General features: G+C 41.8%; 1 protein-coding gene and 1 long non-coding RNA gene across 2 annotated transcripts; both read right to left on the bottom strand.

Annotated features, from left to right (window-relative positions):
* Positions 1-5,319: 5,319 nt before the first annotated feature.
* LOC140736888 (uncharacterized) lies at positions 5,320-58,514 on the bottom strand. Its single transcript, XR_012101019.1, has 3 exons — positions 58,406-58,514; positions 19,979-20,170; positions 5,320-5,513 (listed from the first exon to the last, which is right to left on the bottom strand). It is a non-coding gene; the product is annotated as an uncharacterized lncRNA (long non-coding RNA).
* Positions 58,515-143,822: 85,308 nt separating this feature from the next.
* On the bottom strand, positions 143,823-254,337 carry ptch2 (patched 2). The gene is made up of 24 exons (XM_073062894.1): positions 253,925-254,337; positions 251,974-252,166; positions 206,072-206,261; positions 205,181-205,250; positions 202,125-202,216; positions 195,768-195,963; positions 194,802-194,923; positions 189,810-189,957; positions 184,453-184,584; positions 184,133-184,288; positions 183,848-183,946; positions 183,090-183,215; positions 179,361-179,479; positions 177,517-177,922; positions 176,695-177,007; positions 166,056-166,198; positions 165,234-165,414; positions 163,493-163,773; positions 158,549-158,686; positions 157,531-157,673; positions 150,116-150,215; positions 147,045-147,320; positions 145,695-146,249; positions 143,823-144,032 (listed from the first exon to the last, which is right to left on the bottom strand). The coding sequence occupies exons 1-23, from the start codon at positions 254,063-254,065 to the stop codon at positions 145,695-145,697; spliced, it is 4,320 nt and encodes a 1,439-aa protein (XP_072918995.1). The 5' UTR covers positions 254,066-254,337; the 3' UTR covers positions 143,823-144,032.
* Between the last annotated feature and the right edge of the window lie 997 nt (positions 254,338-255,334).

Here is a 255,334-nt window from a genome sequence, read left to right as displayed (position 1 = left end):
TCCAGGGCCAGCCTATTGGCTCAGGGTGTCTGACACTCCGAGGGAGGAGTTGTAAAGTTGGATGGCCACAGGCAGGAATGACTTCCTATGACACTCAGTGTTACATCTCGGTGGAATGAGTCTCTGGCTGAATGTACTCCTGTACCTAACCAGTACATTATGGAGTGGATGGGAGTCATTGTCCAAGATGGCATGCAACTTGGACAGCATCCTCTTTTCAGACACCACCGTCAGAGAGTCCAGTTCCACACCCACAACATCACTGGCCTTACGAATGAGTTTGTTGATTCTGTTGGTGGTTTATTCAGTGAATGGTGATGACAGGATTGACATTCAGAAAAGCATTGAAGGATGTGGGATGGATATTTCTGTAGTGCTGAGGAACTGAGTAGGCATGTTGGACTGACGGACCAGCTCCATGCAGGGCAAAGGAGAAGTTGCCCTTCTCGAATGGTGTAAACTATCCTCACCCAAGTCTGCCGCTCAAGAGCTGATGTGGTGGGGTGAGGCTGTGTGAGACCGTTGACTGCAGGGAGAGACTACATGGATCACCACTGCATATTGAGAAGAGGTCAGGCACATTGAATGAATGGGCTTTGGCGAGATCCCAGCCTTTGCATTGTGCTGGTTACTAAAGTGAATTGATGCAAGATACGGAGTTTGAAAGCTAACAAACTCGCAGAGCAATGATTATATTCATTCAGTAGCGAAAAAAATAGATACTGTAAAACTGTAATAAAACAGGAATTGAGGGTACTCATGGATTAGTCAGTATCTTTGAAGAAATAAACCATTAATATTCAAGTTAATGTCCCCTCAGAATTACAATTGTGCGCGTTAATGACTGCTTGGAGCTATAAACATGCTGAACTTCACAAGACCATAAAACATTGGAACAGAATCAGGCCATTCAGCCCATCGAGTCTGCTCTGCCATTCTATCTTGGCTGATTTATTATCCCTCTCAACCCCATTCTCCTCGCTTCTCCCTGTAACTTTTGATGCCTCACAAGCATATGACAGTGCTATGTCAGTAGATTAGCCTCCATTAGACAAAATAATTTTCAACTGTCTGAACACGGTGAAAGTTGTCCCTATAGATTTGTTTAAAATTTGGCAGTGCATATTTCTCTTTCCACCTTTAATTCCTTATGTTTCCAAACTGAGCTAAAGCCCTCTACCAAGCAATTCCAGCTGAGAGTTTGGGACTAAGAACTTCCTTATGCAGCTTGTTCCTTAATTATTGAGCCAGGGTGACAAATTGCTTATTATTTTGAGCTATCAAACCCATATGTGTTTTCTTCACATCTTGTCTCAGTTTTTTTGTGTGTTTGCTTTAACAGCCAATGATTAACTGTAACTTTTCTCTAATAATCCTGTTGAAAAGGTCCAAAGAAATTCCTGAAATACAGCAGTTAATAGTCACAGCTGGATCAATGAAGCTAACTATTTTGGAACGCAGATATAGTGGATGCCTTATTATGAATATATAATAGCCTCCAGTAAGTGAATATTGTACATTGACATGCAGTGAAGACTGCCCCTTTTTGTCTATATACTTAGACCATAAGACATAGGAGCAGAATTAAATCATTCAGCCCATTGTGTTTTCTCCATTTTAGTATCCCTCTCAACTCCCTTCTCCAGCCTTTTCCCTGTAACTTTTGATGCCCTGACTAATAAAGAACCCATCAATCTCTGCTTTAAATATACCCAATGACTGGTCCTCCACAGCCATCTATGGCAATGGATTCCATACAATCATCACCCCCTGGCTAAAGAAACTCCTCATTTCTGACCTAAAGGCGCATCCCACTATTCTGAGGCTATGCCCTCTGGTTCTAGACACCCCTGCTATCGGAAACATCCTCTCCATGTCCATTCTCTAGGCAACTGAATATTCAACAGGTTTCAGTGAGAGCCCTCCCATGCTTCAGCGCTCCGGCAGGTACAGGTCCAGAGCCATCAAGCACTATTTGAGATTTAGTAACAATACAATTCCTTTGAACACCCCAAGTGGAGAAGACGTTGCTAACTCTTGCTTTATTTCTTTATTGAGATTCAGTGAGGAACAGGCCCTTCAGGCTGCACCACCCATTAAACCCCGATTTAGCCCTAGCTTAATCACAGGACAATTGACAATGACCAATTAACCTACTAACTGTCTTTGGAATGTGGGAGGAAACCAGAGCACCCAGAGGAAATCCGCACATTCATTGGAAGAATATAAAAAAGCTCCTTTCAGACAGCCACTGGAAATGAACCCAGGTCGCTGGTACTGTAGAGCATTCTGCTAACAACTAAGCTACCATGCCACCCATATTTACAAAACTAAATACAGATACTGTCAATGTTACATAAGTTAAGGATAAGGGCATATCAAATATTGTAAATAAATTTTAGGCAATAACGTTATACTGAAGTTAAGCTCACAAGCCATTGTGATTTAATAGCTTAATAATACTATGCTATAGAATACTCCTTTGAATGTTCTGAGTTATTCAAAGTCATAGAAAAATAGAGCACAGGCCCTTTGGCCCATCTAGTCCATGCCGAACCATCTAGCCGTCACATGAGTATTTTCTTCTGTACAGAATAATATCTGAAAGTCCAGTGCATTGGAGAGGGCAGATGATGGATACTGCCTGGAGGAGATTATCTGAAAGAGATAATAAATTGGTTTTATGGAGGGTTTTGAGGGTAAGTAAAGTGTTGGCAAAATGGTGACCTAGCACAGAAAATTCAGACAAGGTAAAATGGAAAAAACAGGTACAAATGAGAAAACAAATTAAATAAGGCACTGCTGCAGCAATTATCTGCATCAATTCCATCCCAGAGAAAGCCACAAGGCTGGAGAATAGAAACATAGAAAATAGGTGCAGGAGTAGGCCATTCGGCCCTTTGAGCCTGCACCGCCATTCAGTATGATCATGGCTGATCATCCAACTCAGAACCCTGTACCTGCTTTTTCTCCATACCCCTGATCCCTTTAGCCACAAGGACCATATCTAACTTCCTCTTAAATATAGCCAATGAACCAGCCTCAACTGTTCCCTGTGGCAGAGAATTCCACAGATTCACCACTCTCTGTGTGAAGAAGTTTTTCCTCATCTCGGTCCTAAAAGGTTTCCCCTTTATCCTTAAACTGTGACCCCTCGTTCTGGACTTCCCCAACATCGGAAACAATCTTCCTGCATCTAGCCTGTCCAATCCCTTTAGAATTTTATACGTTTCAATAAGATCCCCCCCTCAGTCTTCTGGATTCCAGCGAGAATAAGCCTAGTCGATCTAGTCTTTCTTCATATGAAAGTCCTGCCATCCCAGGAATCAATCTGGTGAACCTTCTTTGTACTCCCTCTATGGCAAGAATGTCTTTCTTCAGATTAGGGGACCAAAACTGCACACAATACTCTAGGTGCGGTCTCACCAAGGCCTTGTACAACTGCAGTAGAACCTCCCTGCTCCTGTACTCAAATCCTTTTGCTATGAATGCCAACATACCATTTGCCTTTTTCACCACCTGCTGTACCTGCATGCCCACCTTCAATGACTGGTGTACAATGACACCCAGGTCTCATTGCACCTCCCCTTTTCCTAATTGGCCACCATTCAGATAATAATATGTTTTCCTGTTCTTGCAATCAAAGTGGATAACCTCACATTTATCCACATTAAATTGCATCTGCCATGAATTTGCCCACTCACCTAACTTATCCAAGTCACCCTGCATCCTCTTAGCATCCTCCTCACGGCTAACACCACCGCCCAGCTTCGTGTCATCCGCAAACTTGGAGATGCTGCATTTAATTCCCTCGTCTAAATCATTAGTATATATTGTAAACAACTGGGGTCCCAGCACTGAGCCTTGCGGTACCCCACTAGTCACTGCCTGCCATTCTGAAAAGGTCCTGTTTACTCCCACTCTTTGCTTCCTGTCTGCCAACCAATTCTCTATCCACATCAATACCATACCACCAATACCGTGTGCTTTAAGTTTGCACACTAATCTCCTGTGTGGGACCTAGTCAAAAGCCTTTTGAAAATCTAAATATACCACATCCACTGGCTCTCCCCTCCACTCTACTAGTTACATCTTCAAAAAATTCTATAAGATTCGTCAGACATGATTTTCCTTTCACATATCCATGCTGACTTTCTCTGATGATTTCACCTCTTTCCAAATGTGCTGTTATCACATCTTTGATAACCGACTCTAGCATTTTCCCCACCACCGATGTCAGACTAACTGGTCTATAATTCCCTGGTTTCTCTCTCCCTCCTTTTTTAAAAAGTGGGGTTACAGTAGCCACCCTCCAATCGTCAGGAACTAATCCAGAATCTAAGGAGTTTTGAAAAGTTATCACTAATGCATCCACTATTGGGCTACTTCCTTAAGCACTCTGGGATGCAGACCATCTGGCCCTGGGGATTTATCTGCCTTTAATCCCTTCAATTTACCTAACACCACTTCCCTACTAACATGTATTTCCCTCAGTTCCTCCATCTCACTAGACCCTCACTCCCTTACTATTTCCGGAAGATTATTTATGTCCTCCTTAGTGAAGACAGAACCAAAGTAGTTATTCAATTGGTCTGCCATGTCTTTGTTCCCTATGATCAATTCACCTGTTTCTGACTGTAAAGGACCTACATTTGGCTTGACCAATCTTTTTCTTTTCATGTATCTATAAAAGCTTTTACAGTCAGTTTTTATGTTCCCTGCCGGCTTTCTCTCATAATCTTTTTTCCCTTTCCTAATTAAGCCCTTTGTCCTCCTTTGCTGGACTCTGAATTTCTCTCAGTCCTCAGGTGTGCCTCAGAATATGTAGGAACACTTATAAATTAATTTATCTGTGCTTCCTTACTAAAAGCATACACTTACTGTTTACAAAACTTCATGTCAAATTTATTGATCACACTTAATTTTTCTTTCTATCACATCTTGTGTTAAGAACAATGATAGCCCAAGAAAATTACTTCTGCGTTCTGTGCCTCCCTGGTGACCCCACCCCCATTCTGCTATATTTCACTCCACCACCCCTTCATCACTCAACCATCTGACTGTTCATCCAAATCATTCTTGAAGCTCTCTAAAATGTTGCATTCCTTTTCTTTAAATAAAATCTCCACTATCCAACAAGGGTATAATTTCTACCCAATAATGGGTAGAATATCTTGTATAATAATGTCATTGGATTTCCATTGAAATGGTTATATTAATTACACAATTTTATTTTCACTCGAAAACTTCATGGCCTAAGCTTTGAGCTGAACTTAAATCTAGGTATCTGCATTGCAACTAAATTCCTTGTAATCATCAGCATTATTCTAGCAGCTTATGCTTGGTTGTTGGGATTCTCATGAGATATTCCTCATGATTATTGTATTAAACATTGTAGGATAAATTTTAGATCATTGAAAAAATGTTTTATCTAAGTACAGAAGGTAGCAAGTAGGCTTCATTTGTGCTGCGTTTGACATTTCTTCATTTTCCTGTTACACTTGTATTTCCACCTAGAAGGGAATAACATTAAAATATTAATGTAAAACAACAACCAAAATTAAAATAAAAATAACAGAATAAACACACACACACATGTTCATGTAATCAACATCATATGGCAGCTGTAGTTTTTTTAGACATAAGCTCACCTGTTCAATCTCCGTAATTTTTGTGTGTCATATTATTAGCAACAAGCCAGGCAAAATACACTCACCAGCCACTTTATTAGGCACACCTGTAAACCCCGCTAATGCAAATGAGTCAATCATGTGGCAGCAACGCAATGCATAAAAGCACGCAGACACGGTCAAGAGGTTCAGTGTTATTCAGATCAAACATCAGAATGGGGAGCAAATGTGATCGAAGTGACTTTGACCATGGAAGAATGATTATTGTTGCCAGATGGAATGGTTTGAGTATCTCAGAAACTGCTCATCTCCCGGGATTTTCACGCACAGCAGTCTCTAGATTTTACAGAGAATGGTGTGATAAACAAAAAAACACCCAGTGAGCAGCAGTTCTTGCTGGATGAAAGTGTATTGTTAATGAAAAAGATCAGAAGGGAATGGTCAGACTGGTTAAAGCTGACAGGAAGGCAACAGTAAATCAAATAGTGGCTCGTTATAACTGTGGGGTACAAAAGAGCATCTCTGAATGCACAACACATTGAACCTTGAAGTGGATAGGTTACATAAGCAGAAGACCACACTGGGGTCTACTCCTGGACCTAATAAAGTGGCCGCTCAGTGTGCATTGAGAAATAATTGAAGAATTTTAGGTTGGGAAGTACAATACAGAATAGTGAAGTTAATATTAAAGACTGAAGCATAAACAAGTAAAGCTCTTAAACTTCAACAACAATTAAAACTTGAATGGCTCAGATTCTGCATTTTCAGCACCAGAGAAACTGAATGCTGGATGAAAAGAAGTTGTCTTTAAAGATATAGTGCTTTGCCTTAAATAAATTTTGTGCTAAATTTGCTTCATGGGTAAAACACAAAGAGAAGATTCTGAAAATCATTAACCGGATTGAAGCTGAGAAGTTGGTTTCTGTCGTTGAGATTGTTAAACTTGTGAGTTTCGTGGAGATCTGAGATGAGATTTTTTTTAAGGGGTTTAAATCTTTGGAATTTTCTACTCAGCGGGTTGTGGATTCTCAGTCATTGAATATAGCCAAGACATTGATTTTTGAAAGCTAATATATTCAACACATGGATTGGTAGATTTTTGAAAGCTAATGAATTCAAATGGTATGAGATTAATTATGGTCATGGACTTTAGGGGCAGAATCGGCCAAGCTGTTACTGGTTACTAAGGGGCTACATTCAGTCCCTCTTCCTTGTATATTTATTTAATTCCGTTAAACAGATTTGAGTAAGGAAGTGAACAGGATTAGAACTTGTCTTGACCCTGTTCTGAAACTGAATCAGATCCAGACTGATCTAATCTTGGCCATCACTCCGCTTTACCACCTGTTCCTTATAAAGCTTCAGTTGTACAATAGTTCAGCAATCTGAATCAGATTTAAATATTCTTAATGACTTTGCACCCAGGGCTCTCTGGATAGAGAATTCACAGGATTTACAACTTCTGTATGAAGAAATAAGAAACAAGTAGTGAGATGCTTTAAGACCATAAGACATAGGAGCAGAATTAGGTCACTTGGCCCATTGAGTCACCATTCAACATGTCAATCCATGGCCTCCTCTACTGTCGCGATGAGGCCACACTCAGGTTGGAGGAGTAACACCTCCTATTCTGTCTCGATAGCCTCCAACCTGATGGTGTGAACATCGCTTTCTCAAAATTCTGGTAATCCCCTACCCCACTTCACCATTCCCCACCCCCTTTTCCCTCTCTTCCTTATCTCTTTGCCTGCCAATCGCCTCCTGGTGCTCCTCCCCCTTTGTCCTATGGCCTCCTATCCTCTCTTATTAGATTCCCCCTTCTCCAGCCCAGTATTTTTTTCACCAATCAACTTCTCTGCTCTTTACTTCAACCCCCTCCCCCGGTTTCACGTATCACCATGTGTTACTCCCTCCCATCCCCCCACGTTCTCAATTCAGTCCTGCTGAAGGGTCGCAGCCTGAGATGTCAACTATATTCTTTTCCATTGATGCTGCCTGGCCTGCTGAGTTCCTCCAGCATTTTGTATGGGTTGGTTTGAATTCCAACATCTGCAGATTTTCTCTTGTCCGGCATTCAATCATGCCTGATCTTTTTTTCTCCTCCGCAGCCCCACTCCTCGGCCTTCTCCCTGTAACCTTTGATGCCGTGGCTAATCAAGAACATGATCAATCTCCACCTTAAATACACCCAACAACCTGGCCTCCACAGTTGCCTGTAGTAACAAATTCCACAAACTCACCACCCTCTGGCTAAAGAAGTTACTCCACATCTCTGTTTTAAATGGTTGTCCCTCTATCTTGAGGCTGTGCCTTCTTGAGCTAGACTCCCCCACCATGAGAAACATCCTTTCCACATCTACTCTGTCTAGGCCTTTCAATATTCAAAAGGTTTCAATGCGATTTCCACCCCCCCCCCCCCACCCCCCAGCTTCCATCCCTCTAAATTCTAGCAAGTACAGGCCCAGAGCCATCAAATGTTCCTCATATGATAACCCTTTCATTCCTGGAGTCAGCAACTCTCTGAACTCTGCAATGCCAGGACAAATTTTCTTAGTTAGGGAGCCCAAAACTGTTCATAATACGGAAGGTGAGGCCTCCCCAATGCCTTATAAAGCCTCACATCACATCCCTGCTCTTGTATTCTAGACCTCTTGAAATGAATGCCAACATTGCATTTGCCTTCCTCACCACCAACTCAACAGGCAAGTTAATCTTTAGGGTGTTCTGCACAAGGTCTTCCAAGTCAGTTTGCATCTCAGATTTTTGGATTTTCTCATTTTCTCATTTACTTCTCATTTCATAGTTTATTTATTTACTTACTTGTTGAGGTACAGTGCAGAATAGGCCCTTCCTGCCCTTCAAACTGTGCCACCCAGCAAAATCCCAATTAAATCTTAGCCTAATCATGGGACAATTTACAAAGACCAATAAACCTACCAACTGGTAAGTCTTTGGAATGTGAAAAGAAACCGGAGCACCCGGAGGAAACCCACACATCCATGGGGAGAGTATATAAACTCCTTACCGGTCACGGAGGGAATCAAACCTGAGTCGCTGGTACTGTAAAGCATTGTGCTAACCGCCTATGCTACCATGTCCCCCAAACTTGTCTAACCCTAATAAAATTTAACTGGTTTGCCAAGAAATTGCACAATTGCTTCAAGCACTCTGCACTGGGGAGAGAGAGGGAAAAAAACAACTGGTAAAACTACAGCCTGTAGAATCAGAAATTCAACAAAATAAATAAGAAATGCTGAACAAGACCAGATTTTGTAGTGATTGATTAAAATCTCTAGATGGCATTTGACAATAAAACATAGAACAATACAACACTGGAAAAGCTATTTGTTCCACAGGGTTGTGCCATTTTTGATGTGAATTTGTACTACACATCCTCCTCCTGTGTATTTCCCATATCCCTCCATTCCCTTTGTATCTAAAATCCTCTTAAACTCCATCAAACTATCTGCTTCCACTACCATCCCTGACAACCTATTCCAAGCACCTAGCACTCTCCACATAAAAAACACAAAAAAACTGCCCTTTACATCACCTTTGAACTTCCCAACTCCCTCACCCCCAACCTTAAACATGTGTCCTCTGGTATTTAACATTTCTACCCTGGGGAAAACATTCTGAGTGTCTACTTTGTCCCTACCCCTCTCCGCTTTTCGCAGGGATTGTTCCCTCCGCCACTGCCTGGTCCACACGTCCCTCCCCACAGATCTCCCACCTGGCACTTATCCCTGCAAGTGTAATTGCTACACCTGTCCCTACACCTCCGCTCTTACCACCATTCAGGGCCCCAAACAGTCCTTACAGGTGAGGCAACACTTCACCTGTGAGTCTGTTGGGGTCATCTACTGCATCCGGTGCTCCCGGTGCAGCCTCCTCTACATCGGCGAGACCCGACGCAGATTGGGGGACCGCTTTGTCAAGCACCTCCGCTCCGTCCGCCACAACAGACAGGATCTCCCGGTTGCCACCCACTTCAACTCTGCTTCACATTCCCATTCAGATATGTCCATACATGGCCTCCTCTATTGCCATGATGAGGCCAAACTCAGGTTGGAGGAGCAACACCTCATATATTGAAGTGGGTGGCAACCTGGAGATCCTGTCTGTTGTGGCACTTTGTGTTTACTTTGTCTATGCCTCTCATAATTAAAAAAAAAACTATCTTGTCTCCTCTCAGCCTCTGACACTCTTGTTTATCTAACCTTTCCCGATAGCTCATACCTTCTAATCCTGGTAAACCTCTGCACTCTCTCCACAGTCTTCACATCCTTCCTATAATAAGGTATCCAGAACTGCACACAATACAGTCTGACTAAAGTTCTAAATAGCTGCAGCATGATTTCCTTACTCCTGTACTCAAAATTCCTCACAATGAAGGCGAGTCATCTTTACCACCTTATTCACTTGCATCGCCACTTTCTGAGAACTAAAGACCTGGATCTAAAGATGTTTCTGTACCTCAGTACAATTAATTATATACTTTCATCTGACCTTCCAAAATGCAACGCTTCACATTTACCCAGATTAAACTCCATCTGCCATTTCTCTGCCCATATGTGTAACTAATAGGTATTATTTGGTAACCAGCTACACCACCTGCAACTTGACCACTCTTACTAATCTTGCTAATCTACCACTTTACATTTTCATCCAGATCACTGATATATTATAAATATCAGAGGTCCCACATGAACCCTTGTGCAACATCGCTGGTCACAGGCATCCAGCTAGAACTCTGTCTTCTGAAGCCACTTCTGAATCCAAAATCACAATTCACCCTGGATCCCATGCATCTTTTATCTTCTAAATCATCAAATACCACACCAGAATCCATGTAGATAATGTCTACTGCATTGCCCAATTCAAGTTCCTTTGTCACCTCAAGAAACTCAATCAAGTTTTTAAGGCATAACCTGTCCTGCACAAAGCTGTGCTGATTGTCCCCAAGCTAATAGACTGGAACTCTGTTTGCTTATGTACATATAATAACTTTGCAGGAATATTTTTATATCCTTATTCTGTTTAATATCTTTAAATTCACTCGTCCAATGTGCCATTATATCCTTTCTGTTGACATTAAGACTTTGTGATGAAGAAACATTTGACTGGATACTCAGAAAAGGACCAAATATGGTGCTGTAGATGCATAATGACCTGCTAATGTAATGGTTTCTCCATAGCGCAGTGTTTGGGTTATGACTAGAGACAACAGAGGCTTTGGAACGTGCGCTGGCCAATGAGGAGTTTTTCTTTCTTGTGTGTCCGAGTGAAGGTATTGCGGTCCCTTGTTCGGTGGAAAATGGAGAGAGAAGATGCCAGAACGGGGAAGTCACAGTCTGCAGGATGGAGTGGACTTGGGATGGGGTTGGGAGTTGACGACGCCCAGGCGGAAATCGATGGAGAACTAACAGACGGGAAAACCATGAGCTCTAACGTTGTGCATTAGACTGTTTCATGAGATTGGGCTCTTTTTCTTTTTAGATAGATAGATAGATAGATACTTTATTCATCCCCATGGGGAAATTCAACTTTTTTTCCAATGTCCCATACACTTGTTGTAGCAAAACTAATTACATACAATAGTTAACTCAGTAAAGAATATGATATGCATCTAAATCACTATCTCAAAAAGCATTAATAATAGCCTTTAAAAAGTTCTTAAGTCCTGGCGGTAGAATTGTAAAGCCTAATGGCATTGGGGAGTATTGACCTCTTCATCCTGTCTGAGGAGCATTGCATCGATAGTAACCTGTCGCTGAAACTGCTTCTCTGTCTCTGGATGGTGCTATGTAGAGGATGTTCAGAGTTATCCATAATTGACCGTAGCCTACTCAGCGCCCTTCGCTCAGCTACCGATGTTAAACTCTCCAGTACTTTGCCCACTTCAGAGCCCGCCTTCCTTACCAGCTTATTAAGACGTGAGGCGTCCCTCTTCTTAATGCTTCCTCCCCAACACGCCACCACAAAGAAGAGGGCGCTCTCCACAACTGACCTATAGAACATCTTCAGCATCTCACTACAGACATTGAATGACGCCAACCTTCTTAGGAAGTACAGTCGACTCTGTGCCTTCCTGCACAAGGCATCTGTGTTGGCAGCCCAGTCTAGCTTCTCGTCTAACTGTACTCCCAGATACTTGTAGGTCTTAACCTGCTCCACACATTCTCCATTAATGATCACTGGCTCCATATGAGGCCTAGATCTCCTAAAGTCCACCACCATCTTGGTCTTGGTGATATTGAGACGCAGGTAGTTTGAGTTGCACCATATCACAAAGTCCTGTATCAGTTTCCTATACTCCTCCTCCTGTCCATTCCTGACACACCCCACTATGGCCGTGTCATCAGCGAACTTCTGCACATGGCAGGACTCCGAGTTATATTGGAAGTCTGATGTGTACAGGGTGAACAGGACCGGAGAGAGTACGGTTCCCTGCGGCGCCCCTGTGCTGCTGACCACCGTGTCAGACCTACAGTCTCCCAACCGCACATACTGAGGCCTATCTGTCAAGTAGTCCACTATCCAATCCACCATGTGAGAGTCTACTCCCATCTCCGTTAGTTTGTGCCTTAAGATCTTGGGCTGGATGGTGTTAAAGGCACTAGAGAAGTCAAGGAATGTAATCCTCACAGCACAACTGACCCCCTCTAGGTGAGAGAGTGATTTGTGCAGCAAATACGTGATAGCATCCTCCACTCCCACCTTCTCCTTATACGCAAACTGAAGAGGATCCTGGGCGTGCCTGGTTTGTGGCCTCAGATTCTGTATTATCAGCCGCTCCATGGTCTTCATCACGTGCGACGTCAAGGCAACAGGTCTGAAGTCATTCAACTCCTTTGGTTGTGGTTTCTTCGGTACCGGGACAATACAGGATGTTTTCCACTGTCTGGGTACTCTTCTCTGCTCCAGGCTCATGTTGAAGATGCGCTGTAGTGGTTCTCCCAGCTCAGTCGCACAGGCCCTCAGTAATCGTGGGGAAACTCCATCCGGTCCAGCCGCCTTGCTGGTACAGATCTTCCTCAGTTGACCTTCCACCTGTGCAGCCGTAATCCTGGGCGTGGGCAAGGTCTCCTGTGAGTGGCTATTTTCCTGTGAGGGAAGTAAGCCTGGTGTGGATTTCTGCGGTGAGGATGAGATTGAGCTGTCGAACCTGTTGAAGAAGTTTCTTGTTTCTTTACTAACCCTATAGTCAAATTAAGAATTATAAAGCTTAATTGCATATTATGTACTGTTTGTTACTCCATGGTACTGATTTGTAACGGGGAAAAACGTCACGCAGCATCCACCCAAACAAGATTTCTCAAGTCTGGCCAGGCCGGAGGCTGTCTTCCCTTACATTAAGCTGCTAGCCGAGCCTGTGGGTTACAGATACAAACAGCCTACTGGTAAGTCTTTGGCTAGGCAGTTAGTGGAATTGGTAGCCCAAGTACAGAGAATTCAATGAGTCCAAGGGATCTGTTTGCAGGGAAACACAAAATGCCGACTGAACTCAGCAGGTCAGGCAGCATCTTTAGAGGGGAATAAACTGTCGATATTTTGGACCAAGTCCCTTCATGGGGACTGGTGCAGGCAAGTTCCAGGAAGGTCACGCAGTTGTGATCAGCAAGTCTGGGTAAGCATGTGATCAAAGAGGGTAGCAGAGATCATTGAGGTGGGGAACAATGAGAGTGAGTCTCTGAACTCCCATCAGAGGAAAGATTTAAACTTCTTCAGGGTAGGTACACCTTGAAGAGACTTCGTAGTGGAGCAGCAAATCATAATAAACCCAAGAGATGCTGGAAATCCAGAGCAACACACACACAATGCTGGAGGAACTTAGCAGGTTAGGCAGCATCTTCGGAGGGGAATAAACAGTAAACGTTTCGGCTGAGACCCTGGTGAAACATTGACTGTTTATTCTCTTCTATAGGTGATGTCTGACCTGCTGAGTCCCTCCAGCGCTTGTGTGTGTTTGCAGTGAAGTGGGTAAGTGCATCTAAAGATCTGGCCAATAGAGGGAGTACTTCCACCAGTCACATCCAAGATGACATCACTATCCCCTTAAGGCTAGTTAGGGATGGGCAATAAATCCTGTTCTTGTCACCCATCCTTGTAATGCAAGGGTGGATGCAATAAAAATTAAGATTGTAATAGCTTGTTCGAAGAAACAAATTAGATCAGTGAATTGTATATTCTTTACAATTAGTGGGAATTATATAACATGGTGGGAGTTGTATGCTGGAAAATATCAAATAACTTATTGAAAAACATTTGTTTCCATATAATTAACATTCTGCAATGTAATATTCACAACTTATTATACATAACATATTATACACTGTAGAATTCAAACCTTTGGCTTGTGTAGTTTAGTGGCCCAGTAATTAAAGCCTTCAGGCTGTTCGTAAAGGCTAGTGGGGGTGGGGACCAATGTAGTTTGAAGAATTCCATCTTTATATAATCTAATTTGTTTGCAGTTTTATAAATTTATGAGTACATTAACATTTTAAATGCATTTTCTAGATAGATGGCTTCAATATTCCAGTCCATTTTTTTCTCCTTTCCCCCTCTCTCTGAAAGATAGAAATAAAACAGATGGCTAAAACAGCCATAAGATCTGATCTCAGCATGAGGCCTACTACAACTGTTTCCTGTGTGTACAGCTTAGGCCTCAAACTCTGTGTGTGGTATTACCTGCTTCACAGACTTGCCTTTGCTTCCCTTCTCCCTCCTTCACTGCCTCATCTTGTCCCCTCCCTCAGGCCAGCTCATCTAGCTCAATTACAAAGCAGACAGCCAAGCGATTACTAGTCTTTAATTCTGGATTCAAACTAGCACCTTCGCCCAGATGACACTGTCATCTTCCCATGTTGCCAGCAGCACCATGTGTTCCACATTAACTCCATTTACCCTTCTCCCCTTGACCCTCACTGATATTGCAATTAGCACCCTGTCTGTCACTTCCTCATGCGGAATGCAGCAATGGTATGCAATGATGTAAGACTAAAGAGAAGCCCAGAGGCCAAATAGTCAACAAAAAAAAGTGAAGCATTGCCAATATTTAGAACATTTTTGTCAGAAAGATCAAATCTGTCTCCAATTCCTTTTCTCCCCCAGAGAGTAAGAAAAGGAATAAGGCTATGTTAATATTGAGACGGTTTCTGGCCTTTGTACTTGAACCTGTTGTAATGTGTATGCTTTATTCTTGAATATAATCCCATATTTTCCCTTAAGCAGTCTCACTTTTTGTGAAATATAGCATTATTGAAAAGATGGATGCTACTGTCTGCTGCCAAAGATGAATTTCAGCATTGTCAGAGGTACTCCCCTGACCAAACATTCCAGAAAAAAATATCTAGAAACAATTGTGCATATCCATGAGCTGCTTTCCATTTGTGATTCAGCTTAATCAAGCTCATTTTAAATCAGAGCCAGTCTGTTTCCATATGCTGAGCTCACTATTTTATGCAATAATAACATCTTACTAGAGAAACAACTAGACCATGGTGAATCTGTGGAATTCTCTGCCCAATGAAGCAGTGGAGGCTACTGCTGTAAATATATTTAAGACAAGGCTGGATAGATTTTTGCATAATAGGGGAATTAAGGGTTATGGGAAAAAGGCAGGTAGGTGGAGATGAGTTCATGGCCAGATCAGCCATGATCTTATTGAATGGTGGAGCAGGCTCGACAGGCCAGATGGCCGACTCCTGTTCCTGCTTCTTATGTTCTGATGTTGTCATGAAGAGCAAATGGAAAATACATGATTGCGAAATTAGATGATGTTTTTGGCATCTTCAGTTGTATTTTGGGAAACCTTGGATGACATAGCAAATTAAAGGTTTTATTGGTCTTTATGATCACAACATCCTTCTGCAATTTCTCTCTGTAGTATTAGCTCCATGGGACTGTCTTTGTTTGCATTTGCTTTCAGCTCTAAAGGGAGAGCCTTGTCATCTATACCAATGGTCTTACTTCTCAATTTGCATATTATATGGCAGAGCAATGGGTACTTTGTAGGCTAGTACCCAAAATGGACTAAATTTACACTCCTGGGCAGCTTCTTTCGGTCCTGTGCAGTAGCTCCCCCCCCCCCCCCCCATACCAGACAGTGATGCAGCCTGTCAAAATGTATAATATATTTCAATGAGATACCCCTTTCATTCTTATAAAATCCAGTGAGTACAGGCCCAGAGCCATCAAACACATTAACCCTTTTATTTCTGAGTTTTTTTCTTGTTGACCTTCTCTTGATGTTCTTCAATGCCAGCACATCCTAATATGTTCAATTCCTTCTGCAGACTCCCTGCTTCCTCAACACTACCTGCCCTTCCATCCTCAAACTTGACCACAAACCCATCAATTCTGTCATCAAGATCATTGACATATAATGTGAAAAATAGTGGACCCAACACCAAACCCTGCAGAATACCACTAGTCACTGGCAATCAACCGGAAAAAGTCCCCCTTATTCCCTCTCTCTGCCTTTTTTGCAATCTTCTGTCCATGCTAGTATCTTTCTTGTAATACCATGGAACAGACTCTCCTTTGTCTATACTGCCTCTCAAGGGATTCCAATAGATTTGGCAGGTAAGATTTCCTCTTAAGAAAACCATGTTGACTTGGGCCTATTTTATCATGCACTTCCAAGTACTCTGAAACCTCATCCTTAATAATCAGGTTAATAATAGGACTTGGGCTATATTATTATTATTTTTGTAAATGTATGTTCTTCTGCTATCATTATTACATGTGCTATTTGTGCTGTGTGTGACTGTTGATATGTATCTTGGCCCCTGAGGTAGCTGTTTTGTTTGGCTCTATTCATATGTATGGTTAAATGACAAATAAACTTGAACTTAGACTCTTAATAATTAACATTTTACCAACCACTGAAGTCAGGCTAACTGGCCTATAATTTACAGTCCTTTGCCTCCTTCTCTTCTTAAAGAGTGGAGTGACATGTACGATTTTCCAGTCCTCTGGAATCATTCCTGAATCTGGTGATTCTTGAAAGATCACTACAGTCATAGGGTAGAAGTGAGAGTTATTTGTCAGATCGGATGGCCATGGTGTCTTTTATATTAAGGATTTGCATGAGAATGTGGGTGATCTGAATATTAGGTTTGCAGATGACAACAAAATTGGTGGTAGGGAAGAAGATAATCTAAGGTTACAAAAGGATCTACTGTAGATCAGTTTGAAAAGTGGACAAAGGAACTACAGATAGCATTTAATACCTGAAGATCCAGGGGTGCAGATACAAATACATAGTTCCCTGAAAGTGGTAATACAGGTTGACGAGGTGGTTTAAGTTGGCACTGGTGAAGCACGGTGACTTCTTGTCCATAGCTAACAAAACAAGCAAAATTACTAACTACTTTATTAATCACATTTTTTCTGTAAACAGTCACTGCAGTCAATAGCCTGTAACTTCCCTTTCGGAGCTGAGCTTTTGAACCACCTATGTGACCTGGCATTTTTGTGATGTGAACTGAAATGTTGAATGTGCAGGATGATTGCAGCATGGCGTATATGTGCCGAATCAAAGTGGGTCCGAGGGCAAGGAGTGAGCCAAAGAATGGCCATTGTTGGTGCAGACTTAGAGGTGATTCAATGCCGCAGAACTGAGCTGAGGTAAGTGGAGTTGAGGTGGTGGAACCTGGCCCTGGGCCCAGGCCCAAGAGCAAGGTAAGACCCAAGGTTTGATCGATTTAAGTGCTGTGCTGAATTGGAAAGATTGGGTATAGGCAAATTGAGGCAGCAGGGCCCATGCCCGAGAGCATATAGAAGTGGCAGGGCCCAAGTCCAAGAGCAAGGAATGACCTGAGGTTTGGATGATTTAAGTGCCGGACCAGATTGTAAAGGTCAGAGTGTTGGGACCTGAGGCAAGGGATGGGCTTGCTGTTCTGCAAGGTTTATTTATCTCTGCACAGAACTGAGGCTGTGGCCCACAACTAACGGGCTACTGGATCGGCTGCAGTGATGACTGGCTGTGGACTCACTTTCTTGAACTTCAGTTGATTGCTTTTGTTGTTAATAGGATTTGGCTTTTTTGCACTTTGGTGGTTTGACAGTCTTTTTTTAAAAAAAGGTTCTATTGGGTTTCTTAGTTTTGTGGCTGCCCGTAAGGAGACAAATCTCAAGGTTGTATATAGTATACATGTCTTCATAGTGTAGGGCTCTCAGTACCATAAACTGTGGTGTTAACTGTTAAGGCTAACAAAATGGCTTCTTTGTATTGTTATAATGAAATGTAATGTTACTTAATGCTGTAATGGGTTGCTGTAGCTGGAATGTTTGGGTTATAACTGCAGATAATGGGGGGAACTAACCAATGGAGAATTGTTATGCTATCTTGTATGTGTGAGCTGAGCAGGAGTTCGCGGTCTTTTTTCGGGAGGTGAGCGAAGAGGACAGACGTGTGAGGAGCGGACAGTGGTTCCAGGGTGGCGGATACTGGAAGTCGACGGTTCAGACGGTGGCCGCAGGCTCGGAAGGTCATTGTGGATGGAATCAAAGGCATGAGCGCCAACGTATTAAAATATTATGTGCACTAACTGATAAACTTACTGATTTGGCACCTTTAGGTTATCTGTTTCTACTAACCCATCACTAAGAAATAACTACAAAGTTGCAATTATTTACTCACCTTTGGTGTATTGTTTGATATTTGTGTTGCGAGCGTGTACTGAGGGCATTACATCGTATTCACACCGAAGTATTGTACTGTTGGCGGGGCGACGGTGGTTCACCCTGGGCGAATGGGTGTAAATTGGGGGCACAGACGCTACAATAGCAAATGTACTTTATACTTTGAACTTTTGAAAGTATATAGCACACGCCTTCATCAGATGGGGCACTGAGTACCTGAGATGGGATATTATGTTCCAGCTCTACAATACACCTGGAATACTGTGTGCTCTTCTTGTCACCATATACAATTAAGCCAGCGAGGGTGCAGAAGAGATTCACAACAATATTGCCAGAACTGGAGGGCTTGAGTGATGAGGATAGGCTGGAGACTCTGGATAGGCTGAGACAGTGTTCCCTGGAGCAGAGGATGCCGAGAGGTGACCCTATAAGAGATTTATAAAATCATGGGGAGGTATCTTTTGCCGCGAGCAGGCGAATGTAAAACTGGGAGGCAAAGGTTTAAGGTGAAAGTGGAAAGATCAATGGGGTCTTGGGGTGCGAGAAACTTTTTCACACAGAGACTAGTGACAAGCTACAAATGGAAGTGGTAGAAATGGATACAATTACAACATCTAAAAGCCATTTAGACAGATTCATGCATAGAAAAGGTTTAGAGGGAAATGAGCCAAATGCAAGTAAATGGGACTAGCTCAAGAAGGCACTCTGGTCGGCAGAGACGCATTGGGGGCAAAGGACTTATTTCCATGCTATATACTGCTACGACTCTGTTGCAGAAAGAAAATGTTTGAGCAATAAAGGCCTTTTTATCTTTCTCTAGGTTTCTGCACATTACTTTTTCTGGCCTTGCTTTGTAAGTTGTGACTCATACTCCTCCTTCATCTTCGTGTCGCTGCATCGCAATCTTTACAGACACTTACTGTAACTTGCACTACGTCTGGACATCAGAGTTGTGGAACTCCTCACGCCTCTGCCTTGTTTTCCTCCCACCCGTCCCACCCCTTAATCTGCAAGGTTTTAAAACTTGATAGAAACCCAAACCACTTGGTATATTTTGTCTTCCTTCCTCGTCTTTTTCAATATTGGTGGTCCTGCATGATGGGCTTTAGTCCTCCAAACATATTCTCAGAGTAAATATAAAATGAAAACCACTAGTCTCAACCAGTTATTAGTCTTTTCAAATGAATAAAAAATGAAGCTGTGTCAATGAAAGAGTACTCTGATTCCAATGTCCATGAAACATAAGGAGAATCATACAAAGATATGGCACAAAAGAGAGCATTCAATCCTTTGTGCTTATGTGGCTCTTTGAAAGAGATATTCTTTTAGTTCCTCCTTCCTGTTGCTATTACCAGAACACTGCAAAATTGTCCCCTTCCAGTGTTTAACTGATTTCCTTTTGAAAATTACTCCTTTTTATCTTTTATTCTTTTTTCAGAAATGCATTACACATCAGAGCAACTTCGGGCATAATTTTCTCTCCTTACCTTATTTTATCCTTTACCTTAAATATGTATCCTCTCCCCCCCCCCCCCCCCCCACACCCCAACTCTTCTACTGCTGGAAACAGTTCAGATTCAGAATCAGGTTTATTATCACTGACATAGATCATGAAATGTGTTGTTTGGCAGCGGCAGTACAGTGTAAGACATAAGAAATACTAAAAGTAACAATAAATAATGCAAGAAGAAGTATACCAGCTAGTGTTCAGGACTGTTCAGAAAGCTGATGGCAGAGGGCAGGAAGCTGTTCATAAAACACTGAATGTGAGTCTTCAGGCTCCTGTACCTCCTTCCTGATGGTTGTAATGAGAAGAAGACATGTGAGGGTCCTTGATGATGCATGCCACCTTCTTGTAGTATTTCAGTGCACAGATGTAATGAAATTATCTGTTTGAATGGAATACAAAACAAAGTTTTCACTATATTTTGGTATATATGACAATATTAAACTGATTTACATATTTACTTATAATTATTATTCCTGTGTACCAAATTTGCATAATTTATCATTAATCCATTATATCTACACTATCACTTCACCTCCACTTTTTGCTGTCATTTAGTTTTCCAAGAGTGACTTTAACTTTTTTTTTACAGGAAATGCTAGTATCTGACACAATCAGAGTGGATAACTTCCTCACCTCAACACTGAGCTGACTCCACAACCTATTGCAGCCCTCTCACTAGGGCTTGTGTACAAACTTGGCTCAGTAGCTAACTCTGCTGACAGCCAGGTGACTCAGCGATGAGAAGGTCACCTCTCATAAACAATATACGTCTACGCTTGGTATGGTTTGGGGTTCAACCAAACAGGAAAGTAGGGATGTTCCGATATAGGAGCATTGATTGTCGTGAATTCTGTGTAAATACTGCTCACACACACAATTATCAGGCACCAAGAAATGACAGCTCATATGGCAGCATAAAATTATAAAGAAAATATACTTACCAATTTTCAACTTTATCAAACAGTTAACAGGAAAAGAGAAGAAAGATAAAAGGGCCCATTACCTTAAACCAGTCCAATGTGCACATGAACTTCGGAGCTCATTTCTGGAGAAGTTGGGTGTATTGCTTCACTTACACGCTGAACTCACATTCTGTATGAAGGATACCCATCACAGTTCGGACTTCCCTCAAAGACCATCTCAGATGAACAGGCTAACTCAGAAATATTGGCACTTCCTCCTTGAAACCATTCATCTAAACAAAGCACTTCTTACAACGGGGTCTCTCCTTCAGGCAGCATTCTGCGGGCATCCTCCCCTGTGTCCCGCTCCAGACCAGACCACTCTCCTTCAGAAAACTTAGTTACAACACATTCCCAGACAATCCTGATAGGCTGACACAACATTCCTAAGTTTGGGCAACATGGCTCCTTATCTTCAGCTGCAGTCAGAACGCTCTTACTAAGACCATAAGACATAGGAGCAGAATTAGGCCATTCAGCCCATCAAAGCTGCTCTGGCATTTCATCATGGCTGATCCAGGATCTCACTCAACCCCATGCACCTGTCTTCTCACCATATTCTTTGATGCCCTGACTAATCAGGAAACAATTCCACAGATTCACCACTCTCTGGCTAGATAAATTACTCCTTACATCTGTTCTATAAGGCCACCCCTCAATTTTGAGGCTGTGCTCTCTAGTTCTGGATACTCCCACCATAGGAAGCATCCTCTCCACATCCACCTTATCTAGTCCTTTCAACATTCGGTAGGTTTCAATGAGATCACCCCACATTCTTCTAAGTTCCAGTGAGTCCAGGACCAAAGCTGCCAAATGCTTCTCATATGTTAACCACTTTATTCCTGAAATAATCCTCATGAACATGCTCTGGACTCTGTCCAATGACAGCACATCCTTGCTGAGATATGGGACCAAAACTCAGAATCAGAATCAGGTTTATTATCACCGGCATGTGACGTGAAATTTGTTAACTTAGCAGCAGCAGTTCAATGCAATACATAATCTAGCAGAGAGAGAAAAAAAAAACATAATAAATAAACAAGTAAATCAATTACATGTATTGAATAGATTTTTTAAAAAGTGCAAAAAAACAAATACTGTATATTAAAAAAAGTGAGGTAGTGTCCAAAACTTCAACGTCCATTTAGGAATTGGATGGTGGAAGGGAAGAAGCTGTTCCTGAATTGCTGAGTGTGAGCCTTCAGGCTTCTATACCTCCTACCTGATGGTAACAGTGAGAAAAGGGCATGCCCTGGGTGCTGGAGGTCCGTAATAACGGACGCTGCCTTTCTGAGACACCGCTCCCTGAAGGTGACCTGGGTACTTTGTAGGCTAGTGCCCAAGATGGAGCTGACTAGATTTACAACCTACTGCAGCTTCTTTCGGTCCTGTGCAGTAGCTCCTCCATACCAGACAGTGATGCAGCCTTTCAGAATGCTCTCGACGGTTCAACTGTTGACAGTACTCCAAGTGCGGCCAGACTGGTGTCTTATAAAGCTTCAACATTATCTCCTTCCTTTTATATTCTACTCCCCTTGAAATAAATGCCAACATTGTATTTGCCTTCTTTACCACAGACTCAATCTGCAAATTAACCTTCTGGGAGTCTTGCACAAGGCCTCCTAAATCCCTCTGATGTTTGAATTTTCTCCCCATTTAGATAATAGTCTGCACTGTTGTTGCTTTTACCAAAATGCATTATCATACAGTTTCTAACACTGTATTCCATCTGCCCATTCTTCCAATTGGTCTAAGTCCTGCTGCAATCGCATTGCTTCCTCAGCACTACCCACCCCTACACCTATCTTTGTATCATCCACAAACTTTGCCACAAAGCCATCAAGTTCATTATCTAAATCTTTGAAAAACAGTATGAAAAGTAACGGTCCCAATACTGACCCCTGTGGAACACCACTTGTCACTGGCAGCCAACCAGAAATGGCTCCCTTTATTCCCACTCAACCACTTGTCACTTCTGCCTGTCAGCCATTCCACTAGCCAGTTATTCCTGTAATGCCATAGGATTTTTATCTTGTTAAGCAGCCTCATGTGGCAACTTATCAAATGCCTCCTGAAAATCCAAGTAAATGAGATTCACTGCCTCTCCTTTGTCCATCCTGCTTGTTACTTCCTCGAAGAACTCTAATAGATTTCTCAGGCAAGATTTCCCTTCACAGTAACCATGCCGACTTTGACTTACTTTATCATTAGTCTCCAAGTACCCCAAAACCTCATCCTTAATAATAGGCTCCAACCACTGAGGTTAAGCTAACCGGCCTATAGTTTCTTTTCTTTCGCCTCTCTCCTTTCTTAAAGAGTGGAATAACATTTGTAATCTTTCTTTCCTCCGGGAACATGCCAGAATCAAGTGATTCCTGAAAGATCATGACCAATCCATCCATTATCTCTTCAGCAGCCTCTCTCATTACTCTGGGATGTGGTCCATCTTGTCCAGGTGTCTTATACACCTTAAGACCTTTGAGTTAGCCTAGCACTTTTTTCCTTTGTAATAGCAGTGATACTCACTCCTGCTCCCTGACACTCACAGACCTTTGGCACACTGCTAGTGTCTTCCACAGTGAAGACAGATGCAAAATACTCATTTAGTTCATCTGCCATTGCTTTGTCCCCCATTACTACCTCACCAGCATCATTTTCCAGTGGTCCAATATCAACTCTCACCTCCCTTTTACTCTTATATAAGTGAAACAACTTTTAGTATCCTGCTTTATATTATTGGCTAGTTTGCCCTCACATTTAAACTTTTCCCTTCTTATGGCTTTTTTAGTTGCTTTTTGTTGGATTTTAAAAGCTTCCCAATCATCCAACTTCAGACTCACTTTCTGTCACCATATATGCCCTTTCCTTGGCTTTTATGCAATCCTTGTAAGCCACGGTTGTCTACCCCTGCTATTTGAGAACAACTTCTGTGGGACGTATCTACCTTGTCTCTTTTAAACTATTCCCAGAAACTTCAGCATTCTCTGCTCTGCCATCATTCCCATCAGTATCCTCCTACAATCCACCTGGGCAAGCTCCTCGCTCAAGCCTCTGTAACTCCCTTTATTCCATTATGATACTGATACAAGTGACTTATGCTTCTCCCTCTCAATTTGCAGTATGAATTCAATCATATTGTGATCACTGTCTCCTAATGGTTTCCTTTACCTTAAGCTCCCTAATAAGATCTGGATTATTACACAACATCCAATCTAAGAATGCCTTTCCCCGAGTAGGCTCAAGCACAAGCTGCTCTAAAAAGCCATCTTATAGGCATTCAACAAATTCCCTCTCTTACAATCTGAAACCAACCTGATTTTCCCAGTCTCTTTACGTATTACATATTGCACTGCTTTTACAGAAAACTACTAAACTAAAAATACCTCATAGCATAGTAGTAGAAATCTTACCCAGGGCATTACACTGTTGACTCACTTTCAAGGACTCGACAACTCATATTCTCAGCGTTACGTATTTCTTTTTTATTATTTGCATAATTTATCTTATTTTGCACATTGGTAGCTTGTCAGAATTATTATTTAGTTTTTCACAAATTCTATTGTATTTCTTTGTTTTCCTGTAAATGCCTGCAAGAAAATTAATCTCAAGGTAGTATGTGATGATGTACTTGCGTTGGTAATAAATCTACTTCAAACTCTGAGTACGTGGAAAGAGAATCAAAGTTAATATTTCACGTCCATGGCCTTCCATGGATAATTAAATGGGAATAGTTAAGCTTTCAGCTACAAAAATTGTCTTAGTTTTTTTGAATATTTGTAGTAATCCATGGTCACTGCAACTACTGGCAATTCACATCAAGATGATGAACATCTATGTAACATGCTTATTAATGTCTAACTAAGCTCTTTGTTTTTCCAACTTAAATGATGACATCTCCTTCTCTTCTATGTTGTTCAGATATCAAATCCAAACAGGAGAATCTAATTCCTTCATTGTTTAAAGATCCCTTGTCCCCTTCAAGACCATTGTCTCTCAAAGTAAAAAGTCTTTTTTCTTTTAGCCCATCCCAAATATCAGATGTTTTAATCTAGGCGTCGATAATCAAGTAGTTCTCTGGAACTTTGATATCCTACATCATGACAGGTAATCAAAATTGTCCCAAACACCCAGATCATGAACATGTACACATAATACAATCTCCAGATTTACTTTTTGTTTGTAAACCCTGAATGTCACTCTGTGATATCCTCACCCTTTGGAATTATATCAGCCCAAAAGCAATCTGCTCATACTGTTTACATTGAAGAGCACATCTAGATAACTTTAAATCTTTATTTCATCTTTAGTTCATCATCCATTTTACATTTGTTCCATGCACAAACCTAAGGATCCTTTATTTATTTACAGTGCAGAATATGCCCTTCTAGCAACCCCCTCGATTTAATCCTAGTCTCACAGGACAATTTATAATGACCAATTAACCTACCAACCAGTACGATACATCTTTGGAAACCGGAGCACTTGGAGGAAACCCACATGGTCATGAGGAGAACATAAACACTCCCTTTGGGCAGCAGTGGGAATTGAACCCAGATCGCCTGTACTGTAAAATTTTCAGCTAACCACTACACTACAGTGTTGCATCTAATACATTCCTCAAAGTGAGTAATTATCATGGAGAAGGGCAACAGTACTGAAGTAGATCCCTGTGACCAGAGTGTAGGTATTGAGATCAAACTCTAATAGAGAAAGATTTTCCTTGGGATTGACATGACTGCCTCCATGCCTTGTGATCTTGCAGTGCTCATTTTGTGGGGAGTGGTGGAAACAGGACAATATAAATTCTTTATCACCTTTCTTTATTTATTGGAATCTGGAAACATTTATGCCATTCTTACTCATGGATGTGGAGGTTTTACTTAAGCTTATTGTCTACCCCAATGATGGAAGCCAAGGGTACAACACTGATATTATGGTAAATTTGTTTCAAATCTGATTTCTTCTAATCATCTCCTTAAGTAATATTTCATTGACAAGAAATGGCCAACCCACACACATGCATAACCACTGACACACAGTCAACGATTATATAAATTAAGCTCTTTTCTGGGGCTTGCTAAAAACCACACACAGATGGAAATCATGAAAGCAAGCAGACTTAATAATCTATCCTGTTACCATTTCACCAGCAGTCAGACGTATTGGCATCGTGACAGTTAACTGGCTCCAGCTCCATTAGGAACACATGGATGTGTTTGGACTGTAGGTAAACCAGCTTAGATTTTTAGCCAATAATCTGTTGCATAGCCAATAAATCTTGTGACTGTTGCAACAACATCAGCACAGAGTGTTTGTTTAGCCTGTTACTTCAGCAAATTTGATATCTTCGTGCATTGTCTTTGTGATTCAATTATGTTACAAGAAGAAAGTATTAATATGGAGGGAATTTAAACATCCCTCAATCTCAATTAAGCAAGTGGCATTAGATATCCAATTTCTAAATAATCCTGTTTTCAAAGGAGATGATATAGTATCAGTTTGCAGATAGTTGTTGTAGCTTCATGTATACTGTAAACTCACTTGGTTCTCTAATACAATTCAAGGAGGAAAACCAGTCACCATACGTTCAGTGACAACTTTATTGGATGCCCTTGTACACCTGCTCATTAATGCAAATATCTAATCAACAATCACGTGGCAGCAATTCAGTGCATTAAGGCGTGCAGACATGGTCAAGAGGTTCAATCGTTCTTCAGACCTAATATCAGAACGAGGAAGAAATGTTATCTAAATGACTTTGACTATGAAGTGATTGTTGTTGCCAGATGTGATGGTTTGAGTATCTCAGAAACTGCTGACCTCCTGGGATTTTAATGCACAACGGTCTATAGAGTTTACAGGGAATGAATCCAGTGAACAGCAGTTCTGTAGGCAGAAGCACCTTGTTAATGACAGAGGTCAGAGGAGAATGGCCCGATTGGTTGAAGCTGACAGGAAGGGAACACTAATTCAAATAACCGTGTGTTACAACATCTCTGAAAGCACAAGACGTTGAGCCTTGAATTGGATGGGCTACATCAGCAGAAGACCTTGAGCATACACTCAGTGGCCACTTTATTAAGTACAGGAGGTTGCTCAAAACTGCAAGATGTCACAGCAACACACAGCTTACAAAACTTCTGAACTACATTCACTGGAATCTGCAGCCTGTAACTTCCCATTAACTAATGTACTATTTAACTGTCTTAACAAATTAGTGATTTCAGGATCTTTTGAAGGACTTGAACGACTTAACTCTCAAGAATGCAGGTAAGCTGACAAAGGTAGATCGCCATGGCCGAAAGAGAGGGAGGATGGGAGGAGTCCAAGCCAGACCAAAATGTTGGCTATGTAATTTCCTCTACCCAGTATCTTGTTAGCAAATGTACAGTAACTGGAGAACTGAGAGCAAGATTACTGTATCGGAGAGAGATGATGGATTGCTACGTTTTGTGTTACATGGAGACATGGCTCAGCGGATTCAGTGATCAGACTCGAGGGCTTCTCGATCTACTGGATGGACCAGACTGCTGATTCGAAGAATGCAAAAGGTATTTCATGATAGGCTCATCATGGTGCTCGGACACAGCGGTCTTGTTGCACTCACGTTCCCCTGACCTGGAGCATCTACTGATTAAGTGCTGACCATTCTAGTTACCAAGAAAATTCTCCTTCATGATCCTGACTGCAGTTTACATACCTCCAAGGTCCATTGTTAAGCAGTTACTCAAGGTACTGAATGCTACCATCAGCAAACAAGAAGCAGCCTACCCCAAGGCCTTTCAAATTATTGTTGGGGAATTCAATCAGGCTTGTTTGAAGACATCTCTGCCCAAAACTGTAGCACCAGGGGGTCCCAACACATTTAACCACTGCTATATTACGGTAAGGAATGCATAATATTCAATCCATAGTTCACACTTTAGTAAATCTGATCATTTGGCTGACTTTATCCTTCCTGCATACAGGCAGAAGCTAAAGAGCAAGGCTCCAGAAGTAAGGACAATGAAAAAGTGGTCATAGCAGGCAATGGTGCAGATACTGGGATTGCTTCGAGTCAGTAGACTGGGCTGTGTTCAAGGACCCATCAGAAGATCTGAGCCAATACACCACTGTTGTCACGGACTTTATAAAAACATTTGTAGACGAGCGTGTCCCTGCAAAATCATGCCCAACTAGAAGTCCTGGATGAACCATGAGATCCTCAGTCTGCTGACGGCTCCATCAGTGGTGTTCCTGTCTCATGACCAGGTAAAATACAAGGTATAGTCTCTGGACAGGCATCTTGCATGCAAAGAGGCAAATCCGGACCAAACTCAACGTCTGTGACAGGGCTTAAATGCTGTCACCTCCTACTTTGATAATGAATTTACTTTGAACTTTGAGGTTTAAGTGTACTGGGGTTATTATTAACCAAATATTAACCTGGACCAGCAAATACTGAGTAGATTTGATCACAATACTGCCAACTAAGTTAAAGCAATACGTTTGATTATAACTTCTCTCACTGAACTCAGTATACATCATTTCAATATCAACACCTGGCATTCTATGGCTGCAGTCTGAACTATGTAGAAAATGCACCAGAGCAACTTGTCAATCTAACCTTAGCCTGTAAAAATACTGCAGAAGCAATCAGGAGAACAGGTTGTCCTCTTCAGCCCCATTCTTTTTGTTTCAGGGAATCTGCTATAATCTCAGTGGTCCAAAGTTATGGGCTACCCTTAAATTCCCAGGGTTGAAAAGTAAGTTGGGCTTTCTGCCTCACCTCTATATTTCACGTGAAACCATAAACAGAACAGAGTTGGACAAAATGACAACACAATAGTAATTTACTAATTTTTCAAACTGATCACAAGTCCTTTTGTAATCTTTCAATAAACAGCACTATTCATTTCATTACCTTTTGGATCCGATCCTCAGGAATTAATTCTATTTTTGATAACTATTCTTAATTTCGGTATTCTTGCTTTGCTTCTGATTTGCATTGAATTCTAAATAAATGTCATGCTTATGAATGTGTGGATGTCCCAATGAGCTTTCAGATGAGTCCTAAGTATTATTTCTTCAGCTTGAACCAAATCATATCACCAACAATAAGCAAAGTAGCCCAGAAAGGGCACTTAATAAATGCTTTTGGGTATATAATTGAAAAGCCTCAGAAAATTTACTGAATAAATCCACATTTAATGTTATCACAACCCTCACCATTGTTTTTTTTTGCTCAGTAATATACTATGTAACATTGCTTATATGTTTGTAGATTGATTTTATCATACTAGCATATGTTAGTTCATCTATTTAAGCAAATTGTGAAAGTCTCTAATTCCTGCACTTTATTTGTAACTTTTTCAGTGAGAAGTTACAATAAGCCATTCAAATTGCAGCAGATTTATTTCTTGTGATATTCATGCTCTAAATTTTAAGAAATAGTTTAATTTCAAAACTATTTGCAAAGGGATGTCAAAAAGTTTTCTTTCAATGTTCCCATTCTAACAGCTAAAAATTGGCTACGGATTGATTAAAGTTGATAATGAGTTATTCAATAGTCATTGCAGACTTGAAAAAACTGCTTTTAATGATTTTGTCCTTTGATAAGGATATTGGTTGTAGAATTTTGTTATTCAACTACATACTGTTATTTATTATCCACAAGGGTAATGAATGCCAAGGTACATTATAAAGCTTTAATAAGAAAAGCAGTTTGTTAACTGCTCAGAATGGATTTGTTAAGGTAAGGTCCGGTGTTAATAAATTGAATGTGTTTTTCTGGAGGTGACAAGAAAGGTCAACAAGGAAAAGATTTCTCTCAGTCAGCGATTACCACATTTAAAAATGTCCTCTTGTAAAGCTGTGACCTGCAGGGTTACAGACCTAGTGCTGGAAGATAAGATTAGCCTGCTTTACTCCTTTTCAACCAGACGGGCTCCTATTGTGTTGGTAATTTTCTGTTCCATAACTGAGCGATTTTCTGTTATTTCAGAAGAGCAGAAAGTACTTGTTGTGCAAGTACAAGGACTGCTTTGTCATTAACACAAGTTTTACTCATTCCGTGCCACAGGATAATAGTTAAAATGCTAGTCACAGTTGCTGCGTAACTGTATGAATAATCTTTTGCTCAATGGAGTAGAACTGTACAAGATTCTGTAAGCAGGGATTCATTGAGGCAAATTTCCGAAGGTAACAAGTAACCAATTGGACTTTTGATGCCTGAACAGAACTAGAGCAGCTAATATAAAGCTGCTCAGGAAGGTAATAAATAAAATCCAGACAGTTCTTCAAGGGAAAGGAAAATAAGCGGAATCATCATGATAGGCTGATATGGGAATTGTAAGGCATCTGACTATAAGTCCCTACAAAGAATTGCAAGGACAGCTGAGAAGATCATCAGAGTTCCTCTTCCACCCTTCAGAGATATTTATCAGGAGCATTGCACACACAGGGACTTTAGCACTGTCAATGGCCCCTCCCATCAATCCAGCAATCTCTTTGACTCCCTACCATCAGGCAGGATGCATCATAGTATTAGGACAACAAATTGGGAAGCAGCTTCTTCCTGCACGCCATAAGACTACTGAACTCCCGGCCACCACCCAGGTCTCATCGCGTATGAAGCATGGGTAGTGTTACAATGTTTACTTTTTAATATGTAAAATGCACCTTACTGTTTGTTAATTTACTAGTGGTAGTATTATTTTACGTGTTATGTGTGTGAGTTGTATGCACTAAGTTGTGCACCTTGGAGACAAATTGACAACCGTTATCTTTTATAAACCTACTGATACGCACGGTTATCTTGACTATACCTCTTCCCTCCCTATCTCTTATAAAAATGCTATTCCCTTTTCTCAGTTTCTTTGCTTCTGCCGCATCTGTGCCCATGATGTAGCTTTCCCTTCCAGGGCATAAAGAATGGGGGTTTCCCTCCCTTTACTATTGATACTGCCATCATCCGCATTTTCTCTAATTCCCATACATCTGCATGTAGCCCATCTAACAGTGATAGAACTCCTCTTATCCTCGCCTACCACTCCATTAGCCTCTGCATCCAACACATTATCCTCTGCAACTTCTGCCATCTCGAAAGGGATCCTACCTCCAATCATACCTTTACCTCCCTCCACCCCTCCGCTTTCTGCAGGAATGGCTCCCTCCACGATTCCATTGTCCGTTCGTCCCTCCCACTCATTTCCCTCCAGGCACTTATCCCTGCAAGTGGCCTAAGTGCTACACCTGCCCATACACCTGCCCCCTCACCTCCATTCAGAGTGTTGAACAGTCCTCTCAGGTGTGGCAACGCTTCACTTGCCAATCTGCTGGAGTCGTCTGTTGTGACCAGTGCTCCCAATGCGGTCTCCCCTATACTGGTGTGACCCGTCGTAAATTGGGGGACCACTTTATCAAGCACCTCAGCTCCATCTGCCAAAAGTGGGACTTCCTGGTGGCCAAACATTTCTATTCTGACTCCCATTCCCATTCCAAAGTGTCGATTCATGGTCTCCTCTTGTGCCAATATGGGGCTACCCTCAGGGTGGAGGAGCGACACCTTATCTGCGTACCTCCAGCCTGATGGCATTAATATCAATTCCTCCTTCCAGCGAACAAATTCCACCCTCTCTCTATTCCCTACTGTGATCTTTTACTTCTTCTCACCTACCTATTACTTCTCCTTGTGTCCTCTCCTTCGCTTTCTCCTACTGTCCACTCCCTTCTCCAGCCCATGACTTTCCAACCCGCCTGGTTTCACCAATCACCTTCCAGCTAGCCTCTTCCCCTCCCCCCACCTTTTTATTCAGGTATCATCTCCCTTCCTTCTCAGTTCTGAAGAAGGGTCTCAGCCCGAAACATCGACTGTTTACTCTTTTCTATAGATGCTACCTGACCTGCTGAGTTCCTCCGGCATTTTGTGTGTATTGCAGATTCATAGTTGGGCTTGTCAATAAATGTGTGCTCTCACTGTAAGTGCATAGTTCCATGGAACTACATATCTATACCCAAAATATTAAACTAATCTATGCAATTGCAAACTATTGAAACCTGCTGTTATCTTCATATGCAAAGAGTATGAAAACTCAATCTGCTTTAAATTCAGAGAGATTCTTTCTGCAATTCTGTTGGGAGACTCTCCTAAGTGTCTGCTTTTACTGAATGAAGATTCTTTACAGCTACAGCTTTAATCATGGTGTGACTCATCTTAGTGATAACAATGAGGAAGAGAGTTTTTGACCCTTAGAGGGCTATGGAATTCTCGATTGCAGTGGGCTCCAGAGACTATCATTGAATATATAGAAAGGGTTGAGATTGATAAAAGGATTATGAGAGAGTAAAGGTTTATGGAGAAAGGCAGGAAAGTGCAGTTCAGGCCAAGACATTGAATGTTGTATCAGGCATGGGGGCCGTCTGGCTTATTTCTGCTCCTGTCTTATTTCCTCTTATGACTCAATATGCTTGCATCTCAGTTGAACTAGTGAACATTGAAAAATGTTTCTCCAAATAACGTATCAAAAAGAAATAAATCCTACTGAAGAGAGGTTGCAATGGTGTATTTGTTGCGGCTACCTCATTTAATTATCTTATTTGCTATTAATTTGAATTGCCTCATATTGAAAGAACTATTTCTCCCACACGACACTTCATTACCAATGAGTTGTCAGTGCTACACTTCCAATTTCAAATAAAGGAATCCCTCTACTTCACCAGTATTTTACAGAACCATGGTTCTGAAGTTAATCATAATTATTTCCAAGTGTTTTTCAAAAGAGGAGCCCCTATGGGAAGATTGTGGTTTTAAGGAGGATGCCATGAGAGAAGTTACTCCTTTAACATCACGTTGCAAATAGACATCCCAAAGAACCACAAGCCTCAATGTTCTCTTGAGAGGATATTTTTCCATTCCACTGTTACAACTTGAATAGATCGCCATGGTAGCGTAGCAGTTAACACAATGCTATTACAGCTTGGGGCGTCAGAATTCAGAGGTCAATCCGAGCACCCTTCGTAAGGGGCCTCTGCGTGTCCTCCCTGTCGATGCACGGGTTTTCCCTGGGTGCTCTTGCTTCCTTCCACAGTCCAAAGATGTGCCGAGTAGGTTAGTTGGTCATTGTGAATTGTCCTGTGCTAGTGTTAAATTAGTTTTGTCAGGGGTTGCCGGGTGGCGTGGCATGAAGGGCTGGAAAGTCCTTGTCCCACGCTGTATCTCTAAACTACTTAATTAATCAATTAAGATTGTCACATCCACCTGTTAAGCAAAAATTACTTTTTTGTAATTTACTGACCCAACAAAATGTACTGTATGTTAATATGATGAGAGGATTGGAATCATTTCTATGACATTGGTCATAGATTCATGACACATACAGCGCTAAACAGGCCTTTTGGTAAAACATGTCTATTCTGACCTTTCTATACAGTACTGTATATCTATACTAGTCCCATATTTGGTCTGTAGCTTTCTGTGCCTTGCTTTTCATTGGAATTCTGAGTTCCCTATGTCCGTGAACATTCAATTCTGCCATAAATCGTGTTCAATGCCAGAGGAAGCAACATTTCAGTTGCACACACAACAGGCTGGAGGAACTCAACAGGTCGGACAGCATCCGTGGAAACGAACAGTCAACGTTTCGGGCCGAGACTCTTCGCCAGGACTGAAGAGGGAGGGGGGCGGGGGCCCTATAAAGAAGGTGGGGGGAGGGTGGGAAGGAGAAGGCCGGTAGGTACCAGGTGAAAAACCAGTAAGGGGAAAGATCAAGGGGCGGGGGAGGGGATAGGCAGGAAAGGTGAAGAAGGAAAGTAAGGGGAAAGCACTATGGGTAGTAGAAGGGGGTGGAACAATGAGGGAGGTGATAGGCAGCTGGAGGAGGAGGCAGTGTAAAACTGGGATGGGGGAAGAGAGGGGGAGGGAATTACCCGAAGTTGGAGAATTCAATGTTCATGCCAAAGGGCTGGAGACAACCCGGACGGGTTGCACATTTTGAAATGGATGGAAATAAAAATAATTTATTGAATCCATCAGCTTTAAGAGGAGAGCAAAATAATGAAACAGATCACTCATCTAGTGTCTACATGACTAAAGCCAGGCTACTTGACCTGACCTGACTGTGTTGGTTTGATGTATTTCATTGAAAAATAATGTGCTGGATCATGTTGACTCAACATTTTATCTGGATCAGTTTGACTCAATGTCTTGGGGGTGTGGTTTTGTCCGGGGAGCAACAGACAAAGGACTTGACTTAGAATAGGAGGATGATTTTGGAGTGTCCACTTCAACTGTTGATGGTAGGGTGTGATATCTGGCAATGGAGTGAATGGGAAATGATACCCATGCTCAGGGAACTGATCCTAGAAATCGGTTGGCAGAGACAGGGTTTGGTATGCATCAAGGGGTTGGATGAGAAACATGTTTCACAGGTCAGAAGGTAACATCTGCCCATGGAGAATGCACAAGATATATCACACAGACTGGAGTGGGGTTTGTAGATGTCATAATTACGTATGGCCGAGGGCTCGAGGCAGACCGCGAAAGTCATCAAGATAATGTAGGTGGTTTATGCTTTGCTTTCCTTGGGATCATGGTTATTTGATGACATGTTCAGGTGGAGGGGTTGTTGGATGAGGGAACCTAACCTGGGCTCGGAGTGTTACTTTTAGCTGCAGATTTCAAATCTAGTGTGGTGTTCGTGTCCAGACTCAACACTCAGTGTAAGAGTAGGGTTTATTATATCTCTCCTTCTCCCCAGAAAATACTGGTACTTGCTTCCCACCAGTGTCATCCACAAACTAACTTACCATGCCAAGTGTATTCTCATTCAAATTGTTGATATACACTCACTTGCCACTTTATTAGGTACACCTGTACACCTGGTCATTAATGCAAATATCTAATCAGCAAATCACATGGCAGCAACTCAATGGATAAAAGTATGCAGACATGGTCAAGAGGTTCAGTTGTTACTCAGACCAAACATCAGAGGAAGAAATATGATCTAAGTGACTCTGACTGTGGAATGATTGTTGGTGGCAGACAGGGTGGTTTGAGTATCTCAGAAACCACAGATCTCCTTGGATCTTCACACACACAGTCTCTAGAGTTTGCAGAGAATGATATGAAAAGCAAAAAAAAAATAATCCTGTAAATGGCAATTCTGTGGGTAAAAACGCCTTGTTAATGGAAGAGTTCAAAGGAAAATGGCCAGACTGGTTCCAGGTGACAGGAAGATGAGAGTAACTCAAATAACCATGTGTTGCAACTATTGTGTGCAGAAGAGCATCTCCAGATGCACAATATGTCAAACCGTGAAGCAGATGAGCTACAGTAGCAAAAGACCCTGACTGTACTCTCAGTGGCCATTTTATTAGGTACAGAAGGTACATAATGAAGTGCCCACTGAGTGTAGATGATGGACAACAGCAGACCCAGTGCTGATTCCTTCGGTATTCCACTGGTTACAGGTCTCCAATCTGAAAAACCACCACCTAACCCTTCCTTCTGACTCCTTCTACCAAGACAATTTTGGACCCAGTTGGCTAGCAGACACTGGATTTTATGTGATCAAATGTTGTGACGAGTTTACATTGTGGGATCTTATCACTGGCCTTGCCAAAGTCCCTGCTCTCACCAATACTCTTCACTATTTCTTAAAACAACTCAATCAGATTTGTAAGTCATAAATACTCACACACAAAGCCATGTTGGTTATTCTGAATCAGTCCTTGCCTTTCCAGATGCTAATAGATCCTCTACCTCAGAATTCTTCCAGTAACTTTCCCACCACTGATGTTAGGCTGACTGACCTGTACTTCCCTGGGCTGATCTTATAGCCCTATTAAAATAAAGGCACAACATTTGCTACACTCCAGTCTTCTTGTACCCCTCCCTAGTCTAGAGATAATGAAAATATCTTTGTAATTTCACCCTTATCTTTCCATAATATCTGAGGATACACGAGAATTCATATAGTTGCTGGGGACTTCCTTCAAGCAAGCTTAATTGAATTTCTGCTCAATTATCATCAACATATCACCTGCAGCACCAGGCGACCCAAGACAATCAACCACTGTACACTACCTTAAGAAATACCTACCATTTCATCTCTGGACTACATTTTGGGAAATCGGATCCTGTGGCTGTCCTACTCCTACCTGCTTACGGAGGATCTAAATGAGTACACCATGGTTTCATGGACTTTATAAAAGTCAGTCATGAATGAGTGTGTCCCAACCAAATTATTTAAGAATCTTCTCTGACCAGAAGCCCTGGATGAACCGGGAGATGCAAAATCCACAATCAATTGGCCAGATTAGTGGCATTCAGATCTAGCAACTGAGTAAAATACATAAGGTCCAGCTACAACCTCCAGAAAGCCATCCCAAATGTGAAGTGCCAATCCTGGACCAAACTGGAATCACAGATGGATGCCTGACAGCTGTGGCAGGGCTTGAAGGCGATCACCTCCTACAAAGTAACACTATGTGACATCTGTAACAACAAGGTTTTGTTCCAAAATAGTTCAGTGCCTTTTAAGTTCGTTTTGTCAAAACATTCACAAACTACCACAGCACTTGACAATCCTGTGATTTCAGTCTCTGAGGTTGACATTGTTGTGTATTTAATATCTCAGTAATATTTGTGTAATATTGTAAATATATCCTTTAATTAAGCATTCTTCGTTATTTAAATAATTCATTATAAGTTGTATGAAAAAGTCTGTAAAGTGCAAACGTCATCATGCTACCGTGTGATACACTTAAACTAAAAAATGAAGTTAGACTCACATTTTTGGACTCCTGTCTTTATCTTGCAATTTAGTTTTTATGTTTTGGAGTTACAAACATAACAGTGGTGATGAACCGGGACAACTACCTACCTGCTGAAGTGCAGCTAGAAACAGTTGAGTAAAAAAAAATCACAACATATTTTCTTTCTTCAGAACAGCACATTTTCTTCACAAACGGAAAGACAATCAATTTTTACAAAGGCAGAAAACAGAAGAATTCAGGAGTTCATAACAGTGATCAGACAATCCAGCTGATAATAATCATAAAAAGGGAGCAGAAATGGCTAGCTACATCGGAAAAAATGACACATTTGATTACACAAACGATAACTGAATATGTATACTGAACAGATTAAGCAGTATTTTAAAGCAAATGAATTAGCCCATGAGAAGTGAGTACCAGTTTTGCTGAGTGCATTGGGTTTAAAGGCATACAGTTTGCTTAGAAGTTTAACTGCTGCAAGCAAACCAGCCAAAATTAGCTTTGTTGATTTTGGGAAAGTAACGTAGGAACATTTAGAACCAAAACCATTGTTGATTACAGACTGTTTCAGGTTTCATAAACAGAATCAAAAGGCAGGTAAGTCCATTTCATCTTATTTCGCTGGATTGAAGAGATTGAGCATTGTCAGTTCAGTAATGGGCTTAATGATGTACTGAGGGATCATTTAGTTTGTAGATTCTTACAAGAACGTGTTCAAGAACATCTCCTAACTGAAGCACAGCTTACATTTAAAAGAGCAGTTGAAATAATTCTATCAATGGAAACAGCAGACAGAGGCAACTGAGTTGCAGTCAGGAAGGTAAGTGAGTAAAGGTAAAGGTAAACAGAATTGCCATGTCTATACAGAAGTTGGCCTGGCTGAACAAATTGCATTACCGTTGAGGCAGGGGCTCACATACACCAGAACAATGCAAGTTTAAAGATGAAACTTGCAGAAAATGCAGCAAAGTAGGATACATGTAAAGAGCATACCGGGCATACAAAAATAAATGAACTACATAGGGAAGAGAAAAAGACAAAAAAAAAGTCAAGTTGTAGTTTCAAAAAGTGCACTCCACCTGCATGCTATTGATGAAAAATCTGATAATGATGAGAATGACACATGACTGAGTAGCCTTGGGATTTCCAATGTGAAAACTAACAATAGAAAATTAATATGGCTTACATCAGAAGTGAACCACAAATTCTGCAATAACTTTAATAGAGTCAACTGAAAGTGAATTAAAAAAGATACTGAATGATGCCATTACTAGCTCCATGCTGTACACCATCACCTATTGCCCAACAGAGGGCAAACAGGTATTGGTGCCAACCTCTGTGCCTCATGTTGGAAAGCTTATTGATCAGTGAAGGACCCTGCTGCTCAGAAGAATCATGAAACTGATGAAAGCAGTGGTCTGAATACAACAGTTTTTGTAGGCAACATATCTGAGAAAGCTTCTGATATGTTAATCAGCCAGTTACTTGCAGATTGAGGCTTGGTTTTAAACTGGAAGAATGTTCAATGAACTTCAGGAAAGTTACAAGGATTCAGCTTTTGTGAATATAAAGAACCAGAATCTCCTCTGTGTGCATTAAGGATATTGCATGCACTTCAAGAGCGAGACAAAAAGTTACTTGTAAAAGTAGATGTGAAGACCAAAGCCCAGCTGGATGAATGGAAGGCCAAAAAGAAAGGAATCAATGAATGTACGAAAGCAAAGGATTTACGAGATGATGTTGTGGATGAGGAAGCCAAGAGGAGAGGTCAGATTGTAAAAAGAGCAATAAAAGGATTAATAAAAGAATACTCCAGTGAACTAAGTGCACCTTTCCAAGATCAAGATACACATCCTAGAAAGAATAAAAGGACTGGAAGCAAGAGCAAAAGAAGCCAGGACCAGGAGAGAAGTAAGGATCAAAGTAGATCCAGAGGCAAAAGCAAAGAAAAGATGAAGAAAGGTGTCCAAAGCTGTCAGAACTGCTCCTAACACCCAACTCAGAGAAATCCCCAGAACATGAGATTGTTTTCATCACCACAAGTCTCACCTGCCGGGCACCTACACATACTTAAGTTGAGATGCAATCTGTTTGAGTTGGAATTTATACCTACTCAGGGAGGAGAGTTGTGTACTTAATATTTGAGTAATATTGTTACTATATTGTTTGGTTGAGCACTCTTGTTTTTTTAAATAATTCATTATGGGTTAAATGTGAAAGTACATAAATGGCATACCTCATCATGCCTCCATGTGATATGTGCTTAGCTCACTTAAAGTAAAAAATTAAGTTAAACTCATATTTTGGACTCACATCTTCCTCTTGCAATCAGTTTTTATGTTTTGGAATTACAAAACATAATAGATATGAGAGCAATCTTAAGGAACGTGACCTCACGGAAAGCATTTGGCCCAGATGAGGTACCTGGCCGAGTACTGAAGACCTGTGCTGATCAACTGGCTGGAGTGTTCCCTGATAGTTTTACCCAACAGGCTGGTATATATCTAGGGGAAAAGGAGATCCAGCCACTCACCAACCCCACCTCCCGTCCACGCAGGTGCTGTGAGAATCAAGTTTATGCCGCACGTACCACACAATATCAAACTCACACCAGATACCGTTACAGAATACACTTTAAAGATTTTACTAAAACTAAAAGAGTACTATGCAATACAGTATATATGAAGGAAAAGAAAATAAAGCAAAAGGCGCCAACTTATCAAAGTTCAGTCAGTTTAGTGCACATCGTTGGAGCTCAACCATCGAACCATTCGACCCCTCGTCGCTTGCCTCTGACCTCCACGTCCTCGCACCTGGGACCACCCCCGGTGGTCGACCGAGCAGTGCAGCGTACGTCCACCTTCCTCGGCATCTCCTTCCCACCTCCCCTCAAAAGACCGCAAAACCCCCCAAGCTCCCAGCCCCACAAGACAAAATAACATTCCCCATTGGTTAACAAATGAATACAATCCCCATATCAACAAGTCCAAAGCTAAACAACTGCGAGAAAAAAACACTTATCAGACATAAAGGCATTCCTACTCTAGCAAACCAAAGAAGCCATTTTGATTACATACACAGTACATTGTACATTCTCCCCCCACCAGCAAATGTCATGCCCTCATGGCATTACCAGAGATCCCCAAGGCTTCTTGCAACACACAAAACCCAACCCAGGTGCAGAAAGCAGCAACATAACTACCCAGAGCAGTAGAAATCACACTCAGTTCTCCTGGCACCACATATGTCAACCGCTCTGGGGGGCGCCTACTCCTCTGAGATCTCCGTACCCCTTCTGCCGACCCTTCCGCCTCACTGGGCTCCCTCTTCTCCTGCGAACCCTCTGCCTCGGACACCCCAGGTCTACCTGTCAGATCCTCACCCCCTCCCTCACGGGGTTCCCCCTTCACCTGAGAACCCTCTGCCTTGGACACCCCAGGTCTACCTGTCAGATCCTCACTCCCTCCCTCACGGGGTTCCCCCCTCACCTGCGAACCCTCTGGCTCATGTTCGGGTTCCACCCTCTCTCCCCCCAACGCTGGCTGCCTCTCCATCTGACCATCAACACCTTCCCTCCTCTCGCCCAACTCAGTAGGGGAAGGACCAGGAGCCTCCTTTTCTGGTACTGAAACGCCAGCGAATGGGAGCAGGGGCCACTCATCTGAGTCGTCATCTTCCGAATTGGTATCCATACCCAGGTTAGGGACCCGTCTCGGCTCTTCAGCAGCGGGCTCTTCCCTCGCTCCGCGCCCTCGCAGAGTCCTTGTACTAGGCACAACCTCCCACTCTGGCTCCTTGTCCACCTGCACCGCTTGACCCAGGGGCAGCAGGTGATTCCGATGGAGTACCTTGATAGGCCCATTCCCATCCTTAGGTTTCACCCGGTAAACTGGTAGATTCGGCATCTGGCTCTCTATTACATAGGGGCTGGTCGCCCATCGATCTGCCAACTTGTGCTTACCAGGGAGTCCCAAATTCCGTAAAAGGACCCGGTCGCCCTGCAATAATTGGGCAAACTTCACCTTTTGATCATATCTCCTCTTATTCCTCTGACTTTGTTTGGTAGCCGCCGCCTCGGCCAACTCGTACGCCCTCTGTAACTCCCTCTTCATATTGGACACATACTTTAGATAGGGCTTCCCGGGTAATTCACCCACCTCAGCCCCAAAACACAAGTCAATGGGCAACCTCGCTTCCCGCCCGAACATCAGATAATAGGGCGAGTACCCTGTAGCATCACTGCGAGTACAATTGTAACAGTGGACCAAATGTCCAATATGACGACTCCACTTATTTTTCTGCCCAATCTCCAGCGTCCCAAGCATATCCAACAGGGTCCTGTTGAACCTCTCCGGCTGAGGATCACCCTGGGGGTGATAAGGGGTAGTCCTCGATTTCTCAACCCCAAGCATAGTCAGTAATTCATGGATAAGGCAGCTCTCAAAGTCCCGCCCCTGATCACTATGGATTCACCTGGGAAGGCAGGCAAAAACATCTCCTCCACAATCTCTATCAGCACAGATGCACCACAAGACTGTGTGCTCAGCCCCCTGCCCTACATACTTTCTCCTTATGACTGTGTGGCTAAGCACAGCTCCAATGCCTTACTTAAGTTTTTGGCCAAATCAAAAGTGGTGACTAATTAGCATATAGGAGGAAGATTGAAAATCTGTCTAAAAACAACAATAACCTCTCCATTTAATGTCAGTAAAACCAAAGAGCTGATTATTGACTGCAGTAGGAGGAAACCATAGGCCAATGACTAGTCCTATCGGGGAATCAGAAGTGGAGAGGGCCAGCAACTTTAAATTCCTTGACATTGACATTTCAGAAGATCTGTCCATGGTTCAGCATGTAAGTGCCAGTACAAAGAAGGCATGGCAGTGCCTCTACTTTCTTAGAAGTTTACAAACATTTGTCATATCATCTAAAACTCTAACAAACTTCTATAGAAGTTCAGTGGAGTGTACACTGACTGGTCCCATCACGGCTTGGAATGGAAACCCCAATGCTCTTGAATGGAAAAGCCTACAAAAACTTTATCAATCTTAGTATGCTTTACAGTTGACATCAGCTCCTCTTTTGGTAATGTTGATAGGTTCCAAGTACTTCTATTCATTTCTCTTAATTTCTTTGATTCCATGACCATCTCCACAGTAAACAGAAATTAAAAAATATTAATTTAAGACTTTTCCCATGTCCTGTGGCTTCACACATAGACAACCATATTGATTCTTAAGGGTCCTCTTCTCTCCTTAGATGACCTTTTGCTCTTAATATTCTTGTAAAATCTCTTAGGGTTTCCGCTTCCCTTATCTGGCTATGCCTCTTCTTTCAGGGGACTATGCACCTGTACCCTAGGCCTCTCTTTCATGTCTTCATTTTTCCCTCCTGATTTGTTACTTAGGGGCTAAGAAGGCAACCAGCACTGGCTAATCTTTCAGGCCTTCATACTTGATGAACACTGAGCCTCACAGCGGAACATCATAAATTTCTAAACTAAAATTACTGAGCTTAGCACGGAGTCCCTCAGTGATTCTACCTTGCTTGGCTAAATACTCCATTCACCATTCACTGAGCCTTTAATGAAATGGACCCACAGGGTCATAGAATGCTACAGCTCAGAAACAGACACTTCAGTCCATCAAGTCCATGCTGAACTATCATTCTGCCTACTCCCATTGACCTGCACAAGGTCCATAGCCCTCCATACCCCTCCCATCCATGTACTTATCCAAATTTATCTTAAAGAGAAGAAGTCATCACCCTGACACAGTGGTGTCAAGGAATCAACGTCTCCCTCAAAGTCGCAAAAACCAAAGAGCTGGTTGTGGACTACAGGACAGGCTAGACCCTATTGACATCAATGGATCTGGGGTTGAAAGGGTGAACCGCTTTAAGTTCCTCGGCATAAACATCACTGAGGATCTCACGTGGTTTGTACATACCGGCTGTGTGGTGAAAAAAGCACAACAGCACCTCCTTCACCTCAGATAGTTGAGGAAGTTTGGTATGGGGTCCCAAATCCTAAGAACTTTCTACAGGGGCACAATTGAGAGCATCCTGACTGGCTGCATCACTGCCTGGTATGGGAACTGTACTTCCCTCAATCGCAGGACTCTGCAGCAAGTGGTGCGGACAGCCCAACACATCTGTAGATGTGAACTTCCCACTATTTAGGACATTTACAAAGCCATGTTTATATAAAGGGCCCGAAGGATCATTGGGGACCCCAGTCACCCCAACCACAAACTGTTTCATCTGCTACCATTCGGGAAATAGTACCACAGCATAAAAGCCAGGACCAACAGGCTCCGGGACAGCTTCTTCCACTAGGCCATCAGACTGATTAATTCATGCTGATGCAAATGTATTTCTATGTTATATTGACTATCCAGTCGTTCATAATATTTATTATAAATAACTACAAGTTGAACATTGCCATTCAGTCAGAGATGTAATGTAAAGATATTTACTCCTCATGTATGGAAAATTATTGGAATCGATTGTTAGGGATGAGATTATGGAGTACCTGGAGGCACATGACAAGATCAATGAAAGCCGGCATGGTTTCCTGAAAGGAAAATCCTGCCTGACTAACCTACTGCAATTTTTTGAGGATATTATAAGCAGGGTAGACAAAGGAAATGCAGTAGATGTGGTGTACTTGGATTTTCAGAAGGTCTTTGACAAGGTGCCACACAAGAGGCTGCTTAGCAAGATAAGAGCCCATGGAAGTTACTAGTATGGGTGGAGCACTGGTTGATCAGCAGAAAGCAGAGAGTGGGAATAAAGGGATCCTATTCTGGCTGGCTGCCGGCTTCCAGTGGAATTCCACAGGGGTCGGTGTTGGGACTGCTGCTTTTTATGATGTATGTCAATGAGTTAGACTATGGGACTAATGGATTTGTGGCTAAATTTGCCGATGATACAAAGATAGGTGGCGGAGCGGGTAGTGTTGAGGAAACAGAGAGCCTGCAGAGAGACTTAGATAGTTTAGGGGAATGGGCAAAGAAGTGGCAACTGAAATACAATGTTGGAAAGTGTATGGTCATGCACTTTGGTGGAAGAAATAAACGGACAGACTATTATTTAGATGGAGAGAGAATTCAGAATGAAGAGATGCAAAGAGACTTGGGAGTCCTTGTGCAGGATACTCTAAAGGTTAACCTCTAGGTTGAGTTGGTTGTGAAGAAGGCAAATGCAATGTTGGCATTCATTTCTAGAGGCATAGAATATAAGTGCAGGGATGTGATGTTGAGACTCTATAAGGCACACGTGAGACCACACTTGGAGTATTGTGTGCAGTTTTGGGCTCCTTATTTTAGAAAGGATATACCGACATCGGTGAGGGTTCAGAGAAGATTCATGAGAATGATTCCAGGAATGAAAGGGTTACCATATGAGGAACATCTGGCAGCTCTTGGAATGTATTCCCTGGAGTTAAGGAGAATGAGGAAGGATCTCACAGAAACATTCTGAATGTTAAAAGGCCTGAACAGATTAGATATGGCAAAGTTATTTCCCATGGTAGGGGAGTCTAGGACAAGAGGGCATGACTATAGTATTGAAGGACGTCCATTTAGAAAGAGATGTAGAGAAATTACTTTAGTCAGAGGGTGGTAAATCTGCGGAATTTGTTGCCACAAGTGGCTGTGGAGGCCAAGTCATTGGGTGTATTTAAGGCTGAGATAGATAGGTTCTTGATTAGCCAGGGAATCAAAGGCTATGGGGAGAAGGCAGGGGAGTGGGGATGACTGGAAGAATTGGGTCAGCCATGATTGAATGGCGGAGCAGACTCGATGGGCCGAATAGCCTACATCTGTTCCTGTATCTTATGGTCTCATATGAAGGATGTAAGTAATAAAGTCAATTGAATTCAATTCAATATCTGTTGAAATCGAACCCGCGTCCTCTACTTCCACTAGCACCTTGTTCCACACTCTCACCATCTTCTGAGTGGATAGTAAGTTCCCTGTCATATTTCCTTTGGCTGGCCGGATGTGTAGTGGCATCAGCACCTGACTTCGTGGCAAGTGGTCCCAAGTTCGAACCTGACTGGCTCCGTGCTGGGTTGAGCATTGAGCTAGCAACTCGGCCGCATAAAAAGCCATCAAATGCTACGGAAATGGCAGAAAAGCTGCCCGATGCACCACAAAGCATGAAAAGGAACAGCATATTCCCTTGAACATTTCACCTTTCACTCTTAACCCACGACCTCTAGTTCTAGTCTCATCCAACTGCAGCAGAAAAAGCCTGCTTACATTTATCCATCTATAACCATCATAATTTTCTATACCTCTATCTAATCTCCCTCATTCTCCTACTCTCTAGTTTACTAACCTGTTCAACCTTTTCATATAACTCAGGTCTTGAAGTCCCAGCAACAACCTTGTAAATTCTCTCTGCACTCTTTCAATCTTATTCATATCTGTACTGTTGGTAAGTGACTAGGACTACAGACAATAAATATTACAATTAGGAAAGACTGCAAATGTTAATGTACATGACCTCAAATAAACAAATAAATAATGCATTATAAACACAAGAAAGTCTGCAGAGCAACACACACAAAATGCAGGCGGAGTTCTGCAAGGGAGGCAGAATCTATGGAAATGAATAAACAGTCGACGTTTGGGGCCAAGAAGCTTTTTCAGGACTGAAAAGGAAGGGAGAAGATGCCAGAATAATGAATTTATTTCTAATCATACCTACCTTGAAGCTGTGATTAGTAGCACACACCATTATAAGTTAAATGTCCAAATGACCAGCATCTGCATTTGCAATTTTTAAAAAAGTTGCCCTAATTCATCCAGTGAGACGCTGTGTGGTACAGTGTCCGGTGTAGTATTGTGCCTTCTAGAACAGAAGCCAAGTTTCACCTCTGGTTTGTGCTGTTAGGTGAGTTCATTTTAGGAATTTCTGAACAGTAATGACATCACTGGGGAGATACAGTATCTTGGAGAACCAACTCAGCCAAGTGGTGTGGAGCAGTTGAATTAGCACAAAGATTTAAAGTGACAAGATCAGTGAACACCTCCATATTAATGAATATATTACTTCTGACATTAATTCAGCTTACACACACCATTGCTCTCAGTAATGTCTTCTGGCAACCTTTTCCTTATGATGTCATTGACATACCATACATTTTAAAAAGTGTGAAAAACTAAATCAAAAGTCATAAAAGAGGTAGGTTTTTTTTAAAAATGGTGAATATTTGGGCGAACCTAGGATGGCAAAAATGTTTTAAATATTTTCGATTTTTTAAAGATTAATAATGATATTTTAAATTTTCTATTAGCATTCTGCCATTTCTCTTGAGTATAATTAACTGTCCAATGCTGTCATGGATTCCAGCTGTCAGAAAAAATATTTTCTCAGTGCAGAATGTTGGCAACAGCCCCAACAAATTCACTGGCTTTGGCAGACTAAATAAACACAGCTGCATCCCAGAGCATGTGAGGAGAAAGTAGGGCTTGTGTTCTGGGAAAGATGCTGGGAATGACAAGCCATAACGCTGCTTGCTCGTGCATCCAACATGCTAGTGCTGGCTGCACAGACAGACGTGACCATAACATTTCTGAACTCAGTGGTTCTGCCTTTGCCAGGACAGGAGCTAGAGGGGAGGAGGTAGGGTAGAAGGGGTGGAGCCTTATGGGTCAGGTCAAGCCTAAGGAATGTTTCCACTGAGGATATAAATTTCCTTTTCAATTAACACTATCCAAGCATATTTTTTAGTCATGTTTTTTAATACGTGTAGACTAACATTTACACATACACTGAAACATTCTTCCACATACTTCTTTGCTATTATACTGCATTAAAATTATACTTTAGTTGTCAATAAAACTCCTGGATAAGACTACATAATCTGTTCTACACATGAAACACATCTGTGTGGAACATTGCTTCTGAAATTTGGTTCAAGTCAAAGTCAGTGCAAGTGAATTTCAAATGATGAATTCAATTTGAATGCATCATTACAATGAATATTTAACATATGAAAAAGAGCTTGAATTGATTGTGTCTTCTTTTGTCTTATAATTCCCTTTTTCCTATTTTACTTGGTTCATCAATACCGAAAGCTGGCCTAAGTATTTGAAGAATACCAGAAATAGCATTTACTGTAAGTAATGCAACGTGACAGTGTGTCAGCTTGCTTATGCTGATCTCATCTCTCAGTTCAAAGGCTGTGGATTCTGACCCACTGTGCAACTCAAGGTGATAATCCTTCACGCCCAGTCCCCCCAGCCCACCCCAGCCAACATTCGAAATCCCTGACAAGACCCTGGAAAATGTGCATCACGTTCCGCATCTTAGGAGGCTCCTCTCCATGACAGAATCCTCCAGTGCCTCCAGCATGCAGCATAGACTTAAGCCAGCTGAGAAAAGGGGTGATCAAAAACTAATACAACAAACCTGGAACTGAGCTCTTTGTCAACAGGACAGTGATAACTCCATTCCCTTGCATGCTTCAGGGACATGAACAATCAGCATCAGACACATGAAAACACTGGAGAACTGATGGCAAGGCTATTTTTGCAGAAACTTCCAAATCCATTGGCAGGATATCAGAACCATTATCAGCATCCTCTCCCAGTCAAATTCCCAGCATTGTGACTGTCTTCATACTCAGCCAGCCAGTCACTCCGTTCCCAAAACAAGGTCTCTGATCTAAGCTCTATTAAGGCAAGGAATTTCCAGAAGGAAAGGGAAAACATTTCAAGGACATACTCAAAATTTGAGTTTGGAGGGTTTGGAGGATTGAGGGATTGGAGGGTTGTGACAAGTGGTGTCCCACAAGGATTGGTTCTGAGATCTTACTTTTCGTGATTTTTATTAACGACCTGGATGTGGGGGTAGAAGGGTGGGTTGGCAAGTTTGCAGACGACACAAAGGTTGGTAGTGTTGTGGATAGTGTTGAGGATTGTCGAAGATTACAGAGAGACATTGATAGGATGCAGAAGTGGGCTGAGAAGTGGCATATGGAGTTCAACCTGGAGAAGTGTGAAGTGGTACACTTTGGAAGGACAAACTCCAAGGCAGAGTACAATTTAAATGGCAGGATACTTGGGAGTCGGGAGGAGCAGAGGGATCTGGGGGTACATGTCCACAGATCCCTGGAAGTTGCCTCACAGGTTGATAGGGTAGTTAAGAAAGCTTATGGAGTGGTAGCTTTCATAAGTCGAGGGATAGAGTTTAAGAGACACGATGTAATGATGCAGCTCTATAAAACTCTAGTTAGGCCACACTTGGAGTACTCTGTCCAGTTCTGGTCGCCTCACTTTGTGAAGGATGTGGAAGCATTGGAAAGGGTACAGAGGAGATTTACCAGGACGCTGCCTGGTTTAGAGACTATGGATTATGATCAGAGATTAAGGGAGCTAGGGCTTTACTCTCTGGGGAGAAGGAGGATGAGAGGAGACATGATAGAGGTGTACAAGATATTAAGAGGAATAGACAGAGTGGACAGTCAGCGCCTCTTCCCCAGGGCTCAATACAAGAGGACATGGCTTTAAGGTAAGAGGAGGGAAGTTCAAGGGGGATATTAGAGGAAGGTTTTTTACTCAGAGAGTGGTTGGCGTGTGTAATGAGTCCGTGGTGGAGGCAGGTAGACTAATGAAATTTAAGAGACTACTAGACAGGTATATGGAGGAATTTAAGGTGGAGGGTTATATGGGAGGCAGGGTTTAAGGGTCAGCACAACATTGTGGGCCAAATAGTCTGTACCGTGCTGTATTGTTCTTTGTTAAAACTGTACATCATGGGAATCTCTGGCTCAAGAGCACCCAGGTTGGAGAAAGAGCACTTGAAAAAGTGTAGCCTTTACCCTTCTATGATCAGAACATATTGGGGCCCAAAATCCTAAACAACACATCAATCTGCCCTGCCAATACCTCCTGCCCCATCCATGGCAGAGTTGTGTCTGATATCTAGGCTTCATCAGCCACATCACACCCACATAACCCGAAGAGCAAAAGCAGAATAGCTTCTACCCTGAGGAGCTGGTTATGAAGGAGAAGAAGTCTTCAGATGACGTTCAGCTGAGGGCCTTTCCATTTTGGTTTATGTCTAAGATCACATTTGATAAGAAATCCAGGGTTTGGCCAACAGTTGTTCCTCACTTGACACAAGCAAAACAGATATGAGATATTTGTTGAGCCATATTGGCTGCCATGATTTCCTACATTATAGCAATGATGGTATTTCAGCAAGTGGGATGACACGTGACCTGGCCTGCCCCTTGCATTTGCCCCCTCATGAAATCCCAGCAGCCCCTCAAACTATCGTGACCTGCAGGCCTACGCAACTCCAAGGCCTCACTGCCGCATCTGTACTATGGCGTGGAGCAGTCTGAGTGCTGAATAGACCTCTGAAAACCAGAGGCATTCAGAAACAGCTGATATTGATTTAAACAATTTAAAATAAAGTTTGTTGTTTCCTGGGGATTTTTCTGACATTATCGTGGACTTATATTTAAATTCAACCTTGATGACCAAAGTTGACAAGGCTAAAACTGTGCTCATTTCTATTAAAAGGGGTCAAACAGGGTACCCTGTGCATTTTGAACCTTCACAATGCAATGTGCGGACATGAAGAGCAATGATTCTCTTCCAAATTGATGCTAAGTGCAACTCAATCCATAAAATTTTTATCCTGATAGCTTTTGTATATACCCACTAAAGTAGCTTTTGTTTTAAATCTTAATATTAATACTTTTGCGAAGAAGAGCTAGAAAAGTCTGACAAAAATTCATAGCTGACCAATAAATGTGATGTTGTAGTGGTGCGCTGCACGCAGCGCTGAAATAACAACACGGAGTCGGTGAGCTGCAGTTGCAAAAGAGGTTTATTCGAACTTCGCGGCCTCGCTTTAAAGCCTTCCTGTTCCCGCCCTCCCCAGGCGGGAATGCTGTAGGGGGCGCGTATTCACAGTCCTGTCCCGCGTGCGGGCTTTTCCCCTTGCTGGTGAAGCAGGCTTGGCGCCCTCTTTGGGACCGGCCTCAATGCCGGCGCGCGCCGCTTTGTGAGCCGGTTCGAGTGCGCTGGGAAGTGGGTCGCTACATAACCCCCCCCCCCCCCCAGAACCGGCTATACACCCCCCAATGTCCTCAGTCTGGGTCGGACTCTGTTTGGGAGGTCTGCCTGTGCCACGGTGCCTGAATCTCGACCGGCTGCGCCAAGCCCACATGGGCTGGTTTGACTCTGTCCACTGTGAAAACCTCCTCTTTCCCCCTAATGTCCAGCACGAATGTGGACCCGTTGTTTCTGATCACCGTAAACGGCCCCTCGTAGGGCCGCTGTAGCGGTGCCCAATATCCACCCCCTCATACAAAAATGAACTTACAGTTTTGCAGGTCTTTGGGTACGCAGGTCAGGTTCTGCCCATGCTGTGAAGTGGGTATGGGAGCCAGGTTACCGAGCCTCTTGTGTAGCCTGTCCAGGACTGCTGCGGGTTCTTCCTCTTGCCCCCTTGGGGCTGGTATGAACTCGTCTGGGATGACCAGGGGCGCGCCATACACCAACTCGGCTGACGAGGTGTGCAGATCCTCTTTGGGTGCTGTGTGGATTCCGAGCAGGACCCAGGGAAGCTTGTCCACCCAGTTAGGTCCTCTCAGGCTGGCCATGAGAGCCGACTTCAGGTGACGGTGGAAAAGCTCCACCAGTCCGTTCGACTGTGGGTGGTAGGCAGTTGTGTGGTGCAGCTGTGTCCCCAAATGGCTGCCCACGGCTGACCACAGGCTGGGGGTGAACTGGGCGCCTCTGTCGGAGGTAATGTGGGCTGGTACACCAAAGCAAGATACCCAGGTTGCAATCAGTGCCCGGGCGCAAGATTCGGAGGTGGTGTCGGTGAGCGGGACCACCTCTGGCCATCTTGTGAACCGGTCCATGATAGTCAGGAGGTGCCGCGCTCCTCGCGACACTGGCAGGGGGCCCACGATATCCACATGAATGTGGTCAAAACGCCGGCGAGTGGGGTGGAACTGCTGCGGCAGAGCTTTGGTTTGCCGCTGCACCTTGGCTGTTTGGCAGTGCATGCACATTTTGGCCCATTCACTGACCTGCTTGTGGAGTCCATGACAAACGAACCTGTTGGCCACCATCCAGACGGTTGTCCTGATGGAGGGGTGCGCTAAGTTGTGAATGGAGTTGAAAATGCGCCGCCGCCAGGCTGCCGGGACGACGGGGCGGGGTTGGCCGATGGTGACGTCACAGAGTAGGGTCCTCTCACCTGTGCCTACGGGGAGGTCCTGGAGCTGCAAACCGGAGACTGCAGTTCTGTAACTAGGGATCTCCTCATCTGCCTGCTGCGCCTCCGCCAGTGCTTTATAGTCTACCCCTGGGACAGGGCTTGGATATTAGGTCTGCAGAGAGCGTCTGCCACGACATTGTCCTTTCCCGAGACATGCCGGACATCCGTCGTGTATTCGGAGATGTAGGACAGATGTCACTGCTGGCGGGACGACCAGGGGTCGGATGCTTTCGTGAACGCAAAGGTGAGCGGTTTGTGGTCCGTGAACGCGGTGAAGGGCCTACCTTCTAAGAAGTACCTGAAATGCCGGATTACCAGGTATAGCGCCAACAGTTCCCGGTCGAAAGCACTGTATTTGAGCTTGGGTGGTCGTAGGTGTTTGCTGAAAAATGCCAGGGGTTGCCAGCGACCCTCGATGAGTTGTTCCAGCACTCCACCGACTGCCGTGTTAGATGCGTCCACTGTGAGGGTGGTAGGGACGTCCATTCTGGGGTGCACTAGCATCGCGGCATTTGCCAAGGCTTCTTTGGTTTTAATGAAAGCGGCGGCGGACTCCTCGTCCCAGGTAATGTCCTTGCCCTTACCCGACATCAGGGTGAATAGGGGGTGCATGATTCGGGCAGCTGAAGGAAGGAAGTGGTGGTAGAAATTCACCATACCCACGAATTCCTGAAGGCCTTTGATTGTGTTGGGTCGGGGGAAATGGCGGACCGCGTCCACCTTGGCGGGCAGAGGGGTTGCCCCGTCTTTAGTAATCCCATGGCCCAGGAAGTCGATGGTGTCGAGCCCGAACTGGCACTTGGCCGGGTTGATTGTTAGACCGTATTCACTCAGTCTGGCGTAGAGTTGACGGAGGTGGGACAGATGCTCCTGACGACTACTGCTGGCTATGAGGATGTCATCCAAATAGATGAAAGCGAAGTCCAGGTCGCGTCCCACCGCGTCCATTAACTGCTGAAACGTCTGTGCGGCATTCTTTAGGCCGAATGGCATGCGGAGGAACTCGAAAAGGCCGAATAGGGTGATGAGTGCCATTTTGGGGACGTCGGCTGGATGCATCGGGATTTGATGGTATCCCCGGACGAGGTCTACCTTGGAGAAGATCCGTGCGCCATGCAGGTTTGCTGCAAAGTCCTGAATGTGCGGCACAGGGTAGTGGTCCGGTGTTGTAGCCTCGTTCAGCCTGCGGTAGTCACCGCATGGTCTCCAGCCCCCTGTTGCCCTGGGCACCATGTGCAGGGGGGAGGCCCATGGTCTGTCGGACCACCATATGATCCCCAATTCCTCCATCCTCTTGAACTCCTCCTTCGTCGGTCGGAGCTTGTCCAGGGGAAGCCTTCGAGCACGGGCGTGGCGGGGTGGTCCTTGTGTCGGGATGTGGTGCTGTACGCCGTGTCTGGGCTTGGCTGCCGTGAACTGCGGTGCCAGAACCGATGGGAAATCCGCCAGGACTCTGGTGAAGTCATTGTCGGACAGCGTGATGGAGTCGAGGTGAAGGGCTGGCAACTGGGCTGCACCCAGGGAGAACGTTTGAAAGGTCTCGGCGTGGACCAGTCTCTTCCTTGGCAGGTCGACCAGTAGGCTGTGAGCCCGCAAGAAATCCGCTCCCAGGAGCGGTTGGGCTACGGCTGCCAGTGTGAAGTCCCACGTGAACTGGCTGGAGCCGAACTGTAGCTGCACCGTACGGGTACCGTAGGTCCTTACTGTGCTGCCATTCGCAGCCCTCAGGGTGGGACCCGGTTCTCTGTTGCGGGTGTCGTAACTCGTCGGAGGTAAGACGCTGATCTTGGCTCCGGTGTCGACCAAAAAGCGGCGTCCCGACTGTTTGTCCCACACATACAGGAAGCTATCTCGATGGCCAGCCGCCGTAGCCACCAGCGGCGGCTGGCCCTGGTGTTTCCCGGGAACTTGCAGGGCGGGCTACAGCGGCGGGCTTCTGCGCCCCACCGCTGGTGGTAGAAGCACCATTGTTCGTTGGTCTCCTCACCCCTGCCTCTGGGGTTAGTGGGCTCTGTGGCCGGGCCTGGTCCGGTCTGCTGCTGGGAGCATGGCCTGGTGATCTGTGCGACGGACGCCCCACTCTCCTTCTTGGCTTTCCACAGCATGTCTGCCCGGGCCGCCACCTTCCGGGGGTCACTGAAATCCACGTCGGACAGCAGCAGGCGTATGTCCTCGGGCAGCTGCTCCAGGAACACCTGCTCAAACATGAGGCAGGGCTTGTGTCCTCCGGCCAGGGACAGCATCTCGTTCATCAAAGCTGACAGTGGCCTGTCCCCCAAACCATCCAGGTGCAGTAAGCAGGCAGCTCGCTCGTGCTGTGAGAGTCCGAAAGTCCTTATGAGCAGGGCTTTGAATTCTGTGTATTTGCCATCCTCCGGGGGCGACTGTATAAACTCCTCAACCTGGGCGGCTGTCTCCTGGTCGAGGGAGCTCACCGCATAGTAGTAACGTGTGGCCTCCAAGGTTATCTGCCGAATGTGGAATTGGGCTTCTGCTTGCTGGAACCATAGGTGAGGTCGCAGCGTCCAGAAGCTTGGCAGTTTTAACGAAACTGCATGAACAGATGTGGCGTCATTCATCTCTGGTCCAAATATCGTTTGGGCCGTCGGGGTCACCAATTGTAGCGGTGTGCTACACGCAGCGCTGAAATGACGACATGTAGTCGGTGAGCTGCAGTTGCAAAAGAGGTTTATTCAAACTTTGCGGCCTCACTTTAAAGCCTTCCTGTTCCCGCCCTCCCCGGGCGGGAATGCTGTAGGGGGCGCGTATTCACAGTCCCGTCCCGCGTACGCGTTTTTCCCCTTGCTGGTGAAGCAGGCTTGGCGCCCTCTTTGGGACCGGCCTCAATGCCGGCGCGCGTCGCTTTGTGAGCCGGTTTGAGTGCGCTGGGAAGTGGGTCGCCACAATGTAGTAAATGGAATCTTTAGCTGAGTGAGTGGAACATTATAGAACCTGAATGGGTCGTTAAAGAAAGTTTGCAGACCCACAAGACAACATCCTTCTCTATTCTCACTGCCTTCTACATGAGCCTGTTCCTTTAATGCAACATGAACATCAGCCTGAAACAGTGAAGCCCTTTGTTAAATATGTACAGTGCCTATAAAAGGTATTAACCATCCCTCCCAGAAGTTTTTATGTTTTTAAAGAGCAAACACGAGGAAATCTGCAGATGCTGGGAATTCAAACAACACACACAAAATGCTGGTGGAACACAGCAGGCCAGGCAGCATCTATAAGGAGTTGCTTGGGTCTCGGCCCAAAACGTCGACAGTGCTTCTCCTTATAGATGCTGCCTGGCCTGCTGTGTTCCACCAGCATTTTGTGTGTGTAGATTTTATGTTTTATTGTTTTACAACATTGAATCACAGTGGATTTAACTTGGCTTTTTTGACACTGATCAACAGAAAAAGGTCCTTTCTTGTCAAAGTGAAAACAGGTCTCTACAAAGTGATCCAAATTAATTACAAATATAAAGCACAAAATACTTGATTGTGTAAGTATTAACTCCCTGCAAGTCAGTATTTAGATGCACCTCTGGTAGCAATTACAGCCTTTGAGTCTGTGTGGATAGGTCTCTAACAGCTTTGCACATCTGGACACTGCAGTTTCTCCCCATTCTTCTTTATGAAACTGCTCAAGCTCTGTCAGATGGCATGGGGATCTAAGTGAACAGACTTTTTCCAAGTCCAGCCACAAATTCTCAATTGGTTTGAGGTCTGGACTCTGACTTGGCCACTCCAGGAAATTTGTTGTTTTTAAGCCATTTCTGTGTACCTTTATGCTTGGGGTCAATGTTTTACTGGAAAACAAATCTTCTTCCAAGTCGCCTTTCTCTTGCAGATTGCATTAGGTTTTTCTCCAGGATTTCCCTGTATTTTGTTGCATTCGTTTTCCCTTCTACCTTCACAAGCCTTCCAGGGCCTGCTGCAGTGAAGCCTCCCCACTGCATGATGCAGCCGCCACCAGGCTTCATGGTAGGGATGGTGTGTTTTTGATGATGTGTGGTGTTTGGCTTATGCCAAACATAATGTTTAGTCTGATGGCCAAAAAGCTCAGTTTTGGTTCATCAGACTATAGAAACTTCCAGCTGACTTGGGAGCCTTCTGGCAAACTCTAGCTGAGATTTCATGTGAGTCTTTTCTCTTTGCCGCTCTCCCATGAAACTGCGACTGGTGAAGTACGTGGGCAACAGTTGTTGTATGTGCGTTCTCTCCCATCTCAGCAGCTGAAGCTTGTAACTCCCTCAGAGTTGTCATAGGTCTCTTGATGTCCTCACTCACTAGTCCCCTTCTTTCAAGGTCACTCTAGGCAAATTTACAGCTGTGCCATATTCTTTCCATTTCTTGATGATTGACTTAACTGTACTCCAAAGTATATTCAGTGATTTGGAAATTTTCTTGTATCCATCTCCTGACTTGTGCTTTTCAATAACCTTTTCACAAAGTTGTTTGGAGTGTTCTTTTGTCTTCATGGTATAGTTTTACCAGGATACTGACTCACCAGCAGTTGGAGCTTCCAGGTACAGGTGTACTTTTACTACAATCATTTAAAACACCTTGACAGCACGCAGGTGGTCTCCACAGACTCCTGAGGAAGTAGAGGCACTATTGTGCTTTCTTTGCCATTACTTTTATATTATGAATCCAGGGCAGGTCCTCTGAGATAGTGACTCCCAGGAATTTAAAGTTACTGACTCTCTCCACCTCTGATCCTTCAATGAGTACTGCCTCATGGACCTCTAGTTTCCCTCTCCTAAAGCCACAATCAGTTCCTTGGTCTTATTGACGCTGAGTGAGAGTTTGCTGTTAATGCACCCCGCTCAGCCACATTTTCAATCACCCTCTTGTATGCTGATTCCACAGCACCTTTGATACAGCCCACGGCAGTAGGGTCATCAGCAAACTTGCATATGGTGTTGGAGCTGTACGGGTTTAAAGGGAGTAGAGCAGGGGGCTAAGCGCACATCCCTGTGGAGATTGTGAAGGAGATGTTTTTGCCAATCCGAACTGACTGGTGACTATGAGTAAGCTCAGCTTTATTTGTTTCATGAACATAAAAGTGAAAAGTGTTGTTTGCATCAACAACCAACACAGTCCAAGTATCACACAAAATTCTGGGGGAACACAGCAGGCCAGGCAGCATCTATAAGGAGAAGCACTGTCGACATTTCGGGCCGAGGCCTGACGAAGGGTCTTGGCCCGAAACTTCGACAGTGATTCTCCCTATAGATGCTGCCTGGCCTGCTGTGTTCCACCAGCATTTTGTGTGTGTTGTTTGAATTTCCAGCATCTGCAGATTTCCTCGTGTTTGCACAGTCCAAGTATTCTGCAGGCACCCAAGTAGCATGCCCACAACTCACTATTCCTAAGCCTATCTGTACATCTTTGGAATATGAGAGATAACACGCATGGTTACAGAGAGAACATACAAATTCCTTGCAGACAGCAGTGGGAATTGAACCCCGATCAGTGATTGTGGCGCGGTAAAGCAATTGCTCAACCTCTACACTACAGTGCTGCCGTAAGTACAAAGATATATAAGAATGGAGATGCATTTTCTTTCTCCTCAAGTGAAAGACCTATTAAAGAATCCTCCTAGCAACTGACCTGTGAGCCTGTGATAATTCCCTTGGACTTAGATGGGAACCTCTTGTCCCCCAGCTCCACTTAGTGTGTCACCCCATTTCATTAAATGGAAAAATAGGGGCTACATTGTATATAAGCCTGACAAGAAAATTGACAGGGATCTGGAAAAGAATTAAATTGGTTGAATCCTTTGAGAAATTTAGGGCTTAAATGTTGATGTTGTGCAAACCCACCTAGTTGTCAAGAATCAGACTGATCTATGAATTCCAGCTGCTGGAATCAAGCTCGAGACTCCTTGCAGTCGCCTGAAGAAGTTGTTTAGACAAGTTAAAAACCTTTATATTATGACCGAACTAGGGAAATTATGAAATTCATAAAGCTTCCGGACAGCAAGACACTATAAAGAAATATTGCAGAAGTATCCAAGACCAGTTGATTCAGAAAATAAAACAATCCAAGTAGAGTTATGTATTCAACCAGGAGAAAGGTACATTTGATAAGAAAGAGGCAATTGGGTTTGCTAATGTGCAGAATTGAAGAATGTTTCCCGGAACAGAGAGGTAAACAAAAATGAGTCCTTCACTCCACCACATCTCTACCGACCATCAACACCTATCTGCGCTAAATGTATTTTATTGTAGTCTCCCCACATTCCGCTGAACTCCCTCCTAGATTTTACCACACACCTATGCTAACCTACTAACCCATGTCTCGTTTGACCTCTCTTATCTCATGACCTCCTCCCACACCCCCACACACCCCTGATTCTCCTACCATACGCCTACTCCAGAGACAGCGTACATTGGCAAATTGTCCTACCAATCAGCACATCTGCAACAATAGCATAGCGGTTAGTGTGACGCTATGACAGCTTGGGGTGTCAGAGTTCAGAGTTCAATTTTGGCGCCATCTGTAAAAAGTTTGTGCGTTCTTCCCATGAGCGTGTGCACTTCCTCCAAGAGCTCCAGTTTCCTCCTACAGTCCAAAGATGTACTGGTTGGTAGATTAATAGATCATTGTAAATTGTCCTGTGATTAGGCTAACGTTAAATAGTTAGGTTGCTGGGCAGTGTGGCTCATTGGGGCCGGATCTCTAAATAAAAAAATATAAAATCTTTGGCATGAAAACATACTTCTGAAAATATGTTTTGAATACCAAGTTACAGTAAAGGGCATTGATCCACTTGCAGTCAGTATCCAAGATGGTCAAATCAGTCGTTTTTAAGGGAAAAAAGGGCTCATTGGGAATTTCCACCGCAACCTCAAACTGAAACCTCAGATCAACTACATATGAGGGACATTCACCAGTTGTTTGCCAAAGTTCCAACGCCATTGAGGAACCACCAATGCACCTCCTCCGCCAGAGGAATGAGTACACTATGGGCCAGCAGGAAGCAACTCCATATGTAGAGATCAAAACACAGCAATATAAATTTAATGAACTACCGGTATTTAGAAAGGTAGATTATTTCTTCACTTGGAAGCCAAATGTACAGGTCCTGAATGATAAACAATACTATCCTAACTTTTTCAAACATGTTGGTGAAGATTGCAGAAAATGCAGATAGGATTCTGTCTTGCGACATTGAGCCAGCATGAGTAGGGCAGCCAATACTGACCTCACCCCGTGTACAAGTGGAGCCTGAGGAGAAGCAGGAGGTAGTTTCCCCTCCACTCCGAAATCCAAAGTTAGTGGACTCCACCGGGATGCACAACACCAAGTGTATTGTAAGGAGTAAAATTTGAAATCCAATCCATCACGGTACAACTGCTTCAGAAGCTCAAAAAGTGAACCCATGAATTCAGAACAAAATGACCATATCTTAAAAACGTCAAGTTGTGCTCTAGATATTCAAAAACATACACAATCCATTAAAAAGTAAAAAGCTAAAAAACAAAAAAAGTTTAAAAGATTTTTCCAAACACTTTTAGACGCATTTAAACACTTCAGTTTAACAAGCCATTAGGGATTTAAAAGAACTTTTGGAAATATTTGAAAGAGAAATTTTTCAACTAATACCACATCTGAAAGAGTTTTAAAGTTACAAGTTCTTACCTGAGGCTCCGATAGAAGTTCCCCTGCGCCTCCTTGGGCTTGGCGCTGAATTTCCCAGTGATTTGGTAATATGGATGTGTAGGGAAGTCAGCTCTTTCCCATGCTAAACTCCAGGAGGACTTCAATGCCAGAGAAATCTAACTAATATCCATATATCACTGTGTGGGAATTCTGGAATTTTGTGTTTGCTCACACAGGCACAGAAATCATGCTTTGCCATCCACTTTATAGTTTCAATGTCATTACTCCACTAAAATCCGAAACAATTCCAGGAATTTCAATAAGCAATATGAAAGAAATAGAGAGATGTACTTTATAAAACTGAGTGTCATAGTAGCTTTTACGTCACCAGCAACCCAGATTCAATTCCACTGCTGTCTGTAAGAAGTTTGTACATTCTTACCATGATCAAGTGGGTTTCCTCCAGGTGCTCTGGTTTCCTCCCACAATCCAAAGATGTACAGGTTAGTAAGTTAATTGGCCACATAGGTGTAACTGTGTGACATGGGCTCATTGGGCGGGAAGGACCTGTTACCATGTATTACCTCTAAATAACAATATAAATAAAATAAAAAGCTTATCAACCCAAATTAATAGAAGAGTAGAAAGCATGATGCAGGAGTAGCTCATTATAAATTTCAGGAATCTGTAACTTATTTACAAAGGCCAAGCATTCAAATTCTGATCATGTACAGTCTTTCAACTCCTAGAAGAGACAGGTCAGATTATGCACATGAAGTTAAAGTGCATGATTGTCAACCAAGCAAATACAATATATATGGAAATATACTACATTATTTTGCCATGACCCAATCAAGCATGGTATGACCTTCTGAGGAGATATATGTTACATATGGAACTATATTAAACTTCATTTACTTTTTAGAGCTGCTGTATCATGCAATATTGGGACATGCCCTTCTACCTACAGAATCCACACTAACCATCAAATACACATTTCCAGTAATTAATATAACTGTTTTATTCATCCCACACTTCCATCCACGCCACCACTTCTAGAGGCAATTTACAGTGGCCAGCTAAACCACTGATTCAAATATCAGTCATTGATTCATACATCAAGGAATCAGACTCTGTGACTCTCCGAATTCCTACTGACTAGTGAGCATCCGCTACACAAGTCTTAGACAAATCCTACTTTTTTCTCCCCACAGTCCTCTCAGTTTTCCTCAGATTTTAACCACTCTCCTATACAATGGGAGATAGGAAATGAATGCCAAAAAGGGCAATGTTATGATAGTCAAAGGGAATTTCAATATGCAGATGGATCGGGAAAATCAGAATGGGGTTTGGATCCCAAGGGAAGAAATTTGTAGAATGCCTATGAGATGGCAGTTTGTGATTGAGCTACAGTGACCAATTTGCAATTTTCCATCTCTCAGGAACCATTCCAGAATCTAATGATTCTTGAAAGATCATTACTAATGCCTCCACAATCTTTTTAGCTACCTCTTTCAGAACCCTGGAGTGTAGTCCATCTGGTCTAGATCACTTATCTACCTTCAAACCTTTTGGCTTCCCAAACACCTCCTCCTTAGTAATAGCAACTACATTCGCTTCTGCCCCATGACACTCTTGAATTTCTGGCATATTGCTAGTGTCTTCCTCAGTGGAGACCGATGCAAAATACATATGAGGCTCACCTGACTTTTCTTTGTCTTTTTTTCCAGTGGTCTGCTATCCACACTCAACTTTCTTTTTTGAAAAAAAACCTTTCGTTTACACTTTTATATTATTGGCTCTCCTACCTTCATGTTTCGTTTTTTTTCTCCTAATGGCCTTATAGTTAACTTCTGTTGTTTTTAAAAGTTTCCCAATCTTCTAACCGTCTACTAATTTTTGTTATATTATAAGCCCTCTCTTTTCCCTTTATAGTGTCTTTGACTTACTTTGTCTGCTATGGTTGCCCCATCCATTCTTTAGAATACTTCATCATCCTTTGGATATTTCTATCCTGAGCCTTCCAATTTCCCTCAGAAACTCCACCATTGCTGCCATTATCCCTGCTAGTATCTACTTCCAATCAACTTTGGCCAGTTCCTCTCTCATTTATCTTTAATTCCCTTTACTCCACTGTAATTCTTACACATCTGATTTAGCTTCTCCTTCTCAAATTGCAGGGTGAATTCTATCATATTATGATCACTACAGTACTTCCCCTAAGGGTTCCTTTACCTTAAGTTCCCTAATTAAGTCTGGTTCATGACACAACACCCAATTCAGAATTGCCTTTCCCCTGCTGGGCTCAATCACAAACTGCCATCTCACAGGCATTCTAGAAATTTCTTCCCTTGGGATCCAACCCCATTCTGATTTTCCAGATCCATCTGCATATTGAAATTCCCTTCGACTATTACAACATTGCCCTTTTTGGCATTCATTTCCTATCTCCCATTGTAAAATGAGACCACCTCCTTACTACAGTTTGGGGGTCTGTGTATACAGCAACCCATCAGTGACTTTTTATCCTTGCACTTACTTAACTCTAGCCACAAGAATTCTACGCCTTGTTTCCTATGTCACCTCTTTTAAGGATTTGACTTGATTTTTTCTTACCAACAGAGCCGCCCAACTCCCCTCTGCCTACCTGCCTGTCCTATTGATACAATGTGTATCCTTGGATATTAAGCTCCCAACTATCTTCTTAGATATCACTTCAAAAAAGTGAACTGAATTAATGAGATAGAACTCCCCTCACACAATGCCTTGTTGAATATCCCTGATTATCGTCCGCTTTTCCAAATATGAGGTGCGTGAAGTGGACGTTGACCAAGTGTGATGAGCTGCACTTTGGAAGATCCAAAATAAAGCGGTAGTGCACAGTTAGTTCCTGTACCCTTCACAGTGTTGATGTGAAAAGGGATCTTGGGGTCCAATTCAAAAACTCCTTGAAAGTGCCTCACAGGTTGATAGGGTGGTAAATAAAGCTATGGCATGCTTGCCTTTCTTAGTCAAGGCATGAGTTCAAGAGCCAGGAAGTTATGTTGCAGCTTTATAAATCTCTATTTAGACTGCATTTTGAGAATTGCATTCAGTTCTGGTCACCCCATTATAGGAAGGATGTTGAGACTTTGGAGAAGGGTGCAGATGAAGTTTACTGAGACGCTGCCTGGATCAAAGGCCCTCTGATCAAACTTGTGTTGTTTTTCTTTTCTAGAGTAAGCAGAGGCAGAGGGGAGCCATGATTTTTTAAACAAAATAAACTCTATTTATAATTAAAAAAATATTTACAAGAGCAAACCATGCATCGTCTTTTCATTTTTATTTTGCTTTTGAAGTTGAAATTTTCAATACAGTTCCATTACATTCCTACATATCAATCAATAGTCCTGCTGCCGCTCATGCGGCCCCCTGGGGTGATACCCCGTTACAATAACTGAGGGGCTTCCTCCCCAAACCGGCCTCTCCCTCTCCACTTGCAGAAGAACTCTACATTGTGGTTCTTCCCCACTGAGCCCTTTCCGGTGGTTGCATCCCTCAGCATGTACTCCTGCAGCCGGGAATGAGCCAGTCAGCTGTGTTTCTCCACAGGGTATCTCGATGTGCTGGCAGGCCAGCAACATCTGAGGAAACCAAAGGGCTGATGATTTGCCAGCAGTACTTGATGTTCGTCTGTGTGTGTGTATGTGTGTGTCCTTCGGAACAGCCCATAGATCAGAGGGTTCTCTGTCACGCAGCTACTTGGGGTGAACCACAACACAGGCCTTTTCATCTTTCTCCACACCCTCTTTGCAAACCCACAGTCCACAAAGAGGTGAGTTACTGCTTCCTCCCCACTGTAGCCATCTCGTGGGCAGTGTGCTGTGGGAGCTATGCTCCAGACATGCGGGAAAAACCAGGGCCCCTCTCACTGCCAACCAGGTGGTGCCTGCTGGTGAAGCTTTCTGCCAGATGATCTGCTCAGAGAACTACCCCATTGTATCCATCAACCCCTTGTCTTTCAGTGTCTTCACGATGTTCTGTGCTGACCACTGCCTGATGGACTTGTGGTCAAAGGTGTTGGTCCAGAAGAACATTTCCACACAGAACAGGTAGTGCGGCGACATTCAGCCGACTAGGACATTGCACGACAATGGGCCAGAGCTTTCCTTTGCAAATCGGGGACAGATAGAACCTCGACATGTAGTTGTACTTTGTGCCCACATATTTAGGTTTCATGAACAGCCTGATGCAGCCACACACGAAGGTGGTCATCAAGGTGACGGTGACATATTGAAGGTTATAACATTTGAGAGTCATAGATAAATAGCTGGTATCTTTTGCCTAGGGTCACAATGTCTAATACAAGAGCGCATGCACAAGGAGAGAGGGCGAAAGTTTGAAGGAAATGTGCGGGGCAAGGTTTTTACGCAGATAGTGACGGGGGACTGGAATATGCTGCTAGGGGGAGGAGGCAGATATAATAGAAGTGTTTAAGAGGCTCTTGAATAGGCACATGAATATGAGAGGGCTGGAGGCCTACGGAACAATCACAGACAAAAGGGATTAGTTTAATTAGGTGTCAATAACTTAACCAGTTTGGCACAATATCGTGGGATAAAGGGCTGCAATGTTCTACATTCTATATTCTAACTGTGCTAATTAGTCAGCAATGTGTTGGTGACAGTCAAGCCATACAATGGTTTAATGCATGTCTGTGCTGTGCGTCTATAGGATTTACAGAACAGCATAGCAAGGGAGCAGTCAACAGTGCAGAACATAGAATACCATTACCATTAATATGTCAGCGGTACATATTGAGTTTGCTGCCGAGGGTTACTGTGTGAGAACTCATTTTAATAGTTTACTTAGTAAAGTTGTATGTCTAAGAGTACCTTTAGGATCATCCCATCTTGAAGATATTTCCAGTATGAGAAGATTTTCAGATGGATGGAAGCTAACAGAAATAATGTTATCTTGGTACTGTGAAAGATTTAGGCAAATTAATGCTGGTATTGCCAAGAGTCATGAACCTCCTTAGAGCGTCTCTTGAAAGAAACAGCAAAATGAATAAAAGCTGCATTAAAAGGAAGAGAGCATGGCTTGGATGGTGGGGGTCCTTAATGATGGATGTTGCTTTCTTGTGGCTGTGTTTCCTGTAAATGGGTTCATGGTGGATGGAGAGGACTTTGCCTTAGTTATGAGCTAAGGACAGAACTGTGAACAGGTAGTGATGAATCAGCATGTAGGAGGGAGATAGGAGGAGCATATCAAGGCAGCAGTGCCCATGTCTGAGAGCGAGGAATGATCCAAGGTTTGGCCGATCTAAGAACCAGGCCAAATTGAAAAGGTCAGGGTGTCAGGGCTGGAGGCAAGGGATGGGGTGGTTCTCAGCTCACTGCTTTGTGAGGTTTACCTCCTTCTGAACTGAAATGAGGCTGTGGCCTACTACTAACAGGCTCCTGGACTAGCTGTGACTGGCTTTGTGGCTGTGAATTCACTTTTGTGAACTTTAGTTCTCAATGTTATTTACTTACTGTTTATTGTTTGCATGATTATCTTGCACTTTGGGTGTTTGACAGTCTTGTTTTAATGGGTTCTATTGGGTTTCTTTGTTTTGCGGCTTTCTCTAAGGAGATGAGTCATAAGGTTGTATATAGTATTCATACTTTGATAATAAATGTACTTTGAACTTTGATTGAAATTCTGATTGAATGGTGGCACAACAATAACCCCTCCAGCATCAGCGAAACCAAACACCTGGTTGCTAACTATGGGAGGACAAAGTCAGAGGTCCATGAGTCACTCTTCATTAGGGGATGGGAGGTGGAGAAGATTAAATTAATTGACATTATTATATCAGAGGATCTGCCCTGGGACCAAGCATAACAAAGAAGACACATTGTGCCTCTACTTCTTTAGAAGTTTGCATAGAGTTGGCATGTTATATAAAGCTTTGAAAAACTTCTATAGATGCCCAGTGGAGAGTATCTTGACTGGTTACTTCATGGCCTGGTATGGAAACACAAATCTTCAGAAAGAAGTGCATACGATCTAGTTCATTCTTCACAGGCAAAGTCCTCTCCATCCACCATGAACACATTTACAAGAAACACTGCCACAAGAAAGCAACATCCACATTAAGGATCCCCACCATCCAAACCATGCTCTCTTCTTGATCCTGTCAGTGGGCAGAATGTACAGGAGCCTTAGGTCCCAAACTACCAAGTTCAGGAACAGTTATTACCCTACAACCATCAGGCTCCTAAACCAGCATTGATAACTTTACTTTGAACTGATTCCACAACCTATAGACTCACGTTCAAGGACCCTACAAGTCATGTTCTCAGGAGTAGTTAATTATTTTATTTTACTTGTGCAATATGTCTTCTTCCGTACTTTAATTGTCAGTCTTTGTTCATGTATAGTTCTTCATAAACTCCATTGTATTTCTTTATTTACCTGTAAATGCCTGCAAGAAAAAGACTCTCAATGTAGCATCTGATGACATATATGTACTTCGATAATAAACTTTCTTTGACTTTAGACTAGTTAATATTTTACTTGAAAAAAGAGTTGATGGATAAGAATGATCATGTCACTTTGCAAGTTTTTTTTCAACTTGAGCGGCAATCACAAGAGACGATGAAAGAAAAATTGAAACAGAGTGAAGAGGGCATGTTTAAAGTGAAAAATTCTGCCTCACCTGGGAAAGCACATTAAAAATTCTTTGTGCCCGGCGGCCAGCAGCTTTTTATTTGCACATGACTGAACTGGTCAGAGTGAGAGATCTTCACTCAAAATTGTTTCTCTCTCCGCTTATGATGCCTGATCTGCTCATCATTTCCAACACTGACCGCTTTTATTTCAGATTTCTCCCCTTCACGTTATTTGAGATAATTGCATTATATTTGGATTAGGTGTTTTAATGATCTCACTGGTCACTCTTACCAGAACTTTAAATTAACCAGGGTTCAGATCTGCTATACCATAATTATAAGAATGTGATCGAATTTAAGGTTTACTTTAATTACAGAGTAATTAAAAATAAGTTTCACTAATGAAAGGGCAATATAATACTAAACAAATGCAAAATTCTGGAAATCAAAAGTAAAACAAGGAAATGCTTTAATGGCAATTAGATCAGGAAGCATCTGTGTAGAGAAAACATTAACATCAATAGCTCTGATGTGATGATAGTTTAGCTTTTCATCAGAACTGCATGTAATTAAGTTTATAATAATTTTAAAGTTATATCAAGCCACCTAGCAAGATTGATAGGAAGCATATGTGCCCCTGAAGAAAGTAAGTCATATTGAATAAAACTTAAGATATTCTTCATGGAGTCTCCTGAAAATATACAACACATTCTTGGAGGTATCAGCAGGTGGATAAATGTGTTGCATTGCGAGCTTTGTATTCCCATGCTATTCTTTGCACCTTCATCCAAAAAACATAAGAGAAGGAAGATTCCTGGTGGAAAGCCCACTGTCCCAATCTAACGGAATCAACTAAAGGAAATGGTGAAATTAGAAACAGTCAGGGTGAGAATAGATTGTTCCTGTTTTGTTGAATGATTTAAGGAGTCATGAAATGTGATTAGTTTACAGTTCTTTTCAGCAAAGTAATACCCATAATATAATGAGAAACAAATGCTGAATAGGAAACTCTGAACTAGTGCTCAAGCAATTGCAGATACCTGTAGGTAATGGCTTAAAAACCCCAGTAGTGCAAAGATACAGCTAGAAATCCTGGGGGATGGAACTACCTGCAGCCATGTGGTACCTGGAGCATTTGCACTTCAGTGCTCAAACAGTACAGGCGATGTAGTTAGAGAGAGGGGCAGTACCATTCCTAAAGAGGCTGCTTGACCTAAAGACTGCGGTTGCTCAGCTATTTTCATGGTACTCTGCAAGAAGTTCACGACAACACGTCCTACTGGGGTCTTCCAGGTGGTATAAGTTCTGCTGGGCCGACTTGAGTTATCCTGGCTGAATTCCCATTGAAATCTGGGAATGCTCTGAGGAATGACTCCAAGGGAATACCAAGAAGAACGGAAGATCTTTGTTAATTTATTAATGTTACTGGGGCTCTGGGACTTAATCATGAATTCCACCTCTCAGCAGGTGAGCATTCAGCACAGTTATTGGCTCTCTTTTTGGTTTTGCTGCTTTTTTTATCCCAGGTGTTGCATATTTAATGTCGCAGAAACATTTGAGTAATTTTGTAAATATATTGGTTGATTAAGTATTCTTGTTCATTTAAATAATCCATTAGGAGTTACATGTATAAGTACATGCATTGAATACGTCATCACACTGCCAAGTGATACGTGCGCATCTTGCATTGGCGATGAGGTATTTTTAAAACGAACCTGAGACAGCTATTGACCTGGTGAAACACTGTAAGACATTCAAATTGAAGAAAAATGCAGCAAGGAATGGCGAGTGAAAACCGTAGTCCTGCGCATGCAGACTGTGGAGTTTTAAAAAGGGTAATAAACGCAAGGATTCATGGGTTCATAATCAGTGAGTAATGGGTGATAATAATCATAAAAAACAGCAGGAATGGTTGGCTACATCAGAAAGATAGACACGTTTGAGTGCACAACAGCTACCAGGATTTAATATACAGAGCAAATTGAACAGTATTTTGAAGCAAATGAAAGAGCAACTATAGCCAGCAAGTACCATTTTGCAAAGGGTTTAAAAGTATACAGTTGCCTGAAGGTTGACTGCTCCAACCAAGCCAGCAGAAATGAGTTTCTCTAATATTGTCAAAGTAATACAGAAACATTTAGAACTAAAGCCAGGATTGATTGCAGAATGCTTTAGGTTTTACAAATTGAATCAAAAGGAAGGGGAGTCTATTTCAGCATAGGTGGCTGAATTGGTCTGAAAATTGTCAGTTTGGTAACGCTCTTAATGATGCACAGAGAGATCATTTAGTTTGTAGAATCTTGCTAGAACACATTCAAAAATGGCTCCTAAGTGAAGTACAACTGTATCAATGGAAACAACAGATGGAGGCGCAATTGAATTGCAGTCAGGAATGAAAGTGAACGTGAACAAAATTGCAGTGTCTAAACAGAATTCGACCTGGCTAAACAAATTGTGTTACAGTTGCTGCAGGGACTCACATACACCAGACCAATGCAGATTTAAAGGTGAAGTTTGCAGAAAATGCAGCAAAGTGAGACATATACAAGAAATGGGTTGGGCTAACAAAAACAGCTGCAGTTTCAAAAAGAGCACTAACCTGGATGTAGTTGATAAAAAGTCTGAAACAAAGGAGAATACCACAGGGATATGTAGCCATGAGATTTACAATGCAAATCTCAAAACAATTAAAATGGAATTAGACACCTGTTCAGCTGTTTCAGCTCTCCTATGGGAATGACATTAGTAACAGTGAAATGCAATAACCAACAATCCACACTGGGCTTGCATGTGGTAAAAAACCGGAGTGTCAGCCTTGTGGGGATGTGATTGGCTGAGACAACTGCAACTTGATCGGAGATCCATTCACAATTTGCAAGCCACATCCTCTGCACTGAAGCCACCTGAAAGTGAATTAAGAAAAGTACCGGATGATGCCACAGCAGCGTTCAAGAATGGCAAGGAAAACTCAAACATATCAAGGGTAAAATAGTGTTAAATAAAAATGCCACACCCAAGTTTCGGAAAACCCATTTAGTTCCTTATACCATCTGTGATAAAGTAGCCAGTGAGCTAGTTCACATGGAGGCTTCAGCAACTCCTTCCAAGGTTGAGTGGAGCCCATGGGCAATGGCAGTGGTCTCAGTAGACAAGAGGATGGATATGTCAGGAGCTGTGGAGATTAAAGTCACATAAACCCAGTACTGAAAGTAGATCAATACCTTCTCTTCAGGATAGAGGATAACTTAAAAGAAAACTTTCTGGTGGAAAACTCTTCAGCCAAGTGGGCTTATTTGAAGTCAACTTGCAGATGGAGATGGAGAGTCCAATGTGTTTCTCACCATAAATACTTATAAGGGGCTTTATCACTGTAATAGGCTACATCTGCACTCTGGCACAAAGTTACATTCCAAGTACGGCAAGGTTGCCTCGGCACTTGGCGTCACCTGGATGACATCATTGTTATTGGTAAGCGTGCCAAGGAACATCTCCAAAACCTCAAGGCAGTGTTAAAAATATTAGGAGATTATGGGCTCGGAGCACGACAAGACATGTGTGAATTCTTTAAACCAAGCATCACTTACTGTGGTCACATGATTGACACACAAGGATTAAGTAAGTGTGCTGAGAAAATTCAAGCAGTGCGGATGCCCCAAGGCCAAAGGTCGTGTCACAGTTGTGGTCTTTTCTCAGATTTGTCAACTATTATAACAGGTTCCTGCCAAACTTGGCTATTGTGGTCCACCTCTTGAACTCATTACTGCAGATTGGGAAGAAATGGCAATAGACAAAGCAGTGTGACCTGGCTTTCCGAAATGTAAGGGAAATGGTGACATCAGATATATTAATAATCACAGAAGAATTTAACTAACTTAAAGTTAAATGGTTGGGAAATAGATAAAGGAAATAGGGAAAAGAATAACATATTCAAAATTCATATCTAATTGAATGTAGAAAAAAATGCAACAGGGGAGGATTCACTACAGGATTGTACAAGGATTGAATGGATAAGAGAAGCAAAGGTGAAGTTGTACTCAGGGAACAGCGATCAAAATGCCAGAAGCACTTAAAAATCAGAGTAACAAGTTGGAAAGAAACTTACGTGAAGACTGAAGAACAAGGGTGCTGTGAAACATAGATCATAATTAATTTAAGACGGGAAATACACTCAGTGGCCACTTGATTAGGTACACCTGTACTTCTGATCTTTAATTCAAATATCTAATCAGTCAAATTTGTAGTAGCAACTCAATTGTCGTTCAGACCAAGCATCAGAATGGGGAAGAAATGTGATCGAAAGGACTTTGACCGTGGGATAATTGTTGGTGCCAGACGGGGTGCTTTGAGTATCTCAGAAGCTGTTGATCTCCTGGGAGTTTCACACCGTCTCTAGAGTTTACAAACAATGGTGTATAAAAACAAGAAGAAATTCATACAGTGAGCAGTAATTCTGCCGGCATAGCAGTGTTTAAAGTAGGCATTGGAAAATTGTCAGAGGTTACAGCGCGACATTGATAGGATGGAGAACTGGGCTGAGAAGTGGCAGATGGAGTTCAACCCAGATAAGTGTGAGGTGGTTCATTTTGGTCAAATATGGTGGCAGAATATAGTATTAATGGTAAGACTCTTGGCAGTGGCAAATTGGGGTCTGAGTCCATAGGACACTCAAAGCTGCTGTGCAGGTTGACTCTGTAGTTAAGAAGGCATATGGTGCATTAGCCTCCATCAACTGTGGAACTGAGTTTATGAGCTGAGAGGTAATGCTACAGCTATATAGGACCATGGTCAGACCCCACTTGGAGTACTGTGCTCAGTTCTGGTCACCTCACTACAGGAAGGATGTAGAAACTATAGAAAGGGTGCAAAGGAGATTTACAAGGATGTTCCCTGGATTGGGGAGCATGCCTTATGAGAATAGGTTGAGTGAACTCGGTGTTTTCTCCTTGGAGTGGCGGAGGATGAGAGGTTACCTGATAGAGATGTATAAGATGTTGAGAGACATTGATCGTGTGGATAGTCAGAGGCTTTTCCCCAGGGCTGAGATGGCTAGCACGAGAGAGCACAGTTTTAAGGTGCTTGGAAGTAGATACAGAGGAGATGTCAGGGTAAGTTTTTTCACGCAGAGAGTGGTGAGTGCGTGGAATGGGCTGCCAGCGATGGTGGTGGAGGCAGAAACGATTGGGTCTTTTAAGAGACTCCTGGATAGGTACAGGGAGCTTAGAAAAATACAGGGCTCGGGGTAACCCTAGGTAATCTCTAAAGTAAGTACTGTACATGTTCGGCACAGCACTGTGAGCCAAAAGGCCTGTATTATGCTGTAGGTTTTCTATATTTCTATGTTTCTAACTCAAACATATCAAGGGTAAAAGAGTGTTAAAAGAAAATACTACACGCAAGTTTACAAACCCTGACTGGTTCCTTATACCATCCTTGATAAAATAGCCAGTGAGCTAGATCTCATGGAGGATGGAGGAGTTCATTCCAAGGTTGAGTGGAGCCAATGGGCAATGCCAGTGGTCCCAGTGGCCAAGAAGAATGGGTCCGTCAAGATCTGTGAAGTTTTTAAGGTCACCATCAACCCAGTACTAAAAGTAGATCAATATCCCCTGCCCAGGATAGAGGATATCTTTGCAAATCTTTCTGGAGAAAAGCACTTCAGCAAAAGCCTTTGCTGAGGCCTTCCTACAGATGGAGATGGAAGCGAAATCCAAAGTGTTTCTCATTATAAACACTTACAAAGTGCTTTATCGCTATACTAGGCTTATTTTTAGAGTAACACCTGCACCTGCACTCTGGCAGAAAGCTACAGGCCTGACCAGGCACTCAGTGTTACCTGGATGACATCATGGTGACCGGCGAGGATGACAAGCAACATCTCCAAAATCTCAATCCAGTGTTAAAAAGAATAGAAGATTATGAGTTCAGTGCATGATGCAAAAACTGTGAATTCTTTAAACCAAGCATCACTTACTGTGTTCACACCATTGACACGCAAGATTTACACAAATATACTGAGAAAGGACATGTCACAGTTACTGTCCTTTTTAAGATTTGTCAGTTACTGTAATAGATACCTCCCAAACTTGGCTACTATGCTCCACCCCTTGAACTTATTACCCCAGATTGGGAAGAAATGCCAATGGACAAAGCAGTGTGAGGAGACTTTCCAAAAGGCAAAAAAAAATGGTGATGTCAGACACCGTGCTGACACATTGTGATCCACATCATCTGTTGAAGCTTGCCTGTGATGCCTCATCTCATGAGATAGGTGCAATTATGTCATGTGTTTTAAGTGATGGAAGTGAATGCTCCATAGTCTTTGCATCATGTTCCCTTATCACTGCAGAGAAAAATTACGCACAGATTGACGGAGAGGCCTTTAGTCTAGTTTGGAATGTAAAGCACTTCAACCAAGACTTATATGCGAGAGAGTTCCCCTCGCTACTGATCATCAACCATTAGTGCCAATTTTCAATCACGGAGTGTGTTCCACTAACAACAGCAGTGAGAATGCACAGGCGGACTCTGTTTTTTGAAGGACATAATTATAAGACTGAATTCAAGAGGATGAATAATCATGGAAATACTGTTGGATTGTCCTGCTTGCCCTTGGAAAAGGAAATAGCAGAAACATTTACAAAAAAAAAGACACTCCATTTGACATATTCATTCTAACACAAATTGAAAGTCTCCCTATTATATCAGAGATGATCCAAAGGAAGACTCCACACTGTCTTAGGTCTACATGGCCACCCAAAATGGCTGGAATGTGGTTACAGGAACTCCACTTCCCTCATTCTTACCAGTGCTGAGATGAACTTGCCCTTGACAGAGGTTGCCTTATGTGGGGATTGAGAGCTGTTGTTCCATCGAAGCTGAGAACTAAAGTCCTGGAGGAGCTACCTGCGGGTCATCTAGGCATGGTTAAAATGAGAATATTCACTCAAAGCTTTGACCAGTGGTCTGGGATAGATCAGCAATTGCCATGCACTGTTTGGGATGCCAGCACATCCAGAACATGCCAAGTGCAGTGCCTCTCCATTCCTGGGAATGTTCTGCATTGATCTGGTAGAGGATTCATTTGGATTTTGCTGGACTGTTCATGGGCACAAATTTCTTGGTAGTAGTGGATGCAACAATAAAGGGGCCAGATGTGTTGCCAATCGCCTCCGTTACAGCCTCACTCACTGTTAATGTGTTGCAAAGCTTCTTCACAAGGAATGTTTTTTCCAGAACACATAGTTAGCGACAATGGGCCACAGTTTGTGGGGGAACAGTTTCCATCATTCCAAGAAATAAACAGAATAAGACATATCACATCGACATCATACCACCCAGCTACAAATGGCTTGGCAGAAAGGTTTGGCCAGAGTCTAAAGAATTCACTACACTGACACTGAGCCAGAAGCTCGCCAATTTCCTCCTTGCATATCGCAATGCAGCCCACTCCACAGCAACAACTCACTGGCTCTGCTGTTCCTGAGGCATCCCCTGCTTTCTCTCTTGAATCTCCTCAAACCCAATCCCAGAAGGAGCATGCAGGACAAACAGCTGAGACAAATTGGCTCCTCAAACAAGAAGGTTCGATGTTTCACTCCTGGACAAGCAGTCCTGGTGTGGGACTACAAAGATGATCAAAAGTGGGTACTCAGAAAGACTCAGGACAGAACTGGACCATTTACCTACACAGTGGAGATTGTTTCGTCATCTGGGGACAACACGTCAATCAGCTGAGGAGAGCAGAGTTGATTGTTAGAGAAGAAAGTTGACTACTGCTGTCAGAAACACTTTATGCAGTCTTAGAGTTAACTCGTACAACCACCACACAGGAAGCTCCAAAACCTGAGATTGTTTCGCAGCCACACATTTCACCGACCAAGCAGAGTGATCTCCCTTGTCAGGAAAGACATTATTCCACAAGATTCAGGAAACCTCCACAGTGATTAAACCTTTAAGCCTGGATGGGACAACTTAAAATTTACTAAGCACTGGGTGTCAGTATTTAGTAGTTGTTTTATATAGTATACTGTGAGTATAGTTGAGATGCATTCTTTGTTGAGTTGAAGTTTATAACTAAGCAGGGAGGAGTGCTGCATATTTAATGTTTCAGTGATATTTGAGTAATCTTGTATATATATATTGGTTGATTAAGCATACATGAATTACATACGTCATCACGTTACCTTGCTTAAAGTAAACCCAGAGTTAGACTCAAATTTTAGACTCCCGTGGCTTCCTTTGAATTAGCTTAATATCTTGAAGTTACAAAACATAACATTAAGTATAATAAGTTCAAGCAGTCAAACTGTGAGATACTACTTTGTCACAATTGACACCATTAAAACTGAAGCTTCTGTGGTATGCTGGAGTCATCTTTATTCATACATCTTCTTGAACAAGTGCTAAAAGTGAAAAGATATCATGGAGAATTTGGTTTCAATTTTTTAATGGTCTCAGGTCTAGCTGAATCTAAAAATCACAAAGAAGCACTTTCCCTTTCCACGTACCAGAATCAAAGTTAATATGTGGTGGAAAGGAGTGGAGTCCTAACCTCTGAGTACGTTCACAAGGAGCGTTGCCACAGGCAAGCTGCAGCCATCATCAAAGACCCTACCATCCAGGCCATGCCCTCTCATTAATACCATTGAGCATGAGGTACAGAAGCCTTAGGACCCACACCACCATGTTCAGTAACAGTTGTTACCCTATGATCATCAGGCACCGGAACTGGCATGGATAACTTAATTCACCACTACGTAAAACTAATTCTATGATCTGCAGACTCACTTTCAAAGACTCTTTACAACTCATGTTCCTCCCTGCTAATCCCCCTCCCGGCACTTAACCCTGCAAACAGCCTAAGTGCTGTACCTACCCATTCACCTCCTCCCTCACCTCCATTCAGGGCCCCAAACAGTCCTTCCAGGTGAGGCAACACTTCACCTGTGAATCTGTTAGGGTTGTCTATTGTGTATGGTGCTCTCGATGCAGCCTGCTCTACATTGGTGAGACCAGTCATAAATTGGAGACCTCTGCACCATCCGCCACAAGCAGGGGTTCCTGGTGGCCAGGCATTTTAATTCTGATTTCCACTCCTGTTCCGACGTGTCGGTCCATGTCCTCGTCTTGGGCCACGATGAGTTCATCCTCAAGCTGGAGGAGCAACACCGTCTGGGTACCCTCCAACCTAATGGCACGAATACCAATTTCTCCTTCTGGTAGACAAATCTGCCCCTCATCCCTGTCCACTCCATCCTTCCTCTATTCTCCACTCTGACTGTTTACCTCTTTGCACCTGCCTATCACTTCCCCTGGGTCCCCCCCACCCTTCTTCCCTTCCTCCTACTCTCCTCTCCTATCAGATTCTTTCTTCTTGACCTTTCCAACCCCACTGACATCACCTCACACCTTCCAGCTACCCTCTTTCCGTTTTTATTCTGGCATCTTCCCCCTTCCTTCTCAGTCCTGAAGAAGTGTCTTGGCCTGAAGCATCGAATTGCTATTCATTTCTATAAATACTGCCTGACCGGCTGAGTTCCTCCAGCATCTTGCGTGTGCTGCTTTGGATTTCGAGCATCTACAGACTTTCTTGTATTTATGATGTTCTCGCGGTTATTTTTAGTTGCACATTTTGTCCTTTGCGCGTTGGTGCTTGTCAGTCTTTGCTTATTTATAGCATTTTTTTTGTAAAATTCTATTGCATTTCTTTTTTCCCTGCAAGAAAATGAATACCAAAGTAATATATGGTAAAGTATACTGCTTGTGGATTTGTGCTCTATCCCATTCTTCAGCTCTCCCGGCCAATGTAATCGTACAGTTTTGTAGCCGAAACATTACTGAATTTAGCAACCAAAATGCCGTGTCCTAGTGATGATTTTTCCTCTTAATATTTGCTGCGACTGTTCCCTCGCTGTCATCATTGACTGGTTCGCTTTCTTTCACAAACTGACACCAGCGGTAGCAACTCCCCCACTTCCCTGGTATGAATCCAGCTTCAGTCAAGTGACTGAATAGCACACATTATCATTCAGTCAAAGGGCAGTGAGTTAAAGCAAACACATTTTCATCTGGAGAGTTAGCCAAGCCTCTCAAACTGCTCAATTTTCCCCTCTTGCAATTAAGGGCATCATCTGAATGCTCAATGCAATTACTGCATTAAACTTACCCCTTCAAAAGCTATTATTCTCTCTGTTGGGTCCCACTGATAGGGGCCATAAAAGCTGATACTTTGTTTACACAGGTGAAAAAGTAACAAGAGACAGAAACAAGCATAACCAGTGTGGGAAATGTAATTTGATACTGCTTCAGTAGGAAGTGTTCTTTTGAGGTTTGGGGCTAGGATGCATTGTGGGACCGAGCTGCAGGATTCTGCATTTTTTGTACTGGTTCCATACCCAAAGTCGCTAAACTCTGTGTCTGAACTTTGAAGGCAGTTTATGTTGTTAACCAATAGCTTCCTTCCAGTATTTCTGTTGTTTTTTTCTTTCTGTCCTGGATTCCATGCTCTGCCACCAACAGTGCTGCTCTGTACCCAGCAGAGTGACATGAACACTCTGAGGAGGTAATGCCATTTGTTGGGTCCTAGAGAAGGAAGCTTTACTTTGCATCTGGTCTATTTAACTCATCTATCTAGAGGCACAAGGCTATCCCTTTTAATCCCAAGGACCAGATTCATCCCAGTTACAACTTGTGAGGCGCGTCAAGATTTTGGTACTCAGAAAATTCTTCTACAAATATATTTCTTCTTTAATTGGTTATTTGTTTAGATTTTCTGATCTGATGGCTTATTTGGCTCAAAGAAAACGATGATTTGGAAAGGGTTTTGGAATTTTTAATGGCTTGTTTAACTGCAGTTACATAATATGAGCAGAGCTGTTGAAATGACTGTTAATCATTCCTTAAGAGAATCATAACAGTTTCTGTGAGGTTGCTTAAAGGGATTGAAACAATATGCATTGATCTATGTTCTCTTCATTGCTTTTAATCAGAGATCTGGCTAACACATTACCATTGCATGCATTAAGCAAATGAAGCTCTGAAACAGAAGTCTCTATTATTTTTGAGTCACTTCAAATTCACCCTGGTGCCTAGAGCTTAGAATCTAGGTAGGACTCCTCTCCTTGCAAAGGGAAAGAGTCTGGTCAGAACATCTGTCTGCTAATGGACATTGTCTATGCTTTGCTACCTTTTGATGAGATCCCCAATGCCCCCCCCCCAATGGGCGTTCACTGATATGAATCAATTTGCTAACAAGTGGCAAGTAATCCACATGCTACAAAAAAAATACAATAACCATCTCCTCCCATTACCTCCCCATTCCAAGATACTCTCCATCAATTTACTTGAGGTCAATATTAATGTGAAATATAAATGGACTTAAATGGACCCAGCAGTACAGAGCAGCTGAGATTTCTGACACACAGGTACTCTCCAATCTTTAAAGACTTCTCATAATAAAAGATGGTGCCAGACCTTTTTGCAGACCTGGGTGACTTCTTTGAGCTCATCCACAAAACAGCTTAAATCTTATTAAATCTTCTGTCCTCGTATCTAATATATCCTGTTGGAGTCCACGATCTACAGCTGTGCTCAAACTACGTTCTTCACAGGCAGTGGGTTCTCGCCCTCCGGAACTCACCGAGCAAGATCGCCAGGAGTGGTTTGGAAGACGTGCACCTTTGGGTGCGGCCCTGTGGACGACCGGACTCCTCACTGACACCACCAACTGAAACATCGCAGGAGATTGAAACATCAAGACAGTGGATGTGGCTGTCAGAAACCTCTGCACGCTCTCTCTCTCTCTCAAAGGTGAGAGACAGTCTGCTGATTCTCGAGTCGGGGAAACTCGTAATAAGCAACGCTGCTGACTGTAACATCAAAACAGCAGGTTGCTGACATTGCCTCTCACTGTGGCAGGAGTGATATCACTCTCTCCCTCATTAGTGAGAGAGGGGAACTGCTGAGATGTCAAAGTGTTGGGATGGACAGTAACTTTTGATGGTCCATAGATCATAGTCTCTGGTGGCTTGCTATTGCTTGGTGAATGGTGAGGGGGACCTGATGTTTTTTGCTGGAACAAGTGGGTGGAGGGAGAGGGATGCTTTGGGATTCTAATGTTTTTCCATCATTCATTCTTTAGGGGTTTTTTCTCTGTTTCATAGATATAAGGATTTCAGGTTGTATACTGTATACATTCTCTGACATTAAATTGCACTATTGAATCTATAAGTCCCAAATCAAGAACAAAATGTAGCATTTACCTCTCAATTAAATGAATGAAAATTCAATAAGTTTAACAACATTTAATTTAATGCAGTTTTGTTAGACTGTTAACTCAATTTCTAATTTCAGGTCGCAAAGTATTCTCTTTAAGGAACTCACTAAGCTTTCTTCAAAACTTCTCCTGGGCCTCATGTTGTTTACCACTGAGAAAAATAAGAGCAATATTAATGTTTATACTTTCAGTTGCTGCTGCTTAAGTGGCACTTGAGCTGCTTGCCAAGTTACTTTAAAGCCATCAAAACTTGCTTTATTTTAACTTCAATGACAAGACCCTTCGACAATTTCGCCATTCTGTGAGGTTAAGAAGTGTTGGCTAAATAAATTTTCCAAATGTTATGCAAAGTTAGCTGCAGAACAGTTTTTAGCCCAGCTGTGTTAGTTCCTGGTCAACCAGTAGCTTAGCTGATGGACTGGAGACATATTGTCTGAGGAACTCTGCTTCACGGTGAATGTGTTCTCGGAATACAAGAGGAGTCTGATAACTTAATCAAACATATGATGGAGAATATGTGTGTGTGTGTGTGTGTGTGTGTGTGTGTGTGTGTGTGTGTGTGTGTGTGTGTGTGTGTGTGTGTGTGTGTGTGTGTGTGTGTGTGTGTGTGTGTGTGTGTGTGTGTGTGTGTGTGTGTGTGTGTGCGCTTGAAATTCTTTTGGACGTTTTGTTGCTTATTAAATTTGACAGACTATTTTTCTATATTTTAAACATAGAACGTAGAGCCAAACAGCACAATACTGGCCCTCTGGCACACGATGTTTTGCTGATCTATATAAACTTACTCCACGTTGAATCTAACCCTTCCCTTATAAGCAACCCACAACCTTCCATTTTTCCTACATCCATGTGCCTATCAAAGAGTCACTTAAATGTCCCTAACGTAGCTGCCTTTACAACCACCCCTAGCAGTGCATCTAGCATTCTCTGTGTAAAAAACCTACCTTTTAATTTTCTTAATCAATTTTTTTAAAATCTCCTCTTAATTTTCCTCAACTCACCTTAAAAATGTATCCTCTGGTATTGGTGATTGTTCCCCTGGGGAAAAGGCACTGGCTGTCCACTCTAGCCCTGCCTTTAATCTTAAACACCTCTATCAAGTCAACTCTCATACTCCTTTGCTCCACAGAGAAAAGCTCATGCAGCCTTTACTCAAAGGACGTGGTCTCTAATCTAGTCTGCGTCCTGGGATATCTCCACTGCTCCCACATCCTTCCTATAATCAGGCAACCAGTACTGAACACAATGCTTAAGTGTGGTCCCACCGGAGTTTCATAGAGCTGCAACATTTATCTCGCAGCTCTTGAACAATGGGCTGAAGCCAGCAAACAACACAGTGCTAAATTGAGCTGACTCAACTAAACTGAACATTCCTAGACTGTTTCAATGACTTTGTGGTTCGATGTTTTATATTCTATGTTTCTCACTCATTTTTTGCCGTTTGCACGATTTGTTTTATTTTTGCGTATTTGGTGTTTGATGTTTTCTTTGAAGGGGTTCCATAGTATTTCTTTGTTTCATGCCTGTCACTGGGAAGATGAATCTCAGGGTTGTATACTGCGTACATACTTTGATAATAAATGTACGCATTTATTTGATATTTTTATTTGATAATAAATTAATCTTTGATTTTTTTAATGAAGGCCAACATACCATATGCCTTCTTAATGACCCAATCAACTTGTGAGGTAAATTTGAATGATCTATGGACATGAACTTCAAGATCCTTCTGGTCCTCCACACTGCTTAGAATCCTGCCATTAATCTTAAACTTAATCTTCAAGTTCAATCTTCCAAAATGTATGACTTCACACTTTTCCTGATTGAACTTTATTTGCCACTTCTCTGCCCAGCTCTACATCCTCTCTATATCCTGTTGTAACCTACAACCTTCTACATTACCCATAACATCACCAACCTTTGTGTGCTTTGCAAACTTACTAACTTTCCCTTCTACTTCCTCATCCAAGTCATTTATAAAAATCACAAAGAGTAGGGAGATCACAGAATAGATCTCTACAGAACACCACTAGTCATCAACCTTTGGGCCAAATATTCCATCTGCTACCATCCTCTGCCTTCTGTGGGTGAATTCATATTTTAAAAGCTAAATATCTAGTCATCTATAATATCTCAAATGCTTTTATAGTCAAAGAAATACTTACTTTTTGAAGCACATTCACAGTTGTAATGTAGGAAGCATGTTTGCCAAGTTGTGCATTGCAAGTTTCCACAAAGAGAAGTACGATAACAACCAGATCATATGTTTTAGTAATGTTGAGAGAGGGATAACTATTTTCATGATACAAGGATAATTTTTTTTCATCTATTTCAAGATCATCCCATAAGATAAGACCATAAGACATAGGAGCAGAATTAGGCCATTTGGTCCATCGAGTCTGCACTGCCATTCAATCATGGCTGATCCTATTTTTTTCCTCCCCTTCACCCCAGTTCCCAGCCTTCTCCCTGTAATCTTTGATGCAATAAATTCCATAAAATCACCACCCTTTGGCTAAAGAAATTTTTCCACATCTGTCTTGGAAGGGCACCCCTCTATCCTGAGGCTGTGCCCTCTTGTCCTAGACTCTCCCACCATGGGAAACATCCTTTCCATATCTACTCTGTCTAGGCCTTTCAATGTTCGAAAGGTTTCAGTGAGATCCCCCCCCCCACCCCCATTCCTTCTGAATTCCAGTGAGCACAGACCGAGAGCCATCAAATGCTCCTCCTATGATAAACCTTTCATTCTTGGAAACATCCTTGTGAACCTCTTCTGGACCGTCTCCAATGTCAGCACATCTTTTCTAAGATGAGGGGCCTAAAATTGATCACAATACTCAAAGTGAGGCCTCACCAGTGCCTTATAAGTCATCAGCATCACATCCTTGTTCTTGTATTATAGACCTCTTGCTAACAAGGCATTTGCCTTCCTCATGACCAACTCAACCTGCAAGTTAACCTTGAGGGTGTTCTGCACAAGGATTGCCAAGTCCCTTTGCATCTCAGATTTTTGTATTTTCTCCCCATTTAGAAAATAGTCTGCACATTTAATTCTACCACCAACATGCATGACCATGCATTTTCCAACATTGTATTTCATTTGCCACTTTCTTGTCCATGCCATGGCTTTGGCACCATGCCAGAGTCCAATAATTTTTGAAAGATCATTTTTAATGCCACCACCGTCTCTAATGCTACCTCTTTCAGAACCCTAGAGTGCAGCTTATCTGCTCCGGGTGACTTAAGTACCTTTAGGTCTTTTAGCTTTTTGAGCACCTTCTCTCTTGTAACAGTAACTGCACTCACTTCTCTTCCTTCACACACTACAACATCAGGCATACTGCTAGTGTCTTCCACAGTGAAGACTGTTTCAAAATACTCATTTAGTTCATCAGCCATCTCCTTGTCCCCCGTTGTTACTTCTGCTTTGTTTTCTAGTGGTTTTTAAGTCCACTCTTATTTCTCTTTTATTTTAACATACTTGAAAAAACTTCTCCTATCCATTTTGATATTGTTTGCTAGTTTGCTTTCATATTTCATCTTTTCCCTTTAAATGATTTTTTTAGTTGCTCTCTGTAGGTTTTTAAAAACTTCCCAAACCTCTATCTTCCCACTAATTTTTGCTTTGTTGTATGCTCTTTCTTTTGCTTTTACAATAGCTTTGACTTACCTTGTCAGCCATGGTTGTACTATTTCACCATTTGAGTATTTCTTCATTTTTGTAATACATATGTCCTGCACCTTCCTCATTTTTCCCAGAAATGCCAGAGCATTGCTGTTCTGCTGAAAGCCCTGCCAGCAGCTCCTTCCAAATTACATTGCCCAACTTCTCTCTCATCCCGCTGTAATTTCCCTTACTCCACTGAAATCCTGCTATGTCATACTTTACTTTCTCCCTGTCTTGTTGGGGGCTGTATATAACTGCCATCAACGTCCTTTTACCCTTAGAGTTTCTTAACTGAGCTAACAAGGATTCAACATCTTCCGATTCTATGTCACATCTTTCTACTGATTTGATACCATTCTTTACCAGTAGAGTCACACCACCCCCTCTGCCTACCTTCCTATTCCTCTGATATAATGTGTAACCTTGGACATTCAGCTCCGAACTACAACCATCCTTCAGCCAAATAGAAAGATCATTTCTATTTGCTTGACATCCGAAGGTACATTGTTTAATAGCTACCTGACATTGCTAATTTAACAGCATCATTAGCCACCTGACTGGTGGCTTTGAGTCAAAACATTATAGAGTAATACAGCATGGAAACAGGCCCTTAGCCCATCTTGTCCATGTTAACAAAGTTGCTCACCTAGGTTAGTTCCATTTGCCAACATTTAACTGAACCTACAGCCCTCAACTCATATGTGAGCATTCTAATGAAGGATCTTGACCCCAAAACATTGACTGTTCATTCCCCTCTTGAGTTCCTGTAGCATTTTGGGTGTTGCTCCAGATTTCCGGCACCTGTAGTCTTCCTTGTGTCTTACCAAAGGAGCCACAGCTGACATTACACTTATAAATTTCTTGTTAGGAACATTGGGTAAATGTTACTTTTTCCACAACAGGCAGTACAGATATCATCGTTGTGTCAATGTAATGCTCCAGCAAAACAGCCTTTGAAAATGCAGGTAAATAAAAAACTTGGTGGCCCTGTGGTTTCACTTAGTGTTCACCAACCCCGGGAACCTGGGCTTGAAAGTGGGCCAGACCAGTGAAAGAATGTCTCCTCTTGTTGACAACTGGAAAACTCTTTGTGAAGCAAACTCAATTCATCTTAATCCAGTTCCCAATGAATACATTTAAAATGCCCACAAGTTGACACAAAATTTCCCCCTCACTTGGAAAGATGGCTGTTTATAAGGCTGGGTGTAGGGAGAAGGGTTATGTTGATGTAAGCATGCAGTAGGGAATCTTCTTCTGAAATTAGAGTTAACAGAATGGAAACATAGCATAATCCCTACATTGGAAATTCTGTTCAAGATGTTCTGCAAATAAAAAGCATGTTTTGAAAACAGTGGTCACATCATTAAAAAATATTGTCAGATTTACTTTTCCTTGGTAAATTAAGTCATTTTGTGTTATATACTTCTTGTATTCTCTGGTTATTTGGTGTGTTCTTTCCACTTAATTTCTACCCTCTATCTTTACACTTCATCTGTTTTAGGCAAATGGAAATTAGAAATATAGAGTAAAAGACGTTCTTTGTGATTAGCCTGTTGTGCCACACTTAATGAAATGCTCCAGATATAATTCAAGAAAAGTTGACAGTTCCCGCTCTCCACAGGTGCTGCCCGGACTGTTGAGTATTTTCAAGTCCTTCAGTTTTGGTTTCCAATTTACAACATCTTAAGTCAAGTCAAGTCAAGTCAAGTCACTTTTATTGTCATTTCAACCATAACTGCTGGTACAGTACATAGTAAAAATGAGACAACTTTTTCAGGACCATGGTGTTACATGACACAGTACAAAAACTAGACTGAACTACATGAAAAAAACAACACAGAGAAAGCTACACTAGACTACAGACCTACACAGGACTGCATAAAGTGCACAAAAACAGTGCAGGCATTACAATAAATAATAAACAGGACAGTAGGGCAAGGTGTCAGTCCAGGCTTCGGGTATTGAGGAGTCTGATAGCTTGGGGGGAGAAACTGTTACATAGTCTGGTTGTGAGAGCCCGAATGCTTTGGTGCCTTTTCCCAGACGGCAGGAGGGAGAAGAGATTGTATGAGGGGTGTGTGGGGTCCTTCATAATGCTGTTTCCTTTGCGGATGCAGCGTGTAGTGTAAATGTCCGTGATGATGGGAAGAGAGACCCCGATGATCTTCTCAGCTGACCTCACTATCCGCTGCAGAGTCTTGCAATCCGAGATGGTGCAATTTCCAAACTAGGCAGTGATGCAGCTGCTCAGGATGCTCTCAGTACAACCCCTGTAGAATGTGATGAGGATGGGGGGCTGGGAGATGGGCTTTTCTCAGCCTTCACAGAAAGTAGAGATGCTGCTGAGCTTTCTTTGCTATGGAGCTGGTGTTGAGGGACCAGGTGAGATTCTCCACCAGGTGAACATCAAGAAATTTGGTGCTCTTTATGATCTCTACCAAGGAGCCGTCGATGTTCAGCGGGGAGTGGTCGCTCCATGCCCTCCTGAAGTCAACAACCATCTCTTTTGTTTTGTTCACATTCAGAGACAGGTTGTTGGCTCTGCACCAGTCCATTAGCCACTGCACCTCCTCTCGGTATGCTGACATCGTTCTTGCTGATGAGACCCACCACGGTCGTGTCATTGGTGAACTTGATGATGTGGTTCGAGCTGTGTGTTGCAGCACAGTCGTGGGTCAGCAGAGTGAACAGCAGTGGACTAAGCACACAGACCTGGGGGGCCCCCGTGCTCAGTGTGACGGTATTGGAGATGCTGCTCCCGATCTGGACTGACTGAGGTCTCCCAGTCAGGAAGTCTAGGATCCAGTTGCAGAGGGAGGTGTTCAGGCCCAGTAGGCTCAGCTTTCCAATCAGTTTCTGAGGGATGATCGTGTTGAATGCTGAACTGAAATCTATGAACAGCATCTGAACGTAAGTGTCTTTTTTGTCCAGGTGGGTTAGGGCCAGGTGGAGGGTGGTGGCAATGGCGTCATCTGTTGAGCAGTTGGGATGGTACGCAAACTGCAGGGGGTCCAGTGAGGGGGGCAGCAGGGTCTTGATATGCTTCATGACGAGCCTCTCGAAACACTTCATGATGATGGATGTGAGTGCAACGGGACGGTAGTCATTTAGGCAGGACACTGAAGACTTCTTCGGCACGGGGACGATGGTGGTGGCCTTGAAGCACGTTGGAACAGTGGTGCTGCTCAGGGAGGTGTTGAAGATGTCAGTGAGAACATCTTCTAGCTGGTCTGCACATCCTCTGAACACTCTACCAGGGATGTTGTCTGGTCCAGCAGCCTTCCGTGGGTTGACCCTGCACAGGGTTCTTCTCACATCGGCCACGGTGAAACACAGCACCTGGTCATTTGTAGGAGGGGTGGACTTCCTCGCCAACACGTCATTTTCCGCCTCAAACCGGGCGTAGAAGTTATTCAGCACATTTGGGAGGGAGGCTTCACCTGTACAGTCAGGTGATGTTGTCCTGTAATTGGTGATGTCCTGGATGCCCTTCCACATGCGCCGCCTGTCACCGCTGTCCTGGAAGTGGCTGTGGATTAGCTGGGCGTGTGCACACTTTGCCCCTCTGATGGCCCGGGACAGTTTGGCCCTCGCTGTTGCTAGAGCTGTGGTGGTTTGCATTTTTAATGGGGATATCATAATCCATTTAATTGTTGTGATTATGCTCCATTTTCATATTTCCTTCCAGATTAAAAAGCTAACTCAAAGTAAGTTAGAAACCCTTCAAAATCTATCTGGCATTCAGTGATACTGTGGTAGGTGACTCTAACGGAATCTGGAGCTAAGCAGGTATCTGGTTTGGCTTCAGAATTGTTGATGCAGATGCTTTGAGGCCAATTGCATTTACTGTTTGGCTTTGGATTGTTTTCTTATGGGTGGCCCGCAATTTTGCAGGAGAAAACAATTTAAATAAAGTCTCAACACTGCTCAGACTTCTATATCCTTTTATGAGTTACAATGAGTCAAGGAGACTCATTACTAATCAGTGTCTGTCTGCCTGTTTGTGTATCCATATACATCTGTAATTGTTTCAAATATTTTGCACATTGGAGGAAAGGTATATTTAACTCTTTGGTTGAGAGTACTTATATTGTATCTGTTTCTTTAAGATGTATATTTTAATAAAGTTTAAATCTACTCTTGCGTTCCTTCATCCTGTTGTCATTCTGACAACTACATTTATGTCGTTTATACTTCAGAGCTGCAGACATGTGTTCTAACCTGACTTTCTTGTTACTTAATCTGCCTTGTTTATTTTATACAAAATCGCCACAAGGCACAATTGGAATCTTTTTTCTATCTGCCTGTGCCATCAATCAGCAATCTAAGAAATCATCTCTCAAAGGCAGCTTTGACACTTGGTCAGGTTTGTTCCACGGATATGCTCACCTATGAATTTCACTGCACCTTTTCGCTTGTATTTACACATTGCCTCATGTAGTTCAAATCAGGCCCTTCCCAAAAAAAAATCACACAATTTAATTGAAAACAAGTGAGCACCAGCATTAGTGTGATTTCCATCTGAAAAGAAGCATTGAATGGAGTCATTCAGCATCCTTTAGTTTCCTGGGCAGAGTTTTGTTAAGATTGTCATCCCTTAAAGGTTCAATCTCCATTGCACTGCACCACCAGTAGCTCTAGTAGCATGCAGGGTGTCATTTGGAAGATGGAAGTTAGGAAATTTCTGTGCCTTTTCCACTTGTGCCTCTTGTGTTTCCTGCAGGATGATCAATGAAACAAGCATAACAAGCCCATAGAAAACCTACAGCACAATACAGGCCCTTTGACCCACAAAGTTGTGTCGAACATGTCCCTACCTTAGAAATTATTAGGCTTACCTATAGCCCTCTATTTTACTAAGCTCCACGTACCTATCTAAAAGTCTCTTAAAAGACCTTATCGTATCCGCCTCCACCACCGTTGCCAGCAGCCCATTCCACGCACTCACCACTCTCTGAGTAAAAAACTCACCCCTGACATCTCCTCTGTACCTACTCCCCAGCACCTTAAACCTGTGTCCTCTTATAGCAACCATTTCAGCCCTGGGGAAAAACCTCTGACTATCCACACACTAGTTTCTCTTTGCTTTCACTCTCCATATCATATGTGATAGTTTTAACTCCTGATTATCTTTAAAAATGTGTAGACTCTCTCATGTGAGTGTTAGGACTGTCTTATGAAGTACCCTGACTGATGTCAATCGAGTGAGCACTATGTATATGGTGTCTAAATGAAGAATGCATTGAGTTGCGCTCTTTGTTTTTCTTTGCAACTATTAAATGATTGAGTGAAAGGTTCAAGTTTACATCACAGGCACTTGTTATACATATTGCATGATAATTGACACCAATAAATACATGTCTGATACAACTTTTTGTAGGCTTTTCCATTCAAGAGCATACAAATCTGATGAAGGGTCTTGGCCCAAAACCATAGATGCTGCCTGGTCTGCTGAGTTCCTCCAGCATTTTGTGTGTGTTGCTCTGGATTTCCAGCATCTGCAAATTTCCTCGTGTTTGGAAATCTGAATCAGAATCAGGTTTAATATCACTGGTATATGTCATGCAGCAGCACATTGCAATGCATAATAAAAAATATAAATTACAATAAGAAAAGTATATCTTTTATATAGAGTCGATTCCTGTTAATTGGGTCACAGTGGAACCAGTATATTTTGGCCCAATTAAATGGCTGCCTCAAATAGCCAAAGTTTCATGGAAGTATAACCATATAACAATTACAGCATGGAAACAGGCCATCTCAGCCCTTCTAGTCCGCGCTGAACGCTTACTCTCACCTAGTCCCACTGACCCGCACTCAGCCCATAACCCTCCATTCCTTTCCTGTCCATATACCTATCCAATTGTTTTTAAATGACAATATCTAACCTGCCTCTACCACGTTTGCTGGAAGCTCGTTCCACACCGCTACCACTCTCTGAGTAAAGAAGTTCCCCCTCGTGTTACCCCTAAACTTTTGCCCCTTAACTCTCAACTCATGCCCTCTTGTTTGAATCTCCCCTACTCTCAATGGAAAAAGCATATCCACGTCAACTCTATCTATCCCCCTCATAATTTTAAATACCTCTATCAAGTCCCCCCTCAACCTTCTACGCTCCAAAGAATAAAGACCTAACTTGTTCAACCTTCCTCTGTAACTTAGGTGCTGAAACCCAGGTAGTGAGAAAGATATAAAAAAGACAAACAGTAATAAATTACATATTTAAATGAAATATGGGATAAATTAGAACACTACCAATAGTACTATAGTAGTACTATTAGTACTATTAGTATTACTAGTATTATTAGTACTATTACTATTAGTAATTATTAGTACTATTATTATTACTATTAGTATTAGTAGTATAATAGTATTATAAAACTGTCTATTATTTCCTAATAGTCATCAACAGGAAGTCATCCGGTGTACACAATTAACAAGTTTAGCACAGGCAACCAGTGCAGATAATGGACTGCCTTCATATAATCCTATCAACAATTACATCCTCCAAATCTTCATTTGAACTGAATTGAATTGACTTTATTTCTTACACCCTTTACATACATGAGTAAAAATCTTTACTCTGTCTAAACGTGCAATGTGCAATTTATAGTAATTTATCGGTAGTATACACAACAGGACAGTCAGTATAGAATAGAAGGACAATTGTGTCAGCGTGAGTCACAATCAGTCCGATGGCCTGGTGGAAGAAGCTGTCCCGGAGTCCGTTGGTCCTGGCTTTTATGCTGTGGTACCGTTTTCCGGCGGTAGCAGCTGGAATAGTTTGTGGTTGGGTTGGCTTGGGTCCCCAATGATCCTCCGGGGCCCTTTTATGCATCTGTCTGTGCAAATGTCCTGAATAGTGGGAAGTTCACATCCACAAATGCACTGGGCTGTCCGCACCACTTTCTGCAGAGTCCCGCGATTAAGGGAAATACAGTTGCCATACCAGGCAGTGATGCAGCCAGTCAGGATGCTCTCAATTGTACCCCTGTAGAAAGTTCTTAGGGCCCATACCAAACCTCTTCACTGTCTGAGGTGAAAGAGGCACTATTGTGCTTTTTTCATCAAACAGCTGGTGTGTACAGACCATGTGAGGCCCTTGGTGATGTGGATGCTAAGGAACTTGAAGCTGTTTACCCTCTCAACCCCAGATCCATTAATAACAAAAGGGGTTAGCCCATCTCCATTCCTCCTGTAATCCACAACCAGCTCCTTTGTTTTTGCGACATTGAGGGAGAGGTTGTTTTCTTGACACCACTGTGTCAGGGTGATGACTTCTTCCCTGTAGGCTCCCTCATTATTATTTGAGGTAAGGCCAATCAATGTAGTATTGTCAGCAAATTGAATTAGCATATTGGAGTTGTGGGTAGCGACACAGCCATGGGTATACAGAGAGCAAAGGAGGGGGCTTAGGACACAGCTCTGAGGGGCACCTGTGTTGAGGGTCAGAGGGGCAGAGGTGAGGGGCCCCATTCTTACCACCTGCTGGCGATCTGACAGGAAGTCCAAGATCCAGCTGCACAAGGCAGGGTGAAGGCCGAGGTCTCTCAGCTTCTTGTCAAGCCTGGAGGGAATTATGGTGTTGAATGCTGAACTGTAATCCAAGAACAACATTCTCACATAAGCATCCTTCTTCTCCAGATGTATAAGGACAGTGCGCAGAGCTGTGGCTATTGCGTCATCTGTCAATCAGTTGTGTCAGTAGGTGAATTGTTGAAGGTCCAGCGAGGGTGGTAGCATGCTGTAGATGTAGTCCTTGACCAGCCTCTCAAAGCATTTGTTTATTATTGAGGGGAGTGCAACAGGATGCCAGTTGTTCAGTCATGTTACCTCGCTCTTTTTAGATACAGGAACAATGGTGAATGTTTTGAAGCAAGACATTCATTGTAACATTCAAGATTACTGTTAATATCTTCAAATTTTTCAAAGTTCCTAACTTGTTCAAATGGTGAAATTGTTCTGTTTTGACTCCTGGCTGTTTCTGGCATCTCCAAGCCTGAATACTTGAAACCTCAGGGAATGAAGCAGTCCCGAATTGTCTTGCTGCTTCATTTTTGCTAAATATCCATGACAAGAATCACTGCTTTTTGAACACAAAAGTGTGCAACTGATGCTATTTAAAAGCTGTTTGCTATATGTAAGGTGTAGTGTCTAACAGCCACACAAGTGCACATGACTGATGCTAGTTACAACTTGTTTGGCAACAGTCTCCTGCCCCATTAAATGGCATAGTATCCTAAATGAAGGAAGGGAATCCAGGCAATTCTCTCCATTACTTTTGTTCTTTAAGAATTGTCCCAAATAAATGGCTACCTCGATTAACTGAATGCTCAATTAACCGGAATCCGTTGTGCACGTAAATGTATATATAAATTAACTAAGAAGTGAAAAAAGAGCATAAAAAAGTGAGGTAGTGTACATGGGTTTATTTTCCTTTCAGAAATGGCGGTGGGCAAGAAGCTGTTCCTAAAATGTTGAGTCTGTGCCTTCAGGCTCCTTTAACGCCTTCTTGATGGTAGCAATGAGAAGAGGGCATGTCATGGGTGATGGGAGTCCCTAATGATGGATGCCACCTTTCTGAGGCATCGCCTTTTGAAGATGTCCTCAGTGCTAGGGAGGCTAGTGCCCATGAGTTCGAAACCTCTTCTGATCATGTGCAATGGCCCCTCCATACCATAACCACATCGAATGCTCTCCAAGGTACATCTGCAGAAATTTGCCAGAGTCTTGAGTCGTTGGTAGCATACCAAGTCTCCTTAAACTCCTAATGAAATATAGCCATTGCCATGCCTTCTTTGTAGTTGCATCAATATTTTGGGCCCAGGATAGATCTTCAGAGATGTTGACATCCAGGAACTTGAAACTACTCACCCTTTCTAGTGCTGGTCCCTTTATGAGGACTGGTGTATGTTTCATCATCTTCCCTTTCCTGAAGTCCTCAATCAATTCCTTAGTCTTACAGACGTAGATTGCAAGGTTGTTGTTTTGACACCACTCAACCAGCTGATCTATCTCATTCCAGTATGCTTGCTCATCACCATCTGAAATTCTGCCAGCAATAATTGTGTCATCAGCAAATTTATTGAAGGTGCATGAGCTGTGCCCAGGCGCACAGTCGTGGGTGTAGGGAGAGTAGAGCAGTGGGCTAAGCACACATGCTTGAGGTGTGTCAGTATTACCGTCAGTGAGGAAGAGATGTTATTTCCGATCTTCACTGAATGTCGTCCCCCAATGAGGAAGGCAAGGATCCAATTGCAGAGGGAGGTACAGAGGCCCAGTCTTTGGAACTTGTTGATTAGACCTGAGGGCATGATGATGTTGAATGTTGAGCTGTAATCTCTAAACAGTAGCCTGATGTAGGTGCAGGTGACCCAAGGCTGAGTGGAGAGCCAGTGAGATTGCACCCGCAGCAGCAGTAGGCAAATTGCATTGAGCCCATGTTCTTGTTCAGGAGGAATCAAACTCTCAGAGCACTTCATCACAGTAGATGTGAGTGCAATTGGGCATTAGTCATTGAGATAGCTCAGCCTGCTCTTCTTGGGCACTAGTATGATTGTTGTCCTTTTGAAGAGATGGGAAACCTCTGATTGCATCAATAAGAGATTGACGAGGTATTTGAAACCTTGGTTGGCACAGGTTTTCAGTGGCTTAGCAGGTACACCATCAGGCCTGACACCTTGTGAGGGTTCACCCTCATGAAAGCTGTTCTGATGTTGCCTCCAAGACAGAGATAACAGGGTCAAACAGGTGTAGTTTTATTCTGCAGATCAAAATGTGCATAAAAGACATTTAGCTCATCTGGGAGTGAATCATCACAGCCACTCATGACTTTAGGTTTTACCTTGTAGAAAGTAATGGCTTACAAACCTTACCAGAGCTGACATGCACACAATTCCGTCTCTAACTTCAATTGGAATTGCTTTCTCACTCTTAAAATAGCCTCCCGTAGGTCATGCCTGGACTTCTTGAAAAGTTCTGGATCACCAGTCTTGAATACCACAGATCTAGCCATCACTAGACTACGAAGCTCCTGGTTCATCCATAGCTTATGGTTTGGATATGTCTGGCATGTTCTTGAGGGCTCACAGTCATCCACATAGGTCTTGATGAAATCAGTAATAACTGTGGTGTATTCATTCAGATCCAAAGATGAATCCCAGAATATCATCTAGTCCACCGACTCAAAGCAGTTTTCACACCAGGCAGGATGAATCATGGCCTGTGCCCTTGAATAAAAATACCTACAAAAAGTAGTGAATAGAGCCCAGTCCATCACAGGTAAAGCCCTCCCCATTTCTGACCTCATGTACAAGGAACGATGCCATAGCGTTTGTCACCTGGGACCCCCTCACCATCCAGGCCATGGTCTCTTCTCGCTGCTGCCATCTGGAAGGAAACACAGGAGACCTTAAGTCCCACACTATAAGGTTCAGGAACAGTTATTACCCCTCAACCATCAGGCTCCTGAACCACTCCAACACTGAACTGATTTCACAACCTATGAACTCCACAACTCAAGCATGCTACAACTTACTTTCTCAGTATTTATTTATTTATTGCATTTGCACAATTTGTTGTCTTTTGCACATTGCTTATTTGTCCGTCTTTCTGTGCTGGTTTTAATTGATTCTATTTTGTTTCTTGTACTTGCTGTGAATGCCCACAGGAAAATGAATTTTAGTGTAGTTTATGGTAACATATACAGTATGTACTTTAATAAAAAATTTACTTTGAACTTTGATATCAGGAATATATTAGACCTGCTAATATGCATCTAAAGCAGAAATTCCTAGTCCTATTCCGTGATCACTGAAATTTCACCTGGAAATAATCGCAAAAGATGATCTTTATCAACGACATTTTAAACACATTTGGACATGTATGTTGATAGGAAATGTTAGAGCGATAAGGGCCAAATGCAGGCAAATGAGACCAGCTTAGGTGAGCACAGAGCAGCTGAGCCAGATAATCTGCTTCTGTGCTGTATGTCTGTCTGTAAAATCTGCATTTAAATCATGCCCTGCTGCTAAAACAGTGGAGTACAAAATCCAATTTCCAGGCAGATGTATTCCTAGGATATCTGTAAGTTTTTAATGGCTGCCATCCACATCTGGGCATTAATACATCTGCAGTCATCTTTCCTTGAGCATTACTTAAATCCTCAGTTTAGTGTTTTACAGGCCGGGTACTTCGATTTTTATTTTGTTAAGGTTCCAGTCATTTCAGATGAAGTTGTAGATATTGGGAAACTGTTTGCATGATAGCAAGCATGAAAGCTCCCTACATTTACTGTCAGCAAGGCTGTTTAATATTATGTGTTCGGACTAATGGTTAATTCAGTTCTGATGTGACCCATGCCTGCAGTGAGAAAAAAACCTCTGGTTAGACCACACTTGGAGTATTGTATTGTGTTCTGTTCTGGTCACCTCATTATAGGAAGAAGATGGAAGATTTAGAGAAGGTGCAGCGGAGATTTACCAGGATGCTGTCTGGATTAAAGAACATGCCTTATGAGGAAAGGCTGAGTGAACAGAGACTTTTTAGCGTGGACGATGAGAGGCAAATTGATAGAGGTGTATAAATTTATGAGAGGCATAGATAGAGTGGACAGCCAGCATCATTTTCCCAAAGCAGCAAGGGCCAATACCAGAAGACGCTCGCTGAAGGTGAGTGGAGGTAAGTGTAGGGGTAGAGGTAGGTTTTTTACACAGAGAGATAAATACTTGGAATGCACTGCTGAGGGTGCTGGTAGGTGCTAATACATTAGGGACATTTAAGAGACTCAGAATGAATGGAAAAATGGAGGGCCATGGGCTGTGTAGGAGGGAAGAGTTACATTAATGATGGAGTAGATTAAAAGATTAGAACAACATGATGGTCTGTAGTGCCCATACTGTGCTGTACTGTTTTATGTTCTATGATACTGATGGCAGTGGATTAGTGGGCTTGTTCAGAGAGTGTTTACAATAGCTTTTCCACCAAGGCCATCCTTTAAAATGAAAGCTGACCCCAGTGATGGTGTTAACTAATAGTCTCTCCTTTATAAAGAAGAACTTCAATGTCTTCTGATTGGTATCCTTCCAATCTGATCAAAGATAAGTCATAGCAAACGCTGTGAGATGTTGACAGATACATCTCACAGTGATTTTTAACTGCACATCCAATTGCTTTCTGCAATGGGGGCGGGATTAAAATCACCCAGTACTCTAGAAATACTAGCAACAAAGTCATGAACATTTTACTTGGTGTTGAAGTAAACGTCTTTTTAAAGGATATGGTAAGGAAGATGGTGCCAAGAATTGGCACCTCTAAATATTGGGTCTGAGAGCAGAAGTTGTAGTGACCCTCTCAATAGAATTCCAGCAGTTGTCCAATGGTACTGATGTCTCAAATTTGTGGTTGGTATTTCATTCCTATTTTCAATGATTGTTGAATGTTGATTCTTCTCATTTGGCAAAATATCTAAAAATTACTCATTGGCTGTCAGCCAGGCCACTAGAAGGAGGGCTTTAGGTAACATATCCCTTAAGGAAAAGAAATCCAGCAAGACCAATCCTGCCTTTGCAGCAGCACAGTGTGGGTGGGCTGATGCCATTGCTGATTGTTCCAGAAATGTCTACAGGCATTACCACCTGCACTGAGGGAAGAAGAATTTAGGAGTTTACCTTAGCAGGATCCAAAGTGGTGAAAGACTGATAAAAAGTACGATTATGAATTATGCCCAAAATAGTTGAGGTCATAAAAAGGAAAATGAAACATTTTCATTCACAAGCAGCTAATTTGTCATGAGAAACAGTCATAACAGAATAATTTATATCTGGAAAAGTCTCGTCTTTCACCAACTGATCCATGGCTTAGATAGGGAGACGTATACAATTCAGCGAAAAAAGTGTAGGTTGACAACACGTATGTCACTGAATTGATTGTAATTAGTCATAAAACATATTATTCAGATTATGTTCAAAGTTCAAAAGTACATTTATTATGAAAGTAGGTATCGTCAAATTGCTAGTCGGAATCAGAATCTGGTCCATTATCGTTGACTTATATATATTGAAATCTGTTGTTTTTTGGCAGCAGTACAGGGAAAAGACATAAAATTACCATAAATTGCAAAATAAATAAATAGTTTAAAAAAGGAATAATGAAGTAGTGTTCATGAGTTTATGGTCTGTTCAGAAATCTGATGACAGAAGGGAAGAAGTTGTACTAAATCGTTGAATGTGGGTGTTCAGGCTTCTGTATCTCCTCCCAGGGAAGAGGGCACGTCATTTTAGTTATATTTCCCCAGTTGACTTAAAAGTAGTTAATGTTACATACGTGTGCCACCTTTATTATGTGCTACAACTATTGAAAGAAGATTGCTTTCAAGGAATGATCTTATTGGGGACTTAGTTTCATAGAGTCAGGAAAGGAATACATGCATGCAAGAAATTGTGAAGTCTTACAGATTTTAAGGTAGTTATTGAAGAGTGAAATCTATTTCTCTTGAAATGAATAGCTTGTTATAGAACTCAGCTGCATTACACCATATGTTTGCGTTTTTGCAAAGCAATTTGAAAGACACTTCCTCTAACATTTTTATGGAGTAGAAGTGGTCAGCTTTATAGACTAGAATTTATATTAGAATATTAACTTAGATTTGAGCTGAAATGTCTTTTTACTCCTTTAAGTAAACTGCTGCAGATTCTTTTTATTTGGAAGAAACAGGCGGCCACGCTTTAAGTAAATACCTTGAAGTCATTTAGAAAGAGCAGACTGTGTGGGTTATGAATGACTCTGGCTGATATACTTGAACAGTAGGTGGCAAACAAGCTTCGTCAATAAATCTGAAAGAATCAGCTAGTGAAAAGAGGTCCATTCATAACCGTGGCTCAGCAATACAACCCACCTACACCCAACTCCCCCACTCCAGAGCCCACACCTTGCCAAATAAACACTTAATTTTCTTAGAAGGAATAAGAAAATTCAGAAGTAGGATATTAAGAATGAAAAGTTGTTGCTCCCAATTTTGTCCGAGAAGTGTTTTAATGTTTATTTCTTAGCCGTGGCGTTCATGCATTCTATAACTTAGAGCTGCTAGTTAAGTAATGCAAATGAAGGTTGTTCCCTTTGATTGCTCTATAAATCCATTGACTCCCCCCTCTACAGCCTCTGCTGAATTACCTGATCTCACCTCACGAAAGGGGAGCCTCCAGGAGGGTAGGCCCCTGTAGCTGTCTTTGATGCCTATCCAGAAAGTTGACAGAGATAATAACACCCACAATATTGAACGCTGCCCAACAGGTCAATACCAACGTTTATGCTTTGTGCCAAAGGTGCTTGGAATTGGCAGAAGATGAGAATAGTTGTAGCCGCAATGGATTCCATTCTAAAATGGCCCATTGACAGCTGCTGTCCAGGGAATCACTGGAAAGGTGGGGAAAGTAACTGAAGGCTGCTTGTGTCTGTAGAACTGTACACTGAAAAGAAATGAGAGGGTGGTGGATAGTGTGGGGTGGTGGGGGGGAGAAACAAAATAAAAGAGCAAAAATAAATTAAACTAGCATTTTTTTTTGCTACTTGCTCTGACTGCCCACACCTCCACATTAATTGAATGTAATCAAAGCTAAATCTGATTTGATTTCAGAAGAATCACAGCTAAGAACAGGGGGGGTTTTCATGTGGGGAACCTGTCTGAAACCTACTGAATACTGAGATGCTCAGATAGAGTGGATGTGGAGAGAATGTTCCCTATGGGGCAGAGTCTCTGAACAGAAGGACATCCCTTTAGAACAGAGATTAGGAAAAAATTCTGTAGCCAGAGAGTAATAGATTTTGGATTTCATTGTCACAGACGGCTATGGAGGCCAAGTCATTGGATATATTTAGAGTGGAGCTTGATAGGTTCTTGATTAGTCAGGGCATGAAATATTATAGGGAAAAGGCAGGAGAACGGGGTTGAGAGGGAAACTAATTTAGCTGTGATCTAATGGTGGAGCAGACCTAATGGACTGAATGGCCTAATTCTGTTCCTATGTCTCATGGTTTTATGTAGATCAAATTGAAGCAAAATTAAGACGTAGTGAACTTTCTGACTGATGTTTGGTCTGACATCATTTAGTAAGAACAATAATTAACTTATGATTGCTGTAAGAATTGACATAGCCTTGTACAGAAGGCCTTCTATTGGGCATGGAAGACATGATTCTATTGCTATGCAACATAAAACTATACTTTTTAAATGGCATCTTTGAAGACTTTTATTGGGTGGCAAGTACATTGGATTCCAGTTAATTGGGACAGTCACTTATTTGGGACAATTCCTAGAGAAGAAAAGCTAATCAAGAAAATTGCCATGATTCCCTTTGTTTATTTAGGACACTGTACCACTTAATTGAGACTGTTGCCAAACAGTTACTAACTAGTGTCAGATGCATGCACTTGTGTGGCCGTTAGACAGTACACCGTGCATAGAACGAACAGCTTTTAAATGGCATCAGTTGCATGTGCTTGTGCTCACAAAGCAGTCATTTTTGTCACTGATAGTTGATGAGAAATAAGCAGTAAAACAATTCAGAACTGTTTTCCTCACTGCGGTTTCATTCGTTCAGTCATGGAGATGCCAGATAAGTCCAGAAGTGAAAATGAAACAATTTTACTACTTCAGCAAGTTAGGGACTACAAAGAATTTGAAGATATCGATGATCATCTTGAATGTTACAATGAAAATGAAGATTCGAGCGATGCAATTGTTGATAGGATTGTATGAAGGCAGTCCATTATTTGCACTAGGTAGCTGTCTGCACTGAGTATGTGCATTTACAGTCAATCAAAAGGACGTGGCAGCTTATAGGTAGGCTGGATGAACTCCTCCATTGATAACAATTAGGAACTGATACACAGTTTTATAGTACTGTTGCAGTATTAATATGGCTCTAATTTGTTCTACATTTCATTTAAATACATAACTTGTTACTCATTTAAAGGGTACTTTGCCTTTTTTATACCTTTTTAATTACAAACCCCATTTCCAGAAAAGTTGGGATATTTTCCAAAATGCAATAAAAACAAAAATCTGTGATATGTTAATTCACGTGAACCTTTATTTAACTGACAAAAGTACAAAGAAAAGATTTTCAATAGTTTTACTGACCAACTTAATTGTATTTTGTAAATATACACAAATTTAGAATTTGATGGCTGCAACACACTCAACAAAAGTTGGGACAGAGTTAAAATAAGATTGAGAAGTAACACAGAATATTCAAGTAACACCGGTTTGGAAGACTCCACATTAAGCAGGCTAATTGGTAGCAGGTGAGGTATCATGACTGGGTATAAAAGTAGTGTCCATCAAAGGCTCAGTCTTTGCAAGCAAGGGTGGGTTGTGGCTCACTCCTTTGTGCCAAAATTCGTGAGAGAATTGTTAGTCAGTTCAAAAGGAGCATTTCCCAATGCAAGATTGCAGAGAATTTAGGTCTTTCAACATCTACAGTACATAATATTGTGAAAAGATTCAGAGAATTCAGAGACAGCTCAGTGCGTAAAAGGCAAGGTCGGAAACCACTGTTGAATGCTTGTGATCTTTGAGCCCTCAGGTGGCACTGCCTAAGAAACTGTCATGCTACTGTGACAATTATAGCCACCTGGGCTCGAGAGTACTTTGGAAAACCATTGTCACTTAACACAGTCTGTCGCTGCATCCAGAAATGCAACTTGAAACTGTATTACGCAAGGAGGAAGCCATACATCAACTCTATGCAGAAACGCTGGCGAGTTCTCTGGGCCCGAGCTCATCTCGGATGGACCGAAAGACTGTGGAACTGTGTGCTGTGGTCAGATGAGTCCACATTTCAGCTAGTTTTCAGAAAAAATGGGTGTCGAGTTCTCCGTGCCAAAGATGAAAATGACCATCCTGACTGTTATCAGCGAAAGGTGCAAAAGCCAACATCTGTGATGGTATGGTGGTGCATCAGTGCCCACGACATGGGTGAGTTGCATGTATGTGAAGGTACTATTGACTCTGAGGTGTATATTAGGATTTTAGAGAGACATATGTTGCCATCAAGGTGACGTCTCTTCCCGGGACGTCCATGCTTATTTCAGCAGGACAATGCCAGATCACATTCTGCACGGGCTACAACAGCGTGGCTTTGTAGTCACAGAGTGCGTGTGCTTGACTGGCCCACTGCCAGTCCAGATCTATCTCCTATTGAAAATGTATGGCGCATCATGAAGAGGAGAATCAGACAATGGAGACCACGGACTGTTGAGCAGCTGAAGTCTTATATCAAGCAAGAATGGACTAAATTTCCGATTGCAAATCTGCTACAATTAGTATCCTCAGTTCCAAAATGATTAAAAAGTGTTATTAAAAGGAAGTGATGTAACACAATGGTAAACATGCCTCTGTCCCAACTTTTGTTGAGTGTGTTGCAGCCATCAAATTCTAAATTTGTGTATATTTACAAAATACAATTAAGTTGGTCAGTAAAACTATTGAAAATCTTTTCTTTGTACTTTTGTCAGTTAAATAAAGGTTCACGTGAATTAACATATCACAGATTTTTGTTTTTATTGCATTTTGGAAAATATCCCAACTTTTCTGGAAATGGGGTGTGTACTTCCATGGAACTTTGGCTAATTGGGTCAGCTGTGTAATTCAGCCAAAATGTACTGGTCCCAATTAACTGAAATCCACTGTAGTTGTCAATAAAGGCAGATTATCTTACTATTGATCTACATCCCACTTTTTGTTGTCTTTCAAAAAGGCTGCTGCTTGTAGAAAGTATACTGCTTGTGACCTCTCAAATGTTAGTCACCATTGGAAAGCCAAACTCATGCAATACGAACTCACAAATCAGGGAAAGGGCTGCCTTCGATAATTGTGCTGAATGAGGATTTCATTGGAATCAGCTGGATGTCTGGATGGGGAAACAAAGCAAGGCTGGCATTCCCCTCTGTGGAAGGTGAGGTGGAGCTAATGTTTGAGGCTGATCAACGGAAGATGGCTGATGCAGAATTTTTACGTGTGTTTTTCTCTCTACAGAGATGTGGCTGAGTACTTCCAGCATTTTCTGCTTTATTTTGATTCCTAGCATCTGTAGAATGTTGCTTTTGTGTGTTCACCTGCTGTAACCTGTTTTCCCTCTTACACTTCATGTGCAACTAGTGACTGAGGTAGCAGACCGTGAACCCCAAGGGTCCTAGTGGAATTTTTTTACTTTCAGCCTATGGTATATGTAACTGTATCTGTACATTTCCCAGAACACTTCAGCAGCTCAGGCATTCTGTTCCTAACTGCATATATACTTACGGCCCAGAAGCCTGCTAGACCCTTCATAGGATCTTGATTTCTTATCTTTAGGCTGTCTCTGTCCCTTGAAGGTGTCTTTTTGAGGCTAACAGTAAATGGGATTTCCTCCTTTGCTCTGCTGTCTTTCTTCATTTCACAGTGATCCTGGAGGTAGCTTGATGCTGAGGTATACGTTAAATACGTAGTGTTCCGTCTTCATAAAAATTCAACTGGTTAAAAGAAAATCCTTCATAGAGGGGATGGTTGAGGGGTAGAATCAATCCAGTTGATAGCTGTTGGGCTGAATCTATAATTTACAACAGTCAAGGTGTAAAAATACAGCTCAGAAAATGTCACCAGTGAAAGGAACATAGCCAGCCATGGTAAGGTTAGGATTATAATATAAGGAATCATTATGATATTTGGGATCATGGCCATACAATTAAACTTGGAGATAATCTGCAGTCCCATTGTTTGGAAACCTTGATAAATCAGCATCTTGCTCACTGGGTTCTATTTCCTGAGCTTCCTTTAAATTCATTAGAGCCCCATTTCTCACACTCATTAGGGCCCATGGCCAATGTTCCCTTTAAATTACCAAACACTGTTAACTATGCTCTCTTTAAACTCATTGGACCCTATTCCCTGTCTTCCCTTTAAACACACCAGAGTCCCTTTTCCTGTGCTCTCTCTAAATTTTGTTGCACCTTGTTTCCACACTTCCTTTAAACTTACTGGGGCCCCATTTCCAGCTCTGATTATACCAAGTTTACTGGGAAATATATGATTCTACTCTATGATATCTAAAAATAATTAAAGTAGTGTTAGTTTAGTAAGAGGCATAGTAACCATTTCTGTGGAAAATGTGCCAGTCTGACACCACCAAAGTCCTGATTGTGAGGGATTATCAGAGTTTCATGCCCTATAAATTTTGGACTTGCTACTGAGTTCAAGTAACATTTTAATTCCAAGAATAAAGGCATATTTATCTAAAGTGAAAGGGAAATTTGGAAGATTGGCATCCATAGGCTGGCCTTGTGCAACACAACTTTGAGAAAATGGATTGTGACTAGACTTGCCCCAGTAGATAAGAGAAGTAAATGACATGAAAAAGAAAAAACAAATTTTAAAATGTAATAATATTAGAGCAAGGTGGAAATTGTTTATTCAACTATACTGTTAGTTTCACTGTCTCGTATGTGTTGCTGTAATTTTATGCCTCTGTAATTTTGAGCTGGTCACTTTGAATAAACCTCTATAAAAAGGCAGATGAGTTGTATTGATTCTAATTGGTGAAGTTTGGTTTCTCCAGCAAGGTGAAAGATTTAACTATTGTTAGCTTTCACCTTGCAGCTTCTCTTTCTGTAGTTTACCTTTGCTTCCAGACTTTGGTTACATTTTAGGCTTTCATTCAGACTGCAACTTTATTCAATACTGTGCGCAATACTTGATCCCTCAATAGGGAAAAAGACAAGGCAGGTGACAGAAGTTTGTGCAGGGGAACGCTTTGAATCTAGTGATCATATTGCCATTCATTTCAAGGTAATTATGGAAAAGGATAGGTCTGGTCTTTGGGTTGCATTCTAAATTGGCAAAAGGCCAATTTTGATAGTATCAGAAAGGATTTGGCAAGTGTGAACTGCAACGGGCTGTTTTCTGGCAAAGGTGTACTTGGTAAGTGGGAGGCCTTCAGAAGTGGAATTCTGAAGGATCAGAACTTGTCGGAATAAAAGGCAAGGATAAGAGGTTTAGGGAACCTAGGTTTTAAGAGATATTGAGGTCCTAGTTAAGAAAAAAAGGTCCATAGCAGGTATAGACAAGTAAGAACAAATGAGGTACTTGAGGAGTATAAGAAATGCAAGACAACACTTAAGAAAGAAACCAGGAGGACTAAAAGAAGACATGAGGCTGCTTTAGCGTTCAAGAAAATCCCAAGGGTTTTTACAGATGTGTATGAGCAAAACAATTGCATGTGATTGGTCCTCTGGAAGATCAGAATCATAATCTATGCATGGAGCCAGATACAGAGTCTATGGATGTGAGGCAAAACAGTAGCAAAGTCACGAACCCTATACAGATAACAGAAGAGCGGGCGTTTGCTTAATTGAGGCAAATCAGGCTGGACAAATCCCTACGATCTGACAAGGTGTTTCCCTGGATGCCGTGGTAAGCAAGTGCAGAAATTGCAGGGCCCAAGCAAAGATATTTAAATCATCCTTAGTGACAGGTGAGGTACCAGAGGATTGAAGGATGCTAATGTTGTTCTGCTATTTAAGAAAGTCTCCAAGAGTAAACCAGGAAATTATAGGCTGGTGAGCCTGACATTAGTAGTGGGAATCTTATTGGAAAGTATTCTAAGGGACCCGATATATGAGTATTTGGATAGGCAAGGACTGATTAGGGATAGTCATATAGCTTTGTATGTGGTAGGTCATGTCATATCAATCTTATAGAGTTTTTTGGAGAAGTTACCAGGAAAGCTGATGAAGGCAAGGCAGTGGATGATGTCAACATGGACTTTACCAAGGCATTTGACCAGGTCCGACATGAGAGGTTGGTCAAGGAGGTTTAGCTTGTTGTTCAAAATTAGCTGCTAAATTGGAATAGACATTGGCTTTGTGGAAGAAGCCAGAGGTAGTTGCCTCTGACTGGAGGCCTGTGACTAGTGCAGTGCCTCAGGCATCACTGGGCCCTTTGTTGATTGTCATCTATATCAGCAGACTGGATGACAATGCAATTAATTGGATCAACAAACTTACAGATGGCACCTAGAATGGGGTTGTAGTAGACAGCAAGGAAGACTATCAAATCTTTAAGCAGATCTGAACCAGCTGGAAAGATGGGCTGAAAATGGCAGATGGAATTTAATGAAGATGAGTGTAAGGTGGTGCACTTTGGTAGGACCAACCAGGGTAGGGCACTGATGAGTGCGGTAGGACAAAGGGATCTGGGAATACAGGTCCATAATTCATTGAAATTGGTAGCACAGATAGATAGAGTCATAAATAAAGCTTTTACCACATTGGCCTTCATAAATCAAAGTACAGGAGATGGAATGTTATGTTGGAGTTGTATGACATGTTATTGAGGCCTAATTTTGAGTACTGTGTGCAGTTATGGTCACCTACCTACAGGAAAGATGTAAATAAGATTGAAAGAGTACAGAGAAAATTTACAAGGATGTTGCCAGGCCTGAAGGATCTGAATTATAGGGAAAGATTGAATAGGTTACAACTTTATTCCCTAGAACATAGAAGATTGAGGAGAGATTTGATAGAGGTATACAAAATTATGAGGGGTATAGACAAGATAAATGCAAGCAGGCCTCTTCTACTGAGGTTGTGTGAGACTACAACTAGAGGTCATGGGTTAAGGGTGAAAGGTGAAATGTTTAAGGAGATCGTGAGGGGAAACTTCTTCATTCTGAGGGTCATGAAAGTGTGGAACAGACAGACAGACATACTTTATTGATCCCGAGGGAAATTGGGTTTCGTTACAGCCGCACCAACCAAGAATAGTGTAGAAATACAGCAATATAAAACCATAAATAATTAAATAATAATTATTATGTAATCATGCCAAGTGGAAATAAGTCCAGGACCAGCCTATTAGCTCAGGGTGTCTGACACTCCAAGGGAGGAGTTGTAAAGTTTGATGGCCACAGGCAGGAATGACTTCCTATGACACTCAGTGTTGCATCTCGGTGGAATGAGTCTCTGGCTGAATGTACTCCTGTGCCTAACCAGTACATTATGGAGTGGATGGGAGACATTGTCCAAGATGGCATGCAACTTGGACAGCATCCTCTTTTCAGACACCACCGTCAGAGAGTCCAATTCCACCCCCACAACATCACTGGCCTTACGAATGAGTTTGTTGATTCTGTTGGTGTCTGCTACCCTCAGCCTGCTGCCCCAGCACACAACAGCAAACATGATAGCACTGGCCATCACAGACTCGTAGAACATCCTCAGCATCGTCCGGCAGATGTTAAAGGACCTCAGACTCCTCAGGAAATAGAGGAGAGTTGCCAACACAAGTGGTGAATGCAGGTTTGATTTCAATGTTTAAGGGAAGTTTGGATTCGTATGTAAATGGAAGGGGTGTGGAGGGCTATGGTCCGGGTGAAGGTTGATGGGAGTATGCAATTTAAATGGTTCAGCATAGACTGGATGGGCTGAAGGGTCTGCTCCTGCGCTGTAGTTATCTATTGGTAGGAGCTGTAACAAAATATAGAGACAAAATAATTCAGATGCTGGAATCTGGAGCAAAAAAAGACGAGCTGCTGGGTGAACTCTGGTCAGGCAGCATCTGTGGAGGGAAATAAACAGTGCCCGTGACAACTGATGGCTACAGTCAAGTGTTTGACGTGTGATGATTAACCCAAGATCGGGATTTCTAATACACTTTTCTCAAAACTCTCCAGACTTTCTCCTCCTCAAACCTTACCCCCTCTGAACACATTGCCCTCCACTCCCTCCTCACCTTACAGACAAAGGGGATTGATGTTGTAATACAGTAAACTGACCTCTACCTTGGAGAGGCCAGGCAGCAAGTTCAGACACCTCCTCATACCTCCCTCTTGAAGAGAACCCCACTCCAGACCATCAGAAAACTGTCTCCGACACCATCACTGACTTTGTCGACCCTGGAAAACTCCCATCCACTGCCACCAAACTTATAGTTCTCTTACCCTGCACAGCCTGATTCTACCTCCTGCCCAAGATCCACAAACTGGACTGTCTGATTAGGCCCATTGTCTCTGTCTGCCCCTGCCCCACTGAACCCATGTCCTCACACCTCGATTCCATTCTATCTCCCTGGGTTCATTCCCTTCCCAACTACGTCCATGACACTTCTCATGCCCTCGATCTCTTCAGTAACTTTCAATTCCCTGGCCTTGACTGCCACATCTTCACCAGTCCCTATACACCTCTGTCCCCCCTCAAGGAGGCCTCGAAGCTCTCCGCTTCCTTCTTGACAAAAGAACTAACCAGATCCCCTCCACTGCCACCTTCTTCTATGTGGTAGAAACTTCAACAATTTTTTCACTGGCTCCTTCCACTTTCTCCAAACTCAAGGGGTAGCCATGGGTACCTGCAAGGGCTCCAGCTATACCTGTCTCTTGATTAGCTGTGTAAACAGTCCATGTTCAAAGCCTTCCCTGGTAATACTCCCCAACTCCTCCCCTGCTACATTGATGACTGCATTGCTGCTGCTTCATGCACCCTTGTTGAGCTCATCAATTTTATCAACTTCCAACCTGCCCTTAAATTCACTTAGTCCATCTCTGACACCCCCCTCCCCTTTCTCAAGCTGCCTTTCTCCATTTTTGGAGACAAACTGTCAACTGACATCTTTTATAAACCTACTGATTCCCATGATTATCTCTGCTATAGTTTTTCCCAACATATCTCTGGTAAAAATGCTATTTCCTTTTCTCAGTTACTTCACGCCCACCACATCTGTTCCCATGACATGGCTTTCTGTTCTGGGACATTCAAAGAATGGGGTTTCACTCCCTCTACTACTGATGCTGCTCTCATCCACACTCCCTCCATTTCCCAGACATCCACGCTCACCTTATCTTCCTGCTGCCTTAACAGTGATAGAGTTCCTCTTGTCCTTGCCCCCCACCCATCAGCCTCTATATCCAACACATACTCTGTAGCTTTTGCTATCTCCAAAGGGATCCTACCATTAAAGATATCTTTAACTCCCCCGACCCCTCCACTTTCCGCAGAGATCGCTTCCTCCATGATTTCCTTGTCTATTTGTCCCTCCCGCTAATCTCCCTCTCAGAACTTGTCACTGTAAGCAGCCTGTTCATGCACCTCCTCCCTCACCTCCATTCAGGACCCCAAACAGTCCTTCCAGGTGAGGCAGCACTTCACCTGTGAACCTGCTGGGGTTGTCTATTGTGTCCAGTGCTTCTGATGCAGACGCCTCTACATCCGAGTGACCCTTCGTATATTGGGGAATCACTTCATCAAGCACCTCCGCTCCATCCGTGACAAGCAAAACTTCCTGGGGGCCAAACATTTTAATTCAAATTCTGTCATGTCAGCCCATTGCCCCCTCTTGTGCCAAGATGAGGCCACCCTCAGGATGGAGGTGCAACACCTTATATTCTGTCTGGGTAGTCTTCAACCTGATGGCATGAAAATTGATTCTGCTTTTGGTTAAAAAAAAGTTTCCTCTATTCCCCATTCTGATCTTTTACCTCTTCTCACCTGCCTATTATTTCCCCTGGGTCCCTTCCTCCTGTGGTGCACTCTCTTCTATTAGATTCCTTCTTCTCTGGCCATTGACCTTTCCTACCCACCTGGCTTCACCTATTGCCTTCCAGGCAGCCTCCTTCCCCTCCCACTCCTTTTTATTGTAGCATCTTCCCCCTTCCTTCTTAGTCCAGAAGAAGGGTCTCTGCCTGGAATGTCAACTGTTTATTCAGTTTCATGGATGCTGAGTTTCTCCAGCAACTTGTGTGTGTTGCTTTGGATTTCCAGCATCTGCAGACTTTCTCGTGTTTAAGAATAATTCTTGTCCCATTTAATGTGGTACTTTCTTACCTTGTTTTTACTTTGGCCTTTTGATTTTATACATACTGGAAATTTGTGAAATAAAATCATTCAAGATGAGGTAGTGAATTGGATTAGACATTGGCTTTGTGGGAGAAGCCAGAGAGTGGTAGTAGATAGTAGCTTCTCTAACTGGAGGCTTTGACTAATGGAGTGCTGCTTGGGGCACATTCGTTGCTTGTCATCTAGGTGTTGTCTAGACCAATCAGGCTAGATATTACACAGCGAATGGTGAGGCACTGAGAAGTGTGCTAGAACAAAGGGATCTGGGAATATAGTTCCATAATTCAGCGAAAGTGGTATCACAGGTTGATAGGGTCATAAATGAAAGCTTTTGGCACATTGGCCTTCATTAATCAAAGTATTGAGTAAAGGAGACGGGATGTTATGTTGATTGTATAAGACATTGGTGAGGCCTAATTTGGATTATGTGTGCAGTTTTGTTCATCTACCTACAGGAAAGATGTAAATAAGGTTGAAAGAGTACATAAGCAATTTACAAGGATGTTGCCAGATCTGGAAAACCTGTTATATGGAAAGATAGAGTAGGTTAGGACATTATTCAAAAGTTCAAAACATTTGAAGTAAAATTTATTATCATATACGTCACCAGATACAACCCTGAGATTCTTTTCCTTATGGGTATAATTAGCAAATTAATAGAACACGTAAACAACGCTGGAAGAACTCAGCAGGCCAGGCAGCATCCATGAGAAAAGAGTAGCCAACATTTCGGGCTGAGACTTCTCGGCCTGAAACGTTGGCTACTCTTTTCTCACGGATGCTGCCTGGCCTGCTGAGTTCTTCCAGCGTTGTGTACGTACTCTTTGATCCACAGCATCTGCAGTTGTATTTTTGTGTTTAAATTAATAGAACAGTTACTGTAAACAGGATCAACTGTGCAAATGCAATAAATAACAAGTATGAAATAACATGAAATAACATGAAATAACAAGATAAAGAGACCCTTAAAATAGGACCATTGGTTGTGGGAACATCAGAAATAGAATGTGTAGTGATCCCCTTTTGTTCAAGAGCCTAATGGTTGAGGGGTAGTACCGTAATTGTTTTTGAACCTGGTGGTGTAAGTCCAGAGGCTCTTGTACCTTCTACCTGATGGCAGCAGTGAGAAAAGAGCATGGCCTGGGTGGTGAGGATCTTTGATGATGGATGCTTCTTTTCTATGGCAAAGTTTCAAGTAGATGTGCTCAGTGGTTGGGAGGGATTTACTCATGATGTACTGGGCCAAATCCAATAGCTTTTGTAGGATTTCCTCTCAAAGGAATTGGTTTTCCCATACCAGATCTTTGGAATGTAGAAGACTGAGAGGAGATTTGATAGAGGTATACAAAATTATGAGGGGTATAGAGCAGATAAATGCAAGCAGGCTTTTTCCACTGAGTATGGGTGGGGCTACAACTAGAGGTCATGGGTTAAGGGTGCAAGGTGAAATGTAGTTTCCTCAAAAATTTGCAGTAGGTTAGTCAGATAGGATTTTCCTTTCAGGAAACCATGCTGGCTTTGGCCTATTTTGTGATGTGCCTCCAGGTATTCCGTAATCTCATCCCTAACAATCGATTCCTACAACTTCCCAATGTCTGATGTCAGGCTAACAGGTCTATAGTTTCCTTTCTGCTGCCTCCCACCCTTCTTAAATAGCACAGTAACATTTGCAATTTTCCAGACATCCGGTACAATGCCAGAATCTATCAGTTCTTGAAAGATCATTGTTAATGCCTCTGCAATCTCTCCAGCTACTTCCTTCAGAAGCCGAGAGTGTATTCCATCAGGTCCAGGAGTCTTATCCACCCTCAGACTACTACACTTCCTGAGCACCTTCTCTGTTGTAATTTTCACTGCACATACTTCACTTCCGACACTCTTGAATGTTCAGTATATTGCAGATGTCTTCCACTGTGAAGACTGATGCAAAATACGCATTCAGTTCCTCTGCCATCTCTGTGTCTTTCATCTCCAGTGCCATTTTCTATTGGTCCTATATCTATCTACCCTCAACTCTCTCTTACCCTTTATATACTTAAAAAAGCTTTTGGTATCTTCTTTGATATTACTCACCAACTTCCTTTCATAATTCAACTTTTCTTTCCTAATGACCTTCTTAGCTTCCTTCTGCAAGTTTTTAAAACTTCCCAATCCTCTATCTTCCCACTAGCTTTGGATTGCTTGTATACCCTCTCTTTTGCTTTTACTTTGGTTCTGACTTCACTTGTCAGCCACAGTAGTGTCCTTCTTCCATTTGAAAATTTCTTCTTAATTGGAATATACGAGGGATGATTGATAAGTTTGTGGCCTAAGGTAGAAGGAGTCTTTTTTTTAGAAAACCTAGCATCTTTATTTTTCAACATACTCCCCTCCTACATTTACACACTTAGTCAAACGGTCGTGGAGCATACGGATCTTGCACCTCCAGAGTGTGTCCACAGCAGGGGTGATTGATAAGTTTGTGGCCCAAGGTAGTAGGAGATGAGTTACACAGCTCTCATTACATGCACATGTAAGCCAATGCTTTGAGTGATTATGCAGAAAGTTTGAAGTTAATAACTCATCTCCTTCTACCCTTAGGCCACGAACTTATCAATCACCCCTGCTGTGGACACACTCTGGACCTTCCATCATTAAATGCAAATGAAGTACTTTGCTCTTTATTTACGGTTAAGTGACAACATGGCAGCCAATTCCCACATACTGAAGTGCCAAAATAACCAGACCATCCAGAGAACAGAATGACATGAGAATACAGAGCAAATATACCAGAGTGTTCCCTGGGCTGGAGGCCTTTAGTCAAGGAAGGAGATTAGGTAGTCCGGCTTGATTCCCCTGGAACAAAGAAGGCCAAGGGCTGACCTAAAGATTATGAAAGGCATAGATTATTAGATGGTCAAAATCTTTTTTTGGTGGTAGGAGCATCAAAAACAAGAGGGCGTAGGTTTAAGGTGAGAGGAAGGAGTTTTAAAAGGTATGTGAGGGGTAAGTTTTTACACAGAGAGTGGTTGATGTCTCTATCTGGACTCTTGATTAACCAGGGTCTCCAGTGCATTTGGGTCAAAGAGCTTCTTGCAACCAGCTTTCTCCTTGGATAGAGCAATACAGAACAGGAGCAGGCGGTTTAGATCACAAAGTCTGTGCCTACCAGTAGACAAGCCTAAAGTAATTCCAACTGCCTGCACATGAGCCATGTTCTTTTATTCTCTATATGTTCATGAGCCAGTCTAAATTCTTCTTAAATGATATTATTCCTGCTTCAACCACTTAAGTAACTGAAGTGGTAGTTGGGGAGCATTTTGGGTCCAATGAGCTCAATCCTATTATTTTTAAATAGTTATGGAAAAAGATCGAACAAATCCACGGTTTAAAGTCCTGAACTGGAGCTAGGCCAACTTTGAAGGCATTAGCAAGATCTATTTGGAGGTCAACTGTGCGACTGTATTTAAAGGCACCAGGAGGTTTTTAAAAGGTCATAAGGGCAGCATGTTCCTGTTAGGGTGAAGGGTAGACATATCAAGTTCATGGAATCCTAGTTGACAAGAGATATCAAGGCTTTGATTAGGAAAAAGAAGGAAGCTTATGTCACTTTTAGGCAGCTGGGTACAAATGGATCCCTGATAAATATAAATTGTTTAAGAGCAGGCTTAAGAGGGAAATCAGGAAGGCAAAACAGGGTATGAGATATATTTGGCTGGCAGGGTTAAAGGTACTCCCAAGAGGTTCTTTAGCTATATTAACAGTAAAACGGTGACTAGGGAGAGACTAAGTTCTCTTAAAGACCATCAGGGCTGTCTATGTGTCAAGCTGGATGAGATTTATAATGTCTATTTCCCCTTGGTGTTTACCAAGAGAATATTTTGGATGCCAAAGAGATGAGGGTTAAAATAATGAGGTGGAGCATATGCATATTACAAGGAAGGAGATGTTTGCAGCTTTCAAGTGCATTAAGATGGGCAAAACCCCAAGGCATGACTAAATGCACCTCCGGATCTTATGGCAGGCCAGGGAGATATTTGCTTCATTGTTAGCTACTGGCGAAACTCCAGAAGATGGGAGGTTGGCTAAAGCTGTTCCATTGTTCAAGAAGTGTAACAAGGACAAGCCAAGCCTGTGAGCATAACTTCAGTTGAAGTGAAGTTACTTAATGGAATTCGGACGGGCACGATCTATTGTCACTTGGATACTCAAGGCCCGATCAGGAATAGCCAGCATGGTTTTGTAAAATGGAGCCTATGTCTGATGAATCTTTTTCGAAGAGATAACAAAGGGGATAGATAAAAGTGGGACAGTGGACTTTAGTGAGGTCTTCGACAAGCTCCCACATGGCAGACTGACCTGGAGGGTTAGGCTACAATGGATTCAGGGGGAGCTAGTGAGGTTATATTGGAGCTTGGTGATAGGAAGCAGAGAGTGATGACTGAAGATCAATTCTCTGACTGGAAGTCTCTGACTAGTGAGGTGCACCAGGGGTCAATGTTGGGACCTCTGTTATCCCTCATCTATACAAATTATTTGGATGTGAATGTACATTCCATGATTAGCAAGTTTGTTGATGATACTAAATGGGCAGGGGGGGTGGTCTTGTGATAGTGAATGGGTGGCGGTGGAGATACATCTCTATTAAAAGGAGATGCAAGGTGCTTTTTCCCTCTGCTAGCTTGTAGGTCTCCCTTGGGCAGGGTGTAGCACCTGCTTAGCTCACTGATCAGGGTCCTGTGAAGCCATGGGAGCAGGCGGTGGATGGTCATCTGAGTAGCTGGTGCACATCACTGATGCCAGGCAGACAATCTCTGTAGAGTGTTCATAATGCCTGGGGTCACCTGCCTTGTAAAGACACTGCCCAGAAGAAGGCAATGGCAATCCACTTCTGCAGAAAAATTTGCCAAGGACAATCATGGAAAGACCATGATCACCTACGACATACGACACGGCACATGATGATGATGATGGTGTGATAGTGAAGTCGGTTGCAATGAATGACAAGGAGCTCTTGATCAGTTAAGGAAATGGGCTGAGGGATGGCAAACAGATTTCAACTTAGATAAGTGTGAGGTGATAGTTTTGGCGGTCAAACCAAGGTAGTACTCGCGCAGTGAATGGCAGGGCACTGACAAGTGTTGTCGAGCGGTGGTACCTGGGAGTACAAGTGCGCAGTTCGCTGAAAATGCCACACAAGTGGACAGGAAGGTGATGTAGCATGTTAGCCTTCATCAGTCGAGTCCAGGAGTAGGGACATTATTTTGCTCTTGTTTCAGTCATTGGTGAAATCACACTTGGAATATTGTGTAGAGGTTTGCTCACCCTATTATATGAAAGACAGTATCAAACTGGAGAGAGTGTAGAAAAGATTTACATGAATGCTGCCTAAATTAGAAGGCCTGAATTATTGAGAGAGGTTGGCTGCACCGAGCATTTATTCCTTGAGGCAAAGGAGAAAGATTTATTAAATCATGAGGGATACGGACTGGGTGGACGGTTACAGTCTTTTCTCCAGCGTCGTGTTGTCCAAAACTAGAGGCACAGATATGAGATAAGAGGTGAGAAATTTAAGAGAGAACTGAGAGGTAACTTCTTTACACAGAAGTGTAAAAGCACTGAGCCTGGTTCTGTGGTGCAGAAGGGAGAGAAGAAGATGAGGAATGCGGTAGTCATAGGGGATTCCATAGTGAGGGGAACAGACAGGAGGTTCTGTCAGCCTGATAGAGATACCCACATGGTGTGTTGCCTGCCAGGTGCCAGGGTACGGGATGTCTTGGATCAGATGCAGAGTATTCTGAAGGGAGAGGGTGAATAGCCAGAAGTCTTGGTACACTTTGATACCAATGACATAGGTAGAAAAAGGGAGGAGGTCCTGAAGAAAGAATTCAGGGAGTTAGGTAGGAAGCTGAAAGTCAGGACTTCCAGGGTAGTAATCTTGGGATTACTGCCTGTGCTACGTGCTAACGAGCGCAAGAATAGCATGATCAGGCATATTAATGCGTGGCTGAGAGACTGGTCAGGGCTTTGAGTTCCTGGATCTTTGAGGGATCTTCTGGGAGAGGTACAACCTGTACAGAACGGACCGGTTACACCTGAGCCCAAAGGGATCCTATCCTAGGAGGCAGGTTGAATAGAGCTGTTGGGGAGGGTTTAAGCTAATTTGGCAGGGGGATGGGAACCGGAGTGATAGGGCTGAGAAAGGGGAAAACAGAAATAAATCAAAGATAGCATGCAACAGAGATGATAGAAAGGACAGGCAGGAGATGAGGCATAATCACAGCCTGGGGGATGAATTACAGGGCAATAGAGGCATGGTGCAGTTAAAACAGCAAGCACCAAATACTGGGCTGAAAGTGTTGTATTTGAATGCACACAGCATAAGAAATAAAATGAACGATCTTGAAATTCAGCTACAGATTGGCAAGTATGACGTTGTGGCCATCTCTGAAACTTGGCTAAAGGATGGCTGCCATTGGGAGTTGAATGTCCAAGGATATACGTGTATTGGAAAGATAGGTTAGAAGGCAGAGGGGGTGGTGTAGCCCTGTGTATAAGAAATAATATTAAATCATTAGAAAGGGATGACATAGGATCAGAAGGTGTAGAGTCTCAATGGGTTGAGTTAAGAAATGGCAAGGGTAAAAAGACCCTAATGGCAATTGTATACAGGCCTCCAAACAGCAGCTGGGATATTCCAAAATCATTCAAGGAATGCTGAAAATAGGTAAAGAAAAAATAATCAGTTTCCACCTTAAGACCATGAGATATAGGAGCACAAGTAGGCCATTCAGCCCATCGTGTCTGCTCTGCCATTCAATCATGGGATCCAATTCTTCCAGTTAACCCCACTCCCCTGCCTTCACCCCATACCCTTTGATGCCCTGGCTAATCTTTCCTTGTGGACAAATCTGAAGGCATTAATCCTTTTCCAGCTAGAGCAATCACATGCCAGAGTCCAGATGCCTGCAAGGTTATATCTTCCAAGGAAACTTTGAAAATATCCTTGCAAGGTTTTCACTCTTGGAAATCTCTTGTCATGACGAAGCTTTGAACACAGTGCTTGATTCAGGAGTCCGGTGTCAAGCATGAACAATGATCTGCTTGGCATCACTCAAACCATGTGGACAGAGCCCTGACACTAGGGACGTTGGTCCAGGAGAGGAGCTTTTGAATTACCGGTACTCATTTCTTTAACTGTAGCATAAAGTAATTAGTTCTGCTGCACAGTACTGCAATGAATTTTGTGACTTGTGTCCTTGACAAAAAACCTAATTCTGATTGTGAATTACATTTGCATGTCATATATTACAGCCTTAGCAATTATTTGTTTCATTCACTTCAATACATATGCCATGTGAGTGGAATTGTCAAATTGGTACCAATTAGTCAACACATTTTGAAATTTCTTAATGCTACTGCTTTGTGTTCTCCAGAATCAGAACTGATGACTATCTGAAATCACTTAATTTGTGACTGGTAATTGATGTCATAGAGTAAACCTTCACTCTAACTGGCTGGATTGAATTTCAGTCTAGATCCCACTGATGAAAAGGACAATAGGATAACAACTGTGTCAGCCAGTGTCATATTAGAATTTCATCCTCACTTTATAAGTATGAAGGCAATGAAAGCAGTGTGCCCAAGCCAGACTTCCATTAGTTTTGGAATAAAGTTGCCTGATCTGAGACTTCTGTCCAAATTCAGAACCTAGAACCAACTAAAATGCTCTAATTAAAATTTAATTTGCAATCAGGCCTAAGAGGTGAAAGGCCAAGTATATTTTGTGTTTTTCTCTCCTTGATGGCATTCATTGTCAAAAATTTAAACAGCATCAAGCTGTGATGGAAAAAGAAATTATGTGAGTTTCAAATTAGCCTGGCAGTGCTCTGGTCTCCGAAATATTTCACTGTTTTCACACAGTCAAAGCTGTCAAAGCTTCTTAAAACAAACAGCTGCTGGAAGCTGGTATTAGCTCAGTCTTTGTGGCAGGGTATTAGCTGATAGATACATTGTGGTCACTCGTCAGACTGACATAGCCACCCAGAAGTAGTTATTTCACCACATACCATGATCAATCAATGCAGATGGATGAGAAAAAATACGCATAGAAAATAATTACATTTTTTCAGCATCTCTTCATGTAAACAATCATTAAGTTTAATTTTGGTTTAGAAACAGGATCTTTATGGGAGACCCTTTCACAGCATCTTGATTCAATGAAATATTTCCCAGCCCCTGGCCCACATTCCACCAAACTGCACTTATCAATTGCACTCCATAAAAGATGGCTAAATATGGAGCTTGCAATAAGAGATTAAGGTCCAAATGTGTCCCATTCATTTGCCATGGCACAAGTTGAGCTTTTAAATACAAGCATAACATCCATAACTGGAATTGTGTTAACTTTCAAGGGAGATTGGAAAACTTGGATTGATTTCCCTGCATTGCCAGAGGCTGAGGGGGCAACCAGTTAAAAGTATATTTTATAAGAGACATAGAGAGGGGAGACAGAGTTTATTTTACTAGACAGGAATTGCCAGATACCGGAGGCATAGGTTTAAGGTGAGAGGAGGAAATTTGCAAGACAATCTTTTACACAGGAAATGGCAGGTGTCTGAAATACACTGCCAATGAGATGGTGAAAGAAGACCCATTTGAGGGGCTTAAGACAACCACAAGATGAGGCAGAAAATAGAAGGATATGGAGCATGTACTGGCAGATGGGATTACTTTAATTTGGCTTCATGGTTGGTGCATTGTTGTTCCTGTGCTGAACGTTTTAGTGTTGTATGTTGAATTTTCAATGCTGATTTAGTTAAACGGTGAATGCCCTGCAGATCGGTGCGAAGAAATCATGGGAGATAAAGAAAATGATGCTGTAGTTACAGAAATTCATCAAATAGTTTAAAGTGTGAAAGCTTCATTTTACCTCCGAGATTAAAAAAGCTTATTTATAACAAAAATTTCACAGTGTAAGGAAGTGTATGGTCATGCACTCTGGTAGAAGAAATGAAGGTGTATTTTATCTAAACAGAGATCAAATTCAGAAATTCGAGGTGCAAAGGGACTTGGGAGTCCTACTGCACAATTCCCAAAACTAAGGATTCCCAACTTGTCTAGATTGACACTTAAGTGTTTTTAGAAATTACTTATGCAAGTGATGTATACATTATTGATAAAGCTGGCATTTATCAGTTGCTCCTAAATTCCCCTTGATAAATTGGTGGTGATCATTGACTTGAATCATTACAATCCTTGAGGAAAAATATCCGTTTATCATACTCTGGTCCTGCTGCAGAGTTTTGACCCAAAATACATCGACAACCCCTTTCCTCCCACAAATGCTGTTCAACCTGCTGAGTGCTTCCAGCAAATTGTTTGTTTCTCCAAATTCCAGCATCTGCAGTCCCTTGTGTCTCCCTTCAATGTTACTAGGCAAGGAGTCCCAGAATTTTGAACTTGGAATGAGGAAGAAATGGATATATTTCTTAGATAAAGAATGTATTTTCAAGTTGTGCCAGGACATGACTTGGAAGGAGCAGTTTAGACTTTTCCAGCTGCTTATTGTCTCTATCATTATCAGAATCAGGTTTATTAGCCTGTCATATGTCATGAAATTTGTTTTGCAGCAGCAATACAGTGCAATACATAGAATATACTATAAATGATAAAAGACAGAGACAAAGATTTTGACTTTAGAGTCACCCTTTATGTATAGGTTTCCATTGATTGCATTGCATTTCTTTGTTCTACTGTGAATGCCCGCAAGAAAATGAATCTCAAGCTAGTATTTGGTGACATATACATACTTTGAACTTTAAAGATTTGGAAATTTTACAAAGAGACTTTGTTGAATTTCTATGGTAAACTTTTACACAATGGTGCATTTTTGGTTTAGAGGGGTAAATGTCTGAGATAGGGAAAGGACATTATCTATTGTCCTATGTGGTACTGAATTTCTCTAGATTTGTCAGATGGGCACATACTTAGGGAATTTACGGTCTTCATTTCAACTCCTGATGATATTTTCCTTTGCTGGTGATTATAGAATTTCAGGGCCTAGTTTCAGAGTAATGTCTCCTCAGTAGAGATCGTTAAGAGCACCAAATTTCTTGGTGTTCACCTGGCAAGGAATCTCACCTGGTCCCTCAACACCAGCTCCATAGCAAAGAAAGCCCAACAGCATCTCTACTTTCTGCGAAGGCTGAGGAAAGTCCATCTCCCACCCCCCCCCCCCCACCCTCATCACATTCTACAGGGGTTGTATTGAGAGCATCCTGAGCAGCTGCATCACTGCCTGTTTCAGAAATTGCACCATCTCGGATCACAAGACCCTGCAGCAGATAGTGAGGTCAGCTGAGAAGATCATCGGGGTCTCTCTTCCCACCATCACAGACATTTACATTACACGCTGTATTCGCAAAGCAAACAGCATTATGAAGGACCCCACGCACCCCTCATATAAACTTCTCCCTCCTGCCATCCGGGAAAAGGCACCGAAGCATCCGGGCTACTACGACCAGACTATGTAACAGTTTCTTATGCTAAGCCATCAGACTCCTCAATACCCAGAGCCTGGACTGACACCAACTTACTGCCCTCTACTGTGCCTGTTGTCTGGTTTATTATTTATTGTAATGCCTGCACTGTTTTGTGCACTTTATGCAGTCCTGGGTAGGTCTGTAGTCTAGTGTAGTTTTTTTCTGTGTTGTTTTTACGTAGTTCAGTGTAGTTTTTGTATTGTTTCATGTAGCACCATGATCCAGAAAAACATCTCATTTTTACTGTGTACTGTACCAGCAGTTATGGTCGAAATGCCAATAAAAAGTGACTTGACTTAACTTGACTTGGTTTGCCCAGAAGGCTAGAGGTAGAGAACTATCTCTTTATCAAGGAGTCAAAATCTTTATAATTTTCAACCTCAGAGAGTTGTGGAGGTTAAGTCATTGAACCTGTTTAAGACTCAGACAGGAAACGTTTTGGTGTAAAGCAAGGTCAGGGATAATAGGGAGTTGGCAGCAAAATGGAGCAGAGGCTGTCAGCCATATTAAAGAGGTGGGCATGGTTCAAAGGGCAGACATTTCTTGTGTTCTTATGTTGTCCTCACTTGGAGGTGTTGCACTTTGGAAAGGCATATCATGGTCAGACTTTCACAGTGAATGCCAGGGCCCCGGGGAGAGTTGTAAACGTTGGAGTTTAAGTACATGGTTCTCTGAGAGTGAAGTCATGGGAATACAGGGTGGTGAAGAAGGGTTTTGGTACTCTGGCCTTCATCAGTCAGGACATCGAGTGTAAATGTTGGGAGGTCATTGTGAAGTTATACAGGAGACTGGTCAGGCTGCACTTGGTTTAGAAAATATGTTATTAAACTGGAAGGAGTGCAAAAAAGATATACAATACAGGATTTTGCCAGGACTTAAAGTAATAAGTTATCGTGAGAGGTTGGACTACTTTACTCCTTGGAGTATAAGAGGCTGAGCATAACTTTACATGAGTTTGTAAAATCCTGAGGGGTACAGACTCAATCTTTTTTTCCCAGGGTTTGGGGGATCAGAGCTAGAGGGCATAGGTTTAAGATGAGAGAGGAAAGATTTAACAGAAATTGAGTGTCAACCTTTAGATAGATAGATAGATAGATAGATACTTTATTCATCCCCATGGGGAAATTCAACATTTTTTTCCAATGTCCCATACACTTGTTGTAGCAAAAACTCATTACATACAATACTTAACTCAGTAATAATATGATATGCATCTAAATCACTAACTCAAAAAGCATTAATAATAGCTTTAAAAAAAAAGTTCTTAAGTCCTGGCAGTTGAATTGTAAAGCCTAATGGCATTGGGGAGTATTGACCTCTTCATCCTGTCTGAGGAGCATTGCATCGACAGTAACCTGTCGCTGAAACTGCTTCTCTGTCTCTGGATGGTGCTATGTAGAGGATGTTCAGGGTTTTCCATAATTGACCGTAGCCTACTCAGCGCCCTTCGCTCAGCTACCGATGTTAAACTCTCCAGTACTTTGCCCACGACAGAGCCCGCCTTCCTTATCAGCTTATTAAGACGTGAGGCGTCCTTCTTCTTAATGCTTCCTCCCCAACACGCCACCACAAAGAAGAGGGCGCTCTCAACAACTGACCTATAGAACATCATCAGCATCTCACTGCAGACATTGAATGACGCCAACCTTCTAAGGAAGTACAGTCGACTCTGTGCCTTCCTGCACAAGGCATCTGTGTTGGCAGTCCAGTCTAGCTTCTCGTCCAACTGTACTCCCAGATACTTGTAGGTCTTAACCTGCTCCACACATTCTCCATTAATGATCACTGGCTCCATATGAGGCCTAGATCTCCTAAAGTCCACAAATTTTATTACACAAATTTGATATGGATATGATGCTTTGACATTTGTATTGATATGGAATGAGCTGCTAGATGAATTGGTTGAGGCAGGTACAATAACAACTTTTAAAAGAGATTTGTAAACTCATGAATAAGAAAACATTAGAAAGATATCAGCCAAATGATGGCAGATGGGATTATCTTGGGTGGGCAGCTTGGTTCCTGGTAAAATGCAAATGTGGCTTCATACCTGTAATGTTCCTGCTTTGACTGTGCTAGAAGTTTTAGAGGAATATTGGAGCAGATCCCAGAAACATTGGCCATAGTCATTCAATGCACTTTGTGTATGGAAATAGTTCTAGAGGATTGGAAACTAGCAAATGTTACTCCTTAGTTCAAGACCAGGACTAAGGAAATGCAGCAACAAATATGAGTAAGTTTTAATGCCACTGGTGTCACAACATTTGCAAATATTTATTTAGGGCAATATTAATAGACATATAGAGGAAAATGCATTCATTAACGCAATCCAGCATGGACTTGCTGAGGGTGAATCATGTTTAACAAAACTGATAAAATGTTTTGATCATAGATGCACAGAGATTTACAGCACAAAAACAGGCCCTTCAGCCCATCAAATCCATACTGAATTTATACCAATCCTGCAATAAACCCTTGTTTCCATACAATATATCTTACCCAAGTGGTAATTGGATAAGAGTTAATTAAAGGTAATATAGGTATTTGATGTAATTGGTTACCTGAAGGCTTTTGATAGGTGCCTTATAGAAGTAAAGAGTTTAAAAGCAATTAAGTAATGCTGAACCTTTAAGAAGAATTTTTTTTAGTCCTCAATTGAAGTATTGTGTTCAATTCTGGTTATCAAATTAGGAAAGATGTGAAGGTAAGGATCACTAGAGAGGAATGAGAGTAGATTTACAAAAATGATTCTCACATTAAGGGATTACAGTTACAAAAATAGATCGAAGATTGAAATACTTTGGAGAAGGAAATGTTGAGGGTAGATTTGGTAGAAGTATAGAAAATGTTAACAGGATAAATAGATTGATCATGGATATGGTTCCTTTTGGTGGAGAATTTGATGTCACAAACATAAAACAAAGGGGAAAAGAATTAGATTGTTAATTAAGATTGCCTTTTTTATTAGAATGTGGTTTGAATCTGTAGTGTTCTGCTTGCATGGGTGGCTTTCCAAAATTAATTGGATAAATGGTGAAGCAAAATGTAGAAGTCTTTGGAAAATGGGCCAGTAGGTGAAACTTCAGAAAAACTCCAATAATCCGCTTTCCCATTGTTCGGAAATTGGGATGGTTCAGTATCCCGTTTCCACATTCCCTTTAAATTTGCTCGGGCCACCTTCTCATACTCTCTTTAAGTGTATTAGGGCTTCACTCCCATGCTGATTTTAAATTCATCAGGGATACATTCCCACATTGCTTTTCAATTCACTGTGGACCCATTTCAGGAACATTTCCTGTTTATGACTGTGTAACACCTTTAAAAAAAGGTAAATTAAAAGGACATTAATCTAAAATAATACCAATAAGAGTAACAGCCAATAGTTTGCAAAAATGTGCCAATCCAGCATCATGAAAAGCCCAGGCAGGCCAGAATATCGAAGTCTTTCAGTGGTCAGTAGTCCTGCTCAGGCAGCAGCAGAGAGCTGTGCTGTAACAACACAATGATGCAACAATTAGACCTTTCTTTGGTGTTCAGTCATGTTAATATTATAGTCTGATATGACAAATTATTAATAACAAGAGTCTTGAGCTAGCACAAATTATAGAGTGGATTTCAGTGAAAATATGATTCCTTGAAAGGTGAATCCATGGTTTTAGCCATTTTGCTTCCATCACTTTGATTGGCTTACTCTTTGTACACCTGAATTAGCTGTCTAATTGTAATCTGCTTAGTGAAATGCATTGTATTCCTTAAAGAGGCATGTATCTTGAAAATGCTATTAATGAAATTAGTGGATAAAATATTTAAATAAGCTGATATCAGCATTTAAGTAGTCAATAAATGGATTTCATAGAGTTATTCTCAGTTTTCCCTCATGTGAACATTGTTGTCAGGGGTTGCATGAGGCATAGTTTTCCTTCTGTTTCTGTTAAACATTTGTAATGTAAGATGAAGAAATGATCTTCCAACCATCTTCTGTCACTAAAGTGGAGAACCTGCCTGTTCTCAGTCCAATGTAAAAAAAAATACCAGTGCTCCATTCAGGGATCGCTTATCTTCTTGGTGGCTGAGATTGGGAATTCATTGTTGTTGAGGGATTTAAGGACATAAAAGAAAATAAAACATAGGAAAGATTAGCTTTATGTGGCACATGTATGTCATATGAGGAGTATCGGATGGCTCTGGGTCTGTACTTACTGGAATTCAGATGAGTGGGGGGGGGATCTCATTGAAACCTATCATATGTTGAAAGGCCTCGATGGAGTGGATATGGAGAAGAGTTTCCTATGATGGGGGAGTCTAGGGCCAGAGGGCAGAGCCTCAAAATGGAGGAATGTCCATTTAGAATAGAGATGAAGAGGAATTTCTTTAGTTAGAGAGTGGTGAATTTGTTAAATTCATTTTCACAGGCAGCTGTGGAGACCAAGGCATTGGGTATATTTAAGCCAGGTGTTGATTGATTCTTGATTTGTCAGGGCATGAAGGGTTACAGGGAGAAGGCGGGAAATTGGGGCTGAGAGGGAAATAGGTCAGCCATGATAAACTGGTGGAGCCAGCTCAATGGGCCAAATGGCCTAATTCTGTTCCTATACCTTATGGTCTTGTGTAAACATCGAAATGTACAGTGAAATGTGTCATTGGCATCAATGACTAACATAGTCCGACGTTGAGCTGAGCGCTGCCTGCAAATGTCGCCATGCTTCAGGCATGCCCACAACTCCCTAAACCTAACTCGCATGTCTTTGGAATGCGGAAGGAAACCCACTCAATAACAGGGAGAACAAACATGTTCTTTATAGACAGCGGCAGAAATTGAACCCAATCTCTGGCACTGTAAAGTGTTATCCTGATCTCTTTGCTATTGTGCCACCCGAAAGGTCCACCCCATTAGATCATGTCATTTGCAGCCAGGTAGAAATTCATCTTACAATAATACCCGTCATTGTACCAAATACCAAATTTCTTTGTGCACTAAATCTGTATCAGGAGTAAACCTTGAGTTGCTTGTTTTTAAAGTTTTCTTTAACACCTAATTTTGTTTATAGTACGAATTCACTTCAGATTGAATTAAGTCTGATTTTAGCAGAATATTTATGTCTTTTACAGATGTACAGTTTAGACTGGAAGACAGAAGAGTGCATACAGTTAAAATAAACAGGAAAGGCTTTAAACACATATTGCATTAGCAAAGTCTGTCTTTAGAACAACTGAGAGCTTAGCTCTTGCTCCCCCCCCCCCAGTAAAACTAAGAAAACGAGGAAAATTTAGCTTATTGATACTAATGTCTTTAATTGTGGGTAATTGGGAATTAGTTTTACTACTTCAATGGGCAAACATGTGTATAAAGAAAGTGGTGATCATCAACCCTTTTGTACTTTTGTTCTGATGCAATTTTTCAAATGTTACATTGAAAACTTGTATTCAATTCCTTCTTGTTTGTTAAAATGCTCCATTAGCCCAATCCATTTCTCTAAAGGGTTATAGCACACATTGAGTAGAGTGGGACTACTCAGTCATGTCTGGCTATGTACAGCTTGTGTATGTCTCAGCGTCAGCTGTTGTGCATGTGCTCTGTAAACTGAGTGTGTTTTATGCCTAATGCAGCAGAAAGGTCAGTGTCTGAGAGCAGGCAAGCTTTTATGGTGATGGAGGCATTGATATTCTTTTGCCTGGAATCTCAGATGATTATCAATAGTAGATATCTCCACTTGAATTGTACTTTTTCTCCACCCAGCTCCTGTGTGATCTGTGAGCAAAAGACTTTCTAGCTTTTATATAGTAATCGCTAGACATAGCTTGAGTGAAAAAAAAATCTCTCAACAAAGTAATTACAATGTTTATCCAAATGGGGCAATTTCTCAGCTGCCTGTACATTCAATTTATCTTAAGAGTCTTGTATAGGGTTTTGATAAACTTCTTGTCATTTGTCAGTTCATCAGCGCTCACTGTAGACATGCCCTTAAGATTCTTATTCTCAAAGCAACGTCCAAGCAAGTTTGTATCATAGAAAGAAATTGAGAGAGTGTGCCATATTTGAGCTACCTAGAAGTAACAATATTCCCTTGTTTTGCATTCCTAATTCTTCAAATCTTTTTGAAATGTTTAATACAAACATATAATTTAGCCGTACAGTGGACCACACATCCTTTCAAGCTCGGTGCATTTTTTAATGAGTATGTGGTTGATTCGATCATAATCTCAAATCTGCATTCCCATCCACCCACACTAACATTTCAGCTGACAGTTTATCAACTATTTACTTCTGCCTTCAAAATATCAATGGCTCTGTTTCTACACTCTTTGAGGAAGAAACTTCCAAAGATTCATGTCCATTTCCAGAAAGCATTCCATAAAATGTAGCATAAAGACTTATCCATAAGATAGCAATGCATGGAGTTGGGAATTAATGTATTAACATAGATATGGGATTGATTAACTAATAAAAGGCAGATACTTGGGATAATTAGGTGTTTCTCTGGTTGGCAGTCAGTGGGGTTGGTGCTGGGCCTGCCACTGTTCATGATATGCATTAATGATTTGGAAGAGGATAGCAAGTGTAGCATGTTTGCAGATGATACTAGATTCAGTGGAAAGGCAAATTGTGCAGAGGATGCAGAGAGCTATAGGTAAGTTAAGTGAATGGGTAAGGGTCTGGAAAATGGTGTACAACGTTGGTAAATGTGAGGTCTTCCACTTTGGAAGGAAAAATAGAAGAACAGATTATTATTTAAACAGTGAAAGACCTCAGTTGCACAGAAGGACTTGGGCATGCTTGTGCATGAATCCAAAAAAGGTTAGTTTGCAGGTTCGATAGGTTATCAAGGCCTTTGTTGCTGGAGGGATTGAATTTTAGAGCAGGGAGGTGTGCTGCAACTGTACTGGGGATAGTGAGGCCACACCTGGAGTACTGTGTGTAATTCTAGTCTCCTTACCTGAGTAACAATAGACTAACTTTGGAGGCAGTGCAGAGGAGGTTCTCTAGGATGATTCCAGAATTGAGGGAGTTAGCCTATGAGGAGAGATTGAGTTGCTTGTGACTATTCTTGCTGGAATTCAGAAGAGTCAGAGGAGATCTTATCGAAATATATATAATTATCAATGAGATGGATAAGAAAGAGGCAGGAAAGTTGTTTCCACTGATATTTGAGACGAGAACTAAAAGACATAGCCCTGGACTCGGGGATAAAGACTTAGATTTAAAGATTGAGGTGAAACTATTTTTCATAGAGAGTAGTGAATCTGTGGCATTCTCTGCCCATGGAAATAGAGGCTGTTTCTTTAAATATACTTAAGATGCAGTTATATAAATTATTGCATAGCAGGAGCATTAAGGGTAACAGGGAGAAAGCAGGTAGATTGAACTGAGTCCATGGCAAGTCAGCCATGATCTTATTGAATGGTGGATCAGGTTTGATGGGCTAGATGACCTACTCCTGCTCCTAGTTCTTATGTTTTTAAGTTCTTATGTGGGACGGGAAAAAAAGTCACTTTATCTCTCTCTTAAATGGCTGGCATTTTCACACTGTGACCATCTAGTTCTCCCACAATCGGAAATACACTTCTCACCTCCACCTTTTCAAAAGCCTCATTTGGTTCAACTGTCTCCTTCTGTTCTTCCAAACTGCTTCAGATACAAGAATGGCGACACATGAGAATGTTGATGCAAGAGTTTGCAGCAATAAAATAAACTGCTGAAGGAACTCAGCAGATAAGTGGCATCTGTGGAGGGAAAGTTTATTATTTTTCTGCAGCCTAGTCTGTCCAACCCTACCTCAAAACAACACTATCACCTCTTCCACAATTTCCTAAATTATGATATTGATCTCATAAAACTCTGAATTGCTTCCTGTCCATTAATATAAATAAGGAGAATAATACTGCATACAGTGCTCCAGATGTGGTCTCACCAGTGTTGTATAATCTAAAGCATAACCTCCATACCTTTATACTTAATTTCCATAGCAATCAATGACATTGTCTATCAGTTATCCTAATTATTCGCAATACCTACATACTAGTCTTTGTGGGTCGTGCATCAGAACATCCAGATCCTTGGTTCATGTGGTTTTGGAATCTCTCACAGTTTAGATAAAATGATCCTTTAATTTTTCTTGCTAAAGTGGTCAACATGACATTGTCTAATATTATACTCCTTTTGCCATGCCTTTGTCCATTCTCTAAACCTATCCATAGCCCTTTGTAGGATTCCTATTTTTTCTGCACGGCCTGCTTTCTTAGCTTCATGTCAGCAATAAATTTAGCAACTATTCCTTCTGCGCTTTTGTCCAAATAATTTATATAAATCATAAAGTATTGAGTCACAGTACAAATTCTTGTGGCAACCCAATACCTTCTGTTGGTCAGGTAGTCTAAAGTGTTTCCTCATATACCATGAATTTTAATTTTCTGCACCAATCTTTTATATTGGAGCCTTATTCCAAGATTCAAATTACATTCATTATCAAAGACTGCATACAACCCTGAGATTCATCTTATCACAGGCAGCCATGAAACAACGAAACACCATGGAACCCTTTCAGAGAAAGCATCAAACATGCAACGTGCAAGAAAGAAAGAACAAATCATGCAAACGGCAAAAAACTAGTAAATAACACACAGAATATTAAACATCAAACCGTAGAGACTTTGAGGTAATCTAGGAACGTTCAGTGTTGTTCAGTTTAGTTCAACTTAATGCTGTGTCGTTCATTGACAAAGCCAGTCTGTGCAAGGGAGTCAGCCGGATTCGAACTCGGGACCTCTTGATCCGAAGTCCAACGCTGATGCCACTACGCCACCGGCCAGCAAATTATAAATATGGAATTCTGTGAATTTACTTACTATATTCTAAATGTTAAAGTTAATTAGGTGATTGTAATAATTAAAACTGTAGTTTATTGTTCATTGTCATCTTTGTGTTGAAGAAGTAAAAATCATTGTGTCAGGAGAGTGAAATACCCTTGGATCCTTCGGGACTCTCTCTCTACTGGAAATGCGCTGTGTGAAATATGACTTCTACATTTCTCAGTTACAACCTCTATGTGGCTCCGTTTTATACAGACACACGCTGCGCATGAGCATAGTGTCCAATGAAAGCCTTCAAAATGGTCAAAACACCATCCCTTAGTAACTCCAAAACAGATGCCCTAAAAATTTCAGGAAGACCTGAGCAATCCCACTTTCATTTGGAATTTAAGTGCTATCCATTACGTAAATGGAGATCGTCTTCATATCTAAAACACTGTGATGAAAGAGCTATGAAAATAATAATACTTCTTTTGATTAACATGGTGAGGGATATGGTGTTCTTACACTACATTCATCTGTTCATGTACTTCAATTTTTAAGAACATTGTGTGTATTTTTTTTGAGACTGTCAACCTTCTAAGCATTCCCAGTGTCTTGGGTGAAGGGTACAGAGAACAACCATTAGGCTCTCAGTAGAAAGACTATATAATTAATCAAAGAAACAAGCATTTAACAATCGGAGGCTAAAAATTTTAAATGTTTCTCTAAGACCCCGATCCTGTTTCAGATAACATAGGCCCTTGCTTCTCAATCTCTCCTCAAGTGATAATCCCAGGATTGAACCTAGAGAATTCTCATTGATCCCTTTTTAAAGTAAGCATATCCTTCCTTCAGCATGGCACCAAAACTGTCCACAATATTCCGTGTGTGCAGTTACCAAAGCTATGCATAATTGCAAGCAGGCTTCTTATTCCTTAGTTGCTGTAGAGACCAAATTACCAATTGCTTGGTGTGTCAGCAGCTCAAATAATTATTTTCCTAACTTAAGTGTTCAAAGTTGCAAGTAAATTTATTATCAACGTACTGAATGGGAGTGTTGAGGGAGGTGTAGGGGCAGGTGTGGCACTTGTTCTACTTGCAAGATTAAGTACCAGGAGGCAGATCAGTGAGGAGGGACGAATGGGCTAGCGAGTTGCGTAAGGAGGGAAAGATGTGATTGGTGGTGAGATCCAGATCAGTATTCAAGCTTCTCGATTCGGAGCCTCTAAGGAACCCAGGTACTCACATTCAATTGACTGCTTTTCCTGCCGTGTGACCATCCCCACCAACAAGCACATCTTTCCCTACCCCCCCCCCTGCTTTCTGCTGCTCCCTACATGACACCCTTGTACACTCATCCCTCCCCACTCACCTCCCTCCTTGCAATTGGAACAAATGTCACAGCTTCCCCAACACCTTCTCCCTCACTACCATTGAGGGCCCCAAACAGTCCTTCCAGGTGAAGCAACACCTTCACCTGTGAGTCTGTTGGGGTCATCTACTGTATCTAGTTCTCCTGATGTGGCCTCCTGTATATCGGTGAGACCTTACGTAGATTGGGAGACTGCTTTGCCAAGCAACTATTCTCTGTCTGTCAGAAAAAGCAGGGTCTGCTGGTGGCCACCCACTTCATTTCTACTTCCAACTCCCATTCCAACGTGTCAGTCCTCTACAGCTGCAATAAGGCCACACTCAGGTTGGAAGGCAAACACCTTATATTTCAGTTTCAGTTAGTCCTGACGAAGGGTCTTGGCCCAAAACGTCGACATTGCTTCTCCCTATAGATGCTGCCTGGCCTGCTGTGTTCCACCAGCATTTTGTGTGTGTTGCTTGAATTTCCAGCATCTGCAGATTTCCTCGTGTTTGCACCTTATATTCCATCTGGGTAGCCTCCAACTGGATGGCATGAACATTGATTTCTCATACTTCCATTAATTGCCCCCCCCCTTTCACCATTCCACATTCCCATTTCCTTCTCTCACCCTATCTGCTTACCTGCCCATCACCTCCCTTTGGTATTCCTCCCTGTTCCCTTTCTCCCATGTCCTTCTGTCCTCTCCTATCGGATTCCCCCTTGTCCAGTCCTTTATTTCTTTCTCCAATCAACTTCCCAGCTCTTTACCTCACCCCTTCCCCTCTCCCGGCTTCTCCTATCACCTACTGCTCTGCATTTTTAACTCCCCTCCTCCCACCTTCTTACTACTTCCTCCCCTACTCCCACTTTTCATCTCTTTTTTCCAGTCTTGGTGAAGGGTCTTGGCCCGAAACGTCAACTGTTTACTCTTTTCCACAGATGTTGCCTGGCCTGCTGAGTTCCTCCAGCATTTTGTGTGTGCTACCTTGATTTCCAGCATCTGAAGATTTTCTCCTGTATGACACTGAGTAATTTAACATTGCTGACCCTCTCCACCTCTGATCCTCGAATGACAACGGGTTCATGGACCTCTGGTTTTCTCCTCCTGAAGTCAATAATGAGCTCCTTGGTCTGGCTGACATTGAGTAAAAGGTTGTGGCACTGCTCAGCTAGGTTTTCAATCTTACTCCTATATGCTGATTCATCACCGCCTTTAATTCGGCCTACGATAGTGGTGTCATCAGCAAACTTGAATATAACATAGGAACTGCGCTTAGCCACACCGTCATAAATGTAAAGCGAGTAGAGCAGGGGGCTGAGCACACAGCCTTGCGGTGTACCTGTGCTGATGGAGAATGTGGAGATGTTCGAAGTCAAGTCACTTTTTATTGTCATTCCGACCATAACTGCTGATACAGTACACAGTAAAAATGAGACAATGTTTTTCAGGACCATGATGCTACATAAAACAATACAAAAACTACACTGAACTATGTAAAAACAACACAGAGAAAACTACACTAGACTACAGACCTACCCAGGACTGCATAAAGTGCACAAAACAGTGCAGGCATTACAATAAATAATAAACAAGACAATAGGCACAGTAGAGGGCAGTAAGTTGGTGTCAGTCCGGACTCTGGGTATTGAGGAGTCTAATGGCTTGGGGGAAGAAAATGTTACGTAGTCTGGTCATGCGAGCCCGAATGCTTCGGTGCCTTTTCCCAGATGGCATTCCAAAATGACTGGTGTGTGCAAGTAGGAAATTGAGGTTTCAATTGCACAGGGAAGTATTGAGACCTAGGTATTGAAGCTTATTGATTAGTTTTGAGGGGATGATGGTATTAAATGCCGAGTTGTAGAGCTAAAGAGCATCCTGATGTATGTACCTTTGAAATTCTTTGAGGAAATAATAGACAACGGAGAGACAGTGGATGTTGTTTACTCAGATTTTCAGAAGGCTTTTAACAAGCTGCCACACATGAGGCTGCTTAACAAGATAAGAGCCCATGGTATTACAGGAAAGATATTGGCATGGACAGAAGATTTGCTGACTGGCAAGTGGCGAAGGGTTGGAATAAAGGGGGCCTATTCTGGTTGTCTGTCAGTGACTAGTGGTGTTCTGCAGGGGTTGATATTGGATCTGCTCCTTTTACATTATATGTCAATGATTTAGATGACGGAATTGATGGCTTTGTGGCCAAGTCTGCAGATGATACAAAGTTAGGTGGAGGGGCTGTAGTGCTGAGGAAGCAGGAAGTCTGCAGAAGGACTTGGACAGATAGGGAAAATGGGCAAAGAAGTGGCAGATAGAATATAGTGTAGGGAATTGCATGGTCATGCACTTTGGTCGAAGGAATAAAAGCATAGACTCTTTTCTAAATGGGGAGAAAATTCAAAAATCAGAGGTGCAAAGGGACTTGGGAGTTCTTGTGCAGAAGTCCCTAATGATTAATTTGCTGGTTGAGTCGGTGGTGAGGAAGGCAAATGTAACATTAGCATTCATTTTGAGAGGACTAGAATATAAGTGCAAGGATGTGATGCTGATGTTTTATAAGGCATTGGTCAGACCACACTTTGTGCACTATAAGCAGTTTTGGACCCCTAATTTAAGAAAAGATCTTTTGGCATTGGAGAGGGTCTAGAAGAAGTTCAGGAGAATGATTCCAGGAATGAAAGGGTTAACTTATGGGGTGTGTTTGACAGCCCTCGGCCTATACTTGCTGGAGTCTAGAAGAATGAAGCGGAGATCTCATTGAAACCTATTGAATATTGAAAGTCTAGATAGAGTGGATGTGGAAAAGATGTTTCCTATGGTGGGTGTGAGTCTAGGTCTAGAGGGCACTGCCTCAGAATAGAGGAATGTGTATTTCAAACAAAGCTGAGAAGTAATTTCTTTAGCCAGACGGTAGTGAGACTGTAGAATTCATTGCCACGGATGGCAGTGGATGACAAGTCATTGAATATAATGAACACAGAGGCTGTTTTTGGTTAATCGAAAAGAAGGAGAAAAGGCAGGAGAATGGCATTGAGAGGGATGATGGAATGGCAGGGAAAACTTGATGGGCTGAGTGGCCTCATTCTGCTCCTATGTCTTATGATCATATTCTACAAACCAAACGTTCATTTTGGATGATTCAATTTCCCCATTTCACCAGGCACACACAAACAGCAAAATAGGAAGGAGCCTTAAGCAGAAAGGGTATTTCCCCAAGAGCACCTGAAGCCTAAGGAAGCTCAATACTTTTAAGTGTGAAACAGTCGGTCATTGGGAGAGATCTTCCTCTTGTTTTGAAGTTCTTTTTAAAACAAATGTTATTTGTGACAATTCCTACAGAGTAAAAGTTAATATCGCTTTGTCTGATAAAGCAGTGATTTGTAAGTCACGTAAGTTCACAAAGAGAACCTGTCAGCTGGTGACAGGTTGGCCAGGTGACGCGTTCTAGTCTCTGTTCGACCATGTGGGCCTCTGGCTGTTCTATTGCCGTGCATAAATGTTAATCATTATTTACCAAAATCCACCCTGGATGGCAGGGCGAGCAAGTGTGTCAAACCCTCCCTTTGTCACGTATCACAATAAGAGCAGAAACAAAGCTGGAAGGAAATGAGGAGCAAAATGAAAGAGTGAAAAAAATAATTACCCAGAGGGAAAATCAGCTAGTTGTCTGAAATCAGGCGCCATTCTTCACAACATAATAATAGTCACTCAGCCCGGCCACCCAAGTAGTAATGATTGGGGATCAAGTGTCAGTCCTTTTGTCGTCTCTCCCCTACTTTTGTTTGGAAGCAAATGTTTGAGACTGCAAGCTGGCTCCTTAAAAAAGATTGCAGCACCTAGATTAAACCATCTGCTTTGAAAGAATGTCAAAGCATGTCACTCACAGATCTGTTTGTTGGGTTAAATTATGTGGCAAACTGCATTTGCTTGCCTTGGAAGTTAGAGAGTCACTTCACTGTGTCTGGATGTGTGTGGGAAGGCGGACAAAGTATCCATTTTAAAAAGGTGGATGTCATTGCCATTGCGGGCACGAGGAAACGTGTTCTGCTGTGCAGAATGAGTGTTCAGAGTGATGTTTTCACTGTAATCGGTGAAGCTTGATTCCTAGAGCGGACATTCTAAGCACTTCACCAGATTCTGCGGCATGCTTGGGCAAGGGAAACTGATGCTGTAGAAAATGTCAGTCCTGTTCATGCCACACTTACTTCTCAAACTTTCTGGTCATTCTTTAAAGCAAAGAGCTTTCCCATAGATTCCTCAATGTCTCCTGACCATCATCTCATGCTCATGGTATGAATTAATGCACTATGGAGGGGCTTGGAGAATATCCACTCTGGGCCAAGGAACTTACATCTACCTTTGAAAGTCAGTTCTAATAGTGAAGATACGTTGCGAACAGCACTCAATTTCCTGGGTCACACTTTTGTATAATCTCAGATTCAAAAGCAGATTTAGCTAAGTACACTTTGTATTTGATCAGAAAATTCTGAGTAAAATTCATAGGGAAGATGCCGTTAAAAGGGAAGTGTTCCAATACAGGTGACAGATATTCCTAAATACGAGAGATTCTGTAAATGCCGGAAATCCAGAGTTCCTCCAGTAAAATGCTGGAGAAACTTAGCAGGTCAGGTAGCATCTATGGAGTGGAACAAAAAGTTGATGTTTTGGGCAGAGCCTCTTCATCAGGACAGTTATTCCTAAAGTTTCAGGCAAGTTTCAACAAAGATTCTCATGAAGACAGAATATAGTATTAATGATAAGACTCTTGCCAGTGTGGAGCATCAGAGAGATCTTGGGGTCTGAGTCAAAGCTGCTGAGCAGGTTGACAGTGTTGTTAAGAAGGCGCATGATATGTTGGCAGTCATCAACTGTGGGATTGAGTTCAAGAACCATGAGGTAATGTTACAGTCATATAAGACCTTAGTCAAATGCCACTTGGAGTACTGTGTTCAGTTCTGGTCACCTCACTACAGGAAGGATGTGGATACTGTAAAAAGAGTATGCCTTATGAGTATAGGTTGAGTGAACTTGACCTTTCCTCCTTGGAGGGACAGAGGATGAGCTGTGACCTGGTAAAGGTGATGAGAGGCATTGATCGTGTGGATTGTCAGAGGCTTTTTCTCAGTGCTGAAATGGCTAACACAAAGGGACATAGTTTTAAGTAGGTACAGAGGGGATGTCAGGGTAAGTCTTTCACACAGAGTGGCAGGTGCATGGAATACACTGTCTGTGATGATGGTGGTGTCAGATACAATAGGGTCTTTTAAGAGACTCTTAAATAGGTACATGGAGCTTAGAAAAATGGGGGGGTATGTGGTCGGGTAATTCTAGGCAGTTTCTAGAGTAGGTTACATGGTCGGCACAACATTGTGGGCCGAAGGGCCTGTAATACCCTGTAGATTTCAATGTTCTATGTTCTAACTGATAATCTGCATTACTTAATAGAACATGTTCACCTACTAATTAGTGTTTAGTGCATGGGCATTTGCATCAAGGTGGCCAATGGTTAAATGGAAAAGGTACCAGAGCTGGGATTGGTCTACTGAGAAGAAGAAAATTGTTCCCTTAATGTGTCCAAAGAACTTCTTTGCATTTTTCCCACTTGTCACAGAGCTCAGCCTAGAATGATCCCAAGGTTCTATGGCTGTGATTGTACATTATTCTTGTTCTACAGAACTTAAGTACTTTTTAACTCTGAAATTTCTTTAGATGCCTGTCTCTGTTCCATCTTAAAACACTGAATGGTTGAGAGATTAAAAAGAATGAGAGATGAGCATGAAGGGAAAGGAAGTTCCTTGAGTGGGCGTACATCATCAGTAACTAATGGAGTAGCTAAGCAGGTGAATTCCTGTTTGCTGAATGTTGCAGGGTGGGCCAAGTTATATGCAGCGGTTCTGAAAGGTCACGCCATGAATGTTGTAGCATGCCTAGGGATAGGTGTCATAGTCATTCACGTGTCCTCATGGAGAATGCTTCATCTGTGCGTGTGCATCTGGCCTTCCACTGACCTGGGTGCTCTGACAACTCTTCTCCGGACAGCTGTGACAGTGCCCACAAATACAGTTAATGGCAGGTGTGGCCTGTTAAGCTGCACCAGTTGCTGATTACTCAGGGATGTCTCCTTTCATCTGGTACCAACATAAAAACACGACATGCTGTGAGAGTATGCTTTTGAGCAGCCATCCTGTATTTCCTAGGCGGAAGATTGACAGCATTGACAAAAGTTGTTTACCGGCAGGCTGTGGTGCAAAAGTTCATGTGGAAGCTCAGGAACACTGAGATTCTGTCTTTGGTCTTGTTCAGTTATCAGCCAACCAGGCCGGGCATTTCAATTGACCTTCAGGCCAGGAGCACATTCTGAAAAGTAAGCATTCACATTGAATACATAGAAACATAGAAAACCTATAGCACAATACAGGCCCTTCGGCCCACAAAGCTGTGCCAAACATATCCTTACCTTAGAACTACCTAGGCTTACCCATAGCCCTCTATTTTTCTAAGCTCCATGTAGCCATCCAGGAGTCTCTTAAAAGACCCTGTCATTTCCACCTCCACCACTGCCGCCGGCAGCCCATTCCACACATTCACCACTCTCTGCGTTTTAAAAATAAAACATATCCCTGACATCTCCTCTGTACCTACTTCCAAGCACCTTAAAACTATGCCCTCTCGTGCTAGCCAATTCAGCCTCCATCAGGTCACCTTTCATCCTCCTTTGCTCCAAGGAGAATAGGCCAAGTTCACTCAACCTTTTCTCATAAGGCATGCTCCCCAATCCAGGCAACATTCTTGTAAATCTCCTCTGCACCCTTTCTATGGTTTTCACATCCTTCCTGTACTGAGGCGACCAGAACTGAGCACAGCACTCCAAGTGGAGTCTGACCAGGGTCCTATATAGCTGTATCATTACCTCTCAGCTCTTAAACTCAATCCCACGATCGATGAAGGCCAATACACAGTATGCCTTCTTAATAACAGAGTCAACCTGCGTAGCAGCTTTGAGTGTCCAATAGACTTAGACCCCAAGATCCCTCTGATCCTCCACACTGCCAAAAGTCTTACCATTAATGCTATATTCTGCCATCATATTTGACCTACCAAAATGAATCACCTCTCACTTATCTGGGTTGAACTCCACCTGCCACTTCTCAGCACAATTTTGCATCCTATCAATGTCCCGCTGTAACCTCTGACAGTTCTCCTACTATCCACAACACCTCCAAACTTTGTATCATCAGCAAATTTACTAACCCATCCCTCCACTTCCTTATCCAGGTCATTCATAAAAATCACGAAGAGTAGGGGTCCCAGAACAGATCCCTGAGGCACACCACTGGTCACCGGCCTCCATGCAGAATATGAGCTGTCTACAACCACTCTTTGCCTTCTGTGGACAAGCAGGTTCTGGATCCACAAAGCAATGTCCTCTTGGATCCCATGCCTCCTTAATTTCTCAATAAACTGTGCATGGGGTACCTTAACAAATACCTTGCTTAAATCCATATACAGTACATCTACGGCTCTACCTTCATCAACATGTTTAGTCACATCCTCAAAAAAATTCAATCAGGCTCCTGAGGCACTTTGCCTTTGACAAAGCCATGCTGACTATTCCTAATCATATTATGCCTCTCCAAATGTTCATAAATCCTGCCTCTCAGGATTTTCTCCATCAACTTACCAACCACTGAAGTAAGGCTCACTGGTCTATAATTTCCTGGGCTATCCCTCCTCCCTTTCTTGAATAAGGGAACAACATCCACAACCCTCCAATCCTCCAGAACCTCTCCCGTCCTCATTGATGATGCAATGATCATTGCCAGAGGCTCAGCAACCTCCTCACTTGCCTTCTACAGTAGCCTGTGATACATCCCATCTGCTCCCGGTGACTTAACCAACTTGATGTTTTCCAAAAGCTCCAGCATATCCTCTTTCTTAATATCTACATGCTCAAGCTTTTCAGTCAACTGCAAGTTATCCTACAATCGACAAGATCCTTTTCCATAGTGAATACTGAAGCAAAATATTCATTAAGTACTTCCGCTATCTCCTTCGGTTCCATACACACTTCTCCACTGTCACACTAGATTGGTCCTATTCTCTCACATCTTATCCTCTTACTCTTCACATACTTGTAGAATGCCTTGGAGTTTTCCTTAATCCTGTCCGCCAAGGCCTTCTCATGGCCCCTTCTGGCTCTCCTAATTTTATTCTAAACTCCTTCCTGCTAGCCTTATAATCTTCTAGATTCCTATCATTACCTGTTTTTGAACCTTTTGTAAACTGTTCTTCTTTACAACAGCCTTTGTACACCATGGATCTTGTACCCTACCATCCTTTCCACATCTCATTGGAGCGTACCTACTCGGAACCCCACGCAAATATCCCCTGAACATTCACCACATTTCTTCCGTACATTTCCTTGAGAACATTTATTTCCAGTATATGCTTCCAAGTTCCTGCCTGATAGCCTCATATTTCCCCTTACTCCAATTAAATGTTACCCTAACTTATTTGTTCCTATCCCTCTCTAATGCTATGGTAATACATGCATACTGTTGGGTGTGATGGGAAGACGTGCTTTGAAGGCCTAAATCACTTTACCAGCCAAAGATGCACTTACTGTATATGCATAAAAACCACCAACCTATTTGCCACCAAGTCTGTGTTGAAAGTCGGGACGGAAGCATCCAATTGCCAATTTGTTGATAGCAAATAGCTATGTGGTAATGATCAGATGATGTATTTCTGGTGATCTTCGCTGAATGTTAAACATCAGCCAATAGCTCCCCTGCATATTGAAACAGTTGCCATTGTATCTCTCCAGAGCCTTTGTTTTCAGACTTCTTGGAAGGACAGTATTGCTATCTGTGTACCCGCCCCCCCCCCCCCCCACTTTGCTGCACAGTACAGTGTTCAGTTTCCTAGCTTGAAACTTGAACCTTCAACTATCTGACTCAGGTGAATGCCATGGCCGGTACACAACTAAGAACAGAGGAGAGATGGAATTAAACCAGAAACTGCTGGGACAATCCCATCAGCTTCTGGAAATGTTTCAGCTCCAGGACCCTTCAGTGGGGTTGAGGAGAAGTGCAACCACCCTAATAATAACTTCTGTCCTTCCTTTCCCTTCCCAGTTTCCCTGGACCTTACAATATGTGATATTTGTGCCTCCCAGTTCTAAGGAAGGGTTATTATCCTGCAGAGTGACCTTTGGAGTACTTTGAAAATTTATTTTACTTTCAAATTTTCAGCATCTGCAGTCTTGCAACCAATTTCAAAGTAATTATTAAACCAATTATCAAAGAATGTAAATGTCACCATATACTACCCTGAGATTCATTTTCTTCCAGGTATTCACAGTAGAACAAAGAAACACAAAAATTGTCAAATGACCAATGTGTCAAAGAAAACAAACTGTGCAAATACACAAAAACATAAATACATACATAGATACATACTACTGAGAACCCAAACTGTAGAGTCCCTGAAAATGAGTCAATAGTTTGTGGAATCAGTTCAGCGTTGAGCTGAGTGAAGTTATCCACGCTGGTTCAGGAGCCTGATGGTTCTTGAACCACGATGAATGATTAATAATAATACCTCATACTGCTGCTTAAGAACTTCAACTGTTGCAGGTGCATGCATGCACATGTGCTCACACAATTACACACACACACACACACTCTCTCTCTCTAAAGGTCACTAAGAGCTATGCACAAGTGTGACTAACTGAATGTTAATCATGTCGATTTGCTTTCAGTATATTTTCCCTCTACACTGAAGTATCATTGATGTTCTAAGGGTGGTGTGTTTGTAGGCTGCACGTCAGCTGTGGTGGGAATGCCAGGAATGACAGCTAATCCTGCAGTACACTCTCGACAACTAATAGAATGCTTCCCAGTAATTATCCGCTGCAGCTGTGGAGCAGTTCTGGACAACTGGATGGCATGTAGAGGGTATGTGTTGAAAAGGTCACAGGATACCAGATGTGATAACAAAATGCCTGGCAGAGTGCTACAAGCCAATAATCCAATCAGCCTGCAATGCTATAAACCATTATATTGAAGCTTAAGCAGCTTTGGAATGTCAGCTGGGTCACAGTATCCTACACTGTATTGTTGAACTTAGTAAATACTATTATTAAATACTGTTCATTGTGCCTTTCATTAGGCCAAATATGCATCAGAGGAAACAAACTACCTCAGAACCTTGATGGCCAACTATGTACAGTTATCCATGAGAATTATTTTTTTAAAATGTCTTTGGCTCTCTGAATGAGTCCTTCAGCAGGATATCTGAAAATGCAAGTGTAGGCAGCTCCAGGTGTACTGTTTCTGGCAGTAGATCCATCAAAGACTAGTGCAGGTGCACCTAAAAAACAGTGGGTGATGAACTGCGGTGATGTCAGAGGTGCTGTCTTTCAGCTGAGGCCTCACCTGCCTCTCACATTGGTCACAGAGGATCCAAGGATAGCGCTTAAAGAAACAGTGCACTGTTCCTCACTTAATCTTCAAACAACATCACAAACTCAAACTTTTCATAGCTTTTTACGATCTGATTGGTTTCTGGATTTCCTAAAATTACAACAGTCATCTAATTCACAGAGTATTTTGAGGGTAGCGTGTTGATTTGGGATGATCTGAGGACATTAATCATGGTAAATTATTATTATTATTTTATTGTACATGGCAGATGGATGACTTCCAAACAAACAGTTTCACCTGTTCCTCCAGAACATATTGTGAATTGGAGAGATGATATCACTTTTGCCAGGCAGCTCATCAAGTATAAAGCTATTTGTTCCTGGGCTCTGGGCGACAATCCATCAAAGAAAGCATCACTCATGAAGGAGATCACTGATCAATCAGCTTCTGGTTAGATTTGAAAACCAGATGTTCCATATGTTCTCCCAACATTTCATCCAATCTCACAAATGGAATATGGAAGAAATCACTGACTTTGAAAAGTTAGCACTGATAGAGATTGTCTACATTTCACTCCCAGGTGTTGCATTTCCATTCCGGATTCTGATCCCGAGTTTCACTTTGCCTTCACCCATAGCCAACAAAGGTTGTCGATAAGACTGCACAGTACAGATCAATTTAAAGTGAAGTACAAGTGAAACTGAGATGAGAGCTGGAGATCATGGGTTAAGGGTGAAAAGTGTTTAAGGGAAACTTCTTTGCTCAGAGGGTGGTGAGAGTGTGTAACGAACTGCCAGCGGAAGTGGTTGATGCAGGTTCAATTCAACATTTAAAACGTACAGTATTTGGATAGGTACATGGATGGGAGGGGTATGGAGGGCTATGGGTCGGGTGCAGATCAGTGGTACTCAGCCTAATAATAGCTCAGCATGGACTGGATGGGTTGAATGGCTTGTTTCTGTGCAGTAATAATCTATGATTCTACATACAGTAATTTATATCTTTGAACTAATGTGAATGATAGCTTTTGACTTGAAAGGTTACATTTGGAGATTTCTCTACAGGGCTCATATAGGCTTAATATGGGTGAAGAAGAGCACCATGATAGTATAACAGTTAGCATGACACTATTATGGGTCAGGAGGTCAGGGTTCAGAGTTCAATTCTGGCATTGTCTGTAATGAGTTTGTACGTTCTCCCCACGAACTGCATGGGTTTTCTTCCACAGTTCAAAGGTGTACTGGTTAATTGATCATTGTAAATTGTCCTGTGATTAGGCTGGTGCTAAATAGTGGGTTGCTGTGCTTGTTTGGTGCAGTATCTTCAAATAAATCTTCAAGTGTTCAGAGAATTAAACAATCATGAACAGTTTTCCTTGCTTAGTGGCTGTACCTGAGAAAAGTAACAGAATTTTCTCACTCTGATTTGTTATAGAACACGCAGTAATTAGAAAGTGCCACATGATGTTTAGAATAATGCTGAATGAGTTGTTCTGATGATTCCCCGAACAGTGTAATAAAGCACAAAGGACAACCGTTCGATTAAATGGTTCATGTTTATTTTTATTTTGTTAGTTAATCTCCTATTGTGCTGGAGACTAAACATGGCAGTATTACAGTCACAAGGAGCAGGCTTATTGGTCACAGTGTCCAGATTTCCAATTCATCACCTCATTGAACAGGAATGGGAAGGGTGTGAGGAGCAGTAACAAGATGACAACACAGACAGTAACAGTGTAGTACACATCCTTCACTCTGCAGATGTATACAAGAGGCGTGCCACCAGACCTTAGTAATGAACCCAATTAACAATATATAATATAATAATATATATTTACTCTTTAAAAATATACTTCAGTCAGATGGCTACTTCTGTACAACTACAAAAATAAAAATTTATATAAATAACTTATATGGCATACAATAGTTTAACTGATTACATATACCCAACAACCAAAAAAAGCCCCCATGAACAGATTAGATTTTTTTCATGTGGTGGGTATATTTTTTCTTTTCTACTACAGTAACTACCATTTACAAGATTTTATTTCACAGAAAGAAACAAGACACTTTTATTCTACTGGATCCTACAATTAAAAGTTTTTTCCTTCAGCCACCCCCTCACACTTTAGACAGATACAGCATTTATCCACTGACAATTCTTCCCCCAATTTGAAGCAGCCCCTTTTGCTTCAACACATTTGTAAAAAAAAAATTCAAGAGAGAAAACAAAAGCAAAATTCCCTGCATTTGTTGGAATGGCAGTGATTAGACCAATCACAGTGCTGAATCCTTAAAACTCTGGATCGGCAACCATGCTCACAATTGGATAAAGGATGTAAACACAGAGCTAGCACCAGCAGGCACAGATGCATATTTCTGTGCTGCAGTTCCTTTAGTAATTGGCAGGATGAAATATTACAGTTAACAAGACTTCTCAGTGCTCCCTCACTCCTATACTTAAATAGAACACAAACTGTTGCTCTCCAGCCACTTGGGAGAAGAGAGTTTGGGATGTTTTTTTACATCATTACTGTAACTGATGATTGAAATTGTACTTGCAGCCCCTTTCCAGTGGTCCTGGTGGCCCTCCACATGATTAGCCAGATACCAGAGCTAGAACACAGGTTTCTCAAAATGGGATTTGGGAGAATTTTAGGGGCTGTAAGATCACAGGACTCACGAATTTGTCATTTCTACTCCTGCATACAAAATGTATCTTCTGTTCCATTCACGTTGAAATTGTCTTTCAGAAGTGGGATGGAAGATTTTACATTTTCAGGGGGTCTTACATGAAGGAACATTTTAAAACCAGACGACTGGAGGAACAGCAAAGAAACAGATTTAATATTAATTAATTAAGGACATTGTAAAAATATTTACTATTCTAGAGTGCTACCATAATTAGTTCTTGCGTCTTATTGCAAGAAATATTAAAAACCAAGTGAAAGACAATAAATTATTGTTTTGTAAATTCCACCAATGTTTTTTAGTAAATTGAAAACCAGGATGCATTTAAATGGATAATTTCAGATGGCAAATGAAAGGAGAAGTAGCCACCTGATGGATCAAGTCTATAAGGGGTTTTAATTTAAAGAGTTCATCCAAGTGATAGGGCTGTTGACAAATTGGTAGTTAATAGGTCCAAGTTACCCAACCTGAGGAAAATTATGAAGGCGTGAAATAAGATACAAAAAAAAAACAATTTAGCAAAATTAACAGAACTGGTCGTGGAAAAAAATGTTGAAAACGGAAGCACTCAATTTCATTTAATCTATTAATAGTCTGCAGTTTTAAAAAAAAGTGTGAAATTGCTTGGATTTCTTGAATGGAGATGATTAGACAGCCATCTGTAAGCCCATCATTTATTTCAGCAGAACTGAGACCAGTCAGCACAAGTGATCTGTACTTGGGAGTTATGGCACAAATTGCAAAATCAATATACTGTGACATCCTACAGATTTCAAATCATGTGAGTCAATGCACGATCCAGAGCAATATGGTTAAATACCTCCGTGACAAACACTGTTTTCTTTTCCATATTGTACAAAAATATAAATATAACACCACCAATAACAACAATCAACACTATTCATTTAAAACACTTCCATTCATTCGTTTTACTGGCAATGAATATCCACTCTCTTCAGTCTGGTTAGGGAAAGGAACACTTGGCAATTAAAATGGTTGCAATGAAAATAATGGCTGCATCTTCTGTGAAAATACACACTGGGGCAAAAATGACAAATGAAAATAATACGAACATTTAGCATCTCATTCTGTTGAAAGACAAAAATGGGCTCCCTCTGAATTACTCAGTCCTCCGCACACATTATTTGAATACATCACTCCTTAGGTGGGAGCAATATAATTCAAACTGTTGGAATAATCGATTACTAGTTTGGAAGCTTGCATTTTGAACCTTTTTTTTTGAACAGGAGAGGAAATTCAGAACAGGTTAAGTCTGATCTGGGAGAGGAGACAATTGTGCACATCTCATTGCAGCATCAAGAGTTGCCTAGGAGAAGGGCTGCAAACTAGGAGCCTAATTATTTGCACCGACCTGTGACTGCTAAGTTCTTTGAGAAAATGTTAAGCCAAATGTGAAAAGTAACAGAATGGAAATGGAGTGTAGGTGGAAAATTAGCCCCTTTAAGTGTGCTATATTGCAAACATCTCACACTGATGTTGCAGAAACAGAGATTACAAATACTCGAATATCTACTTATATGGGAGTAAGTATGCAGTTTCTCACAGTATAAGGGGAAAGAGAAGATGTTATTGGGCAATCCAGTGTCAATAGAGTGGAAATAAGTGTCCTCTCATTCTCAGAAAGGGGTCGAAACGCTTACAGATAGTCCAGTTACACAGAACGAAGTGCACAATGCAACAAAATCTCAGATTCGTTGTGATTAATCACAGTTACCATCATGCATGGCTTACTGGTCATAAGCATTATAGCACTTCTAGTAGTGGGAAAAGCAATGTTAAATATCCTGAAATCACTCACATTCCACTGAATAATGCTGACAGAACAGCCCGCGCTCCTGATCCGAAGCAAGAGGAAAAGGGATGGTGCGTGGCATTTAAAGCATTTGGGGAAAAAAAAGGTTGAAGTTGTCCTAATTGCTCAGGTAATTAAGGCACTAACCTGCTGAGCTCTTTAGATCATGAGTTGATCGCTAACCATGCTAAATTAGCTGAGACCATGCTGAGACTGTTAAAATGTAACACGGCTCCCCTCGGCTAGCTGAGGGAATTACGTGGAATTCACTACACAGGAACAGGTCACGTGGATGAATGTGTTTTTGCCACTAGTGACTCTCCACAGCGTTTTATCTCACCTATCAAAATAAATATTTTTTCCCTTTCTCTCAAAGGCCAATCATGATGTCCCTTTAACCTTGTTATTCCTCTTTTTTTTACAGTCTTTATTTACTTTGGTAATTTATAATAATTTTATATCTTGCATTCTACTGCTGCCACAAAACAAATTTCATGTCATATAAATCAGTGATAATAAATCTGATTCTGTTAGATATACAGTATATTGTTTCCCTTTATTTATCCAACATGATCACGTTCCATATTTGTACCATTCTCTGGGTTAAAATAATCAAACTCTAATACTGAATTTATTAGTGACTCTCTTGTCTTCATGGTCTCCCATCTTTGACCCTGTCAGAATTGGTAATATTGGTGTGCCTACCCGGATAAACTCTTGCTGTCATTTTATAGAACTCCATCACTCAGTCTTCCCTTTTCCAGGGAAAAGCCGGTTCAGTGCAAAAATTCTCAAGGGCTTCTTCATCAGATCATTTTTCAGCAATTTCTGTATGTGTGTCTGTCAGATGAGGAAAGACTTAAGTTTAACTGGGATCTCCACATCTAATAGCTTACTGACACTCTTCCGTCACCAGTCATACATGGAAGAATGCCATGTTGAAGGGGACTCGTGGAACTCTAGCTCAGCGAACAGAAGGACAAAGATAACTTAATTATTTTATGTAGAATTGATGACTATAGAAAGAATCTAATGATGTATGGAGATGTAATAGTTAACCTCTAAAACCTTTACTTTTAAAAAAATTAAGCAGGGTGCTCATTTTGAATTTTAGTTGACATATACTTTTGGGTATTAAGCGCACCCATTCTGACCTGGAGCTGAGAACATTTTAAATATATAGGGAAAAAAATCAATTTTCAGATGAGGTATTTTATTGATTTCCTGCCCTGTCAATCCCTGTACTTTTCCCTGCTTGTGCCCTTGTACAATTTTTTTGTATTAATCATTTTGTCAGGTATGAACTTTGATGCATTGAATTGCATTGAATGAAATGCCCATGAATTTGCTTTAGGTACAACAGCTCACCATGACTTCCTCTGAGTAGCTTACACATAGTTTCTCACACCGTTAAAAAGCAATGTCAGTTTCTTTGTCTTTCTTTCCTTCCTGAAGTTTTGCCTGCTGTGCTCTTTTTCCATGCAAGTCAACTACCCTTTACCAACTTGTTCATTTATGGGTTTAGCATTGGGCTAACCCCATTGGGCTAACAACAAGTTGTTTGCCACATTGTGCATCATTACTGAGCTGAATCCTATCTTCTCCTGCTAGGATCCCCAGATAACAATGAGTACGCAGGACAGCAAGTGCTCAGAGAGCTTATAAACCATTTCTGTCATACTATCACCAGCCTTTGTTTACATTAACTAACTTAGCAAATGCCAGGGTTGGGTTTGAGATTGTTCTGAACTGTAGTAGGACGGTCACTAAGCCTGCCAAGGAAGCCCAGATTCAAATTTCAGCAGGATCAGCCTTAGTGAGCAACCAAAAGAGCCAACAATTAGTAGGAGCCATTTTGTAATGCAAAATAGTGGCTGCCTTCAGCATCACATTGCCATTCCTGCTGCCAACGGTCTAGTTCCTAGATCATGATTTTGCTCAAATGCCTGTGACACCATCCGCTGGAGAAACTAATGCAATGGAAGAAGGGTAAACAAGCATTCTGCAATACGGCAGAAAGGCTGCCTGTAAATGTGGTTATTGTTTAATTATTTTACATGAAATTATAGTCAATCCCAAGCATCCGCACACACAGGCCTGTGAGAAAGACAAGTCACTTCTGTAAACACCACAATCTGCCTGAACTGAAAACAAAATGTCTTTCATAGTGACTAGGTACTTGCATAGAAAGAAAATCCTGAAAGAATAGGGATTCTAATCTATATAAACTTTTAAGTTTTAAAAAGCATAGCAGCAAAATAATCAAGCAATTATCATTTATCTGTACCCAAAGTTACAAAAATTCTCTTCATTGTACACAGTCTACACATCTTACCATTCATTAGAACTCTGACTCTGAATTTTCTGGTGCTTTACACAGTATATAATACAGAAGTATACAGTACATCATTAAATAGGTTTGTTTCATTTTGATTTTTTTAGTATTAAAATATATTTAAACGCCAACTTAATATTTTAATATAAATCTTCCTGTCTCCATCATGAGGTTTATGTACATAGGCAGTTTTACACATTTCTTGAGCCCAGAGGATGTTGGGATATGGGATGGGATGGGACGATGATGGGGAACACAAGCATTCTTTGGTTGCCACATTCATTTGAGGCGACCTGCAGAGAAAAAAATAAATTGAATGCTAAGTATATCAGTGATACCAAGTTATATTGGATACCATTGTTAATACAGTCCTCATTCTATTTAAGTTGTGTCTCTATTATAATAAAAATAACAAATACCGGTGAACTCAGAATGCCATTAAAAACAAAATTCAAAATTTTTGCTCTTGTTTCTCTTGAATTTGGGCAGAATTCTATTTTGGTTATTTTGTACTGTTGAGATTGTTGCATAATTGTTTTAAATAACTGAAGACTTCTGTGCCACCATGGAAAAAGCTCCAATTCATGAGGCATGGGATAAGTGGAACCTTGGCTGTTTGGATAAAAAATTGGCTTAAAGGAAGAAAGCAGAGGGTAGTTGTGGAAGGAAAGTATTCTGCCCGGAGGTTGGTAACTAGTGGAGTGCCGCAGGGATCTGTCCTGGGACCTCTGCTATTTGTGATTTTTATAAATGACCTGGATGTAAAGGCGGAAGGATGGGTGAGTAAGTTTGCGGATGACACGAAGATTGGAGGAGTTGTGGATAGAGCTGTAGGTGGTCGAAGGTTACAAGAGGATATAGACAGGCTGCAGAGTTGGGCAGAAAAATGGCAGATGGAGTTCAATCCGGACAAGTGTGAGGTTATGCATTTTGGAAGGACAAACCAGAAGACTGAGTACATTTAAGAGTGTGGATGAACAAAGGGACCTTGGGGTTCAAATCCATACATCCCTCAAGGTCGCTGCACAGGTTGATAGGGTAGTTAAGAAGGCCTATGGGATGCTAGACTTCATTAACAGGGTGACTGAGTTCAAGAGTAGAGAGGTCATGTTGCAACTCTACAAATCTCTGGTGAGACTGCACTTAGAGTATTGTGTTCAATTCTGGTCACCTCATTATAGGAAGGATGTGGAAGCTATGGAGAGGGTGCAGAGGAGATTTACCGGGATGTTGCCTGGATTGGAGAACAAGTCATATGAAGCAAGGTTAGCAGAACTGGGACTTGATAGAGGTCTACAAGATTATGAGAGGCATAGATAGGGTGGATAGCCAGTACCTGTTTCCCAGGGCACCAATAGCAAACACCAGAGGGCATATGTACAAAATTAAAGTTTAGGGGAGACATCAGGGGTAAGTTTTTTTACACAGAGGGTTGTGAGTGCCTGGAATGACTTGCCAGGGATGGTGGTGGAGGCTAAAACATTAGGGGTATTTAAGAGCCTCTTGGACAGGCACATGGATGAAAGAAAAATGGAGGGTTATGGGGTAGTATGGGTTTAGTACTTTTTTTTAAGGATTATATGGGTCGGCACAACATGGAGGGCTGAAGGGCCTGTACTGTGCTGTAGTGTTCTATGGTTGGCATCCCCAATGCTAAGAAATGTGGTCATATATTGTTTTACATGGGATGACTCTAGTTCCTGTCTCTGAGGCCAATGGAAATGTAATGTTTAAGTACATGAAGATGGAACAAAAAATGAGTGGTTGGGAAGCCTGGGAATTTAAATCAAAGTTGGCACAGAATTTCAAAAGTAAACTGACATTGCAGCTTTGAACCTGGGACACTGAAACCTATTTATCTTTTAGTCATAATTGATAATTGATCAATTCTGTTTCAAAGTAGGAAATTTTGAGTTCACTTTGCTTACCTTTAAGTAAAAAGAAATTTAAATTACCTAATGCCTTCTTGGGGCTTGCATGCTCTTCACTTCACATTCAGCATCCTGACGTTCAAAAATCTCCTGTTTGGAGTCTATTGTTTCCTCATGATTCACATACGAGGAAGGTATGTGCAATTCCTCTAAACAGTCTGGCTTGCTGTCCTCAAACCCTTCATGTGTGTATCCTTTAAATGTCTGTGATACACTCGGGTGCACAGAGAGTGTCACTGATGCTGTGGCAGTCACTGTAGTGAAAGGGTTATTGGATCCAGGCATACCAGTGGAGTACGCTGGGAGTGTAGTCCTTGGGTGGTGAGTCCTATTGTTGCGAGACCTATATTGACTCCTACAAGAACTGGCAGGTTGGATAGGTTGAGCATCACTTCTGCAGTGCAGTCCATTGTTAGAGAAATGTTGCCTCCCTTCTCCTGCGATTTGATTTAAGTCTTGAGGTTCTTGCCAGGCTAGTTGAGAACTAACAGAACCAACAGTAGATCGATGTGGTACTTTTGAGTTTAAATTATTCTTCTTGTATGTCGAATCCTTAACGTCTTTGTATGGCTTCACAACCTGTCGAAGAACATTTTAAAAGCATTACCCACACATTTTTTTTCTAAACAAACTTTTTTAAAAATTATGTTTATTAGACAGATTTGTGAACTAAAAATTATATAAAAGGTTTATCAGTCTTTAAGAAATTAGTGTTTGCTTAAGTTTAGTCAACAGTTGTAGGGAAGGAAACTAATTTCCAAAACAGCCTTTCAGCACATTGTCTACAGGCTGAATGATCATTTTCTAATAATATGAAGGTTAAAGAAACATAATTATTAGTTCAATGGAATTTTTTTCTGTAAATTACCAATGAGGAGATTCTAACCAAAGTCTCTCTACCTTTCCTCAGCCTTCAGAAAAAACAATGCAAGTTAAAATGTAACTTGCCATTCACTCATTTAGCAATGGAAGATGATGGCCAGCTGGGGGAAATTCTCTGTGGACACCAACAATGCTTTGACCTGCTTGTTTCTCTGGAAGGCAAATATTCCTTCTCTGCTTTCACTTCCCTCCCATAAGACAGGTGTGTCTGATTTTCCATGAGCAATTTGGTGGAGTAGAGTCTTTTGACAGAACGGAGTAATTAAAAAACACAGTACATATATGAATGCAATTGAAGCGTACAGTGTTCATATTGGCAATGTTTCAGTTTCTTTCATCCCCTGGGGGAAAGTGTTGAAATGGACTTGTAATAATGTATGTGATTAGCTCGTTATAAAGCCCAGTCCACTTTTATAGCCCACTTTTAACCCCTACCAAAAAGCTGGGGGAAACAGAAGATTATTTGAATCACAGAGAAATTACCGTACTTACTGTAACTCGTGGGAAGTTAGGGTTATTTCCAGACTCCACCAGTATCTGTGAGCGAGTTGGTGGGATGATGTATGCACTCTGGTCAAAGTGCGGCAGGTCCTCTTCGCTGATCCCGGACACCGTGGTTTCTGAGTAATATTCGGAGTCAGAAGACTCAGGATACGTGCTCTGCTGCCATGGAAATGAATGAACATAGAAGCCATGATGGTTCATGGGTGGTGGAATAGGCTCAGGGGAAGGGGTTGGCAATTGACTGCCTCTGTCTGCCGGAGTGACCTAAAGGTGAAAACAAAATCAAACACTCATTGAATAAAAGTGAGTTAACCTCATAAATTAGGCATTCTTATCAGCCTTAAGGCAGCTTCATGGTATGGGCATCGCCAAGGCCTGGTTATACCCACATCTATTCCTCCAGTACTTTTCCCAGATACATTTTTGCTATTTTTCTCTCTCTGTTATAGTCTTCTTTAGATTCTGGGCAAAGTCCCTGCTCATCCTTGTAATAAAAAAAATGCCCTGAGAATTTCTAATACATGGCTCTGCACCCCAATTGCAGTGAAAAGATCCAGTAGGCAGCCTAATTTCCAAGTGTCCACTGTGGGTATGTGGAAATTCTTCAGGTACTATGTTACCTAATGACTGAATTTAGAAAAAAGCAGTATTGAGATTTGCAACCTTACCCTAGCAGTCCATCAAAATAGAGAGTGTTCAGTCTCTCATGGGATATTGGTCTTGTTGTAGTCTCCCTGCTCATACCAGCCAGGCCACTACCCAGTCAACCTGACATGGTACATTCATAACAATTTCTGAGGCATTATGTTACATTCAGAACAATCTGTATTCTGAAATGATTAGAGCAGTAACTGCACCATCGGCTTCATGTGGCTTGCATACAAAACAATGGCTAACTAGGAATAACTAACTTAATTGTTGGCGGTTTAGATAAGGTCACAAATGTCGGAGAGTTTGCAGAACCCCAAGACGTGATTTCAGTCTAGTTACTCAGCTGCTCTGCTCGTTCTGCAGACTCACAACAAACATGGATTTGTAACTCATAAAAATGGTCTGCTTCCAATTATATTAATTAGCTTTTCTGGTTGAAGCCCTTGTTACATGAAATTCAGTTTTCAATCCAAAGAATCCAAATCTTGTTAATCAAACATAAACATGCTTCTAAAATTAGTTTGAGTTTGTTACCTGGGAAATTCTCAGATGAATTCTGAATAGAACTTACACTTTGAGAGGAAGTAACCGGGAATTAAAGGTGGCATTCAGGAGCTAGTCAGGAACATTGTGTTGCAGAAAGTCTACTTCATCTCTGCTTCGTGTTACACTGTGGCCAGTAGCAGGTTTATCAGACTGCAGAAGCTGCTGCAATGAGGCTTTGTGTATTTGAGAAAAAGGTTTGGTGAGGGAATGAGGTAAATCAAGTTTGTTACAGTAAATGAGGAATTGAAATATTTCTGTGGTTTCTCAATTTTTGAAGCAACAACATAAACTAGGACAAGGTATTTTATATATTAGAGTATCATTGTAAGTATGAATGTGGTGATAGAGACTAATCTTATTCCAGATGGTATAACATACCAGATGTTTGCATCAGGTGCAATACAGAGGAAGAGTGACTGGATGTAAGTGAAACAACATAAACCATTCCGTCTGATGTAAACCTGGTAACTGCTCTAAAGGGAGACGTGGGTCACAGTAAAAGTGAGTTTGCATCAAAGTAGCTCATTTTGTATATGAGTTCTCTGTTAGAGAAGGGGTATGTCATCACAGGGTGCTGTGTGTCAGAAAGCAGTTTAGGACCTGTGCACTACATCAAAACCTGTGTTATATCAGGTGGTGTCATTGTGAGGGAGACATGCATTCTCTAATTGAGAGATAGCTTTTCAGGCACAAACTAATTCTGGGAGTGTGTGCCTCAATCATTAGGAAGTCAAGCTTCCTGCATTTAACTCTCCATGCACCCAGCCAAATGAAACCTGCTATTACTGATTAGGATAAAGCTTGAGCTGATGCAGAGCAGATGGAGACATCCAGGCCCCTAAGGAAAATGAGCCTTGCATGTTTAATTTGTAGCATTGGTCAGGTCCAGTCACCGATCTTCCACATTTGCTCCGTTCTACAAATGTGGAATGGAAATGGACAAAAGAACAAACTAAATGGGGGCATGGACTATAAGTAAAGTTAAATATTGACACTAAAAGCTACTTAGTACCAATACTGCAGTTGGAATAGAAGTCTGAATATGGACACTGCGGTGAGATTCAGATAGCCTGACCTCCTCCACTAGAGGATGGGTAAATACATATGGGCCCTGAGAGGCTTGTACCTTCTGAATCCTGGAGTGAGATAGTTTGACAACCTCTCTCCACCACAGTGTGTGAAACTTAACTAAATTGCCTTCTCCGTTCTGCTGGGGTTCCTCTTCGCAAACAAGCGCCAACTTACCCATCAGGCTCAAGTTAGGCCTGCAGTTGAAACCCAATGTTATCATCAACCTGGAAGCACCTGATGTTTACCTGAGAAAGCCTACCAGATATGCTGGTTTAAAAAAAAATCTGATATGAGGGAATCTACACAAGATACCAGTGGTAAGTTTTTCTTGATCTGTCCAACAGATGTTGTTGCTGGAGGCTAGTCCAGCAACTTTTGCTCTGTGCCTGTTGCTAGTTAAATAACTATGTTAAATGGATCTAGAGTCTGATATAGGTCAGACTGGGAAGGGGCAGCAGATTTTCTTCACTGACAGAATTAAATGAATAAGACGGCTTTCATAATCTTCTGGTAGTTTTATCATGATGTCTGGTCCCATCGTTTTTTATTCCAGACTTTGAAACTCATGTCCCCTTATCAACAATCAAGGCCTCTGAATTTTGTTCTAGCACCTTAAGCACAATCCCACTGTATCTTCAATTTAGTCCGATTGATTCTAACCACTGCAATCAAAACCAAATCAATGACGTCCTCCTTGGAATACGGAACTTAATGTATGCATTTACATGGAGAATGATTGGTTCTATTCCTAGATCAGAGTAGAATCAATTACTCACGGCAACTGAGCTTACCTCCGCTGGGGGTCCAATAACTGACAGCAAAACAGGAAGGAGAACCAGACCATTAAGGATGCCCAATATTGTTAAAATGGTCAAAACAGCAAAGAAATACCTGCAAACAAAGAAGAATCCATATTGTGAGAAGATCATCCTTGTGGTTTCATTATATTATTATAGTTCCATTGTTCTCCAAAGACAAGCAAACCACGGATGAATAAAAATGAAGGGCCAGGTGGGAGGGAAGGGGTGGATTGATCTCAGGATCACCGTGGAATACTATGTTCTATGCCATCAAATCAAAACCAGTCGATTAATCATTCATAGCAGCAAGTACTGTATATCAAACAGCAAGGTCAAGAATGGGAAGGATGTAGGTGGGAAACTTCAGAGAGTGTAATGGTCGTTTGACCAAGATCATATAATAGTTTTGAGAAGGCAGTAAATCAGAGGACATCAAACCATTCAGAAGCAGCAGGGGAAATTACAAGAGATGTTACAAAGTGGGTTTAAACACGCTAGTTGCTGGTTGCATAATGAGATGAGCTTGGAGGATTTGACAGGAATTAAAGAGACGGAATTTCAAGGTAAGGGAAGCGGAGGTGCTGGGGGTATTTCCGGGTTGGTGGAGCTTACGGAACAGGAACGGTTGGTGTGAATCCACTTGCTGACCGTAGTGTGGGTGGTAGTAGTGACATGGGGAGAGGAGCAAAGCAGCTGTGCTGTGTCTACTGCGATTAACCTGACGGCTAGTTAAAATACAAATGTTGCTCCAGGAGGCTGTTGTAACTGCTAACACCTCCCTTGATCATACTCCAAGCCCACATCTCCACATTGTGCAATGAGATGGCATATCCCAAGATCAGCAGCAAGCTACATCTCCTGCACTGGAAGTAAATTGGGAAAGGTTGTGAATAATTATGGCCAATTTCCCGTTTCAGGCCTGCTGGTCTGGAGGCATTAATTACAGAGCAAAGGGCCTCCACAAAAACTCCTCACTGTACTTAGAAGGATTAAGACATTTGGCTCAATTTCAAGTGAAATTCCTGAGCAGGAGGCTTAGTCCTATTCCCAATGGCAGGCTCATCTATCACTACAGTTGTGGTACTTCCTGCACTGTGAGTATATGCATGTGTGTGAGAAAGCAGGAGGGAGGAAGACTCAGTTCTACGCTTCAGAAAATTCCAGCCTCTTCCTTTTACTAATATCCTAGAAAAGGGAATCCAGTTGTCTCGATTACTCCTTCCCAGTGATGCTCAATTAAAACCACTGTAAACAATGCAGGAAGGAACTAGGACTTTGTTTTGCGAATTCAGATAAATCCTCTGTAAATGCAGTGGGAAGCGTTCTGTGTTCAACATATCACAGCTAAGTATGTATTCAGAAGCCACACGAAAAAACTTGGAGCAAACTTTGAGGCAATCAATGGCAAATTGTCTATTTAAACCACGCCTTAATACAGCAAGATTAAAAACATCCTTTATTTCCAAAGTACTGCAGTAAAAAAGGAAAGTAAATCATTCAATTTCTTCTTCCTTTCAAGCAGCAATAATATCCAAAATAATCTGCTTTTTAGCAAAGAGGTTGAGGAATAAACATTGGCCAGGATACTGGAGAGCCTCTGCTTTTCTTCAGAAATATCCACCTGTGAGGCAGGCCAGGGCCATGGTTCAAATTTCATCTGATAGATGAGACCAATGGATACCGTCTGGTGGAACTTTATTTCCCTTTTGTTGTTGGTTTAATATATCTAGTGTCTTGGCAATCATTTAAACTGTGCAGCAATAGCTTTTTCCTTTAAAACACAGGGACTGCTGCAGAAACAAGAGAACTCGGGCACAGCTGTGGAACAGCAGTAACCTTTCTGCTAGTCCTTACTGACTTTCCAGCTTTAAAGCCTTTGAGCCCCATGTGTGCCGAGGAAGGCCAAGTGTTTATTTAACAACATAGTAAGATAAGCAACAATATACATTACTTGGAATTCACAGGAAAGGCACGCAACTCCAATGAAGGCCCGGGATCTGTCTCCCCGCCTCACTGAAAACAATTTTTTTTTGGCTTACGAGTTTCCACTGTGGCTTGGTTATGTCTACGTATGTTCTGGAGAGGAAGGTGGGGGTTGGTTTGTATGTTAAAGGGGCCATGGCATCTAGTTTGTGGGGAAGAGTCCAGTTGTAACCGCATTTTGAAGCAATTTGGAAGGAAATATGCTGATGGGGTTTTGACAAGTTTGTAAAATTAATTTCACGAGTTACATTTTGTTACAGTCCTCTGAACCCAATCCACCGCCCATTCTTTGTGCCAATCTTCTTCTTACCCTGTTAAAAAATAGTTGTGGTCCTGGCTTGTAAAACTGCTGATGAATCATGTAGCAAGGGATTCTTGCAATGATATTGCTGAAAAGTCAAACTTCAGCCACGCTTTTTTTGATCCAAACATAACTAACTCTCAATTTGCTGCTCCATCGCTGCCAGAAAATTCACTGGGCTGAATATTCTGGATTACTGTCTTGTTTCTTTATCATTGACTTTCTAATAACACTCTCTAAACAGACAGAGGAAAATGCCTTGTCCTGGCCAGACTGACCCTTCCACAATTAGCCAATCTCATTGTGGGAGGATTGAGGTGGGGGGTGCAGGCTCTGCATCTATGATACTGAGGTTCAGTCTGCCAAATTAGTCCCAACACCAAGGCTGCCTTTTGCTGCAAACCATCAGCCAAATATGCTTCTACGTCCTGGTGACTGAAATAACCAAAATTCAACTTGGCATTTTACAGTGATGAATTAACATGTCGGTTAATCTGCCCCACAAAAAATAACTTAACTGCTCTCCCCCACCCCATGTCCTCCTAGTACGACAATCAGACGAGCACTTTCTATTTATTTTACTGAAAGTCAATTGGTTGGCATGTTTTTGCGGGACTTCCAGGTAGGTAGCATGTCAGAACCCCGTTGTTTATGCCTTGTGTAATCTTTTCCATTCTGGCGAAAGCTTGTTGAAAAATGCAGAGTTTGTTCAGCTGTTTATGGTGCATGCAGCAAAGGAGAAATATTTACAACAATTTCCTTACACTAACCCACGCCATCTGACTGGCTCTCTAAATAAGACCTCCCTGCCTGAAAGTCTACCTTGTGGTTCATTTAGCTCAATGTTTAAAATAAAAAGTCAGCTGGGGCTTTCAAAATAGTATCTCTGTTTCCCATCAGTCTTAAATGATGCAGAGTAGAAATTCCTCCCGTGCACCCACCCTTCTGCCAGTTCTCCGTTTTTTCAATTCTTTTCCTTTATACAAGGGTACAAACACAGAAGCAGGAGCCCATTTCAAGTCTGCTTCACCATTCAATAAGATTATAGAAGATCTGACAATAGGCTCCACCTTCCTGCTTGATCCCTAAAACACTGGACTCCCCTGTAGACCAAAATCATAGCCATCTTAAAGGGTCTGTTCTGATCACCTAAATGGATAGAAAGTCTACCCCTTATCCTCTGTGCCTGCTCTGGACTGGGATCACACCCAGCCTCACAAGTTGATAGGGTAGTTAAGAAGGCCTATGGTGTGTTGGCCATTATTAGTCAAGGGATTGACTTCAGGAGCTGCAAGGTGCAGAGGAGGTTTACCAGGATGCTACCCGGATTAGCGAGCGTGCCTTATGAGGAATAGATGCGTGAGCTAGGGTTTTTCTCTTTTGAGCGAAGGAATATGAGAGACAACTTGATAAGAGGTATATAAGGTTTACGAGAGGCACAGATGGAGTGGGCAGCTATTGCCCTTTTCCCCAGGGAGACAACGTCAATACCGGACGCCATCTTTGCAAGGTGAGTGAGAGAAGTCACTGGTAGGGATGTTTTATACACGGAGGGTGGTGGGTGCCTGTCGATACAAAGTGACAGTCGAGGGACTCGTAGTCATGTGAATGTGGGAAACATGGAGGGTTATGGGTTGTGTAGGAGGAAAGGGTTAGATTAATTGTGAAGTAGGGTGAGATAGGTCGGGACGACATCGTAGGCCGAATGGGCGTACTGTACTTACTCCTCTACGTGATGTGTTATCAACCTTTGCCCAACATCATGCAATTTAGAAATCATATTGTAGGAGTATTAAACACCTCAGCTTCAAACTTCTTCTCCTCTCCTCACAGACAGCCAACAGAGCCCGAGGATTTTAATTGGTTATTAGTATGTATTACATAACTGACCAGCTATTTACCTGAATGGAACCAATTTGAATTTGCAGAATACACCGCCTACATAAATGATAACTGATGTGTTAGTGAATGTTTTGCTGATTCTAAAAGAACAATAGTAACCACAATTCAGAAGTACTCCACTGTCTGTGGAACATTTTGGGATGTCCCTTCATTCGGGACATGTGGATCCCTGCAGTGGTGGCCATGTGCCAGTGGTAGCATGTTCTTATTTATACGTAAGCCAGAAGGTTGTGGACGTGTGCCCACACTATGGGACTGTACTGAGAAAGTGCTGAGCCGCTGAAGGTGGTAGCGTTTAGAGGAGGCAACGCTTTTTTCTTAAATGACCAGAGAGAAAAAAGAAGCTCGAGGTCATGCTTTGAAAAAGAAGTGGTGGTGGTGGGGGAAGAGGTTGTTCTTGCTGTTTTCCTGGCCTCAAACAACACCCCCATCAAATAAAAACCTGCAGATGCTGCCAATCTGAAACAAAGAAGAAACAGAAAGTGCTGGAAACACTCAGCAGCTAGACAGCATCCAGGAACAGAGAAACAGTCAGCATTTAATGTCTGAGATCCTCCATCAGAACAATAAAACAGATTATATCATTCCTGTGTGTAGTGGCTTGCTATGCACAAATTAAGCTGAAATGTTTCAGGCGCAACCACTGTCTACAGAACAATCAAAAATCACAGCCTGCAATGGCTGACATTATGAAAGCTATGCATAAAGGGAAAAAATATTTTGCTACATGTGCTGTGAATCATAGAAAAGGCAGCTTAAAATGGATGGAGAAAATGACAATTACATTTTCTTTTTATTTGGCATTGGTATTGCTTTATATCTTAAAATCTTAATTGGCATCTCTATTTGGCAAGGCATCTGGAATAGTTTCAACCACTGAAGTGGATATCTGTGACAGTTTCCAGTTTGGACTTGGCTTTAAGGTGCAAAAATTTTTAGCTGCATTCAGATCTCTGCCTTCTCTGTGAACTGCTTCAAAAAGGTAGCTGGATTCTGTCTGAATGACATGGCTTAAGAAAACATAGTCCTGGTAGTGAATAGTAGATGGTAGGAATTGCATATCAGAAACTCTGGGTGCCCATCATTTCCAGTGGGTTCTGCCAGAGTTCCAGGAATGCCTCAAGGAATTTTGACTTCTGTGAGTCAAGCCACTGGGTGGTCTGGAAATCCATCAAGCAAATACCTACAAAGCAGCATTCTTAGGTTGCCAACTTTTCCTTCCTTTTTAGCTGGTATATCGTTCAAGGAAGAATGGAAACACGTGCAGAAATAAAACAAAAAAATAGCTTACCATTCACAATTATACTTTTAATGTTACACTATGTTTTAATCTCCACTCAGAGCAATAGCTTGAGATTCCAAACACTTGTCAAAACCCATTCCAGAAGGCAATGTATTCGAGTCTAACATTTGCCTGGGAACACTTTTTGACTGGATATCTACTCAGTGTCATAGGCTACATCAAAGAAGTGGGATTGACAGCTGAGTATCACCCTTGCAGAGAGCATTGAAAGGCACTTAAATCTCTATCACATATGGACATCCAATCTGCAACAGACACTGAACCTCAGCAAGTCTTCTGTTCAATCTTTTGCATCATTAAAGTAATGCAGTTTATTAAAGTTGACATTCAAAGAATATTTAATCTTGAAACTTTAAGTGAAGTGCTGTAGTAGTTTGAAATTCTAACATTAGTTTAATTTGTGGCAGATGCAGAATCAGCTTCACACACAGGGAGGCCATTCAGTCCATCGAGTTAATGTTTGTATAGCAATCCACTTAGTCCCAGGCCTTTAGTTCTTCCAATAGTTCTTCAGAATTGTTTACTTTCAAATATTTATTGAACTGCTGTATCTAAATGTTTAACCAATTGAAAAGTTGTATTATTACCCGTAGTGTTAGGTTGTAACAGCCTAAGGATAAAGGTTAGTTCAGTGAATAGATTCTTTTAAATTAAAGAGCACTTCCTTCTTTGTTTGGCAACTGTCTCCAAAGGCACAAATCTCCTCCAGATTAGATTGGCCTCCAGGTGACCTACTTCACCTTCCAAAGGAGAAAAGCAATGACTGTGTAGATTTGGTAGTAAATTACTGAGAACCAATCTCAACTGGAAAATACTTGTGGCGTTGATGATGGGAGCTAAACAAAGAAGAGGAGACAACTGTTTACTTAAAGGAATGACACAATCTCTGAAAATTTGTCCTTAAATTGTTACAGCACCTCAAACTGATAGAGTATCATAATTTAATGATTATCTTGAAGACCTGAAATTATGATGGGGCAATATTTAGTACAGGCATACTAAAATATGATTGGTTTAGATAGGGTAACTGGGTGAAACCATTGTCAAGCACAGGGGTGGAAGACAAGACATGACAGGCTCCTTCCAATCCTTTCCAATGTTGGTCACCTTACTTCACTGTAGGAAATGATTCTCATTTCTCCCTTTATAAATTTATTAGAAGGCATGATTTGAAGTTTGGAATGATGTTGGGGAAATTGGGAGAGAAAAATAAAGGACGATCATTGATTTTAATACTACATTTTTATCTTCTGCTGATTAATTTACTAAACTCCCAGATCAAGACCATAAGACATAGGAGCAGAAGTAGGCCAGTTGACCCATCGAGTCTGCTCCGCCATTCAATCATGGCAGATCCTTTTATCCCCTCCTCAACCCCATTCCCCGATAAGAGTTAGGAGTAGAATTAGGCCATTTGTCCCAAACAGAATTAAGCCATAAATCCATCAAGAGCCTCCATTTTCAGCAAAATCATTACAGGGGGCAAAGGATATGACTGATGAAGGCTTATCACTCTGGAAAGTTGCTTTTTGTTTTAGATGAGGTGAGAGAAATTGAATGTATATAAAATGTTTTTCTTTCTTCCCCCATCATAAGAGTCATTATTTAACCTCCTGAAAATTGCCACTGAGGAAACATTCTTGGTCTCAGAGAAAATGCTGGCAATATCAATGTACATTAGGAGTAACAGTATAAGCAGCAGATTCTTATGTGTAAGGAAGGGTATATAGAATCGTCTAGGTTAGACTGCTGTTGATTCCCGTATCTCACTCTTTTGTTTGGGGCATTGCAGTTAACAACATAAGGTGCAAGGAACAACAGCTTGGAAAGACTGAAAAATAATTAATTTTTCATGCTTTTTCATGCTGAATAATTACAAAGCAAATTCTTGCAGGAAGGTTTGTCACCAAAACCTACCTAATGATGAAGTCAAATTCAGAACCAGCCAACATCAGGACCCCAAGTAGTGTAGAGATTGCTCCATCAATCACTGGTGCAAACATATGTTCCAGAGCTGCAGCAGAGCGCATGTTCTTGTTCCCAATGGCAGTCAGGAAACCCTGATGGGTATAAACGTTGCATATTTAATATCACTGCCCAAAATGTAAAGGTATTAAATATCAACTTAAACTCACCATTAATGTAATTGAACAATTAACAGGATTTACTATCAAAATGTTACGTTGTCTCTTAAAAAGAAGTCACTTATTTTCACTCATTTTATTTCAAATGGCCATCAATATTTGGTTTCAGTCAGGGCTAAAGTATTCAATTTTAAATTTGCACGTTTAGCACAGCCAATACCAGTTCACATCGATTTGGAAAGAAATGTCGCTAGACACTTCAGAGAACCATTTTCAATAAAAGTCATTTAAAATCAACTCTGAACCAAGGACAAATTTATCAAAAGACACGATTTGAAGTTCGGTCAATGATATTGGTTTGAAGCATGGCCCCAAGGAGGAGAAGGATATTTTTTTAAAAAGGCGAAGCAGCTTAGGGAGCGGACTATGATCTAGAGAGCTGGCAGGAGAAGCTCTGGCTGTCAATGATAAGCTTGGGTAGAAAGGAAGAGAGAGACTTGGATTCCTCTCCAAAATCTGACTGTTGATAAAGTCCTGAGTCTAGCATTGATATGAAATAGTTGGTAGAAAAATCAAAGCAGAGTGGAGAATAATGTCTTTCACCTGAATGGTGATAGGATCTGATCCACTACCTGAAAGAATATTGAGGCAGAAGCATCATCGAGTGCCCCGGATGTTCCACTGAAGAACAGAAACCTGGGGTTAAAGATCGGGAGCTCTTTTTCTAATAGAACAAATACAATGGGCTGAATGGTTCCTTTGGTATTGCTTTTTTTTAAATGATTTTCTACGAGGACTGGCTGCAGATGTTCTGTTGGCAGGCAAGCACAGGACTGCAGTGATTGACTTACCAGAGCTACATGAACAGTGAATTCCACTCCAATTCCAACGGAAGCAATCAGGATCACTACAGGGATTGCACTCAGTTTGATTCCCATTAGTCCCATGATTCCAAACAGCTCCACCGTCATCATTGCCAAAATAAACACCTACAGATAAATAAGAGAAGTGAAGGTGTCAGACTTGAATGGGCTTACCTCACTAGAAATGCCTTTGCATTAGTTTAATCATCAGGCCAAAGTACCTTATTAGCTATTTACCACCTACAGAAAGGGTTGATGAGTGATTTATTGAGGAGTCAATACATTTAATCATAACTTCCACAAAATAAAAATATTCAAAGTACAATTATAAAAGGGAAGAAATACTAACAGGTTGTACTAGCACAGGTACAAGAAAACCAATTCACAACTTGGTTAGCTGGGGAACAAATCGGTAGAACAAAAGTTATAAAATACAAATTGTACCGCAATATTGAATCTGGAGGCAAAAGTATTGAAAGTCTGGCTGTTCAAAAAAAGTGTCATCTCAGAGCAGGAAAATATCTCATCCTTGGCCAGCAGGTATTCAATCTGCTAAAGTTTGGAGTTTGCAACATTGATAACCCCTGCCTGACCGTTGCTATTACAATGTTATCCTTAAGCCATAAAGAAAATTGACTGCAAAAAGAAGCCACAAGTGTGGCATTTCCCCAAGGTGAGCTGTATGTAACACAAGCAGTAACAAAGTCAGAATCCACTCCCAACCTTAATTGTTCTTGTATTGAGGTAGTAGTTACATGGCTACAGGCCAGACCGGGTAGGATGGCTATTGAAAAAGATAGGCTTTTATGACAATAGTTTAATTGTTTGTACTTTCTACATAATTATGTGTGCAACAGAATAAATTGATGGAAGCTCATTGCTCCCTATGCTTTTCAATTGGCTGATGCACAGATGATGTCACAGGTGGATGGTAGCAGCTTCCCCGTATTACCTTTTCAACCGATAGCATCACCCAGTAGAACAGATGACAGAGAAAGGTGGGAGGGATAGAAAAAATAATTACGGTATTAACATCTAAAGTGCATAAAGACTCTTTGAATGTTTGAAACAACGATCAGACCCAGTTGTTGGCAAGATCGGAAATGTTTCTTGTAAACTTAAGGATTACTTTAAAGGTTAACTTCAAAAAGTGGGAGGAGAAAGGTGTTGCAGTTTGGAAAGAAGATGCTGGAGCAAGGGTTTTGTTTATAGTCTGCGCTTTTATCTTCTGCTGTGAGCTATTTAAATGTAAATTCCTGCAGCCCCTCCAGCCCAGACCTGGAGAAGATGAGGATAGCAGCAAACAAGTATTCACTCTGAACCTCGCTGCCACCATCATCTGTTAGGCATCAGGTTACAGGGGCCTCCTGTGATTCAGTGTTTACAAGGAAAGTCTACCATCTTTAAACCAAGGACAAATGAAGCCTTTCATTCCTTTTTCCCCCCTCCTACAGAAACAGTTCTCCTAACTCTTTGCTCAGTTAGTTGCAGCATTACACATTTGGCTGCCTGAACTTCAGTGAACAGTCCTGTGTGCCTGCAAGATAACTGGTACTCTCCTTTCTTGGCTTTGCTGTGCCTAGGGAATGATAAGATTCTTGCTTTGATGTCAGCATGAGGCAGGTTCTGTCACGCATACCCTGTTGTTTGACTGGGGCAGAAGGAATCACTGATAACTCTAAATTCCTTCCGAACTGAATAGGATTGTTATCCGGGGATGAGTTTTCAGCATGTTACTGTTACAAAGCATATTGCCACTGTAGAAACTCAAAATTAATGGGTTATTTAACATATTTTTGAAGGTACGTATTACTATAGTTAGCCGGTGCAAAATGTACTGTCAGAAAATAGGAGGGAAAGAATCACCAGCAAGATATACAGGTCTCTCTTTCCCAAAGGTATATATCAACTTCAGCTGTGGCAAATTATAGGCTGTTCTCTGCTCCTCGAGGGAAGGATGAAGAGTGAAGGGCAGCACATCCTTCAGCCCTGATGCTAGAACACGCTGACTGCCAGTGACCAACTGAACAAATAGAAGCTTTAGAATTCCACATATGTTGAAGCCTATCAGCACACGAAGCTGAGGAAGTCGGGGTGGGGGGGGGGGGGGGAGAGGAAGCTGCTGACCCCTGGGTGTTGGCCACTATGCTAGGACTGAAATGGAGGGCTGGGGTGCTGAAATGGCAAATTAATCACAAGTTAATACAACAAAACAAACATTTTATGAACATTCAAAATCCCTCAGTTCGGTAACATTTCTTGCAAGACAACTCCAGCTACTTATTCTCATCCATTTACTGAATACAGCAATAACCATGGGAACTTTCAATAATAGTTTCTGTTGCAATGTCTCTATCTATTTTTGTATTTGTTATTTTACAACAAGAACTGCATATAATTTGTTTCATTGGTGGTAAAGATTTAGATATTCTGGAAAATATGTGGAAGGTACTATACTTTGTTTTAGTGTGTATACAGAACAAGAAGAGGTTGAGTGATGTGACTTGGGAACTGCAATGCACCATGTGTTCATTTACTCGACTGTTTATATTCCCAAAGTAATTTCAAAGGTGAGCCAATGTGCAGTAATATTAAGGATTTGTGGAATGCCATTACAGAAGGCCAAAGCACTTCAAATAACTTAAAGTAAAACCAAATACATTTTGGTGAGTAGAGAATTTACAAACATGGTGAGAGGGTGGATAGATGAAGCCAATGTATCAAAACAGGACAAGGCTATTTAATTTCACAGCTGTTTCCTCTTTCTAGATCTTCTAATGCCCTTTCTAATTCTTTGTGAGTCTCTGTTTCATAACATTTTGATATTGTAGACCAGAGTTACAAAGGAACCAACTGGATAACCAAAGGATTTCGGAGAAGAAATAGCGATTACTTTTTAATGGCACTATACTTAACCCAAGATCAAGTAAATCTCTTGACTGTGCTTGATTACACTTGAGAAATACCTTTCGTGTATTTTTTCTTTTGCATAGATTATGTGCTACAGGATAGTCAATGTTACTTATTAAGGAAAAAGAAATTAATTTATATAGTACCTTTCACAACGTCAGGGAACTTATGAAACACCTTAAGCGTGGTACCTTCAATAAAGTGGGCCTGTATCTGTCAGTTTGGAACATTGTCCCACAAACTGCACCAGCCAGATTATCTGTTGCCTTTAAAGACTTTTTAAAAGATTAATATTTAGATTGGGAAATGGTTAAAAAATCCATTTCCCTTTTTGAAATTTCCACTCAAGGGTCCAGATGGGGCATCCGTTAAAGTCTCGTCCTCAGTCCTGCATTGAAGGAGGCTAGATTTTGAGCTCGGGTCTCTGGCAGGGCACTTCAGCTTCCTTCTGATTCAGTGCTACCACACAATTGACACATTTGGCTTTGCAAAGTGTTATGCGTTCTACATTTCTTAGAGTAAACTATGCCTGTCGCTTCCTTTTCCAAGTGAATCTTTTTTTTGGCAATTCCCTCCTAAAGCTCGGCTTACTTTTCATGGTATTACTGACTGGGCCTTGGAATAAAGCCTTGTGGTGACCCCCTCCCAGCCAAAAGGCCTCCCACCTCTGCTGCCATAGTCTGTCAGCTGTTGATGGATTGATTTATCACATGAAGGTCAAGCCCAGGACTGCTTTTTCCCCTGAATTCAACAGAAAGGGATGTGAAAGTCCCCTGAGCACTAACTATTTTATCACTGTTTTCTTAAAAAATTACTTCCCACTGTACTCTATAAGCCTCAAACAATATCCCCTACAATTTAATTTATTGGCAACTGTCAGCGATTCTTTGGAGACTAGAAAGGTTATGAAAATTGAAGTATCATGCAGTATTTCTTTAGAATTCATGTTCTCTACTTCTATTCCTTTTTAGAGCATCAGTTGATTTTTTTTAACAAAGCAGAAGAACAAGATACGGTACACTGAATAAATTACATAACTTTTTGTCTGGCAGCTTGAGATATTCAAATATTAGCTGTTGGGTAGATAAAATGTCGAATCATTGTGATTATTTTGTGTGTGTGCGTGTGCATGTGTAGATAAAGTGCTGAGCCATTTCTTTTTATTTTGTATGTGACAGACAGAGACAGAGGGGGAGATAGAGAGAGAGAGAGAAAGAGAGAGACAGAGACAGAAAGACAGAGAGACAGAGAGAGAGGGGGGGATGGAGATGTATGTATATGGGCATAGTGTGTGTGTTGAAGCCAGTTGAACTTTTCTTTAGAAAGACAATTAGTAATCTGAAATCATTACTTAAATGTGTTGGAGGGAGGATACAAGTTCTAACTGAATAATTTACAAACCACCGGATCGATATTGCAAATACAGTATTTTTAAAGTAAAATATTTGCGAAATAGCAATCAACATTTTAAATTCTGTTTAGGGTTCCGTGTCTTGGTTTTAGCTTTAAACTCAAGGATTCCCCACTGTGTAATTCACCAACAGATTGGATGTGGTGAGTTTTATACAGAGTCTCCCACAGACCATAACTCAGTCATGCTACTTCCACTTTTAAGTTATGTGGTACCAAAGGAATGGACCCAGTTTTATTCTTTATTGAAAGCAGTTTGTTTTGCTCACTATTTTGTCCCTTGTAATTTTACATTGCTTCCCTTGCAGGTTTTTTTAATTAACTTGGACATTTCAAGGCAGAAGTAAACAAGCAATCCCAGTGGAAGATAATAGTGAGTAGTGGGAAGCAGTTGCTTGTGCAATCTCCCTTCTGGGGAAGAGAACGAAAAAAATAACAAGTAGACAAGAGAAAGAAAATGCAAGTCCTTGGCCACAACAAACCGTTGCATTTTCATTGTTGCAGGTGCTGGAGAATGTTAGAAATTCGAATTTAAGAGCAAGCTTGAAATTTTTTTTTAGGAATTTGCAGCCCTTGTATCCATCAGATTTGTTACCTATGAGAGGCACTTACAATAATGCCAGCAGTCCAGGGATTGAGCAGCAGAAGGGCACAGACCAGGAATGTGCAGGCCAACACGATGCTGACGGTGAGCAGTAACCAGTGTCGCAGGCCGATGTACTGTTCCCAGAACAGGAAAGGGTAGCCATTGGGATAGCTGAGCGCCCCCTTCTTGGAGAATTCCTCACAGATTGCTCTGATGCTCTCGATAGCTTCGATGAAATCCGAGGTCTGCTTCAGGCCAGTCAGGTAGAAAGGAAACTGGGCAAACTCGATCATCTCAGCAGCGGGAACTGGGTAAAAAGGCGAGGAGAGAAACTGTTAAGCGGCAGGAAAACTGATGTAGGCAGAACTCTGTAATGTGGAGGATTTCCCCCTCTTTATTATAGATTACTTGTATAACCTATGTTATTATTTTATTGCTTTAAAGGTGGTAACAACATCTCCAGGATTCCACACAGCTCCGTTTCATAGTCACAGAAAAGTGATGAACCTGCACTAACTGGAACAGGTGGAGTGAGAGTGCTGTAAAATGGATTTGCTGTCAAAGCTTAGACGTGGCATGTCAGTCACATGGAAACAACTGAGCACTGTGGACAAGACACAACCACTTGGTATGGTCACCGGATGCCCAGGTGACCTCCACAATGGGTCAGAGGATGTGACTGGTTACAACAGGTGCTGGATGCTAATTAGTTAAAGATGTTTTGTAGTACTGCAGTGACGGAGACGTCTGTCCAGAGGGGGAAACTGAGGTGACAGAATGTGTACTGAAACAGTCAGCAGAACCCTGATGAAACTGCTAGGCTCCAGCTGTGCCCAGGATCCCTTCGGCCTCTTTGGGCCACCCTGCTTCGTTGTCTGATGAAGTCAGCTTCAGCTTTAAACTTGGGACACAAGAACAATCTGAGGGGGTTTATTCTCCCTCAGCATCAGTTCATTGGCCTAATCACTGTCTGGAGAGTTTTAATGCAAAGGAAGCAGGCTTTTTCCTCTCAGGTTGGGGGAGATTAGGACTAGAGGTCACGGGTTTAGGGTGACTGGTAAAATATTTAAGGGGTATCTGAGGAGGAACTGCTTTATTGACAGGATGGTGAAAGTGTGGAACTCGCTACCAGCAGAAGTGGTAAATGCAGGTTCAATTGTAACATTTAAGAGAAGCTTGATTAGTTGCATGGATGAGAGAGGTTTGGAGGGTGGTTGTCCAGGTGCAGGTAGCTGGGACCAGGCAGAAGACCAGGTAAGCATGGACTAAAGGACCTGTTTCTGTAGTGTAGTACTCTATGACTCTAAGTACAAGAAAATGCGAGTTCCTTATCGCATCAGGACAACACTACACCAACGTATTGCTGCCACTTCTCTAGTGGTTTGGCTTCGAAGCAATGACCGCCTGCGTCCGTGTTGAGGCATATGGAGCCTCTTCCTTCCATGGTGATATTATAGACAATGTCAGACTTACTTTAAAATGAATTCCAACATGATTAGCAAGTGGTACCATGTGCACGCTGTCATTGTTCAATGAACCAAAGACTAATTCTTATCAAAACTAGCCACTGCAACTAGGGAAACTGGAATTACAAATAGGAATAGACACCAAACTGAGTTTGCTTTCAACTCTATTGATGAATTGTTTTTTTTTCATATTCATGTGGGGAGAAGTTTATCAATGTATCTCAGAGTTAAATTCTAAACTTTTGAAGCAAATTTCTTTATTCACTTACACACACATTCTGATGCCCTTCTCAGCACTTACTTCTCAAATTCTCTCCAGTTGTGTCATATCTGTCGTGAATCCACTCAGGGGGGTGAGGGTTGAAGTTAGCCTGAGACGCAGCATAACCCAGAGGGTCATTGCTAACCCACACCGTGAGATAGATGTAGAAGATATCAGGATTTATGATCCCATCCTCGTCCACCAATCGCCTTGACGATAGCTATAATAAAAATGAGGACACTGTCATTACACCTTGCATGGGACATGACAAATTACTGTATCAGCACAAATGAGCACTAATCAATCTAAGAATTTATGAAATGATTGAGCATGAAAATATCGGTCTTCATCTCCTGCACAATTTGATATCTCTTCTTATTTCACTTCTGTCTAAACACTAAAGTGGAGCAGCAGTAATTTTTATCTTGTGCTGTGGTAGAATCGGACTTGGGGAGCAGAGCATGATGGGCAGAAAAGACCTCACCAGCCATGACAACACAATGTCATGAGCCCTAACACGAGCTACACATAATCTCCTCGGATAGGACTGAGACTGACAAACAAAACAAAGAGGAACTGCAAGATGAAAGTCTGAAAAGAAATCTCTCTAACTTCCAAGAGTCTTTCCAGCAAGTTCTGGGAGCTCACCCTGAGCCAATATTTTTGGTACTTCAGGTATCTGGAATATTCCACCCTCTACTTAGTTCTGGGTGTATTCCCTTAGCAACTTCAATCCCATCTATGCCATTTCCTACTTCAGGTATCCCTGTAATCTAACTGGGTGACCTGGTGACAAACTTCCGGAGAAAGTAATACTTCTGCCATTTAAGTTCAGCTCATACGGACAGACCAAAAACAAACCTGGTTATAGTTGAAGGGTTCCTTCTTGTTTCCTGTCTGTATGAGTAATTTATAGGCAAGGATACCATCTTCTGAACCATTACGGTAACTCTCCCTCGTGATTTTCCCTGTCCGCCAGTCTTCATCAAATGCAGCCTGTAGCCCTGAGTGAGCAAGACATTTGCTATGAGAAGGGTCCACAATACAGTTCTACAACTTCTTGGAAATCTCTTAATCTTTTGAAGAACCGAACATTGTACGAGATTAAGATGGTCAATCAAACATCCCTAGATGAGCATGCTTCACCTTATTATTGTTAAAACAATATCGATAAAGCCTTCCAACTATAATGAGGCTTTTGAAATGCAATTGCCACCAGGTCAAGTGTAGATACAGGAGATTTTCCTCACATTGCTACCAATACATCAGACAGCAGCAATAAATTATTGCAGGGTAGCTTCCAATGATTCCTTGTCACCAGTTGTGTAGTGACCTGGCCTAAACAATCAATTATATAATAGGCTTAATTGTAGTATCACAATTTCAGGCAAGCAAAAGCTAGTCCAATTCTGTAAAGGGAGATATGGTCCACTCCACTGGATTTTGGCCCTAAAGGCAAAAGTCTATCTATAACTTTCACTTTCAATTCATCTGTACCCTTGATTTGTCTTCCTGTCCTGCACTAACTTTAATGGAAGTAACTACAAGCATTAGCTTTCATTGAGAAATCTTCCAAGGCATTGCTTAATATGATCCATGTGGCTTTCTGGTACGAGTGCTAGAATGAAGACTTAGAAGATTATTTTTATTTGTCGCACGAACGTCGAAACATCAAAACGTACAGTGAACTGCATCATTTGTATCAAATCAAAATCAGCGAGGATTGTGCTTGGGGCAGCCCGCAGTGTAGGCAACTTGTCCAAAGTCAACATGGCATGCCCACAGCTGACAAACCCTAACCATACAGCTTTGGAACGTGGGAGGAAACCAGAGCACCTGGAGGAAATGAGCACAGTTATGGGGAGAATGCACAAGCTCCTTACAGACAGCAGGGGAATTGAACCGTAATCAGTCATTACTGCCACTATAATGTGATGCACTAACCACTATGCTACCCCAATGATACTAATGGGTCAAATTTGAAAGGAAGTATCAAACTTAGTTACTGTGGCTCATGCAAGAACAGACTTATCTCACCTAAAGCCTACTCACCTGCAATACACTAATTATACTACTGGGGCAATTAAAGAAGAAATTTATTTCATGCAAATCTGATGCTTCAGTCTTCCTACTCCCCCCCCCCCCCCCCACCACCTCACCAGCCCTTACTGATAGTTATGCTCGCTACTGAAATGGGAAAGTCATGCTCCCCCAGTCCACGACATCCTTCGGCAAAAATCACACGGCTGGAGGAACTGAGTAGGTCAGGCAGCATCTGTGGAGGAAGGAGGATCAGAGGGAGGTTGAATGTTCAGACCACCCATCCGTCTGCCTCCATAGATGCTGCACGACATGCTGAGTTCCTCCTGGCCTTTTTTTGCTTCAGTTTACACCATCTGCAGTCTCTTGTATCTCCTCTGCCATCCTTCACTCTGACAAGCATCAAGGCTTGCCCTATATTTCAAAAGAATGGCTCAAGGAAAACTTCTCTGAACAATTCAATTTAGAAAGAAATCCATTTCAAAGCATTAATTTACATCACTGAGAATAAACCACAATTAAGATCCGGGAATGCATGGAGTGTATTAAAGGGCATAGTTTGCAAGATTTTTAAAAAAGTTTTAGAACGTTCAATGATATCCTGTGTGGTCTAACAGAAAAGGATATACGGTTTTTCAAACAGCATCAGTCTGTTCAATCTGTTATGGCTGTGACAGAGGCATTTTTTAAAACTTAAATTAAAATATTTTTTAATTAAATTTAATATATAAAATAATTAAAATTTTTTTTTAAATAAACTGGGCGTTTGTTTCCTCGTACTAGTTTTATTGATCTGTGTCTCTAAGGCTCCTTGAGTGATAAAATCTTTACACTCACTGACTTAGAGCTTGCTGAGTCAAGGTGAATTGTTTCACCAAAACGGTAGAAATAAACAGCACATTTTGCTGCTAACAGCATTGTGGAATAATCATGCTACATATGAGTGACACAATTACTAGCACAGAAAGAGTAGGGTGTTCAAGCTGTGTTTAAAAAAAATGAAATATCAAATCTGTCGTCAAGAGCTTATCCTACAGGTAAATCTCCAGAGATGTGGCAATCTGGCTGTGAAGCAAGAAGTATACTTAAACAAAAAAAGACTGATCTCTGCATGAAAAATGAACAGAGATGGATGTTATATTACAAAGGTGGTCTTTCAACCAAATACATTTACCTATTACGGTTAAATAATAGGCTGTATAATGCATACACACTTTGATCATAAATAGACGTTGAACTTAAATGATATATTTTTATTTAATTTGGAGATATAGCAGGGTAACGGGCCCTGCCACCCAACAAGCCCACACTGCCCAATTACACCTGTGTGACCAATTGACCTACTATTCTATACATCTTTGGAATATGGATGGCGATTGGAACACCCGGAGGAAATCCATGTGGTCACGGGCAGAACATACAAACTCCTTATGGACAGCAGCAGGGAATGAAACCCAACTGCTGGCACTGTAACAGCATCATACTACCATACCGCAAGAACATTCAAGGAGACCCCAGCGAGGATTACTTGGAAGAACTGAGAATGGGGATGGGATGATTCTAGAGACCCCCAAAGATTTGCCTTTTTTTTGATGCAGAGCTGCACAGATACACTTAGGAAACGTTGTCCACTGTCTGTCAACGACATAGGTTCGAAAAACATTGTTGGTGAGACCCTTGGGAGCTTCGGGTCAAGGGTTTCGAGGACTGAGGATTTCTAGCTCTCAGAAACTTCAAATACTAAGTACACTCGGTGACTATCTGAGCTGACAGAAGCTGTACAGAATGAGCATATCTTTCTGCAAAATGGAAAAAGTGGAATTTCCCGGTGGCTAACCATTTTAATTACTATCCTCATTCCCACTCTGACATGTCAGTCCACGGCCTTCTCTATTGCCACAATGAGGCCATTCTGGTGGGGAGGAGCAACACTCTATATTCCGTTTAGGTAGCCACCAAACTGATGGCATGAACATCAATATCTTCTTCCACTAATTTTTTCTCTCCCCCTTTCCCTATTCTTCTATTCCCCATGCTACCCTCTTATCTCTTCTCCTCACCTACCGATCATCTCCCCCTCATGCCCCTCCTCTTTCCCTTTCTCTCATGGCCCACTTTCCTCTCCTATCAGATTCCTACTTCTTCAGCCCTTTGCCTTTTCCACCTATCACCTCCCAGCTTCTTACTTCATCCCACCCACCTGGACTCACTCATCGCCTTCCGGCTAACCTCCTTCCCCTCCCTCACCTTTTTATTCTAGCATCTTAGACCATAAGATATAGGAGCAGAATTAGGCCATTTGGCCCATTGTGTCTTCTCCACCATTTCATCACAATGAATCCAATTTTCCTCTCCACACCAATCTCCTGCCTTCTCCCCATGTCCCTTCATGCCCTGACCAATCAAGAATCTATTATACATAAAGATTTGGTCTTCACAGCTGCCTATGGCAAAGAATTCCAGATTCACTGCTCTCAGGCTAAAGAAATTCCTCCTCATTTCCAATCTAAAAGGACGCCCCTCTATTCTGAAGCTGTGTCCTCTGGTCTTAGATTCTCCCATCATAGGAAACATGCCCTCCATGTCCACTCTTCACTCTTCCTTCTCAGTCCTGATGAAGAGTCTCAACACGAAACATTGACTGTTTATTCATTTCCATAGATGCTACCTGACCTGCCGAGCTCCTCCAGAATTTTGTGTTTGTTGCTTCAGATTTCCAGCACCTGCAGACCTTCTCATGTTCAGACCTAAAGTCTGTAGGCAGGTATAATGTAGAAAAGTACCTTGTGAGGGGAACATGCATATGAGTTGCAGAGAGTGAGAGAGGAGAGAGAGAAAGAAGAGGGAGAGAGAAAGAGATAGATAAAATCAGGGTTGTTGTACAGTGTCACTTGGAAAACAACACCAATTCACATGAAGAAAGTTTTGAAAAAAGTTATTATAAAAGAATCCTAATCTTCAGCCTTGTAAAGAGACGCCAATGAGCGTCTTCAGTTACAGGGCTAAGGTAGGGTAATGATCTGACCTCATGCATGGTCTCGGTAGAGTGTTGGCTGTTTGGCAGAGAAATTCTGCTGAAATGTAAACACACCTTGTCATTCAATCTCACAAATGCAATCAACCCAAACCCTCAAGGCATGAGGATGTAATACGAGTCGATTTACTCGGGAAAGAAAAAAGCGTTGTTGTATTTCCTGCTTTGCCTTCCCCTTCCCTTCCCACCCCCCACCCACACCCCTCCAATTCAACCCTGAAGGGAATTTAAGTCTTCAGAAAACATTTTTGTACTCTATGTTCAGGAGAGCTGGGAGGCAGCTGTGTATTCACCGATGAATGTCTCAGCACAAAGCTGTTTACTGGTAACAGAGGGCACCACCAAGTCCACACAGGGAAAGTTTTAGGACAAAGCAGGAGCTGACACATTTTTAGCAGTAGGTCACATGGAAAAATATTAAGAGCACATCAAAAAGACATTAAAGAGGAAAGGGAAGGGCTGCACTAGATATGTAGCGCTTAGATTTATCAACAGTTATCAGCAAGCATATTACAGCACTGTCGTTTGCAAGGGATTTGTTCATTCTCAGCTGCAGCAGCCTTCAAACTGAGATGCAGGATTTTATGTTCACATCCACAGGTATTTCCGATCAACACAAGAGAACTTTTTTTTAATGCTGCACTTTCTATGATGGCACAAGAGACTGAACATGCTGGAACCAGGAGCAAAAATCTGTTGAAGGAACTCAGTAGGTCTGGCATCATCTGAGGAAGAAAATGAATTACTGATGTTTCAGATCAAACCCCTGCACCAGGATCGAGAGCAGGGCTTACAACTGGAGTTGTGAACAATTCCTGAGTTCCTCCAGCAGACTGTTCAGTTGCTCCAATTTCTCTGTGATGCTTGCATTTAAAAGTAAAGCATCTGTAACTATCGCTACTGAGTGCATCTCGATAGAAGCAAAGAATTTGCTTCAAAAGGCAAAATGGCTTTGGATTTGAAAAATATCAGAACCGTTTCTGTGGTGACACAAGTTGTTATTTTCCTTTGCAGCACAAGGGTGGTCAACAATAGTTTAAAAAATGCTCGTTCCCTTCCTCAGTAAAGTTAGTATCCGTACGGTTCTTTCACAGAGTCCAGAAGAACGGAAATGAATTCCTCACCCCACTGATACTGTGCCAGCCATCAAGCTTCCAATACTCAAAGCCTACACCAGTCTCATTTCACTCTATTCACAATCACATTAACAGCATCCAGATTCTGTTAATTACCTTCATGCTTAGTCACTTTACAATGTCCAATTAACCTACCTACCTGCACATCCAGAAGAAACCTGCGCATTTACAGCCAGAGAACAGGCAAACTCTGCATAGACAGCTTTGGCCAGAACTGAATTCAGGTTTCCAGAATCAGCTGCTCTGCTGGCTGTGGCACTGTGTCTTACCCTGCCCTTCAAATGAGCCACTCTGCCACTCTAAAATTGACTATGAATGTTGAAGTCAAAGGTTCAAAAGCTCATTTTATTATCGAAGTACGTATGCAGAACACAGCGATGAAATTTGTCTTCTCCAGCTAGCCATGCGATACAGAAGAGCATATAAGTAGTTGAAAGAAAGACGTCAATTCCCCTTCCACACAGGAAGAAAGAGATACAAAAACTAAAATGTTTTCGTATGGGATATCGAAAGAAAGTATTAGTAAGGGTCCTCCGCCAGATCCAGGATTTCATCAAGCAACTGTCAGTAAGCGTGCTCTCTCTGTGCTTTTTTCAGGGAAGGATGCGGACCAACTGAAAGTGCGTTGAAAATGATAAAGCCAAGATTCAGAGATTAAACTTCGTAAAACTTTTAAAAAATGAATCACTAAATCAAATGAATACCCAAATCATAGATTTATGGACAATATTGGAGCATGGTACTTATAATAAAAATGATAATTTGTTTAAATGAAATTTTAACATTAAAATAAATTTTCTATGATATAAATACTCAATGATTCTTTGAAAGTGGTTGTGCACTCAAAACTTGAAGTGTATTTTGGATGCTGCTTCGATTTCAAATCTTTTAAGTACCTCTGAAAGTTTGGATTTAAGCCTTCGCATTTGGTGATCCAGAAACTTAAGGAATCCAGTGCAATTTTACACAGTGCATCTGACCTACTCTACAGAAATTAGGCTCCTTCATCTTCATAATGCAAACACGAGGGGATCTGCAGATGCTGGAAATTCAAGCAACACACACAAAGTGCTGGTGGAATGCAGCAGGCCAGGCAGCATCTATAGGAAGAAGTACAGTCGATGTTTCGGGCCGAGACCCTTCGTAGTCCTGACGAAGGGTCTCGGCCCGAGACGTCGACTGTACTTCTTCCTATAGATGCTGCCTGGCCTGCTGCATTCCACCAGCATTTTGTGTGTGTTCCTTCACCTTCATGTTGTCATTATTCAATAACATATACCAGCCACCAATTTGCTTAGGTAATGAGTCATGGCTGTTTATCATTACAACTAAAACTGAAATGAAACACATATAGAAAACACCACTTTCTGTTAGGGGGAAAGGTGGAATTGTGCTAATTGGAAGTTCTCTGATGCTGGGATGCTCTTTTCTCTAGGTTTATTCTCTTTAGGTAGGTGTGCCCAAATATTTTTTCCTTGGAAAGTATATTCCTGAGTCCTTCCTTGCAACCTAGTCCAGCACCAACCCTTTGATAACTGTGTTTCTCCAATTCCAACTTCCGGTGTGTTCCCACACTTCCTCCTGCCCACCAGTGGCCTCCAAATTTGATAATCCCTCCATCAATGTCTCTCTCCCTCCTCCCCACCCAACACTTTAAGAAACCTATTACCACTAGCTTGTTTACCCAGGCTTTTCTTATATGATCTTCTTTGTCTGAGCATAACATTGCAAAAGTTTCCTCCAGTGAATCACCTTGGTACACTTTACTATGATGAAAATTGCAAGCTCTTGCTGCTGTTCTGTGATAAACAGAAAACTTTGGGAAGCAGTAAATGCGATGTCATTACCCTATCGCAATGCCACTGGAATGGGGGTTCGTCACAGAAAGAGCACATTTTCCCTTTCAGTCCTGCTTTCATTCAACGTTTGTGCACCTTTCATCCTAAATCCTGTTTCTCGCCTAGTATGCTGTATGCTTACCTCATCTATATTAGGTGCTTTGACATTAAGCTTACTGACCCGAGAAGAGAAGGCCTTTTTATGTTTCTAACAAGCTACACGCTCTCTAACACTGCAGGAGATCGTAGCAGGTAAATAAGTCCTTTCATTTCACAAGGACCATGAAAGTGTAAGCCTCTGTTGCTGCCTGTAAAGGTAAGTTAGGCAATTTATCCAAGAGACAAAGAAACGGATTCAGTTTTATAACTTGGTTTTTCCACCATATTCATCCCTTTTTCACATTTATTCATCAAAAATGATCCAGCAGTCTGAGTTTGTCAGACCACCCACACAGCTGTGTGTTCAGTTACTCAATCATTGTTTCAACAGCATTGCTAACATAAGCACTCAATGCTACTGCAGTACTATTTAATCGTTCTAGATTTTTCATAATTAAACAAATGTCAAAATAAAGGCCTTTTGCTTTTCATTATCTAACATTCAGATTCCTATTGCAATAAAAAATATTATTGGAGTCAGAAAAATCTAGAAATAGCAGCTTAGTAGCACTGAAACTCTTCAAGTTATGCACACAAATGAGTCTTGCTAATTATTACCATAACTGAAGCGTTCTTTGTGGAATCATGATGTAATTCCCTTGTCATTTGTGCCTGCCTCAATCTTTTTAAAACAACACACATTACATGGAAAACGTACATTTCCAAAGCTTGAGACACAGCAGATCAAGTGTAAGCCTCAGAACAAACAATATGCATTCAGATAGAAAACATTCCAGATGCTCGAAGGGGCAAGGTGGAGAAATAGAAATGATTGAGGAGAGTTGATATTATTTTTAAACTGCTAGCAGGAGAACTTGGGGGGGGGGGCAGAAAAGGTCTGAAATGGAACAAAAGTATTGCAGAACTAATTGAAGGACAAGGTAGCATTTTGCAAGATTGTTTTCTGGCATTTTTCTTATAAGCTGTTTAAAGTGTAAGTGTTCAATCAGCCAACAAATGCAATAACTTTGGAGAATTAGCAATATTGGTTAGATTTTAAAGGCGATATGTAATTGTCCCTACAGCTTTAGCTAATCCATGCAGTTCGACTTAACTGGGATCTAACAGGTTGAGAGAGAATAATGAGTATTAATATGGGGCAGGGGGAAACCATTGCAGAGTATTAGAAAAAGCTGCTGAAATTTACAAACTTAACCAGCTCTATTATGGGCACTAGCCTCCCCAGCGCTGAGGACATCTTCAAAAGGCAACACACACTAAAGGCTGGAGGAACTCAGCAGGTCAGACTGAATCCACGAAAATGGACAGTTGGTGTTTCGGGCTGCGATCCATCTTCAGGGAGGGAGCGATTCGTGCGGAATGTGGAGAGGCGGAGAGAGGTAAAAAAGTGTTTGGTGATATGATCCCTTCGGAGATGGTGGAAGTTGTGGAGGCTGATGGGGTGGTAGGTAAGGATAAGAAGAAATGTATCACTGTTAAGGTGGCTGGAAAATGGGGTGAACGCAAACCCCATTCTTTGAGCAAGGAGGACACCTCTAATATCTGGAAAGTGTAGCTTCATTCTGATGTGGTGGAGATATAGGAACTGAGAACAGACAACAGGTTGGGAAGAGGTATAATCAAGATAGCCGTGGGAATAGGTAGGTTTATAAAAGATGGTCGATAGTTAGTATCCAGAGATGGAGACAGAGGTAGAGGAATGCGAGAAGGTGTCAGAAATGGACCAAGTGAAGTTAAGGGCAGGGTGGAAGTTGGAGGCAAAGTTGATGTAATTGACGAGCTCAGAATGAGTGCATGAAGCAGCACCAATGTAGCAGAGGAAGAGTCGGGGAGCGTTAATGGGGCTGGTTGGAACATGGACTGTTTTAAGGTAGGCATAGCTGGGGCCCATGGCTAGCTGTCGAGTCTGGAGAAAGTGGGAGTAGCTGAAGGTATAATTGTTGGGGGTGGGAACCAGTTCTGCCAGATGGAGGAGGATGACGGTGGAGGGGAACTGATTAGTTCTTTCGTTGCAAAAGAAGCAGAGAGCTTAAGGTTTCTTGATGAGGGATAGAAGCGTTTTGGGACCGATCCTTCTGCTCATTCTGAAAATTGTCTGCGGCATTGGTTTAAGTAGGAAAGTTAGGTGGTGATTAACCTTTCTATTACAAGTTAATCTGTAGCAGGAATGCTGACATCTTCTGCTCAACATGAATCAGAAGCTGAGTGTGCACGTGTCTCTAACTGCAACGAGAAATGGCAAGTTTGGGTCAACTAACCACATTAGGATCACTGATGATCATCTCCTTTGACTTTCAGGAAAATATGTGATCTTTCAACACGGTAATGTCAAAAAAGCCCTCTGTCACAAGCAGGAAAGCCGCTGTTATTTTATCAGTTCACCAACGACGTAGGGACGTATGACTGAAACCAGAGCAAAATTTTTTGACATGAAAAATGACCTAAAATGAAATTAAATGTGTGGTTCTGAGTATGCAATATAGCTAGCTGAAATCATGAAAATAATTAACATCCTGATTGGCAAGTTACTTCCAGATTCCTTGCATCACTAAAATAGCATCACGGACCCTTGCAGTAATATTTCTTCAATACTCATTCAAGACATGAGGGCTTCGCTAGCTGAGCCAGCTTTTAATTGCCCATTCCTTGTCACCCCTAAGGTGGTGGTGGGGAACTACTGCAATATATTCTGGCATTCCTTACACAACAACCACCTACATGTCAATTTATGATTTCTGTTCTGCCTCTGTGTCAGCCACATGAGAAACGACAAGGCATCAAACAATTCATATAGTCTCTAGTTTGTTTGCTTTAAAACTTCACAGGGTTCTATTAGTTCAGTATAATACATACCCTATAGCTGTGGTCTGACACAAGAAAAAGACTCGCATTTCCATGTGTCTCAGAAACATCTCAGTATACTTTACATGCTATGAATTACTTTGAAGTACAGTGACAGTCACTTTCTATATATAAGGCCCCAAAATTTACATTCCTGCACTATTCTTCAGAACCCCAGACCCTGTTTCAAGTACCCCAAGCAATGTTGAAATTAACAGATGCTGAATTCAAAAGCTAATGTCATTACAAAACATTATGGCAGAGGATATACGAACAAGAAGATTAGGAGCAGATTATTATATAGTGGTGTGGTTTCTTAACCCTAAACCACTAATGGGGACCTGTTTTAAGTTTCTGCATTTCAGCCTCAGATCCCCAAGCTAACTGGTATTTTGTCTCGAGATGTCATTATGCATGCAAACTTATACACACTTAACGGCTCACTATTAAATAGTAAACAAAAGTATGAAAGGGAGGTTTTGTAATCTTACCTCTTAGCCAGTCCTGAATATAATGCAACCACATTTTTGGCAACTCTTTATTCTCTTCACGAACAATGTATTTGATGCTATCGAAACTCCTGTGCAGATCATAAAGCAACTTCTGGGATGCAGCATAATCAAACCCTCCCATGGAGACGATGTACATGTTGTAGAAGGAGAAATACTTGAACTGGGCTTCAATAAAATTGTACTCCTTGGTTTCACGAGGCACAATGTCTGTAAGGTACAGCCCATCATGAACCATGGTAGTTCCATAAAGGCTCATCCCAAGCAAGGCCATGAAGAGGATTAACACGACAATCTAGATTGTAAAAGTAAATTCATAAATGAACAAGTCTGTCGCACTTCAGATCAGAATACAATACATGGCATTTATCCAGAGCAATAAAGCTTTAGTGGTTTTTGGGGGATAAAGTTATATATTCTCACATTGCTCCAACAGAATTTCAGCAGGGGACCTTATTGAAAAGACTAGATAGAGTTGACAACTCCTTCTCCCCCACCCTCACTCACAATGCTGGTCAAGCTGCTGAGACCCCCCCCCCCCCAGTAGATGATATTCTCCTGCAGTTTCCACCATCTGCACTCCTGTGCCCCCATGGTTGTCCTAGAGGAGGACTAATTTTCTCAGCACAGGGTATGACATCAGTGTCAGTCAAGGAAGTGTGACTCATACTGGGGAAGGGTTCTGTTAATTTTCTAACAACCAGAAGAAAGTTATAAACAGTTACTCAATCTGAGTTCAAGTGATCAGAGCTTAAATTTCTTGGCCATAACCTTTAAAGGACAAAATAGTTGAAAATTATTTACTTTAGATTCAGTCCTCAGAAGAAGTGGAGCGTACTTGTCCCGTGCAAAATCGGTCAGATTCCATTTGACGAAGGGTATCTGAACACAGTTCCTGCAGACCTTTGCCTCGTCCACCTGGGCCAGTAAGTCCCGCGTTGAGCTAGTGGGGTCCATTCCCTGGGAGCCAATGTGCTCGGCTGGAGGCACGATGACTGAAGGAGTTGAAGAGATCTGAGATGTTGGAGAAATGATGGTGACAATGTGTTGGCCAGTGGGATCGCACTGGGTAAATGCCTGAACTGTGGTGGTGATCTGGGTGCTGTGGGTATATGTTGGCCCTCCATTCAGAGAAGGGTGAAAGTTATGGATATCATTCACATCTGCAAACTCTTGTGGTTGGACCCGTATTACTCTCGTTGAGCAGAGGCTGAAAAACAAAATATATAGTGTATTCCATTCTACATTGATAGCATTATATATTGTTATATGCATTACAATGCTGAATAGTAATAGTTAATATAGCAAAATTAACTATTATTATGGTCAACTTTTATTAGAGTTAATAAAATTAACTATAGTAATTTTATAAAAAGTTTTCATCGATCATCAAAAAACATAAGTAGTAATCGCTAATTGTTACTAACTATCTACTGAATTAATTCCTGAAGTCAAATTATGGCCTTGAAATTACTCCCACATATCCCTTTCATGGCTGAAAGCAGCTTTGTTCCATGCTTAACCCTTCTTAAGAAAGTAACAGATGTTATGGTGGATGCCAGTGTCTGAGACATTTCGATTCATGGTGGTGTCCAGATCATGGGATTATTCAGCTACACACCATCTCCTGTTTTAAAACTCAGATATACAATGTATCTCAAGTTATTTACCAATCAGATGTTATGAGAACTTCCCACTTTGAATGGTCTTTCTTTCTCCAATAGTTTTTTCAGTGTTCAAAGATTCAAAGTGCATTTTTTTTATCAACAAATGTATAAATTATACAAACCTGAGATTTGGTTGCTTAATAGGCAGTCGCAAAGGAAGGAACCTGAAAGAACCCAGTTAAAGACCAACCCCCAGCGTCCACAGAGAAAGAGAAAAAAAAACAAATCATGCAAACAATAGAAACAAACAACAACAACAACACTCTGAACCAAACTGAATTTCCAGAGCAGCTCGGAGTAGGCCCAAAGCCTTGGTATTCAGTATATCATATTGGCAGGGCAAGTCACTGCATAGTTCACAGACATGAAGCACAGCAGCCAAGTACAGTCTCGCAGTCTTAGGGTCCCGGGGAGAGGAATCCCCAGACCATTCGGGCCAGCACTTAAACCATCCGAACCTCGCACGAGGTTCCGGGCCCCAAATTGGTCCCCGGCCTAAATTTCACTGCCAGAGAAGTTGTTTTCAACCTCTCCAAATCGACTCGGCACTTAGAGCGATCCACCCTCGCTCCCAGGAAAGTTGGATGGGCATTGGAAGCTTCTCCCCTCCAAATCGTTCACTCCATCCAGCACAGCTCCAACTCCAAGTGTGTCAATTTTGCAGTACACCAGCAGGACACGTGTCTAGGTTTTGCTATCTTAAACCAGAAGTTGTTAGGATCTTACTCGGAGGTGAATCTGGTGAAACTCTGTTTCAGGGAACAGTGGCAAGTGAATTGCCAGCAGATTATATATTGTACCAGTTGGATCACGGGAAAAGGGATTTTGAAATGGAAGAAAAAGATCAATTGATTCACTTTTGATGATGACCTTTGACTGGTTACACCTCCGCTTAGTCTTGACAAATAATGGCATAAATTCTGACTTTGTCCTTATCTTTGTGATCAAATCCAGAGACTCTATTAGAAGAGCAAATCTCACCTGGAAAAACAGCAGAAAATATCCAGCCTTTTGTCTTCCCGTCGATGAAGATCCAAGCTTAAGATGGCAGGAAAGATGAGGAGCACCATAGCAAAGTTAAAAACCACAACTATTGCAGCCTGTAAGGGGCAAAGAATAGAGAAGTTAATATCATTGTATCATTACCCAGATTTGGAAATCTGCAGAATTAGTACTTTGAAAAAGCCACAAAGGAGAGAGTGGGATGAGGGAAGTGGTTTTTATTAATGATAAAGTCAACAGCCCACCATGAGTACTTATTGTTCTGCTGTAATACTTGGAGGAGAGGTACTTCTACATAATATGTCATTCTTTCTAGAATTTTAACTTCTCAAATATGATGCTACATCATCAAATGCATTTGTTACTGTTTGCTTTCTTCTTATGTTAATGAACTCCAGCACTGTCTTGTCAGACTGCCTACAGTTTAGCATGCCCCTTTAAGATCTGAAAGAAACACAGTTGAAAATCTATAGCTTCACTGTAGGCCCCAGGCCTCAGGCAAAGAACAGCAGTTTCTGATTTCTAACCAAGATATTTCCAGCTTTAAGTGAGCTGTACTACAACCCTAATTCCAGACCTCACCAAAGCCCCATATTTAGCCAAGGAAAATATTAAATCACTTAAGAACTTGATGCAAGAAACCCCTTCTCCCTTAAATATGCCCCCTCTGACTCCTTTCCTCTATATTAACATTAAAGTGAAAGACTCCTAAAGTCACAGTAGTCTGATGTAAGAGAATAAGGAGGGGTGAAGTTGCCTAAGGCAGCCATTATAATGTATTATTATCTCCCAGACCACCCAGTGAGCCCAGGAAGATCACATTGCTGGAGCTGACATGTAGCTGATATAGCCCATCATTTATTGTCAACTACCTTGGCTGTGCAAATTGAAGGCCTGCTTGCAGGCCAGCCCAGTGTTCTTCCCTGTCAGGTTATTGATGCTTAATGCTCTTTGTATTGCTTTCAATCAACATCTCCAGGCTTTGCCAAGTACAGTAGGCCAACGGGACTCTTTTCATTCAGCATGTTTGTTTGCTCGTTCTGTGCCATCTCGTATGATGTGGTCAATCACTGTCTTTCTATGACCATGCTTGATCTTGGCAAAGTTGTCTACATTAGTGGTTTGCCATTGCTTTCTTCTGGGCAGTGTCTTTACAAAACGGGTAACCCCAGCCATTACCAATACTCTTCAGAGATTGTCTGCCTGGCTTCAGTCGTCACATAACCAGGACGTGATATGCACCAGCTGCTCATATGACCATCCACCAACTGCTCCCATGGCTTTACGTGACCCTGATTGATGGGGGGGGGGGGGGGGGGGAGGTAGGGGAGGCTAAGCAAGCACTACACCTTGCCCAAGGGTGACCTGCAGGCTAATGGAGGGAAGGAGCCCCCTACACCGCCTTTGGTAGAGACGTATCTCCACCCTGCCACCTATATTCAACATGTAAATACGAACAATGTTTTCAGGAGGGCAAAGGAGAGGAAAACAATCTCTGATCGGTGGAAATTAAATGTTTTTGTCATGTTATTTTCTTTAGCTCTTACTCCCCAATAAAAATAACCATTCTATAAATGGACTGGGTTGTCCATTTACTGATCCCTCCTATCTAATGACTGTAATCCTACTCCCAGTGAATAAATTAGTCATCAATCAATTTCAGTAACAACTCTAAAAAGGTGTGTTTGGGTATGGAACAATTTATTCAAAGCATGTAAGACGGAGGAAGTATGACTTGCCATCTCTCTAAAATTGTATCTGCATCCAGATTTAAAATGCAAAGTAGAAACATTTTGCATCTCTCTCACATCTGAACCCGTCCCCCTGCTTCAAATATAGCTCAAGTTTTTCTAAATGGTAACAGTTTCTTCCTCTGTGTTTACTGTCTGAGACATTACGACATGATTATCACTGTCGCATCAACTGTGGATGACAAGTTTTTGTTGAGATTAACTGGAAAGATGTCTGAGTACAGGCAGGCCTAAATGGGAGGGGAGAATTAAAGTGTAAGTACTGGAGAGCTCAAGGCCACGTTTCAGGATTTGGTGGAGAGGTTTACCACTACAATCATCCCATCTTTCCTTTTGATACTCCATACATGTCTGGCTTGTGTTGGCACGTGGCCAAGTGGTTAAGGTGTTCGTCCAGTTATCTGAAGGTCGCTAGTTCGAGCCTTGGCTGAGGCTGTGTGTGTGTCCTTGAGCAAGGCACTTAACCACACATTGCTCTGCGACGACACCGGCTGTATGGGTCCTAATGCCCTTCCCTTGGACAACATTGGTGGCGTGGAGAGGGGAGACTTGCAGCTTGGGCAACTGCCAGTCTTCCATAAAAAAAACCTTGCCCAGGCCTGCGCCCTGGAAACCTTCCAAGGTGCAAATCCATGGTCTATCGAGACTAACAGAGGCCTACCTACATGTCTGTCTTCAATACTGATATCACTAGAGCATAACCAGTGCTCTGTTTTTTTGGATTTCAGGTGCCAACAGTGGTTCTATGATAACTATTTGTTCCTTTCTTTTCAAATTCTTCTAGCTCCAACGAAGGATTGCAGATAAAAAAATCACTTGCTTCTCTCTGTATTCACATTGCTAGGTCAACATTATCTCTTGTGATTTCAGATTTCCAATATCCACAGCAGTCTACTTCTGTCTCTAAGTACTCATTTAACATGTCTGTAAGTATGTTTTTTAAATTAAGTATCATTAATTGGTCTCCAACTTAGCTGTTGTTTAGAGCCAATTGTCATCATAGTCAACAATTCCCAAAATAGAAAATGGTATCTCTTTCAGGCATAAAGAGAGGAGGACTTAAGAAGGAATTTCTTTAGCCAGAGGGTGGTGAATCTGTGGAACTCATTGCTACAGATAGCTTGGAGGCCAAGTTATTGAGGATATTTAAAGTGGAGGTTGAAAGGTTCTTGATTAGTAAGATGTTAAAGGTTAAGGGAGAAGACGGGAAAATGCAGTTGAGAGGGATAACAAATCAGCATGATAGAATGGTGGAGCAGACTTGATGGGCTGAATGGCCTAAATCTGCTCGTACGTTTTGTGGTCATATAAAGTTACAGTAAAAAAAAAACACTTATACGATTTTCTACTTTTGAGACCACCAGTGCAGGTTGCAACTTACTGGCAGTATTAGAAAGGTGTCTACTGGATAGCAAGTAATTAACATTCTCAGGAGTCAAATCGTATGTTTTATAAGGGGCTACAAGTTAAAAGGGGAAAAGCAGCATGCAAAATTTGGTTTCCATGATTGCCTTTCAAGTGTATAAAAAATTCAATGTCGATGACATCCTAAGTCAAGGGAAACATGCAGTCGTAGTGGTCCTGACCCCATCCTTACAAAATTCCATTTTTTATTTTATTGCAAAATGTTCTCATCAGTTCATCACACTTCAGAAGCCAAACCCCACTCTGCCACACTCCTAAAGAAGAGCTACATTGTTGTTTAGCAGACCGCTAAGCCCCTCTGTGGCGGACATCTGCAGGTAGCAGGAGAGAAGGTGCAGGTAAATTCAAAGAAGCATGCAACACCTGGAGCAAAGGAATTTACAGCCCTTAATCCACCCTCATCCAGTCTGCCCGGACCCCTCCCACGCCCCTCTGCCACTTTCCAACTTAAACATTTTGCAGACTTCTTTGAGAATGTTCAGCCGAGGTATTAAGCGATGCATTCTTGAGCCACTTTATATGATTCACCTACCTGTAAGGAAAATGCACGAAGTGCGGGGATGGGAATCAGAGCAGCCATCGAGAAAGCAATCATGTTATTGATGGATGTAAGAGCAACACTGGTTCCAGTCCTTCTCAGACATTCACCTGTTCTGTCCTTTAGCACAAAACAAAGCATAGTAAATAGCTATGGAAATAATTTGCATTGAAGTCAATTGTGGTATAACTGAGCAAGGCAAACAAAGGTATCATTGCATACCAACTCAATCATGATTTTTATTTTAATTGGACTCAAACTTAACCAAATCATCATTAATGATAGAAGCTTATCCACCTAAATTGATAACTCTCTCTCTACCTTTGAGACCTCTTCGGCCGTCTCCTGCCACTTCTAATTTATACTATGGATTTTCCGTTTCCAGAAGAAAGTTTCAGTTGGTTTTCTGTTGGCTGTGGAATCCACTACCAATCCCTGTGTGAGCTACCTTATTTCTCCGTGATTAAACTGTTGGTGGGAACACACATTTTGTGTACTCAGCACATTTATGTTAAGATCGCCTGGAAAGGCATGCATCAAAAATTGATGGTGCTAACATTTTGCCAAAAGTAGCTTAAAAGGAGCTCTTTACTACTTGTGATGTACTCGGAGTTATCAAACTTAATGACAAAGAAGCACGCTCTATCAGGTTGGTGGCAGTTTCTTTTGTAGTCTTCCTCTGATTATTTCAGTGTAGTAGTGAGAAAGAAGTAGCCATAGGATTCTAGTTCTATGTAGAAATTAGTCTTTACCTTGAAAGGAATGTTCTTATTTTGACCTGTCTCAGTGAATGCATGAGCCAAGAGAAACATGTCATCAACGCCAATACCCAGGGCCAGAAATGGTAGTACCTGGTTTCAAGAGATATAAAGAAATTATTAATATTTGAAATTAGCTATTACAGTAAAAGCCTATACCACACCAAGTTCATAGACAAAAACCATTGATTTTTCTCCACTGCCTCAATTCCAGGATATTCCATTGAGAGATATTCAATTGCGGGGAAGGAGTAGACTTGTGAGATCAGAGTTAAGTACCTGAGTCGTTGCAGCATTGAACGAAATGCCCAGAAGGGAGCACAGCCCCAGTCCTGAAGCTACTGATAATGCCACCAACAGGACTCCAGCTAGACCCACAGCACCTTGGGATTTGGAGCAGTCCCACCTCAGCATGGTCACACAAGCATATGCCAACTAATGGGAATTAAAGAAAAAACAAAAATATTTATCAATATGTATCCATACAGTAGAAATAGAAACAGAAAATGTCTGTTTCTTTTGTTAAGAATTTGCATTGAGAGGCAACCGAAAATGATGTTAACTTGAAACAGAAATATTGAAGGTAAAAACAAACTCACCATTAGCAAGTACCCTCCAGCGACACGGAGGGCACTGACATCAGAAAAAGATCTCATGATGTCATTGAGGGTGGTGGTGGAAAAGGCATGGATATTTTGTGTGGAGTTCTGAGGCAGGGCCTGGTGAGCCACCTACAACATGAGGAAAGATAATTTTAAGTAAACATCAGCATTACTGGCTCATCGGAAATGTACATTCAAAAGTATGACACCTATATTTTAAGTTCTTCAGAATCAGAATGAGATTCAGGTATATTATCACTGACATATGTTGAGAAATTTGTAGTTTTGTGGCAAAAGTACAGCGGGAAGACATAACAGTTCCTGAGTTACAATGAATAAATAAACGAACAGTCCAGACTAGGAATGGTGGGGACCATTCAGAAATCCGATGACAAAGGTGAAAAAGCTGTTCCTAAAAAGATTGAGTGTGCATCTTTAGGCTCAGTCTAGGATTCGCTAGTAAAAATATGCAACTGATCTGATGAAGCATACAGTGTTAGATTTGGTTTCTACACCGTGGTGAATTGGTTGACCTAAACTAAGAAAATAGTTGATACTTTACAATTGATTTCAAAGGACACACACAAAGTGCCGTAGGAGCTCAGCGGGCCAGGCAGCATCTATGGAAATAAGTACAGTCGACATTTTGGGCCGAGACCCTGAGGCCTGAAATGTCAACTGTACTTTTTTTCCATAGATGCTGACAGTCCTGCTGAGTTCTTCAAGCATTTTGTGTGTGTTGCTTAGATTTCCAGCATCTGCAGACTTTCACTTGTTTGTGATTGATTTCAACAATCTCAGTTTGAAATAGGGACAACAAAAATAAATCATTATGAGTTCAGGCTGAAAGGTGTCACTATGTGGAGAATAATTGAGGACAAAGCTAACACTGTTTTCCCGAAAGGAGGAACTGCCAATATTTTTTCACTTGGGTCCTGAGGACCCAAAGCCCATTCGTGGCATCCTTACTAATTGTCTTGACGGCTTAAACAAACCATGAATCACGCTACTCTAAATGACCCAATAACCCACTGGGCATTAAATTCACCAGCAGAATGTAACAGGAAACCATTCTTATTGGATACAAATGATAACTCCTAGGTTAAAATGAATAAACTGTGGAAAGAGGCAGACTTTAAAACATGCCCAAACAACAATTATTTTAAAGAGTTAATGTTGTTGACCTACTTGATCACAAATATGAGCTTGAAATCACACTACTGAAGCATTTGCTACTTAACAACAGATAAGTGTATTCCTATATTCTATTTGCGTAATGTTTTAAAAAATAGAACCTGATACAAGGTAATCTTGAGGAGAAATATTCATAAGTCCATCATTTAAATAGCCCTAGTTAAGTCGGGCATGCTGACTCATGACATTAGACTACTGCAGTAGGGTATTTGCTTATCTCCCGGGTAAAAGGTGGTTAAAGCTTGACAGAAGAGGCCTTCAGAGGCCAGTCTGCATGACTCACTTTCATTGGCCTGCTGTAAGATCCTAAGGAGACTAATAATATAGGCAAACCATGCGGGAGTGTGGGGGGTGTGGTAGGGAAGAGGATAATGCACCCAGGGGGTTGAATACTTCACTAAAATAGATACACACATTTGTAGCAGATTTAAAGGGAAAACAACATGTGGAACAATTGAATAAAGTTCAGACTGCTAATTAGTTATAAAACATGTCTGCTAATTAATTATAAAACAATGTGGAAAAAGTAACTCCTCAACAATTTAAGGCAATTTGAAAATAAATCCAGAATAGTTAAATAAAAACATCAGCGTATTCTACATTCCCAAGAGATCTGTCTTGTCAAAAGAGTTGAATAAATTTGAGGTATATCTTGAAGTTATCCAATTTTTCTGATTGGGCTTATTCAAATGCAAAGTCATGGTGATTTTTTCCATACATTTTAAACATGTACGAAATACATTATTTTTTGATCCTTGACAGCTTAGAGTAATGGCTGCAGATGCCAAAGATCACTATGGTCAAAGGTCAGGTGAGATCACATGGCCTCTAGAGCGCAGCAAAGGTCCCGTCATTCACCACCTAAGTTGCCACAGCCAAAGGGACTGCAACCTTGGGAATCAGTGAAACATCTTCCACATTTGCTATTCAACCCAACACAACCCAATTCCCTTTCCAGGCAAGCTTCACATAGGCCTCAGGTCTTCTTGTAATCAGCATCTGGGTGTCAGTTATCACCAAACAGCTTGTTCCCATAACTCTCCATCTGTCAGAAGCCCAGGATCCGTCTCCTTGTACACTACAGCTGCAGACTGATGAAAATCAGCCTGATGAGTAATTTCAGCATTTACAAGAACAATTCTCCCTCACACATTGGAATGAATCCAATTGAAAATAAAGAGAAAAGTGTGTTTGTTTTCTTCATACAGTATATTTTAAAAATCCTTGGTTTTTCCCACAAAATAAAACCCTGAAATTCACTAGGAGGCATTTAAAGACTGAACCAAACTGCTTGCCAAATATTGTACACTCAGTAGGAACATTAATTTTCCTAAGTGTGCTGAGCACAGTGCAACTAATGATTAAGGCCAACCCCTGGTAATCTGATGTATCTCTGATAAAAATGGACATGACTTGTAATATACCTCATTTTATGTTGATAAAAGCCCAGGCATTAAGTATAACCTCAAAAAAAATCCATATTTTGCTCAAGACCTGTTTCTTCAATGTAGTTTAAACCTCAGTCTGGCATTCACCCAACTACCACTTACAATTTCTTTTCTTTCCTCATTTTTGGGAGAACTTCCACTTAAATGCATGGACTTGTAACTGAACATGAATCTAGCGGTCATGTAATACATTACCGAGATGGGGGGGGGGGGGGGGAGGTGTGTGTGTGTGTGTTCGTTCATGCATGGTGTATGATCATGTGTGTTTATGAACATGTGTGTCTGAATACGAATGCACATCAGCATATATACGTTCCATGATTCTATCTTCACCTGTCTTCAACATTCATACATTTTTTCTGTAAAGATTATTGGATAAGAATCAGGACTGTAAAATCATGGCTTATTTCTGCACTTTGACATGCCTCTCAAACTTCAAAACCATTCTTACTCTTTTTTTTAAACCATGCTTTTGGTCACTACCTCTAACCTCTTTTGAGTCACTGTTCAAATCTCCTTGTAAATTACCTTACAATGTTAATTGGCACAAAAGAATGTTTATTTTTGTTGTAAGGTGGTTCTAACCAGCAAAGTGTGGGCATTAAAACTCAAACCGTCCTGCTTGTAAAATTTCAGACACACCACACCTAGCCAATTAAACTTGTGTGGAGAATTTACATTTTCAGCTTAGGTCATGTCCAGCCCTTTGGACCATAGCTTCTCAAACTCAGGTTTTCCAATGTGACAGAATACCCCCAATATTGATAATGAAGAATCCATTTGGTGATATTGGAGAGGGACCAATCATTTTGGCTCTACTAAAAATGAAGAAGCCATGGACATTGAATCACAGAACTTATAATGGTTCTCAACTTTTTGCCATGGATAGCACTGATGCAATGCAGTCTCACAACTCCATTATGAGTTCAATTCTGTCCTATGGTACTGTCTGTGTGGAGTGTTCCCACCCACATCACAGATACACAAACACTGGAGATTCTGCAGATGCTGGAAATCCACAGCAACACACACAAAATGTTGGAGGAACTCAGCATCTATGGAAATGAATAAATAGTCGACATTTTGGGCCGAGTCCCTTCATCAGGACAGAGGGTCTCGGCTCGAAACATTGTCTGTTTATTCATTTGCATAGATGCTTCCTGACCTGCTGAGTTCCTCCAGAATTTTGTGAGTGTTGTTCACAGAAACATGTTCGATAGTTAACAAATAGGTTACAATAAACTGTGTCTAGTGTCAAAGGTGGATAGGAGAATCAATATTACTGGGCATATGAGAGATTATAGGTACAGGGAATTAAGGATGGGAATGTGATTGATGGAATTTTTCTGAGAACCAGCATTGACTCAAGGCCCTAAATCTACTCAGTAGAACTGAGGAAAAATTTTGTCCCTCTCACCCTGAACCCAATTTAGTTTCACTGTGGATCTCTGCCATTTAACAGAACACTCCTAAATTCTCTCTCCATTCAACTTGCCAAGAATTTTAATATATAAAATGAATTTCAACTCACTGTCCTTTCTCAAAATGAACCACCTCATACTTCTCTGCCTCATACCTCATACCTTTCTCTTTTTGTCCTCACACAATACCTTTATTGTTTGCCAAGTCTTCAATAAGATTCCTTAGTCTTTCTTCACTGTGAAAACAATTTATTTTACTGGAAAACAAAAGTCCTTCCAGCTTAGGAAACAGCATCACCTCCAGCACACTAATCTACAGCATGCTCCTGCCACCCTGCTCCATTCCACGGCATTCCCTGTAACTCCATCAACTCTTCACCTCAATAGACAGCTTCTTAATACATCAATAATTTCACCTTATTATTTACAAATTACCCTGACTTCTTTGCAAACTCATTGATATATTTGAAATATTTTTGGTATCTACTCAACCTTTCTGAGTCAATTACATACAAAGCAATGGACTGGTGGTAAAAGAAATTTATCATCTAGTCCAGCAAACCCAAATCCACAAGAAAAATGATTGAATATTTAATAGGTATCATATAAAACATAAGATTAGTCTGTAGAATTAACAATGTATTGTTAATTCTTTGGTTCCTTATTATATTAACTGGTTTGGCCAGCATCTAAGATATCTATATGACTGATAGAGCAACACATTAAAACAGCGGTCGCTATGATATACTATCAATCTGTGATCTATCGTGTGCTTTACACTGCTTCATCATCACTGGCAGTTTAAAAAGCTTATCAAATAACAGGTCAGAAACTCCACTAATGATAGGTTCAGCATTTGCTATTCAAAAACTTAAATTACTGGCTTTATTTGTGTCCCTTTCATTGTTGGACATAAAACTGACATTCTAAGGGCAACAGGTTTTCATGCTGCTGGTAAATAATGTTCAAAGAGTTAATCTTTAACATCGTTTGCTGTTAACAACTTAAAGCCAGCGAAGGGCAGTAGCTAGTTCAGTGGTACTATAATTACCCATTCAGGTGGTGGGCGGTGCAGATAAATGTTACACTGAGCCAACTGTAAAGCAAGCCCTTTCATTACATACAGTTCATGCATTATCACTGACAAAGAGCTCATCTGTTGAGCCCTTTCACCTCTTCTGCCCATGCAGGTAAGTTCCTTACTTGCAGAATTAATTCGTTTTTCACTCCTCACATTAAATTCCATTTCATGCAAAAGAAAAGTAACAGAAAAGATGGCAATTGTCAATACCTCAACAAACTTTCGTTGCCAGTTTTCCAAAATGGCTGTTGCCTTCTCCAAGTTCCAGTTGATATCGTGGATTTCATAATCATCCTTATAATGCTCATAAAGTTGCTTAGGGCTCATCAGCAGATACATGGTCTGTAAAGCTTCGGCACTTGAGTGAGAAGAAAACATATACAACTGATTTATAAAAGAAGCACTTGAATTTTTATAGTTCCCTTTCATACAGGCTGCAAAAATCTTTTCCTGCCAGTTGAGTATTTCTGCAGGGCTGTTTTGGATTTTAATGAGGGAAGGTGTCCAAATATCATAGGATGTTTAAAATCAAGATTTTATCAGTTCAGTAAGTGTGTATTGTGTCATTATTAATGAAATTCTTTCTATTTCAAACCCAGAATATGTTCAAAAATCAAAGGACTGCATTGCATTTGGCAAGAACACATCAATGACATGATGGCACTGTTCAGTGGAGCCCCAACATGCCAGTTATTGAACTTTGGCATCCAGAGCTGGCTGTCATGCTCTTGGAGAAAGGGGAGAAATCAGCCAGTGTTGCTCGTGCTGCCTCATGTGGGAACTTTTCAAGTGTGGCTACCAGACGAGGGGAATGTCAGGTTCAGCTGTAAACAAAATCATGCTGGAGCCCTGAAGTAAACACATTTCAGAGTCCAGACCAAGCAGCACCCATACAAAACAAAAACAGATTCAACATATTAAACACAAGAGATTCTGCAGATGCTGGAATTCTAGAGCAACACACTCAAAATGCTGGAGGAACTCAGAACTCAGCAGGTCAGGCAGCATCAATGGAAATGAATAAATAGTCAATGTTTCAGGCAGAGACCCTTCTTCTGGACCAGAAAGGAAGGAGGAATACTCCAGAAACACACATATTAAATTGAAGATTTGTCAGTATGAGCGACTCTGGCATTTCCTTTTTTAAAAAACGGGCTAAGCTCCAATGCCTTTCACAGTTGAACAAGTCATTGGGTAGTAGTAGTAGTATAAAATTTGTTGCTTCTCTGATCATCGACTGTCAAGAACCTATGACTGTGACAGAAAACATTCAGCCCTTCGTGCCTGTGCTTTGGAGGATTGTTTGGAAGAAATTACATCAAAGTCAATGAACATGAGAAAGGAAATTTTCAATTAATCTGAAAATAAATGGTGTTTGTGAAAGACGCACTCAAAACACTGCAAAAGGCCCAGGGGCTTGATATAATCAATAACCATTTCTCTAACTCTACCCTGGATGGTGTAGGTCCTCATTGATGATATGATGAGGAAGATGGACACTGTTGGGAGAGTAAACACTGCCAGTTCCCGTTACACTAGCTCTGTAGTTGTATAGGTGACTGGTTATGTTTAATTCCAGAGCTAACATGTGAATAATGGCCACTGGGAGGAGCTAATGAAGGGCCCCAAGTCTTGCTCCAGTACAGAGGACATAGGTGCGTATGAAAAATTAACAAGGAAAACAATGAAAGAGAAAAGACTAATGAAGCCATATGGCATGCTTATCTTTATTGCTGGGGGCAATGAGTATCAGCATAGGTATGGTGTCACTGTACAAAACTTTGGTTAGGCTGCACTTGAGTAGTGTGTGCAGTTCTGGCCATTCCATTCCAGGAAAATTGTGGAAGCTTCGGGAACGGTTCAGAAGGGAGGCAGATAAAGGGTAAGCTGTCAGATCCTTTTTCACAGGGCAGACATGGTGAATACCACAGGACATATACTAAAGGTGAGAGGGGGAAAGATTAAAGGAGATGTGTAGGGCAAGATTTTCTTCTTGCTGTTTTTTAAACATACAGTGTGGCAGGAGCCTGGAAATGGTTGCCAGAGTAGGGGTGGAAGTAGATACAGTAATGGTGTTTAAGAGGCTTTTGGATAGACACATGAATATGCAGGGATGGAAGAGTATTGACCACTTGATAAAAGGCGCATTGTATTTTTTATCTGCATGAACAACACCTCCTCTGTAACGGTATGCGATTCTGCATTCTGCTTTTTTGCTTTTCCCTTGTACTACCTTTATGTGAAGAAGTGATCTCTATAGATGGCATGCAAAACAAAGTTTTCACTGTACCTCAATACAGGTAATACTAAACTCCTTTACAAAATTTACATGTGGGCAGACGAGATTTAGTTTAATGTGGCATTGTGTTCAGTATGGACACTGTGAGCTGAAGGGCTTTTCCCTGTGCTATGTTTTATGAGACTTGTATCAACGCCGATCTGTACAGGATTAGAAAATATTCAGAGTAGCTTGTGTTATTTGCTCCAGAAAAGGCTAAATAATATTTTCTTCAGGCCAAGATCTGACTCACGATAATTTCTTCTTCCTGAGAAGTTTTCTACTAGTGTCTGTTTTCACCGGTCCACATGTCATTCAGTCAGAATCTCATGTTCTCAGCCTGAAACTTTAGAGCTGGGTCAGGTGACCTATCATTGCCTTCAGCACTAGGGTTTATCTGGCCAGTTAAAACTCCTCCCAACACCTTAACAATACCACAATTTTATGGCCCTTCATCAGGGAGATTTCACACAAGTTTAGTCACAGGTGCAAATTCAAATCTGTGTTTTCAGCTACCGGGCAGCCTGCTGGTTGGCACCCTGACAATCAGAGCTCAGAGAGCGCAACTAGGATATCATAAATCATATCACAAAGTAATGTTTCCAAGTCTTTCATGGTCTGTTTAAAGGGACTGCACCACATCCATGGAGATTTCCCAGGTCACATTCTGGGCAAAGCACCAACTCTGTTGTAATCCCGCTCATTTTACATTGATTTCAAACAGAAAAAGAAAGAAATCACAAAAATACTGGGATTGTGTAACATTCCATTCATTTTTACATGACCTAGACTGTTTCTTTTTTTTATAATTTGAAGTGATCTGTGTTATTTTCTCCTCTCTTTTGGTTTCTGTCTTCCCAGAGCCACACACAGCTCCCCGGGAATGACGTGGAGACAGACAGGGAGATCAGCTGCCAGCCTTCCCCACTGCCTTTACAGGAAGGTGCAAAGCAGTAACCCTGAAAAGGATTTAATTAGTCCGGGAAAGGAGGAAACCCTCATGATTGTAACAGCAGCTGCAAGCCAGTAAATGACCCACCACTGATGTATTCTCTGTTACCACACAACCAAAGCCACCTGTTCCTTTCCCTCTTCTCTATTAAATAAAGCACGATGCTTCATTTAATCAATAATGGAAACTAAGCAATATTATGGATGATTAGAATTAGCGTTACCTTAAAGGTGAAGTACTTAAACTAAAAATATCACTGTTGCAATATTTTACTTTAACCGCAGTGTGGTTTTTTTTAAAAAAAACTATTACATTAACATCCTTGCTACCTTCTGGAATATTTCTTGTGTGAAGTTAAACAAGTTAAAATGCTGAGCACATAGGTGAACTAATAGTGGAATTTACTGCAAATACTTGGCAAGGCAGGCAGCCTTTCTGATGAAGTACAGGGACATTTTTAGGTGACTGGGTTTAAAATCATCAGTGCACTAACCCAAAATGTTGCCATCTCTCTCCCTCTACAGACGCAGCCTGAAAATTTCCAGCACTTTCTATTTCTATTTTCAGGATCCAGACAATGAACTGAAGAAAAATAAAGTCAATGACCTGAAGCACCTTCAGAAATATTACCAGACCCGCTAAATATATTCATTACTTTGTATTCAATACTGCAATATTTCGCATTATTATTTCAGTGGAGGCTACATAAATATTAAAATGTGAATCAGTTGAATTAATATGGATATAGTTATGAGATCCATTGTTCATCCAAATTAATGGCAGAGATGATAAAAACATTCTTAATCGCAAAGGGTAAAAATCAGCACTCATTCTCAATACCACAGTATTTATAACACCTGCCAATGACAGAGAAAATAAATAACCTTCCTTAATCCCAATGAAGATTAATAAGTGTTCTTGCTCGCAATGGAGATGCCAAAATGAGAAAGGTTCCCAGTGGAGTTGATAGTATTTTTATAAAAATCTCCTTTCCTTCAGCCCAGAAACCTTGGGAGATCTCAGAGAAACTTGAGTGGATGCAACAGTATCAGGGTCCTGACCCAACCATTGAAATGACTCACTCACACAGCTCTCCATCTTAGGGTTTCTGCTCTCTGCATAAGAACCAGTAGTGGTGTGAAGGTTCCTGGACTTTCAGATCTGAAATCCTTGTCACCTTAGGGGGGTACCACACTTATTCCAACACCTTTCCTACCCTTACAACCATCCAGGTCCCCAAACACTCCTTTTCAGGTGAGGCTGAGATTCATATGCACCTCCTCCAACCTGCTCTATTGCATTTGGTGTTCTTAATGTGGCCTCCTCTACACTGGTGAAACCAAATGTAGATGATGCAGCAATTTTGCAAAGCATCTGCACTCAGTCCACAATGGCCATCGTGAGCTTCCGGTAGCACATCACTTCCTCTCACATATCTAATCCTACACTGACCTGTCCTCGGCCTTCTCCAAAGCCATGGTGAGGTCAAACACATACAAGAAGAATGGCACCTCATATTCCACTTGGGCAGCCAACAACTTAATGGTATTAACTTGAATTTTCCGGTTTCAGATAACCCACTCCCAGTGATCTTTCCCATTCCCAGAAGTCCACTTCAGGTCTCTTTCCCTTATTTAAGTGTCTCCATTCCTCTCAACTTTCATACCTAGTCTTATCACCATCCCCAACCTGGTTTCCATCTACCCATGATCCCTTCTAGTTCCATCTATCACCTAACAACCTCTGTATCTATCCTTCCCCCTTTTCCTCCCAGCTCCATCTACCTAATTTTGTTTATTGCTCAGTAACATCCCATTACATTAGACTCTTAAGAGAGAAAAAAAACCAAGAAACTTTGATATAAACATGGGAATGCATTCAAATATGTTCAAGACTTCAGGAAGCATAACTTATACTCTCCACACCGCCCCCCCCCCCCCAATACCTTTAACTGTTCTTTTACTTCTCTTACCTCAGCAATATGTTCTGGGAATTTTTCTTCACACCACCCAAAATCAACTCTTCTTGCCAATGCATAAACCTCTTTGAGAATCCATGGCAACCACCAGTTAACTCAGTGGAAATATTAGGAGCCTGTAACAATATAAAATCTTTAATTATTTTATTTAGTAGCATCACAGTGACCTTTAAATTTGCCCAAATGCAGGTTCCACACTTCAGCGCAGTTCCTTGAAAAAAGGAGCGTCAATGGTTCTCGGAAAAATAATGATCAAGTCATTAGAACCTTTACTAGTTATTTTGTATAGGTTCGAGTGGGCCTGTATGTCCAAAAAAGCACTTTGTGTACTGGATGAACCAGCCGGAAGGGACCAACTTTACATAGAATTGTTAAACCTTGGGTACTTTGTTTCAGCAACCATACCCTGCAGAAATGAGGCTAATCATTGAAAAAGATTGATTTCAGTCATGTGTAGATTCAAAACCAATAACCTAGAAGAAATTTTTGAGTAAAAGTTCATCTGGTCCAAAAATATAGCTGCCCTAATAAACAAGGAAATCGTCTGATGGAACACTAGAATGAAAATATACCTCAGCTGTCTTGCCATAAAACAACTGGGCAAACAGAGCTCTTTTACATTTAAAGATTGTGTGTTGAGGCTCTCATGAAAATTCCCATATCACTCAAGTGCTGGAATTGCTGAGGGCCAAAATTTACTGAAAGGTTAAAATATCAGAAATAAACTACCAATCAATGGGGAACTCAAAAAAAAGTTGCAGAAAATAGCAGGTGGTGCAAATCTGAAATTAAAATGGAAAATGATGGGTACACTCAGGTCAGCCACATCTGTGGAAAGAGAAACAGAATCCTGATTAATAGTCTTCCAGCTAAAATGTTGTCTCAGGTTCTTTTCCTACAGATGAGTTCTGACCAGCTGAGTGTTTCAGCAGTAATGGAACACATTGAAAAAGGGCTTACCTCTAGTGATTTTTTGTTTCGGGCAGTCATGGGGCACTCAGAGTCATCTGGCTGTAAGCATAGCCTGTCCATGTAGGCATGTCCTACTTGTGCCTTGTCTAGCATCTCCCTGAATCCTTCCAAAGATGTAAACTGCCCCAGTTCATCCAGGAGCTGCACTGGGTCCAGGTTCATCCACTGAATATCCGGCTTTCCTCTGCTGAAGGAAATGTATATTAATATTTTGCTGGCAAGATTTTTGTTTTTATATCTCCAGCTGATACCAATGAAATGCTGTTCTCGGTTTGTCTGTAACCAGTAGCCTGTAAACCAGCGGAACGAGCTGTGCATTAACTGTACTATTATGTGGCTTGAACTGTTTTTCACTGGAGTTTGAGAGAGTGGGTCATGGGCAAGTTGTTGCATCCTCTACCCACAGGGTGTAAGTTCAAAATCCAGTCTGGTCTGGCATTTACAGTAAACTTCGATGGATCTTATCAAAACCAGTAGATGGAGTACTGTACTGAAGGACAGGTAATAGTTAAGAATTACTCATTGCAAATACATCATTATTAGTATTGCAAAAGTTTAGCAATATTCATTGTTATAAAACTAGGTACTCCACAGGTAAAAAAACACAACTACTCTCTTTAAGGGCCACCTAGAGTCTTAGAATAGAAACAGGCCCTTTGTTTCATCTAGTCCATACAAAACCATGGATCTGCCCCGTCCCATTGACCTGCACCTGGACCATAGTCCTCCGTACCCCTCCCATTCATGTACCCATCTAAATATCTTGTAAATGTTGAAATCAAACCTCATCCACCACTTTCAATGGCAACTTGTTACACAACTCTCACCACCCACAGAGTGAAGAAGTTCCACTCCCATGGATTCACCCTTAACCCATGACCTCTGGTTGTAGTCTCACCAAACCTCAGTGGAAAAACCCTGCTTGCATTTACCCTATCTATACCCCTCATAATTCTGTATACTTCCATCAAATCTCCCATCAATATTCTACAGTCTAGGGAATAAGGTCCTAACTCATCCAAACTTTCTCTGTAACTCAGATCCTCAACTCCCAGCAGCATCCTTGTAAACTTTCTCTGCATTCTTTCAATCTTACTTATGTCTTGCCTGTAACCCACCTCTCTAACCCCATTTCACTCCACTTGACTAGTAGAAAAGAGCTGAATCTTTGAGTTGGCAAGGGCAAATTTTGTACTGGAGACAACCAAAATGTCATTTATACCCAATTGTCAAATATAAACATGATGCTCTTCAAACAACCTTAGCAAGAGAGAGTTGATGAAATAGAGAGCTTTAATGACCCAAGTAAACTGCATTTTTACATGTTTGAACTGTTGATTACAGAAGGTTGCTGAAATGTCCCATAATTATAAAAGTCAGTGCATTTCAAAAGTACTCTGTTGGCTGTTAAATGCTTTTGGATATCTTGTAAGGACATAAAAGGTAGCATATAAATACATTTTATAAATTTCTTTTCAACTAAGGCATAAATATTCTATAATGAGGATCCCACTCTCATGCTAACTTTATTGCTGGTTTCAGAATATGTTGCCAGGTGTTATAAGCACTTTGCCAAGTTTCTTCAAAGATTGTTTGAACAACTAAAGTTAGTTTTGAAACTTTTTCAGTATAATAAGGCAGATGCCATTTACAGAAGGAGTTTCAATATCAAGCACCTTTGTTACATGCATCCCAGTCAGAACCTCTTAAATATCTTCTCATGCTGTACCGTATTTTAATTTTATGTATTGCTTTATATGTAATGTATATCAGTGAGTGCTGAGTATGTTGGAGGAGTTGCAAAGCAAGATGATGTATGACAAAGGAATTATCATTAAACCGGTGAACCTCTGTATTTTGTTTTATCTGTTGTCATTTCAACTGTGGGTGTTAATTCATAACAAACCTACTGTCAAATTTAGCAGAAAAACGATATTCCAGTTACAGTTTCAATTAAAAAAATACTACTGCCCAAAAAAAATCCCCAACAAAAATAGACATTGCAGAAAGAAATACTATTGACAATCATAAATCTTTGTAACTGTTCACATTGCAGTGGGGCTACTGATGGCAAGACTCCCTCTTTATGAAAGTGATAATATCTATTTAAGTTACTGTGCATGACTTCCTCTGTCCACTACTTGTAGTAAAATCAAAAACACATGTATGAAGAATGCATGTATAACTTGGCTACAAATGATAAACAGAAGTCTTTTCCTCCCCATGTCACCAAATTCTTCTGATCACCGTGTGCTTCCATTGCAAAACTCTTCTAGTGATGTTCTTAGGGGAGAAAGTAAGTCTGCAGGTAACTTCTGTCAAAGGGAACTGTTTACCCTGAAAGGAAACAGCCTCCAGTCACATTCTAAAGATTCTAATCACAAGTCATTGAAACAGTCCAATGTTTCACGCAATTCCTCCAAAGCTAAATGTGAAATGGCCAAAAAAATGGAGGAGGCCATGAATATGGATATTCTTTAAAAAAACAGTGTTTCCTCAATGTCAGTATGTCCTCTGTTTCCAAAAAAAAAATTACAAAACAGAATGGGGCAGTCTGCCAGCAAGAACTTCCAACTGACTACATTTATCCATGGAGGTACCTTCTCCTTTAAGCTTATATCATTGCCAGATGCAGAGTAAAAGACCATGTATTATCCCATTATGCAGGAACAAAGTGAGGGAAAGCCTGATCAGGCCGCGGGTGCCCACTCACATTTCTTAACTTTGTGCAGTGAGACATGACAATTACTGGGGAACTCTAAAATGTCTTGATATTACTGGTCTTTGGGCCTGTTCTGGGCCATTTTGAACTCCTGTAATGAAGGCAAGGAACAGACCCGCTCCATATCTGTTGACATTGCTGGGATTGTCATCGAGGTAAACTGTGAATTGTAATACAAAGGAGAGGAGCAAACCGTTTCATGATGCTGTAAGAAGGAGCCCTAACTAAATTTTTTCTCTACCAGTGAGTCTTATTTTAGAGCAAATAAAGCTAAAGAATATCTGGAATATTATGACAGGATAAACTAATCAAAAACTGAAGAGAAACACAGCAAAATGGAAAACGAATCACAATGGTACACAAATTAATGGAGCCATAAATCACTATTAAAAATTATACACCAGAAATATTAATGCACCAATTAACTTGTCTAGTGCTTGTTTCAGGAGCAGATGAAGTAATTGTATTTGTGTGTACCAATATTTCACACTACACAGAATCGAGCAGCAGAAGAGAGGCATAACAATTTGCTGAGAAATAAATTATTGCATAAAGGATTTTGATACCTGATGTAGCAAACTAATAGAATTGTGTTCCCACTTTAGTGCTTCTTTAAAGATGGGATTAGTGTCCTTCAGTTTAAGACCTCAAACTCTGCTGCAATTAGGTGATATTTTAATAAACCCATTTTCTTCAGCAAGCACTCTCCACCTGCACTTATCCAGGCTATGTGTCAGGCCCGATCAAATTAATTTTTCATTAAAGGTCTTTCCTCTAAATAATCAGATTACGCCTCACAAACAGAGCCCTGCGGTCTCCAACACTGGCTGCCGCTCTAGATTGTGTCTCTCCCCCTCCCCCATTGTGCTCATTCCACCTCCCACTCTCCGTGTAACAGCTCTCTTCTCAGCCACATTAAATCATTAATCTCTTCATCTGTAAAATATCCTTTTGTACGGTTTTCTCCCGTCACCACAAAGAGTGTCTTTTTTTTCTCTCCCTTTTCTTCTCATTTCAGTGCATTTCAATACCCGCTGTTGCCAGCTCATCACCATTTGGGAGCCGAGCAGGAAACTGGACTCAAGAAGCGGGATGGAAGAGGTTCCGACATAGACCCAACTCCCTCCTCCCTAGCCTGCCTCTTACCACCTCGACAAGACCTAATAAAGTCCTTCTGAACTGTCAGGTCTCTTTCAGCTTCTGTACTAGATGTGGGCAACAGGGTATAGGGAAGTTGGGAGGGGAAGTTTGCTGGTGGGGTCAGAGGAATGAAAATGTGTAGTTCAATTTATCTTTATAACTTCTAACTTTCTGCTCGTGTGACTCAAGAAGTTAAGACAGTACTGTGCAAAAGTATAGGTAGGATGCCTAAGACATTTGCACAGTACCGTAGTAATTTTATGTATTGCACTGTACTGCTGCTACAAAAAAATCAAAATTTCATGACATATGTGAGTGATGATAAACTTGATTCTGATATGGGTCTCTATTGTGGACTGAGAGTGGGAAGGGGGCAGGGAGAGGGGAATCATGGTCAGGATAAGGGTAAAGGAGAGGGGAGTGGGAAGTACCAGAGAGACATTCTGTAATAATTAATAAACCAATTGTTTGGAATCAAATGACCTTGCCTGGTGTCTCAGGGCTGGGTGCGTCTGCACCACACATCCCTGGCACTGCTTCTCTGCCACCTGTCTCACACCCCTCCCACCGCACTCCACTCCCAACATCCTGTGCTCCCACCAGATTTACAAACTCGCTCCCTGCGCCACCTTGACAAATACAATACTGTGCAAAAGACTTAGGCACCCTAGCTATATATGTGCGCTAAGTCTTTACACAGTACTGTAGAAATGTTACTTTGATATGCTATCAAATAATGGACTCCATGAAGTGACTATGACATGGTATCTTAAGCATTAAATACATAAATGCTGAAAAGCTTTCAAACTATCGTCAAGTAATTGAAGTCAGGGAACAATCTTGAAAATGTTTTTAATCATCTGTTTTCATTTAATAGTATATAGTAAGCTACACACTTGAAAGCAGTGTTTTATTGTGGCTGCAAGTGGCTGTCAACAGATGCAGACTGGTGGCAGATTTTGGCTCCTTAATGTGCGATGACGTCTGCACAAGAGAGGCAACACCTCTGGCAGCACCGGCACAGGTTTAAAGATCAGGGACAAAGTAGGACAACAGGATAAGTCTGTGATTCTGTGAGGTTACAGGGACACAGGAGACTGAACTTAAGGTCTTTTTTTCCACAAGATGTGCAAAACTGCAAAGAATCCATAACACATGGCAGTAATATGCTATTGGTCATTAATAATCCAACTTACCAGTGCCAGCCATCAGAAAAGTTCTAATAAAGTGTTTTATCAGATGCTTGTTAATAAAAAGACTCTGCTGTCATTTAATGATGTCTCTTGAGTTTAAAAGTACTAGCTAAACTGAAAGCCGAGTTCCATGCAAAGTAACAATCGAAATGTTCTTTAATTATTGGCACTGCCTTATTTTGTTCAGTTTCTTTTTAAGTCTCCTTCAATAGATTTATCATAAACAAAGCCTACCAATGATTTTGACTCTCACAACCCCGACCTCCCCCAACTCTTCCAGTTGAAATGCGAGTGCACGGAACATCTCGAATAGAAGACGAGGAGAAAAAGTCCAATTCTGTCAGAATGACACTCCAATAATTCATGAGCAAGGCATCACATGAAGCAGGCTCTTTCTGATTCCCACATACCAGCAACCCCTTCTACTGCAACCAAAGAGAGGCTCCTTTATCTCCTATTTTTTGCTTGACTGAGCCTGCTCAAGCCCTTTTGTTTTTGTATGTTTGAGAATAGATTGCAAGCCTTTGTTTTCCTTCTCTCTCTCTCTCTCTCTCCCACTCTCCTACTCCTCTCTCTCCCTCTCTCACTCTCCTCCTCTCTCTCTCCCTCTCTCTCTCTCTCTCCCACTCTCCCCTCTCTCTCACTCACATATTTCAAACTGACTGAACTGAACTGGAAGCTGACAGCACAAACAGGGTTTACTCGGCACTGAAGGCTGGAAAGGGGGGTGGGGTGAGGTTGTTGGAAGAGACGAAATTGGCAAAGTTCTGTGGATCGGAGTGAGCGAGAGAACCAGCTTAAAAAGACACTAAACACTGAAAACGTCACACGTACATGGTTATTTAAATTTTTAAAAATTAGACAGAACAAGAGTCAGTGTCAGTTTAGCACTGACAGAGTAAACACAAAAAAAAAGCTGTGGAAAATCTTTCAAGGGCGGAATGCTGTCAAGTGAGCTGATTTTAATCGAAAGAGGGTTTTTTTCTTCTCAGGGGCATTTTTAAATAGAATGAATAATGTGTACATTTTATTTGTTGGGCAACTTGCAGCAATAAGGTTCAGATTAGCATGAGAATAACTTCAGTTACCGTCTGTTGACAAAGAATTCCCAAGGGTCTCTCTGCTCTGCCTGACAAGTAACCACTTCGCAGAGGAAGAATGCAAGCTATTGTTCGGCTCCTCACCACTTTAATTCAGACCAAAAACTTGGGAGAAATGTCCAGTGTGTCATTTTTAGAGGACAGATCCCTAAAACCCCAGAAACATAATAATTAACACAGCCGTACTTACGGTAGGTAGGCAGAACCTCCTTGAAGCTTGGCACCATCCCAGAAGCAGTCTAGGGGAGTTAGAATAACACAGGGAAATAGCTTCTCAATCATCTAGATGGTGGAGGCAAAGCAAGGGAACAAATGTGGTTACATTTTATCCTAAACAAGGCTAAAGAAGAAAATTGGAAACAAATGATACACTAATTTTATTTTCTGCTGATTTTCATTAACTGGAATCTACTACTGAGTTGGATATTTTTGGTGAAGGGAATGTGGGTGCAAATTACCAAGTCCACTATGCCAGAGCATGTACGTATGCACTGTTACCCAGGCTTTTTGTGGCATTATCACTTCATTGACCATCAAATTTCTCAATAAGTTGCAATGTTACAGCTGAAAAAGCACCAGGGTACCAATGCAGATGAATGGTGAGGCTGAAGGGAAGAGCTGCCCTGACAGGCCCAACTTAGAACAGAGTGACTCGTCTGAAGGGCTGCATTGCTAGGACAATGATCATCTTTCCCTGAAAGAAGGGCCTCGGCCCGCAACATCGACTGTTTATTGATGCTGCCTGACCTGGTTGTGTGTGTGTGTGTGTGTGTGTGTGTGTGTGTGTGTGTGTGTGTGTGTGTGTGTGTGTGTGTGTGTGTGTGTGTGTGTGTGTGTGTGTGTGTGTGTGTGTGTGTGTGTGTGTGTGTGTGTGTAAGTTACGGTACTCTGGATTTCCAACATCTGCTAAACCTCTTGTGTTTATGATAATCTTTCCATCCCTCGTCCCAAATCAGCATCATTCACGTGCAGTCCCATCAACGGGCAATTCCGTCATAAGGTCCTTCAAAGCAGAATCTGATTGTGTCCTCACTGATATTAACAAGAACGTGACAATCAGTAAGGGAGCATCAAGAGCACTACAGGCTGGTATTCCACATCTTAGCCCAGGCATGTTAAAGTGAATTGAAGCTTCATCACCACCACTCTAACACCAGCTCAATCCAAACCAGCCAGAGACACATTCAGTGACCTTCTTGATTACAGAGGCTTGATAATGCACTCAGCAGTGTACTTACATATCAGGGGAATTTGTTTTTGTTGGCAGAATTATTTATATTCAGAGAAGCAAAAGAGTTAATAATTAAGTTTTCCAACTTTCTCTGTCAGGCTGGAATGGAGCAGGTACCAAAGATCCCTTGCAGTCTCTGCTCACCTTGTCCGCCCCACACCCTGGTTTCCACTCAAGTCTGCAAGCCCCCACTCATAACTTGTCCGAGTCCACCCACGTTGGCAGCCAGACAGATGGCTCTCACGATGGTGTGGATCTCCGGCAGTTAACCAGAAAAATATAAATAAGGCCATTACATTCCCTTGCATCACAACAAGAGAACTGGCAGATAAAAAGTACAACTGCAAAGAGGTAAAATCACGGATGGAAAATTTCTTCCCTTAACTACCGTAGTCAATTCCTGGTCTATACGTTACTCTTAAATCAGGGGCATTCCCTAGTATAAAAAGATCCATGAGGCAAAAACAAATGGTTTCATCTTCCATTAAGCATTTGATTTTTATGCATGCTGAATTTCACCCTCTAGTTTAAACTACAAATCAGAGAAGTAAAACAGGGAAGAGGTAAATAATGTCAGAAATGAGCCATCTCTATTTGACAGTGAGTTTTGAGTTTAGTAGAAACTCTATGGCTGAGCATCAAATCTAAATGTAGCAGACCACAATAAATTTTGCTTCTTAATTAATCATTTAACTTATAATGTTTTGCATTTACCGTCACAGTCCGGGCTACATTGATTTATAACTTGCTCTTGTGTGTCTGATTGGGGGGAGGGGGTATTAGTCAGGAGGGAGAACAGAAAGCTGAGGAAATAAGTAATGAAGGTGTGTGCCAAACATCTTCTTCCAACCAGAGCTTACAGAGGTTAGGTTGGCAGAAACCACACTGAACTCCAAAACCATTAGCTAGCCATAAATCAGGACAGCCTGTCATCAGCCTTCTGCCTCTGCATCTTGATCATACTGGCTGGCTTTGAAATCCTGACAGCAACATGCAAGTTCCATTGTACACAATACCATAGTGTCATATCATGACAGGATCTCCACATGGGAGCATTATATTTTTTTAAAAAGTGTGCATTGCTCCCATCATCAGATTAAATTAACTCTTTGGCCCTTCAGGAGATTACTGGCCTAAGGTGGGAACATGAAAAACAGGCCTGTTAACAAGGTGCTTAGGTTAAATTTAGAGATTTATTTACATTGCTAATATTGTTAATGTCTTTGCGAATGTTTCGGAGAACAGGTCTAGTGAGCAGCTGAATTAGGGGAGGTCCTGATCTTGCCTAAATTGCTCCATCAGCATGTTTGGATGATTGCTATATTGACCTCAGCACCCTTGATTTAGAATAGTGACTGTGAACCCATAGCTGCATTACCTGGCGACCTCAACTGGAAGCACATGTATGTGAGGAGATCTAGAAGATGGAAAAATTGAATTCCTCAGTAATTCCCCCTGTGGTGATGCCCCCTTTTAATAACGTCAAAGTTGATTTATGAATCCTGGTGTTTTGGATAATGTACTCAGCAAAGAGTCAACAGCATTACAGACGAGAAGGGGAAGAATTAGTGAGAATGTATGAAAGGTAAGTTACTAACCAGTGTTTAGATAATAAACGCAGGGGACTGGTTGGTAAATCTTTTAACGTTGGCTCACATTGATAATTCTACTTTAATCACTATGTAAATATTGCTGTAGTAGTTTGGATGCTGGGATGCTTCTTTTTACTTGGGCTAACACCCCATTGTTTCTTCATCACTTTAAAATAACACTGATGAACTCAATCAGGGTGAAAGGATTTTTTACCTCAGCTTTAACCCATTCAGAGATCTAGCACACAACAAAAGCACTGAGCACATTTTTGAACTGGAGCTGAGAAAGCCATGAAACTGAAATTCATTGGTTCGCTGGATGTGATGCCATTTCAACGATGACCAGACAAATTAAAAACAGAAAGTTTCAGAGAGTAAAGAATCACTCCCGAGATAGCAAAATATAAATTTTGCTGTACTCACTCGCTCGATCATTCCATTCTCAATAATAGGCACTCCAGATTTGTAACAGATTTTGTTTAAATCCCAGGACCTGAAAGAAAGGGTAAAGGCCGATGACCTGGTTAAACAGTACACTGACAGAGGCAGCAATGCTAATTACCAAGTGCATACACATACACATATATTTACCACTCTGCATGCCTGATCATGAAGAACTTCAATTAAATGTTTTGTAGATAATATTTACCCACTAGCCTTCGCCGCCCCCCTCCAAAAAAATCTAGGAAGCTATACAAGCTGTCATTTGTTATTAGATAATGATCTGAAGCAAAACAGAGAGACTGAGAGGGAGGAATATCACTTCTTGCTATGAATCAGTCAGATGAAGCAATAAAGACTCGGGCCAGGCCAGTTCCTATCTGTGGATCTCAAAATTATTACATGCTACCTTCATCATCAATGGTAGCAGTTAATGGGCGATTTAAGTTTGATTGTCCCTATAAATGACAGATTTGAGAGGGAGGGTGGGAGAAGCTTAAGCCTAGAAGGGCTAGAGTGGATGGGGGAGCTTTGTTTACAAGATTAACACTGCTGGCTTTAATAGCAGACAAGGTGGATTCAGACAGGGTCTATTTCAGCTCGATGAAGCTTACAGAAAGGATGATGGTACCTTGATATTGTTGCAGCAGGAAGGGTCCCAAAGCTTATGACCGCATACTCAAAAGCCTCAGGCACAATGGGATCTCCAGGTGCTGATCTGGATACATGTCCTATCCAGATAGGAAGATGAGTGCTTTGGCAATACTTTAAAATGAGCTACAGCAGTTAAACCAGGCCAGCTGAGAGACCGTTTCCTCTGATTGTCTGAAACCCAACCCTTAGGTCAATAAATGACAGTAATAGTGTTCTTACTTTCCATATAGTGAGACTTGTACTTTGCTGGCTGCCAGGGCAGCTTCCAGGTGTTGGAGCAATGCCTCCTGAGTAAGGATATTTTCCGCTTCATTCTTCGAGGTTTGAATCAGCATCTGTGTGGTGAAGATCGTCTCCTCGCCCAGCTTCTCCCGTGTGTACGTTAACTCTCGACTCACTCGGCTTCCCACTGCAGAGAAACATGGAAAGAACATTTAAAATGCATTGTTAAACAGGACATCTAATATGTAATTACCGTGACAATACACCTTGAAAACTTGTTCAACAAGAGGTCTGATCAATCAGTTCATCGACAGTTACCAATTCCAGTTTGTGATATTTGCTACGATCAGTATGGTGTACTCATTATTAAAAAGTACTCTGTGCTTTTGGAACTATGATTTAATTCAGTTTGAGCTAACGGAAGTCTCCTCTGTAAGAACCTTAAGCCAAATGATTTGAATGATAAGGCGATCTTGAATTTATTCCCAATAGGCAAGATTCATCGGACTAAATTGTTACTAAAGGGACAATCCCTCACAGAGGTCATGCCAATGGGAAACGGAATACTGCACAACTTGAAAACTACTACTCAATTTGGAATTAAGGCACATTTTGTGGAAAGCTGTTTGAAGAATTTTATCCTGTATTTATCTCAAGAGTTGATAAGTGAAATTCAGACGCTCAAAGAAAGAAAAAATCCACACAATAATGTTAATTATTTTTGTCTTTTTGAGTCTAAAATCCCTCTTCTTTAAATCATGCAAGCTTTAAATGATACCAGTGCCATTTAAAGTCTCGACAAGCTGATTTTGCAGTAAGGGTGCTTGTGCCCACAAGCTTGTAGCCTGGCCCACAGCTAGCAGCAGCACCTGCAGATTTCCATTCTGAATGACCTCTGAACATCTCCAGCTGACTCGGGGTGGAGGAGTTAAATCCCTTACGTCTAAGCGGTTCATTATTCAAATCATTCACAAAAAGCATTTCGTTATACATCCCTTTCATTTAATTTACCCTCAAAAATAAAATATTTCATTTGCCATCTTAGGTTGAACCACAAAGTTCGAATATTTTAAAGTACTGTACTTCTTCCCTTCAGACTCTTAAAATATGCATAATAATAATGATCAACACCTACAGTATTAATAACTATCATACAGTTATTTACACTATAGTGCACTTCCAGCTCAGCTGGTTCTCCCTTTCCTCTGGATCAATCAGAGAAAGTCAAATCAGATGGAAAAAGAAAGACAGAAAAAAAAAGATAGACAATAGGTTTTGGCCCGAAACATCGATTCTTTATTCGTTTCCATAGATGCTACCTGGCCTGCAGAGTTCGTCCAAAATTTTGTATGTATTATTCTGGATTTCCAGCACCTGCAGTAACTCCTGTGTTTAGAATATTCAAATCCAATTTCCACAAGAAGGAAAGAAGTATTTGTCTTGTCCTAGATTGGTAGACCTGGACCAGTAACCTCCCACAGTGCATGGTCTTTGCCAGACATGAGGTGATGCCCTTAACTGTTCTGTGTACCAGGTCTTCAAACCCAAGATATTAAATGGATGATCAAAAATAAAGCACAGTGTGCCTTTAAAACAAGAACAGTCCCAGCCTTGATTACATTAATGGGCTGTCATTTCACTCATAAAAATTTACACTGAGACAGTGCAGCCTCTCTTGGCCTGGAGTACATAATACATTTCCTGGCTTGTATGGCGCATGCCTCTCACTTTCATTCCCTGATAACTAACCCAGTTCCCACTTCCCCACAGTACGGCTCCATTTCCTACATGCTTCAGCCGACAACACGTTCCAAATTGAAAGGCTGGCAGACGTCCAATGTGAGGTAAACCAGCATCATACAGCAAGACCACAAACAGGGAGCATTATAAAGCATTATTTTTAATATCCTGACAGATGCTGAGTTCCCTCCCCTTGCTGTGGGTAGTCAAACACCTCTGTCTGCTTGGTTCTTTTGATTGGCAGTTTAATACTTGTGCTACTAGGGGGTGGCAAGGCCTACTCAAAGAACATCTATGTCAAAGCCTAAACAAAACTTTCCATTTATAAAGCAGCATTCAGTTATTCTAGAGAGAAAAAAAAGTCACTTTACTTTTTTTTGAAGCAGATTTTTGAAGGTGTAATTGGAGGGACATTTCTAACAAGAGCTCATCAATCCAGTTCACCCCGTAGTGTGTTGTACTTGAAGGAAGAATAGGTCAGAGAGTTAATGCAGCCTTATCTCTCCTGCCTCCTCCCTTCTGAGTAGGTCTTCCTGCACAAATTGCAGCATTAGCAGATTTATACTTCTATGTATATTTTCCCCCATAAAGAACAAACTTGCAGAGACATCAAATTGCAACTCAATTGCTGCTCTAATGCAGGAGTTGATAGTTCAGCTCACTTTTGCAGTTTGTGATTTTACACAGAAGAGAATAAAACTTTAAATTCATCATAAGTTTCCCCTTTAAGGCCTAAAACCAAAATGCTATTACATTTTGTCCAATGCGTCGCAGCAAGAGTATATTAACAAGATGAATTGGTGGTTTTCTACACTAATATTGCTAATGCTAGGATTTTGCTATGCTCTTGTCTGTCAAAGCAACTCAAATGCTCATAAATTCAGTACTCTGTCACTGCATTAAAGACGGGGAAAAAAGGCTTTAAACTTGGACAAGTAATGTCACTTTTCAAAAGGCCAGCTTGCTTCTGAACCAGTGGCAAGTGTTCAAATATTGCTTTACAATTTCCTCACAGGGGAGCCATTCGCCTTCAGCCACTGACTTCTCTCCAATGAAGAATCATTGGGGTGTTGGGGGGGGGGGAGAGTGGAGTGTAGAAATGGATGGAGAGGCAATCTGAAAGGCAATGGTTGTGCAAGCTTTAGCAGATAGTTAGGCACCAACTCTAATCTAGAGCAGGTCTGATTCACCCCTTCTTTTGGGGAGCCTATATGGCACTGAAGGAAATGAAAAGCTGTATCAAATAAATTTGAAGAAATGTTTGTTGAAATTAACTTCCAACTTTTAGTTGAAACAGAAATGAGTATGAGCCATATCAAGCCCAATGAAATACAAACGATTTTATTGGAGCCTTCAGTGTAATGTTTAAAATGGTCTGCATAAAGGCCATTTAAATTTTATTGAAAGTGCTGGAACTAATGGATGCACCGTATTGCATTTCCGATCAAAAACAGTAACCAACTAGAAACAGAAACAGAGTAAAATCTTTTCCAGTTCCAAATCAGCGATGTGATTTAAAGTCCATAGCCTTTAAGAGTGTCCTCAAATTCCAGAATGTAATCCACCAGGCCAAACACAACAAAGCAAGAAAAATAACTTTCTGAAAAGCCACACATTAAAGGAGACAGTGTCGTTTGATGAGGCCCTGTGATGATTACAAACTTTTGATCCTTCTTTAACATGGCCAAGGCACGAAGTTTGTATAGAGTCATTTCCCAGTTAACACAGGCATTAACTGTCTATTGCACATTTGAAGAGTGACTGTGACACTCTCACCCATTTAAGACCTCTTCATCAGGGAACCTATCAAAGATGAAAGCTCTGATTACTAACCTGCCTGTCTGGGAGGGGGAAACATAGGCAGATGAGAGTGTTAAAATGGAGTTTGGATAGGAACCACTGTTTTCCTAACCTGGCTGCTATTTTCACACTTAGATTATCAGAACAGCGAAGATCTCCCACTATAGATACATTGTTCAGCAATATAGTTCATTTAGAAATGTAAGTTGGCACTACAGTAGACTCTCCACTATTAATATATCAAAATTCTCACACAATTAGCAAAATTTGTTATTATGAAAATAAATTAAAATAGTGAAGTTTATTTCAAGCATTATGCAAAACAACTATGTAAAGATTTTTTCGTTTATTTACATTTTTACATTAACACTGTGCAGTTATAGGCCAATTAGCAGCAACGTAGAGAGACAGAGATAGAGTGGACAGAGGGTATCTGTTAAAATATCTAATACCAGAGGACATGCATTGAAGGTGAGGTTCAAGAGCAATATGAGTGGTAAGGTTTTTACTCAAAAGAACTGTGGATGCCTGGAATGCGCGGCAGGTACGATGGTCAGGGCAAATAAATCAGAGGCTTTTAAGAGACATTTGGATAGGTACATGGATATAAGGAGGATGGTTGGATATGGAAACGGTGTAGGCAGGAGGGATTAGTGTTTGCATGTTTTTGATTTGCTTTTTAGTTGGTCTGGCACAACATTGTGGGCTGAATGGCCTGTTCCTGTGCTGTACTCTTCTGTGTTCCACGTTCAACATCCTCTTTGAAGATTTAGTACTTGGTGTAATGGTCAGCACTGCAATTCATTTGTGAAGTGTAACATGTTGTTATTTAAAATGGTGACATGTAGATGACATATAGTTCAATTTATCAGTTTAAAATGCTAGCGCATGGTCTACAGTAGTCTGAGCAATTCTCATGGAATTGGTATAATCACGTGATCTACAACCACCCTGAACCCACCCGTCTCCCCATGGTTCAAAGTATACAGCATTAATAAAGCACAGGCCTGCTTTAAGTTTGCATTGTACAAAAGGAATTTCATTATCAATATCTCTATTTAAACTGGAAAAGTGGCCACTATCAGTATTTGGGTAGGTTGCCAACTGCTACGTGACCTCCATCTGCTAACATCTCAAATCCCACCACCACAGATAACCCCCCACACTCAAAATTTCTGTGGCCAAGACTGGGAAGTTACACTTGGAGATCAATGGCAACCACACACATCGCACTTGCGCCGTTTCTTAGAACTCTATACTTAAAAGAAATTACATATGTCTTTGCCAAAGATGGATAAAGTTAAAGTTTGTCTTTAATTCCATATTTTCGTTTAAGTTAGCGGAAAGGATGGGTTTAAACTGTGAACTTAAACCATGATTGAAATGACCCACTGGCCAGAAAAACCTTTTCAAATTCTGTCCTTTTAGTAGCTTTGAAAACTACAAACAAATGTGGACTGTCCCTATAATTATAGGATTGGCGAACTAAATGACAGTTATTTGTTATCTCCTGTTCTTCCAGCTGGACCACCCAGCATATCCAAACATAAAATTTGGCTGACACCACATCTTGTCATACCCAAATGCCTTGGCAATATCCAATTTAAAAACCAACAGAGGGATGAAAATCTGCTTCTTTCTTACAGTAGCTTTGTTCCTGCAACTACAAGCTATTTTCCCAATGCTTAGTTTATGATGCCATTAAGACAAGTCCAGTTCCTCCTCTTTGTCTAACAGGCATCATTACATAACAAAACAGAAGCCTGCCCAGCCAAGCAAGCTCTCAAGGAATAAATTAACACAATAGTTAGCCTCACTTCTCAATGTTGTGCCTTTCCAAATATAATCTCATAGGAGAACATCATTCCCTTGCAGGGGATACCAACCTGGGGTTCATAGGCCCCTTGCTTAATGGTTTTGGTCCATGACATCAAAAAAAGATTGGGATCTCCTGCTATAGGGTAATATTACTGTGACACATATGCTTTAACTGAAAAAGCCGCAAATCTTTGCCTAGAGAACAAGTGGCCAGTTCCAGCATGTTATAACACCATAATATCCTTGAAGAACACATTTACTTCATCTCTTTAAATCCGTAACTATAATAATATTAACTCCTTGGCTTTGAAGAATCTAACCACCATTCAAGACCTCTGTCTTAATTTGATAAATGCCCGCTAACCCTGACAGTATTGTTACGAAAACCCCGTAACCAGGTAACTTACCAGCAAAGATAGATGGATCAGCTGAGTCGGATGCTACTATTTTCAAAAGTTTTATTAATAAAGGGCACAAACGTATGGTTAATACAAAACATTCAAATCGTCAAAACTCAATCTAAAACACCGGTGTAACCATAATCAATCAGAAATAAGCTCTTTCGTTGTCTAGGGTATATAATACTGAGTCCAATTGGAAATATAAAGAGTCACTCTGAAGTCTGCAGGCTTTCGGTTTCACGTGTTGGAGAGAGAGAGAGATAAAACGAAAAAACTTGCCGTTTACATCCGTGTAATCAGGGGAGCGATCTTCCCCGTTGTTAGTTAAAAGCGATCTTCCGTTGGTTCCAGCCACAAACCCCGCATTCGGAATTTAACGCACGTGGCTTATTTCAAATGGCTTCCCGTTCCCACGGGAAGCGTTATCGTGCTTCTTGGTGTCTCCTTGGTGCGTCTGAGGGTCGTCCTCTTTCAGACCCTTCTTTATACTGCCTCACGGGATCTCAGGTGTCAATCAGGTTGCAGGTGGTGCAATCTCTCTCTCAACCAGCCCACTTTGCCCGAGGGCTTTACAATGTCCCTGCGAGTTGGCACGTCTGCAGTTCCCAGGTGTCTCCTGAGAACAATGCCACAGTCACCAGCTTTTGTCCCAGTGGAATGTCTTTCCATTTCCTGTGTCCATTCAGCCTGTCTCTCTCTCTCTCTTTTGGGTCATTGACCCCCCTTTTCTAGGGCTCTTGCAATTCTCACAAAGGAGGGGGCTGGTATCATAACACCTCCCCTCTTAAAAAGGTTTTTACCAGCGGTTAAAACCCAGAGTGGTACAGTCTTACAGAAATTTTGAATCTAATACAGAGTAATACAGTTATACATTCAAGTCAGCATCTAAACAGTTAACAAGTACAGTGCCCCTTTCCTTTAATACCTTAACCTCATGTGCCCTACTAACGCCTGGTAGCATCAAACTTCAGCTCAATAACCACCTTATTTATTTGCTTTCTTCGGCAACATAACTAAGGAGGTGTGATCTTAGCTTACATACATCTACAAAGGTTCATGCAAAAGACAAATTTTTATGCTACTTTCAAACTTAACAGTCAAGCTTCCATGGGTGTTGTCTTTATTATTCACATACTTTGTCAAAATCCCTTAAAACCGGCTTCTGCTATTTTAAAAATCGCGCCCCCATTAACCCTCGCCTCTTTTCTGGCGAGTCCCCCCGTTGGGACTTTGAGTAATTTGGCGTGGTGAACTCCCGCCCGCCTCGTTCATCGGGGCTATTTTTTCAACACCATGCCCCAAACTGTCAAGACCCTTCAGGCTATTTGTTTTTAATTCCAACTCCTCTTTCAGGTAGCATTTCGAATGCAACCTCTTCACACCCCACCCTGGCGTAACAATAGAGTGGGGGGCCCCGCTATTTCCCGACTCACTCTGTGAGCGATCTGCCAGGTTTAAAATTTCTTCCTTCGACTTGGGAACTACAGACTTTCCGTTTCCTTCAGTAACAATCCTCATTCCCCCCTTAAATTCGGCACTAACCTTGGCCCCACTCTCGAACACAAACACCGTGGAACTCACACTTCCCACGGTTACCAAGGTTAACCCTTTTCCTACTGAACCAACCCTATCTGATCCACAAAGACGGCCGCCCCGTCCCCCTGAATCAAACACCTCAGACTTCCCCTGAGCGCTGTTACCAGGTTCAGCACCACGTGCGCCCCCATCTTGGACACACTCAAACGGGACATTGGCCTCTTCCAGGCTTTCAATACCCGTACCTTTTTCAAATTCTAACGTCCCCCGATCCTTCCAGCTACTCTCTAGGCAGCCCCCCGTTGGGGAAGGCGCAACCCTGCAAGCTGAAACAACCTCCTCGGCCATTTCAGCTGACTTCTCTACAGCAAGGATACCCTTCCTCTCTAAGACTGCCCTCATTTCACTCTCGGGACAATCGAGAACACCTTTAGAACTCTGAACTTCTTCAAACAATTCTGCCATACCAGACAGATTAACCATGTCCAACTCTGGACATTTTAACAACTTTATCCGTTTCTCAACTTTAGTTCCTACCTCTAGGACCTTTCTCTTCACTAAGGGCAGGGCTATTTCCTCTCCCTTACCCCCTTTTACTTTACTGCTTTCTGTTTTACCACCCTCGGAACCCTCATGGTACAGGGTCGGTAAAAACATCTTGGCCAGATCACCGCTGGCTTCATTTAAACTGTCTTCTTTCTCAGCCGCTTTTTCCGACAGGCTGCGAGTGATCGCGCATGCGCGATAGCTTTGGGACTCTAGGGGCGGGGCCACCGCACTCGCCGGTTGGCGGGTCGGCATCATGGCTGCCCAAATCCTCCCTCCTGCTAACACACTTTGTAACAACGCGACCCACTGCTCTTGTGGCCACTTCTGGTTCACTGCCACCGTTTCAAAAAACAAGAAATAACTATCAACATCCGTCTCCTCGAACGGAGGTACTACTCTCAGCTCCCGACTAACATTAAACCGCTCTCTCCTTAGCTCCTCCCTCTCTCTTTCTCTCCCCGCTGCCGCTCTCTCGGCTGCTGCTAACTCTCTGATCCGAATTTCGTGCTGTCTTTGCCTCTCCGCTTGATTCTGCTCGTTTTCCATCTCTAACCCCTTCGCCAAATTTAACAAGTCTGCTTTGGTGCTCACCTCTAGCGCCGCCACAGTCGCGCTTTCCATAAATTCACACACGTCCATCCTTGCTGGTTTTTCTGTCTGGCTACCTGCGTACCAGATACAAATTATTTTGTTTTGACTTACAATCCCGATTGACTGACCTCCCCCTTTTTGGTGTCAAATCCCGAGACGAGAACCCCACTTGTTACGAAAACCCCGTAACCAGGTAACTTACCAGCAAAGATAGATGGATCAGCTGAGTCGGATGCTACTATTTTCAAAAGTTTTATTAATAAAGGGCACAAACGTATGGTTAATACAAAACATTCAAATCGTCAAAACTCAATCTAAAACACCGGTGTAACCATAATCAATCAGAAATAAGCTCTTTCGTTGTCTAGGGTATATAATACTGAGTCCAATTGGAAATATAAAGAGTCACTCTGAAGTCTGCAGGCTTTCGGTTTCACGTGTTGGAGAGAGAGAGAGATAAAACGAAAAAACTTGCCGTTTACATCCGTGTAATCAGGGGAGCGATCTTCCCCGTTGTTAGTTAAAAGCGATCTTCCGTTGGTTCCAGCCACAAACCCCGCATTCGGAATTTAACGCACGTGGCTTATTTCAAATGGCTTCCCGTTCCCACGGGAAGCGTTATCGTGCTTCTTGGTGTCTCCTTGGTGCGTCTGAGGGTCGTCCTCTTTCAGACCCTTCTTTATACTGCCTCACGGGATCTCAGGTGTCAATCAGGTTGCAGGTGGTGCAATCTCTCTCTCAACCAGCCCACTTTGCCCGAGGGCTTTACAATGTCCCTGCGAGTTGGCACGTCTGCAGTTCCCAGGTGTCTCCTGAGAACAATGCCACAGTCACCAGCTTTTGTCCCAGTGGAATGTCTTTCCATTTCCTGTGTCCATTCAGCCTGTCTCTCTCTCTCTCTTTTGGGTCATTGACCCCCCTTTTCTAGGGCTCTTGCAATTCTCACAAAGGAGGGGGCTGGTATCATAACAGTATGTACCCTCCAGCTCCGAACTTTATCTGAAGACCATTGAAAATAAAGGCAAGCATCAAAAACAGAGAAAACTTACATGAATATGAAGATGTTCTCCCTGCACAAAAATATAAGGAAACAGAAAATCTATATTCAGCAATAAAATGCAGGCATATTCTTTAACTTTCAATATACTGTATTCTAGTGGATGAAATGTATTCAGTTATGGCATGAGAGCCAGAGTTGGGGAGAAATGAACATCCGGAAGAAACTTACATGAAGTAACAGGAAGGATAGGCAAAAGAGAAATAGTTTGCCGTTTAGCGTTCGTAATTATAAATTATGTAAGGAATAACAGGTACTTCTAGACGATTCCAAGAAAAATGGTTATTTTGGAATGATTATAATGCTCTGATCTAGTTAAGGAAATGAGATGGTGCGTGCACAAAGTAATGGTTACCTGAGGATGTTTCAAAGTAGTAGTGTAATTGAGAGGTTGAAGCCCAAAGAATAAAGTTCTGAAGTAAATTTGGGTGATACATGTGGGTGGTTTCCATTCAGAGTAGATTTTTTGTATTCATACTGATTCTCATAATACATAGCCCGTGCAAAGAAGCTGCACTGATTGACAATCTCAAATGTGTAATCCACGCCATCTACATCTGACTCATACTTCCAACTCATTTCCTTTGAAGAATTACTGTATCTTTAATAGGTTTCTTCTGTTCTTTTGCTTACTCAAATATTTTATATCCAACTGAATAAAGGTTTTAGATGAACTCTTCTGTGATCCAATACTGTCTCAAATTCGCCTGACATCTTCAACACTTGGATACAAACTCACCCTTACTTCTGTGAATTTTGCTCTTATCTGGGGGATCTGAACAGTTTTTATTCTCTTAAATTAATTTATTTCACATTCTCAACTTCTACACATTACATTTTCAGTTGTGAGGAGAGGAGATTTCTCATCGTAGACTCCTTCCAAACGTCCCCATCACCTCACCAATTTTCAGAGACTGCCCTGTACATGTCCTGTAATTTCCATCTTCCTTCCATTATCTCACCTCAATCCTCCTCACTGGAAGATATCACAATTTATACCTTATACTCATATTGGTAACCACTGGATAAAACATGAAAAGGCACAGCAAGGCTAAATACCACGACTTGGGTACTAGCACCCGATAATCTTCGGTATCACCATGAAAATCTCCAAAACTGTAAAACAAACAGCAGCTGAACAAACTGCTGTTAGCCCAGCAAACAGGCTTCAATACAAACATTACTTCCACCTGGTATGCAATCAGAAAGGAAAGAAATTGGCTTGTGAAGATGCAATCTATTTTTCAATCCATAAGAGTTCGGCTATTGTTTTAAAAAGCTACAATTTTGGGTGTTTTTCTAAAGTGAAATATGCTTCAACTCGCTTTTTGAGGGTAATTAACAGCACCGCCAACTGTGTTACAACAGCAATGTTTTGATGTCAGCAAAGCCCTTGATAGCAATAATTACCTTGTATCTTTCTGCCAGCCATTTTTACTCTCCTCCTTGATACATGGGCTGCAAACAGCTCTTTTCCCTCTTTGCCCTTTCAACACATTCCAGTCAGGCACTTGAAGCAGATTTGACTTGCCATTTCTGATTCACACAGTTTGCTAAGTCAATGGTATCAATGTTAGAAAGGAATACCAAAAAGTCTTCATCTAGTGATTTCTTTGGGATTTAGTGAAGTTGACACTCTAACCACAGCTGTGCTCAAGCCTCGGTGGCACTAAGCCAAGGTAAATACACAAGGTAGCATCTTTACTTTATCTGCAGACAAATGAGTTGCACTGGGAAAAATCAACTGAATTATTAGATTTTTTTTTCATTCAGCTGATTGATGCTGAATCTGAATTCAGTTCTAAAATCGATTTCTTTGGGTTGAAATTCTGATCCACCCCCACACCCATTCTTTATAACTGATTTTTAAAAAATTTTTAAAACCTCAGTTTTAATAGTTTCTTCACCGACCTTTCTTTTCATTTTCCACTGAATATACAAACATTGATTTAATGGGCAAGCTTCATTACCATTCCAGTTCACAGAACAGCTGTCATAATTACACAACAGAAGACCTGGGAGGTTGGTTCTGCCAATAGTTTCATTCCTCCCGGTGAGTAACTCTGCTCTGCACCTTCCCTGTACAGAAGATTGACAGAGGTTAGCTGGCACCCTATTAGTCCCTACACAGGACAGCAGTGCAGCAAACCTGTAATTTTTCTTGCCTGCCTCATTTTCTATGGATTTGTAGGTGGTTTGTTTTACATTGGAGCCATACAATGAGATGAGATTCCACTCAAAACCAGTTCATTTCCAGACAAACAAAAGCACGGGATTAAAACTGGTTGGACTCAAACTATCAAGTCAATAAGCACTTTGTACGAACAGTGAGAGGAAAGTAGATAGTAACAACATTTCTCTAGAGACCAGCAATGACCTGATTCAATGTTCCTTTATCAAGGTAGATTTTTTTTCAAAACCCTCATGGTCTGAAAATATGCAAGTATTTTCACATATAATAAATACATATTATATGTAAGACCTAGCCTGTTGATTCCTGGGATTATTGTCCTCAATAGTCCCCCGTCCTAAGTTAGTTAAATTTGTAGATGCATCTCATGTCATCGAGATTTTATTTTCTTCAGAAAGATTTCTTGGAGCTCATGAAGGGCAAGCCCGACAGCATAGTGGTCAGCAGTACAGGTGACCCGGGTTATATTACTTCCGCTGCCTGTAAGGAGCTTGTACGTTCCCCCCGTGACCGCGTCAGTTTCCTCCAGGTGCTCTGGTTTCCACCCACAGTCCAAAGACATACCAGTTGGAGGGTTAATTGGTCATTCTAAATTGCCCCGTGATCAGGCTGGGATTAAATCCACGGATTTCTGGGCGGCACTGCTCGAAGGGCTGGAAGAGCCTATTCCCTGCTGTATCTCAATAAACAAATAAAGTAAATCTCTTCTTGCCTCTCCAGTGGTTGTGCAGGACAATCCTGGTTCCTTTTACAGATACGTGGAGGAGATGAAGCTACATTTAAAGTAGGTGGATTCTGCAACTTCCAAAGTCCTAATTCGTCAGCAAAGCCAGAAGAGTTTATAGTTAAACTGATCTCTGTTTTATTTTATGCAATTATCTTACTTTCAACAAGATTCCTGCTGCCTGCGTGGGGGGTCGGGGTGGAGAGAGGGCTTTAGGTTCTAACGTTTTTCTGGCGTTCATTCTTTTGGGGTTCTTCTGTTTTTCGTGGATGTCTGCGAAGACAAGTTGTTCTGATTCTATGCTGTATACATTCTCTCATAATAAATGGAACTTTACAGTTCCTTACAGCCAGACTGCTACTGACTTTCACAATACAGTTGCCATCAGAGTCCACTTCGTATTCTTCCTTTCTGCACTGATCCAGGTTTAGCAGTAGCATCATGTAATGCTCTTTACTTCAGTGCTGTACAGTTGGAAATTCATGGAGTCAAATGCAGTCAAGTAAGTTCCTGGTCACCTTGTGTCACTCCAGAAATGCATAACAGGCAGGACTAGGTACTAACTGAGATAAATCCCATAATTGTTATCTGTCCCTTAGGATCCTACCAACTGTACTGATCTTGACTCCCAAAGCACGGGTACACTGATAGTTTGATACCCTAAGTTCTACATCTCCACTAACAACACCAAACCATCCCCTACATTGGTCTATGCCCCAATGTTTACCTGCTACCTGAATTAATCCACATCTGGCCCCAACCAACTCCAGTCTAAATCACGAACCACATCCCAAACAGGTTTCCAATTTATCTCACCCCCTACCTGACTCAACTGATGTAAAAGTGTTTCTGAAATCTGGCCCTATGATCAGAGTGGTCATTGTAGAGCCATGCAATGACCAAGTAAGCCAATATTGATGAACTACAATTACAGCCGAAGTCTTTTGAAAGGCACAGAAATTTGATTGATCAAGTAAAAGCTTATAATAATTGAAACACTTTGCCATAAATCTGTTATATTTAAAAGGGTTATACAAGAAAAGAAACAGCTGAATCTTATTATACATTTGAAGATGAAATGACACATACACTGGCAGTTTGATTGGGTTCACTTGAGCAGTAGTTTTAATTTCATCAACCTATTCTGGTTATTGTATGCCCTTTTGCTGCTTTCCTACCATATTTATCTAATTTTTCTGAGATGTTTAGAGCCTAGTCAATTGTGAGCTCTGGTCCTCTATCTAAAAAGGTCTGTCCAACTGCTTGTTCTCAATCTCTTGCACTTAATCTCACATTGATGTTCCTTTCAGTGTTAAGTGGAGGGGGAGTTCCTAGAAATTCACCTTGGCCAGTAGCACCAGTCACACAATATAGTGAATCTGTGGAATTCTCTGCCCAATGAAGCAGTGGAGGCTACCGCAGTAAATACATTTAAGACAAGGTTAGGTAGATTTTTGCATAGATGGGGAATTAAGGATTATGGGGAAAAGGCAGGTAGGTGGGGATGAGTCCGTGGTCTGATCAGCCATGATCCTATTGAATGGCAGAGCAGGCTCACGGGCCGGATGGCCGACTCCTGTTCCTATTTCTTATGTTCTTATGTTCTGAGTGGACTCTGCTTCTGAAGGAGTAAATAACATGCAGCTATCAATCATTCTAGTGTCCTAGTAACCAAGGACAAATTTCTTCCATTGTCTATTTTTATTAATACTGCTCTATTCTTTCACAATTTTAAACACCTCTAGCTATGTGTAATTTCCTCTGCTCCAATGTAAACAGCAAGGGATGTTTAAGTGTTCCTTCATGTTTGCATTAGTACACACCAGGCAATGAATCCCTGGTGTACTGCCAGAAATTAATTTAAAGAATTGGCAGTAATCTTGAAACATTATTAAGGAAACTGAAGGTATCGTAAGTTTTTCATTTGATTAGGAGTGTGATGTTGGCCTGTAATAGTTTTCAGAGAGAGTTACTTTACAAACCAGGTGTCTGGTTTCTTTCCGTTCTCTTTCCAGTCCTGATGAAGGGTCTCAGCCGAAACATCATCTCTTTTATCCTTTCAATACATGCCCTGCTAAATTCCTCCAGCATTTTGTGTGCATTACAAACTAGGTCTCCTTGAAGAACCCCCTAAAACAACAACTTCTTCTCAAATACTTACCCAAAATGGTCACGTAAAACCTCAATAATCACCAGCTGTCTGTATGTAGCTGTTGGGTGTTTCAACATTCTAACACCCAAAACATGCGTAACAAATGAAATCGTGCATCAACTGATAATTCACTCTCTCCGATAAGCAACCTAAAATTCATCACTGAAACTGATCAGTCTGTAGTGGTGACACCGGTAGCTGAGAATTTTTTTTGTTTAAGAGCCTAACTCAGTTTTTTCTTCACCTTCTCTTCACAGTGAACAGGGAAAATAAACTACACCTGCTGAATCCTAATGTTCATGTTGCTGAGAAATTTTGTGGTTGAGTCAGGAATTCTATAAACGTTAGGTTAAAATAGCCAACTGGCAGATCTTAGTATCTCAGCTCAGCTGAAGCTTTCATTCAGCAATTCAATTTAAATAAAAGCAACAGAAAACATTTAACAAAAGTGTTACTTTATACAACACTGATTAGACTTCTAATATGTTGTGATGAAGTCCCGATGTGGCGAAACTGCAGATGGTGCCGATAGTTGCTATTTTAGTGATTTGTATCATGATTTTGTTTTCTGTAGAAGCTGTTAATTCTGCACTTGTCACAGGAGGAAGTAGTTTGCACTTTGAGATTTCAAAACCTGTACTTGAATTTCTGCAGTACTACGACAATCTGATCTTGTATTCAGAACTTAAGATGCAGGGCCAGGTATCTTGAACCTTAAGGGGTTCGTTCACTCATCAAACCAAATATCCCAAGGGAAATATGCCTGCAAATCCCTCTATAAGGTGAAAATATAATAAAATCAAGTGAACAATATTGAAATCAAAGCATCAATTATGAAGATTCAGCCTTTCTGTACAGTTAATACAAATGCCAATGGTTACCCAAAATATATCCAATTCTTTGCTATGCTAATTTCTTAAATTAGGCTTGACAATAACTTTATTACAGCTTAAATCTACCAGTGTAACAGAATGAGGAACAAGAAAAATCTTATAACATTTTAAGCACATTACCACACACACAGTTGAAGAGGAGTCTTCAACTCCTCCCTACAAGTAACCATGCATGATTCCTTACATACAAAATGCAGAGCACAGCTTGTTTCCAGGGGTTTTTCAATGCTGAACTATGTGGCAAGGCTTGAAGAGAGAAGAGTAACTTTTCTACGGGGAAGTGTTGAGCTGTCTGCTTTCCCTCTTTTCTCTCGTACATCCTTACGATATTACATTCTCGTACATCAGGAATTTGTGTATGGGTGGACTTGTCAACTTGAATTTTCAACTAAATGATCTGAGGGAAAACATTACTGTTCACAAGAAGTGACACTGCTACCATATTTAGACCAAACCCAATTGACCTATCCTAATCCAACCATAACTGCATACTATAAACTGCTGGAATTCAAATTTGGTTATCAAATTCCACCCCAAAGAGAAGAATCAGTAGAAATTCCAGTACACCGTAAACCATATTCCAATTACTTGTGTCTTTCTTTAGTACTATTCCAGCTGACCACCATCACACTGGTACAGTATCATTTCCACAACAGCAATTTCATAATTGCTTTTGGCTTCCAAACTCTGAAGATTTTGATATTAAACTGTATTAATTTCAAGCTATTTTATCACATTCCTGATTCATTACAGCAGTACAAGTGAAAACAAATTCAAATGTACTGTTCCAAAGAGAGCTGATTATAGAAGGGAAGGGGAGCGCAGGGTCAGGGAGAGGGAGCGCACGGTTAGGGAGAGGGAGCTCAGGGTCAGGGAGAGGGAGCGCACGATCAGGGAGAGGGAGCGCACGGTCAGGGAGAGGGAGTGCATGGTCAGGGAGAGGGAGCGCAGGGCCAGGGAGAGGGAGCGCATGGTCAGGGAGAGGGAGCGGACGGTCAGGGAGAGGGAGCGCAGGGTCAGGGAGAGGGAGGGCAGGGTCAGGGAGAGGGAGCGCACGGTCAGGGAGAGGGAGCGCACGGTCAGGGAGAGGGAGCGCAGGGTCAGGGAGAGGGAGCGCAGGGCCAGGGAGAGGGAGCGCACGGTCAGGGAGAGGGAGCGCACGGTCAGGGAGAGGGAGGGCAGGGTCAGGGAGAGGGAGGGCAGGGTCAGGGAGAGGGAGCGGACGGTCAGGGAGAGGGAGCTCAGGGTCAGGGAGAGGGAGCGCACGATCAGGGAGAGGGAGCGCACGGTCAGGGAGAGGGAGTGCATGGTCAGGGAGAGGGAGCGCAGGGCCAGGGAGAGGGAGCGCATGGTCAGGGAGAGGGAGCGCACAGTCAGGGAGAGGGAGCGCACGGTCAGGGAGAGGGAGCGCAGGGTCAGGGAGAGGGAGGGCAGGGTCAGGGAGAGGGAGCACACGGTCAGGGAGAGGGAGCGCACGGTCAGGGAGAGGGAGCGCACGGTCAGGGAGAGGGAGCGCAGGGTCAGGAAGAGGGAGGGCACGGTCAGGGAGAGGGAGGGCAGGGTCAGGGAGAGGGAGCGCAGGGTCAGGGAGAGGGAGGGCACGGTCAGGGAGAGGGAGTGCACGGTCAGGGAGAGGGAGCACACGGTCAGGGAGAGGGAGGGCAGGGTCAGGAAGAGGGAGGGCAGAGTCAGGGAGAGGGAGCGCAGGGTCAGGAAGAGGGAGGGCAGAGTCAGGGAGAGGGAGCGCATGGCCAGGGAGAGGGAACGCAGGGCCAGGGAGAGGGAGCGCACGGTCAGGGAGAGGGAGCGCACGGTCAGGGAGAGGGAGCGCACAGTCAGGAAGAGGGAGCGCATGGTCAGGGAGAGGGAGCGCACAGTCAGGAAGAGGGAGGGCACGGTCAGGGAGAGGGAGCGCACGGTCAGGGAGAGGGAGCGCACAGTCAGGGAGAGGGAGCGCACGGTCAGGGAGAGGGAGGGCAGGGTCAGGGAGAGGGAGCACAGGGCCAGGGAGAGGGAGCACAGGGTCAGGGAGAGGGAGCGCAGGGCCAGGGAGAGGGAGCGCACAGTCAGGGAGAGGGAGCGCACGGTCAGGGAGAGGGAGCGCAGGGTCAGGGAGAGGGAGGGCTGGGTCAGGGAGAGGGAGCACACGGTCAGGGAGAGGGAGCACACGGTCAGGGAGAGGGAGCGCACAGTCAGGGAGAGGGAGCGCACGGTCAGGGAGAGGGAGCGCAGGGTCAGGAAGAGGGAGGGCACGGTCAGGGAGAGGGAGGGCAGGGTCAGGGAGAGGGAGCGCAGGGTCAGGGAGAGGGAGGGCACGGTCAGGGAGAGGGAGGGCACGGTCAGGGAGAGGGAGCGCACGGTCAGGGAGAGGGCGCACACGGTCAGGGAGAGGGAGGGCAGGGTCAGGGAGAGGGAGCGCACAGTCAGGGAGAGGGAGCGCAGGGTCAGGAAGAGGGAGGGCAGAGTCAGGGAGAAGGAGCGCATGGCCAGGGAGAGGGAACGCAGGGCCAGGGAGAGGGAGCGCACGGTCAGGGAGAGGGAGCGCATGGTCAGGGAGAGGGAGCGCACAGTCAGGGAGAGGGAGCGCACGGTCAGGGAGAGGGAGGGCAGGGCCAGGGAGAGGGAGCACACGGTCAGGGAGAGGGAGCGCACAGTCAGGAAGAGGGAGCGCACGGCCAGGGAGAGGGAGCGCACGGTCAGGGAGAGGGAGCGCACGGTCAGGGAGAGGGAGGGCAGGGCCAGGGAGAGGGAGCGCAGGGTCAGGGAGAGGGAGCGCAGGGTCAGGAAGAGGGAGCGCAGGGCCAGGGAGAGGGAGCGCAGGGTCAGGAAGAGGGAGCGCAGGGCCAGGGAGAGGGAGCTCAGGGTCAGGGAGAGGGAGCGCATGGCCAGGGAGAGGGAACGCAGGGTCAGGAAGAGGGAGGGCACGGTCAGGGAGAGGGAGCGCAGGGTCAGGGAGAGGGAGCGCAGGGTCAGGGAGAGGGAGCACACGGCCAGGGAGAGGGAGCGCAGGGCCAGGGAGAGGGAGCGCAGGGTCAGGGAGAGGGAGCGCATGGCCAGGGAGAGGGAGCGCATGGTCAGGGAGAGGGAGCGCAGGGTCAGGGAGAGGGAGCGCATGGTCAGGGAGAGGGAGCACACGGCCAGGGAGAGGGAGCGCAGGGCCAGGGAGAGGGAGCGCACTGTCAGGGAGAGGGAGCGCAGGGTCAGGGAGAGGTAGGGCAGGGTCAGGGAGAGGGAGCGCACGGTCAGGGAGAGGGAGTGCACGGTCAGGGAGAGGGAGAACACGGTCAGGGAGAGGGAGAACACGGTCAGGGAGAGGGAGCGCAGGGCCAGGGAGAGGGAGCGCAGGGTCAGGGAGAGGGAGTGCACGGCCAGGGAGAGGGAGCGCACGGTCAGGGAGAGGGAGCGCACGGCCAGGGAGAGGGAGCGCAGGGTCAGGGAGAGGGAGCGCAGGGTCAGGGAGAGGGAGCACAGGGTCAGGGAGAGGGAGTGCACGGCCAGGGAGAGGGAGGGCACGGTCAGGGAGAGGGAGCGCAGGGCCAGGGAGAGGGAGGGCAGGGTCAGGGAGAGGGAGCGCACGGTCAGGAAGAGGGAGCGCAGGGCCAGGGAGAGGGAGCGCAGGGTCAGGGAGAGGGAGCGCACGGTCAGGGAGAGGGAGCGCAGGGTCAGGGAGAAGGAGCGCAGGCCCAGGGAGAGGGAGCGCAGGGTCAGGGAGAGGGAGTGCACGGTCGGGGAGAGGGAGCACAGGGCCAGGGAGAGGGAGGGCACGGTCAGGGAGAGGGAGAACACAGTCAGGGTGAGGGAGCGCAGGGCCAGGGAGAGGGAGCGCAGGGCCAGGGAGAGGGAGCGCACGGTCAGGAAGAAAGTGCGGGCAAATGGGGCTAACTTGATGACATATCAGCCATTTTACACAATTGACTAGAGTCAAAGTTACTCCTGGAATATCAAAGCACAAGGCCTTTTGCACTCAGTGATAGCACCATTACTGACTGTGATTCCTTAGATTAGAATGACAAATGAGAGGAATTACCAAAGAAAAATCAACAAATAGCTCTGATGTATCATAAAGTGTGAAATAGACTTATTGCCATAAATGAGTCCCTGGTAAATTGGCCATCACTGTGTTATCACAGATTGAATCCAGTAAGACCATCGAGACTGTACCAGCTCTGTGTAAGAGTATTCTGGCTCATTCACATTCGTGTCCTTTCCTCAGACTCCTGCACATTCTTTTAGATAGTTATCCAGTTCCCTGTTGAACACAATCGTACATGTTTCCACTCTTACCCGTGTATGCCAGACCCTAACTGCATCTGACTCTTTTCCTTTTGCAAGCATCTTCGTTTCATGTCCCCTGTGCCTGTCTACACCCTACGGTCTCTGTCCACTGTGCTCATTTTAACAGGGCCCACCTGACACGAACGTTCCAAGTGAGGCCAGTGTTTCATTGTCCCACTCTTGGTCCGTCATCCCCTCCTTCTCTCCCTCTTTTTCGATGCCCGGGGTTTTAGCAACATATTCAGTTCTACTCCTTGTGAGCACTTCCCAAATGTAATAATCAGTTCCTCCAAGAGGACCACAACCTTGTTGTGATTTGGAGGCTTGCGTGCCTCAGTGACCTGGAGAGCTACATTGGCTGGCATCAGGGCTTTATGCTTTGGCTCCTGGTAGGGTTCCCCATGCCAAACTGGTCAAAGGGTAGAGGACAGATTAAGAGTGATCCACCAGCCCTCCAGTTTCAGGGCTAACGATCCTGACTGGTATAACTAAATTGTTATGGAAACAGCAAAGAAGAATCCCTCTACATCTGAGTGCGATGGTATTCCTGAGTCTCCACCTGGGACTTGCCTGACTGTCAGTAGTGAAAACTAAGAGGAAGCTACTGACATGATGAAGGAAGCCCTGAACATCACCAGAGATGGAGGACCCTCACTGCTGCCCTAAACACCAGCGATGTAGCAGGCAGTAAATAATAATCGCTTGCTAAGAGAAATCATAAGGCAGTTAAAAAAGCTTCAGGGAATTTCTTTCCAGAATCCGTTCATTATTCCACAATTCATATTCATTGTCAATTTTTAATAACTTGGCATTTTGTCCGGACGGTGATGAAATCTGACAGAAGTTGATGAAATAAGGTGAGAGGCGGCTTGGACGCAGAACATAATCAAAAGCAGAGTTAGGGAGGGCCAATATGGCCTATTTCTAAGCTGACCATTCTGTGGAAATAGACAGCTATCAAAATCTAGTGAGCTCACAAGCTCAGCTGAAGTGCAAACAGAGATTTGTACGGGCAAAGTGCAGCAAATAGTCCACAAAGGGCTGGGGTGTCACGAGAAGCAGCCACTCATTGTGCCAAAAGGCACACGCTAAACCTCAGCTTTATTCTCAGCACTGCCACCTTCACTCACCGACGCAAGATTTCAACCCAAAACGGCGACAATTTCTTTCCTACCACTGATGCTGCTCGACCCGCCAAGCTCCTCCAACGGAATGTGTGTTGTTCCAGCTTCCGGCATCTGCCGCCTCTTGTGGCTCCATTCATTATCTGCAGTTCGGCCTTAAAGGGGACGCAGTTCAAAAACCTACCACCTTAAATATTAGGCTAGGGGCTGGGCTTAATTGGCGGTATGAAAGGAGGGAACTGGGGTAATGAGAGGAAAGCTACTGAAGCTCATTTTTTGCAATGGGGTGTTGGCAGTAGGAATCTCCACAGCATTTTCTCTTTCTGCTTAACTAACTCGGATAGCCCAAAAACGAACAGATTCCCCAAGCAACATTCAGACCAATGACCTTTCCTGAAGGATTAATTATCATAAACAGTGAAAGTTTGTGGAGGGATAATCTGGAGTTAATTACCATTCAAGTTATTGGAGGGGAATCAGGCCCATTCACATTACACTGGATTCAGTCACCACTCTCCCCTCCTGGAGTTACAACTTTCCGAGTACGTTTACACACCTCTCTCATACAGGGGTACAGAAAATTTGTTGCTGAAGTGACCCTAACATCACAATGGTCAGGCAATGTCAATTCATAGAAGAGCTTTCATTTGAAAGCTCTGCATCTATTTTAATTGGTGATTAAAAAACAAGCATGTCCCCGTAATACAGCCGCATCCTGAAAGAGGGAGAGAGGGAAAAAAATGACATGCCCCGCACTCGGACTTTTCTTCCAATCACACCGCGTACATGGCGAAGGCCACCTTCAAAGTGTTGTGGGTAGGATTAGATGGATTAGGGCTCCACTGAAAAGACCCATGCTGCTTTGGAGGAAGTCTCACTTTGGAGTAGTTGAAAGAGACTTTTTTTTATACCTGTCCAAGCTACTCCTGCCTTCTATTATAAGAGGAAAGGGGGAGGGGAGAGGGAGACGCAAGCCCCAAAGGCTCCTAAGTGCTCTCCAGCCAAGTGCTGTCACAACATGTATTGGTCAGAATGTTTTCTTTGTTTTACATCATTGTTCAGTCAAGACCTTTCCCAGAACCACCTTCTGCATGCTTTAGTGGGTCCTAATATTGTGGATGATGGGAGTGGGGATGCAGAAGGTGGGTGGGGGGGGGGGTTTAGAAGAGGGAGTGTGTGTGTGTGTGTGTGTGTGTGTGTGTGTGTGTGTGTGTGTGTGTGTGTGTGTGTGTGTGTGTGTGTGTGTGTGAGAGAGAGAGAGAGAGAGAGAGAGAGCACGAGAGAGTGTGTACACGCACGTGTATTTGTGTGTGCATGTGTGTGTGTGAGAGAGACAGAGAGAGAGAGAGAGAGAGAGAGAGAGAGAGAGAGGCCTGCAGGAGAAGCTTTGTTGAAAATAAATCTTTCCATTGCCTGAATCGAGTAGCAGATGTGTGCTCCACCCCAGGCCCAATAGGCTGGGCTCATCAAGCCTCCCCTGAATGAATGCGAGGCTTTGTCACCACTATGAATGTCCATCAGAGATGTTCTGTAACAAACAGGGGGAGAAAAAGAATTCTCCACAACAAAAGCTGGAGACCAAAGCCCCCACGTAAAAAAAATAGACCAAGGAAAGTGGGTGGAGAAGAGAAGGTCGGGTCCGGGGAAGGCGGGGGAGGGGAGGACGTATTGATCATATTGAAAATGATTAAGATCCTTATAAGATTAGGAAGAGAAGGAAAGGAAGGCATTGCGTGATTAAGGGTACAGGAAAGTGCTGCCGTCCAGTCCGTTTCACAAAACCGAGCACTCGGAATGATCTGGCTTTAGCCGACTCACACTTAGACCCTAGCTGGGTTGGGGACAGTGGTACAGCTGGGAACTATTGAGCCCTGAGATTCCTGTCAGCCTTGACATAAATTTCCACTGGTGCTGGCATTTACGCAGTTGGCATTTCCATATGTATAGGCTTGCCTGTACTAATTATGCTAATCATCTCCTCTGTTGGCTCCTGTGAAAAATGGCCACATTAAGCACTCCACTGCCTGTTAATGCGGCTTAATGTGTGGCTGAGATATACATTCATCCGGCTCTGAAAGGCAAAATTTTTCCACATTGCTGACTTCATTCATGGAAAAAAATGAATTTGTTGAACTCAGTTAAGTCCTCCATACCCAGGCAAGTGAAATGTTGCCTAAAATAAAATGTTACTGTTGATTTTTCTTTCCCATTATCTTTCTTTTTTAACGAGCTGCTCCAATAACCGAGGAAATATGCCTTAAAATAATTGCTTTATGCCAGGCACTCTTATAGATCTTCAAATAGCCAGGGCTATGTACTGGGAAGGAAAACACCACTGCTTTGCTCTATCCCTACACCCATTCCACCTTATCCCCTCACGGCACACACCACCAGCTCACCCACCTCTGCCTCAAGTCAACTCACACACTCCTAGAAGTAGGCCAGGCCTTGCTGGAAGTGTGTCCTCCTTTCTAAGCCCTCCCCCATGGGGTGAAAATTGTCAAGATTCAGAATAAAAAAATCATTACAGGGAGTGAGGAATTCTTTGAGAAGGCACAAATCTTAAAATGAAAACCAATTAAAAATAAACAGCCTTCGGGACAATTCGACAGCTACAACAGGTATCAGTCAGCGGCTGGCAAGCCTCACTGAAAAAATCAGGACAGATGTGGGAAGCAATCTTCCTGCTTCTGGGTGGACAGGGCTGATGCAGCTAAGAATGGGAGGCAGGGGGTGTGAAGAGAAGGATACGTCAAACAATCCAAGCAATAACAGAGTTGTCGTCCCACCCACACACACACACAGGCAGACAACGGTCTCAGTCAGGCAGACCAGCATGCAGCATCTCCCGGATGCTGTCCGGATTTCATTACTGAACAGGACTCCTCCTATATGTGCAAACAGACACAAATACTAACACCATCTCTTGCAGTGGTTCATGGCGACCCAATAGCTTCAGAATATTCTGCCCCTCCATCTTGAAATTATTTCACCCATGGACTCCTGTTCATCTCACACATGCAATCATATCTTCCTGCAGATAATCTAGTTCAGGAAGGTCTTTGTTGCACCAGCTGATGTTACCAGCTTTACACATGTTGCCACAAAGACTGATAAGCTAAACCTCGACACATGGTTTTTATGATCTAGCGCAGGGGTTCCACAGACCCCTCGGTCATGGTAAAGGGTTGGGAACCCGATTCTGGTGTGAGGTCCCAAAGCTGAGAGTTATACTCAGGTGTTCTTTCCTTATTTATGCTTTAGGTGACAGCAGAAAGCCGGCAATAATTGCTGAGAATACTCCAATTGAGTAGCACCAATGCAAGGAAGTCCTTATATCATATTTTCTTACACACAGAAAGAGGCCATTCAGCCCTCCAAGTCCATACTGGCTCACAGAGGCATTCCCATTCCCCACTAATTTTTCCAGCTAACACAGTGCTTCGAACAACCACTCTACAGCCTCAGTGACCGCGGAGCGGGGTTTGATTCTCGCCGCTGTCTCCGGGGAGTTTGTACGTTCTCCCCTTGACTACGTCAGTTTCCTCCAGGTGCTCCAGCTTCCTCCCACATTCCAAAGACGTACAGGTAGGGTTGGAGTGTTTTGGGCATGTAATATCGGCGCCAGAAACTTGGTGACACCTGTGAGCTGCCCCTGCATAACTCGCAGACTGCACTTCTGATCAATGTAAAAACGATGCGTTTCACCGTGCGTGTGAGAAATAAATCGAATCTTTGTATAAATCAAAACCAAACCTTTGCATCGGCTCCCCTAGGTTCTGGCAACCCCTGGACACTGGGGACAGCTTACACTTGCCAACCTGCACGCCTTTGGGGTGTGTCAGAGAAAATCAAAGCAGCTGGGAGGAACAAACGATGTCACAGGGAGAACCTACAAACTCCGCACAGACAGCACCGGATGTCAGGACTGAAGCTGTGTCCCTGGAGCTGTGAAGTAACAGTTCAATTAGCTGTGCCACAGAGAAAACTACACGCAGTAGATCGTAAATTAGACAATATCTCTTACTCACTAAAGAAGTGGAACTCTCCACCAACGAATGCAATTCAACTGGCAACAAAATCTAAAATATATCTTTAATCCGGTTTAATAAGCAACAACCAATTATTAATGGAATGCTTTTAAGAATGAGCAAAAGTACATTGCAACAGTAATAAATATCATATGGTACAAAATGTTTTAATTTTAATTGTTCAACTTGATGGTCAAATTTATACCTGTTATTACTCAGATAACGTTATGGTCTAAGTTTAGAGAAAACATCAATTAGTAGTATACTTTTACTTTATTGCCTTCCAACCAGATTTTCTAGGTGCTCTCTTCTAAGCAGAAATGACCCCTATCACCACTGGCACCAATCACTTTCAGAACACACAAAGGAATCACTCCCTTGAAACCCCTCACTGCACCCCTCCATCAGGAGCCTCAAGGCTGTTGCTTCTTTTGTTTATACTTACTGCTACTAAGGTATGCAGTTCTGCAGCAACAGTTTATTTGTGTAGCTGGTGCCCCCGCAGTTCATGGGCCATGGCTGCAGCCTGTGTTAATAATACCAGCATGAATTATACTTCCTGGTTGAGTTGTTAGAGGGACCCGTGTCTTTACCTCAAATGAAAATTAGAATAAATTCTACTATGGTGGTACGAAGCAGACTCACTTTGTCTGAGGTGTTCCACAAAGGATCAGCCCACAACACACTCCCCTGTCCCTCACACCCAACCTGTGGAGTGAGCTAGCAAACCACCGATGGAAACGAAAGAAAACCAGCGATATCATCCCATCATGAGATTTCGGGCTGCTTTGCAAGAGACTGAACCCCTGTAACTCTCACACATGAGAAAAGCTGAGATGAGGTCAGGGAGAGACAGAGATTGAGACAGGCACAGGGACCAGCACCCACCACCCCAAAAGCCCTGAGTTCACAGCCTAGTTCAGGACTCAGAACTAGGTACAACAATGAGCTCTCGATAAAAATGGCACAACTTTACTGAGAATACATGGAGGTCTGTCAGACGTGATCCTCAGATTTGATGGGCATTGTTAAAATTCCTGTGCAAAAATGATTGATCAGGATTCCCTGACTGGCCCTCTTATTGAAGATCATTATGGGTAATGTTATAACTGGAAGGAGGGTGCGGTGGTATAACTGCAAATATCTGGACAAATAAACTATTTGTTGATTTCCAACTTGCAGGGCTGAAAGAAACAAGTGGATGGGAACCAAAAAAAAGCACCTGAGTGGGCCACTCCATTTTCCTCCACCTTCCGTTCCATCCACATGAGGCACTCCCTCATTAATCTTGGAGATCCCAATGATGGTCAATGCTGGGGAACTCATGGAATTTTAGAGTCATTGGCCTGGAGAGGTAGGATAAAAATCTATAACTCTGATTCTGCCACCTATGGAGGGCCTCATAACGTATAGAGACAAAACAGGGACTTTGAGTATGCTGCTGTCATACATCCCATAACATCATAAGGCCATAAGATAAAGGAGCAGAATTGGGCCATTTGGCCCATTGAATCTGCTCCGCCATTTCATCATGGTTGATCTAATTTTCCTCTCGGCTCCAGTCTCCAGCCTTCTTCCCCATATCTCCATGCACTGACCAATCAAGAATCTGTCAACTGCCTTATGTCAGCCCACATCCATTGAAAGTAGAGTTTTAGGTTTAAATCCAACCCAAGTGCATAACCTAGGCTCATAATTTAATGATGTGCTAAGGAAATATGGTCTCATTCCAAGATTCAGCCTTTTGAATGATATGCTAAGTCTCAGAGTGTTTATGTGTTACTGTGCAGGTAAAAAGACTGGACCAGGGAGATGGCCTTGTCCTCAACCATCGCATATTAACCAGCTATTCCCTTGCTATTTTTTGTGGGATAATGCTACAATTAGATTAGCTGTCAGAATTACCTAATAGTAACTGGTTACAGTTCATGTGAATTGCTTGGTTACTTCCTGATGGAGAGTGGAGATAAGACAGGTACTTCCCTCCTGGCCTAACTCTGTACCTCAGCCCCTGATTTCACCACCCTTGAGTCATCATCTAAAACCAGAGTGCAGAACAAGTCTTCTGAAATGTCGGGTGGTCAAAATGTAGAGAGAAGAAGCCAAGAGAGAGAGATAGAGAGAGCGGTGTGGACAAGATCTGTGCCTTGTACTTTGCTTCCAAAATTTAGTTACACTGGAGTCAACGGAACACAATTTCAGAAACAAAGTACAGCCCAGGGCTGCTGCTAAGCACTACTGAGAGAGGGTGATTTTTTTGCTAAGAGCACATGGGGATGTACCCAGTTCTCTGTTGTGTTTCTGATCTGTGGAGCAGTAGTAAATAAAATCTACTGCCACTGCTACTTCCCTTTCACACTTGAGAATGACCTTTAAATAGAGCAGGGCACAAGAATAAATAGAATGTGTTCCCTTCACCTGCAATATATCATGTGATTTGTGGCCATTGCTAATGTGCTTATTGGGTACAAATTTAAATTCCGTTACTGTTTAGACTTTTTTTAAGCTGTGATTTGAATCTGGTTGTATTCTACCTAAAGAGCTATTTCCTGTATTTTTACCACTGTTAGAATACAAACATTCTGCATCTTGCAATAAGGTTGCTACACTGTTTAAAAAAAACACTCAAAGTCACTTAATCTTTCTGAAACATTATTTATGGTTTTATATTAAGGGAAAACTATTATAAGAGCGGGAAAGTGAAATTCAGCCTTGTAGCTACCAAATATTTACCCAACATAGACCTATTGAACTCAGACTTAGGGAAAAATGCCATATAGCAGATTTTTGGCAGAGAACTGCAATCTGCAGCTTTTTATGGAAAAGTGCTCCCTATGTTGCTTCTGCATCTTACAGCTATAGTTTTAAATTTAAATATTTTCTAGAAATAGTTACATAGGGAGTGTAGTGATTGGAAACATAATCTTTCAGGTGAGGTGTTCAACTTAAGCCCCATCTGTTTTCTCGACTCCACAAAAGAGATCTAATGACTCTATTGTGACTTCAGTATCCTGACCAATATTTATCAAATAACATCTAAAAACAGTCACTTTTTACAATTCTATCTGTAGAAGTTTCCTGGAATAGCTGCTCTATTTCTCATATTTCAACTGTGACTAAACATTGAAAGCATTTACTTAGCTGTAGAACACTTAGGGATGTCCCAGAACTGTGAAAAAGCAAGTCTTATAGTCAAATACTGTAAAATTTTAAACTCTTCAAGCAGATCACCTCTTGATCTTCTATAATTAAGGAAATACAACCTACTCACTCTTTATATTAAAGCTAGCCTGAAAAGACAGACAGACAGATATATATATATATATATATATACACACATATACGCACATACACAAAATATTTCCTTAATGGTTACTACGCATGACGTAACAATATTAGTCATCTACTTCAAGGGTAATTAAGAAAAATAAGTCTCAGGTCCAGAAATTCTAGTTCACCAAGTGTACAGATGAGATACAGCAGAGCAGATTAACAGAAAGGTTACTCCTGGTTGGTCTATTCAGATTTAATGCAAGACCAATCCAGTTTTAATTTTCCCCGTGTCACTGACCATTCCCATTTCCCAGCTATTTCTTTCTCTCTGACGGTGGTGTCTGAAAAGAGGATGCTGTCCAAGTTGCATGCCATCTTGGACAATGACTCCCATCCACTCCATAATGTACTGGTTAGGCACAGGAGCATATTCAGCCAGAGACTCATTTCACCGAGATGCAACACTGAGCGTCATAGGAAGTCATTCCTGCCTGTGACCATCAAACTTTACAACTCCTCCCTCGGAAAGTCAGACACCCTGAGCCAATAGACTGGTCCTGGACTTATTTCCACTTGGCATAATTCACTTATTATTATTATTTAATTATTTATGGTTTTATATTGCTATATTTCTACACTATTCTTGGTTGGTGTGACTGTAATGAAACCCAATTTCCCTCAGGATCAATAGAGTATGTCTGTCTGTCCCTTCAAGTGTTTTTCCAGTTCATTTCTAAATACTACAATTGAAACTGGTCTTTATCAGACAATCAAAACCACTGGCAGTGAATTCCAAATCCTAACAACTAAGTTTTATTGGAAGTTTATCCTCAAGTGAATTTTGCTTCTTTTTCAAACTATCTTCATTCAATGTCCTCTGGCTCTTGACCATTCAGCCAATGTGAATAGCTTCTCATCACCTCATCTGTCTAGACCTTTAATGATTTGAAATACCTCTGCCTCTGCCTCTGCTTTCTTGATCCCAAGAAGAGCAATCCCTACTTCCCCTATCTATGCATGCAATTAAGACCTTAATCTTAGGAATCATTTCAGTGAACATCCATTACACTCTTTCATGTATTCCCGTAAGCATGGTGTCCAGAACAGGACATGGTACTCCAGGTGTGACAAACAATGTTTTAAGAAGCTTCATCACAAATTCCTTGTTTTTACAATCTCTGTTTTTACTTATGTCCAGAATCCCACAGGTATTTTAATTGCTTTCTCAACCTAACTTGCCATTTTCAACAGTTTAAGCAATATTTATCCCAACACCTCTCTGTTAGAATCACAGTCTTAGTTTGGCTCTCCTCATTCTTCCTAACACCTCATTGTCTCTCAGCCAGTGACTGACCATTCTACCAGATTGTCTTTCTCATGAAGTGCATTACGTATCCATTCTTGCAAATCACCATACTTCCATGGCTTGTGTCATTTGCAGATTTGATCATTCTGCCCTGTACACGCAAGTCTAAGACATTAATCTATATTAAGAAAAGCACCGACTCTTGGGAATATCACTGCATACTTCCCTCTAGTCTAAAAAACTACTAACTCTGTTTCCTGTCATTCAGCCAAATTTCTATCTTGTACTACTGCAGCGCTGCCTATTTCTAGGGCTTAAATCTGCTGCCAACTACAGTTTAATTGAGGCTGCAATACTACAAATTTCTGTTTCAAGCAAGCTCCATATCGGGTCCTGGTAAAGCAGTGGAGAGGGAATCAGAGTCGGAGCTGGATTTGCAAGAATGGGTGGCAGGATGGAGATACATCTCCACCAAAGGAGGTGTAAGGTGCTCCACCCCTCCATTAACCTGCAGTTCACCCTTAGGCAAGTTGTAGCACCTGCTTAGCTCCCCCACCCCCTCCCTCCCAATCAGGGTTACAAGAAGCTATAGGAGCAGTTGGTGGATGGTCATTTGAGCAGCTGGTGCATATCACAAGTCCTGCTTATGTGGCCACTGATATCTCTCAAGCATATTGATAATGGTTGGGGTCACCCATCTTGTAAAGACACTGCCCAGAAGGAGGCAACGACAAATCACCTGTAGAGAAATTTGCCAGGAACAATCACCTCATGGAAAGACCATGATTGCCCACGTTATATGGCACAGCACATAGCGAGCGAACTACCATAACAGAGGCGGTAAAAGAGTCCTACATTAAAATTGTCTGACAGACAGAGGGGAACTTAAAGTATTGTGAGGAACTTTTTTTGGGGGGGACACAGAGGTAGGAATTGGTGGAACAAATAAATGGGTGGGGGGAAGACAAGGAAATCGGGAGTGCCAGACGGGCAAAAATTAACATTAAGGGTCTGGTGTGGTGAGTAGTGAATGAGGCAAAAGGAAAGTAGTGTTCTGGTCAATCAGTGTTTGGGGGAGGGGATAGCAGGGTGGGGGTGGGGGCAGTCAGGGGTAAGAAGAAGAGAACTGTGAAGCATGTGTGCGAGAATTACCTGACGAGTGTCACAACGCAGCACTGGGTTATTAATTCCAGTTGAACCAGGAGTGGCCAATGACAGTACACGCTCCCACAACCAGTTAAACTAAGGGTTCCATCAGGTGCACAAGTTGAGGTGAATCACTAAAGAGGGTAACAAGTCAGACTGGCCTGGCCTAAATCCAAATGATCTGAAAATGTTTATTATTTGGGCTTCACTGTGAGTAAAGCCGATTTGCATTCACTTAATGCCAAACATATACAGTATTACTCCCTTCCTCTATTCCCCACTCTACTTCTTCTCACCTCCCTATTACTTCCCCTGGGTCCCCTCCCCCTTCCCTTTCTCCCATGGTCCACTCTCCTCTCCTATCAGATTCTTTATTCTCCAGCCCTTGACCTTTCCTACCTGCCGGGCCTAACCCATCGCAATCCAGCTTGCCTCTTTCCCCTCACCACACCTTTTTATTCTGGCATCTTCCCCCTTTCTGAAGAAGGGTCTCAGCCCGAAACGTCAATTGTTTATTCATTTCCATGGATGCTGCCTGACCTGCTGAGTTCCTCTAGCATTTTGTGAGTGTTGGTATAATATTACTCAATCAACATTTTAGGTCCTTATTTGTTCTCCAACCTGTTGTCTCTTTATATTATAAAATGCAGACACACAGAACCTTCAAGTTATCAATTGTAAATCATTCCTAGTTGATACTTATTTTAAGGCATTTGTAAGCTAATGTAGCATTTTATTAGTAGGCAATTATCCAGTAGGTATATTTATAGCTTGTGATTTGTTGCAATCTTTAGTGTAACATCTTATGAACGATGTATACTATTTCCTGATTTCACTACCTTCAGCTAAGTCACAATCTTTCCATGAACAATTTAATTTTTAATAATATCCACTGCAACAGTTTAAGGAATGGAACATCATTGGGATAACATCTATTTTGATTTCTTTTCGAAAAGAATTGTAAACTAATATTTTTTACATAAATGCATCATGTAGATTTGAGATTTATATTAATAATTTGCTCATTATTATAATTCTAAATCATTTCAAGTCAAGCAATTTTACTACTTTGAAAGTTTTTAATATGGTTGAACAACTTAGACAGTATAGCATCAATGTTTTCTTCAGAAAAGTTGTCAGGGAGTTACTTCATTCAATTAGTTGTCATAAAATTGTTTATATTGATGCTGATATGAACAGAAATTCAATATTATATTTTCCTCATTTGTTTGTTACAATCTAAAGAGACAACATAATAAATTAAGTACTTAGAGGGAGATAATACAGTGTTACCTAAAATAAGTTTATTTCATCCTCACCCCCCACCCACCTCTCCTACACAGAGCACAAAATATTTTTGATATAACATTTCTCAAATGAATAGATAATTCTTTGGGCTTGCATCACTCTTTTTGTCAATCGAAAAAACTCCTACTTTATTTTAAACTTCTTTAATTTGCAAATCTAATACGAAACAAGTCACCCTTCGAACTGGGCTTCAGTGCAGTTAGCTCCTCATCCAGCCTTCTCTTTTCTTCTCCCTAACAATGGTCCCTTGGCTCTATTATTCCCTCCATCCAAACCTTTCAATGCTTCAGCTCAGATGGCCAGAAATTTTTTCCCAGTCAATGCTTTTTCCAATAAGCTATTTACATATTCCCTTTTTTTTGCCAAAAAGCCACATATTGAAACCAAAGTTTGTTTTCCCTCTGCCTTTCCTAAATCCTTACTGAAACAAATGCTGTCAATACTTTACCACCTGCACCAGAATCTTTATTTCGTATACATGCAATTATTATTATTATTATTCAAAGTGTCAATGTTGTTTGTTAAATTGCCCTGAAGAGAATGCGAATGCATAATTACTGATCCATGTGTGTTTTTACATGAACTCAAATAGAATAAAGCAGATTACCTGACAACACTAATACAGTAGTTGCAACTGAAACAAGACTTGACCTAAAGTGTAATGAAATCACCTCAAAAGACTACAGCAGTATATCTGGTGAGAAAGTGTCAGGTACGTAGATGGGATACTGAGAAGTGACGTAATTATTGATTCAAGGATATTCATATTGGTGTTCTCAATAAGTAAAGAACAGATCTTCTGAGCACTGGATTCCTGATTCCCTCCCTGCACATCAGAAGATGCAAAGTGATTTTTCCTCCAAATCACCCACTTAACACTGCTTGGACAATGTGAGGCAGGTTTAATTGCTTGCTGTAACTATGCATTCCTCATCTGCTAAAATTCCCAATCCTGACCTGACAATGCCTCTTAAAATTATTTTGTAAATTAATTTGTCTTCTGTTTTGCTGCTTTAGTTACAACTAACAGTGGATTCTGGTTAATCGGGACGCATCAGGACCAGTACATTTTGGCTCAATTAAGCCGCTGCACCTGTTAGCCGAAATTTCGTGGAAATAGTTAAAAAAGCGAAACTTCCATTTTAACTGAGTAACAAATTATGTACTTAGATAAAATACCAAACAAATTAGGATGTTACCAATACTACTACCGTACTATAAAACTGTGGTAGTTCCTAATAGCTATCAGAGGAATTTATGCTGTGTTCTTTTGATTGACTATAAATGAACAAAATCAGTGCAGACACCTAGTGCAGATAGTGAACTGCCTTCTCACAATGATTTTGATGATTACATCCTCCTAGTCTTCATTTTCACTGAAATATTGAAGATCACTTTCAATACCTTCAAATTCTTCCTAGTTCCTAGTTGTTGAAGTAGTGAAATCATTTCATTTTCACACCGGGCCGTTTCTGGCATCTCTAGACCTCAATTCTTGAAACCGCAGTGACCAAAACAGTTCTAAATTATCTTCCTGCTTATTTCTCACTAACTACCAGTATCAAAAATCATTGCTTTTTGAACACAAATGCACACAAATGGCGCTATTTATACTGTCCGGTCTAAGGCCATGCAAACGCACGCAACTGATGCTAATTAGAAACCGCTTGCAATGGTCCCCTGCTGTAATTAAGCAATATGATGTCCCAGATAAACAAAGGGAATCTCAGCTAATTAGTTTTTGGTCTTAAATAAGAGTTGTTCCAAATAAGCAGCTGCCCCAACTAACCAAAGGCCCAATTAACCGGAATCTACTCTGCTTCTTATTCTAAAATTATGGCTAAAATAGAGTGACAGAAATTAAGTTGCAGACTTCCCATTCCTAAATAGGGAATTCTGCAGGAATACCAACAATGGGCATGGAAGACACAAAAAGGATGAGCTAGATCCCTCCAAGGGCAGAACTGCTTGACAACACATCAGTAAGCTGATTGCTGAAATCACCTTTCTGTTACTTCTGTTAGGGAGGAGGGAAATGAGTCTGAAGACCAACATGCAACGATTCAGGAACAGCTTCATCCCCTCTGCCATCAAATTTCTGAACAGTCCATGCACACTATCTAAATGTTTCTTCCATTTGCACTGTTTTTAATGTATAGGAATTTTATGACTTTGCACCGTATGCTGCCAGGATACAACGCGTTTCATGCCATTCAAAACAATGATGATAAACTGGATCTGATTCTGAAAAGGACAGTAAACATATTGGCAGAAATGGTCAAGTTGAATGTCCCATCCTAGTTAAGAGGCTTCAGTGAGAAGCAGTATGTCTCCAACTACTTACCTGGTTAATTGCAAATAGAATTTTACGTAGAGCAATGCAACAAAGACAATAATTAAATGAAAACATCTGTAAACATAATTCTGAACAATTATTCCTACAATCCATTTACATTGATTACACCTTGTTTCATCCTTAACTTCAAATTCCCAAAAAACAGAGAAGTCCCAACAAATTCTAATTCATAAGGACAAGCACAGTTAACAAACAAAAGACTGTTGATCTTTGCATAGGACCAGCTTACAGAGGTTTACCTAAAATTAGTAGGTGAATAAGTCATTTAAATATTAGAATCTAAAATGAAAAGCAAAGGATGGTGGAATGTTGAAAATTTTCCAGATTTGCGGTTTTCTGTTTCTCGTGCTTCATGAATTTGCCGTTTGGGTCTATCTGTCTGAAAAACTGTGGGAAGCTATAGTAATACAAGACCACCATTGCTGAATTAGTCCGTGCATTGTGTAACGTTGTTTCACTCCATAACAATGTGCATGACGGGAATGTGGAGTTTGGCCAAATTCAGCCGTAATCAGCGCTAGATATCACTAACAAAGGTCACATGGATGGCCAGTGTAAGAAAAACACTGCCAATCAGAGTCTCTTCTGAGGTTGGGGGTGGGGGGTAAGGTTATTGTGCCAATGACCACTATTCTGCATTTAATCTAATGCACCTCCCAATATCAACTGCGCAATCAATATTCGAATACTCAGAACTTTCATCATCTGGTTAGAAGATGAGCCTCTTCGATCTTTGTCAGAAATACAGAACTAAAATACAGATGAAGCTTGAAATTTGAAATCAAAGCAGAGCATTCTGGAAATACTCAACAGGTCAGGTGGAACCTGTAATGAGAGAAACCGTTAATGTTTGATGTTGGTGGCCTTTTCTTCTAGTGAAAAATCACTGATCTGTAGCAATGACTTTGTTTTTCCTTCCACAGACACCACCTGACCTGCTGAAAACACCCAACATTTACTGTATCTTTAACCCTTAACTTGTCCAGAGAGCTTACCTTAAAATTTGATTTTATAACCGAGAATGTCATCTCTTCTAATAACAGCCTCTGGCACTTTTAGTTGGTAGTCACATTCATTATGAACTTAATTTCGTAATGTCTCATTTATTTGAAGGAATTTCGTCATTGATGAGAGTTAAGGTAGCTCAATACTGTGTTAGAACCTCTTGTCAGTCAGGCTGCTACCCCCAAAACCTACTTAAAGCTTCTTGGCTTTGCAGCATCTTCAAAGTTTGAGTCCTGGGTTCTCCTCTTCCAGTCAATGAAAACAGAAAACAGTGAACGAGAGGGGGAAGAAACAGAAAGTCATTTAACTTGTCCTTCCCTTCTTCGCTTAATATTTTCTTCACTTACCAGGCAGAAAACAAAAGATGGGCCAAAGAAATATTCAGAATGAAAGGTAAAGCCTGAGGAAAAATAAATAAAATTACAGAGGAGCAAGAAGGCGTAAACAGATTGAAGCTGGGAGAGAACAGCTTGGATGATGAAGTTTTTCAGATGGAAAGAGGCGTTATGCCATGAAACACACAAAGTATTACTGTGCTAAGGTGGCACAGTGTCTCCATAAGGCCAGAAAGTCTAATTCTTAAACTAACAAGGGCTGAGGTCACTCAGCGTATAATTGTTTGGTTAAGGAATTTTGAAGCTTGGCAGGTGGTTGTCATTTTGAAGCTGTAATTCAGAAGTATGTCAGATTAAAAGGGAGTGACAGGTGGCGTGTGGCATGTGTACACCGGCTGTATTATTTGTTTTATGCTAACTTAACTACAGGTACACATGTACCAGAAGAAATGCAAGTTTAGTATAGATTTTTTTAATGATGCGGTTTCTAATCACAAGACACTCTGTTAAGAAGTTCTCAGACCTGTCGGAGTGGTATCCATTTTGAAAAGTGGAACACTGATTTTTTTTTAATGCTTTAGGCGTAAAAGACTAGAGACCGAGAGCCAGGAAGTGAGTGTTGATGGTTGGCATGGATGGGGAGGGCTGAGCTCGATGACCCTTTCCCTTTTCAACTACATGCATAGCCAAACCATGTACATGAAGTACTCAATACAGAATCTGCAAAGCCCTGACAGGAGAGAACTGCATTTTTTATGTTTCCTACACTCTCCAGTTTGTCTTTCTGCGTGACAATGAGCTATGGGTGATTTTTTATGATGTGGATGGCCCTCCAACTTTCAGGAGTAAGGCTTCTAATACAGAAACATTATGAATAATCATATGGACTGCCAGGAAGTTTGATGCTAATACACCAGACAAATTAATAAATATTTATTGCACCAAATATTTTTTATTATATACTCTCAACAACAAAAACTTATTAGGCCAAAAATTTCCAAATTCTCTTCAAAATGGGCATGTCCTTTCATTCTCCCCTCCGCTATACCATACGTAACGCAGTTCAGGAAACTTTGTCAAAAATTCCTCTCTGCCTCCCAAAGTAGATCAGGCAAACCTCTCCAAAAAGCCCCTAGAAATAGTTAAAATGAACGGAAAGCCTTTGTTCACAAAATTGACTGTAAAATTATTAGTGATTTAATCAAATTGCAATCAAGCCGATTGTTTTATTTCACTCTACTAAGAAAGGATATCTATATGAGAACTAATTGCTGTTTTCCTCATTCATGGAAATAGCTTTAGATAAAATTAAATAAATGTACATACATTAACAGGACTTTATTACAGTTCATTGGCTAACTGGAAAAAAATATAGAACACGTTGGGCACCTGAATACTTTGAAAATATTTTATTAAATTAAAGTAACAATGAAACGTGGCTATTCTAGAACCAAGGAGACGAACCAAAGGGTTAGTTGACCAATTAAGAGTCTGAACTGTTGAGCTTTCCTTTCACAAAGTCTCATGTGCTTGTGTGTGAACTTTTAGTTGAATCCAATTAGGAAGAACCTGTCAAAAGGCATTAGGAATGTCTCTAGGGTTGATGCTGAATTGTGACATGTAACTCATCCAAATTTGCAGCACATCTTGGATCTGTTGGGGAGCCTCATTTCTTGTGCACAAGATAGGTAAGACCTTCACCAATTATAAGCTATCAACATAGCTTATCTATTTTACAAAATTGTAAAAGGGATAATATAAAATGGACAAGTCTGAAAGTAAAGAGGAAGCACTATTTGATTATGGATCATTTATCAAACACAGTCTGATGAAGAATATATTGCCACAAATGATAACCCATCATTTTCTCTTTGATTTATGCTGCTTTGATTTTACTATTTTGGTTTGGTACAATAATCCAAAATTGGTGTGACACAAATCATGTTCTGAAACAGCACACACATTCAAATCAGAGTGAAATGCACTGCCCATCATGGCATCAGACCACAAGACCCCCTACAGAGGATCACTGGGGTTTCTCTCTCTTCTATTTGTGATATTTACCAGGCGTGTTGCAGACGAAGGGCCCAGAGCATTGCTGAGAATCCCTCCCACCCCTCCCACGATCCCTTCGACCTACTGCCATCAGGTAGAAGGTACAGAAGCATCAGGATTAGGGCTGCCAGTCTCTGTAACAGCTTCTTCCCTGAGGCTGTGAGACTAATGTACACTCTGAGGTCTTGTCACTAGGACAGCGAGCTGTTTACTGTACTCTTTACTTTGTACCTGTGGTGCGCTTTCCTACATGCATTTTGAATTATATTTTATTAACTTATTTATAATATAATATTTTTGGTTTATGTGCTGTGTGTGATACATGTTGTGTGGATGTACTGTGGTCTAGAACATTTCATTAAGTTGTAAATACAGTATGTACTGTCAAACGACAATAAACTTGGACTTGACAAAGCCTGCAGCAAACAAGAAGATCCAAACATGGAATGATAATTCCTTTCCAAACTGCACAGTTCAAATGCAAAGAATTACACTGTGCATCAAAATAAAGTCAAACAATCCATTGCTCAGGTAACGTAAACCTCTATTTGCAATTATTTCTGCAATTAATGTTAATTTATAAGTCATATGTCATTTTATATGATGAATGTTTGACCTACCTACACTGAAATCATTGCCTTATGTTTCATCTCAACGTTTTGTCCTCTATTCAACATAGCGCTCATGGATGATTCAATAGAGTATCAAATAGGCATGCTAAAGTAAAATTTAAATGGGATTTAGTCCTTCTAAAACCTGTTGTCACATATACTTTGAAAATATTTAACAAACTTGAAAACTAAAATCCATAGAATCCAAAGTGACAGGAGATTTCCTTAACATTCTCTTAATATGTTTGCCCTCAAAAAACTCTTACATTGTGCAGCAGTGTGAATGCTGCAAGAGAATACACAATACACTGAGGTCTCCTGGGCACGTATTCAACAAAAACTACGGGTTACTTTCCAGACAGATTGTAATCAACTCAAAGATTTGCCCAGGGTCCTTTCAACACTGCTTAACAGAAAAGTGCAGTATTTGTGAGAAACTGGCTGGTGAACCACTTAAACATGATTCAGATAGGAACTTTTGAACAAGCCATGGGGGATTGCTGGGGCTCTAACACAACCAGCTCAACCCTCCATTTCTTTTAAAATGCAAAGTGTCAACTCTTTCATATAGTTTGTACTCAGAAGCTGAATTTCAAATATTTACATGGTGGTTCAGGAAAAAAAATGACTCGATTACTGAAATGTAGAAGTTCCAAATTATTTCACTCCTTGTCATTGCCTGTTAGCGTTTCCAAGTGTATTTGACCCACAAACTGGAGTCATCCTCCACTTTCCACATAACAGACCATATAGTGAGACACATGCAAAGGTAATCAGAAACTGTGACAAGATCCAAAATAAGAACAAAAGCAGAAATGAGACAAGTAGCTATTCAAATATAAAGCATATTAACTAACATACTGATAAACCACAATAATGTTGCATTATGTAATTAACCTATTTATTCTTTTTCATCAATAGCATGGGCAAGGAATTAAGTTATACTGTTGATTAATTATTATTATAAGACACAGGAGCCGAATTAGGTCATTCAGCCCATAAGGTCTGCACTGCCATTCCATCATGGTTGATTTATTATCCACAGCTGTGCTCAGTTCTAGTCACCTCACTATAGGAAGAATGTGGAAGACACAGAAAGGGTGCAGAGGAGATTTACAAGGATGTTGTTGCTTGTATTGGGGAGCATGCCTTATGAAAACAGGTTGAGTGAACTCGGCCTTTTCTCCTTGGAGCAACGGAGGATGAGAGGTGACCTGTTAGAGGTATATAAGATGATGAGAGACACTGATCATGTGAATAGTCAGAGGCTTTTCCCAATGCTGAAATGGTTGCCACAAGAGGACACAGGTTTACGGTGCTGGGGAGTAGGTACAGAGGTGATGTCAGGGGTAAGTTTTTTACTCAGAGAGTAGTGAGTGCGTGAAATGTGCTGCCAGCAACGGTGGTGGAGGCAGATACAATAGGGTCTTTTAAGAGACTTTTGGATAGGTAGATGGAGCTTAGAAAAATAGAGAGCTATGGGGAAGTCTAGTAATTTCTAAGGTAGGGACATGTTTGGCACAACTTTGTGGGCCGAAGGGCCTGTATTGTGCTGTAGGTTTTCTATGTTTCTATTATCCATATCAAACCCATTCTCCTACCTTTTTCCCCAGAACCTTTGATAACTTTACTAATCAAAACCTGTCAATCTCTGCCTTCAATATATCCAATGACTTGGCCTCCACAGCTGTCTGTGGCACTGAATTCCACAGATTCACCACCTCTGACTAAAGAAATTATTCTCATCTCTATGATACTGTACTCATAATTCCTGTTGTCCAATACACATCATTAACCCTTTAACGTTCCTTTATAACTTATTTACTAATTTCAAGATGACATTATCCCATGATACAGTACTGGTCTTCCCAACATATTTTTCCACTTAATGCACATCCACCATAACTCAGCAACAAGTATGCAGCACCTTAATGCTGTTACATTTCTAGAGAGATTCTGGAAAATTAAACAATTACAGAAAGCATAAAATGAATAAGCTATCATCAATCAACCTTTCTTATACGACAGTACAAAAGTTAAACACTTTTCCAGGTCTGACCAAGAATGGTGGAATGTGGTTCCTCCAGAGAGTTTCCTTGTGTCAGCTACACATATGAGGAGACACTGACGATGAAGGACACGAACAGTTTGTTCTGAGCAAAGGAGAAACTGCAAGTAGGTGAATTGCTGGAGAATTGAAGGACCTGTTCCAGCAGTAAACTCATAAATTTCATTTATAAGAGGAATCACCATGAAAACTTTATCAAACTGCCTGAAGAATAGTTCAGGAGCAGCCTGGTACTTTTAAAATTCCGATGCAGTGGAGCAAAAGAAATAAAAGCAAACTGCTAATTTGTTACCGGTAGCTCATAAGCAAGTTGTCTAATGAAATCTTATATGCCCAACCTTGTTAAGCAGCAAGGAAAACAGATTTTAAAAAATGAGGAAATCAAGCTCTTACAGGGCATTTTTAAAGTATCTGCAAACCACAAAGTTATTTTTGAAAAATTCTACCAGTGTTCCTTAAAGGGTTAACATAAGTTGTGCAGTCTTGCAAATGCAGCTTATTAAACAAAAAGATGCAGTGCTTTAGAACATAAAAGTAAGAACAGCTGCTCTTCCCCATGGTGTTGTTTCTAGAGAGGGAAAAAAAACTTTTTTTGAAAAAAGCAAGATGAAAGAATTAGGAGAGGTATCAGACTCTTCTTTATTCTTTTTCCAACTGCTGTGGAAATCTTGTGTGCAAACAGGTGGGTAAACTTTAATGGCATTCAGGTTTCGTAAGAGAGGTTCCCTTTATTGTTGAATGGAGTCCAGGAATAGTCTAGGACCACACACACACACACACACATACATAACTCCATGCTGGGTCAATAGCTCAAAATGGCGTAAATTTCACACACTACATCTGCTCCCGGGAGCAAGACTGCAGAAACTTTTCGGGGGAATGGTGGGGAGTCAAGAGCAGGTTTATAAAGGTTTGGAGTGTGAAAACTAAATTGAACACATGGCCCTGAACTGCCTGAATTAGAGGGAGATGGGAGAGTCAGAGGAAGCACGGCTCACAGGAGAAGGAAGAAAGTCATGGAGAGAGACAAAAAAAACCCAAAGGTAGCAATTACCATACAACTGTTAAAATAAAAACAGCAATGTGGGGGAGACTGGAAAAATAAGAAAGGAGAAGCTCGGTTAAGAGATAGAAGAAGGGCACATAAGTGTGTTCACAGTTAAAGTAGACAAATTAGTCGTGTAATAAATAGCAGCTTGAAACGGCTGAAATCAAAGTCTGCGATAAACCACTCACTACTACACTCTGAAGCTATGCTACATTTCTACCAGTAGATGACTATGTTATTGTAAATTGCATTTGGAAACATAAGCTGCTGAACATGGCTGCTTCAAGGCTGACTTAACCCTTCAAAGTCAACAACTGAATGTCTATATCCAAATGCCATTTTCTTCCAACATTGAAAGTTGTATTTTCTTTTTTATCTTAGGAACTTAATTTATTAACAAATATTTGACAATTTCAGAAACATGAGCTGTCTTATAGGTTGCACTAGAGGAATTTTACTTATTACAAGGCAGGAGGAGGCCAATCAGCTAATTGAATCCATTCTGGCTGTCAGCTAAAGACCCTATGAGTCCCATTTCCCCTCCTAGTTCCTCATAGAGCTGCAGTTTACCATTACACATCCTTCAATTCAGTTTTGATTTCTTAGAGCAACCTCAGCAACTTTTTCTCCCACTGATCTTTCTGCAACTATACTCTCTCAAATACCCCTCAATTCCCTGACCACCAACAGTAGGGGTAATTTACATTAACTAATTAACCTACCAGCAGGCATGTCTTTGGGAGGTGGGAAGAAACTGGAGCACCTGCAGTCACAGGGAGAACGTGGAAACTCCACACAGGCTGCACTCAGAGTCAGGATCCAACTTGGAGCAGCTCTAATAACTATTGCACCAGCATGCCATAAAAATTACATTAACTCTTTAATTATTTCTTCCAAGCTAAAAGCTAAGCATCTGGAGAACTGAGATAAAATTGTTTCAAAATTAAAAAGAGCCATTAACTTCTTTAAAAATAAAATTCCTTATGCTAACTTGATATCACAATGCATTATCTATGGGATTGTGCATGGTTATTGGGCCATCTTATCAACAACCAGGCCATCCAATGTATGAGATAAGAGATAAAATATTAATTAAAAGCTTAACACCAATAATAACATTGATATTTGTAATTATATATCCATTGATTCAGGTTGGTGCTTGAATTAGAATTAGAAAATTGAAAATAGAGAGATAACGCTCAGAAACAGGCCCTTTGACCCACTAAGTAAATTGAACATTTTTGGAATTCATTAAGAAACTGGAACACACAGGAAACCCCACTTGGTCACAGAGAAATAGTACAGACTCTACACAGATAGCAGTGGAGATCAGGATTAAACCTGGATCACTAGAACTGTGTGGGGGCAAGGAAAAACTCAGTTTCTGCAGACCATTGGGTTTAACATCACTGGTGGAGGTTGCCTAGAAATGATAACCAGGAACAGAATTAGCAGTCACTTAGACAAATGTAGATTGACTGCCAAAAGTCAGCATAGGTTTGTTAAAGACAAATCATGACTAACTAAAGAGGTTTAGTTTTTAAATCGAATAACAGAGAGGATCGATGAAGGAAATGAGGTCGATGTGGTATACATGGACTTTCAAAAGACAACCGATAATGTGATACACAAGAAGTTTATCTAAATTAGCCATGGAATGTGTTGACTACTGCAGTATGGGTAGAAAATTGCCCAAATAACAAAAAACAGCAATTGTGAAGATTTTTTTTTGGACTGGATAGAAGTGTACAGAGGAGTCCATCTGCTTTTCTTGATATACGTTAATCATTTAGACTTAAGTATACAGGGCATAATTTCCAAGTTTCCAGTGATGCAACATTTGGAAGTATAGTGAACTTTGAGGAGGATAGCAATCAACTTCAGGAAAGTAAAGATAGGTCTGTTGGAATGTGTGGATAGGTGGCAAATGAAATGTTAAACTGAGATACATTTTGTTAGAGGTAATATAAATTGGAGGGGTGTGGGAGCTGACAGATCTGGAAATATATGTGTACATTTCATTAAAAGTTGCAGGACAGATTGAGAGAGTAGTAAAAAATAGGATCTGGGATTTTAAGTCGAGTCCGGGTACAGGAGTTAGGTAAAAATTCATGATATTTATTAAAGATTAATTAAACTCCCCAAAATGGAGTAAAGTGGCACACTTTGGAAAAGATATGATGGCTTCGGAGAGAGTCCAAAAAAGATTTACTCAAGTAAAGTAACTCCAGTAAGTAAGGAAGGCCCTAGTAGTATGAATAAAACATTTGCTGATTGGAGCAGATAGGACTTCCCAAATCCACAACTCTACCGTCAAGAAGGATAAGGGCCACAGGCACATGAGAACCCCACCAAGTGCAAATTCCCCTCCAAGCCACATGCCATCCTGACCTGGAAATACATTGGTATCCTGTCACATTTCTAAATGCTGGAAAAGCCAATCCAACAGTATTGTGGAAGTACCATCTCCAGAAGGGCTTCACTGGTTCAAGAAGTCTGTTCACTAATACTTCTCATCAGCAATTAGGGCTGGACAAAAAATGCTGACCCTGCCGGCAGTGCCCAGATCCCCAAAAGTAAAGGACGTTATTACGTGCATAGAGTACAGAAGCTGGGAATTTTCTCCTTGTAACAGAGAGGTTGTGAGAAGATCTCATGGAGATAGTTAAAATCATTAAGGGGACAGACAGAATTAACAGGAAGAAGCTACTCCTATTATTGCACCAGTCAGAGACCAAGGGGCATAGAAATTATCTGACTTTCTTTATACTCAATGGGCAGGATTGATGGTATATTGCCAGGGATGTTGATTGAGAAAGTTTCAACTGTGCAACTCAAATGGGAGCTGGATATTTATCTAAAAGAATGCTACAAGCAGAAGATGAATGAGTGGGAATAACTAGATTCCTCTCATATAGAGCTAGTATGTTCTTGAGGGACTGAAAGGCCTCCTCTGTGCTTTAACTATTCAGTGACTTTTCTCATCGTGCCCTGCTGTTCTAATACCCCTTGTTGCTCCCTGCATTCGCAGTTGCAGTGTGGACACCATCTGGAGTACACCCACAACCTGGAGTAACGATGGGAATTGCAACAAATGGGCTCTTTGCTAGGAAACCAGTTAAAGGGTTTTAATGGGGCTTGAACATTTACATCTTCAGATTTTCGGATAACCTATAATTTCCTCCCTCTCTCCTTTATGTTAGGGAACTACTCTTGGACAACTGTGCAAATCATAAAGTTTAAACAATGCCGTGCAAATGCAAGGAGTAAATGGAACCAGTAGAGTATCAATTCACCACAGAACACATTTATTTCACAATGATTTTCTGTTCCCATGTCTAAAGTACTATAATCAGTTGACCCACAAATATAAATTTGAGGAAATATTACTCCATAACTCATATCTATTTCAAACCAAAATAATGTACACAAAGCCTTGTATTAATTCAGCTAGCGTAATGCAAAAACATTAACATGATCTGTTCTCTGATAAATAACCAGGAAAATATACCTGTATATAAAAATTTTTGCTGAATTCCAAGGTAATATTGGCAATGCAATGGAAAAGCAATCAGAATGTGTACTGCTGCAGTGTTCCTCCAGTATTTTGTGTGTGTGTTAAACTGAGAATGAGACTGGAATAAATGAGGTTATGGAGAGTGGAAAAAAAAACATTTCCAGGAATTTAGAACTTTTTGCATAATTAGGTTCGTCTAAAATGTTTTACAGCCAATGTGGTCTCTAACTTCATTAAGAGAACATGACCAAAAATTTGTGCGTGACAAGGTCCCAGAAAAACAGATAATGTGTTGTTTTGCAAACAGACACAAAGTGCTGTATGAACTCAGCAGGCCAGGCAGCATCTACGGAAAAAAAGTACGGTCGACGTTTCAGGACAAAGGGTTTCAACCCAAAATATCGAATGTACTTTTTTTCTATAGATGCTGCCTGGCCTGCTTAGCTCTTCCAGCATTTTGTATGTGTTGTTCGGATTTCCAGCATCTGCAGATTTCCTCTTGTTTGTAATCTGTTATTCTGGTGGTATTTGTGGGCTAGATGTAGACCTGGACACAAAGAGCAACTTCCCTGCATGTTCTTGGGACAATGCTGAAGGATCTTTCATAAACACCTGAGAGGATGGAAGGAACCTTAGTTTGGTATTGCTAATGGAGTATTGATATGCTTTGGAATAAGTTATCAATGTATTTTTTGACGAGTTAACAGAAGATGCACATTGTATATAGTTTTTTAGCATCTGCAATAAAGAGATTCATCATTAGGGGAATTTGTCATCAAAGACACACCACACACTTCAAAGAATTGCAGCAAAGAGTTTGGATCTAAAATAGAAATGGCACTCAATGATAAAATTAGACAACAAAGGTCACTTTGAAAACAAGGTTTGAGTAGAGGCAAGAGTTTCATCATCAATAGCTGGATTGTAGTAAACCCAACTCTATGACCCTTTATGTTTTTTTTCCTTTGTGTGTTCTCATTTGTTCTTACCTTCCACCCAAAGCTGCTCGATGTCAGTCTCAATGCTTGCAACTCTGAGGCCAACAGCAAAAGCTCCAAAGACCAATAGACCAATGAAGAGGATCTTGCCACAATGCCGTTGGATTCTGCAGCCCAGCCTGAAGAGCAGGGCCTGGAAATGGGCTCGCAGCCACAGTGGAGCCCAGCGCCCCTCTGCCCTACCCTAAGGTAAAAAGACAAGAGCATTAGACCCGGCAGCAACTGGAAGAGGAATGCTAAACAAGGAAGAAGTGAGAGGCTGGCAATGGACAGGAAACGGTAGGCAATGAGATGAAAGGAATGACAGAAGCAAGGGAAGGATGACAAGAGAGAAATCATGAGAACAGGGTAAAGGAGAGAGGGAACTTATATCAAGGTGGGGGAGAGAATGGGATGGCAAATTTTGCATATGCAGAAATGAAAGAGAGGGAAGCAAGTGGAGGAGAAACAATGGGAAAATGAGAGCAAAGCTACCAAGAGAATGGAAATAAAAACAAAAAGGGATGTATGCACAATTTTATAGATAAAAAGCAAAAAGCATAGAAAGCAAAAATAGTGGAGAACCGCAGGAGAGGTACAGAAAAAGGAAGCTAAAGACAGTGAATGGATAAAGGGGAGAACATGTTACACCAGAACTGGCAAACAGCAAGGAAAGTTAAGTTCAGAGATGAAAACTTATTTGCTGTGGCAACAAGAGAAAAGCAAATGCAGAATGAAATGGTTACTATTAATGAAGAGATGTAATCTAGGAAAAGCTAAAAAATACTGCTGGTACTTCAAAATAGATGCTTAGAAAACCTAACAAAGTTCAATTTCTCTTGATGCCATCTGCATCATCCCCTTTTTGGTTCCTCTCATCACAATCCCATTCTGCTTATCTTTTTCTTGATTCATTTTCAGATTTCCTCCTTCAGCACTTTCCACCACACCATGAATGTTCCTGTATCCTTTCCGATCTGCTATTTCTTCTCGATCTATCATATCGTTTCACTCCCTCTTTGCCCCTCGCTTTCCTCATTTTGTTAATGTCATACTCAGCAGTTTTAGTCAGGTGTTCATTGTTCCGTGTTGATCCTTTCCTGCATCCTTTACCTTCGCCTTCTGCTCGCCCCCTTCATCACCCACATCTCTCCGTCAGCCCTGCCATTCTCACTGCGTATTCTGTCCATTTGCTTTCGAGCATTTTTATCACCCTTCATCTTTTTTTTTTGTTGGTCATCTTTCCTTCCCGTCAACTCTGGCCAAACGTACATTGGCGGCACTCTAAAGCTGTCAAGCTCCTCTTTACATCTGCTCCGTCTCTGCAAACTTCCCTCTCATTCGCCTCTCCCACCTTCCCCGACACACACTCCGTCACATATTCTGCGACGAGTAATCTCCATGTAGTTCAGTTAAAGGAAAACCTGACACCCTTCCCTGGTTTCGACTTCAGCGATCTCGGTGCCAGGTTTCTAGTTAAAAAGCTCCCTGGACCCGCAACATCCCAGCATCCCGGGTCAGCCGCACACACAGGGATAACGGCGTGCAGAACACACCTGTGTACACTTTCTCACTCGAACACCGTGTCCACACATACCACAGAGGTAGGCACAAACACACTAAACATACCCCCATCTCATAAACCCCAGGCGGGGTATTCACCAACATCTGTATGGACCGGAGACATGCTTTATCAATGTTCTATGAAGAGAGTTTTTGAAAATATTGACAACTACTGTTATTTTTAAAGCATCGGAGCACAATTCTTTTGGCTGGGAGACGTGCAGTTTCTAAATTAAAGACAACAATCTAGCATTAAACAAACGTCCGGCTCAGAAACACCCCCAGCTCTTATTAATACAGCAATTTCAAAAACAACTTCCAGGAGTCCTGCCGACTTCCTGGTGTTATCACGGGAGGAGAGAGTTAACAAGCACAATATTCTTTTTTTCTCTTTTTGCACCTTAGAGATCTGTTTCAATGCGAAAGCAGCGTGGCAGTAACTGGGTCTCCGCAGCAGATCCGAGCAAGCGGCCGGGGCTCGATGACTGTACCTCGGGGGCAGTGCTCCACCGTCCCGGGCAAGGTTAGAAACCGAAGCCATGTCGCTGGAAACCAGTCGCGGATCGTTTGGTTCAACAACAACAACAATAGTAATAATTCCCCAAAAGTGACAAGAATAACAGCTGGAGAGTCCCTAGTCTCTTCCTGAGCGAAAGCCTGATATTTCCATCCCAACATTTCGCGCAGAAATCCTCAAGGATCTTGACTCTACATCCACGTGTAGTTTTCTCCCTCTCGCTCGCTCGCTCGCTCCTTTTACTCGTCCTTCTAACACCATGGAATAAAAAAAACTCTTTCAGCTCAATCTTTACTTCTGTCCCCGATCTCAGGCATCCAACATTTGGAGAGAAAAACCCGCCTCCAGCCCATCAAAAAGAGTTGATGGAAAGTCCTCTCGACCGGATTCCCATTGGCTAAGGAAGAAGCAAATTACTTAGCAAACATCTACTATTATTAGCTGCTAAGCAACAGCTCACCAAAGTGGACGGACCACCCAGACTGCAGAAGCATCAATGGGAGGTAGCAAAACTGCCTACAAGATCTCTGCGGATCTTTCCAAACCCTTGAATATTTTTTGTAAAAAAAACAAGTTTCCCAACTGATACACGAAGTTGACAGCTAAATAGGACCATATATAGTTTAGATATATGTATACATAATGGTTTTTGTCCTGGCAAATAAAGTTTGCTAAATAGTTTTTTTCAAAACTTTAAAATTGAAAGTAGTGGGAACGGCAGTTCTCGCTCTCTCTCACACGCACACGCACACACAGAGCCACACATAGGTCTGTGTATGTGTATTTATATTAGGTATGTATGCATGTATATAAAACGTCGTGAATTGCCTCGTGAGGTACCCGGGCCCCTTTAGCCCAACAAACGCAGGGGAGGTCCCAGATGAATTCTGGAGACTGCATAAATAAACCAAGGGCAACTAGATCTGAATAAATGTTCCGCAGAAATCTGGCATTGCAAATGCTGGTAATAAAGTGGAGTGAAAATGAATGAGGTAAACGTGTGGTGAAACTGCATCCAAACATTTACAAGGCTGGGGAGCTAAATATTTTATAACGTGGGGAATAAGAAGATGATAATGTGGAGGGAAAAAACAAGTGATCTTAATCATTTTGCAGTAATGCAATTAAAACAAGTAAACAACATATGCAAATATAGGTCGCTTTCTTTTGAGACGCGATTACAATTCATAAATATCAGCCCCCCATAGCATTATCCAACCCAGCTATCAGATTGCGCAAATAAAGCTCGCATAGGGAGTGCAAATTAAAAAGGCGTTAAAGATTCCCAAATCA

This window comes from Hemitrygon akajei, chromosome 12 (genome assembly GCF_048418815.1).
Source record: "Hemitrygon akajei chromosome 12, sHemAka1.3, whole genome shotgun sequence".
Lineage (NCBI taxonomy): Eukaryota > Metazoa > Chordata > Chondrichthyes > Myliobatiformes > Dasyatidae > Hemitrygon > Hemitrygon akajei.
Note: the sequence above shows the minus strand (reverse complement) of the source record. Positions and strands in the feature narration are given on the sequence as shown.

Bases quoted from the DNA above. Each gene is read 5' to 3' on its own strand.
- ptch2 (XM_073062894.1), bottom strand. From the start codon at position 254,065: ATGGCTTCGGTTTCTAACCTTGCCCGGGACGGTGGAGCACTGCCCCCG. The intron at 184,585-189,809 runs GTATTGACAATT...CTCATGTTGTAG, and splicing joins GGCAACGAAAGTTTGTTGAG to GTGGCTCACCAGGCCCTGCC. The intron at 166,199-176,694 runs GTAAGATTACAA...TTGCTCACTCAG, and splicing joins TATTCAGGACTGGCTAAGAG to GGCTACAGGCTGCATTTGAT.